Raw genomic sequence first — 288358 nt, forward strand, 5'->3', positions numbered from 1 at the left:
CTAGTAAGGACATCAATATAAGCAATATCAGTACTATCCAAAATCAAGTTTTGCCCTTCCTAGTCTCCCACTCTTGAAATTTCTTTCCTCAAGTATTTATTAGTAAACTCTTGCAATGCCTCCTCTTTCTTACTCTGTTTCTGTGACACACATACCCACACACCATATACCACACCCTCATCACACACACAAAACACAACATACTCACACCCCAGGCAGGTGAAGTATGAATCCTGGGAAGCTAAGAGCTGGGGGAAACTGTTTTTCTGTAGAAGAGGCAGCTTCTGTGAGCTAGAGAAGCAGAGGGTAAGGTGGTACCTGAGAGGACTTGGGGTCCTCTGAGTCTTCCAACTCAGCCCTGATGACACCAGTACTAATTTGGGGAACCCATCCTTTCCAAATTAATGCTGTAACTTTCAAGGAAGAAACCTAGTGAGATAGCAGATTCAACTGGCACTTCAGTTCAGAAACCTATAAAACCCAACCCTGAGGTTTGGTTTTTCAGAGATATCAAAGCCAAAGCATCAAGGATGCTTCCAGGATCCAAAGAAAGACCCCCGGGTTTATCTCCTGCCTCACAGGGGAACTGAGATTCACAGTGTGCTTTTCTCATTTTAAATCAGTGCCTGAGTCCAAAGCAATCCTGGAATCCTGTGATCTTGGCAGTTCCCTTCTCCTTTCACAGGTCTCGAGTTCCATCTGGAAACCCAGAGCCTCAGGGAGCTGCAGGCAAAGGCTGAACAGGCCGGCTCTCCACTGTGCCCTGCCATAAGTAAGGGTCAGCTTCACAGAACAGGAGCTGGGGCACAGCCCCGCCTCAGGTAGCTGTCAATTCTGATGTCTCACATTTCCTCCAAGGTCCCACAGGCCTATAGCGCACTCCTGCCAAAAGCCTTTTTTTTTTTTTTTTAATTAAAAAGTCTTTATGGTTGTTTATTTATTTATTTTTTTTTTCAAGAAGGCGCTGGGGGCCCGGGGACTAGGGCTGTGCCAGGCAGAGGGCTGGATGGCCAAGCAGTGGCCGGGCACCCAGAAGGGAAGCCTGGAGGTGGCCACCTCCTGCACCCTGCCCATCAGGCAGCTCAGCAGCAGCGTCCCTCCACCCCTTTCCCTGGACTCTCCCTTCGCATGGCTCAGTGGCCACTTCCCCAGAACTCTCGTCCCTCCTCCTGCCCAGGGTTCCTGCGGCCAGGGACCCCAGGCCAGGGCAGCCCCTCCCTCAGAGTCTCTGAGCGGAGGGGAGACGGGGAAGGGTTCCTTTATGGTTGTTTAGAGCCTAAATCTATAAAACTAAATGACTGCCAGGTCACTCACAGGATCCAATAGTAGGAATGGGGCAACCAGGGGTTTGGGGAAAGACACCCAGCCCCCACTGTAGGGACATCACCACTGGACAACTTGCTTCACTGGTATGCAGTCCCGCTCAACATCCAGACTCCAGGCAGGAGACAGGATGACTTGCTTGCATAGGGCCATGTACTCTTCAGGCAGTTGAGGGTTGGGGTCCTAGGTTCTGTAGCCAGAAATAAAAGTTGTGATGGGACTAGTGGGAGAGAATTAATAGAAAGATCTATGGATACAGAAAGAAAAGACTACACTGATTCCACTTGGCTTAGAGAGAGGAGTGGGAAATTGACAACCAGGAAGGAAATCGGGACCAAAACATTCCTCAAAAAACTCAAGTAATAATCCTGAGACCATGGGTAATAAACCTCAGTCAGCCCTAAGCTAGCGATCAGAACCACTGTGATTATGGGGAAGGGCACACTCCCCATGTTGGTGTGTCCCATGGGTGGGTGTGGGCTGTAGAACCAAGCAGCTTGGGACATGGAGTTGACAAGTTCTCAGTCAGTGCTGTTCCCTTAGCCTGGCCTGGGTCACACACTCTGGCAGCTCCCTTGGGGACGCCCTAGCAAGGTCAGAGCACAAGATGACAGATAGCGTGTCAGGGGGTCACTAAGGATCCACAGAAGGGTTCTTCTACATACAGAGAAGTGGGGGGGGGGGGGACTGAGATCATTCTGTCCTGTGGCTTCCTCATTTCTTCTTAGATTTATTGTCATCCCATTGGTGACAGAAGTCAGGCTCTGCAGACCCAGAGCCTGTCCAGGGAAGCCAAGTACTTCCATATTAAATCTCCAAAATCAATGCTGTTTTTTTTTTTTTTTTAATATTTATTTATTTCACTGTTCCAGGTCTTAGTTGCAGCATACGGGATCTTTAGTTATAGTAGACAAACTCATACTTGCAGCATGCGGGATCTAGTTCTCTGACCAAGAATCAAACCCAGGCCCTCTGCATTGGGAGCATGGACTCTTAGCCACTGGACCACCGGGGAAGTCCCTATGCTAGTTTTAACTTAGGAACTTCTAGGGTCACATACAGTGACTTTTATTTTTTATAAAACCATGCTTAAATGTATAATTCATTCTGATATTTAAAAATGTTTTACCTTGAAATAACTTGAAATTTACAGGAAAATTGCAAGAAAAATATAAAAAACTTCCCTATTCCCTATACCCCCAATTCACATTTTTTTTTAATTACCCCAAATCACAATTTTTCACATTTGATCATATTTGGTTTATCATTTTCTTTCTCTTTCTTTATATACTCACAGACACATTAAAGAATGTCCTCATACTGAGGAAATTACTGTATTCATATGTGTACACCAAAGTGTTTTATATACAAAATATACATAGCATGTAAGATATGTAGATATAGTATAACAGTACATCCATATTTAATTTTTTTTTTAATTTCTTTGGCTGCACCAGGTCTTAGTTGCAGCATGTGGGATCTTCAGTTCTGTCTTGCAGGACCAAGTTCCCTCAACAGGGGTTGAATCTGGGCCCCCTGCGTTGGGAGCATGGAGTCTCAGCCACTGGACCACCAGGGAAGTCCCAGTACATGCCTACTTTTGAACCATTTGAGAGTAGGTTGAGGACATGCCTCTTGAGAAACCTACATGCAGGTCTGGAAGCAACAATTAGAACTGGACATGGAACAACAGACTGGTTCCAAATAGGAAAAGGAGTAAGTCCAGGCTGTATATTGTCACTCTGCTTATTTAACTTATATGCAGAGTACATCATGAGAAACGCTGGGCTGGAAGAAACACAAGCTGGAATCAAGATTGCCGGGAGAAATATCAATAACCTCAGATATGCAGATGACACCACCCTTATGGCAGAAATTGAAGAGGAACTCAAAAGCCTCTTGATGAAGGTGAAAGAGGAGAGTGAAAAAGTTGGCTTAAAGCTCAACATTCAGAAAACGAAGATCACGGCATCTGGTCCCATCACTTCATGGCAAATAGATGGGGAAACAGTGAAAACAGTGTCAGACTTTAATTTTCTGGGCTCCAAAATCACTGCACATGGTGATTGCAGCCATGAAATTAAAACACGCTTACTTCTTGGAAGCAAAGTTATGACCAACCTAGATATCATATTCAAAAGCAGAGATATTACTTTGCCAACAAAGGTCCATATAATCAAGGCTATGGTTTTTCCAGTGGTCATGTATGGATGTGAGAGTTGGACTGTGAAGAAAGCTGAGCACCGAAGAACTGATGCTTTTGAATTGTGGTGCTGGAGAAGACTCTTGAGAGTCCCTTGGACTGCAAGGAAATCCAATCAGTCCATCCTAAAGGAGACCAGTCCTGGGTGTTCATTGGAAGGGCTGATGCTGAGGCTGAAATGCCAATACTTTGGCCACCTCAGGCGAAGAGCTGACTCATTGGAAAAGACTCTGATGCTGGGAGGGATTGGGGGCAGGAGGAGAAGGGGACAACAGAGGATGAGATGGCTGGATGGCATCACCGACTAGATGCACATGAGTTTGGGTGAACTCCGGGAGTTGGTGATGGACAGGGAGGCCTGGTGTGCTGCGATTCACGGGGTCACAGAGTCGGACATGACTGAGCACCTGAACTGAACTGAACTGAGGACATGCTCCTTTATCTTTAACTGAAGTATGTATTTCTTAAGAGTGAAGACACAATTTACCTAACCATAGTGAAGTGAAGTGGAGGGAAAGCCACTCAGTCATGTCCTACTCTTTGCAATCCCATGGACTGTATAGTCCATGGAATTCTCCAGGCCAGAATACTGGAGTGGGTAGAAATTCCCTTCTCCAGGGAATCTTCCCAACCCAGGGATCGAACCTAGGTCTCCCACTTACAGGCAGATTCTTTACCATAAATAGTAAAAAATATTCTAACCATAGTATACTTACCAAATTCAGGAACTTTAACATCAACACTTTATATGATCTACCATCCTTCAAAAGTCTCAAAAATGTCTTTTGCAGTTTTTTTTCCTCTTTCCTGATTCAGGATCACATACTGCATTTAGTTGTCATATCCCTTTGGCTTCTTTAACCTGAAACTGTTTCTCAAACATTGTCTTTCTTATCAACACTTTTTAAAAAAATTTTTGGTTTATTTTCAGCTGTACTGGGTCTTCACTGATGCACGGTCTTGTCTCTAGTTGCAGCAAGCAGGAGCTACTCTCTAGTTGCAGTGTGTGGCTTCATTGCAGTGGCTTCTCTTGTGGAGCATGAACCCTAGAGTTCAGGCTCAGTCGTTGTGGCACATGGTCTTAGTTGCCCCACAGCATGTGGGATCTTCCCCATCCAGGGGTCAAACCCATGTTTCCTGCATTGGCAGGTACATTCTTTACCACTGCATGACCTGGATGCAGTGATGTCCCCATTTCTGAGTCTGTTAAGTATTTCGGGAAGTCACTTTTGCATGGGGTTTCCCGGGAAACCCCATATTAACTATTTTTAATACTGTTGTTCATTTATTTTAAAGACTACCCATCCATTTCCTTTTGATGTCTCCTCCCCGGGAGATTCAGGCTGTGTATTTTCAGCTTAAGTGGTGGCGTGACCTTCGCAGGGTTGCACATCTGAAGACACGTGATTTCCGTCTGCTCTGTATGGGTGATGTGCCTTTGATGACTTGGTTAAGGTGTTGTCCAGTTTCTCATCTTCATAAGTAGAATTTCCCCATTTGAAATTAGTTAAGTAAATTGTGTGGAAATTTGTCACACATTTTACCAAAGTGTCAGAACAGATAAAGAAAAACTTTTTGCCTATGATTCGGTATGCAAAAATGACTTCCCGCAATATTTAACAGACTCAGAAATGGGGCCATCACTGCATCCAGGTCGTGGATTCCCAAAGGCACAACTGTAGCTCTCAGCGCTGTCCAGAACCTTGTAATGCTCAGATAAATGAATGATCACCCCAGTTGTCATCCTCCTCTTCTTTTTAAAGATCTTCACAGTACCATGACTAAGGTTTGTTGTTCATGACCCCAGGATTATTGGGTCTTTTTGCATTTTCTGAGGGGAACGTTCTTCCAGAATTTTCTTCCATTTAGCAAATCCCCACTCCTCACCCTGGAAGCAACAGACATCACTTTTTCCCTGAAGTTTACCTGGGGCCATCCCCCCTCCACTCCAGGTAAGATAAATTTACTCCTCCTTCCTCTCCACCTCCAAATCAAAACCTTTGTGACCACATAGTACAATATTTCAGCTGGGAACTAGTAGAAAAATCTGTTTAACTGAGGGCACTTCTCAGCCTTCAAATGTGAAATTTTTCTGTCTTGAGGGAAGATTTGCATGAGTTAACACAGGATACACCCAGTACCTGTGCACACAGCCTAGCAGTCTGCATGCAGCCAAGTTCCAGGAGGCTCTGCCCCTGTGCTGCTTCTGCTAAGTCGCTTCAGTTGTGTCCGACTCTGTGCGACCCCAGACGGCAGCCCACCAGGCTCCCCCGTCTCCGGGATTCTCCAGGCAAGAACACTGGAGTGGGTTGCCATTTCCTTCTCCAATGCATGAAAGTGAAAAGTGAAAGTGAAGTCGCTCAGTCTTGTCCGATTCTTAGCGACCCCATGGACTGCAGCCTACCAGACTCCTCCATTCATAGGATTTTCGTGCAGCTCCTGGGAATAGAAGCCTTTCTGTTTCCTCATTTCTTGTTTGTAGGGAATAGACTCCAGCCTCCACCACCTTCCCTGAGTCCCAAAGGGTAGATTAGAACAGTTGCTAATCAGGGAAGGGAAGGGATACAGAGACAACATTGGGGCAGCCAAGAAACAGTGCAGCCCTGGAGCAGGGTCCTGGTTCTGCCTCAGTTCAGTTCAGTTGCTCGGTTGTGTCCGACTCTTGCTACCACATGGACTGCAGCATGGCAGGCTTCCCTGTGTGTCACCAACTCCCGGAGCTTACTGAAACTCATGTCCATTGAGTCATTGATGCCATCCAACCATCTCATCCTCTGTCACCCCCTTCTCCTCCTGCTTTCAATCTTTCCCAGCATAAGGGTTTTTTCCAATGAGTCAGTTCTTTGAATCAGGTGGCCAAAGTATTGGAGTTCAGCTTCAGCATCAGTCCTTCCAGTGAATCTTCAGGACTGATTTGCTTTAGGATGGACTGGTTTGACCTCCTTGCAGTCCAAGGGACTCTCAAGAATCTTCTCCAACACCACCATTCAAAAGCATCAATTCTTTGGCCTCAGCTTTCTTTATAGCCCAACTGTCACATCCATATATGACTACCAGAACAACCATAACTTTGACTAGAAGGACCTCTGTTGGCAAAATAATGTCTCTGCTTTTTAATACGCTATCTAGGTTGGTCATAGCTTTTCTTCCAAGAAGTGTCTTTTCATTTCATGGCTGTGGTCACCATCTGTGTTGATTTTGGAGCCCAAGAAAATAAAGTCTGTCACTGTTTCCATTGTTGCCCCATCTATTTGCCATGAAGTGATGGAACTGGATGCCATGATCTTAGTTTTCTGAATATTGAGTTTTAAGCCAACTTTTTCACTCTCCTCTCAAGGGATACATATAACAATATATTTGAGTTCTTTATAGAACTAAAGGGGCTTTCCTGGTGGCTCAGACAATAAAGAACTCACCTGCAATGCAGGAGACCTGGTTTGATCCCTGAGTTGGGAAGATCCTCTGGAGAAGGGAATGACTACCCACTTAAGTATTCTTGCCTGGAGAATTCCATGGACAGAGGGGCCTGGAGGGCGACAGTCCATAGCGTTGCAAAAAGTGAGACAGGACTGAAGTGATTTAGCACGCAGCCCAACATAGAACTAAGAGCTCAACAAGTAAAAGATATTAGCATTACAGAGAAGACCACCTGAGGCCAGATTAAAGGAGTGCAGGCTCTGCACACGGCCGAATCCTTATCAGCACCTCCTTCCTTGAATGATTGCTAAAAAATTTCTCACTAAATCCTCCTGGGTTGGTACACACAGTTTTTCAGGGCACAAGTCTGTGTCCCCCTTTGCCTGCTAAAGCAATAAAGGTATTCTTTTTCATTTCATCCAAAACTCTGTCTCCAAGATTTTATTTGGCATCAGTGCACTTAAACTTGTGGTCAAGTTTTTGGCATCAAGACCATGAGGTAAAGGGTGTCCAGAGGCTGTGCCTCATGGCTGACCAGAATGAGATAGCCCTATATTTTAGCAGGGATTTTCAAATGTAAGAAGTGTACAGATCCCTTTTGAAAGTAAATAGATCCCCTCAACTACCAGTGTTAACTTTACATCCATTATACTAGGGGGGAAAAAAAACCCATTTTTATTATAATGTTACTTAAATACACAAAATAGAATAAAGTTTAAAACTTTTATACAAAGAAAACAAAACGCTAAATGCAAACTAATTTCAGTTTAAATAGAAATTAAATTGACTTAAATTTAATGTGATAATGTTTCGCTGAAACCAATCATCACTTCAACACACTATGATAGCACTTAAAATGGGTTTTTTTCAGGCCAGCATGATTTACCAATCCCATTGGGCTTTTTGATACTTCATATTGTGATACTGTGATTTATGAAAGCAATACTTGTTTGGTCTTTGACCCTGTTCCTGGCACAGATCTCCTTAAACCCTAGCACTTGCCATGAGAATCTCATGAACTGTATAAAAGGCCAAAAAGATACGACACCAAAAGATGAGTGCCCCAAGTCTGAAGGGGGTCCAATATGCTACTGGGGAGGAGTGGAGAATTACTAGTAGCCCCAAAATGAATGAAGGAATTGGGCCAAAGTGAATACAATGCTCAGTGTGGATGTGTCTGGTGAAGAAAGTAAAATCCAATACTGCAAAGAACAGTATTGTATAGGAACCTGGAATGTTAGGTTCCCCAATCAAGGGAAATTGGACATGGTCAAGCAGGAGATGGTAAGAATAAGCATCCTAGAAATCAGTGAACTAAAATGGATGGGATGGGTGAAATTAATTCAGATGACCATTACATCAATTACTATGAGCAAGAATTCCATAGAAGAAATTAAATAATCCTCATAATTAACAAAAGAGTCTGAAATACAGTACTTGGGTGCAACCTCAAAAGTGACAGAATGATCTCGGTTCATTTCCAAGATAAGCCATTCAACATCACAGTAATCCAAGTCTATGCCCCTACCACCAATGCTGAAGAAGCCGAAGTTGATCAGTTCTTTGAAGACCTAGAAGAAATCCTAGAACTAACACCTAAAAAAGATGTCCTATTCATCATCAGGGATTGGAATGCAGCAGTAGGAAGTCAAGATATACCTTGAGTTAAGAGGCAAGTTTGGCCTTGGAGAAAAAGATGAAGTAGGGCAAAAGTTAACTGAATTCTGCCAAGAGAATGCACTAGTCATAGCAAATACATTTTTCCAATAACAAAAGAGATGACTTTACACATGGACATCACCAAATGGTCAATATTGAAATCAAACTGATTACATTCTTTGTGGCCAAAGATGGAGAAGCTGTATACAGTCAGCAAAAACAAGGCTTGGAGCTGACTGGGGATCAGATCATCAGCTTCTCATAGCAAAATTCAGATTTAAACTAAAGAAAACTGGGGAAAGCAATAGGGCAACCAGGTATGACTTAAATCAAGTCCCATATGAATTCACAGTAGAGGTAATGAATAGATTCAAGGGACTAGACCTAGTTAACAGTGTGCCTGAAGCACAATGGACAGAGATCCATAATATTTTAAGGGAAGTGGAGAACAAAACCATCCCCCCCCCAAAAAAAAAAGAGCAAGAAAGCAAAGTGATTATCTGAGGAGGCCTTACAAATAGCAGAAGAATGAAGAGAAGCAAAAAGCAAGGGAAAGAAGGAAAGGGGCTGCTAAGTTGCTTCAGTCGTGTCCGACTCTGTGTGACCCCATAGACGGCAGCCCACCAGGCTCCCCTGTCCCCAGGAGTCTCCAGGGAAGAACACTGGAGTGGGTTGCCATTTCCTTCTCCAATGCATGAAAGTGAAAAGTGAAAGTGAAGTCGCTCAGTCGTGCCCGACTCTTAGCAACCCCATGGACTGCAGCCCACCAGGCTCCTCCGCCCATGGGATTCTCCAGGCAAGAGTACTGGAGTGGGGTACCATTGCCTTCTCCGAGAAGGAAAGGTACATCCAGTTTAACAGAGTTCCAAAAAATAGCTGGAAGAGACAAGGTCTTCTTCAATGAACAGTGCTTAATAGAAGAAAACAACAAAAGGGGAAAGACTAGAGATATCTTCAGGAAAACTGTATATGTCAAGGTAGCATTCCACCCAAAGATGGGCACAATAAAGGATAAAAGTGGTAGAGACCTAGTAGACGCTAAAGAGATCAAGAAGAGATGGAAAGAATACATGGAAGAACTGTATAAAAATATCTTAATGAACTGGATTACTATGATGGTGTGGTTAGTTACCCAGAGGCAGACATTCTGGAATGTAAAGTCAAGTGGCCCTTAAAAAACACTGCTGTTAATAAAGCTAGTGGATCTAATGAAATTCCAGGAGAACTATTCAAATCCCTAAAGGAGAATGCCATCAAGGTTTTGCATTCATTATTATGTCAGCAAACCTGGAAGACCCAGCAGTGGCCACAGGACTGGAAACGGTCAATCCTTATTCCAATTCCCAAGAAGGGTAGAACCAAAGAATGTGCTAACCATCAGACAATTGCTTTCATCTCCCAGGCTAGTAAGTTCAATTCAGTTCAGTTCAGTCACTCAGTCGTATTCGACTCTTTTTGACCCCATTGACTGCAGCACGCCAGGCCTCCCTGTCCATCACCAACTCCTGGAGTTTACTCAAATTCATGTCCATTGAATCAGTGATGCCATCCAACCATCTTATCCTCTGTCGTCACCTTCTCCTCCCACTTTTAATCCTTCCCAGCATCAGGGTCTTTTCAAATGAGTCAACTCTGCATCAGGTGGCCAAAGTATTGGAGTTTCAGCTTCAACATCAGTCCTTCCAATGAATATTCAGGACTGATTTCCTTTACGATGGATTGGTTGGATCTCCTTGCTGACCAAGGGACTCTCAAGAATCTTCTCCAACACCATAGATCAAAAGCATCAATTCTTCGGCACTCAGCTTCCTTTATAGTCCAACTCTCACATCCATACATGACTACTGGAAAAACCATCGCCTTGACTAGATGCACCTTTGTTGACAAAGTAATGTCTCTGTTTTTTAATATGCTGTCTAGGTTGGTCATAACTTTTCTTCCAAAGAGTAGTGTCTTTTAATTTCATGGCTGCAGTCACCATCTGCAGTGGTTTTGGAGCCCCAAAAATAAAGTCTGCCACTGTTTCCACTGTTTCTTCATATATTTGCCATGAAGTGATGGGACTGGATGCCATGATCTTCGTTTTCTGAATGTTGAGCTTTAAGCCAACTTTTTCACTCTCCTCTTTCACTTTCATCAAGAGGCTCTTTAATCCATTGTATATTCTTGCCTCCTTTGTCGAAGATAAGGTGTCTATATGTGCGTGGATTTATCTCTGGGCTTTCTATTTTATTCCATTGATCAATATTTCTGTCTTTGTGCCAGTACCATACTGTCTTGATAACTGTGGCTTTGTAGTAGAGCCTGAAGTCAGGTAGGTTGATTCCTCCAGTTCCATTCTTCTTTCTCAAGATCGCTTTGGCTATTCGAGGTTTTTTGTATTTCCATACAAATTGTGAAATTATTTGTTCTAGCTCTGTGAAGAATACTGTTGGTAGCTTGATAGGGATTGCGTTGAATCTATAAATTGCTTTGGGTAGTATACTCATTTTCACTATATTGATTCTTCCAATCCATGAACATGGTATATTTCTCCATCTATTAGTGTCCTCTTTGATTTCTTTCACCAGTGTTTTATAGTTTTCTATATATAGGTCTTTAGTTTCTTTAGGTAGATATATTCCTAAGTATTTTATTCTTTCCATTGCAATGGTGAATGGAATTGTTTCCTTAATTTCTCTTTCTGTTTTCTCATTATTAGTGTATAGGAATGCCAGGGATTTCTGTGTGTTGATTTTATATCCTGCAACTTTACTGTAGTCATTGATTATTTCTAGTAATTTTCTGGTGGACTCTTTAGGGTTTTCTATGTAGAGGATCATGTCATCTGCAAATAGTGAGAGTTTTACTTCTTCTTTTCCAATTTGGATTCCTTTTATTTCTTTTTCTGCTCTGAACACAGGTATACCTGTGGCGGATTCATTTTGATATTTGGCAAAACTAATACAATTATGTAAAGTTTAAAAATAAAATAAAATTGGAAGAATAAAAAAAAAAAAGAGGCTCTTTAGTTCTTTTTCACTTTCTGCCATAAGGGTGGTGTCATCTGCATATCTGAGGTTATTGATATTTCTCCCAGCAATCTTGATTCCAGCTTGTGCTTCATCCAGCGTTTCTCATGATGTACTCTGCATATAAGTTAAATAAGCAGGGTGACAGTATACAGCCTTGATGTACTTCTTTCCTGATTTGGAACCAGTCTGTTGTTACATGTCCAGTTCGAACTGTTCCTTCCTTACCTGCATACAGATTTCTCAGGAGGCAGGTCAGGTGGTCTGGTATTCCAATCTCTTTCAGAATTTTCCAGAGTTTGTTGTGATCCACACAGTCAAAGTCTTTGGCATAGTCAATAAAGCAGAAGTAGATGTTTTTCTGGAACTCTTTTGCTTTTTCGATGATCCAGCAGATGTTGGCAATTTGATCTCTGGTTCTTCTGGTTTTTCTAAATGCAGCTTGAACATCTGGAATTTCTCGGTTCACGTACTGTTGAAGCCTTGCTTGGAGAATTTTAACCATTACTTTGCTAGTGTATGAGATGAGTGCAATTGTGTGGTAGCTTGAACATTCTTTGGCATTGCCTTTCTTTGGGATTGGAATGAAAACTGACCTTTTCCAGTCCTGTGGCCACTGCTGAGTTTTCCAAATTTGCTGGCATAATGAATGCAGTACTTTAACAGCATCATCTTTTAGGATTTGAAATAGCTCAACTGGAATTCCATCACCTGCACTAGCTTAGTTCATAGGTTCTTAATAAATCATGATCTGCTAGAGTCCATTAAGTGTCTTTGCTATTCTTAGCCATTTCCTTATTCATATTATTTTAGAGTCAAGTTAAGTCCTTTGAATGTGGTACTTTTATTGGAATTAGACTAACTCTACAATCTATTTGGAAATAATTTATATTTTAACCATACTGAGTCTTCCTAAGCAAGAACACAGTATATTTGCCCATTTATTCAAGACTTCATTTATGTTTTTCAAAGTTTCATAATTTTGCATATCCTTTATTAGGCTTATTCCTAGGTATGTAACATTTGATGCTGATACATTATTTTTAAATAGGTTTTCTAGTTATTGTTTCTGGTGTACAGGAATGCAATAGACCTTGGATATTAATCTTATACATATAGATGATTACATCAGTCACAAACAATTGTTTCTCTCTTACTAATTTGTCTTAAACCTCTCTTAATTGTGCTGATTTTCAAACATTGTTCAATCTAACTGGAGACAATAGAACATTTTAAAGAGAATGCTTCCAATGTTTTCTCATAAGAATTATGTTTTTTACAGATAGATTTACAAGGTTAACAAAGCTTCCTCTTACTTCTAATTGCTAAGAGTGGTATCACCAGTGAGTGGTAGGTTTACTAAGAGTTTGTATTATAGGAGTAATTAATTTTAGCAATTTTTTTCCTGCATCCATTGTTGTTGTTGAGTTTTTAAGTCGTGTGCGACTCTTTTGCGACCCCTTGGACTGTCAGTGGGATTTTCCATGCAGGAATACTGGAAAGGATTGTCATTTCCTTCTTCAGGGGTTCTCCACACAGGAATTGAACCTGAGGCTCCTGCTGCAGTGCAGGTAGGTTCTTTACTGCTGATTATAGGAGCATTGAATTTTAGCAAACTTTTTTCCCTGCATCCATTGGGAGGATCATTTTTTTCTCCTTTACACTGTTAATGTGGTGAATTAGATCAACAAATTTTCTAATATTAAACTATTCTTACATTTGGAGATAGTAAAATCATCCTTTTAAGAAACACAATAGGATTCCGTTAGCCAGCATTTTATTTGAAATTTTTACATGTATGTCTTTGAGTGAAAGGGACATCTACTTTTTTGTTTTTTTTTTTTTGAATCAATATTATTCTTGCCCAATAAATTCTTATAGAGCAGAAGACTTTATTCTATGAAATAAACTCTTGGTAGAACTTGGAAGCTTGGTAAAACTTTTCTGTAAAGCCATATATGTCCAGTGGTTTTTCTTTCTTGAAAATTTAATTTGAGCTGAAATATTCATGTCCCATACATACAGCTCACCCTTTTTAAGTATATAGTTCAACGTTTTTTCCTGTTCACCCTTATGCAGCTGTTACCATACAGTTGGACTTTCAATTATTGCTCTAGGTTAATTGGCATAGGACTCTTCAGTTTTTCTCTGGCTTCTTGAGCCAGTACAGGAAGACAGGTAGGGGGAAGCAGATGAAGGAAAGACAGAGAGACCAAGTAGAAAACAACTATTAGAGAAAAAAGAGGAATCACTAGTGTAGAAATGACATGGTGCTAAAATATTTTTAAAGTTTTTCTTGAGACTCTATACCGTGTACGGATATATACAAAAATGTATTATCTCAGAGTGAAATGACATTTTATTTGGACTCTCTTTAAAGATATTATAGGGAAAAGGGGAAGAGTTGAAACAAGATGGGCCAATGTTAACAGCTGAAGGTGAGCAACTGGTCTATGGAAGCTGATTTTATTACTATTCTGCTTTTCTGTTTGAGATTTTTCACAGCAGTCTCTTACATACCTCTTAGTAAGATTTTCTTTCTTAAGTTCTGCCAAAAAGTTAGTGATTTCCTTAACCGTCTCTCATAAAGGTTTATTTATATTTTTTTTTTTTTTTTTTGGCCCTGATGTTTGGCATGGGCAGGATCTTACCTGCCCCACCAGGGATCCAACCCCGTATCCCCTACAGGAGAAGCTCAGAATCTTAATCATTGGATCACCAGGAAAATCTCTTTATTCTCAACTTTATTATTACGGCACATTATTATGTTTAATTATTTAGGCATACATTACTTGAAAATTAATTGTTGCTTGAAAATTAGGGAGTGGAGCACAAGGAACCGTTACGTGCCGGGTATAAAGTGGTGCACAAAACAGACATGCCTGCCACAGTGGTTTACTGGAAGATATGTTATAGAGCGGGTGGGGGCACAGCACCCGAGTGAGCGTGCAACTGCTGGGCAAGAATGGAGAGGATTGGGGACGGTGGGGACTTCCTCCGAACAGGTGATGAAGACGACTTTCGGAACAGGGAATCCTTAGGCTGAGAGTCAAAGGATAAAACGGTCATCCCGTGGGAGGGAAGCAGTGGCAGGACAATGAAGCTCTTACCGGTACTGTGCTGCACTACCCACACGCTCATTGTGGAAAAAGTGAAAAACACTTTCTTCTTGGCCACGGGGCATGTGAGATCTTAGTTCCCTACCAGGGATCTAGCTAGGGTCCACGACATTGAAAGCGCATAGGCCTAACCACTAGACCACCAGGGAACCCCCTACAAGTACCTTAATTTTAAATTAGATTTCAAGAGTAACAAGCCAAAGGAATTTTTACAAATCACTTTTAATACCGTCGTCCTCTACCAAACATCATTATTTTAGTAATTTTTATTTTCCCATACGCTCGCACACACGCCTATCTATAGAGCTGTCAGAATGTGCGAACGGCGTGGGAAGACAATTTTCCCCTAACAGAGGTCTCTGGGCAACGGCCTTGCACCGCACCCCCGCAGCACTCTGCGGCGAGGTTCCGGGATACTCCATGCGGCCTCGCCGCGGTGGGGTATTCTGACGTCTTCCTCACGTCCCGGCACAACTTTGGCTTTCCGGATCTCTACGCCACAGAACGGCTGGGCGCGCCCGGGTTAAGGCTCTTCCCCTCACTCTTCCCTCTTTCTCTGTCTTTCCCTCAGTCTAGGGCTGCCGGCGGAGAAGGCAATGGCACCCCACTCCAGTACTCTTGCCTGGAAAATCCCACGGATGGAGGAGCCTGGTAGGCTGTAGTCCATGGGGTCGCTATGAGTCGGACACGACTGAGCGACTTCACTTTCATGCACTGGAGAAGGAAATGGCAACCCACTCCAGTGTTCTTGCCTGGAGAATCCCAGGGACGGGGGAGCCTGGTGGGCTTCCGTCTATGGGATAGCACAGAGTCAGACACGACTGATGCGACTTAGCAGCAGCAGGGCTGCCGGAATTCCTCACCTCCCACGTACTTCAGTCACTTAGCACCGGCAGCTGAGGGTGCGCCGACAAACTGACAACAGCTCTACAGGCAGCCCCCTCCCACTCCCGGGCCTCGCCAAACCTCGCGATACCGTACCCCTCCCGCAGCCTGGCTGTCCAAACGGCTCAGCGGACCTGGAACCTTCTAAACCCCTGCGCACGCGCCCTATGGCCCCTAACGTCCTGGTTCCGCCCTTCCATGGTCACTCCCTTCTCGTTAGGAGCTCCCCGCCCCCACGCCACGCCAATCATCACTTCTTTCCTGGGACGACCTCGCAACAGGCCTCTGATTGGCTAATCTTGTGCAAACGCCACAGAAAGGCGGTGACGATAGGCTAGGAGCCGGTTGCAACCCCCCCTCGCAGGATGCGCGGAAGGTGATTGGTCGACACCGTTACCCAATCAGCGGCGGGCTGTCGGATTCAAACCTGGCTCGTTCGGCTTACGGTCGGTTGGTCTCAGTCGAGTCGTTGCCTTCACCTGACCCGGACGTTCCCTCACCTGCGCCCTGTCTTCGCGCCGCTTCGCTCTAGTCAGCTGCTGCCCACCGCCCACCTGCAGGATGGCCCATAAGCAGATCTACTACTCGGACAAGTACTTCGATGAACACTACGAATACCGGTGAGCAGGCCGGACAGCCTACCTCGGCCGCGGCCTCGGGCGAGCCTGAGCTGGAACTCCGGTCAGGGGAGAGAACCTGGGACCCAGAGTCGGGGTCGAAGAGCTTGGGGCTGGGGTTAGGGTTGGGATCCGGAGGTCAGGTCGGGGGCCAGCCGGGAGTCGCTGTTGTGTTGGGGTCGGGCCGCCGGGGTGGGAGCGCGCGCCTCTCCTCGTCTGGCGGGCCGGCCCGGCCGCCTTCCGCTCTTTGTTCCTGTCTGTGAGGGGGACGAAGCTGGAGCGCAGAAGGGGCCGCTTCTGGTGCACAGTTGCCGCCCTAAAGGAAAGGGACCGAGGGCCTAAAGGGGCCAGGCGTGGCTGAAGCCTGGCGCGGAGAGTCGACGCCTGCATAAAAGCCCAGCTGTTCCTAAAAATTTCGGCCTACATGGCATTCAGGCAAACGCCCCCCACCCCAGTCACAGCGGGCGAGGGGCGGTCGGAAGGGCGATTTTGGTCAGGTAACGTCGCCAGAGAAACTCTTTTGAAGTTGATGGCACTAAAAATTAGTTTGTGGGGGAATCCCCCCCAAAACGAGCTTGCTTGGGATTTGAATGTGTAGTGTGGGTATGGCGACTTTGAGCGGGTGCTGGTGCGTGGTAACCTTGGGTTAATATTGAAGGGGCTTCCATTTGAGACTAAATTGAGAACTCGAACGACTTTGGGGCTTTTTTTTTTTCTGTTAGTTTATATCGGCCAAATTTTTTGCTTTGAGGCTTTTTTTTGTTGTTTTTTTTTTGGCTTCTGCATCATTATGTGCTGGAACTAGAGCGTAGTTCCTAAATGTGTTAGATAAGCAAATTGGATTGTGGGAGGAAAGGAACTCTTAAACTTAATGGCCTTAACGCTTACCGGAGACTTAACTAGGGTGTGGCTTCAAACACCAGCTCCGCCCAGTCCTCCTGGGTGGTGACTAGGACGCTGCATCCTGGGAAACTGCTAACGTGTAGGCGGGGCCAAACAGTGACCTTTTCTGTCTGCTATCCTTTTAGATTTCCAAGAAAGCTATTTGAGTTAGAAAGCGTACATTCAGTAACAGCGGGTCGGTCTCCTTTTTTTCCTCTCTCCCTAATGTCTTGTAAATCTGTATTCTCTGGAGAAAAATTGATGATTTCTCTGGGCAGCCTTGCAGATTAGTAATACCTAATTGCATTGGAAAAGTCTCTTTGTTTGAAGTCAATTGTCTTATTTTTATATACTACACAGTTCTAATCCTGTAATGTGTTGATAATAATGTTCAATTATGTGATGCTGACCAAGAATTCAGCTGGGGATATGCAGTAATGGACAGAATATAACTACAATCTTACTAAAATCTGGATTAATATTTAATCCAGTATTAATTAAAGCTGTTGTTTCTTGACCAAGCTACTTTAAACTTTTATGAAACAGGGCAGTAATCTTCAGAGAAGGAAATTTAATTGTATCCTGCAATGTTATCTTAGTAGCTCCTTTGTTGTTTGTACTGTTATTGCCTTCTTTACCTCGACACCCTCCATGAAAAGCACTTGGTACTGACAGTTAACTTTGGGGAACAATTCTCCTTATATGTAGTTAGAAAGTGTGAAAGTGTTAGTTGTTCAGTCCGTGTCCGACTCTTTGTGACCCCATGGACTGTAGGCCACCAGGCTCCTCTGTTCATGGAATTCTCCAGGCAAGAATACTGGAGTGGCTGCCATTCCTTTCTGGAGGGGATCTTCCTGACCCAAAGATCAAACCTGGGTCTTCCACGTTGCAGGTAGATTCTTTACCTTCTGAGCCACCAGGGAAGCCCAATATATACCCATGCAGGGGGAAAACAAATACATGTAGATTCTCCATCTGATTGAAGCTACTTACAGATTTTTCCCTTGTGATCAAATCTTGATGATGGTTAGACTATTTCTATGGTTTATGGTTAAGGTAGGGATGTGACTTCCACTTAAACATAAAATATTGCTGTATTTTGTAGGGTATACATAAGATGTGTACAAAAGCACTGTACATTTCTCTTGAGACTAATCAACAATTAGGTAGAAGATAGAAATCAGGTAACAGGTTATTTGCAGCTCTTACAATCAGGGACCATTCTCAATTTATGATTACTTCTGTGGTCTTAGTGGAGAAGGAAATGGCAACCCACTCCAGTACTCTTGCCTGGAAAATCCCATGGATGGAGGAATCTGGTAGGCTACAGTCCATGGGGTCACGAAGAGTCGGACACGACTTCACTTTCACTTTTCGCTTTCATGCATTGGAGAAGGAAATGGCAACCCAACCACTCCAGTGTTCTTGCCTGGAGAATTCCAGGGACCCGGGGAGCCTGGTGGGCTGCAGTCTATGGGGTCATACAGAGTTGGACACAACTGAAGTGACTTAGCAGCAGCAGCAGCTATGGTCTTAGATGACTTCTCTTGCTCCCTGATCACATCAATCTGCTTTGTAACCAACAGGAAGGCGAAAAATGAAAATGGGCATGCTCTTTTCTTTTTAGGATGCTTTCCATAAGGTGCATATTTTCTGCTTTTATCCTATTGGTCGATTTAGTCATGTGATCAGAGGTAGCTGCAGGGGAGGCTGGGGTGTTTTGGATAACCATGTGTCCCACTTAGTTTTTGAGGTTCTATTCCTGAAGAAGATTGAGACAATTAGCAAGCAGTCTCTATTAGGGAAAAATGTTAATCGTAAATAAAATGCTTTGTACTTTTGGAGTACATATTCTAATTTCTAATTTGAACACAGGCCATCAAAAATAAGAATTAAAGGTGGTCGAACTACTTAAGTAGTTCTTAAGATTGATGCCAGTGATAATGTAACAGGGTTGCTTTTTTAAGTGTCCTAAAGATGGATGTGTAAAGCAACCATAATTGTAGGAAAGGCATATCCACATAGAGTACTAATATTTGGCTATATTTTTTTTAACAGACATGTCATGTTACCCAGAGAACTTTCCAAACAAGTACCAAAAACCCATCTGATGTCTGAAGAGGAGTGGAGGAGACTTGGTGTCCAACAGAGTCTAGGCTGGGTTCATTACATGATTCATGAACCAGGTAAGTTTTTAGAGAAGCATTAATTGACTGAAAATAAATAGTGGTTGTTGAAAATCTGTTAGTAATACTGATGTTTCAATGATATCCCTAAGTAAGTGATATCCTAAGTAAGTGATAAGCTTGACTATTTTTGAATGACTTCCTAGAGAGGGTTCTAATTTTATAGTAAACAACAGTTTACATAGTGAAAAGAATGCATTCTTGTATCTGCAAAAATAACCTATGAAGTAAAAAAACAAACAGGTTATTCTATTTTAAAATCTGTGTCATTGCTAGTAGTATCTTGAAGTATTTTGCCGTAAATATATTTAGAATTCTGGTGTCTATTTGAAAACTAAGAACTTAATTTAGGGTTGTGTGTCTAGGAGTTCTATGTATAGAAACTGATGCAATTTGAAGTGAACAGTTTTCTAGATTATTGGTAAACTATTAGTAAGCTAGACTAAGAAACTCCATGGTGTTTGGGGGTTATCAATAAATCTAAAAGGATTTATTGCTTTGAATAAAATTTGAAGGCATAGAAGCTGAATTAAGTGTGATGGTTTAGTCACTCAGTCATGTCTGATTCTTTGTGACCCCATGAACTGTAGTGTGCCAGGCTCCTCTGTTCATGGGATTTCCCAGGCAAGAATACTGGAGTGGGTTGCCATTTCCTTCTCCAGGGAATCTTCCTGACCCAGGTCAGGAATCGAACCCAGATCTCCTGTATTGCAGGTGGATCTTTACCAACTGAGCCATAACTTAATGATATGAATTAGATAAAGCTAAAGCTATCTTGATTTATACTTTTAAAGAAAAGCATCAGCAGCAAAAACTCAAACTTGTAACTATCTTGGGATCGGAGCATGTAATTATATTAAAAAGGTCTTTCTCCAGATAATACAAAGCAACTGAGGACCTTACCTGTAGGTTCCTACTCAGTCCTCCATCTACTGAAACAGAATCTACCAGGAGGGCCCCTGGGACCTACGGTTTTTTAATGAGGTGTTAACTGTTTTCCCCACAACAGATAACCTTTTTCTTTACTTTTCATTGGAATTGAGATTCTAAAGATAGAAACCCTTCTCAAATGACTTCTTTACTTTCCTTTTCTCCAGAGTGTGTAAAATTAACTGGGGGGAAATTCTCATTGTTAATGTTGATTTGTTTATTGTTGATAGTAACTTAAAAGCAAAATTTCAGATACCTTAATAAATAACATCAGTTGACTGTGGATTTACTTTATTTTGGTTCAATTGAGAATTCTTATAATTTTTTGTTGAAGGAATGAAAATTAACCATATTAATATAAAACATTTTGTTTCCACAGAACCACACATCCTTCTCTTTAGACGGCCTCTTCCAAAAGATCAACAAAAATGAAGCTTATCTGGGGATCATCAATTAAATCTTTCTCAAATTTAATGTATATGTGTATATAAGGTAGTATTCAGTGAATACTTGAAAAATGTACAAATTGTTCATCCATACCTGTGCATGAGCTGTATTCTTCACAGCAACAGAGCTCAGTTAAATGCAACTGCAAGTAGGTTACTGTAAGGTGTTTTAAGATAAAAATTTCTTCTAGTCAGTTTTTCTTTTAATATAAGTGCCTGTTTGACATTATCTGTTACTTTTGTTAAATAAAGTTTGTACGTTGCATTTATTACTCTTTGAAGTTACTGAGGTTTGTTTTCTTAAGGTTAACTTGGGACTGTTGAGGATGTTGGATGATTTCAGTTTTATAGTCCTGAGGAAATAAATTCACTTCAAAGAAATAAAATGTTAAGTGGGTTTAAACCTATCAGCTTGGTTGTGATTCCAGGTACCATTTAAATTCACTTATGAAGATACTAAGAACTAGGGATAAGTTTGATAGAGCCAAGGTAGATTTTATAGCTCTGTTGTTTAGTTCCTAGAGAATTGTCTTAGAATCTCCAAGTAAACAAAAAGAAACCCAACTTAATACTCTGGGTTACTTCACTAATTTATGTAATTACTGCCTTGGGAGAAACCACTTAACCCCATTTCTCTTCTCCATGTGCCAAAGGGGGATCATAGCATTTTTAAAACTTCTAACATGGTGTGCATTTTGTGTCCAATTCTTTTAACTGCTAAGGAAATATTTCAGTTAATCCAAACACAGGCTTTTTATCATCATTGCAATGCTGAAGAAACCTTTTAGCTAAGCTGCCAATAAGCATAAGACCCCCAGTATGCTGGTCCTCTGTACACACCTCTCTTTGAAAAGGGTAGTGCTTTCACATAATAAGCACGATAAATATTTAGGGCAGTGTGGTGATGGGCAAGAGCCTAGAACTTACTCCCATCCCCATGGGTCCACTGGCTCCAGGTTCAGGGTTGGGCCAACAGAAAAACTTCAGAATTGTTAAGTAAACTTGATTGTATTTAGCACAGACCAGCATACTGCATAATGCTCAATCTCCAGCACTGCTTACTGTCAGATCCCAAGCCTCATTCCACTCTGGAGGTTTGACCTGTGAGAGGCGCACAGAACACCAGGAGATGAGCTGGAATTGCCTGCATTTACTGCTTGAAATACCTGGTAGTCACTCAACATAAAGTGAAAGTGAAGTCGTGTCAGACTCTTTGCGACCCCGTGGACTGTAGCCCGCCAGGCTCCTCTGTCCATGGGATTCTCCAGGCAAGAATACTGGAGTGGGTTGCCATTTCCTTCTCCAGGGGATCTTCCCAACTCAGGGATTGAACCCGGGTTTCCTGCTTTGCAGGCAGACGCTTTATCCTCTGAGCCACCAGAGAACCTACAATTAGCCTCCAGTTTAGGATGTTCAACCTAATTAACCTCTACTGGTCAAACAGCTTCCACTTTTCACCAAGTAAGCAAAAGTTCTAGGATCTGCGCTCCCCCTCCCTCATTCCGTTTCCCAGGCACCGCCCTCTACTTCCCATTCTACCTACCACCACCTGCCCTAGGATTGCTTACTTCCACCCTGCTTGTCCATCTCTTCCTCTCCCAGCACATTTCCTAGTGGTCAACAGCCCTTTGTTGAACTGAGCAGTTTTGAAATTCTTTTTCGTGGTTTCTTCCAAACTGCTCGGCTGCTGCTAAATCGCTTCAGTCGTGTCCGACTCTGTGCGACCCCATAGACGGCAGCCCACCAGGCTCCCCCGTCCCTGGGATTCTCCAGGCAAGAACACTGGAGTGGGTTGCCATTTCCTTCTCCAATGCATGAAAGTGAAAAGTGAAAGTGAAGTCGCTCAGTCGTGTCCGACTCTTAGCGACCCCATGGACTGCAGCCTGCCAGGGTCCTCCGCCCATGGGATTTTCCAGGCAAGAGTACTGGAGTGGGTTGCCATTGCCTTCTCCAAACTGCTCTAGGCTCCTGGAAATGTAAGATGCCAAATCTTGACTTTCTCCCTTTGTAGGTCCACAAGGTATGCGGTTTCCTTAAGGCCCCCAACTCCCCACAGACCCTTCTCTAGCTCCAGGTGCCCGCCACCCCGTGCACCGACCCCTCGTGCGGGCCTGGCTAACCACATCCCGCGGTTTGTCCGCTATCTTTGCGGATACAGCCTCAAGTTAACTCCAAACTACACGCGCGAGGATGCAGCTTCAACTACTCACCATGCCGGTACCTCGCGCAGGCGCAGAATTGCCGCCCCGCGCACTTCCGACCGGAAGTAAGGCGGGCCGAGGCGCGTTTTTGTGACGCACTTCCTGGCGTCCTCTCCGAAGGTGGAAAGGCGGGGAGGAGGACTGTCGCCCTTCGGTCCCGCCAGCCGACGGGGCGGCTATTGCCTCCCCGGCCGGACCTCTTCCCAGCCGCCCGCCATGGCATCGGAGGGGCGGCGGGAGCCCGCGGCCGAGGTGAGGATGGCGGCCCTGGGCCTCCCAGAGTGCTGGCCTTGCGCGGATGGGGTGGGAAGTGGATTAGCGTGGGCCGGAGGCTGGTTGGGGACAGGGCGGGGGATGTCGGGCCGGGCGGCCGCGACCCCTAGCCCTGGGCGCGTCCACACGGCCCGCGGTTAAACGAAATGAGGAAGGACTCCGTCAACGGGAAACTGCCACTAGTCCCGAGGCTGCGGAGGAGCTGCGCGACCGTGTATCCTTACCGCATTCGTGAGCAGGAACCACTTGTTTAAAGCTTGTGAATACGTTTTCTGAAGCGGAAGTCTCTGCTGGACTAGCTAAGAGTAACCTCTAGCAGGAGCCCTGACTATCGCAAAAACCGGCTTTCACAAGAATGAAAAAACATGATTATAAGTTGCTAGTGAAAGTATGTTTCTCAATACAGATCTAAAAACGGAAAGAAAAATCCAACCAACATTTTATATTCATATTTCAAGGGCTTGTGGCGATACAAAGATTTTCTGGCAAAACTTGCTTTTGGTTTTTAATAAGACAGCCTTTATTGGTTCGCTGAGTGAAAAGCAGCTGTTCTAAGTTCCTTGAGAAATTTAATAGAACCAATAAAGTCTAAGGAGCATGTGCGTTTTGAGTGCTACAGTTAAGTTTGATAGTTTGTTATCCTTTAACTCAGTCGAGAGGTAAACTACTGTATTCTACCTTAAAGATAAGGAAACGTCACTTGTAGTTCTAACTCTGCAGTCTGGGTTGACTTTTATTCCTACTTTAAATGGTTGTCCTTATTTTCTATTTTTAATATTTGATTGACTGGCTTTTCTAGTGAAAAAGGGTTTGGGAAGAAATTGCTAACAAATTCTTGTATTTGCTGGGCAGATATATTTGAACTGCAGCACTGGGATTAGCATTTCTGGGGCTTTGAGATGGGAGGGACTCTTTGTTGTTTTTTTCCCCACTTGGTTGATCTTAGAAAGTTTGTAACCATAACCCTCTTTTTCTCCTCAGGGCATCAAGTTGTCAGCAGATGTCAAACCATTTGTCCCCAAATTTGCTGGGCTCAATGTGGGATGGTCAGAGTCTTCAGAAGCGCGGGTTTTCCCTAGCTGTGCAGCCACCCCATACTATCCATGTGTCCAAGAACTAGCAGTGCCTGAGTAGGTATTCTTCCCAAAGTCTTGCCTTAACATGGGGACCTTATTGCTTGACTTTAATGGTAATTAGACTGGAAATATTCTGCAGCTATCACGTTAACGTTTTCAGAGCAACTGGAGAAGATGCTCCTCATCCAAGAAGGAAATGTACAGCACAACTTAACTGTGTAGCACACGAAAAACTGAAGATTCAGCTCTCCTTTTTTTCCTCCATATTCATTTGGTTATTTGGGGCAGAGAAAATATGGAGACTGCATTGCATTTATTAATGGGGAATGCAAGTCTGTTGTGCCTACAGTTTAAAACTGTATCATGTATTTATGGGTGATGAAATGGCAGGAACAAGTGGGTGAGAGCAAATGGGGCAAAGAAAAGCCCAAATAAATAAATAAACATGCTCCTCAGTTTTAGGGTGTAACATTGAAAAACGCTGCTCAGTGATGGAGGGGGCTAGCAACCAGGGCTGCCTCTCTGTGCAGATAAAGTGTTTGGAAATTGCTGAGGTTTGCTTTTAACTGTTTTGCTTTATAACTGTCCTGTGGAGATGGATCCTACAAATTTTTGGTTATAAATTCTTACAGATTTGAGCTGAAAGAAGGCTTATTTTGTCCTTTAAATGTTGTTTTTCCTCCCCGGGATTTATTCTGTAGGTAGTTACAAAATGGTTTCCATTTATTAGCTGAAGGTAGAAAAATAAGTGTTAAGTCTTTCACATGATTGTGTGGATTATTTGTAGATTTATTTTTAAGGCATGAATCACCTTTATGCTTATGTGAAAATCCTTATCTTTATGTTTTGTTGTTTTGGGTCAGACTTGTTACCTATTCCCCCCATACCTGCATGGTGTACCTGAAAATAGTTTATACTTCATATAAATTCTAGAGCTGTGTTCACAAAAATAAAAGTTGGAATAAATAAGAAAATCATTGGATTGTCTGGTATGTTTAGGAAATAAGAAAAGTTATATTTTTTGACTAAAATTGAAGTCCTGACAGAATATGCTTGAAAGTGTTTGGTAGGAATGCCAAGTTTTCCATTGTAATTTCTTCCTTTGTAATAGGAAGGTTGACATGGGTCTCAGTTAAGTCATTTCCTACCTTGAGTGGGCTCACATGATAAAATACAAGCTGTATCTCAGTCTGTGATAAAAACTCTTAAGCCATCTGCTGGGTAAAATTCTAGTGACCTAAAATAAAGGTGGAAAACAGTCATACAGCTAAAGCAGCATTCCAGCTATAACACGTTGAGACTAATCAGAGGCTTAAGGATGCTTGATGCTGAATTTTAAAATTATGCTTTTTTAACCCCTTATTCCCTTATAGCTTTGATTTTTTTTTTTTTTTTTTTTTAATATTTATAACCACTGAAAAGGTTGACTGACCATATTCCTGCCTGACAAGAAAACGATTTAAGGACAATGGAGTCATGAAACCAAAGAGCAAGCTTAGAAAGAATGAGAGCCTTTAAAGTGGGGATGAAGTGGTGAGACTTTACACAGTGAAGAAGTGATTATCTAGTTAATTCTAATATAAGTTAAGAGTTGTTTTACTATAATCAGATTTTGTTTAAATGGAGATCTCTTGCTGCCTTGAAAAAAGGACTGAAATTTTCTATAACAAACATGTCCTCTTTTCTACTTCTTCCGCTATGGCAACCTAGTTCTCTGTGTCCTTAAAGGAAGGAGTGACCTTTTGCTGAATGTCCACCTCTAGTACTTCTAGCAGTGCATGCCAAAGGACTCATCTATTCATTTGGAGTTCATTAGCTAAAGGCTACTATATGGAAAAGCACTAGTTCCTAAGTGGGGGAAGGCCTGTCTCATGAACTATGGTGAAGATGAAAGAAAACACACTATCAGTCTCCTTCAAGTTTATGTTATAGGCAGGACAAATATCATTAGAAGTATCCTAGTATGTAGAATGGCCATGTTTGGGAAGTACTGAGTATTTACTGGTATAATGGACAAATAAAGGTTATGCAAACAAAGTAAGTTCTTTGTTGCCAGTCATCCTCCCCAGAAAATGATTTTGTTGATTGTCATAGTATGTGCTTTGTGACAAATCCTGTGTAACACAGGTGTGAGGAAGTGTGTGTTTTGTTTGGGAATTACTGAATACATTGATTTCATGCTTGCCAAAATCCATGAGTTTGGCAGGGAGATGTAGTGTTATTTCTACACAAGAAAAACTGAGGCTATAAATGTTTGTCCCAAATTTCTCAAGGAGATAGCACCAGGATCAGAATTAGCATTCCGTCCTTCTGACCTGAGTTCAGCTGCTCTTGCTCTTGGTATCTTGTAGTATAATGTGAAAATTACAGTGCCAGTGGTTGCTTTTAGGTTAAAACTCTCATTTGTGAGAACTGGGGCTTCCCTGGCTCAGTGGTAAAGGATCTGCCTGTAATTCAGGAGACCTGGGTTCAATCCTTGGGTCAGGAAGATCCCCTGGAGAAGGGAATGGCAACCCACTCCAGTATTCTTGCCTGGAAAATCCCATGGACAGAGGAGCATGGTGGGCCCCATGGAGTCTCAAGAGTCGGACACGATTGAGCATCTAAGCATGCACATACGCTTTGTGAATTAGTGGTTCTCCACAGTGTGGCTCATGTCAAGTTGGTGGGTGGAGGAGTGACTGGATTCCTGACAGGTCAGAGGGGACCGGATGCAAGATATTTGGGAGACAGTAGAGAAGTAAGGTCCCATTGTTGAGGGGAGCCACTAGTCCACTGGCCTACATGGTACAGCTGAAAAGTTAGGTTTGTTGGATAGGAAATAGAGAACTTTGGGAGTATTTTGGGTGGGATCATGATAATCACACCTGGTTTCTGGCTCAGCTTTTAAGGAAACGGGCTTGAAGGTTTTGATTGGGTTGGTGGTGGTGGTGGTTTAGTTGCTGAGTCATGTCCAACTCTTGCGACCCCATGAACTGTGGCCTGCCAGGCTCCTTTCTCCATGGGATTCTCCAGGCAAGAATACTGGAGTGGGTTGCCATTCCCTTCTCTACTAAACAGGGCTTAATGGCATCGACCTCACTGGGCTGTGAAGGGGCTCAAGGGAGACAAAGACTCCTAAAGTTCTCAACACAAGGCTTGGTACCCAGGAAGTTTTCCACACACAGTAAGTTCACTGTGAGCAATGATCAGGAACACTCCTGGGGGCCTGCAGTATTCCGATTGAGTTAGGCACTGGAAATAGAGAACAAAATACAGGGAGACTTTTCTGCAGTAGAAAAGTGTTCTTACGGGTTTTGGTGGGAAAGATCGTAGCTAGTTCCAGTTGGAAAGATTGGGGATCGTTTGTGAGAGCGTAAGTTGGCAGCGGGGCTGGTTTGGGGATCGTATGTTTTGGATCTGTGTGTGCTGGGTGGGTGAAAATGACCTGTAAATTGGAGATAGAGGCCTAGAGGTGATAAAAGTGCTGGAAGGCGAGTAGGTTGAAGTGAAGTCCTGAGCAAAAGGAGAGGTTCTGGCTCAGAGTGAGTCTGACAGGTGAAATGGGGAGAGTGTAGTGGGAACCATGCCACGGAGGAACCTTTGGAAGATGAGTGAGAGCAAGGAGAGGGCAGAGGTTGTCAAGTCCAGGCTAGTGGAGCTTTTCAGGTGGTGTGATAGAAGTAGATACCATGTAGTAGAGGTTAATGAGATTGACAGGAAGGAGGTCGTAGGAGACTTGGCAGCTGTCAGTGTGTTACAGGTCTAGCCTGTTTATAGTGACTCCTTTCCTTCATTGCAGACTCTTACTTGTAGCAGAGTAGAAATACAAATTCTACTAGTTGGTGCCTATGCTTGTATCTCCTGACATTGAACAATTGGAAGATCATATGGGGTGTCTTATCCTTAGCTTGGGAGAAGGCAATGGCACCCCACTCCAGTACTCTTGCCTGGAAAATCCCATGGACGGAGGAGCCTGGAAAGCTGCAGTCCATGGGTTCGCTGAAGGTCGGACACGACTGAGCTGCTTCACTTTCACTTTTCACTTTCATGCATTGGAAAAGGAAATGGCAACCCACTCCAGTGTTCTTGCCTAGAGAATCCCAGGGACGGGGGAGCCTGGTGGGCTGCCATCTATGGGGTTGCACAGAGTCGGACACGACTGAAGCGACTTAGCAGCATCCTTAGCTTTGACTCTTCCTGCCTTTCAGTGGACCCTACACTTCAGGATTTCACTGATTTGCTACAAATAATTCAAAGCCTTCGAAAGTCATGGAAACACCTGCTGGTGCTTATTTGTGGGAATGAGAATACTGTGATTTGCATTAAGTCAGTTGCTTAGCATTTATCATTGTATCAACCTTTGTTGCAAAATGGTTGAAACCTCTGGCCTTATACTAAATTTGCCACACAAAAAAATCAGTGTTAAATTATAGTTCACTCCAGCCTTGCGACTTGAGCAAGTTGAGGCAGTGGCAGTGTTCACAGACAGTTCCATCTTATTAGCAGGACATGTAGTTCCTGGACCACGTTGTGCACAGTGTTCCCAGCCCCCTGAGTCAGTAGAGCACAGGATATGGCAGTGGGCTTGGAACAGGAAAGGGGCTGGGCAGGCTGTCTGCGGGTGCCCAGAGGCCTCAGGGAGCAGGCCCCTGGAGGTTGTCAGGGTGGAATTTGGATGGGCAGTGGGGGCTCTATAAAAGCTCCCTCTGCCAAGAGAGTGGTCTGGATGGCTTAAATTTTGGTCAGGGTTGCTGGAGTGAGGCATTTCCGAATATTTTGACAGTATGAGAGTGGAAAGCTGCTAGAGCATCCTTGGGCTTTTCTAATATTCCTTGTAATAGGGTCCTGTTATGGAGGTTTCAGCTGCGTAATGAAAAAAATGGAACTAGTCAGCATCTTTGTTTGCAGGTTAAGAAGTGCTCAGAGGTTTTATTTGGTTTTTAATTAGAGGTATTTCAGTGCTAGAATGAATGACCTCAAAAATAGTATTTAAATTTTGTTTATTATAAAATATTAAGCTTCTTGGTTTGTGGTATGAAATCTGCAACTAAAATTTACCCTTTTTATTTAGACAGAAACTCTATACCGATGATATGGCTTTTGGAGCTTCAACTTTTCCATCTCAGTATTTCTCTGCTGAGATCCCTCTTCATCCATATGCCTACTCTCCCTACACCCTTCAGTCACCACAAAATGTTTGCCCAGTGCCCGGCTCCCCATATGATGACAACCAGCCCAGTTGTTTTGGAGGTTTTCAAAGACTGAAGCCACGAAGTGAGCACACGTGCCCTCTCTCACAAGACACAAAAGCTGTGTTTAAGGTCTGTAAATGTCTTGGTGTTGTTGGCCACTTTAGCATTTAAAACATAAAGAACAGGCCAGTTCTTGCATGTTATTTAAGGTATTTAAAATTTCATATGGTTTAACCTTTTTAAAAAATGATTGAGTTGTAATTATGAATTTGTGGATTCAAACCTTTATTTTATAGTGATTGTGTTCTTAAAAATGTTATTTTTTAATGTTTCCTGCAGAAGAAAACCTATGATGAACAGAAGTTTGACAGTAAGAAAACTGATGGACCTGTATCATCAGATTTAAAATCAGTCAAAGATTCACCTCGTGTGTCCATTCATGCTGAGAATAGTTTGAAATCAGGTAAAAATAACATGCTCTGTGTATTATATTATTCTACCCTGTCTACTCCCAGAAACATTTCTGTTCTTTAAACTGTTTTTGTGGGCTTATTCATCATGAAAAACTGAGGCAATCAAGTTTCCTGTGGGATCCTGAAGTTTATCCAAAGATGGTATTACACTGTCTTATGCAAGAACTTCTGTAAAATCACATAGCAAGTAGGTGACAATCAACCACCTCAAAATACTTGTTAAATAGTGAATTACAGCCATATCCTTGTACTGTATTTGATCATGTTGATCCCTAAAATAACTTCTCTGGTTTTCTATTGGAACACTTTTCAGTAGGGGAGAGAGTTGACTACAGTTTAAATCCCATCCTGAACAATACCAAACCCAGGGCAAGATGGTTATTCAAAGGACATGTCTGTTCTGGGCTTAAGAACTGCTGTTCCAGTCTCTGGTTGAAAGTTAGTGATTATACATGATACCTTGGTTTTTTTTTCCTGTAAATTATTTACTATTGCACCTTGATCACAGCCATCATCTATTTATGTAATAACTTAAAACCTCTGTAATAGTGTACTTACTGGAAATGGTTTGTCATTTATTTACATGTGTAATTTACTGTTATTTGATACATAACATTTTCTCTTTGTGTTGATGTCATTTATAAATCCTCTGGTATATGGTAATGTGAAAGAAGAGTTGAACAGTTAACTGGAATAACTCTAGCCTTATAATTAAACAATTTTTAAAATGCTGGGGCTTTATGGAATTGTAACCTATGGCATCATTCATTTGCATTTGAAGGAGAAAGGTGGGAGAGGTTATAAGTTTAATTCTATTAATACTTGTTTTCCTCTAGTTCGTTCCAGCAAACTAAAATATGGAAAATTTATTATTTAAAGGAAATTCGCAAGAGTCCCCTTAATCTCACAAAACTCTAAAGTGTGTTTTGAGAATAATTGAAATGCCCAGCTGCACAATCAGGTTAAGGTAACTATTTCATCCAGTTGAGAATTACTCCTAAGATTTGCAGCATGTTGCTTTTTTCTGCTTGGTGACCCCCATGGTCATTTATGTTTTCCACTGTTTCAGAGGTTAACAACGCTACCAAAAATCAGGCTGTTTGGACAATAATATGTTGTTGCATCAGTAGCAATAGACTTTCTACACTGCAACTGAAGTGTGAATACAGGTCACCAAACAACCTCTGAATTTTTACCCTTACTTTTAATTCTGTAAATGCAGATGGTTATTATAAACGAACAGACAGGAAATCCAGAATCATTGAAAAGAGTGGATCTGCCTCCAAACCTGAGTTTGGATTTACCAGGTTGGATTTTCCTGAACTGCAGAGTCCAGAAAACAGTGAGATACCAAAGATACAAAAGCAGCCCGAGTGGGGGCCTTTACGCTCCACCTCTACTGACATTTCTCTTCTCAGAGAAATGGGGACACCCTCTGCAGTATTATCAGAGGTGAGTGCAGCCTCCTGCTCTTTGTTCCCCTTTCTTCTTTTCTCCTCAGTGATGGACAGTTACGCAGGGACATCACCTGAAACACTGCATACACTTCACATCGTGGGGTGGCAGGGGCCTCCTAAGTGCACTTAGGTGACTCTCTGTGTTGTTGGAGCTGTTTATGGCCAGGCTGTAGCACCTGGTGTTGCTCTTTCCAGAGAATCACTTAGCAAGTGTCTTCATCTCTGGTGGCTAGAAAGCATTGCCATGCCTCAGGAGGGGAAGATTCTGTCGTTGGTTCAACTGAATTCCATAGCCCATTGTGAAAATGTTGTTTCTACCATTGTATTATGATAACACTTTGCAGTACAGAGAAACGAATTTTTTTTTAATTAAATAGTAATGTTAGAACTGTACAGTGTAACTTCTAATTTTCCCAGGCAGTTTTATCTGCACCTCTGTCCTGTCAATGATACAGAAAATCTCACTGCAGTGTTAAATTGCACTGTATTCAGTATTTGATCTCAAGTTTTAGTCCATCAAATTGAAGCATTTTACTGTCACACAGATTTTGAGATTTCCAGGAAAAAATTTTGTTGGATTCTAGTTGCTAAAATGGCTTTTGACAAATTGAGGCCCATCCCTGTGTAGAGGCAAGGAGAAAGAAGAAACAATGAGGAAAACAGAGCTTCCCAGTTCGTATACCTTTTGAATGGAGAAAGAATTTACATTTCCTGTCCTAGTGCTTCTTTTGGGTGCCTGGATACTGAAGCCTCTGAAGACTTGGTGGTAGTGGCTTATATAATGTGCTGAAAATAAGTCATCCCCAACATGTTGACCCTTAGGCTGTCCCACCTGGTGTTTTCCTTTTACATGGTGGCGATAAGTAAGGCTGATTGACTGATACAGAAAAATCACAGTTTCATGTAGCAGTTGTGTGACTGTGTTTTGGGCCCTGGCTGGGTGTGTGGAATAGCTGAGTAGTTGAGGAGCTCCATGCCTTCGTCGTGGGTGGTCAGTGGATAATTCCAAGCCTGTGAGCTCTCACGAAAGTACAGGGTACATAGGGTCCAGGGTGGCTGGGGCGTGACTGACGCTTAGGTCACGCTCACTTGCTGTGTGTACTCCGCATGTGGACGAGTAGGACACCTCATGCTGTGTGGGGAGGTTTACACACTCAGTGCCTTATGTATTCACACTCTTGAATTATATGTGGAGTTGTTTTGTTTTGTTTTTCCTCAACTTTGCCATAAAAAGAAACTTTTTTTCCTTCATGGTGTTAGTAACCTGACACCAGAAAAATATTAAGAAAAAACAAACTGTCTAAAGTTGTACAGCCAAGAGCAAACCATGTTTGGCACTTAGTCTTTTTTTAATGTTACATTGTTGGAATTGAGGGGCATTCCCTTCAATTAAGAATACATATGTACAAGTTTGTGTTTGAATTTTTTAAAACCTTTATGGTAATCTTCCCATGTCATTAAATAGTTTTTGGACATATAACTTACATTGAATCTTTGATATTAATACATGTAATTTACTTAATCATTCTTGAATAGGTAAGCCATTTCTAGTGTTTGATTGACTTTGGTGAGCATAAAAGTTAAGTTTACTCAAAGAACAGGCTGCATTTTAATCATTTATTTTCTCATTTGATGGATTTTTTACTTGATTACTTAACATGTTTATATACTGTGTCTATCTGGAATCCCTTAGAGAACACAGCAGCCTACAGATGGGGCCAGAAGAGAATGTTTCTCAGAGTGTAGCCACTTGCACAGAGCTATGCTGATGCCACATCACCTCCTCCAGAACTAGCCCAGTGTTTTGGAAGCTGAGAAAAGTGCCAGTAGAAAGGGGAATGGCATCTTTCTCTTTGCCTAACTCCATACCTCCCCATGCCTTTGGAGTTTCCAGAAATGCTTCATTTGAAAGTAAAAATTTACTTCCCGAGTGGCCTTTGTCTTGCATTTATTTGAGGCAACGTGCTGAAATTATCGAGATCCTATTTAGAGGTGGGGCCTCAGGCCCCCAGCAGATTGAAGCAAACAGCTCCACACTCCCTCGAAGGGGCAAGCGCTCTAGGCGACACCTCCTGCAAGATTTGTATGGGGTGTCAGGCAGTGATTTGGAATTCGCAGGTTAGCAAGTGATACCTGCCGACTCAGGAACCCATGCTTGCTCTCTGGAGGGAAGTGTGTCCTTGCCTGGGGAAGTCCTGGGGCAAGAGGGCCCAGGGCTATGTAGGCATTTCCAGGCTCTTAGTGAGCTCTGCTGTGGGGCCAGGAATCAGCAGATGTCCCTTGGAGGATTTTACTGTATTTTTGTTTTTAATGAAAATGGTGGCTTTCTGCCCTAGTTATGGAGCATGTTCTTTCCATGGTTCTGAAGCAGCTCTTTGAGGTTGCCAGGTTTCTACTAGGTAGAGGAGTGGCACAAGGCGTATTCAGCAGTCAGCAGTTTTAGCTGCTGCACAATTGTTTTTTTTTTTTTTTGACTAAGCTTAGATGAAATGGTAAAATGGGTGAATTTTTGAAGCATATGAACTTCAGAATTGATTTTAAAGCCACTTAGTTTATCATTTTCCTTTCACCTTGGGTGCTGCTGGTCACTTTGAGGTCTCTCTTAATGTACTGTCTTGTCCCCAAGTGTCATTCGGTTCCTCTTGTTCCATGCATGATGGAGCCTTCTGTCTATAAAAGAAAGTACACATTAGAAGACTTGTATTTGTTTTTGTGGACATTTTCAGGGATTTTTTTTTGAGCTTTGGTGTGGGGGTGTGATGAAAACAGCTTTTCCTTTCACAGCAGGCACTTTGGCTTTTAAGAATCTTTGCTGACTTGGAAATTATTAAGTTAACCTGATACTGTGTGTGGTGTGATCCCATTATTGAGATCCATTTAAAATGATACACAGATGTTTATCTCCGAAGCGACGAAACGCTAAGATGCTAGTAGCTAAGCTGTAGATGGGTGGTTTTTCCTCTGGGGAATGAGATTTGGCAAAAGAAAGTAATTTAACTTTGCACGTTATGTACTTACATGTTTGGAATTTTTAATTAGCCTATATTTTGCAGATTTTAAGAATGGTGAAGGAGGCTATATGTTTTTAAAATAATGATTATTTTTAGTTTGAACTAGTAAGAAAACAACTGGTTTGCTTTTTAGGGTGAAATAGTGGTGAAAAATAATAATCGGACTGAGTCTGTAACCGATAATGCTGTTACCAGTCCCTCTTCATGTACGAGAGGTAAGAGTGGCTACCAAATACTATTTTAGAAAAATCAGTTGTCTATTCTCTTAGTTTATTTTCAGGCTAGTGCTGTTGAAATGTTTCTGTTTTAAGGCCTTCTTTGAGGAAAGGAGTTGATGGGTTGTTGATAAACTGGCATCGTTAGAAGATTGAAGTGAAGTGGGTAAGATCCCACTTCCTTGCCCAAGGAATGTAAACTACATACAAGTAAGGTGTTCTCCGTGAAATGTTCGTCAGGCTGAGAGAGACATTTTATGAACTCAGGAATGACCACTTTCTTATACCAGTAGTTCTCACAGTTTTTGGTCTCAGGACCCCTTAATACCCTTTGAAACCCCGAAGAGTGTCTGTTTATTTGGATAATTGTCAATGTTTGTAATATCTGAGGGTTAAAATTGAGAAATACTAAAATACTTACTAATTTACTTAAAAGTAACAATAAACTTATTACAGGTTAACATCGCACATTTTAATTTAAAAAGGTAGCCATTTCCCAAAGTTAAAGTCAGGAGAGGAGAGCAGCCTTTACATTTTAGCAACTCTTAACACCCAGCTCAGGAGATCTGCTTTGGCATTCAGCTGTTTCACTGTTCTCTGTCATACTGTCCTAAACCCCACTGTACTATACCTCTCTGAGCAAGAGAGTAGGGAAGGCAGATGACACAGTCCTGTTATCAGGAAAACAGTTTTGGCTGTGGATCCCTGAAAGTGTCCTGGGAGTCTCAGAACTTTGAGAACTGCTGGTCTGTCCTAGCCTGGTGCAGAAGTGAGATATTCAGAATGAGTTCAGTAGATTCTGCTTTTGAAATTTTTGTGGGTAATTTGTCCTAACAGAAGATCTTTTTACACAATTATTCTTGATTTATGCACAGCTGTATTTCCTATGGTGTTAGCATGTTTGGTACATATGTGATTCAATACAAGATCCTCACTTCAACAGCTGCTGTGAAGATGTGTAGCTGTATGGTGACAAGAGCAGTTTCTCCACTGTGGGGTGGCCACAGGCTGCTGACGTGACCTGCCTGTGTCCTGATGGATGTCCTTTTGTTTTGTCTGTGTATAGAGTTTCATGGGCACCTAAGGAGTAGTGTTGCTGTACTTATGCCTGTGTTCTAAAAAGAAATAAATTACCAGTTACTTTGGTAGCTGAAGTCTAGTGATCTTTGACTTCTGATGTTTAAAAGTACACATCAAGGTTAGTAGGGCCACAGTCTGATCTTCAGCTCATTATTTCTGTGTGTTTGCCATGTGGATGTATTGTGGATTATTATTTTTTAATGGAAACTATTATTTGTTTACTGCCCGCACCCCCAGGTTAAAAAGAGCAGATCCTAGGATAGTCAGTCCCCCTTTCAAGTTAATTCACCCTGCATGTTCCAAGAAGAAAAGCAAATTTAATGGAAACTGTAGTTTGCTAGAGTGTTCTGAACAGTACCTTAGTTTAACTATGCTCTTGAGTACTTCATGTAATGCATGCTTGGAATTTCTAAGGAATTTCCTTTTTACTGTTGGGATTGTTCAACAATTTTGGTTATCTTTGAGCAGAATTATCTTGGACACCAATGGGTTATGTTGTTCGGCAGACATTATCTACAGAACTGTCACCAGCCCCTAAAAATGTTACTTCCATGATAAACCTAAAGATGGTTGCTTCACCAGCAGATCCTAAAAATGATAGTATATCATCTTCTGAAGTTTTATCTTTGGAGCCTTCCTACAAAGAGAAACACGTTGTCCATCTTACTGAAAAGGTATGCGTCACACTTTGTTCATGTTGCTCTCCTGTGCCACTGGATACTCTTTCTCAAAGCCTCACTGAAGGTGTTTCATTTGGTACTGTAGGCACTAATCTGAGTTGGTTGTACTTGAGGTCTTATTGTTTTTTCAAGAGGGACACAAGTATTTGACGGGCACAAGTGCTCCCTTTCAAAAATGAGTGAGGATGTGTGTTTTAGACCTGTGGTCTTAAAATGTCAGTGACTATTTTGAATTCTTTAAAAGAGAGATGCTGGAAGAAACTTATGCTCTGGTATTTAAAATACTGCAGTCTTTTGTCTGTTGAAGTTACATTGCTACAAGTACTGATAGCAAAATAATTGTATGCCCCATTTTGCTATTATCTAGTATGCTAATTGATTCTTGGTTACTTGCAGCCTACTTACTGTAAGATAGCATTTCAGAATTCAGTTTTTCCTTTCAGTTCAAATAATTTTAAGCTGTTATTTTTCAATCTCTAGATTTGTTTCTTGAAGAGTGTTTTGTAGGGGAGGCTAGATTTTGTTCTTGATTTTCTTTCTATACTGATACATTATTTTAGATTGAAATATGGGGTAGTATTTGTTTTGTACTGGTTTCCTATCATTTTGAGTATTGGGATACTTTTCAGTATCCAGAGTGTCTTAGACCACCCCACACAAAAAAGAACTGTGTGTTTATACTTGGTTGATTCAGGGAATCTGCGCTGGTGACAATTAATGGTGAAATTAGACCGATGTGCCTGTTCCCTGCAGCTTCATGCCCATACTTCAGGAACACAGGAGGTGGTGGTGAGACCCCCTCCAAGTAGACACAGACTGGCCAGCTCCAAGGCCCCATTGACTTCTGGGCACAGGTTACACAACAGGCCACCATGTTACCATCTAAACCAGCTTTTAACACTCTAAGAGTTAACAGATTTTGTTTTATTTTCCTAGCATCTTAAAAAAATTTTTTTTAATTTCTTTTTTAAATTTTTTAAATTATGAAATTATGGTAACACATTTACAAGAGACTAGGAAAATACAGAACAAAGTTACATATAGTTCCCACTATAGATTACAATTGTTTAAGTAGATAAGATTTTTAGTTGAAGTTTCAGTATCAAACTTTCAGAAATTAATGGAATGAATGTACAGAGAAGTAAGAGACTATGCTAGACCTAAATAAAAATGATTTTTTAATTAAAGGTGTAAGAGAAGTTTATTGTTAAGAAGTTCCAAAATAAAGATTAGAAAATGAAGATCTCTGGTAATCTTATAACCCAGATCACTTTGCATTGTGGTCATAATGTTTTGGTTGTTTTTTCCCCTTCCCTCTAAAACTTTTCTGTGTTGTGAGTTTTTATTACTGAAAAAGCACATGTAATATTACTAAAATCTAATTATGGAAAAGGTCCTTGTCCTATAGGCCTTTGGTCCTCACCCCTCCAAGAGCCTTTATTAACAGCCTGCTGTCGGTTCCACCTTTTGTTGTGTTGTGCTCAGTCTCTCAGTCACGTCTGATTCTTCACGACCCCACAGACTGTAGCCCACGGTGCTCCTCTGTCCATGGGATTTTCCCAACAAGATTACTGGAGTGGGTAGCCATTTCCTCCTCTGGGGAATCTTCCTAATCCGGGGATTGAACCTACATCTCCTGCAATGCATGCAGATTCTTTACTGCTGAGTCACCTGGGCAACCGTCTGTTCCACCTTAGGGCTCCTGAAAACATAAATACATAAAGAAGTTTATTTGGTATAATTTTTTTTCTTTTTTAAGAACAGAAATGGGATAATTTTATACGTATTACATATGAAAGTTGCCTTTTTCACTTAACAGGCTACCATGGATGGCCCCTCTGGGTTAGTAGATAAATATTCTTTTTAATAGCCATTGAGACTTTTTACCTCTGAAGGGTGAGGTCTCATTGGGGCAAAGCAGGGTCTCAGACATTAAAAATGTTTCATCTTCTTAGAGCCGCCATGCTATTGGAGAGAGACTAGCCGTCTGCAGACCAAGACAGAGTTTGTCAGATGGGATTATTGCTCCAAAGAGGATGGAGAGTGAGAGGTTAGGTAGAGGTGGGATGACTCTTGAGCTAAAATGAGGAAGTAAATGGTAGTCTGGATCCAGCTATGTGAGTGTTAAGTGCAAAGGGCCTGAAGCTAAAGCGTACTTGACCTGACTGAGGAAAGGCCAGGGGGCTGAGTGGAGAGTGAAGGTGGTGAGGTCAAATTCTGCAGGTCTGGGATGAGCCCAGATAGAGTCTGATTCGCAGGCTGCATTGGTGATCCTGAGGTACAGTCAGGTTTAGGAGCCATTGGGCTGTCGTGATGGAAGTGGCGCACCTGGACTTAGGAAAGGACTTCAGGTGGACATCAGTGGGGTCATTACCATGGCCTCCTCAAGCTGCAAACTTGGGTCCAGATCCACCTGTTTCAATGCAGTTGGATGTGGCATCTGCTTTAATGGATTTTTTCCTTCAGAATCATTTTACCAAATGCTGGCTCTTTGGAAAATAGGGAGTAAGTCTGAGTAAAGTCGCCATGTGGTTGTACAACTTGGTATCGTAATTTTATTCTGATGCATGGAATTAAAATGTTTACTGAATGCGCTAAAAACCATAATTTTTGCTTTTTTGTTTGTTTGTTCTTGTTTTGTTGTTGTTGTTAGTCCAAAGCATCACAAGGTGGCAATCCTGAGCAAAATGAAGCCTCAAGAAAGAATAAGAAAAAGAAAGAAAAGTCTAAATCAAAATATGAAGTCCTGACAGTTCAAGAGCCACCAAGGATTGAAGTACATTTATATTTATTACTCACATTGTATGATATAATAAATGGGTCTTCCTTAATAGAAATACAGGTTCATACTGGTTGCCCAAGTAAAAAAAGTCTCTAACATTTTTAAAAATAATTGTTTTCCTAGTGCTAAAAAAAATAGATATCACCCACTTTCTTCACTCCTTCAATCTGGTGTCTCAAGCACAGTGCCCATCTCATAGCAGGCACTCAGTAAATATCTGAAAAGAGTGAATGAATGGTCTAGAGACAAAACTGCTTGTATTGAAATTTAGTGGTGTATATGCCATACTACTAATATATACCATACCCCTCAGTGTCTTCTGACCTGTTTTTCCTTTGCTTTGGCATGCTTTGCTTCTGCAGGGCCTCCTTTTCTATCTAGATGTCTTGCTATAACGTGCTCCACTATAGAGAGAAACTTACAGTACCATAAATCTGTTGTGGGCCCTGGTCAAGAAGAGAATATCACGAGCTTCCAAAAGTGTGCTTTAAATTGTCATCCTGTGATACTCCAAGAATGTCCTTGTTCTCCAAGGAGCCATCCTGGATTCTGATTATGTTTCTCCTGGGTCAGGAATTACCAGACTCAGCAGCCTGGTGCTGACAGGAAGGGTCTTAGCAGTGCTCTCCAGGCCACCAACTTAGGGTCAAGCCCAAGGTGTTCCCATAAACTTGAGGGGCTCCCAGGGCTTTTGAAACATTTCCTTGAGAATAATGGGATTGCCTGTTTGAAAACCTGCGACTGCATTAGAGCATTATTGTTTGGGCCAACAAATAATTCATGTTTCCGTCCCTCATTTTTCACATAATTTCTCCAGGGTGCCTAAAATATTGACAAAAGTACGTAAAACATTTTTAAATGATTTAAATATTGTTTAGAGACTTGTTTATTTTTTCTAGCCTAGGATCAGCACACAGGACAGGATGCTTAAATCTCCTGTGTCCAAGTTGATGGTTTCCCCAAAGAAAACATAGTTGAAGGATGGTGCTTGAATACTCTTGTGTCAGGATGGTTAGAGGCAGTTCGTAGACTGCTTGGTGAACCCATCCTTGAGGCCCTGCACTCTTTGGGGGCAGGGGCATTCAAACTGCAGTCTTTAAGTTTGTTCTAAAAGTGAAATAAATTAGTTTTTTTTTTTTTAATAATACCTTTGAGCACTTCTATAGGAGATTTTTATGGAAAGAAAATACAAGCGAAGAAAAGACTGTAGTTGGGCTTATTTGATTCTTGTGATATGTGAAGAGCTAAAGGGTATGTGGTTTACTTAGGATGCCGAGGAATTTCCCAATCTGGCAGTTGCATCTGAAAGAAGAGACAGAGTAGAGTCACCGAAATTTCAGTCTAAACAGCAGCCACAGGTAATTTTTAGATTGAAACCACAATTGCTTTAGGCTTAACTTTTCTTGCTAAACTAAAACTCTAAAGAAAGCCTCCTTTCCAGACTTCTTCCTTTATGGGCACAGGTGGTTTTGTTTTGATTCATTTCTTCATTGGGGAGCCATATCCAGTGTATTGAAACAAATTTGCTCTTAAGCCAGAACTGCTTTGTCACTTTCGAAATTAGATGATTGGTAACTGCTACTGCTATATCAGAAAGGAGGGGAACACATACTGCTTGTCTAAGTTTGATTTGAAGAAAAAACATTAACTTAGTGTATTCAGGAAATAGAAGACTCCTTTTGTGAGGCAGTTATATCTGACAGAAGCATAGTCAAGTAGTCAGGATCAGAGAAAGAGATGAATCTCCGTGTACCTCAGCCCCACTGTGAATTCAGGAATGAGTTTGTAGTTCATAATCTAGATGGGGAACTTGTGTACTTTGGGCATTTTCATTGTCCTTTTGCCTTTCAAAGTGGGGTGGTTATTTTCACATTTATGAAGAGTAAGATTCTTAACCCTGTAACTTTGCATTCCTGTGTTGTAATTTGGCCATCTTCCATCCCTGCAGAGGTCTCTAGGTGCCGGTGCTGTGCTTAGCATTCCCCTCTTGCTGTGAGTCCTCACCCAGTGTGACTTTGGCATTAGGGAAGAGAAGAGTGGCTGGAGGGCAGGAGTGGAGGCACTAAAGCACAGGAGACAACATGCCCATACAGCCTTTATATAGTCTCAAAACCCGTGTCACAACTATTTCAGAAATAACACTTATTTAGAGTATATCTGACTTTGTGCCTAAATTTAATACTTTGGACTGTGTACATTTTTTGCTGTGCCCCCATGATTTCATGATAGTTTTGCTCACTTAGGCAATTGGAGAGCAAAAGGTGCTAATAAGGTACTAACCAAAAGGTACTAACCAGCTAGCCTCACACAGACTTTGTAGCCAGGGACTTTATTCCAGCCTTTGTTCCTTATCTGTAGATGTATGCTGTTATTTATTCATAATGGAGATGCAAACAGAAATATCACTGGTTTAATTAAACCAGTGTTATGAAAGGAGAAGAAGGAAATAAGCAACCTCAATGGTAATATTGGCAGATAATTTGGAATTGATGGGTCTTTTCTTTAATTACTTTTAATGTCAAGATTTTTATAGTCTCTGTATCTGTCTTTTTTTATCCTTAATTACATGGCTTTTTGTTATAAAATGAAAAGTACAGTTTGTAAAATAAAGTATTATGAGTAAACTTCTGATTTTTAACTTTTTAGAATAATTTTAAAAGTAGTAGAAAGAAAAGCCAGATTCCAGTACAGTTGGATTTGGGAGGAATGCTAACCGCACTGGAAAAGAAGCAGCACTCCCCGAATGCAAAGCAGTCCTCCAAACCAGTGGTGTTCTCAGGTAAGAGAGCTTGTTCATTTCAGACAAATGATTGACGTCTTTTTCAGAAAACTATTTTGTGACAGTCTTCTCTTGTAATCAAAAGTTGAGCGAGTGAAAGTCGCTTAGTTGTGTTCAACTCTTTGCAGCCCCATGGACTATATAGCCTGCCAGGCTCCTCTGTCCGTGGAATTCTTCAGGCCAGAATACTGGAGTGGGTAGCTGTTGCCTTCTCCAGGGGATCTTCCCAACCCAGGGATCGAACCCAGGTCTCCCGCATTGCAGGTGGATTCTTTACCATCTGAGCCACCGGGGAAGCCCAATCAAAAGTTATTGATATATAATCAAAATAGTGTAGTGCTGGAATTAGGATAGATGTAGACCAGTGGAATAGAATTGAGAATCCAGAAATAAACACACATATCTGTGGCCAGTGAATTTTTGATTAGGAGTGTTGAGTTTATTAGAAGGACAAAGAACAATCACTTAAAAAATGGTACTGGGACAACTGTTTTAGCATTTCCCCATGCTAAAACAATAAAGTAGTAGTGTTAACCTCATACCATATACAAAAATTAACTCAAAATGGATCACATTTTAAATATGAGCTAAAACCTTGAAACTGTTAGAATAAATAAAACAGGATAAATCTTCATGACCTTGGATTAGATGATGAAGTTTCAGAAAGGACTCCAAAAGCACAAACAACAAAAGCAAAAATAGGTAAATTGGATTTCATACAAATTAAAAACTTGTGTACCAAATGATGTTATCAAGACAGTGAGTAAACAGCTTGCAGCATGGGAGAAAATAAAAATCATGTATTTTATAAGCATTTAATATACAAATATATAAGAATTCCTACAGTTCAGTAACTCTTATTACAAAATGGGCAAAGCTCTTGAAAGACGTTTCCCCATTAGAAGATATACATATGGCCAGTAACACACGACAAGATGCTCAACACCATTAGTCATTAGAGAAATACAAGTTAAAACTACATGGAGGTAATTCTTCAAACTTACTATGATAACTAATCAGAAATGTGGAAAATAACAAGTGTTGGTGGGGATTTGGAGAAATTGGAACTGTTGCTGATGAAAACATTAAATGGTGTACTTGGAAAACAGTTTGGTGATTCTATAACGCTAAGTAGAGTTGTCACATGACCTAGCAGGTGCACTCGTCTGAATGAATCCGAAAGAATTAAAAACAGAAACTCAGTCAGTTACTTGTACACCAGTGTTCATAGCAGCATTATTTGTAATAGTCCAAAGGTGTAAGCAGCCCAAGTGTGTATCAACAAATGAATGGGTAAACAGAAGGTGGTATATACATATAATGGAATACTTGACCTTAAAAAGGCAGGAAATTCTATCATAGAAAGAATGTAGATTAGAGCTTACCAGGGGCTGAGGCGAGTAGGGAATAAGGAGTTACTGTTTAATGGGGACAGATTTTTCTTTCGGGGCATGAAAAAGCTTTGGAAATGGGTAGTGGTGATGGTTGCAACAATATTTTGAACATGTTGATGCCACTGAATTGTGAAGTGAAGAATGGTTAAAATAGTGGGTTTTATATGTATTTTGGAGAAGGAAATGGCAACTCACTCTAGTGTTCTTGCCTGGAGAATCCCGGGGACGGCAGAGCCTGGTGGGCTGCCGTCTTATGGGGTTGCACAGAGTCGGACACGACTGAAGCAACTTAGCAGCAGCAGCAGCATATGTATTTTACCACAAAAATTCTAAACTTAATTAAATGTGATGGTTTTAAGAAATAGGTCTTATTAAAAGATGGGTTTTCCACTTGATGTGATGACCTGGTGAAAATCTTATAAGTGCCCTGTGCAGGTTGTATTTTATTTTTGCTGCATTTGGTAGAAATGAATTACCTGCTTGTCCATGGGAACACAGCAGGTGGCAGTGTTAACTCCCTAGTGATGTAGTCATTTTCTCTGAATCATGCCTGAGAGCCAAGACAGTTAAAATTGGTAATATGTCATACAAAGAAATAATGCTCATTTGCCACCATAGTCTTGTAGATATGTTTCCCTCTGAGGTGATTTAAAAGTGAAAAATAGGATCCAAGGAAATGATGAAGCTTACTTTTTTTTTTCCCTGAAGCATTTTAAAGCAATTCATCATGTAATTTTACTTATAAACCCCTCCTTCTGGTGATAATTTTATTATGGCATCAATCCTAGAAAGGATAAACATAATTTGTTTCCTCAAGGGAAGGGAAATATAATATTTTTGTTTTTTCCAAAAATTTTCAAGCATCTGGAAAAGCTGAATAAAATCATGCAGTGAATACCCATGAACTCACCACCTAGATTGTACAGTTGTTCCTAATTTTCCTCAGTCACATAACTTTTCCAGAGGTCAACCAACTATATCCTGCTGGCTGTGAGTGTGTATGTGTGCTCAGTTGTGTCTGACTCTTTGCACACATACAAAGAGTATGTGTGTGTGTGCACTGTAAGCTCACCAGGCTCCTCTGTCCATGGGATTTTCCAGGCAAGAATACTGGATCGAATTGCCATTTCCTACTTCAGGGGATCTTCCCGACTCAGGGGTCAAACCCATGTCTCTTGTGCCCCCTGCGTCGGCAGATGGATCCTTTACCACCACACCACCTGGGAAGCAACCGGATACTTGAAAGTTCTATTAGAACACAGCCAGCACACATTTATTTAAGTATTACCTGTGGCTGCTTTTGAACTAGAATGGCATTTGAGTGTTGCAATACACGTCTGCTCATTAGCTTGAAATATTTACTTTCTGGCTCTTTAAGGAAGTTTGCTGATCCCAATCTATCCATCAGTTTATCCAATATCAATTTATTTGTATTTTGTTTTTGCTGCATTTCAAAGTAACTTGCAGACATCAGTATATTTTACCCCCAAGCATGCATATCATTAATAGAGTTCAGTATTTGTGATTACTATTTTCCTTTGGTGGCAAAATATGCATTTAATGACATGCACAGATCTTAAATGTATCATTTTAAGAGTTCTGGCAAATACATAACTTTGTAACCCAAGCTTCTGGCTGTGTAGAACATCATCATCACCTTTGAAATTCCTGCCCCTTCCCATCCCAGTCAGTCCCTGCTGCTACTTGAAGGCAGCCAAGGTTCTGATTTTTTTTTTCCTGCCATACACTGTTTTTTCCTGTTCTAGAACTTAATATAAATGAAATCTTAGTTTGTTGGTGGAGGTGGGAGTTTTTTGAAGCCAAAAATTCTAAATGCTGTTTCTCGTATGGATTATTTTATATGGGCTGCTGAATGGTATAGTCAGAAGTTTCCTAAATAGCCTTCTCATAGGTATAGCAGAAGTAAGTCTTAGTCAGTTTCATAGTGACCTTAATTAAAAGCCCAGAGTACAAATTTAAAATGTGTGAATGCAGTTAATTTAGTCCAAGTATACAGTGGCTGAGGCACCAGTTGACAACGTGTCCCTGAACCCAGTATTTCTTTTTCATGCAGTATCCCCAGGACTGCCAGCAATGGCCCTACTGGGAGCAAGCTGAAAGTGCAGGTTCTGGGAACACCTCTGATGTGGTACACTTAGAACCACTGGGGATGGGATGGGCAATAGGTGTTTTTTAACAAGCACACAGTGGGACTTTTGGTTTTGTTTTGTCCTGTTTTTCACTTTTTGTGGTGGAACATTTAAAACATAGTCAAAAGTAGAATATGATGAAGACTGCCACCATATGCCCATTACCCAGCTCCATCAGTTACCAACATTTTGCCAGTCCCGTTGAATCTGAAACTCTGTTATTTTCCCCTGAAGTACTTGTAGACATCATGTCATTTAACCTGTAAATACATCAGTCAGTATCTCTAATTGATGGTGATTTTATTTTTAATTGATCTATTCTGCCATTCTCCCTTATAATAATAATAAAGATTATTTTTTTGTTAGCATCTTGTATCCAGTCTGTATTTAAATTTTTTTCTCAATGATTTTGGTGATTTTTTTCATTTCAGGATCATACATCACATGTATGAATAATTCTTAAATGTATCAAAGCTTAGGATCACTGCCTTCTTAGGTATTCCTCCTTCAAAGTTACTTTGCTTAGTGTCTGGGAAAGGTCTGCAGTGACCTTTCCAGAAAAGTCAGGAAAGTGCTTGGCCAACCTCTGATTCTGAAAAATGTAGCTTCTTGAGGAGCCTGCAGGGAAGCATGTGAGCTACTAACTGAATGTTCTAGACCTCCAGCCAAAGGTAAAAGCAAGAAAAGTGAGGGAACTACCTCTGAGGCTATATAAGGTGGCTTTTTTGCAGCTAGATTCAAGTTGGACCTTTTAGATGGAATTGTATATGAAGTCTGAGATAATTTGGCAAGAAGTAGGGGCCCTCAGCCAGATGATATTTTTAAGTAGCTTGTTAGATTGTAAGGTTGGTTATTGGGTTGTTGGATTTTGGTAGTATTGAAAGGATGTTTTGGCCACAGATCCCAGTAATGCCCAGATACTGACATGTCCGTCGTATTTCTTTTTGACATCAGTAATGGAACCATTCTTACCAGAAAAAGTAAAAATTAGTTAAGAGGAATTCAGAGTTTCTCTTTATTTTTAGATTAGCCAGTACCAAATACTCCTAGAAGGGGCTTTCTTGCCAGAACACAGCTTAAAGGCCTTTGGTGACTTATATCTATTCTGGAGCCCATGTTTGGCCTTCCCAACTGGCTGATCAGATTAATGAGGAGGTGAATGCTTTTACCAGCAGCATAGGGCAGAGTAACCTTGGCCACCTACCAGTGTCTTTAAGATGTATTTCTGGTAGACAGCTTATAGTCGGAGCTTTCTGTTTAATCCAGGCTAAAAATCTCTTCCTTGTTGAGTGGGGTGCTTTGTTCATTCATGTTTAATGCTGTTGTTACTGTGGTTGGATTTACTGCTGTTACTATTTTTTTTTTCTGATTCTTTCATGTCTTAATTTATTCCTCTGTTCCTCTTTAACTGTTTTCATTTATGTTAAATAAATATATAGTACCATTTTGATTCCTTTGATTTTTTTCTTTTACTTAAAAAAATTAATTTTCTTAAAAGTAAGAAAGTAAGTAGTTGCTTATAAATAAATAAAAGCAACAAATTCAGTCCTTGTTTACCTAGAAACATTTATATTTTAGATTCATTTTTTGAAGGATAGTTTCACTGGATATTGAATTCTTGATTGACAGGTTTTCCCCCTCACCTTGAATGTCATTCCATTGCCCTCCTGCTTCCATTGTTGCCAGTGAGATGTCAAATATTACTTGTCTTGTTGTTGCACTTTCTGTGATGAGTTGTTTTTCCCTTGCTGTTTTTGTTTTGACCTTGAGCAGTTTGACTATGATGTGTCTATGTAGGAATCTCTGTATACGTCCTACCTTTGGTTGAGTAATATGTATCCTATTTTGAGTTTGTCAGTTGAAATATTCATTGAATTTGGGAAGTTTAGGGTTATTATTTCTTCAAAATATTTTCTTTTCTCTTTCCTCTCCTGGCACTCACATTATATATATACTAGTATATTTATTGTTGCCCCACAGGTCTCTGGAGGCTCTTTTAAAATCTTTTCTTTAAATTGAATGGTTTCTGTTGATTTATTTTCAAGTTCATTGATTTTTCTACCATCTCCAATCTTCTGTTGAGCCTCTCTCCTTTATTATTTGTATTTATTGAAATTCTGGGTTTATTATCTAGTCTCACAGTTGCCTTCATTTCTTGGTCAGCTGGGGGCACTCAAAGACAGTATCTGTTAACTTCCTTTTTCTTTAGGGTGGGTTATACTTTCTTGTTTCTTTGAAAGTTTCACAATTTTTTGTTGAATACTGACTTTTAGTTAATACATTGTAGCAACTGGTATTTTATATTTTCCTTCTGAAAGTAGTAGTTGTGACAGGTGGTTTTTGTTTTGTGTAAGGAACTGCCTGGTCTGAGTCTGGTGGCTGCCTTCCCCACAGTGTGTGATTGCTGATGTCTCTGCTTAGTAGTTTTTGTTTTTGGGTCGCTTTTCCAGGAGTCACTCCTGTGTCTATGCAGTACTTTAAAAACATGTACCAAAATTAAGGAGGGTGGGTAAAATATATTTGGAAACATACTGACGGTAGTTGAAGCCGGACAATAAGTACATGGGTTTGTTGGTATACATTCCCTTTTATTTGGTGTGTGTTTAGAAGTTTTCCTAATTAAAAAGTTGGGGGAAAGTAGGCACAAATTAACTATTCCCTTGGAACAGGAACAAGATGGGAAGTAGAGCAGAACCATAGTGTGCAGTGGAAGTGTTCGGAGCAGTGATCGTGATCATGTATTTACTCTCTGCAGGGAATTTAGGAACGTATGTCTAGAAAACTCAAAAGAATCAACTTGAAATATTGCTAGGATCTTAAAGGGCCTTTTAAGATAATAAGGTAGAAGGTATACATATATATACTTGAGGTAGAAGGAAGCCAGTGGCCAACTTCTGCAAAGGCAAGGTAAGCTGAAAATGGTAGAGTAAAATGGGCAAGCTACCTGGAAAAGCTCTTCATCAAAAAATGAGACCCAAACACATCATCAGACTTAGCTGGAAAATGTAGGAGGTTTGATTATGGGGATAGGAAGCTGGTTCCCTCAGGGACAGTTTGATGGGGACGAGGAAGGATGTGGGGATGAGTGGGTGGCACAGGGAGCCCCTGAGACAGATCTGCAGCGAGCCTGCCTCTGGAGCCTGGCAAGTGGTGGGTGGCAGCCTGAGCTGTGTGTCCCTACTGTGTTGCAGTTGGGGCAGTGCCCGTCCTCTCCAAAGACTCCATGTCAGGGAAGAAGGGCCACCGCCTTGCCCAGGTGAAGACCCCGCACAACCCGTTAGACTCCACCTCCCCCATGATGAAGAAAGGGAAGCAGAGAGAGGTCCCCAAGGCCAAGAAGCCAACCCCGTTGAAGAAGGTGTGTGGCGTTTTGTTTGAAATCTGGCGTGAGTAAACTTGTAGACTGCTGTATCCATTCTGCTTCTTTCAACTCTTAGGTTTTTAGATTTTTAACATTTACTCTCATTTGAACCTGCTCTTAATCAAGATGCATGCATGATTCTCTGAAAGATGATCCCTCGCCCTCCTCTCATGGTGTGCAGAGCACCTCAGCTGCTGGAGAGGGAGGCCTTATTTATTCATTTCATACTTTGGAGTGACATGGACAGAAATCCAGAAATGGGGGGAATCTGTTCTCATTTACATTTTTTACCCTCATCCTACCCCGAGGCGTTGTGTCTGATGCTCTGATTTGGTAAATATTGGACACTTCCTGCCACATGTCTTTGATTTAACTCTCAAAGCAGCCTGTGGGGTATGGTGAGTCTCAGATGGAGGAAGGTGTGTCTTGTCTGGGGTCAGATTGAGCTGCACCGTTGCATCAGAGCCCAGGTCTCATGTGCTCCTCTGTTTCTCCAGGGGAGCCTGCTGTTGCTGGGCCATGGGTGAGAGGATTGGGCTGCCCACAGGGAGGGGGCAGGCGGCGGGGGGAGTGAGGGCACAAACAGGTACAGTGTCAGCCAGCTGAATGTGGATGGCTTATTTCACAGAAGAGCTTATTTTCAGATGTGAGTGTTTAGGTGTTTCAGTCGTTTATTTAACTTTAAAGATTATTTTGAAAGAACGGCAAGAGAGAAAGCAGCAGCGTCTCCAAGAAAATGCTCTGAGCCCAGCTTTTCCCAGTGACGATGTGCAGGATGTGCAAGATGAAGAGAGTGGCGGTGACGACCAGGTCCTCAGGCCACCTGACATGTTAGGTATTGAGTTCCATTGGTTTGCTTCTTAAAGAATCCCTCAGCAGGAGTAACCATGTACACAGCCAATTGTCTGGCCTTTGCCCAGCCCCGGTCCCTGTGTGGTAAAAGCAAGTGGGCCTTGGGCCTTGGGAATGCAGATGTTTTTCAGTGTCCTAACTTGACAGTAAGAGGACCTCTCTGTGAACAAGTGGAGCTTCTGGTGCCTCTGCTCTTTGGGGCTGTGACAGATAAAGGGGTGAAGCCCCTGAGCCTGATATGTGTGATAGTCGATGGTCCTTGCAGTTTGAAATGGCCATGAGAATTAACACCATTAACTGCAAAGCTGCTTGCCCACAAGTGTGTGAGACATGGTGTCGTTCCAAAAAATGGGTTAAGTAAGCTTCTTATTGAATTATCCTCTCAGAGCAGTACACAGATCATACCCAGTTCAGAAGCAGAATGGCCCCCATGTCCCCATGATTCTGGTCCAAGGCCTCACCCCTGTCTGCAGTTCACACATGAGCTTTCAGGCTTCATTCCAGTGCAATCTTATGTGTTGTTCTGCCCGGCAGTATGTCTGTGGCCTATAAAAGTAGTTCCTGATTGTCAGTGCGGCATAGCATTCAGGTGTACAAACATGCCAGGTGGCACGTGGGTGTTGTGGGAGTTGCCACATGGGCTCCGTTAGAAGCAGAGATGCTGTGGCAGCTTGGGGTGTATATAAGAAGTGCGAGCACACCTCCTGCTGGCATTTCCCTCTGGTGCATCTCCAGCTTAAGTCCATTGCCATCCAGCCTAGAGGCCCCTGCCACACAGGCTGCCCAGGGTATTATGAGCTGCACCCATGGGTGGCGGAGAGGCCAGCCGCTGAGTCTGGGTGCTCTGGCGACGCCTTTGTGGAGGCGCTGTCGCATTTCCTGCCCCAGGCCCCTCAGTCTGTGCACCGAGCCCTGCGGGGGCCCTGCTGTAACTTCTTTCTCTGAAACTCCAGGGGAAATTAAAGAGTCTGTGTCCTGTGTTCCTGTGGTGGAGAGCAAGTCAGAGGAGCAGCCGGGAGCTGAGCCCCAGAAAGAGACAGAGGCCTGCCCCAAGATCCACAGCCGGCGGTTCAGGGAGTGAGTGAGCTGGGGCATTGGGCTCACTGTGGGACCTGGGGCACTGTGCTCACTCTGATCTTGGGCCTCGAGTTCTTTGCCCGCCATGCTCAGCACAGTAAAGCGGCCAGGCTGGGCCATGGTGTTGTGTCCTGGTGGAAGGTGGCTAGGACCTGGTCTTAACACATGCCAGGGCTACATAATCTGCTCACGAGAGGTCTCTGTCCTCATTCCATGATCCCAGAGGTGCCCTTGAATCCACTTTTGTGATTGGGAACGGGTAGTAAGGTGACAGCTCATGATCTGAGGTCCCTTTCTGTGTGTAATTTCTTAGGGTGCTCCACCTCTTTCCCTCCCACTTTTCTTCAGGGTAGACTCTGCAGATGTTTGTCTTCACGAGGAGAGGTGCCTGGGAGTGGCTGCCCAGAGGATGTGGGGCCCAAAAGTCTTTGTCCCTTGTGGTTGGGGGTGGGGAGGATGCCTCCATCCATATCTTTTCTAAAATTCTGTCAGTCAGGAACCAAAGCATGATTTCTTGAGAGGAGCTGAACTGCCCACACCCCGGGAGCAGCATGCCAGACTGTCACAGCCAGAGGAAAGGTGACCGTGTCTAATGTTCCTTTCAGCTACTGCAGCCAAATGCTCAGTAAAGAAGTTGACGCCTGTGTTACGGACCTGCTGAAAGAGCTGGTTCGTTTCCAAGATCGTATGTACCAGAAAGATCCAGTCAAGGCTAAGGCCAAACGCCGACTTGTGCTGGGGCTGAGGGAAGTCCTCAAACATCTGAAGCTCAGAAAGTTGAAATGCATCATCATCTCTCCAAACTGTGAGAAGATACAGTCGAAAGGTAAGGGTACCGTTTGGTCCCTGGTGTGTGGCTCCTGCAGTACATGCCCTCTGGCCGCCACACCATCAGCCACTTGGGTTGGGGACCTTGGAAGTGCAGTTTGCTTCATTTTCTTTTAGTTGAGTTTTTTTTTTATTTATTTTTAATTGGAGGATAATTGCTTTACAGTTTTGTGTCACACATCAGCATGAATCAGCCATAGGTATACGTATGTCCCCCCATCTTGAACCTCCTTCCACCTGCCACCCCAAACCATCCCACCAGTCTAGGTTGTCACAGAGCACCAGGTTGAGCTCCCTGCATCATACAACAAATCCCCACTGGCTGGCTGTTTTACATAATTGTTTCCAAAGTTCGTTGGCTCACCAAGTGATCACTCTGAGCAGCTGGGCCCCTGTGGTCTTCACAACATGGCTCAGGCTGGCCCATGCAGACCAGAGAGGGTGTGTCACCTCGTGCAGCGGGCCAGGTGCTGTAATGCTTTCCTCAGAGCTTGAGGGTGTGGTCCCTCGTATCGCAGGGATTTCGTGACTGGCAGCTAGGCAGTCTCTGCATTGGGCTTTTCCTCAGTGTGTGACTAACTCGTCTGTTCACTTATTGAAAGTGTGGGTTTGTCCAAGCCCTTGGCCATCTTACTGATGCTGGAAGGTTGGTTCTCTTTTTCAGCACGTGATGTGCTGGGTGAGGTGACCGACAGACGGATGTCTGACCTCTCCCTGGCCCTCAGCTGACCCACTTTGTGTCCTCCTTGGGATGCGCAGTAGAGGGGCTGTTAGGAGCAGGATGCCGTCACTCAGACGCTGGTCCTCCATCTTAGTCTCAACATTCAGACTCCTCCTCTGGTCCCATTGCTCTCTCCCATGGGGTAGAGTTCCACTTGGCTGGAACAGTGCTTTCAGGGAACCAGTCCAGATCCCAGTGCTGAATCTTTCCCGTTGCTGTTCCCAGTCTGAACACTTGAGGTTTCCTGACTTGTCTGCAGCATCCAGGGGCCCTTGGGCAGCAGCTGCCCCTGCTCATGGCCAGCCCCATGGACTCATCCCCATCCTAGCTGGAGGCAGATCCCGTCCCTGCCGTTGGAAAGGGCTCTCAGGTTCGTCCCTTTGGTTGTATGCTGGCGGTGTGTCCCGACCACAATCCCATGGCAGACGCTGGGCTTTACACGAATCACCCCTCAAGCTCTCAGCCAGCTGCCTGCCCGCCCACCCCTTAAAGTAGTGGGTGCTTCAGGCATTCTGCAGCTCCTCCTCTGGGGCCATTCTAGCTCTGTGCCTCCCATGCAGCTGTCATCCTGGGGATGTGTCTTCCGGTGGGCTGTGGTGTTTGTTGGCTCTCACATACTCCCTTGTCTTGGGGCGTGTGCACCCCGCCGTCAGTGGCATGAGAAAAAATGGGACATCTAGAAGATGGTGCTTGAAATCCAGTCTTTCCAATTTCTGACCTTTGTTTCTTTTCTCCCTGCTGTCTAGAAGCTTGTGGGAACTTGCCTGTGCCCAGGGTTCTGAGAGGTGGGACGGCTTACAGGCAGTGCTCAGCCCTGGGACACGCTGCAGGGTTTGTGCTCTGAGTCTCCCTCCTGTTGGTCCTCTCTCGGCTCCCCCTAGAACTGTGTTGCTCGGATGCTGGGTCTCCTGCACTGTCGTCCATCCCATTCATTTATTTACCATGAAGTGATGGGCCCGGATGCCATGATCTTAGTTTTCTGAATGTTGAGTTTTAAGCCAGCTGTTTTACTCGCCCTCATCAAGAGGCTCTTTAGTTCCTTTTTGCTTTCTGCCATTAGAGTGATACCATCTGCATATCCAAGGATGGGTGTGCATTTGAGAAGTTGTTCTTTTGAAAGAAAATTAGGTAATCATATGTAATTAGGTACCAGGTGATAAGAGATCTTAGGAGATTTTTTCTTTCTCCTGTAGATGTTGTGTGTTCCCTCAGGAAGTGGTCAGTTTGCAGAGGACCCGGGGTGGGGCCACACTGCCTCTAGGGCACACTGCAGCCCCCACAGGCGGGCATGCTGCTTCCTCTCAGCCTCCCCCGGTCTTCCGGTGATTCTGTTAGCATTTTCTTGTGAGGCAAGGCTGAGCATCTTTCCACTTGTTTAAGGGCTTGGCATTTTCTGTGAATTGTTGATTATTTGCCCATTTGTCTTTCAGGATGTCAGTCTTCTATGTTCACATATACTTTTTTTTTTTAATAATAAAGCCACTTTGGTTAAGAATTGTGAATGTTTTTCCAGTTTGTCAAGTGCCTGTTTTTCTTTAAGCCTCTTTGGCCATTCAGAGATTGGGTGTGTATATGTGGATATTTTTTATTCTTGTTTTTATTGCATCTAGGTTTTATGTTATTCTTCAACCTTCTTACTCCAGGGTTATTAATTTTTTTTTAATTCAGTTTTTTTCCTTGTTCTTCTATGTTTTCATTTTTATTTATTTAGGTAGAATGCATTTCAGTCTGAGATGGATTTTTGCAGAGGTTGTCTCTTTGCACCTTCTGTGCTTCAGGGGACTCTTGCCAGCCTGCTTAAGTGCCACACATTCGGGTGATTTCTAGGCCTTCATTCTGTCACCCTGTATCCCATAATTTATATTCTTACAGTTCTATAGCAAGCCTTAATATCTGGAAATGCTGGCCTGACATTAATTTCCTTTTTCAAAAGGCCATTTTCATTTTGTGTTTTTTGTATTTCTCAAAAAAAGTCCCACTTAGAGTAAGTTACAGTATAAAAAGTTTGAGGTTTACATAGCATTGACATATGATCATATTGGTTCGTTCCATCAGATGCCATTGGCTTAGATTTTCTTTTGTGTTTCACTGGCATGTTGAGGCTGCTTTGTAAATCACTCACATTTCTTGCTACATTTATCCTCACCTGTTATAGCCTTTGGTTGCACTTGTACGTGGAATGACCTCTCCCGGAATTCAGCATTCTAGCTGGCTGATGTTTGCACGTATATGGGTGGTTTCTGTGTTACTTACGCACAGGTGCCCAGATGTGATTCTCTTGTTGGTAACAGCTTGTCGGTGTTGCTGGTTTCCAACTGTGTATGAGCATCACTCACACACAGCTTCTTCACACTCTCTGCCTGTAGTGCCACCCCTCCCCTCCCCACCCTCCTCCTGCCAGGCTGTGTCTCACTGGGAGGCCGGGTAGGATCACTCAGGGACCTCCCTGGGCTCCGGGTTTCCATCTTTTTAAGTGGGTACCACCTCCCCTCTTAGGGTTTGTGAGGATATAGGAGCCAATCCACCCAAGGCCATTAGACCCAGACTGGCACACGGTATTCAGCAAACATGGCTAAGGCTTTCTTGTCCCGTTTCACACAGCGCCAGCTGCTGGCTTGATGTGGACGTATTTTATACTGATTTATTGCTTTAGAAGTGTCTCGAACAGTTGATTTCTTCCATGTGGCCAAGAGTAACAGTGTACTTCCACCACAGCGACTGGCTTTCCTGGTGAAACCTGGCCTGGGGCACTGGCTTGAGTGAGGAAGTAGCCGGGAGTATCAGCCTCCATCGGGAAAAGCTCTGGCAGCCAGTGTCGCCAGTGCGCTCCTGGGATGCCTCCCTTGTCATTTCCCTTGTCTTCCGAGCAGGTGGGCTAGACGACACCCTGCACACCATCATTGACTACGCCTGTGACCAGAACATCCCCTTTGTGTTTGCTCTCAACCGCAAAGCTCTGGGGCGCAGCCTGAACAAGGCTGTCCCCGTCAGTGTGGTGGGCATCTTCAGCTACGACGGGGCCCAGGTGAGGCGGGGAGGGGTTGCTGGCCTGTCTTGCCCTGGGAGGGAGTCAGGGGGGACGGTGGTTGTCTGCACTTAACTGGCAGAGTAGCCCTGAGCTCCAGGGGCCCCAGTCTTGAAAGTGGTAACCTCGGTGGCCTGGTTTCCTTAAAAACCCAGAAGTGTGATTCCAGTTTCGCTCTGGGCTCACTGGTGTCACAGAGGAGCCTCAGGAAGGCCTGAGGGCAACACCCCTGGTACATAGGCGGGCATCCACCCCCCTTTTCCTGTAGAGGGTGCCTTTGCCAGTTTGCAGGTGACCTCACTTGTACTCTGGTTTCTGCTCAAGGACCAGTTCCACAAGATGGTGGAGCTGACGATGGCAGCCCGGCAGGCCTATAGGACTATGCTGGAGAACGCGCGCCAGGAGCTGCCGGGTGAGCTCGGGCCCTGCGCCCCCGCCAGCCCGCCCAGTCAGGGCCCCAGCTGCCCTGTGGAGGACAGCCCCTTGGCCCCCACTGAAAAAGAGGAGCCACACTACAGTGAGTGCTGGGGGAATGGAGTTGGGGCCCATCGTCCTCTAGGTCTTCACTGATGCTGATTGAACAGGGTGCCCAGGAGAGCAGCATGACTACTGTGGCAGAACTAGCTGCAGAATGCCGTGTTAAGCCCCAGCCCTTGTTTAAGAGGTGGTCTCAGATGTGGGAGGGGAGGGCTGGTCAGTGGGTATCTCAGACGGAGCTTCCTTGGGTCACATGGCACCCAGAGGGCAGCTGTGCAGACACCTGGATCCCTGGCGGGTGGTTGTCAAGGCGGCATGCACCAACCTGCTTGATCCTGTTCGCCAGGGGGAGGTTGCAGTTGGGGATTTTTGCTTGAGTCCTTTCCAGGCCCCACTTAGGGAGCCAGTTTGCTGGGCAGGCTGTGTGCTGCTTGCTTTCCAAGAGACTTCCCTGACTGTGGTGGCTCAGACGCTAAACAGTCCCCCTGCAATGCAGGAGACCTGGGTTTGATCCCTGGGTCGGGAAGATCCCTTGGAGAAGGAAATGGCAACCCAGTCCAGTACTCTTGCCTGGAGAATCCCCATGGACACAGGAGCCTGGTGAGCTACAGTCCATGGGGTCGAAAAGAGTTGGACACAGCTGAACGACTAACACTTTCGCTGGCTGACCCTGCCTGTGTGTTAGTGGTGTGCTTTCTTGTTTCCAGTTCAAGTCTGGAGAAACCATGTGGAAGCGTACAGTCGGTGTGCCCTGGAGCTGGAGGAATCGCTGGAGGCTTCAACCTCTCAGATGATGAACTTGAATTTATAACAAGAGTTCATTCCTGTGTGTTTGTGTATTTGAGGTGGGGGTGGGGGGTTGAAAGACTTTGGGCCCTTTTTCTTCTTCAGTTTTTCGTTGACTGACTTGTGTTGTATATGGCTGTTCAACTGGGGAAGTAACCAGCAGTGTTTGTAACTGTCCAAGAGCTGCGAGTCCTGTGGAGGGGCACTCGGTAAGCTGGCGGAGACCCTCTCACAAAGCCTTGGGATGCAGCCTCAGCTCTCTGAGCACAGAATGAGTCTGGAAAATGCTGGACAAGGTGGTACTCAGAGTACTCTGCTGCTGTGGAACCTCTCTCCATTGCAGGACTGCTGAGCCAAGTTGGTTTGTGGAAAGCAGCGGCGGGCTGAGGCGATGTGGCTCGGAAGGTGGGGTAGTTCCACCCAGTGTTCCCAGTCCCGGTGACCCGCACAGCCATGCAGAAGCTGTGCAGGTGGGGTACGGGGAATACTTTTCTCAGGATATGGCTTTTTAGCCAGAAGATTTGGGGATACTTGGAGGGTCTGCTAAAATGAGCCTCAGAAGGAAAATCAGTTCTCTAACCTGTGACCTTTTGACATGAATATTCCTTTTATTGTTTATTTTTCAAAGAAATGATTTTGAAGTTCCTAAATCTCAGTTTTGATAATTTACAAATATTTTCTTTCTTTTGTAAATGAACATATGGCGAATGTGGTTTCTTAGAGGCCGAAGGATAGAAGTTTACTTTCATATTTTCCTGTAAGTAAGAGGGCTTATTTATTTTGAATAAAGAGTGATTATTTAATTTCACTGGAGACTCTGGTCACCTTGGTCTAATCAGCGCTTCCTACATCCTGATCTGTATTTGGGGGGCATTCTTCTTTAAACTGAGGGGGACTGAGCAGGAAGAGGTTTGCTGCGCTCCTATCTCTTGGATCTCGAAGGTGGTGATTGTGAAGTCTCCAGCCCTTAGAGATCCTGTTGCTGGACTCACCTTGGTCCAGCCTGCTGGCGAACTGGTCACGTGAGAAATGGCAGGATCAGACTTTCACTGCTTTGCATTTGTCACACAAGCAAGGTGTCTTGTGGGCTTTGCAAGTGCTGTTAGTTGAATTCAGTCATGGCAGATGTACTGTTGTGAGTGAGTGGCCTGTGGGAAGCAAAATAATGTGAAGTAATGAGTTGGAAGGGCGTCCCGCATTCTTTACCATAGTGGTAAAGAATGTACTTGTAATACAAGAGATGCAGGAGACACGGACTCAATCCCTGGGTTGTTAAGTTCCCCAGGAGGAGGAAATGGCACCCTACTCTACTAATCTTGTGTGAAAAATCCCATGGACAGAGGAGCCTGGTGGCCCACAGGCCATGGGGTCAAAAAGAGTTGGACATGACCGAGTGATTGGAGCACAGCACAGTGAGTTGGAAAGAGCCTGCTGTGGCCGGGGCTGGCGGCGAGGTGGAGGTTGTCTGTGTAAAGTACCAGTCTGTCTTTTCATCTGTTGTTCCCAGTGAGTACCTAGCTCCCATACACTTTCTGAGCTGTTTCAATGAGGAACATGCGATCTGCTCCAGCAAGCCCTCCATCCGGTCACAGGTTTCTCCCTCAGGGCCACCAGAAGGAACAGCAGCAGGGAGGGTCCCCGCCCCACTGTCCCCGTCAACTGTGGTAGGTTTGAAAATAGATTATTTGAGAGTAAAGGTTCCATAATGAACTTACAGGCAGAAAGTTAACTTGTCAGCTGTATTCAGCAGTCTAGAACTATAAAACTGATACATAAAAAAAAAAAAACCCCACATTAAAAAGTCTCTGCTAGAGATGCAGGTTGTCTGTCTAGATCCCTGAGGCCTTTGGGTCTGTGGTGGTCAGATTAGCTGAACAAAGTAGGTGGTTTTTAACATCACATTAAGCTGCTGAGAGGGTTTGCTTCTCGTGTGACTTAACGCTGGGTTCCCCTGGCAGCCAGGGCATGGTGTCACTTTCTTGGCAGAGGCCACTGCCGCAGGTGACACAGTGACCTACTCTATGCTGATGGCACCACGGGAAGCAGGCAGGCTTCCCGAGTACAGACACTCTTCATGGAGCAAACATTTCAGTGGAACTCTTTTATTTTTTTCCCCACAGTTCAGAGAATCAGAACTCATCCTCATAACTACCTTTTCCACCAGAACCCTGCATGCTGATACTACAATAACTGCAAGCGTCTATTCTGATCCTAGCACCAAGGAGAAGGCCCTGCCCATAGAGCAGAGCAACCACCCCACGTGAGACCCACAGCGAGAGCAGATGGATGTTGTGCCAAAAGTCTTGTCACAGTGCATCGTGGGTGATCGGTGATCCAGCTCAGCCTCTGCTGACAAGGCGGACTGGCAGCTCGGTGGCAACTAGGATGACTCTGACCCCCAAACCAGCCGTCCTCAGAAGCCTTGTTCACGACGGGTCCTGGAGGTGACTGGCTGGAAACGTGTGCTGCTCTTGAACAAAGGCACCCAGCTTCAGAACAAGGGGTCTGGAAACAGGCTGTGGTCATGAGGCTGAGGAGATGTCCATTTGCTAGGGTCATGAGAAGTACCACTTAATTTAACAGAGATTTTAGTTTTGTGATAGGTGAGCATTCCACTAAAAGCAGTCATTCTGCAAACAGTGCCTATAAGGTTCCAGACTGAGCAGCCTCGGCCGCCACATTTACACACGGCAGTCTCCAGGTGCAGTGTGAGTAACTTGGGGACCCCATACCATGTGGACAGAGTAGCCTAATTAGACCCGTACTGCTGTGAGCAGGGTGACCGGGACCCAGGAGACGCAGACCTGCTGGCTTTTCCATCAGACAGGCTCAACACCTGGGCCATGGCTGCGAGTGGACGGGTGCACACTTGGAGCTTTAGGAAGCAGGCTCTGACATTAGTGAGTAATAACACAAAGTCTCCCATCCAAGTTAGCGCTTGAGTGTGGACCTCAGCACTCAAGGTTTAAGGCAAATTCTGGTCATCTGGAGCCTTGTCCTTCCTGCCTTGTCTCCTAGAGATGAGCAGCTGAGTGTGAAGGGGGCTCCAGAGCAGTAAAACCAGCAGTCACGAGAGCTGAGCTAACACTCGGCTGTGTGAAGGACAACCCACTGCATGACATGAAAGTAACTCAGACCTGTGGAGTGTAACAACAGTGCTTCTGGAAAAGGACCCGTCACGCACACGCTGTCTTAACCAGAGTTCCTGTCTGTAGCCTGTTAACCCCGGTTTCCTGCTCCTGCCAGACAGGCCATTCTGTCCCATCTAAGTACCTAATTAAAACAGACGTTCTGGCTACTGCCGCAGGCCCCCTCAGGGCTCCGTGTTCTCGGCTGTGCAACCCGAAGAGCTGTGTCCAGCAGACAGGGAGCTCACTGCCCTGAGGCCTCCGGGGCTGCGTGTCGGGTGGCAGCACGGTCAGCCTGGTCAGCACGGCTTCCTGTGGCTAGAATGCGTCTTGGTTACAGCTTTCCTGAAAGAACACCATGGACTTCAGTTCTTGGTATAACAGAAAAGCCTGAAACCTGCTTCCCATGTGCTTCCTGGGGGGTCCAGGGTCCTGCAGGAGGGAAGCCTGGGCCTACTAAGCTCTGGGCTAGGGGTCAGGGTGACCGTGGGAGGCTTCTTGCTGGAAGCAGCTGGCCCCACCTAACTTTGGTTTCCTGTAAGAGCCCCCTCTCCCTCCCCCCAGGCTGGAAGGCAACAGGTAGAAGGGGTGTGGGTTTCAGAAAGCACAACTGCTTTGTGGGCCAGGAGGAAGCACATGGGGCCCTCTGGCAGGATAGGCCCCCAAGAGGGACAGCTGTCATCCCAGACCCCTGCCCTGCCTCATGCCCGGCCACGTACCCACGCCTTCCTCCAGCTCTGCATCATGCGGTCGTGCTCCCCAACCACGGCCCTCCAGCTGGCGAGCTCTCTGGTCCACCTCTCCTGCTGGGTCGCCTCTGCAAGATAGAGGGGGTGCTCCAGATCTCAGCTTCCAGGGCTTCATGGCCCCTGGGGTGGGGGCCCCCCTCCAGCCACAGAGGCCGTGCTGCTAGCTGAGTGACACCTCTCTGCTGGGCTGAGCCGAGTGGGCTTGTGAAAGTGAAGCTGCTCAGTCATGTCCGACTCTGTGACCCCATGGACTGCAGCCTACCAGGTTCCACCGTCTATGGGGTTTTCCAGGCAAGAACACTGGAGTGGGTTGCCATTTCCTTCTCCAGGAGATCTTCCTGACCCAGGGATTGAACCCGGGTCTCCCACATTGTAGGCAGACGCTTTACTATCTAAGCCACCAGGGAAGTCTTGTTTACTCCTTGGGCTTTCTTTCACTTCCTGGCTGTGGGGGCTTCCCCAGTCATGTTCCCTGCCTGCTGTTCCCAGGCCCACCAGCTCTCATGGCAGCTGCTCCCCAAGGCCACACTGGCCTTGTCCCCCACCTCACTGGCACCTTTGGTGCCGCCAGGAGAGGGCCTAACTCCCCACACCTCATAGGGCACTGCACTCATCCTGGCAGGCTGGGGCTGCTGCCCCCTCCCTCGAGGGAGATTGGTTGCCAACATTCGGAAACCAGCTTGGTCACTAGGGCTGGCATCCTGTTACATTACCTGGCACTCAGTCCACACCTCCTTGCGTGTGTGTGATCACTGGACTTACGGATACAAGGTCACAATTGGTAATGCACTTGTTCTCAGTTGCTAAGTCATGGCCGACGTCACAACCTCATGACTTTCACACCAGGCTTCTTGGTCCTCCACTATCTCCCAGAGTTTTCTCAAATTCATGGCCATTGAGCCAGTGATGCTGTGTAACCATCTCAACCCCTCACACGATTATTCATTTTATCTTGACAGCAACAGCCAAGGGCATTTTACAGAAATAAAGGAATGGAAGTTCTAGGTGGGAGAGAGTACTGTCATTTCCTTTTCCCCGGTAATTCCCACTCAAAGGACGAAGGACCTTTTAAAATACGCACATTTACATATAAACTCCATCTTGAAAATGGATGAAGAACAGGAGAGGAAGCTGAAAAGCTGGGAGTTGAGAAACAGAGGGGCCAGTGGAAACAGCCTCGGTAGAATGCTGACAAGCGTGCAGGGTCCAAGGCCAGCGGCAGTGGGGAGGCGGTCGGGACCTTGGAGGCTGAGAGAGGGCAGGCTTGCAGGCTGCTTACAGGCTGTGCACTCCTGCACAGCCCCCAGGCCCTAACCACTTTGCACAGCCAGGATGCTGCCCTCCATCTGCTCCTGAAGACTGGTGGTCTTGGAGAACTCGGGCCTGGGGGCCTGGGCAGTACCTGCACTGAAGGCAAATCAGATGCTGGGCTTACGGACTAAATGATGAGGCCCCAGCCTCTTGCCAACCGGTGTCCTCACTGATAACCCAACCTGAGCCATGTGGGCTTAGCTGGAGCCCCTCCATGTGACAGTGGAGGGGTGCAAGGCAGACCGACTCCCTAGGGCACGTAGGAACTGCCTGGAGAACTTGAGATGCCCCCAGGACTTGGGAGGGGCTCTGCATTTCTAAGGAGGTCCCAGGTAGACAGATGCTGCCCATCCAAAGGCCACATCTTGGGTAGATGATTATCAAGGGTCCCAAGACTTCAGAGGGAAACAGAACCATCAAAAAAGGGACAGCTGAGAGGGAAAAGAACTGGAAAATCCTCTCAATAACCTTAGAAAGGGGAGAAGATACTACATCCATGAGACGAGAAGAGAATGCAGTCATGACAACAGAATGAAAACCTCTGAGTGGTGTTAAGTGTGACAGTGGGACAAAAATTCAGCAGGTGAGAAAGAGAAAGTTGAGGAAAGCTAACAAGTAGAGGTGACAGGATAGAGAAGATGGACAGAGGCCAGGCCAAGTAGCCCAGGATGTAGGAGAGCAGTTTCATGGAGACAGGAAATGAGGAAGCTAAGTGCTGAATACTTACGACAGTTGAAGGGCAGAGGCTACCATGTGTAAGGGGTCTAGCCAGGCACTGATTGAGACAGTGCTCAGCAAGATGATGGTTACATGGGGTCACAGGGAGACCCTCAGGAGCAGAAGACAGAGCCAGCATCACACACTAGGGAATGATTTTCACATCAGAATTGTCCACCCCGCTGGACTGTAGTGTGAAGATGGAGAAAAGACATAGGCTCTCAAAATGCTGTCTTCCCCCAGACACTCTGGGTGTGCCAGAAGAAACACTTAAGAGAAAAATGGAGAAAGTCAAAGGAACACCAGAAACAAGTCATGAGACCCAATACCAGGGGAAGGGACTCTCCAGCCTCAGCAGGAAGGGCTAAAGGCACATGGCTCCTGGTGCAGAGGGTCTGGGGAGCTGACAGCAGGGGAACCCAGTGTGTCTGTGCTAATCAGGGATTTCACTGCAGAGTCTGGGTGGCAGTAATGACAAATATGAACCAAGCAAAACAACAACCAAGAAAAATGGACTGGTTCAAAACCAGGAAAGGAGTATGTCAAGGCTGTATTGTCACCTTGCTTATTTAACTTCTTTGCAGAATACCCTGATAGCTCAGTTGGTAAAGAATCCGCCTGCAATGCAGGAGACCCCGGTTTGATTCCTAAGTTGGGAAGACCTGCTGGAGAAGGGGAAAAGCTACCCATTCCCCTATTCTGGCCTGAAGAACTCCATGGACTATAGTCCATGGGGTCACAGAGTTGGACAGGATTGAGCGACTTTCACTTTCATTTGGGATTCCCTGGTGGCTCAGACAGTAAAAGAGTCTGCCTGCAATGCAGGAGACCTGAGTTTGATCCCTGGGTCAGGAAGATCCCCTGAAGAAGGAAGTGGCATCCCACTTCAGTATTCTTGCCTGGAAAATCCCATGAACAGAGGAGCCTGGGGGGGCTACAGTCCATGGGGTCACAAAGAGTCGGGCACAGCTGAGCAACTTCACATTGCAGAGTTCATCACACGAAATGCTGGGCTGCCTGAATCACAAGCTGGAATCAAGATTGCCAGGAGAAATATCAATTACCTCAGATATGCAGATGATACCATCCTAAGGGCAGAAAGAAGAGGAACTAAAGAGCTTCTTGAAGGTGAAAGAGGAGAGTGAAAAAGCTGGCTTAAAACTCAATATTTAAAAAACAAGATCATGGCATCTGGTCCCATCATTTCTGGCAAACAGATGGGGAAAAAGCAGAAGCAGCGACAGGTTTTATTTTCTTGGGGCTCCAAAACCAATGGATGATGACTGCAGCCATGAAATTAAAAGACGCTCCTTGGGAGAAAAGTTATGACAAATCTAGATCGCATATTATAAAGCAGAACCATCCCTTGCTGACAAAGGTCTGTATAGTTAAAGCTATGGTTTTTCCAGTAGTCATATATGGATGTGAGAGTTGGACCATAAAACTGAGCAAAGAATTGATGCTTTTGAACTGTGGTGCTGGAGAAGACTCATGAGAGTCTTTGGACAGCAAGGAGATGAAACTAGTCAATCCTAAAAGAAATCAGTTCTGAATACTCATTGGAAGGACTGATGCTGAGGTTAAAGCTCCAATACTTTGGCCACCTGATGAGAGGAGCTGAATCATTGGAAAAGACCCTGATGCTGGAAAAGATTGAAGGCAAAAGGAGAAAGGGGCAGCAGAGGGTGAGATGTTTTAGATCACTGACTCACTGGACATGAATCTGAGCAAACTTCAGAAATACTGAAGGAGCAGGGAGCCTAGCATGCTGCAGTCCATGGGGTCATAAAGAGTCAGATCCAACTTAGCAACTGAACAAGATAAACAACAATAAACCAAGCAAACAGGGATCAGCACAGTGGTTGGTTATGTGGGAAACAGAAGTACAGAAGGGGAAGTCATAACAGAGTTGTTATCTGGCCATACAGAGTTGGCCATCCTTATAATGTAACAGTCTAATATTGGGAGGACGAGATTGGCAGCCAGCATGCGTGCATGTCTGCTCATGGGCACAGGTGTGATTGCATGCAGGTAGGCACACACAGGCATGCCGTTGGGAGATAAGACAGTGAAAAAGTAACTTTCTGTCTTCGTGAAAGCCGATAGGTAATCCCCAGACTGAAGTGTCCTCATGCAAGCTTGCTTGCTGCTAAAGGGACAAGGGCAAACGGCGAAGCCCACTCACCGAGCCTGGTCACGGTGATGCGCGCCTTGGAGGTCTTGTTCCCGGCCCGGGAGAGCGCAGAGCAGCGGTACTCGGCGCTCTCCCGGAGCGCATCTCGCAGCCAGCTGAGCACGAGGGCCCTGCCATCGGGCAGTGCGTGGGTCTGCGTGGGCACACACACCTCCAGCTCGCGCCCGTTCTTCTCCCAGAGGAAGTGAACATCTGCAGGACCTGGGGATACACAGACCATCTTCACCCCTGGGACCCCCACCAGGGGTCATGGGAACTACTCTGATATGGGAGGCAGGGGGTGGGGGCTTCCCAGATTAGGGGCCTTGTCCCAGCTGGTCCCAAAGTGACAGGACAGCTTTCTCCTAAGTCTCTGTCCTTTCCCTGGAGGTGGTTCCCCACTGTGGTCCCCAGGGAGCAAAGGGGTACAAACACTTCACCACCTCGTGCCCTGTAGCTCCCTGCTCCTTGATCTTGCTCGGGCGCCCTTGCATGGCGGTGTCCCCAGGACACGCACACAGGGCCATCGGAGTGAACCTCTTTTTCCTTTCTTGCTGGGCTGTGCACCCCTGTGACATGCCTGGCGGCTGTGCTCTGGAGAGGGTGTCTGTTCTGCACAGACGGTCTGGGCCCGGGAAACTCATGTGCCCACCTGGCCCTGCTGCCCCCACCTTTGGCTTAAAGCTCTGCCCCTGCAAGCCTGCTCCCTCTCCCTGGGGCATCGGGAGGTCAGAGCTGCCTGCCCCTTGGGGCCTGGCTGGGCCTATGACCAGGGGTGGGACTGTCACCAGGAGCTCCTAGGAGCACCAGGGTGCTGAGAAGGGCTGACAGCCTGTCTTACAGAATAAGGACTTGGAGGAAAACGGACTGGAGGTGGAGAAGGGCCCAGGCCAAAGCCCCCTTCCTGAAGCATGCTAGGGTTCCATGCACCACCACCCCCAGATCCCATGCTCATTACAGAGAGGCCGAGGGGTGTGGGCCTTGGAGACCAGTGTGTGGAGGGCCTGGGGCAAAACTGGGCTCTGGCCCCAAGGCTGGAATCAGCCTTACTCAGCACGGCGCCTCCTGGATGGGGCCCCCCGTTCCCCTGTATAACGTGCGGCTGGGTGAGCCCAGGCTTTCAGGCTTCACCCTGGGCCCCAAGGGCTGTGCTGAGTCAGGCCCACCTCCCATTCCTACTAAAGAACAAGCCAGGGCATCTCCCCAACATCTGATAAGACACCGGCTTCCACTCTAATGTAGGCCAAAGGCAGGACAAGTTCCGACTGAAACACCCAGTCAGCACCCAGGCTCCTTCCTGGGGTGTGTGCAGACCCTGTGGCTGAGCTGAGTTGCGACAGAGCACAGGACAGGCCAGGTGTTAGACAGCAGCAGCTGCTGCCTACCCCAGGCACCTGAGAGGCTCAGAGCCGGGTAGGAGAGGGAGGCAGGCCCTGCTCCCTGAGGGCTCTGGGGGAAACCCATGGCCTCTGTTCCTGCTACTCCCAGTAACGGAGCAGGGGGCTGTGCTGAGGCCATTCCCCCCGACTGCCTGTGCCAGCCGAGCACCCCAACCATGTGGACCAGGGGGCCTTTCTGGCCTCCTTGCCCAGGGACCTAGCTACCTGACAAATGCCTGCTATTCCATGTTGACTGTACCACCCTGGGCAGGCAGGTCAGAGTCTGGCCTAGACCAGAGCAGCCCTGCCTGATCACAGTCCTGCCTGAGAATCAGCTTTCAAGAGCTCAATTCCATCTGAGGTGCCCACCAACCTGGGAAGGACATAATAAAACATTTCACACAGGATGGTCAGGAGTACCAGGACTACATCTATCTGTGGCTGGAGTTCACAGAGCAGGAAAACCCAACGACAGAGCTGAAGGATTAAAAAACCTGCCCGAAAACAACAGGCATCTGGGTGTGCGTGTGAGTGGGGGCGTGTGTGCACGCTGGCGGCGTATGTGCACGCTGGCGGCTGGTGCATGCGGCTGGCTGAGACGTTTCTCTGTCACATGCTGGGCTTTTTACAAGGGGAGAGAGAAAATGAGACCTTTGATGGACTCCTAGTGAGTCAGGTCCCCGTGTGACCCTCCCAGGGCCTATTCACCTTTGGCCCACCACGTTCAGGATCCTCAAAGATGTGATTTGATTCTGCTCTTTATACTTCCCTGAAGTTTCAAGTTCACTACAACAAGCTAATATTGCTTCTACAATAAAACAGAGTGCTATGTGGAAGAAAGACACGAGCCACAGGCTCTGGAGGGAGTTCTGAAAGGTGTTCAGCAGCGATTCACACGGCAGCTCCCTGCGGTACTGGCCCCATGGGGACCGTGGGGTCTGTTCACTTGTTCTCTGTGTGGGATTGTTGGTGTTTTGTTCTGCCACCATTGTATGTGTGCTCAGTCGTGTCTGACGCTTTGCGACCCCATGGACTGTAGCCTGCCAGGCTATTCTGTCCATGGGATTCTCCAGGCCAAGAATACTGGAGCGGGTTGCCATGTCCTTCTCCAGGAGATCTTCCTGACCCAGGGATCAAGCCTGCGTCTCTTGTATCTCCTGCATTGGCAGGCGGCTTCTTAACCACTGAGCCAGCCGGGAAACCATAATTTGGTACAATATACATTTTTGTATACAGAACATTTTGTACCCTACCCACAGATAACTCTATACTTTTATTTTCAGATATGCATACTTATACATATATGCAGATCCACACGTACAGGTACACACACCCGTGTCTGTGACATCTGCTGGGTGCCTGCCTCCCTTTAACTGAAGGCACTTGGTGAGACCATGCTTCATTTAGTCATTCCCCTGCTGGTGGGCAACTTCGTGCAGTCTAACTCTTAAGGTGATACTCATGAGCCATGACTGATCAAAATGCAAAGACTTCTCAGAACACACAGTGAGGTCGGTTCTCATCTCCTCGCCCTGCCCAGTGGTGACACGCACTGAGTCCCCAGGACAGGAGCCCCAAACGTGGGTCACAGGAACCTCGGATAGGTTCTCCTGACTGATGCTGAGACAAAGACCCCAGGTGGCCTGAGCTGGGGACAATTCGTCCCCCTGAACCATACAGGCCAGGACCTCTCAGGAGCCAAATTCTCCTTAGACCCACAGTCATTGGGACACAAACAACATGAAAATCACTCCCACATGCACCTTTACAGTGAGTATAGCATGAAGCACCATTAAATGTTCTCTAAATGGGGATGTAACCGTGTCAAGTATTAAAAATGTTAAAATACTTACGTTCCATTTATTCTTTTTAAAAAAACTATCCAACTCATTCTGAATGCAGAAGAGATTAAAGAGAGAGGGAAAGGAACAGTTAAAACTGGTCAGCAGGGCCAACACATGATGTCAGTGGGGACCTGGGGCAGCAAGCCAAACCCACCTGCCCTGTCTCCCAAGGGCCTGCTACCCAGAAATTTGGGGTGCTGGGCCCATCCCTCATAGCCACTGTGGGCTGGGGCCACCGGCAGTCTCGGGTCCCAGCCCCCACTTCAGGTTTGTGGGACTGTTGGCTCCACCCTGACCCCACCCTGTCCAAAGAAACCGCTAGGCACGGTTGACTGTGGGTATGTTTTAGTTGCTCAGTCGTGTCCAACTCTTTGCAACCCCATGGACTGTAACCCGCCAAGCTTCTCTGTCCATGGGGCTTTCCCAGCAAGAATACTGGAGTGGGTTGTCATTTGTTCTCCAGTATACTCCACTGTGGGACAAAACCAGAACTCCTCTGAGCAATGGCCCCTTCTTGAGGGAAGCCGACCCATCCTAGAGGTGAAGGGCCTGAGAGTCCCCAGCTGGAGAGGGGTGTAAGATCACCCCAAGTCAACAGGCCATGTCCTGTGCAGCTCCAGGCATCTCCCTCCCTGTGCTCAACTCTGACTCTGGGGCCAGCTCACCTCCCATACTCACGCCGAGTCCTGCAAGCTATTGGACGGCCAGGTGCCCTCATAGTGGTGCTGTTCTGGTCTCTGAGCACCCAGAAGCTCTGAGTACACACCAAGGACGCTCACTCCGGATTCCCCTGCGTGGCTCAGAGTCCGCATGTGTGTGTGTGCTCAGTCACTCAGTCATGTCTTTGGGACTCTTTGGGACCCTATGGGCTGTAACCTGCCAGTCTCCTCTGTCTATGGGGATTCTCCAGGCAAGAATACTGGAGTGGGTTGCCATGCCCTCCTCCAGAGGATCTTCCTGACCCAGGGATCAAACCCATTGTCTCCTTCATTGGCAGGCGGATTCTTTACCGCTGATTCACCTGGGAAGCTCTCCAGAGTCCACGAGAATCCCATGGACAGAGAAGCCTGGTGGGCTACAGTCCACGGGGAGGCAGAGTTGGACACAACTGAGTGACTAAACGTCAGCAAAACTTTCTGTGTGTATATATGTGCATGTGCAAGCACATGATTTGCACAGACATGCATACAGACACATCACCAATCACTGTGATCTGCACAAGCTTGCCTCGTTTGACTGTGCTTTGCTATATCGCACTTTGCAGAGACTGTTTTTTACAAATCAAAGGTGTGTGGCAACCCTGCATTGAGCAAGTTGATTGGTGCCATTTTTTCCAACAGCATTTGCTCACTTCCTGTCTGTGTATCACACTTTGGTAATTCTCACTTCACTTTATAAACTTTTTCATTATCATTAATATAATAATTGTATGGTGACTATGACTGGTGATCTTTGATGTAAGTGCCTCAGCTTGCTGAAGGCTCAGATGACCATTAGCATTTTTAAATTAAGGTACATAATGCTTACTCCATTCTTAATAGACTATAGTATAGTGTAAATGTAACTTTTAAATGTACTGGAAAAGGAAAAAATTCATGCAACTCACTTTATTACAATAGTTGCTGTATTGCAATGGGTCTGAATCTGAACTTGCCACACCTCCGAGATGTCCCGTATCTTAATCTGTATTTACAGGCAAAATGAAATGAAATGTGCTCACATGCACACAGTGGAAGATCTCTTTGCTTATCTGTTCTAATTTTGCCACAAGAGCATGGATTTTTTCAGATAAGCAGAACACGACTATATGCCTTCGGGATTTCTCCAGCTCAGAACCTCTTTTCTCCATTTATCAGTATTTTCCTAACTCCCAACTTTCAAACAGAAGACAGCCAGCAGGTAGGAGAACCACCCCCAAACCCAGAATTCATCTTCCCTACACTCAAGCCTCAAGGCCTTTGAATAGAAGCACGGCCACAAGGCACAGTTGTGCAGAGTGCTCTGCACCAAACAGAAACACATACGCATCCACAGGTGTCTGCATACATGTTCATGCAAGAACACACAGACATACAGGCACACGTGTGCACACAGAGATATGTCAGTACAGAAAGCACATACATGGACCTATGTACACATACACATGTCAACATACAGACGCCCAAGCACACACACATTCCACCAGCATAATCTGGAGATGCAGAGAAGACAGTGAGCCGAGAAGCCCCTCACAGTCACTCAGCTCTAAGGCTGTGCCCACTGTGAGAAGCTGACCTGGCCTTAGCTGGGCCAGCGCTCCAGCCACCGTGGGATGGTTTGGAAAGCCCAGCTCCGCAGTGACACCCAGGCCAAGGCCAGGTGGGAGCAGCCTGGACAGGGCGGTGCCCGCAGGTGGAGGCAGGAGCTGACACCTGTGCAGAGCCACAGCCTGCACTGGCTGCTTGAGCTCCGGTGCCTGCCACCACTTGGGGCAGGAGCTGTCCAGGGCTGCTGCCTTTTTAAACACCGTGCACTTGAACACCCGCACTGTACCAGGAACCAGCATGGGCTTGTGGGCTAGATTTAGGAGAAAAGGGCAACACCCGCCTAGATCTGGATGTATCATGGGGGGTACCCAACCCAGCCACCTGCAGCAGGAAAAGCCTGGGAACAGGGCCCAAGCACAGCCTCAGACAGAGGAGAGGCACTCTCGTCCACTCCGCCCCTCACCAGCGGGTCGCCCTCGGGAAGGGGAGGTCCCTGAGCGGAGACCGATCGTAACTGGTCCACTGAGGGGTGGGCCCTCACAGGCCATCTGCGGGGATCCTGAGGCCTGCGTCTGTCAGCATGGAGCCTGGAGACACCAGCACCCACTGCCAAGGAGGTTCCCCAGCGTGGCTGTGGAGGATGCTGCCACTGCGGCCTGGGCCAGGGAGGGCTGAAGCAGTTCCCCAACGCCTGCCTGAGGAGTCAGGGCTGAGAGCAGCACTCAGGTGACCTGGGGGCCATACGGACCCATCCCTCTCAGGTCTGTTTGCAAGCATCTCCTTCGTGGACAACATCCCTGTCCACTGCCTAGGGCCTGCGCAGAGCCCCCAGCGGCTACACGTGCAGGGTCACAGTGGACACAGTCACTTGAAGGCTCGTGAGCCAACCCACAGGGAAGTGGGCAGCAGCTTAACACTTCCCACAGCTTGCTTAAATTCTCCAAACAGTGAAAAAAAAAAAATGAGGTTTGCTTTTCCTCCTGAGTTTATTCTTGAGCAGGCCTGGAGTATGCTGTGTGTTTTCTCTGTAGCTACTAATGAGTCAGAAGATGGCAGCGGGGAGACCTGACCACCAAGCACTGCCCAGAGCCCCCAGGGGACACACTCGGCCCGGAGGCGTGGCTGACACCCCATCTCGGTGTTGTCCAGCACCGAGCCAACACCGCCTGTAGCTCAGAGCACACTAGACTTGACACCTGTTCTGCCTTTAAACATCTCGAAGCAAATTGTTCAAACAGTTCCCAATCTGGAGGCTCTAAAGTTCAGTTTTTAAATCTCCAGATGCCACGTCTATGAAACCCAAATTGTTAGCCAACACAGAAGTAACCTTATATACCAGTAACTGGCAAGCTTCAGCTCGAGTTTGTAAATAAATTTGGGTGTGTGGCCATGCCCACCCATCGGCAGCTTTCAGGTTACAAAAGAAGAGCTGAGTAGTTGTGACAGAAACCATGGCTTGTGAAGCCCTAGAGTTTGGCCCTTCATGGAAAACACTGGTTGAACCCTACGGTCCACAGGAACAGCTCCGGGGTCACGGTTAAGTGTCGCTGGAGATTACCGGAGGGGTGCAGTAAGGAAGGCAGTGCTCCTGGAGGAAGTCCCCCCCACCCCCACCTGGACAGGTGCCCTGCTCACCTGTGGCCTGGCAGAAGAGATGGAAGGTCCCCAGGGCATGCACGTGCTGGGCCTGGTCGCTGAGGAAGGGCGGCAGCAAGGTGACCTGCAGGCGGCGGTCAGGCCCTGGGCCCGAGGCCGGCCAGGGGCTTCGGGGAGAGGAAGATGAGTCGGGGCCCAGACAGGACAGGGAAGAGGACCCCGGAGGAGGGAAGGGCAGAGGAGATGAGGCTGCGAGACAGAGGACAGAAAAGAGAGAGGGCTCTGAGGAGAAGTCATCAGGAGTGCACCGCATGCCAGGGAAGGAGAATGAAGCACAGGAGAGAAAAGGGGCCCAGGCCACGTGGGGAGGCAGCGGAGGAGCCGCAGAGAACCACGTCCCCGCATCAAGGATATAAGCTTCTGTTTATTCGGTTACTTTCCAAATGTATACAATTCAAAGTAGAAAAATAAAAACAAAGTAAATCTTATAAAACACAAATGTTTACACCAGAACGGTCAAATGCTATCATGCTGGAAGATGACATCGGCCACACAGGCACACACGCTCAGAGTTTATTGCTCTTTGCCACGGAAAGAAAGCCTCCTCTTGTGGGCGTCTGGAAAGCAGGAGGTGGAGTGTGACGTCGGTGATGATAGGACCGTGCGGCCCACTTGCACCTTGACAGATGGCGCCAGGCTTGGCAGGTCTGCGGCAGCAGCATGTGGGGGCTGGGGGGCTGTGGTCACTGGCCTGGCTGCCCCCTGGCCACCCAGCTCTTTTCCAGTTGTAGACAGCTCAGTTAGGCCAGAGAGTCTGGGCAGGCAGAGAGCATGAGATGGAAGCAAAATGGAAAAGGAGATGTTCAGATGACCAAGACATCCTGGAGAACATTCTGCCTGAACAAGAGGTTTTCACCAGTGGCCATGGGCATTAGATTGTAACACGCTTGTCCTCTCAGCTCTGGGCTAGCCCAGCTCCATCCATAGCAGTCTGGGGCCCGTCCCTCCCTCCAAACTCTACCCAGTGTCGTGGAATGGTCCTCCATAGCCTTCTCCTCGAAAGAGTTAAGACAAGAGTAAAAAGGTACAGAAAGAAAAATCTCTGAAAATGATGCTTCCCTCAAGGAACAAAATTTTAAGAATAATTAAAAAAAGAAGTGTGATCAAGAGATGATTTTTGTCTACATTTCTAAAAGCGGAAAAGAATGCATTTAGCAAAAGTAAGTTTATCCCTGAGAATCTTAAGCAACGTAAGCCATACCTTTATCCTAATATACAACAAAATTCAGAAGATGTACATCTTCCAAATATTAAAACATCTGCTTTAGTAATTAAAAAAATAAAATGACCCAACACGCCAACATAATTAAAGCAAAATCCTAAAAAGTAATGACGTGGAAGGAAAGGTCCGTGCCAACCTGGACAACAGGTGATAAGTTACCAATCTGATAAACTAAAACGTCATTTCCAATCTGGAATTAAATTATCTTTCAGTGGCTGCTACGAGGAGGGGACGTTCATGGCCCTTCTTCTCAGACCAGTGGCAGTCTGGCCATCTTTCCGCCGCAGAGCGGCCGTGGGTGAGCCTGCGGGCGCGACTCCAAACGCGCCACCGACCAGGGAGGCCAGACTCGATGCTTGCTGTTTTCCAAAAGGACAAAGAGAAACCAAGTCACAAGTGCGACCCAAGAAAAAAGACACAGAAGGCTGAGGTTTGCTGACGACGGCTACCTACGCAGCACTGGATGGAGCACTGAACTGGCAACACAGAGACCCTGCAGGCGGCCGGAGCCTCAGTCCCCGTCTGCATCCGAGTCGGCGAACTTCAGCTCGCACTTGACGTCGAACGGCCGGTCCCTGACCGGGAGCTCGTCGATCTTCTGCGAGTCCTCCCGGTCAGTGGGCAGCCGGCTGGCCATCGTGTCCTGCTCTGTCTCGTAGCCGGTGTCCAGGGCTGGCTTGGGCTGTCCCCCATTCTGCTGGGAGAAGCTGCCCTGCTCCACCAGCGTCTCCTTCACACTCTGCTCAAAGTCTGAGAAGTCCGACGTGGGCTTCTTCTTCCCGAGGAGCATGGCCGAGCGGAATTTCAAGCACTGTCCGGGCAGGTAGCCCTTATAGCAGTTGTAGGAGACGAGGCAGAGGAAGAGGGCGAAGAAGAAGAGGAAGAGAAACATGAGGAGGCGGTTGTCACTGGACTTTAGATACAATGTCTTCTCCGAGTGGACTTGCGGGACCGTGTTGATGACGATCTTTGGTTCGCAGGACGTACTAGTGGCTGCCACGGGGCTGGATGGTGGGGGAACAGCACCCAGCGTGGTGACCTGCACGGCTGGGGTCTGAGGAAAGGAGACTGGGGTGGGCCCCACTGACACTCTGGGGGTGATCCGACTGCCTTCTGTCCGTGTGGCTGGAGAGGTAGAGGCCACTGTGGTTCGCTGGACCGTCTTGACCTCCAGAACATGCTTGGCCACCACCTGCAAGATCGTCTTGTTCTTGACCTTCTCCTCCGACAGGCACTGATACACCCCGCTGTCTCCTTCCGACAGGTTGAAGATGAGCAGGTTCTTTCTGCCTACCAAGCTGTACTTGGGGCTTTCGGCCTTGAGCACGCCGTTCTGGAACTTCCATACCACCCGGGCCAGGTTGGACTTTTGGGAACATTTGAGTTCTGCTGTGCCGCCATGCTTGAAAAAATGCTGCAGGTAACTTTCTTTAATTTTATCTGGAACATTAAAATAAATGTGCACAGCATCAACAACCCTGCTCAATACTTCTCTCAAAAATAGGTCAACACGTACAAGAGGACACAAGAATTTCACCCAGTGGAGCAACATGGAATCTTCCAGAACAGCTAAGGAGATAAAGACATGCGTGACCAAAAAGCAAAGATGAGCTCCCAGTGGCAGCCCCGGGGGACGGGGAGAACTCCCAGGCCAGGCAGGCTGCACAGCAGCCAGCTGTGCCTTCTGGTGGCAACGCCAAGTCAAAGGTATCAAGCTTCTGCTAGCAGCTCGGTGGGCCTTGCCCCCTCCTCCTAAACCTGTCTTAACTGATGACATCTGTCAGGTTAGGGATGGGAGCCCAGGGCACACCTGCCTTCAGCTGGAACATGCCTGACCTCCTGGCAGGGGTGGGATGACCTAAGGGGAACGGGAACTAATCTCTCCTGAGCACCTCCCTCCGGCTCACAAGAAGTATGTATGCATGTATGCTCAGTTGCTCAGTTGCGCCCGACTCTTTGTGACCCCCAGGCTCCTCTTCGAGGCTCCTCTGTCCATGGGATTCCCCAGGCAAGAATACTGGAGTAGGTTGCCATGCCCTCCTCCAGGGGATCTTCCCGACTCGGGGATCAAACCCATGTCTCCTGCATCTCCTGCATTGCAGGTGGATTCTTTATCCACTGAGCCACCTGGGAAGCCCCACAAGAGGTGTGGCCCCAAGCTAAGCGGAAGAGAGAGGCATATCAAGAGTGGACGTCACGGTTTGGGATGAGAGTGCCTTCCAGTAAACACACTCTGCATGGCTTCGGCATCCTGTTTTGCAATACAAGGGACAAAGAAACATCACAGGGATCTGCCATGAGATACTCGACCTCTGTTCCGAGTAAGGAAAGAAAAACAAAACGTGCGAAATGCTACAACAGCAAAGCGTCATGAAATGGTTAGGAGACCCGGCTGCCCCTAAAGGGGAGGTGGCGGGGACGGGCAACTTACCAGGGCAAGTGGATGCGTCCCCATTCATTTCCTGAATCAGTCCCCTGAAAGACAACGGGCACAGTTACAGGGTGCACACGCGTCAGGCCGTGGGGCTGGGCTGGGCACCAGCTTGCCACACACGGTACCTGCTGGGGCTGTCAGTCTGGTGCAGGGCGACACAGGCGGCCACGGCCGGGCTCCAGGCGCAGTAGGGGTCCCGGGCAAGCACGCAGTCCTCGCAGGTGCCATGCTTCCCGCAGAAGGCCACAGGGGCCTGCACCACGCCCGAGTTGGAACCGGCATAGACAAACTTCCTGCCCTGTGGGGTGAAGCAGACAAGCGCAGGGGGCATGGGGTGGGGGCAGCCTTCAAGGGCCGGGTGCTTCTCTAGCTCACAGGGAATGGTGACAAGGCATCTCCCCGAGCTTCTCGAAGAGGCAGTGGTACGAGGCCAGGTTAGATCCTGGACAGATCTGCATAGCAGCATTGTGACATCATGGGCCGTGTGTGGTTTTGCGGGCTGGGGGGAGTCCACAGACTAACTCAGAGTACACTGGGCCTTGGTCCAAACTCCTCCTCCTCCTTCCGAGCACCCACCCTCACCCTACTTGCCAGAAGTGCTTCTCTGCACCTTCTCTGCCAGCTCCATGCACAGGAAGATGCACTAGCCTGACACTTCTGGTCGCCCTCCCAGCCTCACTAGGCAAGAGGCCACAGCCTCCAAAACTCATCTCGTGTTCCCAACACGTGAACCCCAGCACAGAGACGACACATGTCAGTGTGTGAATCCAGCGAGGCCACAGTGAACGTCAGAGGAGAGCAAACAGAGTTTTAATAAACAGAGTAAGACAAGTGAGGAGGCAGTCACTGCTCTCGCGTCGACATTTACGAGAAATGAACACAGCTAGGGAAATGGAGAGCCACGCTCAGAGTGGCCGTGAGTGTCAGTCGCTCTGTCGTGTCTGACTCTTTTGTGACCCGTGAACTGTAGCTCTCCAGGTTTCTCTGTCAATGGGATTCTCCAGGCAAGAATACTGGAGTGGGTAGCCATTCCCTTCTCCAGGAGGTCTTCCCGACCCAGGGATTGAACCTGGGTCTCCTGCACTGCAGGCAGATTCTTTACCATCTGAGCCACCAGGGAGAGGAGCAGAGAGCAGGGCAGGATCCTCTGTGCTCCGCAGCACTGGGCCTGGGACCCATCCCTCTCAGGCTGATGGCCCCAGAGCCCACAACACAGAAGGAAAACTGGGTGCCATTGGGCAGGCTGATTTTTCTCATTGAGCTAAACTACAACAAAGGCTGCCCTTCGGCGTCCACCTGAAGCCCACCAGGAGACTCAGGGCTGGCGATTCAGAAGCTCAGCATTTACTCTCTCCTTCCTGGTGAGTCACTCTCACCTTGACATTCTAGAAAGGCCTTTGTTTAATGTCAAAAGATTGCCAAGTTTACATGACGCTTCGTATTTGAGACTCAGATGAGACACAGCCTCTGTCCTCGGAAACGCGTTTTCAAGTAACCTGTCTGGCTGGAGTGCAAAGTCCCTGGGTGACCCCAGATCCCCTGGCCTGTGATGTCTCGAAGGCCCAGGGGTCACAGACCCACCGTGTGTGAGCACAGTTGAGAGAGAGGGCAGTGCCCCTGTGATGGCGTCACACTGTGAAGACAAGTGACAGAGAGCCAGGCCCAGTGCTGGCCTGTCCACATAGGCAGAGACCTGGGCACTGAGGCCAGGAGCACCTTGTATTCGTAAGAAGGAATCAGGACGACATCTCAGATCACAGTTGGGATCTGTGACTCGGAGGAGAGGAAAAGTTTGCTGGGATGACTGGCCCAGCGGGCAACTTCAGCGGGATCCTATAGAAGAGCCCTGGCGAGGGTGTGGACACTCCTGCAAAGTGGGGCAGGTGGTCTGGGTTGGGGAGGGGGCAGCCTGTCCCAGGCTGGCTCCATCCCCCCGCCCTACAGTCCACTCAGCCTCCAGCCCTTGCCCCCCAACAGGGCAGGGCTGAGCCCCCATGACTGCACCTGACCCATCCCAATGAATGTGGAACAGTAAAGTGTCCTGAGACCTCATAGCAGTGACCGCAGCAGGCAAGGCCCACAGGTGGACACCAAAGTCAGTGGGCAAGAGGGAACTGGGTGTCTATTTAGCCTCAGAGCATTACTTGCTCAGTCATGTCTGATTCTTTGTGACCCCATGGACTGTAGCCCACCAGGCTCCTCTGTTCATGGAATCCTCCAGGCAAGGATACTGCCATTCCCTTCTCCAGGGGATCTTCCCAACCTAGGGATCAAACCCAGGCCTCCTGCATTGAGGGTGGATTCTTTACCATCTGAGCCACCAGGGAAGCCCACAGTTGCCCACAACTAAGCGTCAGCCACTGCGGGGGCTGAATGTGGCCCCCAAACTCTTCAACCCCTCCCTCCAGGAGCTGGGGCTTGGCTCCTGGCCCCCTGGGGTGGGCTGCTCCCACTGACCACAGAGTGTGGAGATAACACAGTGGTCCAGTGGCTAAGACTACATACTCCCAATGCTCCTGGGTTTGGGCCTTGGTCAGGGAACTGTATCCTGCATGCTGCAATGAAGATCCCACATGCTAAAAGTAAAACTGGACGCAGCCAAAAAACAAAACACAAAAATCAAGAGGTCACACTGACTGCACCTTCCTGAGACAAAGGTCATCTCCCCAAAATGCTCAACATCAATCTAAACACAAGAAACACCAGGTATGCCCAAAATGGAGGGGCATTCTACAAAATGCTGACCAGTGCTCTCCAAAAGTGTCAAGGTCACCAAGATGAGGGCAGATGGGGAGCCATCCAGACCGGGGGTACTGAGGAAAGGTACCAAGGCCACGTGTGGCCCTAGAGTCAGAAAGCAGGTCATGGGAACGTGAGGATTGGGAGTGTGGAGGTGAGTTAGGGTGCTGCTGCCAGCAGACCTGCTCAGGTTCGATAGGAGCGCTGGGGAAGGGCTGCAGGACTACTCCACCTCAACTCTTGCGTGAGAGAAAACAAGCCGGCCGGGGACCACCTGGCTCCTGTGAGATGTGCTGAGTATGCACATGCTCAGGCCCCCACCCTCTGGGGGACTGTGCCCTCAGCTGCAGCACTGGGCTCTCATCTCTGGGTCCACGCGTGGGTAGTTGTGGGTGGATGTGGCCAGAGCTGGAGGGACTCCCGCCTTTGCTGCACAGGTGGTATCTCACCATTACAGAATGTTCCCAGAAAAACCACACTTAGCCTGGCCCCTGGACCCAGGGCACGCCTGCCATGTACACACCAGAGACGAGAGCTGGCCTGTTCATGCAGCAGGGGAGAGACAACCCCAGTGTCTACCAGGGGGTGAATAAAGCAGATGGGTATGCACAGGATGGAATGCTACTCAGCCCCAAACAGGAAGGAGATCCTGTCAGCTGCTACAACATGGATGAACCTTTAGGACCTGATGCTCAGGGAAACAGGCCCACCTCAAAAGGACGAATGTTGTCGGATTCCACTGACACGAGGTTCTTCTTAGAGTAGTCAAAGACACAGAGGTGGAATGCAGAGGGGTGGGTGCTAGGGGCTGGGGAATGGGAGGAAGGGAGACTTAGTGGTTAATGGTATGGGGTTTTAGTGTTGTAAGATATGAAGTTCTGGGGATAGATGGGGAGGAGGGTTTCACAATGTGAATGTATTTAATGCTTCTAAGGTGTACACGCAAAAATAATTAAAATGGTACAATTTATGAAGTGCATTTACCACGATGCACTTGTTGTGAGAGGACAGGAGGTAGAGACAAGGGACTCCCCGACCTGGTGGAGGCTGTGTGCCGGGCCACCCTGTGCTCCCCCAGCCCTGTGGTGCCTGCTCATTAGCTTTCTGCAATGAGGACCAGGCATGAGTGACCCAGGAGAGCCTGCTGGTGGGGAGTGGGGAGGGAGGAACTGGTGTCTTTTCACCCCAAACAGCCGCTTCCTGCTGCCATGGCAGCACAGCCAGCATTCCAAAGCCACCCTGAGCCCACCAGCCCAGGAGGTGTGGGACCCCATGACTGCACAATGTGTTTTCATCTGTTCTAGGCAAATGAGCCGGGCCCCAGCGCAGTGGGGGCTCCTGTGGGGAAAGGTGATTCCCTCCCTGGGGCTCCAGGCTCCCTCCCGGGGTGCCAGCCTCCCTCCTGGGCCACTTGACCATTCCTGACTGCAGGGAGTGAGCAAAGGACTGATCTGTGAGACCTTCCAGTAGGCGATCCTGCCCCCATCCTTCCCGTGGGATCAGTGACCACAAAGACTTGGGTCAGGATGGCAGGGCCAGCTGGGTCCAGGAATGATGTCTTGTGGAGCAGAGCTGAGCCCTGCTCTCACCACATGTCCACTCTGGGGGCCCGGCCTTAGTTCTGATGAGTATTTGACCATTTGGAGGCCTTAAGCGTGCTTGGCTGAAGCACCCAAGCAACATGGTGGTGGCAAGAAGGGCGCCTGGGTTTCCTTATTTCAACAAATTGTACAGGAGAGCGTGGCGAAGGGTGGCCAAAAGCACTGCTCGAGAGGCACAGATCTAAGTCTGCGAGCCTAACTCCACCAGGCTATTCTGTCTTCCTTCCCTTTCAGAATTGGAGGGAGAAGACACACACTGCAGGGGCCGAGAGGGGAGGGGACCCTGCAACAGGAGACTGAAAACCAGATGCAACTCCTCAAGCTCATGATGAAGGGGAGAGGATGAAAGCCCACGTGCAGCATTTGCAAATGCAAGCCTGACCAAGACGTCACCTTCTTTTCTTTCTCACCTGCCTGTCAGGGGCCCAATCCTGCTGCCCACAGCCCCGGGGCTGAGGAAGGGCTGAGCCTGGGCCCTACAAGCCACATGTAGCTCCCACCAGGACCCAGGGCAGCGAGGATGTTCTGGGAGGCCAGAGGAACAACCTCTTTCCAGCATGAAGGGAGGAAAGCTCAGGAGTGCTGTGGGTCCAGAAGGAAAATCTCAACAACAGGGTGACACCATATGAAGTGGGACAGGCCAGCCTGGTGCCCCTAAGCCAGGCTTTACAAATGGGGTACAGGTGGGAGAGGCTGAGTGATGGGGGGCCCTGCGGCAGAGGGGAATGTGACATGTGGCCAGGTGGCCAATTTCTGGTGCTGACTAGAGTCTATCAGCCCAGGGGCCACAGCATGGGGGACGTCACAGGGCAGGGCTGGGACCCTCCCAGAGGCTGCCAAACTTCACTGCACAGAGGAGGAAACAGAGACAGGACTGGCCTGCCCAGGCTCACAGCCATGCACCTGGAGCTGGATGTGGACGAGGCCACATGAAGCCAGGCCCGCGCTCTGCTCCGTACTCTCTACCCCAGCTGTAAACCGGGAGGCACGTTTCCCAAAGGCCGCCTGGTATGCACAGCTGAGGACTGCCTGTGGACTGCAGGGCAGATCCAGCCCGCGTGCTGCTTCCGGGCAGCCCACCCACTAAGAACAATTTTCACATACCGAAATAGTTGAAGAAGAATCAAAAGACTAACATTTTGTGATATATGAAAATCTCGGGGACTTCCTTGTGGTCCAGTGGTTAAGAATCCGCCTGGCAATGCAGGGGATGCAGGTTCGATCCCTGGGTCGGGAAGATCCCCTGGAGAAGGGAATGGCAACCCACTCCAGTATTCTTGCCTGGAGAATCCTGAAGGACAGAGGAGCCTGGTGGGCTATAGTCCATGGGGTCACAAAGAGTTGTACACAACTGAGCGACTAACACTTTCACTTTGTCTTTCCTGTACCCCACAGCTCACGGAAGAACTTTCTGTAACAGCCTGAAGGTAGGTTCATCTGGGCCAGATGGACGACCGGGCCTGCCTGGCCCAGCCCGCCCTGAGGTCACTGAAATGTGGGGCTGCCCTGCCAGCCCCCGGGGACTTACCTTCTTGGAAGACAGCAGTAGGCTCTGGATGGGCTCGAAGTCCTGGAAGAGCTGAGTCTCCTCAATGATGTGGATGTCATTCTCAAGGCTGATGGCTTTGTGCAGGGCGCCCCGGTCTGCAAGGTGAAAGCTGCATGTCAGTCCCCAGGAGAAGGGGACGGTGCTGGCGCTGTTGGCCACAGCAGCAAACAGTCACCCTTCTGCCTCCTGCACCTTCCCCCAACAGGAGGCTTAGAAACAGATGATGTTTTTGCGTTAGACTCACGAAGGGAAGAGTCATATGCAAAATAAACAACTGGACACCCAGCTGGCATGGGTCATCCCCATCTTTTTCAGAAAAAATAAACAGCTCTTTGTTAAGTCCAATACTCCCCATCAGAATGGTCGACACTGTGTCATCCAAATAAATGTGACATGGTTCTTGGGCACCACAGGCCTCTGGGGGTGCCAGCCCACCAGGAGCCCCAGGCAGGGGCAGCCAGCGGCTGGGCAGCACCCAGGGCTGACCACAGAGCTTGCCCGCTGCTGCTGCTCCTTTGCCTGGTCACCATTTCCATTCCAGGAAACTTGTGTTGGCATCTACGGGCCACCAGGAGAGGTGTGTCTCCCACGGCAGGTCAGGACAGGTCTCGAGCCCAGTTGTCACTCAGGGAGGCAGGACGTGCCTGTCTGCAGCTCTCACCTCGCCTCCATGGCACCACCTGGCCTCCCTCTACACCAGCCCAGACCCATCAGACCTGAATTTCTAGATCTGGGTCAGGACCTGCATTTTTAACTGGCGCTCCAGGTGTTCTGATGGTCACAGAGATCTGAAGCCACCCAGGTGTGGGGACTTCTCAGAAATCTTCCCACACACTAACAAATCCTCCCACTACTCGGGCACCCGGGCGAGATGCCGGCTCCGTGTGGCAGAGATTAGCTGGTCTTCATTGTTTGGTTGCTCAAGTCGTGTCTGACTTTTTGCAGTCCTATAAACTGTAGCCCACCAGGCTCCTCTGTCCGTGGGATTCTCCTGACAAGAACACTGGAGTGGGTTGCCCTTGCCTTCTCCAAGGGATCTTCCCAACCCAGGCATTGAACCTGTGTCTCTTGCGTTGGCAGGTGGATTCTTTACCACTGAGCCACCACTGGACGTACCCGTGTTCTTACCCAGGGACCCACCTGTGCTGACAAACATGACGTCGTGGATGGTTCCATCCAGGGCCCGGGCCCTGTCCACCACAATCTGCGTGTAGTTCACATCGCCTTTGATCAGCCGGGGCCTACTGTCTATCGGGGTCACGGAGTCGTCCATCAGAGGGTGGTCTTTGACGAACTGCAGGGTCTTGTCCGGCAGGTTGAGCGAGCTAGAAAAGTTGGCCGCCCGTGCCTCCCGGTTGATACACTACAGGAAATAGATCAGCCATGACCGTGGGCACTCGGGCACGCAGCATGCGCTCACACAAGAGTCGGGGCTTCCCCGAGGTGCAGAGCTTGGGAGTACACTGTGGATTTCTTGCCAAGATGGAAACACTGAGCTGACCTTTCCCCAGGTATCTAAAGACACAGTTATACAGCAGGTAGGCAATGCAACTGTCTTTTTCTCCACAGGACACAATGGTCTCTCGTGATACATAGTCAATGAAGTTATTTTCATCAACTCATAAATGAAAAAAATCGTGTCAGATGTCTGAAACTGAAAACCACACATTTCTCTTTTGATAGCTCTCCCAGAAGAGAAGCCTGGAAAAATGGCTAAAAACAGTCCAGTTATAAATATAAACAGCATAAAGGTCGAGAGCATGAAGGTCCTTTTTTCTGTCCTAGCTCCTACTTTGTGTACACCAAAATTCACGACCACAGGTGAATGCCTTTTGCTTAATGACATGCAGGAAAAGAACTGACCCGCCAGCGACGGTGCACCCACAGAGGGGGACGGTCCTGGGAGGGAGTCCCAAGCCCCAGGCCACTCTCCCAGGTCACAGTCCCACCTGTGGACCACGTACACGGCCCGGCTCACCAGGCCCATCATAAATGGATGCCTCACATCAGCCTAGATACCCACACCGATTTCTACATGAAATTTACTACTTTTAGGGAAATAAAAAATGTGACTCATATTAACGAATGGAGAGTAGCACTCATCTCTCTGCCAAGAAATCATGTTTCTCTGCAAGACACAGAAAACGAAACAGATCTAATTCTATTGTGCAATGTTAATCCCACAAAACATCCGGTGCCAGCCAGAACACCTTCTCGTTCGGGCAGTTTACAGCAACGGCTGTGACACAGCACACTGATGAGAAGGACCCAGGAAGCAGAGAGCGTGCCCCCGGCCCTCCCCGCTCCCAGGGGGAAGCCCGCGCCCACTCACCGCCCCAGGCCGCGGCGTGGGCACAGCCCCGTTGTAGCGCACCCACTTGGTGTGGGACTGCTCCACCGTGGCGCTCTGCATGTACTTCCCACGGGAGAAGACCGCCTCGGCCGTGGACAGGTTGTAGGCGCACACGGCCGACAGCCCCACGTTGTTCCTGGGGAGGAGGGGGTGACGTGACTGCCCTGAGGCGGGGGGCAGGGCAGGGGTCGGGGGAAGGAAAGTGCAGTGAAAACACCCCACCCCTGCCCGCCTGGAGCACTCACAGCTGCGGGGTGAAGACCCCGTAGAACACGGGTTCCTTCAGGTCCGGAGACCTGAGGACGAAGACATCCCGCAGCACGTTAAAGACGAGGTTGCTGTCCGGCCGGGAGCAGATGAGCCTGGCCTTCAGGAAGGAGGTCCACTTCTTCTGTAAGGTCCTCAGGCCCCCCTGGTCCCCCTGAAACCCCAAATACGTGTGCAGTGAGAGGAGGGGAGGCTCCCCCCAAACATGAGCCGGTGACGAGGGATGTACTCCAGCCCCGAGCAGCTCTGCCTCAGTGAAAGGAAGCTGAGGCCAAAAAGGAAAGCCGGCTGCAGACCACCAGTGACCCGAGCAACCCCTTCCGTGCCAGCTCAGGTCATGGATTAAAGCACAAAACCCAACCCACAACAACACCTCAACGAGCAGTCACCCAACTGCAGAAAGAACAACTGTTGGATTCCGCCCGCCCTCGGCGTCACGAAGCAGACGCCCCGCTGTCCTCCTGCGCGGTCACCGCTTTAGCCCTTTGGCTCACATGCACCTCCAGACTCAAGACCCATCTGTGAGCGACCGGCAGAGCCAGGGGCTGGTGGACACACAGGCTCCCCAGTCTGTCTCTGGCCAGTGTGCTTAGACAAGGTCTCCCCTAAAAGGCATTCCTCAAGGAGATCAGATTTTTACTTCCTTCCAGCTCTCAAGCTATCTGCTGAGATCCTCTGGACCTATCAGGTTCCCCAAAGCACTTTTTAGTGAACGGAGCACTAAGCAACAATCATGGAACACTCCTAACATGACTGGGTCTGGACAGAAGTACTGAAACTCTGAGTACTAAACACAGAAGATCATGAAACTGAACGTGTCCACACTCACTCTGGACACAGTGAAAACGCACTCCCCAACCTTTATGTTGGAATGGAAAAACCCCTAATTACAATGTGAAAGTGGAAGTGTTAGTTGCTTAGTCACATCCAACTCTTTGTGATCCAAGGGACTGTAGCCTTTCAGACACCTCTGTCCATGGAATTCTCCAGGCAAGAATCCTGGTGTGGCTGCCATTCCCTTCTCCAGGGGATCTTCCCGAACCAGGGTCTCCCGCATTCCAGGCGGATTCTTTACCGTCTGAGCCACCAGGGATAGATTTTGGTTAATACAGTACAGGAAAACTAACTTCCTATAAACTGGGAGAGATTTAAGGAATGTGTTAAGAACAGAGCCCTGAGGACAGAAAGCCAGTCACTGTCACACACGGGCTGGTGCTCCTGTGGTCCCCAAGGCGACCTGTAGGAAGGATGAAGGCCGAGCCCAACAGCCCATCCACACCGCTATCTGTAGTGTGGATGAATATGAGGAAGGAGACAGGCACCTCAGAGGAAGTGTGGAGCCCAGGTGACGTGCTCTCCCCAAGTACAGGGACCAAACAGAAAAGCGGGGGTGGGCTCACCTTGCAGACCCTCGCTATCCGGGGGATCATCAGCTTGAAGACAAACTCGTACTCCACAGACACCTCCGTGAAGAAGAAGTACACCCTGTCGTCCCCGAGGTCCTCGCCCTCCGGGATCTCTCGCACCACGTCAGCAAACACGAAGCTGGGCTCTGCAGGGACGGACGCTGTGATTAGCCCCGTGCACATCAAGGGCCCCGGCACCCCCCGTCAGAATGTGGGAGGCTGCCTGTGCCATACCCCACACAGACTCCAGGGCCTAGGGATGGTAACGGGGCCCATCTTGCCCTCCTCAGGCTAAGGAGAGGCTGGAGGTAGGGGTTCTGACACACAACCTCCCAGTCCAGCCCAAGAACTGAGGGCTGGATCTCTAAACTGGCAGGCAGCCTGGAGGCAACAGGGAGCCAGACCCCACCATCCCTAGAGACTCACTGGGAAATATGCTTTTGCTGGTTTAAACAGCCCATCCCTAACAGAGACAAACTCCTGACCACCAGATCCAGGTGCCCCAAGGCTCTAGCAGGCTGGCCAGTGCCCAGGAGAAAAGTCTCCTGTGAGTAGCTGTGAGCCATCTGATTGCGAATCCAATGTGGACACGTGACATCCAGGGATAACGGTATAATGTCACGTGCTGATCTAACAAGCCCAAGGTTGTCAATCTGAGCCTTCCAGATCTATTTTCAAGGAAGGGTAAAGGCAAGGTTAAACCAGCTCACAGGTGGCACTAGTGGTACAGAACCTGCCTGCCAGTGCAGGGGACATAAGAGACACAGGTTTGATCTCTTGGGTCGGGAAGATCTCCTGGAGGAGGGCATGGCAATCTCCTCCCATATTCTGGCCTGGAGAATCCCATGGACAGAGGAGCCCGGTGGGCTGCAGTCCACAGGGTTGAAAAGAGTCAGATGTGATTTAGCACACAACCAACTAACTTAGCAGAGAAGAAAGCAAGTCCCCAGGTGCTGGCAGTGGAGCCCCGAGTGGTTCCAGCAGAACCCCCACCTCACCGGGCCTGACATGAACCCCAAGACACAGGAAAGCGAGCCGCAGACGCCTTCCCATGAGGCTGGGAGCCGGCAGAGGGCGAACTAGAACGGGGGCTCTGGTGGAGAGGGAGCCACCCCAAGCACAAACACACCTTCCACCACGCGGCCCGCTTCTTACCATTAAGCCAAGGAATTGCATACTCTGTCCTCAGAGGACTGTGCGTAGAATTTCGGGAGATGATAGGTTCACTTCCCAGAAAGTTGTACGACGTCCCGGAATAAAGCTCCCCATCTTCAGTGACCCAGGAGGAAAGAGGAAAAAGGGATCGACACTAGTGTTGGTGACACGGCGATGCCCCCGCACTTCTCCTTCCAACCTGACTCAAGGGAACAGAGACACCACCGCCCTGCTTCTAGGTGCATGTTTCTGTTTCCTGAGTCTTCTGTTTCATTTCTGGACGTGGGGGACTTTGTGCCCATGATAAACTGTTTGGGGCAACAAGCGACAAGCAATTCCTACATCCAGTAAAATGACAAACGCATCAGTGGGTGCACAGGGGGCCCTGGCTTGCTGGCCCTGGGTGTGCGAGCGTAGTTCAAGGCAGGCCACGGCTCAGTCACAAACGTCCTCTGAACAGAAGCTTCCCTCAACCTGCCCGACTCATCCAGGTGGTCTGCACAGGCGACAGATACAAAATAACCTGTCCCCAAATCTAACCAGAAGACTGCGGAGGTGGCCGTCTATCCTACTGAACAACGAATCCAAGAGCTCTAGAGAGACTCCTGGACCTTCTGTGTGGACGGTGAATATGGGCACCAAGCAGAGGGGGTCACTGCAGAGGAGGAGGAACGGGGCCGCCTGGGTCCAGGGGGGCCAAGCCGGGAACGCACACCGAGGGCAGGACTCACCGACCATGACAGACGTGTAGCTCTGTGCTGGGTCAAAGGGACACCTTCCTTTGCCATCTTCATTTTTCCCCAGAAATTTGAAGGATGTTAAGTTCTATAATTGAGCAGAAAGGAAGAATATCATAAATGTCTGAAGTCCTGCAGTCATCCCGATCGTGCTTCTTTGCTGAACCATTTAATCTTCAGACTTGCTCTTCTGGGGAGATGGAGGGGACAGCACATATGCTGTCACCAGCTGTCCCAGGTCTGGAGGCCAGCACCTTGGCAACTTCTATCACGCTGGCACCCTCTGACACCCTCGAGAGCACGTCAAGGTCCTGGAGCCTCAGCTGACTCCCCTGTAAGACCGAGACAGTCAATGCTGATGTCTCTAGGGTCGCAAAACAGCCAGGGCACAAAATAGCCAGGGCAAACCAAACACAGGGTGTGCTCCGGAAGGAACTGGAAGGCCTTTTAACATCAGTAAAGATGCCTTCAAAGCAGTGGGGGAGCAGGTTATCCAATGAACAGATATCAGAAAAAAGGAGCCAGAACCTCCACCACATCCTACCCACCGAGACACACTCCAGATGGATTGGTGACCAGAGTGTTAAAGATGGAACCATGCTGCACTAATGGGTGACCATTTCAGCCTTGGGACCATCTCTCTGCACCCGGCGAGAGAGCTCAAAGCCAAGAAAGGGGAAAAATAGACAGGTCCAGCACAGAGAGGACTGGACGGTGTCTGTCCACTGAAAGAATGAGATAGATCAACAGTGACAAAGTGGGGGACATGAGAGCAAAATGACAGACAAGGCGTGTCCATCCCTGAATATGTAAGACGTTTGTACAAATGAGTAAAAACGCATCTCAGAGGAAAATGGTCAAAACATAGCAAGCTGGAGAAGAAAAAACCCAACGGCAGTGCAGACCAGAAAGGGTGTGTGTACTGCCAGCAACCCAGGAAGCACACGGCCATGAAAGTACGGTACCATCTTCCACCTGACAGCCTGGAGATTAAGAAGATGGACATCCCGACTGCAATGGGTGGATTAGTGGCCTCGATGTCTGTCAGAGCCAGGGAAACAATCACAGTCACAGAGAAGAAAGGGCTCAGGAAAAACTGTAGTTACATTTCTAACAGGCTGGTGGAAGCAATATTCAGATTTGCCACCTCCCAGGTCAGCAGTTGTGAACTGGGGAGACAGTGCACTCAGTGTGATTCACTGACTGCATTTCAGCATGACGGCTGGGGAAGTGGAATGGGGACTGGAGGTTAGATCACGTTTGGGTGACAGCATTCAGGGATCACGGGTCACAGTTCAGCACGTCCACACGTGAGCACATACATGGATGCTCCCAACTGTACAGTCTACGTAGTTAGGACACATACATCAACTTTTCCGTTGGCTTGAAAATTTTTTAAAAACACTGGGGAAAAATAGGTCTAGGTTTTTTTTTTTAGTTTATTTATTACTTATTTATTTGGCTGAGTTGGGTCTTAGCTGCAGCACGAGGGATCTCCATTGCTTCACAAAGCAACATGCAGGCCATAGAGGACAGGGGTTTCAGTAGTTGCGGAGCACAGGCTTAGTTGCTCTGAGGCACGTGGGATCTTAGTTCCCCAGCTGGGGATTGAACCCAAGAGTCCAGCATTGCAAGCAGAATTCTTATCTACTAGACCACCAGTGAAGTCTCCAGGTCTAGGTTTAAATGAAATACATGATTCCCTCACCCCCACAACTGACATCTTTGTGGAATTTAAGCTTAAATTCCATACTCTGAGCATCTGACTAGCAGAATTTAGCCATGAAATCCTTCACGCTGAATTTAGGGTTCTAGCAAACTAAGTTTTCTACTCTAGCATACTTTACACGTGGCAGGTACTCACCAAATCAGGGACAAACACTAGAAAATGTGCTTCATTTTTGAATCTGAAGTGCATTTAAAACACTCCTCCCCCCTCTCTGTGGTTGCTCCAAATGATTCATCAGATTATCTGAGTAAAAAGAGTGTCTCTTGTGAGTTGCTGCTGCCCAGTCTGCTCTCTCCTTCCAGATAGTTGTCAGCAAGGGGATCAGGAGTGGTGGGAGGGCAGCGGGAGAGTGGGGGTCCCTCTCCCAAGGACCCTACCACAGCAGAAGGTGACTGACGAGGCTCAGGGGGAGGCAAGGAAGGACATGGGTGAGGGAGAGACGGGTCCTGCTTCTAAAACTGCTCACCCCCACTGGCATCATGGTGTCACTCCCTGGAGGGGCAGATTCCAGAAAAGAGGATCAGGAAACAGCTTGCACCCCAACAGCTGACACTGGATGGTGGTACCCCAAGACCAGACTGGTAGACGTGCTGTCCTAGTGAGCCCAGGCTGCCATGAAGACCTCAGACCAGGGGTGGGGCTGCAACCACACACATTCGTGCCTCAGGGTTCTCAGGCTGCAAGTCTGAGTGTTGTTGGCAAGGAGGGTTCCTGGTGAGGAACCTCTTCCTGGCTTGCAGACCTTCTCACCATTCCTCGCGTGGTGGGAGAAAGAGAGATTCTGGTGCCTCTTCCTCTTCTTAAAAGGCCATCATCCTATCAGATTAGGACCCCATCCTCATGACATGATTTAACCTTAACTACCTCATCACTGGAGGCATCTCCAAATACCATCATGTTCAAAGAATTAGGGCTCCGACATTTGGATTGGGGGAGACACAAACATTCAGCCCATAACATATATGATCCTAGCACATAGGAGCAAAAGTCCTGACTGTTCCACCTGACCAGGGCCCCTATGCAAAACATGTCACGGAGAAACAGGCAAGATGCTGGATCAGGGCATGATGGTGCTTCTCCTCATCAACACTGGCCTCCCCAGAAGGTCACCCCACTGCCAGCCCCACACTATGGGCCAGCGGCCCCATGAGTCCTGCCCCATGCACGCCCTCAGTCATGGTGGTTTATAGACAGGAAGGCTTAGAGGGGGCTGCTGAGGGGGCGGAGGCCTTGTGGGGAGCCACAGCTGCCCCAATTCCCACATGGGTGGCAGGAGAAAAATCCTCCTCGATTGCAGAGTAGAGCATACTCGGTGCTGCTTCGAGCCCCACTCCACTTCAACCACCGAGCAGGGTGCCCGCATGCCTTACCAGGTGGTCACAGGCTGGCTGGAACGCATTGGTCCCGCACACGTAAAGGGCGTTGGTGCTGAGTGGCTGCAACACACGGATGTAGTTGAGGCATTCTGTCTACAGGGAAGAGACACGCACGGGTCAAGCACTGTGCAGGTTCCACCGGACGCCAACGATCCCAACGGCTCACCCTGCTCGCTCTAGAGCAGGGACCAGTCCTGAGCACATGCCCGACAGCAGCTCCTCACAGCTCGCTGACCACCTCAGGCCTCAGATGCCTTCCATTTCCACAGGCCAGCCCTGCTCTGCCTGGCACAGTGCAGGCAGGCTCCATGAGATCTGACCCCAGATCTGGGCAATCCTATTTGTGCAGCTGGCCCGTGTGCTTCAATTTCTGCAGGGTTCATGGGCTGCTGTCAGGTGCCAAATGGACTTTACCCCAGTCACTGATTTACACGCAGCAAAGACGTGCTGGCCAGAAAGCAAGGCGAGCTGACCCTGGATCTCAGTGGATACCCAGCACAGGAAAAATGCATTTGCTCTTAGAGAACACACAAACCATTCACTATGATGGCAGACCCATGCAGGGGTGTGCTGTGCAGAGTTCCCTCTGCCTTCCTTTTCTCTGGGGGGCCCTACCCTTGACAACCTAATGCATGCAACTGGAAACAGTGCTGCTCAGGAGAGGGGTGTGCCCAGCCCGCCCAGCTCAGGGGAGAGGCAGGACTAAGGAGGGGCTCCCAGCCTGGCTGTACATCAGAGAGGCCCATCAGGAAAACCAGATGCCACTGAGGAACCCACTTGGCTATTTTAGACTGAAATGCACTGGGATTATATGTGGTAGCATCTGAAATTATCTCCATTCAGGAAAGGCTTCTTTTGCCATGATTGTTTTTAAACTGGTTGGGAAGTAATTCATACTCCATGAAAGAACTGGGAGGGACCCTTGTCCGCTGTACGACCTCCACGTGGGCCCAGCCCAAGTGCCTGTTGTAACTTAGGTCTAAGATAACTCCCTGCGACACCTGTTATTACATTGCAATGCCTGCATTTTCCCTCGTTTCCAATTTAGTGACTTTCGTGACAGTGCTTAGTATTTTGCTAAAAAAAAGTTTAGCCCAAATTTCTGTTTTTGTTTAAATTTTAATTGTTTTGAAATTAGCCACCAACTACTGAAACTGACCATAACTGAGCTGTCTTAACCAATGACCAGGGAAGATGGGGCTCTTATACTTTGAGACTCTGACGTGGGCCCAGCAGGTGGTGGTAACCCAGAATTCTGGAGGGAGATGGACATTCAGCCCAGTGTTCCCCAGATGGACCAGGCTGTGCTTAGTTGCTCAACTGTGTCCAACTCTCTGTGACGCCATGGACTATAGCCCACCAAGCTCCTCTGTCCATGTGATTCTTCAGGCAAGAATACTGGAGTGGGTTGCCATGCCCTCCTCCAGGGGAATCTTCCCAACCAAGGGATTGAACCCGCATCTGCAGAGTCTCCTGTACTGCAGGCAGATTCTTTACCCACTGAGCCATCGGGGAAGCCCCATGCTGAGGTGCCCAGCATGAGGTACCTAGAGAAGGAGCAGAATCTCCAGGAATGGATAGATGTTGCCAAAAATCCGACAGCAACCCCTCCAGGCCACTGCTGTTCAAGGGAAGCACAAGCCCTCCCTGCGTTTTACACCTTTAGCCGGCAAACATCAGACATCATTTTCTATAGTCAAAGTTTCAGGCCATTTGGACCAATTAAACTCAGATTGACTTTAAAGTAATTTTCAAAAGCCTGGTATGTTTGGCACTGGCATTGAGAGCCCCAAGCTCACCATTTGGGAAAAGAGAAATGACCTGCAGGATCAGCAGCAATGAACACTCTGGGGCTACTCCGCACAAGTCGGGGCACTGGGGAGAGTAAAACAAGTAAGCCGTTCCCCAGGTGGTCTCTGAAGCTTGCAAAAGACATTACCTGTTTTGACTTCCCCTTTTCTGCACATCTTGCTTTTTTATCTTCTGAAACCTTCCAATAAGCCTGTGAGGAAGAACCAAAGAGTCCATTTCAGTGCATGTTCCCCCTTTAATAAAAAGGATAGACTGGTATATAAATACACAGTTTACAAAGCACACATTGGTATCTGAAACATAGGTATTCCCTGAGGCATTAACACCTCCGATTACAAAGTGAGGCTCAGAGCAGACACTGCTGCACGTGAGCAGCAGGGGCTTCAAGAGTGTTCTGTGATCCTCACCCTACAGCCTGAAAGGGGGTCTGGGAGGCAGTTCCCAGATGACCATTACTCACTGCAAAACAACTGCGGAAACAAAACGACTGAAGTGGGGAGAATTAGTCATCAAAAACCTAAACTGCAGGCATTCTCTCTCTTTTTTGGGGGAGCGGGGTGCACACCACACAGCATGTAGGATCTCAGTTCAGCGACCAGGGATGGAACCCCTGCCCCCTGCAATGGAAGTGCAGACTCCTAGCCATGGGACAGTTGGGAAGTCCCTAAATAAACTGCAGGCACTTTCAAACATCAAGTGGGTGTTTTCAACCATTCAAAAGTGATTTTCGAGTCCAGTAAAAAGTCTTGATATTTACTTGCTCAGCAGAACAGCAGGGTTACGATGCTTTAAATTTTCTGTGATGGCAGCAGGTGAAAGAGATGGAGCCAAGCAGCTTCCTCAGGTCGAGCGTCTTTCTGCTGAGACTTGGGTTCCTGCTCCTTCTACACCAGGTGGGCGGGCACGCAGGCCGGCAGGTGCCTTGGCCCCTTACCCGCCCAGGGAAGCAACAGTCTTGCCTCACTGAAGGCTCCCACACTCCTGCCTCACTGTCCCCAGACGCCATATCTGCCCATGTGATAGTCCATCTCTGACACCAAAATACATTTTCCCCCAGAAAACCGAAGCTGGCTTCAGGCACTCGGGGGTCAGGAAGCAGCAGGAGGAGCTTCTCCACAGCAGTGATGTGAACCCCCCAGGGACATGTCTTCAGAGAAAGGGGGGCCCTCATCAGGACCAGGACGCGTGAAAGCAGAACAAAGTCCCATTCCAAACAGTAGCTTTATTTTGCAATTAAAATGTACACAATTTCGTCATCTACAGGCAATGCCTGAGGATATGGGAACATGAACTCCGACAGGCCCTTAAGCATGTTCTCAGGGGGTTTCACTGAAGCTTGGCCTGGGGTCCTTTCACTTTTTTTTCTCTTTCACGTCAACAGGGCCCAAGCTTCTCGGTCAGTCTGAGGGGCCACAGTGAGGGCATTAACAGAGCAACAAAGACTCTAACTGAGCATCTATGCGCCTAGTGGAACCAGGGTGCTCCCAGCATGGGATTCTGAAAGGCGGTGTTGGCCTGAGTTGTCGAGGAGAGTGGGGTTTGACCAACACCAGGAGTAGGGCTGAGAGGGAGTCAGACCATGAGCACCCCTCTGCTCTAAGCACCTTACAATTTTAAACACTTTATTTTCACAGCATAATGACTGCAATCTCATTTCTGTGAAACAGAAACTAAGCACTATGCCTGCCTCTGGAGATGAAGACAAACACAAGAAAATAAAGAGAGGTCTGGGGCAGAAAATGCCTAAGATGAGTGTGGGCCAGCTTGATTTCAGAAAACAAGAAAATTACACCAGCCACTTGTGTGGTGTTTAAGGACTCAGGAGCCTAGGAGAGACTGCCAGAGGTTAGCAGGGGACAGTCTGAGCGCTGAGTAAGGGTCAGGCTGCAATGGCTTGAGACACTTCAAACGTTTAAATCCACGAGTCATGGTCATACTAAAAATAGTCTCCAAACCTACTGTCTCCCTTCAGAGAGAGCTTACTCATTAATTTGAAAACTAGTAAAGAAAGGCATAGATTTTAAGCTCTGATCCTGCCATTTCTGTGGGAACAAGCCTTGGGAGATGTGAATAGCTGGCGATGGGCAGTTCCCCTTCACAGACAATATTCCAGTGCACAGATGGAGAAGGTAGGGGCGAAATGTCCCATTCTGCAATTCTTGGTGTGCTCTAGACTACAGCGGTCAAGAGGAAGAATGCCCACCTGGGAGGAGGATCCTGCCTCTCACAGGAGCCAGCCCAACACTGGGGGCCTGACAGGACTGAAAGCAGCTTTCCTAGAAAGTGGCCGAGGGTAGCTTCTGCAAATGGAGATTCAATGGCAGAGTGCCCGGCCACACAAACAGTCTGATTTCAATCCAAGCAAACTGAAGAGTCAAACATCATTAATGTGAGAGTCCATGAACTTTGAACACTATTTGATGACATTAATTGTCAGAATGCAGTAATGATATTCTGGAAAAAAAGAAAAAAGGAGTCCCTACCTTTAGGAGATGCTCTGGGAAACTTTTGGGGATGAAGAACATGTGGTTGGGAGTTGCTCCCACAGGGTGCAGAGGACAATGACAGGGATGAGAGGATGGGGGTGAACCCTTGTCCTGCAGGAGCCTCGAGGGGGTACAGGGGTCATCATATCACTCCCTCTGCTCCCGTGTGTGCCTAAGATTTTCCGTAGTAAAACATTCAATAATCCAAGATAAAAAGAGGGTCATCCCCGGGTGAGCTGCAAGCCTGGGGAGGACACAGGCTGCCAGGGGAACACCCTGAGATGGGGCTCGTGGACACGGGGCAGGAGGGGAGCTTCTGGATAACAGTGCCCTTGGCCCTGGTGGGCAGGGCGGCTGCTCACTGGCTGTGCAGGATGGTCCATGGCCAAGAAAGGGAATGCCACCCCAGGAAGAGCCCAGTGTATGGACTTGAGGAGAAAATGCTGGAAAGAAAAAGACAGCAGGGGCACAGGGAGCCCACACCATACCTCATGCTGCTTCTTGGAGATGTTGTGAGCGTTTAAGGCAAACACGGCTTCCCGGGCACCCACAAACAAGGTGTCCTCATTCTCACTCAGCAGCAGGGCTGAGTAGTTGAAGATGCCCGGCTCGTGAAACTGCACCAGCTGTACCTCTGGGGAGGGCAGGGCAAGAGGAGAACGTATCAGGTATTTCTGAGCCTGGACACATCCGGAGCACCCAGTCTCCCTCGAGTGCACTGCCGACCCACCAGGGCCATGCCTGGGGTCTGCTACCACGGTGGCCAGGCCCGGGCCAAGGCCAGAACTCAGGCACCTTTGGGTGCAACAGACCGGCCGAGGCCACCACCAAGTGTGAGGCCACCAAGTAGCCATTGCGCTTGACCAGTGTTGTGGCATGACTTCCCTTCCTGCTCCCTCCAGCCCAGCTGAATTCCAAACCCGGCAGTGTGACCTCCCAGGAATGTGACCTTCTAGGAATATGACCTTGAGGCAGTATGACCTTATGATGTCCCAGGAGAACTCAGACCAGAACCTTAAACTGCTGACAACTGCGGTTCCCTCTGCTTCCCATCAAACTCTTATCTATGTGTATTTAATCACCCACAGATGAGGTTTATAAAGAATATAGCTATTTAGCATTTTCTTATTCAGAAAAAATCATTTATCTCAAAGTCTTAAAAAAAAAATCTATTGCAGTGATTTAACCGAGCATTTTCTAAGGATAACCACCACAAACTTTAACAAAGCAGAGTAGCAGGTGACTTTTTCACTTATTAGGTAATTGCATCAATAGCTATTTATGAATATGAGGAATTTAAGGACTAGCTATTTAGAAGTAATATAAATGTATTGACACTCTTTCCTAGGGAGCTATTTCTTCTTTTTGACCACCCCAGCATCAATTTTAAACTTGGCTTTCCACGTATCACCAAGTTCTGCTTTTATTGAAGGCTTAGGTATTCTCGCTTTTTCCTCTTCTAATTTTCCAGTGTTGAAGAAAGATGTGCATGGGGTAGAGTCTCTCCCAGCACACAGTGCCTGGAATTCTGCACAAGACAGCTGAGTCCTGCAAGCACAGCTCGCTCAGGACCACGGAGTCAGAAAGACTGCGGGGTCCCAAGGCAGAGCTCTCAAGACAGAAAATTACAGAGAAGCCAATAAACAGCAAATGGAAACAATTAGCCTGAAGCTCAGCTCCACACACTGCCTACTACAAACAGTACTCGGTGTGCTTTGTGCCTGGGCGGTGTGCACCAAAGGTCGTCAGGCACAAAGAAGATAAACTTCCTTCACGCGCGCCTCCTGACTTAGAAACCAAATCAGGGGGCCAAGAAGAAGCCCTGTGAGTGTCTCCAGGTGTCAGAGCATCTCCCCAAAGTGGGAGTACAGGCCCTTTGTCCACAAACAAGGGCCAAGAATACAGACCCAGCAGCCAAGGGCACCCATGCTTCTCCACACCAGAGCAGGGAGCAGGGCGCCCATCCCCGTCAGGTACTGCCAGCACCTGCCACCGTTCTGCCCTCACCTCTGTGCTCCCAAGTGATCCTAGGTACGGGAGCAAATGCCACAGCCGTCCCAAACACCACGGCGAGGGCGGTGAGCAGCCCCCCAACAGGGCCACACATCCTCATCGGTCGGGGCTTCAGCGGGGGCTTCAGCAGCAAATGCTGGCGGGCAGCGGAGCCCACAGAGGGGGTCTAGGTGGTGGCCGCTCAGAGCCGCAGTGCAGCCCGGAGCTGGTGGGTGGCACGAGCCCGGAGGCCCCGCATTTCTCAGCACTCACTCTGGGTGAGGTCGGCTGCTCCACCAGTGCAAACGTGAAAGGCTGTGCTGCTCTACAGCCTTCTGAAGAAATTCTGGAAGAAAGTGCAAAGGAAAGGATGCAAGTCAGGATGTGTGGCAACAACGCCTGCTTTCTGTTCTCTCAACATCACCGCCCCCGCCCCTACCCCCCGCCCATGGCTCTGCTTTCGCCACAGCCTCAGCCACGGACTCTTCTACGGAGGAACAGGGTGGTGAGACGTAAGGGGCCTCCTGAGAGGGACAGCCCCACACAGACATTGCACCCCAGAAGGCGCTACAGTCAGGGCTTTCTGCTCCTCAGACTGGCCTAGAATGCAGGACAGACACAGGGACCCGACCAGCAGGACAAACACATGCCTGGCTGCCCAGCTTCTTCCCTGTGTGGGCACCGTGCGCAGCTGGTAAAGTGATGGGAAGGAAGGGAACGGAACTGGGGTTTCAGTTTCCTATGGAGACTCTGGCTTCCCAGTTCCTGTAATACTCATCAAGGATGATGGCCAGAGCTAAGACTAGAGAGCTGGGTGGAGGCTGAAATGTGTAAGCACACACACCTGTGCAAGCACACATGTGCATAAGTACAGACATGTACACACACACCACATACACACACGTAGGGCCAGGTCGTGCAGGAACAGCTGACCTCCTGCAAGGGACAGGGCCATCCTGATGCCACCTCATGGAAAGAACAGGCCTGTGCTTAACAGAGAAACTTGGGGCTGGGGGTCCCCAGGTCTCCTGGCGCCCACCCTCTGTCCCTGCCCCGTGACCGCCTAAGTCCGGCTGCTGCCTGCTCAGACCGTGCACCATATGCGAGGTGAATATGGTGAATGTGCCTGCAGGTGAACCTGAGGACATCAGTGAATCGGAGCAATTATCGATAACACTGGGGTCTGCCTCTGACCCAAGGCCCCACCAGAAACCCAGTGAACCTCTGGGATGGACTCGTTCCCGGCTTCTCAGGAAAGGTTTAAAGCAAAACACTGGCCTGAGCAGAGGCAGGACCCTTGCCAACCACACGTGAGGAACAGAGTGCAGCGGAACTCCTGCATTCTCTACAGGCTGCCCCCAGGGCCTCCCAGCGCAGCCCACAGGCACTCAGTCCCCTCCTCACGCTGAGCGCCCCTTTCTACAAAATGGGGCAGCAGCTGTCTCTCCCCTCCCCCAAGAGTCAGTCACCCTCACCTCCTCCTCTTCCTTCCACCCCCACCAAGCCAGCCCACTTCCACCCCTCCCGGTCCAACTGACACCCCGAGGCCCTCCCTTTCTAGAACTTTCCCCTTGCCCCACCATCACTGTCAGCCTCCTGACCACTCCTCAGGATGTCTGAAGGACAGCCAGCCCCTCACTCCCTCTCCAGCGGCCCTCTCCCGGCTCAGCCTCCCCAGACCTCCCTCAACTTGCCCCAGGTCAGTGCCTGACCACCTGCCTGCCCTGCTGCCCTTGGACATATTCAGATCAGATCAGATCAGATCAGTCACTCAGTCGTGTCGGACGTCTTAGACCAGACCAAACCACTCAAGAGGGTTTGGGGAGACGTTTTGGCTTCCTGTTAGCCTGGTTAAGTCACCACCTCCAGGAAGCGCTCCTGGCTCCTTCCTCATTTTGCCTGGGTAGTTATCTCTCATACCCCTGGTGTGTTTATCTGGCTCCCAAAGCCTAGCAGGGAGCACAACTCACCCTCCACAGTGCTCTGGGGGAGGGGGGGGTCTTTTTTAAATTGCATTTACTTTTGATGTGTAACAAGGGGCACTACCACCCCAGCTCCACTTCACCAAGGAAGGAATCACAGGGGACTTCAGGTGAGCACTTGCCACGGGGGAGATGCTGGGCAAGGGCCAGACACTAGGGGCCAGGCCACATCTGCCCGCCCAGCTTCCCTGCTCAGGCACCGTTCTGCACCTCCTCCTCCAGCCTGAAGGTGGCCTGGCCAGGCTCCCTGCCTCCACCCAGAGTCTGTTCTCTATCCCGACTACCTATTAATCAAGGAGTACACCGAGTCCGTTTCCTCCAGGGACTGGCCTATCCTAGGTGGAGGCGGGCACCTCTTGTCAACAAACGGCTTGGATGAGCATTATTTTCAGTATTTTGATTTCCGGAGACTCTGTCCCAGGTCTTCGAGCCTGGCATAGTGGCTTGAAAGCAGCCACAGCTGATGCATGAATGGATGGCATGGCTTTGCGCCAACACAGCTATCACAGGATGGGCCCTGGGCTACAGGCCAAGCCCACGGGGATGTAGCCCAGACAGTGACAAGGCCGCAACCCACACTGAACGCAACACAAGATACACCAGGAGGCTGAGGAGGCTAGCAGGGGAAGCAGAGAGGGCTGCCTCCCAAGGAGCCAAGTATTACAGGGGCCCACCATGTGGGTCACACGTCACCCTCAGCCTGGACCCAGGGTGGGGTCCCTACTCTCCAGCCCTTAGTAAGGAAGTGAGGTACAAGGTGGGTCCAGAAGCCCAGGCCAGGCGAGAGGCTCTGAATGGGACGCATTCAGCAATCCCAGAGCGTCCAGTGCAGACTAAATACACCCACAGAAATCCTACGCAGCTGTTTGGACACCAGGCCCTGGGGGACCTGTCAGGGTGGATGACGCTCCCAGCTCGGGACGCACCGGATGCGCTGAGCTCATTCCCAGGCCCGTGTCCACCACTACTGGCCCAAAAAAGCAACGCTCATCCCCCACCCTGAACTCGCCACAGCCTCCCACCCCCGCGCTTGTGCTTCTGTTCTTGCTTCATGGGGTAGAGACTGCTGGCTTCCTGTCCCAGCGCCCATGTCCCTTCATTCTAACAGTACCTTGATTCTCCATAGGAACGGCAGTTTGGCCAGTTTCCCTGGAGGCCGTTCTGGACAAAGAACTGTGAACAGAAGTTAGAGAAGGTAGGAATTCCAGGAAAGCTTCTTCAAGGAGGCTGACTCAACTTTATTTAAATTTTTTTTTTTTGGCTTCAGCCTTTCCTCCTTTTGCTGCCTGAAACTCAAACTTGATGGCTGGAGCTCTGCCAGCCACCTTGTGAACATGAAGGTACATGAAGACCAAAATCTCGTTCTAAGAACAGCCAAGTAGAAATCCAGAAAAACTGAGGACCCACACAACATCCTGAAGACTGTACACCTGCTTTCTCTTGCCTACCTCTAGACTTGATAATAAATTATTAAGCTCTTTAAATTACTGTGTTTTTCTTCTAGATCTGTTGCCAGCAGTTGTATATAATTACAAACTGACACAACCTCTTTGTAACACATTTACCAAACAGAAGCAGCAGCCAGAATAATGTTTTTAATGTAAATCAGAGCGTATCATTTCCCTACGTGGAATGTTTCTCCCTCAGATTAAACCCAAGCACATGGACTTGGCTGACCTTCTATCCAGCGTCTGCCATTTCATTTTCCCTTCACCTTTTGGTCCCAGCCATTTCTGGATATGTGGAGTTGCAAAGAATTGGACATGACTGAGCGACTGAACAACGAGGGCCACCTGCCTCGTGTCCCCAAATGGCCTTTAAAAAAACCCACATGAACAGCCAAAGGTCAGGAGGGTCCATGTCACACACAGTTGACTCCTCTTGGGGGAGGGAGTGTGGGGGCCGAATGTTTAGCTTTATGATATTGAAAGGGTTTGATGTTTGCTCTTTTTCAATAAGTGTGCATTGTTCTGTATGATTTTAAAGTGCAAAGCACAGAGCACACGCACACAGACACGCAGCCTCGATGCACTCAACCAGGGACACTGACTCTGAGACTGCTGACGGGAGGTTGCGTTAAGAATCAAAGCCTTAATTTCCAATGGATACAACTGGACAGAGCGCCCATCCTGCCGGCTTCCGTGGGTGTTTCTGCTGGGAGCTGAGGCTCTGGAGTGCACATTTAGCCTCCCCCACACCAAAGTGTCACACTGAGACAGGAGCCCATTAGAAAGACAAGGTCAGTACAATGTCACACCCATTACCTAACACGTAATTGTGCTGGTTCAGGCGGAATGCACGACCCCACTTTAAATGTCAGGAGAATGGAACCCCAAGGGGTCTCTGAGCCCATCCCTCAGAGGCCGTCAGAGCCTGTCATACAGCAGCCTTCCACCCGAGTGACTGGGAATCATGTCAGGGTGTTGGGACAGAGAAAAATAGGGTAAGGGATGTTTCAGGAAACCATACTCATGTCTGTGCATGTATGTGTGTGCATACACATATACACATGCACGTGTGTATCAGAGTATATATGTGCATGTATGCACTGTGTGTGCATCTGTGTGTGTCCGCACTCAGTGTATTGTGGACATACAGGTACCTATATTTATTCATGTTCATTCATGCATCTATATACCTTTGGGTGTGTGCACATGAGTACGTGTGTGCATATGTGTTCGTGCATGCCTGTGTGTGCCTGTGTGTGCATGCACGCCTATGCAGTACGTGCAGCACACAAGTCCCGATCTAGCACTGTGTTCCCAGATGTGCCTAGTGACTGAAGGCTAGGGTCCTACTAGGCAGGAACCGTGGGCCAAAGGTGTTGTCTGAGGTCTGTCCTGCTCACACTGCACCTTGTCTTCCAGCTATCTGTAGAGTCACAGAGAGGACACCACTCGCCACCACACGTAAAGTGTCAGTACTCTGTCAGCTACAGAATGCTAAACCAATGTTCAAAGTGCCCTCACTGGCATCCCCAGGGAACCCATGAAGGGGAGTCTGGGTGACCACTGTGGACAACTACAGGGGTGCCTGCTCAGGCTTGTCTGTGGGGTTTGCCCAACAGGGCAGGGGAAGCCCCACTTACTCTCCAGGCCCTGTGGCCAGGACAGTGGAAAGACACACACCTGACCATACCTTCCCCTCCCCAGCCAGGGGCAGAGAACCCAACAGCCACCCCAAAAACCATGCCCTGCCAGTGCTGGAGCCCAACGTCCTCATCATCAGGCTGTCCCCCACCCTGGGCTCCCCTCCCCAGCCCAGCCCCTAGTCCAGCCCCAGGCTGTGCCCCCTCCTCCCCTCCCTGCCCTCAATGCTCTCCTCCCCACTTCTGGCTCTGTTGCTGATGTCACCCCCTTGCCAAATGACCTTGCCTCTTCAGGAATCAGAAACAGGTTTCAGAAGCTCTCTGTTCACACACACAACAAACAGTTTATTGTTTCAACTTCAGTTTCCCCAGAACTTAGAATGGATCGCGGGAGCAGCACTTCAGCCGCAGAGGCCATGCAGTCTTGTAGCTGAGCCTTGCTGCAACACCCCCACTCCCCTTCCCCAATGGAAGAGTGTCCAGGACACAGCTTTCCCCTCCAGCCACTTCCCAGGGGCAAACAAGCTTGTCAGGATGTCCCCACATGCCTGAACCCTTCCTTGTTCTTTCACCTCAGCCCAGGCACGTGTGTGCCACACATGTGCTGCATGGAACCCAGGAATGAGACACGGCGCTGCGGTGACAGATGTACAAAGCAACCAACTAATCAGCAATCAGCAGTGGTGATGGGCAAGCGCTGAGAAGGGCATATGCAGGGTGGGTGTAGGGCCGCAGGGATCCCCCAGCAGAGGGACCAGTGGAGGGAGGGACCAACCACCTGTGCAACACCACTCTACACTTCACACATGGACTGTCTCTTTGGAAGGTGTGTGGTGCCCAAGCACGGCATGTGCACCTGTCTCTGAGCCCAGATAGCTTAGCACTGGCAAAAAGAAGATAACCCCCCTCCCCTGGCCCGACTTTACTGGTCAGCCTGCCCCTGGGGAGGAATGTGTGTCTTCCAGGGTTGCTGACACCATGGGGAGCTCGGCACAAGATGTGCTCCTAGGCTTGTTTCCCCAAGGACCAAAGGATGCTATGTGCACCAGGAGATATTTGAAATGCCACTCAAACTGGTGCTTCAGGCCTCACTTAGGCCTACAGAGAGAGCAAACTTAGATAAATGACACTGTTGAAAAGTTCTGTCTTAACATGGAATTTATTTGCATTCTTAATTTTCTCTTAATCATATAAGACTTTCCTACCTTCAAAAGTAACTCCCAGGGTTCTTAACTCTACTAATATAACTTAAATAAAATACCTAAACATTCCCCCATGAGGCAGAGAGAAATTTACTTTAAAAGACTGCAGTTAGAGGGGCTTCCCTGGTGGCTCAGATGGTGAAGAACTGCCTGCCATTCTGCAACACTTTATATTGCTTTGTAAAAACTTAATATATTAAATTTTTATGCCTCCTCTATACTATATTCAAGTCAGTGAGAATATATTATATCCCAAACATTAACCTGTGAAGCTGTGTGTAATGTTCCACAACCCAGCCCATTTCTTGGTGTCTACTCTTGCCATTTTTTTTGCCCTTTTTGCACTTACATAAAAATGAGAAGTGGCTTCTTCTCTTGCACGGTTTTTATGACCTCAAGGTAAAAGTAACAAGAATCTGTTCCTGCCATTTCTTTGACCTCTTTGCATTTACATAAAAATGAGAAGTGACCTCATGTCCCTGCATATACTTCATGCTTATTATGACCACAAGGTAAAAGTAACAAGAGACTCCACCCTCTTAGGCCTTTACACTGGAATTCCCTAACAACTCAGTGTAGTACTGGACAGAAGAAACCACTCTTACTCTCAATTTTCCTGCGTCCCAAAATCTTTCTTTAAAATAAAGTGTTCAGCAAACAAAAGACAAACAATCTATGGGAAAATATTTGGAAAAAAATACTTATAAATGCCTGGGACTAGAATTCCTAATAAGTGCAATTATTCCTAGTAACTGGGCTTCCCAAATGGCTCAGTGGTAAAGAATCCACCTGGCAATGCAGGAGCCACAGGAGACGCAGGTTTGACCTCTGGGTTGGGAAGATCCCCCAGAGGAGGAAATGGTAACCCACTCCTGTATTCTTGCCTGGGAAATCCCATGAACAGAGGAATCTGGTGGGCTACAGTTCATGGGGTCACAAAAAGTCAGACATGAGTGAGCACACACTGAACACAAACACACATTCCTAACAACTACAGAAAGAGAAGCTCTAACAAACTACAGAGCTCTGGCCCAATAGAACAAATAATTAAAAATGTACACGTACATAACCAGCCAATAAACATAAAGTGCAAATGTCCCTACAAGTGAAGCTGTGTTCATTAACACTGGTCCCCAAGCTGGCACAACTGGTTCTCGCGACTGCCATGCATGGCAGATACCAAGGACCATCCTGGCAGCAGGTGTATCGAAAAGCCAGAGGAAATGACAACCCTACGTGCTCATCCACAATACATGAGTAGCATACCAGGAAGAAAGGCGGGGGGGGGCTTGCCTTTTGTTTTTACCAATTAAACTGGCATATCTCTGTCCTCTATAGGATACTGAAGTGCTGCGATTCATGGGGTCGCAAAGAGTCGGACATGACTGAGCGACTGAACTGAACTGAAAGCTAGAAGTACATGGCTGACCATGTATGTATCAACAAAAATTAAGACTGATCACAAAATGACTCAATTTCAAGGCAGATGACACAGACAGTGCTCTTTTTACACCAGACCCCGTGATGACCCACACGTGGGCGTGTGCTCAGTTGTGTCTGACTCTGTGACCCCGTGGACTGTAGCCCTCTATGCTCCTCTGTCCATGGAATTCTCTAGGCAAGAATACTGGAGTGGTTGCCATTTCCTTCTCCAGGGGATCTTCTTGACAGAGGGATGGAACCCACATTCCTGTGTGGCAGGCAGATTCTTTACCATTGAGATATCAGGGAAGCCTCACTTCTACTCCCAAAAAAGAAGATGGGGCATTTCAATGCCTAGACCAGGGACTGCAGTTCAGAAACAAGGCAGGGGAAGGAGCACAGGGTGGAAAGACAGCTGGGGCGGGGGGAGGAAAGAAAACAGAGGCAGCGCCCCTACCGCCCTGTTGGCTTCCCCTTAAGCCAGCCCCAAGGGGCAGTGGCCAAGTCCAGATCTTTGCCCCTAAAATCTCACAGGGACCAAGGACCAACCTTCAGCTGGATCCCACTGGGGCTTCTATAAGGTGTCAACTTGGCTAAACTGCAAGATAGATTGAGAAACAAAGGGGATTTTACCTTATCTTGCCCCTTCTCGAAACTTCCAATTGTTTCTAGAAGGCTTCAGCAATCTTGGCTCTGAAAATAATAGGAAACAAAAATATTGAAACACTTCAACTATCCACATAAACTCAACAATACTTCTGGAAAGGCATCAAAAAGAAACTCCTGCCTTCACTTCTGGACCCCCGCAGCTAATTCTCTGACCCAGGATGGCTCGGCATTTGTGCACTGTGCTAGCAGGAGGAGGGAGGGAGTATGCAGTCACTCGTCCATGAATAAAGGAAGTATAACCTCTCAGTCACCCAGGTTCAGATCTGGTCCCCAGCCACTGATCACCACCACTTCCCTGCAGAACAAGCCATTCAAATAGCCAGAGTCACTGTCAGCTGAGAGTCCATCAATCAAAAAACTATTATCTATTGTCTCCTGACTTCAGATATGTATTCTTTAGAGCTCAACTTCATTGAAATCCAAAGGCAGCAGGCAATAAAGGAAAAACAGATACAGAGAACATATTTACAAGAAAATGATTTCCTAAAGGATCCATTTAATTCATTTTTTTCTTTGTTTTTAAGCCAAAACAGCAGAATTTCCCCAGCTGTGTAGCCAGTCTCTATATCATACATTACCCCTTCCCAGTGCAGGATGGAGCCCTCAAAATAGGAATCCTCAAATCCAGTAAGATCACTGACTCTCAGATAAAGAGAATCAGAATTGCAAAACCAGAGGTCACCGTGTAGGATTAAAGGTTTTAGAGGCTGGTTAAATGGATGCTGACCCCTCTATGATTGCAAATGATCCAACATATTTTTAAAACCTCGGAATCAAACCCTAGCAATTTGTGTGGTTGGAATTATTTTTTTCTTTTGCTTTAAGGGTTGATACAATTCCTGCCATTTTTCTTAAGACAGCTGAGAAATAAGAGATGCTCCCTGGAAACATGGTTACTGTCTCATCTCTCCCACACAGCTCCTGGGGAGTGGGACCATCAAGTCTGCAGCACAGAGATCCGTTGGTACCCCTCTCTTACATGTCCACCCAGGACACTTGATTTCCAGGGCCACCCAGGACCACCTCTGGTGCTCAACAGCTCGGGTCAGCAGATGAAACCTCAAAGTGACAGGCAGAGATGATTGGGATTCACCCGGCTCCACTGTGCTGTGCTGCCTATGACTGGGTCTGGGTCTTTCCTATACCAGCAGCTGCTTCTGATGGCCGATTTACAAGCAAAAATATCTTCAGATGAGCCAGCAGGGAAGTGTCCCTGGACAAAGTTATATTCATCCAAGACAGAGAACCTGTGTCCCCTGTTTAAATGCTGGAGGAGGGGCTGGCACAACTGACGGACAGGCGGTGGGCAAACGCAATGAACCGTGGGATGTACCTGTTCACACGGGGCTTTCCTATCACGCGGGCAGGTGGGGCACAGCAGCCACCTGGGGACCGCTGAAGACACTTCAGGGAACAAGAAAGTGAGTCACCCAGAAGTAAGAGGTTTAGATAAACAATGTGAATACCAAGAATTATAAAACTGAAAAACTCTTCTCTTCTAGAAATTCAGTAAGTCTTTGTCACTTCAATAAACAGAAGCCCAGAGCTGCTTATTCTGTGGTTGGAGGACAAGTTGTGTATCATATTCACTCTAATTTCACAGTATTGAGCAACAGATGAAAGAAAGCAGGCGAGGGCAGGTGTGGGTGTGGGTGTGTGTGTGTGTGTGTGTGTGTCTTAATCACTGCACACAATGCACTTGGACGCGGACACCCTCACTTTCCACCTTCAGGCCAAGTCTGCCTATCTCCCCTCTGTCAAACAGCTTCAAGCCCCCATGTTCCTGAGTGAAAACACTAACGGCTCAGTCAACCGCGAGGCCCCGTGGGGCCCCATTGTCTGCACCCTTTACCACAGCAATTTTTCTCTTCTCTCCCAACATAAAACCCACAGGCTATAATTAATTACCACCACACTGAAGAAGCTAAAAGACATGCTCTGTATGCAATTACTAACCATGTCATTCTTTTTCTCTCCCCAAACTTGAAACTTTTTACTTTGCATTGGGGTACAGCCGATTAACAATGTTGTGATGGTTTCAGGTGAAGAGCAAACGGGCTCAGCCACACATACACGTGTCCACTCTCCCCTAGACTTCCCTCTCATCCAGGCTAACACGTAATCCTGAGCAGAGTTCCATGCGCTATCCAGTAGGTCCTTGTTGGTTGTCCATTTTAAATACAGCAACGTGTATATGACCTTCCCAAACTCCCTGTCTCTTCCCCCTGGCAACTGTAAGTTCATTTTCTAAGTCTGTGAGTCTCTTTCTCTAACCATTATCATTCTAATTATGCATCTCCTCTGACTATGCACGTGTGTGCCTGCTCAGTCACTTCAGTGTCTGACTCTGTGCGACTCCATGGAGTAGTTGGCCAGACTCCTCTGTCCATAGGATTCTCCAGGCAAGAATACTGGAGTGGGTTGCCATCCACTTCCCAACCCAGGGATTGACCCTGTGTCTTCTGTGTCTCCTGCACTGCAGGTGTATTCTTTACCGCTGAGCCACCAGGGAAGTCCCCCTGACTCTGCATATGTGCTTATAATTCACATAATGCACGGTCCATTTGCAGAAGAAAGGAATGAAATAAATCAGGAGAGAAGTGTTTCCCTCTCACACCGGCAGGAGAAACTTGACCTTCACCCCCACCCCCACCACACCTCCAACCCTGTAGGAGGGTGTGGGAGCCCCAGTGTCCATGCCCTGAAGGCAGCTGTCTCAGGACTGTTCATAACAGTAGCACAGAGCCCTGGTGAAGGGGGTCTTTGTCTTGCATGCATCTTGCCTACACTCTGCCAACGTGACCTCACCTTCTGAAGGCCCCTTGCCTCAGCAGTTAACTAATAGGTGACACCTGCCAAGATTCCAGGTCCAGGCCCTCTGACCCAGCAGTTTTCTGCCTGGAATTCAGCTAGGCACACCCCACGTGCACAAGATGCCCAAGTACGAGACTGCTGACAGGAAAACTCTGGAAATACCCAGGAGTCCATGGTCCATCGGTTTATATGCATGTGTGCATATATGTATGTGTTTGCGTGTATAAACGTGCATACGCACATATACTTCATGTGTGTAAGCTGATTTGTGTATGAGCTATGGCACACCTACAGGATGTACAGCTGTTCAAAAATAAAGTGGTCACAGGGATGAAACGATGTTCAAGATGCTTAGTTCAGTAAAAACTTAAGGTTCCCAACAGTGTTATATATGCTATTTGTGCAGACACAGGGTACGTGACCAAGTGCACATGTACATAGTTTACTCAAAACTATCTGATTAGATCAGCATTTAATCAAGATCAGCTGGCAGTGAGAGACTAGAAAGAGACTCTAGCCTGAAGCAGGGGTGTATTTCATTTTCTAGAAAAAATATTTTATTTGTTTGGCTATGTTTTGCCTGGAGAATCCCAGGGACGGAGCAGCCTGGTGGACTGCCGTCTATGGGGTCGCACAGAGTCAGACATAACTGAAGCGACTTAGCAGCAGCATCCCAGTCTTAGCTGTAGCATGTGGGATCTAGTTCCCTGACCAGCGGTTGAACCCAGGCCTCCTGCACTGGGAGTGCAGAGTCTTAGCCACTGGACCACCGGGGAAGTTCTGGCTGTATTTCATTTTTGATGATGTGTATTCTTCAGTACTCAGAGAAGGCAATGGCATCCCACTCAAGTACTCTTGCCTGGAAAATCCCATGGACGGAGGAGCCTGGAAGGCTGCAGTCCATGGGGTCGCTGGGAGTGGGACAGACTGAGTGACTTCACTTTCACTTTTCACTTTCACGCATTGGAGAAGGAAATGGCAACCCACTCCAGTGTTCTTGCCTGGAGAATCCCAGGGACCGGGGAGACTGGTGGGCTGCCTGTCTATGGGGTGGCACAGAGTCGGACACGACTGAAGCGACTTAGCAGCAGTAGCAGCATTCTTCAGGACTATTTGAATTCTTACCACATGCTTTCCTAATTAAAATATTTTAAATCTGATACTAAAAGTAAAATGTATTAAATGTGAGATATTGGAAAATTAAAGTTGGAGAAAACATTTATGGCAATTTCAAAAAACACAAGTTATTTTAACTATTAAAAACATGATTCCCTTTTTGAAATTTACTAAATGCACTTCATCAAAATGGAAGTTTTCAAGAACAGTAGCAGACCTGACATCATCTCTAGCCTCTCCGGCGTTTTGGACATTTTGTTGGCACTGTTTAGCCTAAGAAAACTCAGACAGAGGACAGCATTTCCATGCAGGTGAGTGCCCCAGATCCCAGCCTCAGCTGAAGTACCCTGGGAAGTGGGAGGGCCAGGCTGGCTGGCAGGCAGCAAGAGGAACAGAGACCTGGAACTCAGTGAAGAACAAGGGACCTGTGGGCAGTCAGGCTGCCAGGTGGGAGGAGGAGAGGGGAGAGGAGGGAGGAGGGAAGCGGGGAGGGGAGGAGAGAGCGGCCCAGCAGGAACTGTGCCTCATCCTCCGCATGGCAGGGCTCCCCAGCACTGTTGTATGGTTAAATATGATAATGCTGGATATTCAGATCGTTTGTCAATTTCTTACTTAAAATTCACTTTTAAAGACTGATTGTTTTATCAAGAAGGCTTTCTTTCTAGAATGCAGAGTCTATCTGCAGAGGTCAGGGGCCACACAGAGAACACCGAGAAAAGGTCCTAAGGCTCTGCCCTTAACACACACGGGGGAGGGGGTGGGTGGGGGTGGGGCAGGAAACAGGCTCAGAACTTATTCACCACGTTTGTTTCCTTCTACTGGGAAATACTGCACATAACCTGCATGACTTATATTCATTTGACTCACTTCTCAGTTTTCTATTGAGTGAAGTGAGTGAAGTCACTCAGTCTTGTCAGACTCTTTGCGACCCCATGGACTGTAGCCTATCAGGCTCCTCCTTCCATGGGATTTTCCAGACGAGAGTGCTGGAGTGGACTGCCATTTCCTTCTCCAGGTCAGTCTTCTATTAGTTAAGCTATTTTTGAAAAGGGGTATTTTCTATGCTATTAAACACAATCAACATCTACAGCATTTTTTGTACTTCTTTCAAGGCAACTGAATGCCTTAATTCAGCTCATGTTTATTCTCCCCCTAACAGGGAAGGCAGCAAAGTATGGGGGCCAGAGTGTAGACTCTGAGGCAAGCTTGCCCAGGTTCAGGTCTAGGTGCTGCCACTTCTCAGCTGTGTGACCTAGAACAAGTCACTACCCCCTCCTCAGCTGCTCCCTCAGCCTCTCCACTCCCCTCAGCTACTGCCCCAGCCCCTCCACCTCCCTACTATTCCCTCAGCCTCTCCTCCCCTATGCTACTCCCTCAGCATCCCCGCCCCCCACTGCCCACCCCCCGCCCCCCCACTGCCGCCCCCCCCCCCCCCCCCCCCCCCTGCCCCCTGCCCCGCCCCCGCCTCACTCTCCCAACCCCACTACTCCCTCAGCATCCCCCGCCTCACTCCCCAACCCCCACTACTCCCTCAGTCCCCCCACCTCCTCACCTACTCCTTTAACCACCCCCACCCCCTCAGCTACTCTGCTGAGGAAGCTGCATGAATGAGGAATTTGAGACACACGTGCACACCACAGGAGCATACTGTAGTATATACGTGCCTACTACACTGAATCAATGTTAACACAGAAACAAAAGGACACTGCACTGTTGTGATACAGTGGGGACACCCCCCAGTGCTGGCAAAGATCCACCAGAACCTCACAGCCACACACAGTCACCCTGTAGCAGAAACAAGTGTCGGGGGAAGCGGATTTCTCAAGCCAACACCAATCCCCATGGTGGGCTACTCTGTGATCTGGCTGGCCTAGAATTTTCTAAAACACATCGTCATGACATCAGCTTTTACTACCAACCCCTGGTCCATGAACCTGAAAAGTTCTAGACTCTGGGTGCATCCTCTGACTCCAAACTCCATCAAGCCCTTTCTGCCGAGGTCCATGCGTGGGCTGGAAAGAATTTCCAGACATAAGGCAGAATGAGAAGAGAGTAGAGTTCATTAGAGCTGTTAGAACATCAGGCTGGCTCAAGGGAGAGCCGACCCCTTTTGAAGGCTAGTAGCCAATTTTTATAGCCTCACCCTCCACCCCAAAATTCTCTGGAATTTTCCAGAGAAAATTCCTACTGGAATGGCGGCATTAGATAATTGGTTAGGATGCTCCAGGGCGGGCAACAGCATCGGTATTTTACCTAATAAGGGGTCAGGGAACTGGGAGGCTCAGAGCAACAGCTGCTATGGGGTTTGGTCAGTTTTAGAGATTTTGTCCAGTGACCTTGGAAGGGGCTCCACACTTTCTTTCAGAACTAGACTTGGCTGCCCCAGAGTGACCTCTACCCTCTGTTTACAAGATGTGCCATGGCACCACCCAGGGCCCCCTTCAGGCCGCACCCCTCCCACTCTCCTACAGGGCTTAGTGCACAGCCCAGACTCGCCCCAGATATCCTGGCTGGAGCTCCCTGTGTGGTTTCAGGGGCTGAAAACCAGCAGAAATGCCAGCACACTGCCTGCCTTCCCCAGGGTGATCCTGCCTTTCTGCTCCACACATCCCAGCTACACCCCACAGAAGCATCTCCGTCACACTCATCCCCCTAAATCCCGGCTGTCACTACAATTTGGCTCATGGACCAGGGCAGCCTGAAAACTGCCCTCAGAGATGGATGGCTGGATTTGGCTGAGATTCAATTACTGGGTCTTGTGAAGAATTATAAGCAATAGGAATAATGAATATCCTACCAAAAGGCGAAGGTGAGATGGTGGTCAGGCACTCCTGACAGATTCCACCAGCACTGCTCACAATGGAGATTTCTACTGTGCTTTGCTGTGAGTGCACTGTGAGAAACCCAGGGCATTAGACCCTTACCACTGTGAGTGAGTCAGGGAACCACATCCCCCGTGGGCAACTCCCTGGAGTGTGCACATGCCTGATCATAAACACTGGCCACCTGAAGGGGCCTGTGGGGCAAGAGACTTGGCACTGGACACAGGACACCACCAGTCGCGTGGCCTCCTGCTGTCTCTGGGACCTCCAGTCCCCAGCGAACCCTGGGGAGACAGGTTTTGCGTTGCTGCTGTGGAGGAGAAACAGACTCAAAAAATGCAATAACTGGTCTGGAGCCACGATCAGAGCTGGGACTCCCTCCCTCCAGGATCTCGCAGCACCCAGAGGCCTTGTCAGCACCTCTTGGGCTCTGGGAGGGCCCACCGGGCTGGGGGTGGGGCAGGTGTGTCAGAGCAGGGCAGAAACCACTCTGGGGCAGCTCTGTGTCTCCAGCTGGAGCTGATGCCCCTTCTGCCCTGGAGCCAGCAGCTCCCACCCTTCCTTCTCCAGGAACTCGGGGCAGAGATGAGGAGCCATCCCAGCCCCACAGCGAGCACTTCAGAAACAGTGGTTCCTTCCCTTCACCATTCAGTGAAGATGTCACAGAACCTTCCCAGAAAGAATCATCTGGAATCTGGGGTAGGTGGAGGACTGCATGCAGGGCTGCCCAAGGCAACACCCTACACCCCCAGGTGGTCACGGCCCCCTCCAAGTGTCCACAGGGAAGGAAGCACCTGTGGTTACACCAGGAGACTGGACTCCTCTTGTCCTGCATGGGGCCGCCAGACCCAACCCGGCTGCAGAAGGACAAGAAGGTCTCTGCCAAGGCAGGAGGGACTGGCTTGGGAGCCTCACCAAGCCCAGGCCCAAACGGGGATTTCTTTTTTAAGTCTGAAACCACAAAATGCCACTCTCTTTGCTTCATATCTAGTGATTCCTTAAAAATATATAGCAGAGGTACGAAGTGAGGCCAGCTTGACCACAGGCCGTCATCCAGCTTGAATGGGCAAGGGCTGGAGCCAACATAAAGCCCTGTCCTTTCAGCCCTGCCCCTTCCCTGGACATGACCGTCCCTCCCGGCTTGGCAAACCCGTCAGGGATCCCACATGCTTCTGCAAAAGCTCCATGAAGGCCCAGGTCACCTCATCCTGGCAGGACACAAAAGAACAGTCATCAGCCCATCATCTCAGGTCCAGTTCCCCCTCAGGAATTTGTGCACACACCACCTGCACAGACCTCTGAGTCTGATTCACCGGCTTGCACACCCCTTCAAGGAGACTTCCAGGAACGTCAACTCGGCCCTGGGCTCAGCTGAGCACCTTGTGGCAAAGCTTGCTATTTTGAGACTCTGCTGCCTTTGAACCACGTTCAAACCACACCAGCTACAGCCAGGCAATGGTAGACCAAGGGGCCTCTGTCTGTCTGACCCTGAGGTGCCTTGGAAACTACCAGGAAGGTCAGAAGGGTATGGAGCCCAGCTAGATGGCTGGATTAGAAAAGGCCTGTGTCCCTCTGGACTGTAGGAAGGTGCCTGGGAGTCTCTTCTGCTAGAATTCCCAGGGTGAGTTTGAGTCCAAGTCACAGTGAGGATTTCACTCTGCAGCCACCACACAGGGAAGAGACCATCACAAGCCACTGCTGGCCGGACCCCAACTCTATTAACCTTCAACCTGCCCAGAGCCCAGCCTAGCGGCCCCCGGGGCCCACAAAGGCCCTGTTTTTCCAGCAGATGGGATTCCACAGTGGGCGGGGCATCCCTTTCTGAGCTCTGAGTCACGTTCCAGATGATTCAGAACTTGTGAGACGCGGAAGAGTGGCAGCCGGTGCGTCACCATCACGCTGTCACCTTCCAGGTGGAAAACTCCAGCTGAGGGGTTAATCTGCCTCACTCTGTCCTGCGGCCCCCAGGAGGCACCTCCGCTCTGAGACCACAGCTAGGGGGCAGGTTAGGAATGAAGCAGGAACGGAGGCCCAGAGAGGGGTCTCTAGCCAGGAGGTCTATCCTCCCAATCCATGTGAACCAAAATTAACTGAAAAATCTAAAAGACATTTTGTTGTTGTTTAGTCGCTCAGTCGTGTCCGACTCTTGTGACCCCATGGACCCCATCGGGCTCCTCTGTCCACGGGATTCTCCAGGCAAGAATACTGAAGTGGGTGGCCATTTCCTCCTCCAGAGGATCTTCCTGATTCAGGGATCAAATTTGCTTGTCTCCTGCATTGGCTGGTGGATTCTTTACCACTGAGCCACCTGAGAAGCCCCAGAGATATTCTAGAACATTCTTAAACCACATAAAGTAGGCCACCAGTTCCGCCCCCTCTAGGGTCCTCCCACCCGTCCCTGGGGAGGGCAGCATCTTGGCCCAGAATGACTGGGCTCAGGGGCAGGGCACCTTCCTCAGCATGGGCTGCGGTTACACCAGGCCCCTGGTCAGGGAATGGCCTCTAGGCACTGCCCACACTCGCTACCTCACACAGGCTGAGCGTCCTCATCCAGAGACACAGGATGCAGAGACAGGATGCAGGGACGGAAGGAAGGGGCCCCCAAATATGGGTCTGGAACAGTGCCGGCCGGAGGAAAGGGTTCAGTTTTCTCACATTTCAGAATCCTTGGGTAAGATGCATATGGTTTTTAGGGCTGAGTAAATGTGAATAATCGTGCTTCACTAATTTCTTTTCTGACCAACTGACTTACTCAGCTGATAGAAAGCAGGGCTGTGAGCACACATCAAACACCCCTGTTCTGTGGAAGGTGATACAGCTTGGAGGCCTCGCTTCCTGCAGAACTGGCCCTGGCATGTGGCCAGCTGGCCACGCCATCCGCCACAGAACATCCTCTTCGGGCGCCCCCTGCTAAGACCAACCCAAGGCCTGGACAAGGTGCTGGGCTCCCTGTGAGCATGAGAGATGCAGGGTCTGGCCTTTCTCGTCCAGTGGGGATCCCTGATGACCTTTGCCCCCAAGGAGGTCCACCTGACTCCTGCTCTTCTCACGCTGTGGGACATGGAGCAGGAATTCTAAGGGGGCAAATGTTCACTGTGGAGGGTCTGACAGGTGGATCCACTGGGTCCCTCAGGGTGGGCTGCTGCCCCCTGCAGTGGGAGAGTGTCTGGTGGGCTGACCTCAGACAGAAGTGGCATGATCTCTGGTCCTGGGAACGGGTTCTTCCCTCGTCTGCAAGGCTGGCTGTGGGCCAGCCTCACCCAGGCACTTCTGCTTTCCCTGTGACCACACAGGAGGACGTGGTCTAGACAGATGCCCCTGGGCAGTGTGGGCACCACTTCCCACAGAGGCACTTCCTTATGATCCCAGCGGTCACAGGCTCAGGACGCTGCCACCCCACTGCCACAGCGGTGACACTGTGTGGAGCCCAGGGCACAGTTACGGGGGTTAGTAGGGTGGGCACTGGGCAGCAGAGGAGAGGGTGGGACTCCTGGGCCAGGTGCCAGGCAGGGCTCTCGGAGCTGTGCAAATGTCAACCCGGTGAGTCCTCCTAGTTTCCGAGACTCTGGCCCCTCATTCCAGACGGGAGAGAACTGAGGCACTGGCCACTCTCAGTTCAGGATGGCTTCCCCTCCACCAGGACCGTGCTCCCCCTGCGCTGGGACCCTGACAGCACTCACGCCAGCCCTGCTTCCAGGTGTGGGGTGATGGGCGCCCCCAGGGAGGAAGTGCTCCTGAAACAGCAGAAAACCTCCAACCACGGCTTCCTGTGGGGGCCGAGAAAAACAGAATTCTTGTCCTGATCCTTGACCCTGTCAGCAGCCAATGAGGCTTCCCTTAGGGCTGGCTTGGCCCTGCCCTGCCTACCTTCCATCAGTCCCTCAGCATCCTTCTCAGCCTCAGGGTCCCTTCTAGGCCCTCAAAGCTCTGGGTCTGGAAATTAATAGGAAGGGACGCAGGGGTAGAAGTCATCCATCTCAGGCCCAGTAAGCAGTGCCTCCCAGGGTACCAACAGCCGGGGTGGCCCCAGCTCCCGTGGACCAGACCACCTGATGCAGGCCTGCAGGCAGCTCCCCCACCCCACCAGCAGCCACCCCCACCCCTCTGGTTACCTCTAGTCTCAGCCTCACTTGCCTCACTTGTGAGAAGCCAAGCAGATGCACAGCGGAGCACTGACTTCCCCATCATCACTGCTTGAACCTTCTAGGGGTGGGGCCAATAAGGGAGTGAGTCAGGCCACTTATGACCCCAGGAATGTACCAACATCTCGCAGGGATTCCAAAATCATCATCAGATATTCGCAGATAAGAACACCAAGGAGCCACATCAGTGTCGATCGGTGGGGTCAAGTGTTCGAATCCCACTGTCTGACCCTAGGCCTGCTCCCCACGGCCCCTCGCCACTCCTCAGGGCTGAAATTTCCCCACTCCAAGTTGGAGCACCTGAACCAGGTGGACCACAGGGCATTAGCAAACAGCTCTGGGCCTAACTGGGCTCATTTAAATCCAGTTTCTTATCAAAATCTCAACTCGTTCCAAGTCAGGAGTTCAACAGACACTTTGGAAAAGATGGTTTTGGCTGAGGACGCCTGTATCTGTATCTCCAGGCCATCCACTTGTCCTTGCCTCCGAGTGACGCCTTTCCCCAGGGAAGTCGAGGAAGCAAGCCCTTTCCAAATAAATGCTCTCTGCTAACTAGGCCAAGCAGGAGTGCACACTACCCATTTTCTCTTGCTAGCTTAAGACAGAGGCCTAAGAGTGAAATGAAATAATTTACACAAACTGCAGTCTGCAGAGTGAATGAAAAGTGACGCTAGTTTTATGCTCAGAAGAACGTGGCTTCTGTTCAATGTCAAGTTGTCTCAGGACATTCTGAAGACTCAACTGATGATACAACCTCATTAAAAACTTTGTAATTACAAAAGCCTGGGAAAGTTGCTGCTTCATCCCGTGTTCAGAGGGGAGCACCCAGTGGGTAGCTCTGCCTGGGGAAATGGTCTTGCCTGGCTGCCGAGGACAGGTTCCAGGCTTGAGTGGCAGCCACATCTAAAGCATCCACAGGTGACAGAAGTTTCTAGAAACATTTCAGCCACAGGGCCGGGGATTACTCAGAGGCCAGGACACACGTAACAAGGCTCTCCCACTTTGCAGGCTGGAAACTTGAAGCGCCTGCTCCAGCTTGTCCAGCCCACCCTCTTCTTCCCAGCCCTCTACCCTGCCAGGTCCCTGGGGCATCTCTCTTCTATCTCAAAAAGCCAAGAAGAGCCACACTGGGTAACCCCGCCTTCCCTTCCACTCCACGCTCCTGCAGGGAACCCACTGTCAGTGGACTACAAGCCCCCTCAGTCTCTAGTGGGAAACAATTTACTGCTTCCCTGGTGGTTCCTATTGCCAGGCTGCAAAGCCTCCTTCACACCCCCCTATCCCAACTCTGGCAAGAGCTGGCACCTGGCCAGCAGCATGGCCCATGGATCCGTATCATCCCAGGCCAGGGGATCCACAACAGTTATCATTCACTGGTGAGGGCGGAGCTTTGCCTAGCTTTCTGGAGGAGTCTGACAAGCTCTGCCACACAGGTTTCCTTGGACTCAGCAATCCTACAAGTTCAAAAGGATGCCAGCCCAGGAGTGTTTATCTCCACATCTCTTTAACGAAAGTAAAAATTCAGAATCTAAATGTACGCTCATCAGGAACTGGCTAAATAAATAAATAAATATTACAGCACGCTCTGCAGGCAGCACAAACCATCAAGTTAATGCTTGTTGACAAGTACAGATAAACACAATATATCATTAAATGCAAAAGAGAGATGATAAAACAGCACTTAAATGTAAGCTTATTCACGTAAAGAAATTGCCAGGGAGGTGCACACCCAGAAGGGTGTGAGCACTGCGGCTCCAAGCACAGGCTGGAGTTCACTCCCTGATCCCAACAGGGCAGCATTACCTGTCTCCACAGGTGAGCTCGCTGAAGCCAAGCACCTGATTGTGGGCCCCTAGCACGCTGGCCGTGACCACCTGTTGTAGGCAGAGGAGGGGGGCCAGGCATGGGCGGTGCTCAGTTCAGGGGCATCTTTAATTATCTTCTTTGGACTATTCTGCACCTTCTAATTTTTTTACATTAGGAAATGAATTTTTCAGTCCTTTTCTTACAAAACAATCATGTAATTTCCAAACAACAACAGTTCCTCCAGATTCTTTCAGTCTTTTTGCCCCCAGGCCACTCCACAGCAAAGGAGAAGGTGGCCCCAAGCGCCCCCAGGAGTGCAGTCCTCCCATTCTTGGGGTGGCTTTCCAGCACTTCCCGTCCTCAGCCAGACTAGAATCTGCACTTTCAAGTCCCCAGTCCGACCCTGGTTACTCGTGTCTCCATCTCTGGGTGTCACACGGCATCCACCACCCCCTGCCCCACCTGTGCTGCCCCATCAAGTCGGCCCCATCCATGTACCCACCAGGAGGGACATAAATCAGTCTGGGTGCTGGGCCCAGCTGCCCAGGTTTGAGCTCTGGTCCCCTTACCAGCTGTGTGACCCCAGGCCAGCCACTTAACCCCTCAGCCCCTCAGAGTCTGCGCTGGCAGATGCAGCTAGCCTAAAAGTACGTGGATTATTGTAACACCACTCAGCATGATAGATGATACCCACGCACATTAGAGATGACATTAAAATCTACCACGGAATGCCTGGAGCCATTCACTAAGCCTTTAACGAGATCGTCGCAGTGAAGCTGCCTAATCCTGCCAGGGGCAACAGCTGCAAGAAAAACAACTCTTGCCAAGTTTCATATTTTGCTCTTTTTACAACAATTTTTCCCAAAGAAACTGATCAGAGAGGGAAAGAGCTTTGTCCTTAAAGTCTGAGGAAATCCACCACTTCTACACACCTCTGAGCTGCTCTGGTCTTGGCCTGTGACTCCTACACCCTGTCCTAAAAGATGTCACCCTGCCGGGTTGCACCTGCTTACCCGAGGACATCTGGGGATAGGTGTTACTGATGTGAGCAGTTGCCTCCTTCAGCAGCCAAACGTTCATATTCCAACATAAAGAGTGAGAAGATCCATGGAAGGGAGGAAGAGGGCAGTCAGGGTTGCCCAGAGCCAGCCTGTGAAATCCAAGCAAGGACAGGCAGCCTCTGGCCCTGCCCATGCACGGGAGTGAGGCCCACCCAGGGACAGTGGAAGCAGTGCCCACAGCTGCCAGGTGCCTTGGACACCTGCAGTGGCTCAGTAATCACTGATTTAACTCTAAAACATTCAGTCACTGGGATGAGTCAGCTGCAGGTCTCAGCGAGAATGCTCTCAGAGAATATAAATCAAACAGCCCTCACTAATCTTGGATGTGGCTGCCATTGGATCATCAAGGTCTTCAGCAGTTGCAGTAAGAGCCCCTGAAGAGATGAAGAGCCATTAGAGTCCATAATGGGAGAAAGGCTGGCACAGAGCCGTCCCCAACAGCCAGGAACGGGCCACACGCAGCTGCCACAGTGTCTCAGTTCTCTGTTCCTCTACCCCCACGTGTGAGGCAGACCCAACCCACAGCCCCGTTCCCGTAACACTGTGGTCCAGGGGGAAGAAAAACCTGATCAGCAGTCAACCAAGGACCCAGATGCAAATGCCCATGGACTCTGTGCAAACAAGACAGAATCAGACAGCAGGGCCAGCTGAGTGTGGTCAGTGCCAACCAGGCAGCTCCCCATGCTGCTCTGGGTAGTGCTTCTCACACCTGGAGAGCCAGGCAGAGACCCTGGGGGCACTTGGGAGCCGAGACCTGAGAAGATGAAGTGAGAGTGAGAGCCCTGGAACACTAAAATACGTAAGTGAACACCCTCCAGTGTCCTCTCCAATAACAAGAATGTGAAACCAAGAGAAAGAGGAGCAGTGCACCCCAGGACAGGTAGGCCCAGAAGTGTGAAGACAAGCACACACACACACCACACCAAGTCACCCCTGAGACCATGGCTACCAGCTTCCTTTCTTCAGGTCCTGCCTGCTCCAAGGTTCAGTTTCCCACATCCCCGGCCAGCTCTGCCCCCTTCACCTAGGAGCCCTGGCCAGGCCCCTGCACAGCCGGGCAGCCCCCTCAGGGCTCCCATGCTGTTTCCTCCCCTGAGAATTCTCCAGCAGCCACAAGGAGCAGCAGGTGGCCTCTGCTCACAGCTCAGACCTTACCTCTCCAGTTTCTTAGTCTCCGAAGGACAGTTCATTCCCACGGGAACTCTGGTGCTGGGGTGAGGATGAGGAGCTTGAGTCCTGCTCAGATGAGAGAAGGACCTCAGGAAACGGGGTGCTGTCCCATCTCTACCGGATCTCCAGCAGCTTGCAGAGCCTGTCCCCCCAACCCACCCCCAGGGGGCTCTGAGCAGCCTCCCAGGCAAGAGCTTGCCAACACCCTCCATAGAGCTCCCGCCAAAGCCGTCTGCCCACTCACAGGGGACCCCAAGAGCAACATGAGGCCACAGACACAGATTCAAAAGGACCGAACACACACGTGCACATGTGCAGCAGAGACCATGGAACCAGGTGAGAGTGGAGGCCAAGGTGGGCAGAGCCCCCATGGGTGCCACTCTCCTGCCTCACATCGGGGCTGCTGAAGGCAGCACATGGGCAATGAACAGTCCTGCCAAGAGTGAAGCTCCAGAACACAGGTCAGCCTGATTTTCTCAACCTGAAAGGTCCCAGAACTGTCAGCAGAGTGTCCTTTTCAACCATGTCCTGGAGCACAGTCCCCAGCCAGCCCATGGCCAGGTCCAAATGTCAACCGAGTCCAAGCTTGCCATGCTCACCACACAACAGGCCAGTGAATCCGAGAGGTATTGAGACAAGGAATATGCCTTTATTTGGAAAGTTGGCAGACCAAGAAGGCAGACTAATGTCTCAAGATAACCATCTTATGGGGTTTGGATGCCAGGTTCTTTTATAGAACAAAAGGACGGGTGCGGGGGGGTGGTGGTGAGGAAATAAAGTAAAAGAGGCAGAATTGGCCTCTGGTTCTCCCTCCTCTGGGTAAGGCTCTCCCTGAGATGCCCTCTGGGGATGTGTAGGGCCTGAATAATAGAGTTGGATTTGGTGCTGCAGAATGATACTTAATAACCACGTGAAAATTAGGTGAGTTTCCAAATTGACGCTTTAATTAAAGCAAAGACATACTCCTTAGGATGGTTACAATAAAAACAAAAACAAACAGAAAACAGGCATTGATGACAAAGTGGAGAAACTGGAGCCCTGGTGCCCTGTTGGTAGGAATGTAAAATGGCACAGCTGCTATAGGAAACAGGATGGAGGGTCCTCAAAAAATTAAATACAGAATTGCCCATGATCTCTTAATTCTACTTCCAATTATACACCCAAATGTACTGAAAGTGAGGTCTCAAACAGGTTTTGCACACCCACATTCAGAGCAGCATTATTCACAAGCCAAAGGAGGGAAGCACCCGAAAAATCTACTGATGAAGCAAGTGTGAAATACCCATACATACAGTGCAATTATATTCCGCAGCAGGGATATTCAGTGAATATGCCTCAGACACCCACAACCTGCCGCCCCTCCAAGGTGGCCCAGCCAGTGACACCATCACCACCCAGCACTGCAACTGCACCCAGGGGTGCCATGAGCCAACAAGGCAGTCACTCAAAGGTGTACAGTGCTGCAACTAACGAGAAAACACCAGCATCCAGGGATACTCAGCCGTCAATCATTCCATGGCTCTTCTCTCCAGGACAGGAAAGTGACAGGAGCGGTAGAACAGCGCCCCTGCACAAGGAGAGAGGTGAGGGTGGGGGGGGGCATCTGGGAGCACCCAAGACAGCACGGGAGCACCAGGAGCCCCCTGCCCTTCTAGAACCTCTGCCCCCACTGACTTGGCCCTTCCTCTAGGCTCACTCCACTGGAATAGACATCTGCAGGTGGAGAACTCACATAGCACTGCCATGTATGATCACCGTGGGAGCCGTCTCTAATTGTCTGAGCTCCAAGATGGGCCAGACCTTGGCCGGGAGACATAATGGCACTTCTGAAAAGTGGGCTCTGATAGCCTGCACAGCCAGCCAGGCCTGTCCCATGTCCACTGGTTCCCACTCCACGCTACCCCATCCCCACCACCAGATGGGGAAGCTGAGTTCCAGGGAGGGTCAGGGCCCATGATCCTGGTGACAGTCAAGCTCCTGGAGACTTCAAGAAGTGAGGATGTCAGCAGGAAGCTTCTGGCCACCTTGTGGACTGAGGCTCACTGTCCCCACCAAACACTCCTGGCCACACACTCCAGGTTGACAGAGATCCACGGTCAGCTGGAACACACGTCTGTGTGGGTGGTACGTGTAGTGTGTGGGGGTGTGGGGGTGTGCATCTGTATGTTCTGAAATAAAGTAAAGAGATGATTGAGAACCCTGGAGACCAGGGTTAGAGCTGACAATTGTATTATACACAGACACTGTTGGCTAAAAGGTGGAGGTCAAAGTTCTCGTGGTTTGTTGGGAAATATTTCCCTCAGGGTAAGGTCCTGGTTGGTTCAGACAGTAAAGGATCTGCCTACAATGCAGGAGACCCCAGGTCCGATTCTTGGGTAAGGCAGATCCTCTGGAGAAGGGAAGGGCGACCCACTCCAGTAATTTTGCCTGGAAAATCCCCCTGACAGAAGAACCTGGCAGACTACAGTCTCTGAGGTTGCAGAGAGTCGGACACAACTGAGCAACTAACGAGGTCTAGAAAAAGTTTCTAAGGCAATTTTTATGTGAAAAGGGACAATGTCAATAGTACCTCTGGTGGAAATCATAACCATTTCCAAAAGCTTGTTCCTGCATTAAACCCACCTCTCTCATACAAACAGCTAAGAGGATAGTCAAATTCCAAACCAGAGAGGGCACTTCTACCAAAATCCAAGTTCACAAAGTCCAGGAGTACAGCATACTGCAGACCCAATCCGCTAAGAATAGGTAGGATAGGGAGGGGGAGCTGGCGAAATACTCAGAGCCTCTAACTTTCAGGAAATGTCATAGAACAAGCTAAAAACATCCATAAAGGAAATGAATCCATTGGCCTTGCTTACACAAAGCTAAACTAGAGCTGCACAGATGCTTCTCAAAACCCGTGGCCCCACTGTGGGGCTAAGATGCTGAACCCAGTGGAAATACATAAGCTGGAATAGATGTGCTCCAAGTCCTGAGCCACAGCAGAAGGGGCTCAGATCTAAAGTCTAAGAGGGACAGTTCGCTGAATTAAAAGGTCGGTTGGCCATGCAGAAGTTCAACTGTGTTGAGGGCAAGGGCACACAGGAGACCTGTGACAGGACATAATCCAACCAGAGGCAAGGCCAGGACCAGGAGCTTGCAGGTGTGGGGTTGGGGGAGTGGCTAGCCCAGAGCCAGGCTGTGGGGCTCCTGAAACGAGCAGCCACCCAGCAAGCAACGAGGCATGGGGAAGCCACTCCTCCTTCACACTGTCCTCTGTCCTCTCTGTATTGCGAACTCAGGGCTCATGGCTGCTCACTTGGCCCTGAACGCACGAGTGCCGCATGCACAGCGCGTGCCTGGTCAGGTCCCTGGGAAGGAAGGGATGCTGGACAGGAGATGACTGCTCCTGCCCTCTCCGTGCAGCTCAGGTCCGGCAGAGCACCAACACACTTCCTACTCCCACCCTACCAATCCCCAGACACATCATCTCCTCTTTCCTCCTGTTGTTAAACCCTACTATCCTCTGCAAAGGGCTTCCCTGGTAGCTCAGTGGTAAAGAACCCACCTGCCAATGCAGGAGACATAAGACACGTGGGTTCCATCCCTGGATTGGGAAGATCCCCTGGAGGAGGGCATGGCAACCCTCATGCCAACCCTGGAGGAGGGCATGGCAATCCAGTATTCTTGCCTGGGAAATCCCATGGACAGAGAAGCCTGGCAGGCTACAGTCCATGTGGTCACAAAGAGTCAGACACGACTACAGTGACTTGGCATGCACGCACATACCCTTTGCAAGCCAGCGACTGCCACTCCCTTCTGAGCTCCTCTAAACCCCTGTAGCACCCGAGGTCTAGAAGGTGACACAAAGTTCCATGCCAGGCCAGCAGAAGTACCAGCAGAGTCCTGTCCTGTGGGCACATTCTCAGCCCTCCACAGCCCTCTGAGTTTGCATAAGCTGTATCTGCTTAGGCCCACCAGGTGATTCTTACCTAAAGTTTGAATATCACTGGCCTACATGATGCAGTTTCACACTAAATTTTGCACTTTCTTTGCTGCTTGGTAATGGTTTCATTTATCTCGTCTCTGTAAGTGATTGTGAAACTCCTCTTGTTATCGAGTCCAAGCTCGTTTGCTGACCGCACGACAGGCCAGTGAATCTGAGAGACGAGGTGCTGAAGCAAGGAAAACAACTTTATTCAGAAAGCCAGCTGGCTGAGAAGATGGCAGACTAGTGTCTCAGAGTAACCATCTTGTCTGGGTCTGGAATACCAGGTTTTTCAGTAGAGTCAAAGAGAAAGAAGCAATAAGGAAGTGAAGTCAGAAGGCAGACTAGAGAGGGAGAAGCAGTGGGAAGTAAAGTGAAAGGGTCGTCAGTCTCTCAAAGCATCTCCAAGGGACCGGCCAGCCTTTGGAAGGGGTGTGTTAATCTCTTCTTTTTGGTGTAGCTATTCACAGGTGGGCATGGTCAGATTATCTGTGAGCTACAAAGGCACTTTAGTTTACAGTCAGGCAGAGGGGCAGGGGCCTTTGAGGCAGGCCTTTATGTATGACTGCAATAACAAAAGCAAGGAAAATCGAGGCAAACAAACAGTTCCAGCATGGAGTCAGAACTGGCTTCTTCTCTGCAACACTCTGAGCACAAAACCATGTCTTAAGGGACCTACATGGGTTTCCTATGGCTGCTTGAGGGACCTACATTGGTTCTGTATGGCTGCCATAAAGTTTCACTACAAACTTGGTGGCTTAGAACAGCATAAATTTGTTATGGCAACTGTTGGTCAAAAATCTGACATGGGACTCATTGGGCTAAAAGGGAAGAGCTGGATGCATGCCCTCAGAAGGCTCAGTGGAAAACTGTTAGCCTTTTCCAGCTTCCAGAGGCCTCCTGCATTCCTTGGCTCCAGGCTCATTCCTCTACTGTAAAGACAGTGAAGAGCACAGGACACAGAGGCCACCTGGGCATAAGGATTCTTTTGAGCTGAAAGCAACTGAGAACAGCAGATGCAAGAGGAGTTCCCTGCCCTCCTCCATTTGCCTAAAAGCAGGACATAAATTCTCTCTGTAAAAGTATACCAGAGATGACACTGAGTCTGCATAATTAACCTTATTAAGCATCCTATATATGCTTCCTAGTCATCTTCCCACAATTTACTGTCCCCAGGAGCCCAACCCCCCTTTCTTTTGTCTTGTCACTTCAAAACTGACCGCCCTTTGTTAAAATGATACATAGCCCCAAGCCTACGGTGGTGGCCCAAGGACGGAACAGCAGATAAAACCAAGAGGGTCTTGGAATGCAGGAATGGAAGAACCAGACCCTTATCGTCCTCCCCCCCCCATGCTGTAACTATTAATGGAACAGTACAACCTGTCTCCCCTCCTACCCTACGGAGAACGTATTTGCCCTACTCTTCCCCACCCAGTATACATGCCTCATCCAATCAGCAAATGACCGCATAAGACCCCGATCCCACTCCTTGTACCCTGAGTATAAAAGTGGACTAAGGACCCCTGTTCAGTGTCAGTTCCCCGTTGAGCTGGCCTACTGTTCTAACAGCGTCCCCCACTCTAATAAACTTTATTCTCCTCTCACTCTGCCTCATGTCTGGAAATTCTTTTCCAACCTGCGCCGGGACCACATTTTTGGTGGCCTGTACGGGGAACTTGGGGTCTCTTCCCCACCTCCTCACTTCTCCTTTCTCATAGAGACCCTCTGCGAACAGGCAAGTGCTGTGGAAGCAATTGAGGAACTCTGGCCAGGGTTACCCTCTGGTGTGTTTCAAAGGCCCCACTGCTCACTGTGGCCCAGTAGCTACCTCGCGAACAGGTGAGGGTCTCTCCTGTGTCTTCTTTCCAACTGAGGACTAGGTCAACCAATATTGTGTGGGCACAGGTCAGGCACTTAAAAGCCATTAGGGTGCCATGAAGACTCCCATGTGAAGATAAGGGGGACACAGAAAGGATCAGGCCCCAAGGACATCCGCCCCTAGCAAGACAACTTCCATGCACCGTGTCAGGCACGTAGTGGTTGAGGCAAAACAGAGACCATCGTCCCCTGGCCACGCCTCCCTGATAGGATTGTAAGGCGGATTCCTCAGCCTTCTTCCCTGTCACTTTCACTTCTTCCCTTTCAGTCCAGATTGATTTACAGGAGCCTAGGTGTTGCCCTGAACCTTCAAGACAGCCTTCCACAGTTCAGGGAATTGCCAAAGATGAGTCACCCAGTTGCTCCCAGGAATCTCTCTCTCTCCCCGGGTCACAGGGTGCCTTAGCCACATGGTTCTCAGAAATCACCTCTCACTGTCAGACGTGACTGTTGGGACAGTTGGGCCATTTTTGTGCCATTAGTAGCACGGAGAGATCACTGGGACCAAAGAGACCCCTTTCTGTCGGCCAGTGACTCTCAGTACCCCCACTCTACAGCAGGTAGGCTAAGAGTGTGTTCTGGTACATCCCAGGAGTCTCTCTCAGACTCACCCCTTGGCTATATTCTCAGAAACTGGAAAATGTTGACCCTGCAAAAGGCCTGGCCCCAGTACAAACTAGGGAACTTAAAAAAAAAAAAAAAGGTCTCTGAATGGCACACTAGCCTCAAAAGCAGGGAAAGGACTCAGAATTTCCTTACATTCAGTCCTTCATGGCCCTCGGTCAGAATCTGGATCTGAGGGACTCATGCCGCGTGTGTCTTTCTGTTGCCTCCCTATCTCCTGTCCCCACCCCGTTTCTCTCCAGCGGATTTCCTGGATGAACCCTACTCGACCTTTCATATCCACACGATCTCTAGGAAAGGATTCTGAGGGTCCCTTTGGTCCAGGTCCTTCTCCTATATTCAAAAGGCCAAAGGATCAAAAACTCTCCTAACATTCTAAAGAATCCCCTTCTAACTACGCTTTTCTCTCAGGTGAAGAGGGAACCAAGCTTCCCCCACTCCTGCAAATTCCCTTCACCCTTCAGATTCTTCTGATGGGACAAAGATCTCACTTTCCACTAGAGGAACAATCCAATGATTTTATCAGCTGATCTGCCCCTGATATCAGAGTCAATTTGAGCACTATTTGGTCTATAATTTAAGTATAAAACTATGACTACAGAAAGGAAAGAAGACTTTTTGACACAGTTTGGCCATGATATTCTTTAGACCCCAGAGAAAACTGGTTAAAATGAAAATTTTTTACTGGAAACTACAAAACCGGTTCCTTTCGCATATGCAATCAAAAACAACTAGCTTGTTAAAAAGGCTGCCAAGGGAAAAGCTTGGAGTTAACCCTTTCCATGTCCCTGAAATACACAGCCCACTTTGCTGAGACCTCAGCCTTGAGCAAATTAGAACTTCAAAAAAAGAAAAAAGTGGGCTTGGGGAGTGGGTCAAAGAGAAATTTTAAATCTCAAGCAGTAAACTGTCTATCTGTATGGATTTTTGTATGTCTCAGTGTGTGTCTTTTTTTTGTTTTTTTTTAAATAATACTGTTAGAGGAAGCACACTGATTGAAACCGCCCACCCTGGCCAGGCACCATAGTAACCATTTGCATGAGTTGTTTTATGACAGGAGATCCTGATAAGGAACACAGAAGTAATAAGCCACCACCAACTGGAAGAGTTCGGGAAAGGTCTAAACGAGACACTGCCTGTCTGTCCACTTCCCAGAATCCCTCTTGCTAGCATCCACCTTGGCTGAGCGATGCGTGTGCCACCAGGACAGACTGAATTAGAGTGATTGGCCAAAGACCACCCAGAAACTAATCCCATCACCATAAAACCCGATATTGCAAGCCACACGGCAGAGCTGTCCTCCTGGGTTCCCTTACCCTACTACTTTCCACCCGGGTGCCCTTTCCCAATAAACTCTCTTGCTTTGTCAGCCCATGTGTCTCCTCAGACAATTCATCTCTGAGCGTTAGACAAGAGCCCAGTTTCGGGCCCTGGAAGGGGTCCGTCTTCCTGCAACAATACTGCTGAAGTTGTAAATGAGTTCTAATTTAATTGTGCTAAAGAAAAGTAGTCAATAAAGCAGAAGTAGATGTTTTTCTGGAACCCTCTTGCTCTTTCCTCTGGAGAAGGAAATGGCAATCCACTCCAGTACTCTTGCTTGGAAAATCCCATGAATGGAGGAGCATGGTAGGCTACAGTCCATGGGGTCGCAAAGAGTTGCACACAACTGAGTGACTTCACTTGGTCTTGCTTTTTCAATGATCCAACAGATGTTGGCAATTTAATCTCTGGTTCCTCTGCCTTTTCTAAATCCAGCTTGAACATCTGGAAGTTCATGGTTCACGTACTATTGCAGCCTGGCTTGGAGAATTTCGAGCATTACTTTACTAGCATGTGAGATGAGTGCAATTGTGCAGTAGTTTGAGCATTCTTTGGCATTGCCTTTCTTTGGGATTGGAATGAAAACCGACCTTTTCCAGTCCTGTGGCCACTGCTGAGTTTTCCAAATTTGCTGGCATATTGAGTGCAGCACTTTCACAGCATCATCTTTTAGGACTTGAAATAGCTCAACTGGAATTCCATCACCTCCACTAGCTTTGTTTGTAGTGATGCTTCCTAAGTCCCAGTTGACTTTGTATTCCAGGATGTCTGGCTCTAGGTGAGTGATCACACCATGGTGGTTATCTGGGTCATGAAGATCTTTTTTATATAGTTCTTCTGTGTATCTTGTCATCTCTTCTTAATATCTTCTGCTTCTGTTAGGTCGATACCATTTCTGTCCTTTATTGTGCCCATCTTTGCATGAAATGTTCCCTTGCTTCTGCTTTATTGACTACGCCAAAGCCTCTGACTGTGTGGATCACAACAAACTGTGGAAATTTTTTCAAGAGATGGGAATACCAGACCACCTGACCTACCTCCTGAGAAATCTGTATGCAGGTGAAGAAACAGCAGTTACAACTGGGCATGGAACAACGACTGGTTCCAAACTGGGAAAGGAGTATGTCAAGGCTGTATACTGTCACTTGTTTAACTTATATATAGAGGACATCATGTGAAATGCCAGGTTGGATGAAGCACAAGCTGGAATCAAGACTGCTGGGAGAAATATCAATGACCTCAGATATGCAGATGATACCACCCTTACGGCAGAATTCGAAGAAGCATTAAAGAGTCTCTTGTTGAAAGTGAAAGAGGACAGTGAAAAAGTTGGCTTAAAACTCAATATTCAGAAAACTATGATCATGGCATCCGGTCCCATCACTTCATGGGAAATAGATAGGGAAACAAAGGAAATAGTGAGAGACTTTATTTTCTTGGGCTCCAAAATCACTGCATATGGTAACCACAACCATGAAATTAAAAGATGCTTCACAGCCATGAAATTAAAAGATGCTTGCTCCTTGGAAGAAAAGCTATGAGCAACCTAGACAGCATATTAATAAGCAGGGACATTACTTTGCCAACAAAGGTCCAGATCTAGTCAAAGCCATGGTTTTTCCAGTAGTCATGCATGGTTGTGAGAGTTGGACTATAAAGAAAGCTGAGCGCCAAAGAACTGATGTTTTTGAACTGTGGTGTTGGAAAAGACTCTTGAGAGTCCCTTGGACTGCAAGGAGATCCAACCAGTCCATCCTAAAGGAAATCAGTCCTGAATATTCATTGGAAGGACTGATGTAAAGCTGAAACTCCAATACTTTGGCCACCTGATGCCAAGAGCTGACTCATTGGAAAAGACCCTGATGCTGGGAAAGATTGAAGGCAGGAGGAGAAGGGGATGACAGAGGATGAGATGGTTGGATGGCACCACTGACTTGATGGACATGAGTTTGAGTGAACTCTGGGAGTTGGTGATGGACAGGGAGGCCTGGTGTGCTGCGATTCATGGGGTCGCAAAGAGTCATACATGACTGAGCGACTGAACTGAACTGATAGTCATTTGACAAACAAAGTCAGATGACCTGGGGTATACTGGGCTCTACGTAATGAAAGTTCTTGACTTATAATTCTTACTCGTGACCTTACTAATAACCGCTAGCTGTATTGTTCTCTATGTCACTTGTTTCAGAAGATTCTTTCTTACGTTACCAAATGTGTGACTGATCCTGTGATAAAATGCTGATATGCACTTCCATATGAGATCAACGACTGTAATAATATAACTCTAGAAATGGGAAGAAACAACAAAGGAATATTTTCCTGGACCAAGAGGCTAGTAAGACAGGTATGGTCCAGAGATTTCTGCTACTCGCAAGGCCTGGTCCAATTAACAGCTCACTGGGTGACCTGTCAATGGAATCTTTGTTAAACCTGAGAAAGCCTTCCCAGCACTGTGGTACACAATGGCCATGAAATGCCCCCAAAGCATGGTCAAATATGTGGCTATGCAGGGACCCTGCTGACTGGAAGTTGGCACCTGCCAGCTGCCTCTACAAAGATTGCAACATGACCACTGCAAACTGCTGACCTTCAACAACTCCTGAAAGGAGTTCAGGGCGGAGGTCAGAAATAAGGCACTCTGTGCTCTGGGAAGAACCCAGAAGAACCAGCCTCCAGACTGCCAGATGTTTTCAGGTAAAGATTTTATGAGACCAAATTCCTACCTCCTCTCGTACCCAGAGAAACACTAACGTCACAAACCAAGGTCTGGGCCTGGTTGTCCTGGCTAGCCCCTGAGCAGCTTTTCTACTTGTATTAATCTTTGGGCCACGTACCTTTAACTTTCTTGTTAAGTTTGTTTCTTCTAGAATACAACAGATCTCCAAGTGGTAGTATGACAAGACTATTCCCTGACCAACACTCAAAACAATGCTGAAACAAGTCACCTTATCATTCCATGGATTCTCATCTCCCTGCACCCTGACAGAAAGCAGGCAAAAGGAACCCAGAGCCCCATGACACCCCTGTACAGCTTGAAGAAGTCAGAGCAGTCATTGCCCCTTTTCCTTTGAGACTGGGTTCCCAAATGCCTGAGAAGGGAAACAGGTAGATTGTTAGACATGAGCAGGGTATCAAAAGGGGCCAAAGAATTGGCCCTAAAAATAAGGAGAGGGAGGGATGTGGTGACCCAAGGAGGAAAGAGCAGATAAAACCAAGAGGGTCTTGGAATGCAGGAATGTAAGAACCAGACCCTTATCGTCCTCCCCTCCCCCATGTTGTAACTATTAATGGAACAGTATAACCTGTCTCCCCTCCTACCCTACGGAGAACGTATTTGCCCTACTCTTCCCCCACCCAGTATACATGCCTCATCCAATCAGCAAATGACCCGCAAGATCCCAATCCCACTCCTTGTACCCTGGGTATAAAAGTGGACTAAGGACCCCTGTTCAATGCTGGTTCTCCCTTGCGCTGGCCCGCTGTTCTAACAGCGTCTCCCACTCTAATAAACTGTATTCTCCACTCCTTCTGCCTCATATCTGAAAATTCTTTTCCCACCTGTGCCCAGACCACAATTCCTACTTGCTTCTTGGGGTTTTTACTTCTTTTGTGTGAGGCCTCTGTGCATATAACATTAAATGCGATATGCGTTTTCCCCTGTTAATCTGTTGTCAGTTTAACTCACAGGCCCCACATACAGAACTGAAGAGTAGAGGAAAAGTTTTCCTCCCCTCTACCAGCAGCACAGTATCTTCTCTCTTTCCTCCTGACTCTTTCATTAGGAACCTCATGATTACATTTAGGGTCTACCCATGAGGTCACAAGGGCTTCCCTGATAGCTCAGTTGGTAAAGAATCCCCCTGCAATGCAGGAGACCCCAGTTCAATTCCTGGGTTGGGAAGATCTGCTGGAGTGGGGATAGGCTACCCACGCCAGTATTCTTGGGCTTCCCTTGTGTCTCAGCTGGTAAAGATTCTTCCTGCAATGCGGGAGACCTGGGCTTGACCCCTGGGTTGGGAAGATCCCCTGGAGAAGGGAAAGGCTACCCACTCCAGTATTCTGGCCTGGAGAATTCCATGGACTGTATATACAGTCCATGGGGTTGCAAGGAGTTGGACATGACTGAGTCACTTTCACTTTCATGAGATCACAAAGAGACACAACTTAGTGACTAAACAGTAGCAACAGCAGAAGCTAATAAATCAGAATAATTTCTCTATCTCAAGATCCTTAACTTAAACATACCTGCAAAATCCCTTTAACATAGTCACAGGTTCCAGGGATTAGAATGTGAACATCTTTAGGGACTTGCAGACTCCTACTGCCATTCAGTACTGAATAGGTGTTAACTCTTTTGATTTTTTTTCCTAGAAAAAAAATTAGAATTTTAGGTGGTCTCCTAATTTCTTGACACTGAAAAATAACTAAGATATACTTTTTTAATCCTGGGAAGTCCAAACAAGACCTATCTGCCTATGAGGGCTGAGTGAGCCAGCTGGCCTGAGAGCTAGGCGTCCACGTGGGTGCTGTGTTGAATGGGGGTGGCGGAGAAAGGAGACCATCGGTCCTGCACACCCTCCATGAAGACAGACAGGGTGGGAGATGCCAATGCAGAAATCCAGGCTAGGAAAAGTCAGGATGAGGGCAATCGTAAGGTAGCATTAAGAATGCCGGTTGAATAAAAAATGCAAATGATTGGTAGTAGTAACTGAAAAATAAGAAGGAAACCACACATTCCAAGGCAATCTTGCCTTGATGAGTCATTCAGATGCAAATTTTATCCCAATTTTGGAAGGATTACAAGCACCCCTATTCACAGCCCTATTCCTATGTTAATTCTAAACTCAGAACTCCCTCCACAGTCCTCAGTCTGGGCACTTTCCTGCCACTGTTTCTTTTTATCAGGCCCCTAAGCACCGAGCTTTTCCAAGCTGGTATGGCAGAATTTCTGGCGTGTTTCTGGCTCTCTCCCCAGCTCTCCCCAACCCCGGCCCAGCAACCCCTCCAAAATATAGCGAGCATCCTCCCCAGTTATTGGACTTCAACACACTTAAGTTCTACTGGCCTGAAGGCGCACGACCTTCACACACTACTTACCAAGCACATATGAAAGCGAGAAACCAAGAGACCTAAGCTATTCCAAACAATAAAGGGAGGTGATGAGCACTCCTGGCCCATTATGATCCGTCCACAGGGATCTGAATCACCTGCTCAAGAAAAGGACCCGGGAGCCTCCCCTGGCCAGCAGAGTGCCTGCCCTGAATCACAGCCTCAGCCCTGGACACTTGCTGACCTGTGGGACAGACAGACGCACTTCTCATAAACAAACTCCTCTGGTCCTTGAGAAGGGTCATCAGTCACTCAGGCTCTGGTCACTAGGGTCGAGGGATAGAAGGACAGCTGTCTGCTTACTCAGCCCACTGCTGTTCACCTGAGCCATGAGAACTGAGAAAACAAAAACCCATCTGCACAAATAATAAAATGCTGGGATGCGCTAAGTACTCGGCCTCACTGTACACATCTCAGTGTCAATGAAACGGGGATGACTGTAAGGTCATCTGATTATTCAGAGGGTTAAACAAGGTCTCATGTGGCAGGCACTCAGAATACTCCAGCAGGAAATAAATTATACCATCGGGAAAAAAAGAAAAGAAAATGCTAGGCTTCTTGGCAGCAAACCCTAAAGAGCCAAGTCCCTGCTGCCCAGCCCAGTGGCCTTACCTCTCCCGGGGGCTGCACTCGCCGACGGGCTCCCTCACCCCACGCTGGTCACGGGGGAGGATGGTGCTCAGGACACAGTCTGGCCCAGCCACCCTGTCCTCACAGGGAGCTCTGCTGCCCAGGGGGTCTGTCCTGACACCTCGGTCTCCAGGGTGCAGCCTGGGTGGGGCCACAGGGACAGGCCATGGCAGCGGGCTCCACAGGGGCCATGACAAGGAGCCATTCAGCAGTGGCACAAGCCGCCACAGTGAGCCTCCCTCAGCCCATGGAACACGCTTGCCCCATTCTCGTCCCTCTCAATGGCCAGCTGTGCGCCTGCGATGTGGACCCAATTATTCTCCTGTGTGGGCTCATTCAGGAGCATGGGCAGGGCCGGCTCAGGCCAAGAGAGGAGCCAGGAGCTTCTGTCCCCGAGGAGAAAGGTCCTTAGAGCCCTGCAGGGAGGGGGAAGGGGACCAGGCCCCTTGGTGTCTCCAAGGATCACACAGGCCCAGCCACAGGGTGAGGGCCTCAGGCTCCAGGTCATGAACAGGGAGCTGCCTTTCATCCAGGCTCTTCTGCAGGGTCCCAGCAAGCCCCTAAGCCTCTCCAAGTGTCGGCGTCCAGCCTTGAAAACGGGGAAAGCCACAGCATCCAGTCCAGTCATGGCTGCAAGGTGGCAGCGAGGGTGAACGGGGATGTGATGTGTACAAGACACCTCAGCACCGCTGCCCAAAAACCAACTCGGGAAGAAGAGCTGGCAGAGGAGCGCCTCTTCCGCCTCCTGACTATACTGCCCATCAGGACATCCTCCCGAGAGTGGGCCTAGCCCGGGGCCACCATGCTACCTGCAGGGGTGGCTGGATGGGGGCACACAAGTGCCAGTGCAGCAGTGGCCAATCCTCTGTGGGGCCTGGAATGGGGCACAGCGTGAGGATGGCGGGGCCCACACACCTGGTCGTGAACCATCCTGGGGAGACGGGCAGACACCACAGGCTCAACCCCACCAGACACGGCCTCTGACAGCACCCAGCACCACCCCAACCTCCAGCTCCCCCCAAAAAGCAGTGCCTACAGCTCTACCACGTGCGTGCTAAGTGGCTTCAGTCATGTCTGACTCTTTGCAACCCCAGGGACTATAGCCGGCCAGGCTCCTCTGTCCACAGGATTCTCCAGGCAAGAATACTGGAGTGGGTTGCCATGCCCTTCTTCAGGGGATCTTTCCAACCCAGGGGTTGAACGTGCATCTCTTCTGTCTCCTGCAATGGCAGGTGGGTTCTTTACCAGTAGGGCCACCTGGGCTCCACTGCTGCCATGAAAAATTCCACACTCCATGATAGGAGGATCCGGGTCTCGGACACAGCAGTTTGGTGACAGTAGGCACTGACCCTCATGTGCTGCCTGCGATGGACACAGACTCCTGAGGTCCACCTCTGGGCATCAGGACAGAGGACTGGCCAACTCGTCCAGTGAAGGAAGCCAGGCCGTGGGGTAGGCAGACATAGCCGTATGACTGCCACAAACACCGGGGGTCTGGGTCTTGGTAATAAGCAGGATTGAGAATGGCTGCACCCATGTGATGGACAGAGCCACGCTATACGAGAGACCCGTGCCCTGCCCCTGCAGGACTGAAACTTGTTCGGTCCCAGACCTCAAGTCGAAAATCCCTTAAACCCAGCAACCAGGTAGGTCCATCCCACCTGCTGACCCAAACACCGTGCAGGCAGGGGCAGCAGGCTGGTTTTTAACCTTTCTAATTGGAGGGTTCTAACAAGCCACAGAGGTGGCCGGAGACAGTCAGTGCGCGTGGGATGCTGCAGGACTGTGACAAGGGGTGACGATGCAGACTCTGCTCCCAGGAGTGGCCCCACCTGCTCCCAGGCACCTGTCTGGTGACCTCCTGCACCTTCCTCTCCCTAGGAGCCTTTGGTGACAACACCCTGGCTTGGAGACAAGATGCAGGAAAGGCGGGACAGCCACGGTTAGTGCTCAGGTGGGCTCGGTGGGAATGCCGTATCCTGGGATGGCATGGGGACGACTTTCAGAGCTGCCCGGGACCTCGTGACAGTTCTCATCAGATGTCCAAGCAGGCGTGCTCCATGACTTGGCTGAAGGTGCCAGGTAACTGTGACCCTCAGTCAGTGACAGAGCTGGGCTCATGAAACTAGAGAAAATGTTAATCCATCCCTTCAAGAGTTAAAAGCCACTTCTCCAGTCAAACCAGCATTATGAAAACACTTTATTCTGTCATTTATAAGAAACAAGGACGTTTCTGACTTTCAAAGTATTTTGGGGCAACAAATTGAAATATTCTTTACATTCATTGACTAGAATTATATATAATTTTTGTATTTTAAGACTTTCAGAAAATAGGCAATATGGCTTACAATTCTAAAATATTTTAATAAATTTATAATACATGAGCCACCTGTTTTAAAAAAACAGAGTTTCTTTGATTCCCTTAAGGTCTAGCTGCTGAGAGTCAAAACCACTCTGGTCTATAAACTGCCTATGAAGACAATTAGCTCTGAAGGCAATTTTCTTAAAGTGACAGTAATATTAAAAAAACAAACAAACACTTGGGCAAACACTTTTCTTCTGTGATTAAAGATTTCATCTAAAAATTAAGGTACCAAACAGAGGCTCAGGGTTTCAAACAGTAGCCTTTGCCATCCACAAATAATAAGACGTAAAATTTAATTCAGCTTCCACTGGAATGGTGCTCCTCAGATCAGCACTAGCTCAGCAGACCCATCTCCAGAGCTCTGCAGCCCACTGCAGACCTCAGACTCAGTGCATCAATGGGTCAATTCGACTTACAGTAAAAAGCAAGAGAAGTGTCTATTTTTAAAAACCTATTTACACGTACTTGCACTTAAAAAAAAAGGTTAGCAAAGAACCCACTGCATACATTTTGGTCAAATGAAAACCAACTGACCCATGTTCAAGCTCACCACATCTTCGCACCAATTTTAAGCATGAATTCAACCTTATTTGGCTCTAAAATGCACCACGTTAATAATTCTCCAGTTAGTGCACGGCCTTGGTCACAGCTGCCAAGTGTCAGACAGCACGAGGGAAAGCTCCAGGGACAGACCAGCCAGACTTGAGTCTTACCAAGAACAGTTCAGATGGACAACAGAGGTCCAGTGGTTCATCACCCACCCTCTGACCTGACCCTCATCTTGTGGGCTACCCAGGCCATGGGGCTTCTCTCCCACCGCCCCTCGCCTGGACACACCATACACACTGTCCCCAGCCACGCTGACCACCTTGGCTTTGTCCTCTGCTCCCGCATCTTCCACCGATCAGCCACTCAGGGCATCCTCCACACACTTCAAATGTGCCCAGGCCCCTCTGGGTTACAAGCTCGTGATCTTCCAGGAAAAAAAAAGTAAGGGACCACGGATGGACAGATAATCATGGGGGCTCTTGGTGGGGGGTGGGGGTGGGGCCTGCTTTGTGGACATGCCATCTTAGGTACTCTCAGGGGATGGGGGGTGGGGTCTGTGCAATGGCCAGGATCCCGAGGGGACTCATGGGGGTTTGCGTGGTAGATGGACCATTTTCCAGCTGGGGGAAACAAGTTGCCAGGCTGAGAACCCAATGGGGCTGAGGTGAGAGCCCAGCATAGTGGGTCCAAGGCCAGAAGAGAGATGTGGCCAGAGTGCCGTTACTGGCAGGATGACCTTGGGCTCTGACCACAGCGTCAGGATGCCCTGGCCATGAGCAGAGGGCAAAGGCGGCCCAGAGGCAGGAGCAGTGAGAGGGCACCAATCACCCACCGCCCAGAACTAGAGACTTCTTCTCAGGACTGTAGGGTCCCAAACGCCCAGCCCCCTTGGCCCACCTGCCATCGAGGCTGCTTTCCTTCTACACAGCCCCTGGGTCCCTCTCACCACTTTCGCCTCCACACTAGGCCAGCACTTTCTGTTTTCCTTCCTACATGGGCCTGCACTAAAATCCAGTTAAACTGTGGACTCCGATCAGAAACTCAGTGCCAGACTCTGCTGTTAGGACAAAAGATTGGGGACTGGCCGGAGGGTGAGCGCCTCATGCAGAGGACAATCACCGCACAGGGCAGGGAGGAGGAGGACATGGGGGCTGACAGGGCCTCTCACTTCCCACAGCTGGGTTTTTAAACATCTCTTCTCTCTTCCCTATTGGGCATGCAGCTCAGTGTACATGAGCCCGAACTGTGCAGGTAGGGACTTGCAGACTGACATGGGTGAGGCTGGTGAGCTCGTTTGTTACTAATGCCCCTTCCCCAGCCAGGGCACCGGAAACACAGCACACATCCTTCCCACCCCTGCTGGCCACGGACCAGCCTCTGACTCGGTCTACTTCCCCTGTGTGGCCTGGGTCACAGTCAGCAGAGCAGTGAGAGGGGCTCCTTGGGTTGGAAGCCAAGGGGCTGTCTGATACCCAGCCACAGCCCCACTGACATGGAAGGGGTGGCCTCATATATGCAAGCTTCCTGGTGTCTATTAAATGCAAACAGCTCTGCAAGGCACAATGAACTCCTTGCTGAGTCGCAGCAGCACACAAAGTTATAAGGAAGCCAAGTGCCTGCGGAATCTCAGAGAAGCAGGGCGCATGCAGCAAGGAAGGGCAGGTGCTAGCAGGATTGGACACATCAAAAGAAACTGCCCGGCCAGGGCCACCTCCTCCACTGGCTGGAAGTACAGAGTCCAGGTGAAATTTGGAAAAACAGATGATTTTCACTGGCAAAGAACAGCTGGCAAAGGATCAGCACCACATACCCGTGCCTCTCAAGCTCTTGTGTCAAAACCCACTTGGGGGGTTGACGATCCATGCAGGCCTGGAGGAGATCAGTGCTAGACACCACCCTGCACAACTGGGGTCCTTGGCCCACCCTGCTTACCCCTTCCCAGGAAGGAAGCAGAGAGACCACCAGGCACAGACCCTGGGCCAGGACTGGGACTTGGTGTAAGAGTGCCCAGCAAATACCCACCCCACAGCGCACGAGTGAAAGTCACTCAGTCGTGTGTGTGCGACTCTTTACGACCCCATGGACTATACAGTCCATGGAATTATCCAGGCCAAATTACTGGAGTGGGTAGCCTTTCCCTTTTCCAGGGGATCTTCCCAACCCAGGAATAGAACCCAGGTCTCCTGCATTGCAGGCAAATTTCTTACCAGCTGAGCCATCAGGGAAGCCCAAGAATACTGGAGTGGGTATCCTATTCCTTCTCCAGAGGATCTTCCCAACTCAGGAATCAGACCGGGGTCTCCAGCATTGCAGGTGGATTCTTTACTAACTGAGCTATTGGGAAAGGCCTGCGGTGCACCAGGCCCGCCTGCAGTCCCCATCACAGGGGCCAACCCCACGTCTAGAGGACCTGAGTGGTCCACAAGGAGCACACCTACCAGTGGGCAGACGCCACCCCTGCACCAGCACCACCTCCTCCTCCTTCCCCCGCACACAGGGAGGCTCCTGGTTCACCTTCCACTGTCAGCAAAGCAGAGAGCCTCCAGTCACCCAGGTGTTCAGGGCACAAATGAGCCAGCCTGCAAAGTGCATCCTGGACCACCACCCCCACCTGTGGCTGCCACCCGAGAAGCAGGCTGGGCCACCAGCAGCTGCCAAAGGAGGACCTCTGCAAGGCAGAGCGACAGGACAGCCCTGAGCCTGCGGCGCCTACACCCACCCCACCCCACGCCCTCTTCTGCCGCACCCAGCTTCCTTATGTGAGATAGCTGTTGTCCTGTGTGGGCTCAGGGCACACAGCTCAAGGCGCCCCTCCACCTGCAGTGTGGGCGGGGCGAGGGCCCCAAGAGGATAAGCACTGCCCTGACCTCAGCAGGTTCCCAGTGTGGGTGGAGCCAGTCCAGCTTGAGCAGCACTGTGGGAGCTTGGGCACAGAAGGCATTTGGGGGACACAGAGGGCATCTGGGGTACACAAAGGGCACTGGGGAGACAGGGCATGGCAGCCCAGAGGGCCCAAGTCAGTGCCCAGGTGTGAGCTCCTGCGGGCAGCTGTTGGACACGGGGTACACCTGGGAACGGCAGCACTCATACATGCCAAGGGCACACACACCCCGCTAAGTACACACACGCTCCACCACGTGCAGAGTAATAGCACCCATATCCAGAGAACACTTATACCATCGCAAGTCCCCAGCACGACGGTGGAGCCATCACCGTATGTTGTCTTTCCATGATAAACTTATTCTCTTTTAGTGCCTTATTCCTTCAGTTCAGTTCAGTTGCTCAGTCATGTCCAACTCTTTGCAACCCCATGGAATGCAGCACGCCAGGCCTCCCTGTCCATCACCAACTCCCTGAGTTTGCTCAAAGTCATGTCCATCAAGTCGGTGATGCCATCCAACCATCTCATCCTCTGTCGTCCCCTTCTCTTCCTGCCTTCAATCTTTCCCAGCATCAGGGTCTTTTCCAATGAGTCTGCTGCTGCTACTGCTGCTGCTGCTAAGTCACTTCAGTCGTGTCCGACTCTGTGCGACCCCATAGACGGCAGTCCACTAGGCTCCCCCGTCCCTGGGATTCTCCAGGCAAGATCACTGGAGTGGGTTGCCATTTTCTTCTCCAATGCATGAAAGTGAAAAGTGAAAGTGAAGTCGCTCAGTCGTATCCGACTCTTAGCGACCCCATGGACTGCAGCCCACCAGGCTTCTCCATCCATGGGATTTTCCAGGCAAGAGCACTGGAGTGGGGTGCCATTGCCTTCTCTGTCCAATGAGTCAGTCAGCCTTATTCCTTGAATACTGCTATTTCACTTGTTCAATCATCTTGAAAAATTCTGCCTGTGCAGAGGGGTAATTTTACACAATGCAAAGGTCTTTGTGTCCTTTTTCACCTGGCCCCCTCTCCAACCTTCACCATACCTTCCTGTCTTCTGTCCCTGGCAGCACAAACATCGTGCATCCACCCACATCTTCCTCTTCCCAGGAGCCATGATACACGTTAACGTGGATACGCAGTCATGACTGCATTATAAGAACAGTCCTGTAACATTTCATCACGCACACACAGCTCAGCAAGGGGGGTTCCTTTACCAGCTCTCAAAACACACCATACATACAGCTGCTGCCAATGTAAAGATGGCACATGGAAGACGAAAAGGCCAGTGGGAGGGACTGGAGAATCCCTTAAGGGAACCAGTTTACATGAGACCATAATATACCACAGAGCTGAAGTTCAATTCATTGGTCAAAGGACTGATCACTGAATAATTATTTAGTGCTGGTACACTGGAGGGAAATAAAATTACATTCCCCTCCCTCCAGCATCTTACTACCTATTACGCAAAAGCAGTTTTAGATGGGCTCAAGAGCAGAATTTGTACACAAAACAATAAAACACCTACCAAGAAATCGATAGAGAGCCCATGGAATCTTTCTAACAAATATAGTTATTAATATTTATAAGTCATAAAAGAAAAGAGACATAGTCAACCATATAATGATTTAATCTTGATGTCAAATGACACCTTAGTAAAAGTAATTAGCAAACAACAGAACTGGGGAATAAATGTTTTCAAGACAGAAAACCATCCACTTCTATAACAAATGAAAAGCCCCCACAATAGGACTTCCCTGGTGGGTCAATGGTAAAGAATCTGCCTGCCAATGAAGGAGACACAGATTCGATCCCTGGGTTGGGAAGATCCTCTGGAGAAGGAAACGGCAACCCACTCCAGTATTCTTGCCTGGAGAATCCATGGACAGAGAAGCCTGGTGGGCTACAGTCCACAGAGTCACAAAGAGTTGGACACAACCTAGCGACTAAATAGCAACAACAACAAAAGGATAGGGGAGGGAGAAACACCCTAAGAAAAGGGGAAACACGGGCAAAGAACCCAAATGGGCAATTCACAGATGGAGGGATCTTTGAGCAAAGATCCTAAACTCACCAGATTCAAGGAGACACACTTCAAGGAACAAAGCTGCCACTCTGGACTTCTCAGACTGACAAAGTCAGAAAGACCACTCATGCCCACCACTGAGAGAACCTGTAGGATCAGGGTATACACTCACCCATGCAGGAAAGAGATGGACTGCTAGGTCTTTTCAGAAGGCGACCTGGCACGATCTATAAAACAAAGAGACACACACCCTGCCCCAGTGGTGCCACTCCCTGAAATCCATGCCTGAATAACAGCCCGTGCGTGTGGCTGGGATATTTACGGGAGCGCTGTTTACACTGGCCGTGTTCTTTTCCTGTGGCAGCTCTAACAAATGACTCTAAACCAGTGGCTTAGGACAACAGAAACCTATTCTCTCAGAGTTCTGGAGGCTAGGAGTCTGCAATCAGTTTCTCCGGGCTGAAATCACGGTGTCAGCAGGCCTGCGCTCCCTCCAGAGGCCTGTGGGAGAGTCCTTCCTGGCCTCTTCCACCCTTCAGTGGCTTCTGGCACATCTTGGTTTGTGGCCACTGTATTAGTCAGCACCCCCAGAGAAACAGAATCGATAGTATGTGTATACACAGAGAAAGGGATTTATTCTACTGAATCTGATCACGTGACCATGGAGGTTGACAGGCCCTGAGATCAGCAGTCAGCACGCTGGACCCAGGAGAGCTGACGATGCAAGTTCCATCTCTAGTCCTAATCTGAAGGCAGGAGAAAACCAGTGTTCCAGCTCAAAGACAGCCCGGCAGAGAGAGGGAATTCTCACTCTACCTTTCTGCTCCAGTCAGGCCCTCAACTGATTGGATGAGGCCCACCCACGGGGGAGGGCAATCTGCCTCAGTCTGCCTACATATTCAAAAGCTAATCTCACCCAGACACACCCAGAATCAGGTTTGACCAAGTGTCTGGCACAGTCAAGCTGACACACAGAATTAGCCACCACACCCGTATCAGTCTAATCTCTGCTTCCATCTTCACATCACCTGTCTCCTCTTATCTTTCACATCTCTGCTGCCTCCCTCTCATAAGGACACTTGTGATGGCATTTAGGGCCCATCAGATATAGCCCAGGACCACCTCCGCATGCAAGATTCTTAACTGAATCACATCTGCAAAGATTCTATCTCTAGAAAAGGTACCACTCAGAGGTTCCAGGAATTAGAATCTGACTTCTTTGGAGGCCATCCTTCAGCCTGCTACAAAGGACCAAAAACTCAATCCTGGAGCCTGAGTGAGTAGCTCCGAGTAGTGCCTGGTCCATGTTCTTAACGTCCACTGACCAGTCAGTAATTAAGCAACATCTTCCCTCAACATGGCTGAGAAGACAAAGAAAAGGACCCCCACCACGATAAGGAACACAGCTGGACCTCTCTCAGATTCTAGTGAGGACCCTTTGCTTCCCAAGGCATTTTTCTGAAAAAAAATGAGTGCCCCTTTGACTCAAAGGCATAGGCTATCCGAGCCCCTGGAGAGCCACGTCTTTCCAATGAGGCAGCAAAACAAACCAACGAAGCCATGAAGAGTATCCATAAAGGCTTACACAGAAAGATGGAGGCACTTCCTTTCTAAACTCGCCTCCTGCTCTACAAACTATGCTGTGCAGAGTCTGCAAGCCCAGCTGAGCCAGGGATGGGGCGTTCTGCCTCACCCCACCCCTGCGACTCTACCTCCCTGCCTCCAGACACATTAGGACCCCACCACTCATGCCGAGGGGCTCAACTGAGCAGGACCTGCATTCTCACATGCCACCCACATCCTCTCCTTTCCCATCCAGCCACCTGCCTGAGTCTTGCATCAAGTCCCATCTCACCCCACAGGCCCATCCTTGTGTCCCGAACAGGCCAGCCTCACCTGATGAACACAGGGTGGACAGACGTCCCCAGGCCATGCAGCCTGCCCTCTGGGAGTTGAGCTGGGACCCACCCCTCAGGGCCATCCCTTGGACGTCTCCCTGACTCCAGGTGTAAGCTCCCAGGACCTCCTCCCCTCCAAACTTCACGTGCCCCAAACCATACTCCCTCCTAGACAGCCTGCATGGAGGTGGCCTATAAGTGGACCCTCTATCCTTCCAGCTGCTCAGCCAAAATCTGAGTGCGTCCTCAGCCCCCACCCCACCCCAGATCCAACCTTGAGGCAAGTCCCCTCAGCTTCACCTCCAAATAAATGCCCAGTCAGGCCATCCTCCCACCCCTACTGCTGTACTCTGGCCCAAGCCACCACCTCTCCCCCTGATCACCTCACAGTCTCCTAACAGGGTGCCCCATCCTACCTTCCAGTGTCCATTCTTCCTAGATACCAGCAGTCCTGTCCAAACCTTTGGCTCCCAGGGCTCCCATCTCAGCCTCTCTGAGCACCAATAAGCTCACCATGCACCTACGTCTTCTCCTCTCACCTGCCCCTCCTCGACACCTGAGCATACTCCTGCCTCAGGGCCTTTGCACCTGCTGTCCCCTCTGCCTGGAACACTATTCCCAAAACCAGGGCCAGACCTCATCTCTTCTCAACCAACTGCCCTTTCTCTGCAAGGCACTCCCAGGACCCTTTCTCTGCTTACTTTCTCTTCTTCGCACCCACCACCACTTCACCCCCATATCTGACTTACTGATCCCCTTTGTGGTCCATCCTCCCAACAGTAGAAAGCTTCTCCACTGTGGAAGGCCAGTGCCTAGAGTGTATGGAGCACAGCTCAGGAGCTCAGTGCACCATCAGAGTGATGGGACTTGAAGGGTGACAGGGCTCCACGCCCTGGGGCCAGCCATGTGCCCCAACACCAGAACGGGGCCACAGCTCCACCCCAGCTTCGTGTGGGCACATGCACCACAGCACAGGGCAGATGTGGAACCCTGAGGCCTGTGCATGCCCCGAAAACGTGCTGGACACACCAGAAAGTCCTTTACTGAAAGGCTCACTTCACTGGCCCTCGCACATGACAGCATCGCCACATGCCCACTCTTTTCAGAGAAAAACAGGCCTTTGTGGGATATAAATAGCCCAGCCAGATGTGAGAAGGCCTGCGGGGCTCTCCCAGCACTCGGGCCACGTGCCCTGTAGCTGCTCAAATGGCAGCTCCCATTCAGCAGATCGTTGGCGGGGCTTCCAGGGGCAGGAGAGGGTTAAACGGTGGTCCCTCCCCCACATCAGATCAGTGGCAGGGATTCACCAAGGCCATCACTAACTCACAGGATCAGCACGCCAAACAGCGTGCACAGGCCACACCACAGCTGTATGTGGCAGATCAAGCCAGATGCACTGCACATTTCTTTATCCATGAAAAACAGGGAAACCAAAGCCCAGACAATGGGGAGCCTGGATAACAGGGAGCCCAGATAAAGAGCAGCCTGATCAACAGGGTGCCAGGACCACCTTTCTGGGGAGCAACATGCTCACCAAAGCCGACGGCTCAGTTCCTGTGCAGGAGAAATGCCATCTGAGCACAGAACCCGTTTCTTGGCTGAGGCCTGGAAGTCCCTGTGCAGCCTGAAGTCCTGTGCAGTCCCTGTCTGCAGAAAGGCAAAAACAACTGCACTTGAAGCTGGCTTCAAGGTATTCTCAAAGCCTGACAGTTCCTCATCCTTTGAGTCCCTAGTCTGTGCCTCCCAGCCTGTGGGCCCGGCCTCGACAGAAGGGGAAATTCAAATGCAGAGGGCACAGTCTAGACCTGTGCCTCCCAAAGAAACACTAGGTGGGTCACTCATGTGAGCCACACCTGTGATCTCAGATCACATGTGTGCCTACCAGTCACACTGAGAGCAAAAACAAACAGGTGAAGTTTGTGTTAACAGCACACTTGATTTAGCCCAATACACAGCCAATCCCTCCAACACATAACTAATAGAGTCGTGGACAGGACATCTTCCCATCGCTTCTGAGTCTAAGGTCTCCCCAGGCACCACACCGCCGGCTCTGACGGGCCACACGTGGAGCGCTCCTCGCCCTGAATGGTGTCGGCCACGGTGCTGGACAGAGCGGGTCCAGGTGTGGCTGCAGGTGTAGAAGCTTCCACTCACTATAAAGGGACCCAACAAGATCAGAGTCGGGTGATGGCCACGGAGGGAGGTCCTGGACACAGCCCTCTGGCTAGCCCTGTCCTGGCTCTTCGGAGCCCCATCCTCAGCAGGACAGAGGGGCACCAGCGCCTGCAGATTGTCTCTTACTAGAGACTGACCAGGGTGCCCCTGAGCTGGGTGGTGCTCAGGCCCCCCCATCATTATTACAACAGCTTTTGGACACACACCACTCCGTGTATGCCTCCTCCAACACACACCTCCGTGCACCACCTTGTGCGGGTGACCTGTTTCTCCTGCAATATAATCTATACTGTAAGCCTTAAAGGACACATCTGAGCTAACATCATGCACAGATCAGCATTAGAATGAAGTGAGTCACGTATAGTTTTTACATTAACGAGTCCCTCAGGCCACTCTGTGAGACTAAAAGCTCAGACCACTCATTTTTGGTTACAGCAGTACCCCAGGACTCTTGCACACCCTTGGGAGGTGGTCCTGGGAGCTTGTCCAGGTGACAGCTTTACAGGGCCTCAGCCGGTGGACCAGAGAGCCCTCCCAGGCCTTCTGACACACACAGGAGTAATTAACTCCCATTCCAGTGTTGCTTAATTACATCTAGTCTTCCCAGTGGTCACGTATGGATATGAGAGTTGGACTGTAAAGAAGTTAGAGCGACAAAGAATTGATGCCTTTGAACTGTGGTGCTGGAGAAGACTTGAGAGTCCCTTGAACAACAAGGAGATCAAACCAGTCAATCTTAAGGGAAATCAAACTTCAATACTCATTGGAAGAACTGATGCTGAAGCTGAAACTCCAGTATTTTGGTCATCTGATGCAAACAGCTGACTCAGTGGAAAAGACCCTGATGCTGGGAAAGATTGAGAGCAGAAGAAGAGGGCGTCAGAAGATGAGATGGCTAGATGGCATCATCAATGCAATGGACGTGAACTTGGGCAAACTTCGGGAGATGGTGAGGGACAGGTAGGCCTGGTGTGCTGCAGTCGATGGGGTCACAAAGAGTCGGACACAACTGAGCAACCAAACAACACTTACATCTACAGTCATGTCACTCTTAGCTCTGCAAGACACTGAATGCCACGTGCTAAAAATAAAAGCACACCTCTTACAGACAGGTGGCCTATCTCGCGCCTGTGGAGCCCCCTGCCTCTGGGCGCCACCCTGGTACCCAGGCAGCACTCACAGGGCACCCTTGAGTGCCCTGTGTGATTGTTAAGTAGGCATCACCAAAACCAAAATACTCAGAGTAATTCACTTCCTTTACCCGAGTTCTCACTAGAAGCAGGCTTTAGGAGTTTGAGTCTAAGAAAAAAAAAAATTGCAGGTAAGACATAAAACTGTACCCCCAGGCAGACATCCACATGAACCCAACCCTGGGAGGCTGCAGACTCCCTCATGTCCCTCCTGGTCCATGCCCGGGAAGCCCACAGGCGGGTGATGTGCCCAAGGTGGGCACCCCAGCACCCCAACCACCACACACCTTGAAGCTAGATCACCTGGTCCCTGCTCTCGTGGGAGAACACACAATCTCAGCGGTCAGTTCCTCGCAGAGGCTGCCCTTGGTTCAAGCACATCCCCAAGACTCTCACCATAGAGACAGACAGGCCCGCACAGCAGCAACAGAGGGCATACTTGCCCCATCTGCAAACAAGAGACCATGCCAACCCCGCCAATTTCTATCTGAACCACTTCAAAGCAGCAAAGCTGATCCCGGAAATGAGTTGTTTTCTTCTCTTCAACACAGGTTCTAGAATACTTTTTAATCTTCCTAAGCTTTTCCTTTTCAATTACCTTTTGTAAACCATCTGTTTATAATGTGAAAGGTAAAGCCAGGGGGTGATTCCTAACGTGGGGGTGGGGCAGTTCCCAGAGTCGGGGAGGCAGGGCTGGGCCAGGAGCCAGCCTGGGGACCAAACCCTGAAGGCTCTCTCAGAGAACAATTCTGCCAGCAGGACGGGTACCTGGAGAGGACGCGGTACTTAAATGTCCTGTGTACACACTGAAAATAAAAGTTACTCCTGGAAACTCCCTCTAACTCAGTACGTCTGGACAGACTTTTATTCCAGCTCTCTCTCCAGGACACGCACAGATGTCTGCGGGTCTGAAGTGGGGAGTGACTGACGGGGCAGGCACCCGACATTTCCACCACCCTCCTCCACTGCCATGTCCAGAGCTGCCAGTTCACAAAGTGAGCCCTTTGGAAGCTTATTCTTGGGCTGCTGGCTCCCAGCCCAAACAAACAGAAAGGCTCCTTCAGAAGCCCTCTTCTCTCTCGGGTCAATCAGAGCAAGTAAACGCGATGAAAGCTCAAGATGGAGCCCCTAGGTGGACCCTGAGCTGAAGACGGCCCTCCAGGGCCATGGCAGGTACCAAAGCTTCAAATCCAGTTCAGGTATGACTGCCAGGGTGTGGGGAGAAGGCAATGGCACCCCACTCCAGTGTTCCTGCCTGGAGACTCCCAGGGACGGAGGAGCCTGGTGGGCTGCTGTCTATGGGGTTGCACAGATCGGACACAACTGAAGCGACTTAGCAGTAGCAGCAGCAACCAGGGTGTGAGACTGGAGGTCCTAAGACGCTGCCCACCTCCTAAGACAGTCCTGTCCCTCTGTGATGCAGCAAGGGCTCACCGCACAGGACTCGGACAAGACGGAAGCCACATTCACCTGAGACAAAGTGAGACACAGGCCCCCCAATCCCATTCTGGGCCTCGTCCAGGATGGGCTGAACGGTCATCCCCACAGATCAACTGGAATGAAACACGTGTCACCCGACTCTGCTTCAGCTTCTCTTCTTCCCCAAGGCCTCCCTCGACCCACAGCCAGGCTGAGCCCTCAGACAGCCCCCCTGAGAAGAGGCCGGCCTTGGGGACACATCCTCCAATCTATCACCCACCGCTCTTCATCCCACTGCCCCACACCTGGGTCTTACAGACTGTCTATACCTCCCTACGAAGGAAAAACCCAGCGTGCCTGATCCCTGCTGTGCCTGCCACGGTCACACATCTCTCCACGGCAACATTTGTCTCCCACAAATCTCTCTCCTTCCCTGGCTCCCCCACAATAATCCTTTCAAATAAAGACTCTTACTAAGCCTGGCTTTGATTTTCATTCGACAACTGATTACAAATGACCTGATGCCCAAAATCACATGGATCTGACAGACAGGTGAGACCTCTGATTTCCACCTTCCTGAAGACTCTCAGGGTTCCCTAAGGTCTCACTAGTTCTGGCTCAAAGTACAAATAGGGACTGGTTCGAGAACCAGCTCAGAAGCGTGTCTGAGACCTTAAGCCACAGATGCTTCTGGGGGCTGGCAAGCAAGAGAAACAGGGAGAAGCGACATCAAGGAAAATCAGACCACTCACGCATGTCCAGTGTCCCGTTCACTACGGAAACTCTGCGCTTCCTTGGAAACATCACACACAGCACACAGGGAACTTCCCTGGTGATCCAGTGGCTAAGACTGTGCTCTCAATGCAGGGGACCCAGGTTCGATCCCTGCTCAGGGAACTAGATCCCAGATGCCACAACTAAGAATTCACGTGCTGCAACTAAACATCCTGCATGCTGCAACTAAGACCAGGCACAAACACATGAATAAAATGTTAACAAACAAAAAACAACCACAGCACACAGAACCTTTTGCTTAAGCTGATGCCTCTCTAGGAGGTCGTCAGGTCTCCATGGGGCCATCCAAAGCATGACACTCAGTGAATCCAGGCCCCCTGCTCCCCACACCCCTGCAGGTAGAGAAGTTCTGAGTGGGGAACAGGTCCACCACCAACAAATGCTTTATTTTCATTCTCCCAGCAGGGGGTGAAGGGGTAGCGGGTGAGGCCCATTGCTGAACCTTCACTGATCTACTGAACATGAAAAATTCTCTTTCAGTCAGTCAAGAATCTGCCTGCAATGCAGGAGACCTGAGTTCAATTCCTGGGTCAAGATTCCCTGAAGAATGGCAACCCATTCAGTATTCTTGCCTGGAGAATCCCATGGAATCCCTGGCAGGCTACAGTCCATGGGGTCACAAGAGTCAGACACCACCTGGTGACTAAACCACCACCACCACTCTTTCTAAATATGCTGCTACCAAATGTGTAAAAGGAAATGTTCATCTCACTGCTGATGAGAAAAATACAAATTAACACAAGATGCCATTCTCCCCCTACAGAAGTAACAAAGAAAAAAAAGATAAGGTTTAAAGGTGGTGAGGAGGTGTGGGCCCCTTCCCAGGGTCAACAGGAAGTCTTTTCTAGAAGCAACATCCGGAACCTTCCAAATCAGTGCTAGCTACAGGTAACAATGTTCTCATCTTGTATTCACACACAGAAGTTCTCATCCAGTAGCCTCTTGATAGCATAAAAACAGAAAACATCCCCAAAGAGAGGATTAAATGAGTATCTAAAGGACCAAGTCGGCGCCAGAGTGTGGGTATGGTCTTTCTGGACTGCTGTGATTTTGAGTCACACCTCCTCAGCCAACCCAGGAGGCAACGGGGACACCCACTGCCCTAACCTGAGGCATGTCAACACATGAGAAAAGCCATCAAAATAAACTTCTGAAAGTTGCATCCATCTGAGTTTTGTTCCCACCCCAGAGAGCAGCATATGGATAGAAAACCACGGTGTATAAACCACAGAGAAAGTCCTGGGATCAGCGTGTGTTTCTTCGGTAACAAATGAAATAATGAATCAGATTTAACAGAAGGGTAGGATGCGTTTTGGCAAACTGCTTTTCCTAGCAGTTGATTAAACTAGGTTTGGGTTTTAGAAGGGAAACTCTCAGGCTTTGCTGAGATCCAAACTGCAGAGATAGGTGCTGACACCATACACACTCATCCCGGCAGGGATGTTCTCTGCTGTGCGTAGCCAAAGGGAAGTGCTTAGGAGCTGCTCCGCACCACTGTGCTGCAAATTCTGGAAGCTTGATTTCTCATGAACACAGATGTCAGGACATCCCACTAATTTCCCTCCTAAACTTAGATACGGTGCCATAATTCCTCACAGAAACATCATTAGCCATGCGTTTTTTTTTTTTTTTTATGATAGAAAACTCATAATCTGGTTGATGCAGAGAAGTGGGGACTCCAAGGAAAAGGGACTCTGAGGGAAGGGGATCCCATGCTTTCCTGTGGTGACAACACTGATGTGAGTGGCAACAAACAGCCACCTGACAGGACACAGAGATATCATTTCCTCAGGATAACATATAATATGAGAGTTATGTTTTCTTTACAAAACAGAATTTTTTGGTACAGTGATGCAATGTCTTAAATCTGAAGGAGTGAAAATGCCCCAAAGTATCAGTCAACAGAAAATAACAAATGCCTATCACTTACAAACAAGTGAATGATATAGGTTATACATCTCTTTGATCTCAAAATCATATTATTGGATGCTTTTGATTATGAGATGGAGAAGGCAATGGCACCCCACTCCAGTACTATTGCCTGGAAAATCCCATGGACGGAGGAGCCTGGAAGGCTGCAGTCCATAGGGTCGCTGAGGGTCGGAAACAACTGAGAGGCTTCACTTTCACTTTTCACTTTCCTGCATTGGAGAAGGAAATGGCAACCCACTCCAGTGTTCTTGCCTGAAGAATCCCAGGGACGGGGGAGCCTGGTGGGCTACCGTCTATGGCGTCGCACAGAGTCGGACATGACTAAAGTGACTTAGCAGCAGAGATTATGAGATTAAAATACGGAAAAGATGAGCACACACACACAAAAAAAACCAAGTCAACAATACCTTCAGTGGAGAGCCATCCTTGACCATTTACAAAAGCACCAACAGCCTGTCCTGAGTTGGAAAACCCAACAGCCATGTTGGGTCTAACAATCCAGCCCCCTCTAAGGACAGGGGTTTGTCTTTGTTCAACAGGACTACTCCGGGGTTTCCCGTAATCAAGTCTTGACCTTCCCCTTTCTGCTCAAGGTCACAACTACCTGCTTCCTGCGGTTGGCTTTGGACAGCAGGGACAGGCCCCTCCCTGCAAGGTTGAGGGACCAGGAAAAGCCATGGTCATGGAGGGCCAGGTTCCAACCCGAGGTTCCACCGGAGTGAGGGCCCCACGAGGAAAACTGACCAAGACTCGGGCCAGTTATAAGTTCAGTCTTCACACTCCGAGGTTGTGCTTTAGGTCTGCCAGGAACACGGGGTACCAGGGAGTCCTCAGCTCCTGGGGGTAGGCTGGGCCAACTCTTGGCCATTACCATGGGGCCCGGAGTGCCCAGGGGGTGAAAGTCCTGCTCTCTGCTCAGCTGATGCTGACGACTATCACACAAGCCTGCAGCTCCAAAAGTATGGAATTTCTTTCTTTATTCACTGTGTTTTTGTTCTTGGCACTATGCCCTCTCCACAGCTAAAAACATTTGGCTTGCTCAACACAGCACTGAACTTCTGATAATTAATCAGTACATGCTGATTGACCTGGCAGGGCCCAGAGTGCCAGCCCAGAAAGATGAATTCTTTTCAAAATATCATCCAAGAGCCCCAGACAAGACCACTTCACAAAGTCCACATGTGAAGTGCTCACCTACGCTCCATGACCAAATTCTCACTCTAAAAGAAACTCCAGCCCACTGCATCCCACAGAGGGCAGACAGGAGGTGCCAGAAGCCACTGGAAACCAGCACCACCCAATGAGAAGGGCTGCCCGCTCAAAGAACTTCAAATTATATAGGGTAGGCTGAGGGAGGAGGAAAGGGGGTGACTGCTTAGTGGTACAGGGTTTCTTATTGGGGTGACTAAAAGTTCTTGAACCATGACACAGGTGGTGGTTATACATACTGTGAATGACCTAAATGCCACTGAGCTGTTCACTGCAATGTGGCTGATATTATGTTATGCTCAATAAAAAAAATATATACATTTATATAAATATAAAAAAGGAAATTGAAATGAGCTTCCAATGGGCACGAAACTGGATTCTTCCACGGGAGGAAGACAACTGCCCCGCCACTCGCCAGAATCCATTCGGCTGTCTACAGGCGAGGACTTTGCATGGCCATCAACTCCATACAACTTACAGAGCTGTATCAAGACAGACAGATCCCACAGGTTCCAAAGTGCCATCCAAAGGCTGCTCATTCCAAAGTCTAAAGACAACAGAAGGGAGAGTAGAACTGTGAGATTCAGGAGGAAAGGGGGTTCAGGACCAGGTAACAGGACTGATGGAAATGAAGGGTGAAGTTGTGTCAAGAAGGACTCCTGAATTTCTAGAGGGGAGTGGGCAATGGGGAGAAAATCTGGGGGGCTGGGAGTGAGAAGGAGGCTTGCCCCTAATGTCAAGTAAAGCATCGCTGTCCGGTGAGAAGCCTGGCAGTGTCCCAGCAGCACCCCCTCCCAGGGTGTTGGACATTCCCATAAAGGAACTGCAGCTGCCTGGGGCGTGAACCAATGGAGCCCAAACGAAAAAATGATGAATGATAAGAGGATTCCCCCTTACACAAATGATAACACACGGTGACCACGTAGATCTGTGCTCACACAGTCTTGAAAATAAGGAACAGGGCTGTCAATTCACTTTCAGAAATGCCTTTTGTTTTTCCTGCCAAACAAGAATTCTTGCCACAGTTTCTCAAATATCCCTAAGAACCTATAAGGTCAGAGAGAGGGGGCTGTCTTGGGCCCTCTCCTTCTTTGAAAAGAATCACTGCTCTAGGAAGACACCTGTATTGACCCCAGGTATGCCCAACCCAAAGACCCCTTCCAGCCTGCACACCCCTGTTCAGACATGCTGATACCAAGCAGCCCATTCCTCAGATGTCAGTGGCCACCCAGGGACTCTGAGGTTCCTCCTGCATAGAAAACACAGTGTCTTGTTGAGACAGTACATGTTTCTGTCTCAAGGCCCAAGTAGATCACACACATGCACGAACTCCTCAATGACACCCAAACTATACTCTTCTCACTGTATTCTTCTTGCTCGTTAATCAACACCCCCATATCTAGTCCCCGGACAGGTCACAGGTCTGCAGTCCTGAAGGTGAATGTTTTCAGGGGAGTTCTCATGTGACACCGAGGGAGGTTAACTGCCAGGACGCGAGGGCTCCTTGCTGGGTTCACGTGACGATGACACATATGAATACCACATCCGTTACTGGAACCTTCTGCAAGGATGCTGCTCCACTTCCACTGCCCTCTCGTTACTGTGTAACTATTAGGTTCTAAGCCACAAGCTCCAGAAGACATGGACCAAAGAGAGGGGTTTGTTATTCTTTTACAAGCAATCAGAACAGAAACTAAAATGTCAGCAAACAACTGGAAAGGAACAGAATGATTAATCTCCAGAGCTAACCACCACAGTGAAGAATTAACAGGGGTGCCCCCTCTCAGCTGTCAAAGCTGAAGGCTCTCTGTGAAAAGAAGTGGGCACGCCCTACCCACGGCCACCTCTATCCTGGAAGCCACGTGCAGATGAGGACAGGACACAGGGAACTCAGTCCTGGGACAGCGCTCACTTTCACACCCTCACAGCCTGGCTGCCCATCTTCTAAAACCTCAGAACTAGATGGTCTTGGGAATCTCATGAAAGACACCACACCAGCATGTGGTCCCACCAATTCAGATCCAAGTGAGTCTAGGGCTGAGGGGTCTAAAAGGAATGTACACCCCAACTCCCTCGGAGGAGGGGCTGACTTTAATTTCCCTTCCCGCTATACTTCCTGGGCTTCCCTTGTAGCTCAGTCGGTAAAGAATCTGCCTGCAATGCAGGAGACCTGGGTTCGATTCCTGGGTCGGGAAGATCCCCTGGAGAAGGAAATGGCTACTCACTCCAGAATTCTTGCCTGGAGAATCCCATGGACAGAGGAGCCTGGTAGGTTCCCAGTCCATGGGGTTGTGAGAGTCAGACATGACTTAGCAACTGAACGACAACCCGACCTACTGTTCTGGCACCCTGATCTCAGATGTTTAGCATTCAGAATTATGAGAAATAAACACCAGCTGCTTAGAAACCACCCCAGTCTGCGTTATTTTTTACAGCAGCCCAAACCCCAGAGCCTTCATCATTCTAAAAACATGTACTTTAGGATTCGTGACGAAGGAAGATTAAGCCCCATACAGAAGGACGTGCTACCAACTATCTTGCATCCTCGACAAATAAACAACAACCAATCTCCACTTAAACCCTGACTAAAACTTAACACTCCACTCGCCTTAATTTACCACGGTTTTCAAGATGACCCAATTTGTGGCCTTGATTAGCAATAGACGAAACATAAATTAGTACTACAGACACATCACTCAGAACTGTCCCCTTAAACACCATGAATGAGAGGGGAATCTCTTCCACCCTTTAGGGAGATTCCTACCACCCATCTCCTGCCCTGCCATGTGAAACTGTTCCCTGGCAGCAAACTGATGCTTCTGGAAACACATGAAGACATGTGGGTCACTGGGGTGCCGTGTATTAACTTCCTACCCCTGGGCACCAAATGTTGACCCAGAGGCTTCAAAGCTTTAGTGTTCCTCTGAACAAACCTCATTTGCTACTCCTTCTGGATACCACGGGTACCCCAGGAATCCAGTCAGGGAGATGGGGCAGTGCCTTCAGCTAGGATGCTGGCCCCACTCCAAACAAAGGCTGCATTTCAGACACTGGGTCTAATACATTCCCAAGTACCAGAACCAGGACAGAGGGGTGTGACAACTGCAGACCCATAGACAGTAATGGATAACAAGGAACACCATGAACAACTATGCTTATAAGAAAAGTCAACAACGTAGAGGGAATGATCCAGTCTCTCAATTACCACAAACTGTCACAATGCACCATGATGAAATAAACAAACTGCACAACACTTTAAAACTAAAATTTATAGTTAAAAACCCTTTTGAAACAGCTATCTCCAGGCCCAGATGATTTTATCAGCAAATTCTACCAACAATTTAAGAGATAACACCAATTCTAGTGGTAATTGCTCAGTCGTGTCCGTCGACTCTTTGTGACCCCCCAGACTGGAGCCCACCAGGCTCCTCTGTCCATGGAATTCTCCAGGCAAGAATACAGAAGTGGGTTGCCATTTCCTTCTCCACAATTCTACATAAGCTCTTCCAAAACACAGAGGAGGAAAAAACATTTCCCAACTTAAATGAGGCCAGCATTACCCCGATAACAAAACCAGGCAAAAACAGCAGAAGAAGACTGCAGACCAATATCCCTTGTGAACACAGATGCAAAAATCCTCAACAAAATATCAGCAGATTGAATCCAGTGATATGCTGGATTGGTCAAAAAGACTTTTTGGCCAAACCAATATATAAATGTTATACCACAACCACATGGAGTTTATCCCAGAATGAAAGGCTGGGTCAATGTGTAAAATCAATCAGTGTAATCTACCATAACCATGCACAAAAGAAAAAACACGAAAGCATAACAATTTATGGCGAAAAAGTATTTGAAAATACTCAGCATCCAGTCATGATAACACTCAGCTAACTAGCAATAGAAGGGAACCCCAACAGTCTACTAACGAATATCTATGAAGAAACCTATAGCTAACATGATACTCAGTGACGGAAAACTGAACGCTTTCCCCAAATGACAGGGACAAGGCAGATGTCCGCTGACACTGCCTCTATTCAGCACTGTATGGGAGCCCTGGCTACTGGATGAGGTGAGAAAAAGATACAAAAGGTGAACAAATTAGCAGGGAAGAAATAAAACGACCTTTTCACAGATAGCATGACTGCCTCTGTTGAAAATTCCAAAGAACCTACAACAACAACAAAAAAGCTCTCAAGACTAACAAGACAGTTTAGCAAAATCTCAGGATACCAGATCAGTAACAGAAAATGAACCCTCTTTACATGTACTCTCTATGAATGATGGTAAATTGGTAAGTCGAACTTCATCACTATTAAAATGTTGCCTTCTGTGAAAATCTTATTACAAGAACTGAAAGACAAGTTGTAGACGGGAAGAAAATATTTGAAAAAAGCCCAACTATGACAAAGAACTTATGTTCAGGAAAAATTCCCAAAATTCAATAGGAAGAAAAAAAATCAACCCAATAAAATACAAGATACTTCACCAAACTAGATACAGGGATTGCAAATAAGTTCATGAGAAAATGTTTAATGCCATCAGTCACTAGGAAATGCAAACTAAAACCACATGGAGATATACAGTATGCAAATTAGAATGGTTAAAAAAAAATAGTGCAAACACTGTGGAAAACAGTATGGAGGCTTTTCAAAAAACAAAAGCAGAATTACCATATGACCCAGAAATTTCACTCTTGCTTATATATCCAAAAAACCCCAAACCACTAGTTCTACAAGAGGCATGCACCCCAGTATTCACAGCAACATTATTTATAACTGTCAAGCTACAGAAGTAACCTAAGTGTCCATCAATAGATGAATGTATAAACACGACATTATATATACATATATATATGTATATGTATGTATGTATAATGGAATATTAGTCATAAAAGGATGGAACTTTGCCATTTGCAGCAACATAAATAGACTCGGAGGGTACTATGCCAAGTGAAATATGTTAGAGAAAAACAAATACTGTATGATATCACTTATGCATGGAATCTAAAAATACAACAAACTAGTGATTATAACAAAAAAGGAGCAGACTCACAGTTATAGAGAACAAATTAGTGGTTACCAGTAGTGAGAGGGAAGTAGGGAGGGGCAAGATAGGCACAGGGGATTGAGAGGTGCCTTATTATATCAGGTATAAAATAATATAAACACCTTATTATATCAGGTATAAAATAACCTACGAGGATATACTGTACAATGTGGGGAATGCAGTCAATATTTTATAAGAACTATAAATGGAGTGTAACCTTTAAACACAGTGAACCACTATACTGTACACCTGTAACTTGGGCTTCCCTTGTAGCGCAGTTGGTAAAGAGTCTGCACTGTATATCAACTATATTCCAATGAAAAACCAATTAACAAAGCCAAGTATGGGTGAGAATATGGAGCAACTCGAACTCTCACAGGTTGTTGGTAAGAATGTAAAACCAGACAGACACTCCAGACAATATTTTGCTGGTTTTTATAAAGTTAAACATACACTTACCAAGTGGCCCAAAAATCTCATTCATGAGTATTTATCCTAAGTAAATGCAACCACACCTTCACAGAAAAGCCGACAAACAAATATTTATGGCCACTCCATTTAAGCATACAACAGAATACTACTCAGTGACCAGGAAAAAATCAAATGTCTATATATGCAACAACTTGAGTGGGCCTCAAAGGTGTTATCCTTAGGAAAGAAGCCAATCTTAATAGGCTATCTACTCTCTGGCTCCACTTATAGGACATTCATAAACAAGTACACTACAGGGACAGACTCAGTCAGTTTTCAGTGGTGACGAGAGGGTATGAACATAAAGGGTAATAAAGGCATATCTCATTTTACTGCCCTTGGCAGATACTACTTTTTATAAATTGAAGGTTTGTAGCAACCCTTCTCGGAGAAGGCAATGGCACCCCACTCCAGTACTCTTGACTGGAAAGTCCCATGGACGGAGGAGCCTGGTAGGCTGCATGCAGTCCATGGGGTTGTGAAGAGTCGGACACGACTGAACGACTTCACTTTCACTTCTCACTTTCATGCATTGGAGAAGGAAATGGCAACCCACTCCAGTGTCCTTGCCTGGAGAATCCCAGGGACGGGGGAGCCTGGTGGGCTGACGTCTATGGGGTCACACAGAGTCGGACACAACTGAAGTGACCTAGCAGTAGCAGTAGCAGCAGCAACCCTTCTAAGAGCAAGTCTACTGGCACAATTTTTTCCAACAGCACTTGATCACTTTGTGTCTTGGTGTTACATTTTGGTAATTCTCAGAATATTTTAAACTTTTCCATTTTTATTGTATTTGTTAGGGTGGTCTACGATCAGTGATGTCTGATGTTACTACTATAACTTGCTGAAGGCTCAGATGATGGTTAGCATTCTTTAGCAGTAATTTTTTTTTTGCCTTTGTAAACAAATTTTTATTTTAATTTTTGTTTTATATTGGAGTATAGTTGATTAACAATGTGTTTGTTTTAGGTATATAGCAAAGTGATTCAGTTATATGTATACACATATCTATTCTTTTCCAAATTCTTTTCCCATTTAGGTTATTAGAGTATTGAACACAATTCCCTGTGCTATACAATAGGTCCTTGTTGGCTATCTACTTTAAATATTGCAGTGCATACGCATCAATCCCAAACTCTCTAACTACCCACCCACCCAACTCTTTCCCCCTGGTAACCATAAATTTGTTCTCTAAGTCAATGAGTCTGTTTCTGTTTTGTAAATAAGTTCATCTGTTAGGCAGAAGACCTAAACAGGCATTTCTATCAATATAAAGAAGATATACAGATGGTCAAGAGGCACATAAAAGATATTCAATAATACTAATTATTGAGAGAAACACAAATCAAAACTATATCGAGATATCACTTCACACCAGTCAGGAAAGCTATCATCAAAAAGTCTACAAACAATAAAGGCTGGAGAGTGTGGAGAAAAGGGAATCCTCCTACAATGTTGGTGGGAATGCAAATTGATATAGCCACTATGGATAACAGTATGGAGGTTCCTTAAGAAACTGAAAACATAGTTACCGCATAATCCAACAATCTTGCTCCTGGGCATATATCCAGAGGATAATATGGTTCAAAAGGATACATGCACCCCAGTGTTCATTACACTGCTGTTTACAATAGCCAAGATAAGAAAGCAATCTAAACGTCCATCAACAGCTGAAGATAAAGATGCGGCTTGTGTGTGTGTTAGTCACTCAGTCGTGTTTGACTCTTTACAACCCCATGGACAGGGCCCGCCAAGCTCCTCTGTCCATTCATCTGGAATTCTCCAGGCAAGAATATTGGAGTGGGTTGCTATTCCCTTTCCCAGGGGACCTTACTGACCTAGGGATCAAACGCAGGTCTCCTGCATTGCAGGCAGATTCTTTACCATCTGAGCCCACCAGGGAAGCCCCAAAGATGTGGTACCTACATACAATGGAGTATCATTCAACCATTAGAAAGAATGAAATAATACCATCTGCAGAAGCATGGATGGACCTGGAGATTTTCATACTAAGTGAACTAAGTCAGATAGAGAAAGACAAATATCATGTATCTCTTATACATGGAATCTTAAAAAAAGATACAAATAATGCATTTTAATGCATAAATTATCAAATGCATAAAATTTTAATGCATAAATTAAGGTATGTATACACTGTTTTTTAAGACCAGTGAGACTGCACACTTCATATACTACAGTACAGTGTAAATATAACTTTTACATGCCCCTGGAAAGCAACAATTTCATGTGATTTGCTCTATCAGGAGATTCAACGTAATAATCTGGAACTGAACTTGCAATATCTCTGACGTTTGCCTGAACCGAGAAAAACTTGGGGGGATGGAATTATTCCATCCTGTGGAAGTGGTTACACAAATCTATACATGCATTTAAACTCACAGAACTGTATACCAAAATAATCATTTTCACTGTAAAATAATATAAAATATGAAGGAAAAAGAGTAAAAGAACTACATTAATTTGACTCAAATGTTTTTAAAAACACCTTTACTCTTAGCCAGATACAAAGGGGCAATACTCTATATAATTCCCTTTGTTTGAGGTGCCTAGTACAGTGACAGAAGAGACAAAAGACAGAAGTAGAGACAGAACTAGAATGGTGGGTGCTGGGGGAGGGGGGTTGGGGAGTTTTCAGTTTCGGAAAATGGAAACGTCCTGGGTGTGGAGGGTGGTGATGGCTGCACAACAGAGCGAAGGTACTTAATGCCCGAACTGAGCACTTAAAAATGGTTAAAATGGTAACTTTTATTTTAAAACACTTTTATCAGAACAGTAGATTTACAAAGGTGTACTTGTATGGAAATAATAAAAGAGAGTTCTAAAAGTAGGAAGTTTTTAAGGGCAGATCACTCTCTGCAGGTGTGCGCTGTTTGGTTTGGCTTGCGGCTTCCAGACTCACCCTACATGAACCGTGCACACAGGCTCTGTCACCTGTGGGACAGGGTCTGTTCATACTGTGATCGCGGACCAGACAGAGACCCTGAGTCAACCTGTCCAATCCTTTGGACTTTCAAAGAATTATGCTTTTGCTTCCCACAAGAGGCAACCAGAAAATTGGTAAAATACATCCAGTCTGAAGAAGCATTTTGCATGTTCAGCCATACCTGGGCAGACCAGAACTTTAAATAGACGGGCATATAACAGAGGCCTAGGAGACTCTGGCCCGATTAGTCAGTGCCAGAAGTTTGGACCTTGTTCCTCATCTCCTCTTTGAAATCAAGCAGGCAGAAAGAGAAGGGAGTTACAGCCCCACGGCAGTGTTTCTGGGTCCCCGGCAGCTGTACTGTGCAGTCCGTGCCTCTCCGTTTCAGAAAAGCTCCAGCCACTCTGCAGATTCTAGGTAGAGGCCTTCCGCCACTCCCACTGGCTGCCAACAGACCGAACCCCACTGATGTCCAAATGCAAATTGCAGCTTCTAAACACCTGGCATCAATAAACACCAGAAATAAACACCATCTGACTCATTTACGCAGCTCTATGTATCACAAGCTTTCAAATGGTAATTAACCTTCATTTAAACTCTATGTTGATGGTTAAGTCAAGAAATCATTGGCATTTTGATCCAAATAAAACACCACAAAGATAATGCTGGACAAATAAAATAAAAACCAATTTGAATGTTTCCAAGTTCTTAATTTCTAACAATATTCCCCTGTGTACACAGATGAAAGAGCCCAGTACATAATCTCTGTAAACTGTGTTTAAATTAGTTTGTCTTTCTCTGTGGTTAAGCCTCTAACCGTTAAACTTCCCCCACAGAACACAACCTTCAGCACACGTGGATCATAAACTACATACACTTCATCATCTCTTTCAAGCTTTACGATTCCAAGAACATCCTGACTGAGGGTAGGGCTGAAAAATTAAAAAATGATCCAATGGCTGTTTCCCAACCCTCTACCTACAGACATGCTTTCCTCAAAAAAGAGAAAAAAGGCAGAAAGAATGTTTTTTCCTGGCATGGGCTTTCCTGACGGCTCAGTGGGTAAAGAACCTGCCTGCCAGTGCAGGAGATTCGGGTTCAACCTCTGGGTCAGGAAGATCCCCTAGAGGAGGAAATGACAACCCACTCCAGTATTCTTGCCTGGAAAATTCCATGGACAGAGGAGCCTGGTGGGCTAGCGGGCTACAGTCCATGCAGTAGCAGAGTCAGACCGGACTGAGCCTGTGTGTGTACACACATGCACACATACACACACACACACACACACACACACACTCCTCCTGGCTATCATTTCTGCAAGTGTGTTAAGACAGCAATCTGGTCTCAGGGCCATCACTGGGGGGCCCCACAGGGCTCCCAGGTGTGGAGACTCCAGACACAACACTGGGCTACCCAAGGAAGTTCCAGAAGGTACTTTCAAGATAAGCAGCTGGTGCTTTGGAGCCTGGGAGTGGGGACAGGGTAGAGGCTGGAGCTGCCACACAGCTCTGGCACTCGCTGTTGTCATAGGGCATCTCCAGCGCCAGCTCTCCAGCACCCCAGCTGGCCTCCTAGATGAGAGAGGGTCAGCCTCGGGGCACCACAAAGGCCCTGCCAGCCCCTGAGCACAGAGCAGCCATACCCTCAGGCATACCCCTGGCTGCCAGGCAGGCCACGCTCTTCTAAGAAATAACAAGACCAGAGGGCTTCTTTGGAAGCTTCAGAGGTCTGGGAGCCGTGCACTATGCCCCACACACCCAGACACAAGGAGAGGCTGTGGGTCCCCAAAATCCTAGTGATGTCCCTCTCTGAGCCTCAGCATCTGGGAAGGCACCAGACATGCCAATGCCAGGCTCAGAACTGATATTCCCTTCTGTTGCATGTATAGATGTGAGAGTTGGACCATAAAGAAGGCTGAGAGCCAAAAAATTAATGCTTTCGAAGTGTGGTATTGGATAAGACTCTTGAGAGTCCCTTGGACTGCAAGGAGATCAAATTAGTCAATCCTAGAGGAAATCAACCCTTAATATTCATTGGAAGGACTGATACTGAAGTTGAAGCTCCAACACTTTGGCCACCTGATGCAAGAAGTCAACTCATCGGAAAAGACCCTGATGCTGGTACAGACTGAGGGCAAGAAGAGAAAGGGATGACAAAGGACAAAATGGTTGGATGGTATCAATGACTCAACAGACATGAGTCTGAGCAAGCTCTGGGAGATGGTGAAGGACAGGGAAGCCTGGCATGCTGCAGTCCATGGGGTCGCAAAGAGTTGGACACAACTGAGCAACTGAACAACAAACTGCCTCCTGACCCTGGGTCGAAGGCCTGGCACCTGTGTCCCTCGGGCACCCACCTGCCACCCTAATCCCTTCCAACCTCTGGGACCAGCCCACTCTCCCATTCATTCATTCACTAGCCTCAAACACCACACCTAATGGAAACAAAAAAGAATTCCTTCATTAAGGGAACCCTGCAGTGCTCCTGTCTGCCTCCCTCCCTTTATCCACCAAGCAAGTCACTTCCAGGGCCATGTAAACCTGAGGACTAAGCCAAACTTGCCCCAGGACACCACTCTGCTTTTCTTCTGTCTCACTGTGATTATTTATCATCCAATTAACAGGACGACCCAAGAGCCTTGATAAGAGCATGCCAAGAGGACAGGTCAACTTCAGCGACATGGAGGGCAGGACAGGATGGCCAGACCATGAACTGAACAAAGGTTTCTGCCAGCAAAAGAAAATATCAGGATGCGGAGCACCAAGCCTGTCAGCTAATAAATACTTCCACCGTGTCCATGCCAGGAAATGAAGCATTTCATAGAAAGAGGACAACAAGCAACAACCCCAGAGGCACTGAGGAGCTCGCTCAGCCCTAAGTGTGGGGACTGAGGTGCTGGAATGAAGGCACAATCCCAAGGAGGCCACAAGTTAGCAAGCATGGGGCTCAGCCCACACAAGGCCAGAGCCACGCTCCCCACACCATCAGAATACAAGAAATGTCATCTTCCTCCATACTGGTGCCAGGCCCCATGGCCTCTGGAGATGAGACACAAGCCCTGCCTGCATGCGGAGTAGGTCACCCCTCATCCTTATACATCCTAAACAAGCTCACACACCTAACCCACCACGGGGTTGAGGCACCTGGGGTGTTGATCAGCATGATTAATTTTACATGTCAACTTGGCTGGGCCACAATGCCCAGATAAATGATCAAACTATTCTAGAGGCTTCTGTGAAGGAATGTTTTGAATAACATCACCATTTAAGTTGGTAGACTTTGAGTAATGCAGAAAAGTGAAAGTGTTAGTTGCTCAGTCCTGTCCAATTCTTTGCAACCCCATAGACTGCAGTCACCCCCAGGCTCCTCTGTCCATGGAATTCACCAAGAAAGAACACTGGAGTGGGTTGCCATTCCCTCCTCCAGGGGATCTTCCCGACCCAGGGAGCGAACCTGGGTCTCCTGCATTGGAAGCAGATTCTTTACTGTCTGAGTCACCAGGGAAGCCCTGAGTAAAGCAGATAACCCTCCATAATGTGGGTAGGCCTCATCCAATATGTTGATGGCCTTGGTAGGAAAAATACTGATCTCCCCCTAAGAAAGAGGAATTCTGCCTCCAGCTCACCTTGCAGGTTTCAGACCTGCCAGCCTCCCCAGTTCCCCCCTCTCCCTCCTCCCCCACCCCACAGCCCATTGGTTCTGTTTCCCCGGAAAACCCTGACTGATACAATCAGGAACACAGCTTCTGAGATACCACCCAGTCTGGGCCACCCAACTCTGGAGCAGAACCTTAGAGTGGAGAGAAGACCCCTCATGAGCACACAGCACCGCTGTGAAGGGTCCAGTGAAAGCCATGTGTGAGAATCATCAAGGACACATAGCCCAGCATCTGGCTGGGGTACATAACTGCCTTCTAGGAAAACAAGCTACGTTACTCATGACACTGTGATGAACTGTCACTTATGCACTGTCATTCCAGAGAAGCACGAGCCGTGGAGGGTGTGTGTGTGGGGGGCGGGGCGCGGGGTGGTGTGTTTTATCATTTGGCTAAAAATACAATCAAGATGATGTATGGAAAACTAGTCCTACAAGCCGCCTAGTGGGCAGGAACTCCTAAATCCATGAAAAGCTTTTGGAATGCAGTCCTCCAGTTCTACTACGCAGCATTTTTCAGGAATACATGCACACGCACACACACACACACACGCACACACACACACACATTCAATTACAAATATCACCAATTTCTTTTGGGCCCCACCACTCATGGGTGCCAGGCTTCCCTGGTGGCTCAGCGGTAAAGAATCTGCCTGCAATGCAAGAGACATAAGAAACACGGATTCAGTCCCTGGGTGGGGAAGATCCCCTGGAGGAGGGCATGGCAACCCACTCAGCATTCTTGCCTGGAGAATCTCACGGATAGAGGAGCCTGGTGGGTTACAGTCCATGGGGTCGGAAAGAATCAGACACAACTGAAGCAGTCGAGCAGCAGCAGCATTGATGGATGCTACTGTTTGTCCAGGTGGCCAGGCTGGCACAGTCAAAGCTGATTGATGTCTTTCCCACAGCAATGGACATGAAAGGCTTGGGCCCCTCAGGATACCCCGGATGAATAAAAAAAACCAGGTGATGGTCCCATGGGTCTCCAGTCAAAGTTCATCTGTAACTACTACAAAGTTTATGGATAAAATGCTTTCAAACAGGCTTTTCCCCCTCTCCCTGCAGAATACTCTGATATTAAAGAAATTCCCCAAATCAATAAAATCAGTGAAAGGGAAACAACTCAATTTTTATTAAAGTAGGTGATGACCACGGTCAGGTGTTTCAAGGAGAAAATGCAAACAACCAATAAACCACAAACAAGCGATGGGGTCAGAGACCCATGACTTTCCCTTTTCCTGATCACAGTGGTCAGGACTACACACACCAGAAATGCTCTGGGTGGGTGAGGGAGAAGAAAGGCTCTTGTGAGCTTGAGGGGCACAATACTGTCCTGGCAGGCAGCCCAGCCAACTCCAGTCAAAAGTAAAAATACATACACCCTCTGACTCAAATAGTTCAGTTTTAAGACTCCTACACAAATACTCAGTGGGGTGTGTGTGTGTGTGTGTGTGGGCGGGTGGGTATGTGTGTTAGTCACTTGGTCGTGTCCAACTTCTTGCGACCGCATAGCCTAGAGCCCACCAGGCTCTGTTCCTGGAATTCTCCAAGCAAGAAAACTGGAGTGGGTTGGCATTCCCTTCTCCAGAGGATAGACTCCTATAATATAAGTACTCACTGGGGTACTCCAAGAAAAACTGTCAAGGATGTGACAGACTACAGAGACACCTAAATTTCCACCACGGGGTGAGGGACACAGGCATACGACCCTCATAGACTTGTGCAAGGCTTCACAGTGCAGTGCGGAGCACACATGTCTAGTGCTAAGTGAAAAAAGCAAGTTGCAAAACCTTCTACGGTGTGAACACATCCTTGGGAAACCACCATCTACATATATGTCCTATGTATGTGTACACGTGTGTACATGCATGTGTGTGTGTGTGTGTGTGTGTGCTTGTGCGCAAAAGGCACAGAGAACACGTACCTTGGGCAAGAGGAGGTAGCTTATAATCTTTGTTTTCTTTCTTCATTTTCAAAACAATAGAAATGCCATTAAAATAAAGGAAAAGTTAGTCAGCATATCTGACTTCCTGTGCACACTAAAGATTCAACGTATTTTTGTAGAAAAGCTACTTAAAAGAAAGGTCCCACTAGCAGAGATAAAAACTCACATAAAAAGATAGAAGGCCCTTTCCTGTTTCCCTTCTGAGTCAATGCAAAATTATTTAACAAAGCAGTGAGTTTCCACCGCACTCTCATTTTGATAACTTCCCACAAAGTTAGAAAGTGGCGGCGGTTTCCATTTTCCTGCTGATAAAGCCTCGATGAACTATATCCTGGAGAAGGTGAATGCCTGCCAGCCCTAGCCCACACCCTTCTCCCTGCCGCTGGCCACGAAGCCAGTCCCCGCCCCACCAGGGCCACCCGCCTCCTCCCAGCCCCACACGGTTCTCTTGCCTTCTCTTGCCTTCTCGCTACAGTAGGCGACAAAGAATGTTCACTCAGAGCTTGAGAAGTGATGTTATTTGGAAAAAGGGACTTTGCAGATGTCATTCAGATCACAGAGTTAAGATGCCATCATCCCAGGTCACCTGGATGGGCCCTAAATCCACTAACAAAGGTCCTTGTGAGAGCACCATGGAGGCAAGACACAAGAAAGAAGGCCACGTGAAGACGGAGGCAGGTCCTGGAGGGATGTGGCCACAAGCCAAGGGACACCTGGAGCCAAGAGAAGCTGGAAGAGGCAGGAAGGGTCCTATCCTAGAGCATTCAGGAGGAGCATGGGCCTGCCAAAACCTTGATTTTGGACTCCTGGTCTCCAGAACTGGGCAAGGATAAATTTCTGTTGTCTAAGCCACTCATTTGCGAAGTTTTCTTATGGTGACCCTAGGAAACATGCTTGTACATCATGATTTGATGAGATGTAAGCATGTTTCCTTCATGGTCAGCTAAGGAGAAGACAGAAGGCCTCCCGGCTACAGAGACAATGAAAAGTGTAGGATGAAAACTCAAGTAATTACTGCTATTGCACCTGTTATGATTCACACCCCACCTCCCACCCAGCACCTGTGTCCAGAACTTCTCCCACTTCACCCCAAGGCCCACCCACTCTCTGGGGGAGCCACTGCTGCATGTAACAAACCACCCTGGACTTGGTGGCCCAAGATAGTCCCCACGCTTACAGTCCTTGGGCCAGGAGTCCCGACGGGCCCCAGCAGGACACTTAGCCCAAAGTCTGAGGCCCCTTCTGGGGTCCTGATACCAAGGGCTGAGATCATGTAAAGGCCACTCCCCTCCCAAGTCAGGGCCTGGCGAGGAGGGAGCAGAGGCTGTCCACTGCAGGCCCAGTGCTACATGACCTTGCGGGGCTTGGGCTTCCTCACAGCATGAGGGCCATCAGCCCCTTACTTAGCATCTCAGGGCTCCAAGATCCAAGCAGTCACAAGGGAGGCCAGACACCACGGCATCTCAGTGACAGCAGTGTCAATGTATTACAGCTACATGCTTTGTTTAAACTGCCACAGCTTTTCTCTCCACTCAGGTTTGGCTATTTCCTGCTGTCCCTGAGTTTCAGCTCAGAGTTCCTGACTTAGACCCCCTCAAGCCCATCCTTGCTGGTCAACACCCACCCCCAACTTTCCCTTCCTGGTGGCACACATCCCTGGTCACTGCAGTTCAGCTGGAGGCACCACACGCCATGGGCTCTCCCTCTACATCCCCATGCCCTGCTGCACACATGGTGCCCGGGACATGCCAGGCATGTCCCCTGCTCACTGAAGGCGTGAACAGCAGCACGGCTGAGTGACAGGGTACAGTGCAGCGGGACAGAACTGCGGAGCAGAGAAGAGCCACCACATTTTCATGACCAGGGAGTTTTCCACCAGGCCTTGCTGGGCCCGCCAGATCGGGGGAAGCAGAGGGTAGCAAGGAGCAGGGTGCAGCTGGAGAGACCCCAAGGGGCTAGATGGCAGCAGGGGTGGAGAAGGAGGCCCAAAGCCCTTCCCAGGGTGGAGGGTATAGCTCCTGGTGGAGCAAGCTGGAGCCAGGGGTGCCAGCAAGCTAAGTCTGAGACCCCAATTCCAGGAGCCTTGTTACAGATGGAGGCAAGCTGCCCTGGGAAGTGGAACTACAGATAATCGAGGACTCCTGGTGTCCTCAATGGAGAATAAAGGGACAAGAATGTTTACAAACCACATTCATAATGGCCCAAGCCAGAAACCAAGCCAACAGCACAGCGAGTGCATGAACTGTGGTGCGCGCCCCAGATGGATGCTGGAGAGCTGGGATGAGGAAAGAGCCCCGGGCGTGCAGCGGGGCCCGAGGCCACTCACAGGAGCTGAGGGACATCCACGCGTGCACTGCAGGATCCAGTGTATGCAAGTCGAACCCAGCCAGAACGCACCTCCGCTGCGCTCAGTGGGGACAGCATCCTTGGGGTGGAGTGCCAGAGGGACCTGCTAGTGCTCCGGGAGCCTCAGAGTCAGGCTACACTGGTGAGCAAAGCAAGGTCACACGCACATTACTGTAAAAGTGCAAACGCCTCACCAGAGAAGGAGGAAGGAAATGGGAAGATGAAAATAGAGAAGCAAGGGCAGGCTGGACCTTCTGCTGCTGCCGTTTTGTGGGAATCTTCCCTTGCATTTCAAGATGGGAAAAGAAAAGCGGCCACACTGAACTGGGTGAGGGGACCCACTGCTGAGCAGCCAGTGGTGAGTGGCCATGGAAGAGGTCAGCCTGAAGTCAGGTGGCCTTTGCTGGGGGACCCGACCCCAACAAGCTGGCCCTGGCCCCAGCATTCAGAGGATGCACGCCCTGGTCCATCGGCTACTGCTGTTGGGGCCACTCTCCTGGAGAGAAGATGCCTCAGGACACCAGGTTTGGCCCAGGAACACACAAGGGCACTTGGCCGGGCAGAAAATGACTGACCCCACAGCCCTAAGAGCACGTTTCCTTCAACAGACCCATCCCCCTTCAGCTCTGAGCAAACAGGCATGGCACAAAGAGCAAAGAGAAGCACAGGCCAGGCTGGGACAAGCTCCGGCTGCTCTGGGAAGTGCCCAGCCGTTCTCAGCTGGCGCAGCTAACAGCCGCTGCCAAGCTCGTGGAGATCACTCTGGGTAACAGAAGCCACACCGCTGCTCCCTGTGCTCCCGGCCAGCAGGTTGGAGAGACCGGCACCTGGCATGGCTAATGAAAGGAGCTGTGCTTGGGGAAAGTTTTTCCGTCTTTAGGGACCGCAACATAAATGCTAGAAAAGGCCTGAAAATAGTCCTGACACAAAACATCTTAGCAGAAGTCTGGGCCTTCGGAAAGAGCTGGTATGTGCACACGCTGCGTCCTCTCCCGGGAAGAGAGGAGACTGTGTGCGTGTTCTGGGTCTCACTTGTTTTCGAAGCGGAGTCTGCCCTTTCCACTCACTATAAGTGGTGTTCTCTTCCCAGGATGCAAAGTCTGTGCCCACCAGCTCAGGAGGCCACAGAGCCATCACTGCAGACCCGTGGGGACCTGTGTCTCTCAGGCCTGCTCTCCAGGCCCCTCAGCATCTACTTTAACAATCGTGTTCCCATCCCCTCCCGGGTTGCCAGGGAAAACCAAGCCTCGCTCCGTTGGTGGTCCTGTCCACTAAGCGGGAGAGCATATAAACATAAGGCAGGGGGGCCGTGCTTCCAGGGAGGCCCAAGGGAGCCCACATTTGAAACCCAAGCTAGTCCCTCAGGTTTCAAAGACCCGCCAGTGATCCACTTCCGAGGCTCAGGGGCTCTGCTTTGACCCAGTTTCCTGGCTCCCGCCTCCCCCTGCCATGTGTGGCCTTTGAGCATGCATTCCTCAGGCGACTGGGGATGGGCAGCTGGGAGGGGGCGCCCCTCTGCTCCAGGCTCCAACCTGTGCTCAGCGCCAGACTTAGAGAAACCAAAGAAGAGGTCACCGCAGCCAGTAGTTGATGCGGGAAATAAAACGACAATACAAAGTCCTCACACATTTGCTTAACGCCAAAAGTTTAAAATGTCCATGCAGTCACACAGAAGGCCAGACGACCAAATGGGGTTCAGTATTTTTCAATCTGGGGGGTGCAAACACAGTTTTTAACAAGATGCAATTGAACAAAATATCAGAGAGTATCCTATGTGGTTAGGGGTGAGTGCTCTCCTGAGAAACTTTTTTTAAGTACGGGTGTGTGTATCTATACACAAATGTGTGTGCATGCATATGTACACACATATAAGCAAGTTCACTGCCTTACAGAATAAATGCATGTCTTACTGTGAGCTGCCCTCAGGGTCTGAAAGCAGCCATTAAGTTTTAATATTCTAATAAAATGTTTTCAGCAACATTAGATAAGTACTGAAACCTCTCTGAAGCTTGGTTTTAAATATGACACTGAAATCTATCAGCATCCCAGTTCAAAGATAACCAAGAAGGGATATTTCACTTGTCACCTCATTTTATAATACCACAGCTCCCAGATGCTGCTGACCCCACTCATGAACGGTCAGGCCTTCCTGAGGCCACACACACACACACGACACAAGCCTGACTCTCAGTCAAACCCAGGCCGTCCATCAGAGCAGGCTCTTGCTGGAGCCAGGCATGGAGGAGGGCAGTGGGCCCACCCCTGGCGCAGGGCTCATGGCGGCCACACACTCTCACTCAAGCATCTCCTCTCACTCTGTCTGGACAGGCCAGCGTATGTTTCCCATTTAAAAGCACAACAGAAAGAACTCCCACCCGCTTTTTAAACAAGGCAGGTATAACAGGTCTATGAAAAGTGTGTCAGACTCTCAAGGCATATGACGTGTGTGTGTGCGCGTGTGATCTACAGTTGTGTTTTTTCCATTTTTCCTCTATTGCTGCAGAAAACTGGAGTCATGCAGACAAGCACCAAGGAGAAAACAAAAACCACAACGTCAACGAACTACATGACCCTCCCTTCTGGACAGTCTGCCTAATGCTTCCTAGACAAATTATGGGTCCTCACTGTATGCCCTGGTTTAGGAATAGTTCCTAGTACTTGATGTGATACATCATCATATTTTATACTATTATTTTTAGAGGTTGGCTAGCCTAACTGTATCTCCTCATCTCTGACCATCTGTCAGTGGCTTTCAGCTGGTATCTGGGTTTTCTGTTTATCAACACCTGACACCCTTTCTAATAAATGCTTCTTCACAACCATGATTCCTCAGCATAAATTTCCAGACAATGAACTGAAATGGCCGAGGGTACAGGTATCCTTAAAATTTTTTAAATACCTCGACCAGTGGCTACCCCTCAATGTGCGCATCAGATGCTGTATCTGGCAAGCACCCCTCCCTGCAGGCTTCAAGCCACAGCCCCCGTGTTCACATCCTGGGTCCACCACTCCTTGGTTGCTCCGTTTTCAACATCCTCACCTGGAAAAGACAGAAGGACTCTCCCAGCCTGATAGGGCTGTGGTTAGAATTCCACGAGACAGGCATAGTAGGCTGGTGGCAGGTCCCTGACAATGAGATCACCATGAATATCGCTATGTCACTCTTTCCCATAATGGCCTCCCTGTCTTCATCCTCATCTTTCTGATTCATAAATCAGGTGTCAGAGTCAGCGCTCACTGTGATTCTGCTCACATCAGTTACTGCTCAAACCCCTGCAAAATTAGGCAGAGTGAAAGAAGCTGGACCCAGAGGCTGTACGTTGTGTGACTCCACTTATACATCATCCTGGAAAAGCCTTAAAGGATGGAAAACAGATTCGTGGGTGCTGGGAATGGGCGGGGTGGGGAAGGATCTGACTCTGGAAGGACACAAGGAAATCTATGGAGTTACATGATTTTCTGTATCTTGATCTGGTGATTGTTACATGACTATGTTTCAAAACTCATAGAACAGGACATGAAAATGGGTGCATTTTGCTGAACGCAAATTGTCGCTGTTGTTCAGTCTCTCAGTAGTGTCCAATTCTTTGCAATAATGCGGAGTGCAGCACTCCAGGCTTCCCTGTCCTTCACCATCTCCTAGAGTTTGTTCAAACTCATGTCCATTGAGTCAGGGATCCTATCCAACCATCTCATCCTCTGTCATCCCCTTCTCCTCCTGCCCTCAATCTTTCCCTGCATCAAAGTCTTTTCCTGTTCTCATCAGGTGGCCAAGGTATTGGAGCTTCAGCATCAGTCCTTCCAATGAATATTCAGGGTTGATTCCCTTAAGGATTGAATGCAAATTATCCCTCAGTAAATCTCACTTTAAAACAAACAACAACCCTGCAGAGAAGGAAGTCTATGCTATGTGGCCTGGAATTCCTTGTCTCTTGGCCAGCTGCTTTCCTTCCTATTTTTCACTGGCTCCAAAATCTGTCATGTACAGAACGCCCTCCATACCTGCAGGTCCACCCAGGGTCCACACCAAACTCAAAGCCCCATCAAGGCCACTGGCCTGGTGTTCTCCATACAGACCCTGTGTTCAGACAAGGGCCCTGTATCCTTCTCCACTCTTTCAGATCCTCCTTCTCTTCCTTCTGGGAGACCTGCCCAGACCACCAGTAAGTAAAGCTTATCCCTCCTTCCTCTGCGTCAAAGGCTCTCAATTCTGGCTGCACAAGAATTACCTGAACAGCTGTCAAAACCACACATCCACACCCTCCCTCCCATCCCAGGAGATTCTGTTGTAACTGGGCGGGTGTGGAGACAGACACGGGGGTTTTGTTCTGCTTCATTTTTTCAAGAATCCCAGGCTCAGAAATGAAAGAGGGAAAACCATGCAAATCCCAAGGCATTAAAATGATAATAGGGGAATATTATAAACAACCTCATGCCAACAACTTTGACAACTTAAGTGAAATGGGCAGATTCCTTGAAACATACAGATCACCAGGACTGACTCAAGAAGAAACAGAAAGTCTTCATAGCTCTGTGTCAATGAACCGAATTCATAAAGGAAATCCAGGACAGCTTAACTAATAAATCCTGTTAAATGTTTAAGGAAGAAACAATGCCAGTCCTACACAAACTCTCAATAATAAATGAAGAAGAAACACTTCCCAAATTATTGTGTGGGGCCAACATTACCCTGATACAGAAACCAGACAGAAGGATTACAAGAAAAGATTACAATATCTCTCATCAATATAGTTCTAAATATTCTTAACAAAATTGTAGCAAATTGAATCTAGCAATACCAAAAAAAGATAATAATATCATGACCAACTGGGGTTTGTGCCAGGGATGAAATATTGTCTAACATTCAAAAATTAACTACTGTAATTTACCATATTTATCAAAAAAAGAGGAAAAACCATATGATCATCTCAACAGATACAGAAAAAGCATATAACAAAACTGAACATCCAGTAATGATAAAAACTCTATGCAAACTAGAAAATTCCCTCAACCTCCAAAAATGCATTTACATAAAATCTTCACCTAACATCATATTCAATGAAAAGATATTAAGTTCCTTCTTCCTAAGATTGGGAACAGGTGAGTGTCCATCGTCACCATTTCTGTTAAACACTGCACTGAACATCCTAGACAATGGAATAAAGGAAGAAAAAGAAATAAAAAGCATTTAAACTGAAAAGACAGAAGTAAAATGGTTCCTATTTATAACTGTCAGGATTATCTTTGTGTAAAAATCTTAAAGGACTACAAAAAAGCTACTGAAACAAATAAGTGAATTTAGAAAGGTCACAAGATAAATAAACAATATAAAAATCAACAGAATTTCTATACAGTAACAGTTCAGTTCAGTTGAGTCACTCAGTCATGCATGACTCTGCAACTCCTTGAACTGCAGCATGCCAGGCTTCCCTGTCTATCACCAACTCCGGGAACTTACTCAAACTCATGTCCATCGAGTCGCTGGTGCCATTCAACCATACAATATTCCAACAGTAGAAATAAACAATTGGAAAATTAAAAATTTAAAACCCAATTGTAACATTTAAAATCACAAAATACTCACGAATAAATGTGATAAAACTCATACAAGACCTACACTGACTACTACAAATCACTGCTAAGAGAAATGAAGGAAAGTGAATACAGATGGAAAGACAGTCCATGATCACTGGCTGGGACTCAATATTGTTAAAATAACAATATTCCTCAAGTTGATCTAAGGAGTTAATGCAATCCCACTCAAAATTGAAGCAGGCGTTTTTGTAGAAACTGGCAAGCCGATTTTAAACTTATATGGAAATGTAAAGGATCTAGACTAGATAACACAGTTTTGAAAATGAAGCACAACTGGAAGGTTCACTACCTGACTTCAAGAATTACTGTAAAACAACAGTCATGAAGATGGGCTAGTTTCTAGGCCAGTGGTGAATAAGCCAAAATGGACTAGAACTGAGTCCTGAAACAGAGCCACACAGATTCTCAATTACTCTTCAAATGTGCGGGAACAACTGGGTATATGCACTCAAAACAATGAACCTCAATCCTAAACTCTTTCCAGTTAAAAGGTAACTCAAAATAGATAGCAGATAAAAGCTAAGACCATAATGCCTTCAGAAGAAAACACAGGAGAAAATCTTTAGATGATGGGTGAGACAAAGTTTCTTAAACAGGACACAAAAAGCACAAACCACTAGCTAAAGACAGTTGATATAAATGGACTTAAAACTAAAAATGTCTGCCCTTTGTGTGATATCATTAATCAAATAAAAAGGTAAGCCACAGAGAAAACCATATTTGCAATACAAATATCTATCAAACTGAATCCAGAACACGTAAAGAACTCTTAAAAACTCAAATATAAGAGATAAATAGCCCAACTAAAAAGTCAGCAGAAGATTTTAACAAAACCTAAAAGAGCTAATAAATACAGGAAAAGATACTCAACCTAGAACATCTATGGTAGAGCACAACTCCCACCAGAGTAACTAAATTTAAAAAGACTGATGACAGCAAGTGTTGGCAAGGATGTGAAATAACTGCTCCCACGTTAGCAGTAGGGATGTAAAATGATACAACCACTTTGGAAAACAGTTTGCCAGTTTCTTATAAAGTTAAAGATACACTTACCACACAGCCTCACAATTCTACTGGTTCAGTAGTTACTCAAGAGAAATGAAAATGCATGTCCACTCTCAGATGTGCATACAAACGAATACAGCATTTTTTATATCCCCTTTTTTTATAGCCGTAAAATACATATAAGATAAAATTTACCATTTAAACCATTTTAAAGGATACGCAACCATCACCACTCTCTAGTTCCAAATCATTTTCATCACCTCCAAAGGAAACCCCATACATATTAAGCAGTCACTCCCATTCTCCCCTTCCCCAGGCCCTGGCAAGCACCAGCCTGCTTTGTTTTGTCTCAATAGATCTGCCTATTCCAGACATTTCGTATAAATGGAATCATACAATGCACTTTTGTGTCTGACTATTTTTACTTAGTAAAATGTTTTTAAGGGTCATCCATGTTGTAGCACATGTCAGTACTTCATTTCTTTAATGGCTAAGTAATATTCCATTGCCTGGATGGACCACATTTATTTATTCATTCATCCACTGACAGGCATTTGAGTTGTTTCCCAAACTGTGAGTTAGCACTGCTATGAACAATTGTGTACAAGTTTTCATTGGAACATCTATCTTCAATTCTTTTGTGTATTTACCCATGAGTAGGACTGCTGGGTCACATGACATTTCTGTGTTTAACTTTTGGAAGAATCCCTAAATTATTTTCCAAGTTGCTGCACCATTTTACATTCTCAAAGTAACGTGTGAAACTTACACCTTTTCCATATGCTCACCAACACTTGCTATTTTCCTTTTTTTTTTTTTAAATAAAAGTCATTCTTCTAAATAAAAGAGGGAAATAGTATCTCACTGCGGTTTGGTCTTGCACTTCCCTCGTGACTAATGATGTTGAGCATCTTTTCATGTGCTTGTTTCTCATCTGTCTGTCTTCTCTGGAGATATTTTTGTTTGTGTTTTAACTGGTTGTTCTTTTGTGTTGCGCTGTAGCTTGCGGCACTTTTATTCATAATAATCTTGAACAGGAAGCAATCCAAACATCCACCAGCAGGTGAATAAATCAATAAATCATGGCACACCCACGTGATACAACAGGATTCAGCAATAAAAGACGGAAAGTACAACACACAGCAAAACCCAAGAATCTCAGAGATGCGCCAAGGGAAAGAAGTAAGAAATCTACAATACATGCTTCCGTTCTGAAATGCTTAAAGAAACCAATCTTCTAATAGTCTAATCTCGACAGATCAGTGATTGCCTGGGTGGAGGGTTGAGTGCAAAGAGGCAACAGGAGTTTGGGGAGAGTTCATAGGCTACACAATCTCTGTTGCAACTGCTCGACTGCTACAGCAGCCGGACAGCAGCCAGGGACGGTAGGTGCATGAACTCGTGAGGTGCACCCTCACTTGCAGAGATCATCCACTGTCGGCCTCCATCACATCACGGTAGCAGCTGCATAACTGGATACCTTTGTCAATACTCACCAAACAGTGCCTTTAATTGTATGTAATTATACCTCAGTAAAACTGGTTAAAGAAACATTGGTTCTACAGGTGAACATCCCAAGTCTAATGTGCATCCAGAGTGGGCCCACTGGCCCTGCCTCTCCCCTCCTGTCTGCCCTCCAGGATGCAGTACCCGCAAAGGCAAGCCCTGCTTGGCCCAAGCTTGGAAGTGAAAGTGAAAGTCACTCAGTTAAGTCTGACTCTTTGCAAACCCATTGTCTGTCCATGGGATTCTTCAGGCAAGAATACTGGAATGGTTTGCCATTCCCTTCTCCAGGGAATCTTTCCCACCCAGGGGCTGAATCTGGGTCTCCTGCATTGCAGGCAGATTCTTTACTATCTAAGCTACAAGGGAAGCCTGCATAACTGTATACGTTTGTCAAAATTCACTGAACAGTAACCTTTTATTGTATGTAAATTATACCTCAATAAAACTGGTTAACGGAACTGTTTCTACAGGCAAGCACCCTAAGTCTAAAGGGCATCCAGAGAGAAGCTCTTCTGTCTGCCCCTCAGGGTACACCTCCCAACCACAGGCTGTGCTTAGCCCAACCTTGGAAGTCAAAGTGTTGGTCACTCAGTCATGTCCAACTCTGTGTGACCCCACTGACAGTAGCCCACCAGCCTACCCTGTCCATGGAATTCTTCAGGCAAGCATACTGGAGTGGGTTGCAATTCCCTTCTCCAAGGGATCTTTCTGAACCAGAGACCGAACCTGGGTCTCCTGCCTTGCAGGCAGATTCTTTACCACAGAGCTTCTGGTTCAGGGGTCCTGGGGGTGGAGGTAAAAACCTGCACCTGCAGCAGGGTCTGGAAATACAATGCTGCTGGCACAGGGACCACGCCTGGAGACAGGCTCTCTCCCTCACTCACGTGGCGCTCAGTGGATGCGGAATCAGGGCGGTGTTAATCCATCACACGCAGGCCCTCGCTAGTGACCGGGCCCTGTGTGTAGGGATGCCAGGCCAACATAAGAGGGAAATGCTCACATCCTGGCTGCAAGGACACGGCCCCACTTTCAGCCTCAGTTTCTGCCCAGGCTCATCAGGTCAGCAGACCAGGCCTCCTTCACCCTCCTCCTGTCACTCAGATGTCCTCTCAGCCAGAAGGGCATCCACTCCTGCCAGGGAGCCTGGCAAACTCAGCTCTCCAGACTTCCTATGCTCAGCACCCAAGAGGGCTTCATCAGCCCCTGGGCACCCACCGCCATGCTCAGAGGTTCCGCTGTCACAAGCTTCCATAACCATTTTCTGCCATCTTGACCCCTTCTGAGGACCCCAGGGCCAATCAGAGAAGTGGGGTACCTAAGAGGCTGATGACAGTTTGCTTGCGGGGGAACAGTGGCCACTCGTCTGTCCCCCTCCGTCTCCCTCATTGGAGGACATGGGCAAGGCCCCCACCCTACTTCCTTCACTCTTCCCCCTACTCCATCTTTCCCATCAGGACCAAAACCTGAAACACAACCCCTTATGCCCATCAGCAACTCCCGCATCTTTCAGCCCCCTTTCCCAGAAAAATTCTCGAAAAAACTACCAACTCCTGATGTCCTGAGCTCCACTTGCCACCTTGTCTTGGCCCAACACTCCCACCCCTCTTGTCAGGACACTGACAACCTCCATGTTTCTAAGGTCAATTCTCCAAGGATAATTCTCATTCCTCATCTAGCTAGCTCCCTCGGCCAGACAGCCCATTCTCTCCATGCACACTCTTCCAGTGGCCCTGGATGCCCCAGACCCCTCTGGCTTTCTCCTGCCCTGATGACATTCCTTCTTGGTTCCTTGACCTTGGACCTCTCCTCTCCTCCTCTGCCATCTTGTGCCGACTCAGCTTTAAAAATATCACCTTTGTGCTGGCAACAGCCAGACCCATATCGGACCCAGGCCACTCCCTCCAACTCCACCCTTGCTTGCCCAACAAGCCCCTTACCACCTCCACGTGGACAGCAGTGGAGGTCATAGGTACCACCCTCCCAAATCCCCCAAAGCTGCTCTGCCCATTGAGACCCCATTTCAGAGTGACGCCCACTCCATCCCTCGGGCTGCCTGAGCCAAGAATCTCAGGGTCACCTTGGACTCCTCTATTGAGCCAATCATCCCAATGGCTCCATCTTCACAACACACCAGAATCCAGCCAGACCCACCACCTGCACAGGCCTGCTCCTCTGCTCCAGCCACACCTGCCCTCTGGCCTTGCTAAAGCATGCCAGGACATCCCCCTGGTCACTCCTCACCTCTTCCATCAGCCCACCAGCCACCTGGTTTTGAATCTCAAACATTCTCAAACTGTGAGCACCTGGACCCCACACTGGCTTTCTCCATGGCACTATGGCCCCAATGCGTTACATTCGGATTTACTTCCTCTCCTTAGCCTTCCAGCACCCACTACTTGACCATAAGTGCCAAGCTGGCAGGGCCTTCTATCTCTTGGTTTCTTGCTGTAATTGGAGCTCAGTAAACATTTGCTGGACGGAGTGGTGGGACTTCATGAAGTGGAGGTGAAAGGGGCCTTGCTAAGTTGCTTCAGTAGTGTCCAGCTCTGTGTGACCCTATGGACTACAGCCTGCCAGGCTCTTCTGTTCATGGGATTCTCCAGGCAAGAATATGCCACGCCCTCCTCCAGGGGATCTTCCCAACCCAGGGATCGAACCTGCATCTCTTATGTCTCCTGCATTGGCAGGTGAGTTCTTTACCACATGCACCACCTGAGTACCTAATTTCTTTGCCTCAAAAAAGATGAATGATGGGACCTCACCTACAAAGGATACAGACCTCCTGGGTGCCCCAAATGCCCAGACGGCACAGCTCTATTCAGACAGGATCCCTAAGGCCTCTGGAAAGGACTGAGATGCAGAGAACACATCTGATCTCAATGGAAAAATGAGCCATGCGCCTACAGTCTGTTCTGATAGCAGGCAGCTCATGGCCATGCAGACGAGACCCCAGGCTCAGAGCACAGCCACCCCACAAACATGGAAAATACTAGTAAACAACAACAACAACAACAAACAAAACTCCCAAACACACGGTGAGAACAAAGTGGGGTCCAGCTGAGGCCCTTATTCAGAGTAGGCCTCCGGGAACGTAGTGTCCTTGCAAACAGAATCAAAAACATGCTTCAGAGCCAAACAACACCCAGATGCTAGATCAAAGCCAATTACATTCTGGTACTTAAGCAACTCAAATTTCTTGTAATAGGACAGGAAAATGGAGGGGGCGGGAAGCCCTGAGGATTCCAGGCAACTTGTACTTTTCTACTCCGTGGACTTAGCATTTTTATGGGTTTTGTTGTTGCTGCTGCTGTAGAGGAAAGTTACTTAACATATTCTCTACTAAATGAGAAAACAGCAACTGCTGACGATGAGTGGAACAGCCCCACAGTGGCAGGTCACCCAACTAGCAGTGGGAATCCACCCAAGAAGGCTCTGGACTGTCACTGCTTTTGTTGCTGGGTCAAGTCCCATGGAACGAAATGTGCTTCCCCACTTAGACCAGGACCATGGTGGGTCTGAGCTAAGGGTCTTCCCCATCGCATGGCGCAGGCCCAGCATGGTACCTCAGCTTACTGCCCAAATTGAGGAACGGCATTCCTATTAAATTTTCAGGGTCTGAGTCTCGTCCCCCCTATTGCTGAGGTCAGGGTACTGGTGTCTCTTTTTCAGGGCCCACAGAGCACAGGCTCAGAGCAAAAATGGCTGTGGACTCACTGCCTGCCTCACTGAAGCCACATCATGTTATTATGTTGTGTAGGAACACGAATTCCTACAAGTCAAATCCATTTCGAATAAATTTAGATTTAGAAACTTAATGTTTAGAACAGGGACTTCCATGGTGGTCCGGGGACTAAGACTCTGAACTCCCAATGCAGGTGGGGCCTGGGTATGATCCCCAGTCAGGGAACTAGATTCCACATGCCAAAACTAAAGAACCTGCATGCCACAAAAGACTGAAGATCCCAAGTACCACAACTAAGGGCCCGTGCAGCTAAATAAATAAATATTGCAAAACACCCAGGTTATTCTATTCCCTAAGGGCTTCCCTGGTGGCTCAGATGGTAAAGGATCCACCTGCGATGCAGGATACCTGGGTTCAATCCCTGGGTTGGGAAGATCCCCTGAAGGAGGGCATGGCAACCCACTTCAGTATTCTTGCCTGGAGAATCCTCATGGACAGAGGGGCCTGGTGGGCTACAGGCCATGGGGTCGCAAAGAATCGGACACGACTGAGCAACTAAGCACATTCCCTAATGGAAATCCCTTCTTACAAATACATTTTATCATTACAAAAACAATCCCTCTGTAAAAGAAACAAACCACATGGAAATAGGTGAGGGGATAAAAGGCTAGATTCCCCTTCCTCCTTCCTGCCACCCCCTTCTCAACCCTCTGCCAACACCCAAGCACACACAACTCACATGCACAAATATATCCTTCCCTCCCATCCCGGTCACCAGCTGGACAGCCACTCTTGCTCGGAGCTGTGTCCCTAGAGTCCGGAGCAGCACCTGCCCTCCTCGTCCACCTCGGGTGCTCTGTCATCGTCCGTTTGACACACAGAGTCTGTCATTCCAGACGCTTCTATACTTTATTACCTATACATGTGTAAATGGGATCACTCTATACAGTCCACACTAAGGAGCAATGTTTTCACTTAACTCATCAGCACTTCTTTTATTTATTTTTTAAAATTTTATTTTATTTTTAAACTTTACAATATTGCATTAGTTTTGCCAAATATCGAAATGAATCCGCCACAGGTATACCCGCGTTCCCCATCCTGAGTAAACCTCAACTATTCCATGAAGTGAAGGATCCTATGGCATTTGAGAGGGGGAAATGGGATTCTTAGATCATTAACTATTTTATGATAAAGACTTTTAAAGATTAAAGACTGAAGAGACTAACAAACCCTCAGGTACCATCACCCAGAGCGAATAACCGTTCAACAATGGTCAGTGCTGCCCCCTCCATCACCCAACCCATCCCCCACCCACGCTAATCTGAAACAGCTCTCAAACATGGCTCTCACTTCCTCTGCAGATCACTCCAGCATCTACAGCTAAAGGGTAAAGACTGTGTGAACATAACCAAAATACTGTTGTTAAGGAATATAATTATCTTTTAAAATCATTGTTCACTCAACAAACGCCCAACTGTCTCTTTAAATACCATCATTTTTGAAAGGAATGTTTCTTGGCTCAAATGCTGGTTAACTGCATTTCGTTCAAAGCTGCAATCACGAGTAATACATAGAAGTGACCTGGGGAAGGGGTGAAGTCTCCACTTTCATAGAGAGCATCTGAGACTTTTAGACCAAATAAAGGACCCGGTCCTACTGGTGGATCACAGGGCATGCTGGAAGGCAGCTATGGGGGAATGACTCCTGGGCTGCTGTGATGCCTGGTCTAGGTACAATATCGCCAGGTAAAAGACCATGCACTCAGGAAGGGACAGGCAATTCAAAGAGAGCCACTCCAAGGAGTTGCGATGAGCCACTTTGCTTATCCCAAAGATCACCTTAATTGGTGCACTGAACAATGCCAGCCCAGCTCCAGGCACGGCCCACTCACGTGCTACCTCCACTTGACTGAATCAGCAGATACTTCCTCCTAATAAATCTCTTGGAGAAGGCAATGGCACCCCACTCCAGTACTCTTGCCTGGAAAATCCCATGGACGGAGGAGCCTGGCGGGCTGCAGTCCATGGGGTCGCTAAGAGTCGGACACGACTGAGCAACTTCACTTTCACTTTTCACTTTCATGCATTGGAGAAGGAAATGGCAACCCATTCCTGTGTTCTTGCCTGGAGAATCCCAGGGACGGGGGAGCCTGGTGGGCTGCCGTCTATGGGATCGCACAGAGTCAGACACGACTGAAGTGACTTAGCAGCAGCAGCAGCAATAAATCTGCACTTCTCTCCATCACCTTTGACAGCAGGCAGGCTGCAATGGCCACGGGCTGTGCTGAGTCTCCAGTGCAGAGAAGCCTGCCCGACCGCCCACTCTCGGGTGACGCCCCGAGACATCCCTGAATGGTCAAGGGCCCCAGAGGCACAGGTGGAGCAGGGGAGACTGCACCTGCCGAGCCCCACAAAGGACAGCAGTCTTTCTCCCTGTAGCCACCCTCGACAGTCAGTTGATGGCAAATTCATTTGTGTATTTTCACATGGCCAGCTTCACCCCATGGCCACCCTGCAGGCCTGGATGGTTAACTTGGTCACTGTTGTCACTCCCAGAAGAGACTGGGATGGGGGGCCGGGGGCACAGGGATGCACCACCTGCCACATCACCTTCTCAGGAGTTCTTTTGAACAAATTGTTAGCATGAGGGGAAGGTCGCTGTGAATTAAGGAACACTTGGGAAGCCAATACACATATGCAGCAGCAGGGGCCTAACCCAGGCACACTGGGGACGCCTGGTGGTGGGAGGGGACACGGAGCCCAGTTGCCAATCCAGGAGCCCCAGGCTCACCACACAAGGGATCGGGAAGAGGCTCCTGGCCACACCCATCCCCCCCCACCAGAAACAGAACCCAGAGGGAGGGGTGGGAGGCCTTAAACTGTCCGTGCTCAGTGTGGGAGAAGCAGGCTCTCTTTGGAAGCACAGAGGACCAATGAAAAAACCATTGATCTCTGCAACACATTATTGATTTCGCTATGTGCTGGCACCAGCGGATGGTCCTTCCCCCCTCACTCAGAGCCAGCCATTAGCATGCGCTCCCAAGACTGGCCTAGACATCCCTGCCTGGTGAGGGGGGAGGGCGCTTGAGATGAAACCTGCCTTGGCTAACCCACAGGGACTGGATCACGAGTGGATGATGTCATTATGGTCATCTCCCTGCCCCCAGACCCACTGGACAGCTGTGCGGCGTGGCCCTGCACCCCACTCCTGAGCTGGGGTGGATGTACCATCTGCCAGGACCCCAAAGAAGGCTGTGAGAGCACCCCAGTTACCAGCAGAGGGATAACGCTGCATTTTCCAGCAATCATAAAGAGCCAGTACCTCTCGAATGCCAGCTCACGGTCCTATAACATGGCTCAAGAGTAGACCAGAGCTGGGTTGCCTCTCAGCATCAGCAATTTTTCTTTCTTTATTTGGTTTACTCGCTGTTCATAATACAAACTTTTTTTTTCTTTGCAATCTGAAGGTCTACACTCTTGGTGGGAAGAGTCTTTGTCCCCAGAAATACCCCAGTGAATCCCTTCACCATCCCCTCATCCCTGCAGGCTTTCCCCCTGGTAGGACTGGCTGCCTGGAGTACTCTGAGCAGGTCTGTTTTATTCTTCTTTATTCTTGCAGACGATGTGCACAGACACCAACGGTTCAAGTGACAATCGGGGCATTATCTCGGCCAGAATCCTGGCCCCAGCACTGACTGAGGCAGCCTGTTTCTGGGACACAGTAAACATTCCCAAAATACAGCGCCCAGGCAGCCAGAAGGCAGGCCCCAGGCCTGGGGCAGGTATGAGCTGACAGGCTACCGATGTCACTTCACCCTTGGAAAGGAAACTTCCGCTCGGTGGCGCCTAGTGGATCTGAATAGACTCAGAATGGGGGGGCCAGCCACTTGGCCACAGTTCCCAAGTCCTGGATGTGCTTAACATAAGTGGTGGTTTTCAAATCAAAAGCTGAACAACTTTGTATAGCATATGCGCTCCAGAAAGCGGCGACCCTTGCCCTAGACCACAGGCCTCGTTTTTGGTGAACTGCCCGCCTCCAGACGCCCACACACCCCCACCCCCAATACTAAATGAAATAAAACGAAGGGGACCACCACGATCCAACCCTCCTTTCCACTGTCTGCCCTGGCAAAACCCCAGTGGATTCAGCCTCCTGCAGTTCACCAGGCGGCTGCAACAGGTGCAGCCCTAAGCTAAGGCTGCTGATTCTCCTTGGCTATTCTAGAATCACGCAGCCAAAACCCAAAAGGAAGCCGAGGCCTGCAACACTCACTGCCAGGGCCCCGACCTGCCCCACCTGTCTGAGTGCGCTGCTCGGGGTCTAGCGCCCGGGGGCCGCGGCCCCGCCGACAGAAATAGAAGCCGCGGGGCCGGGCCAGGCCTGAATGGCCGGAGTGGGGCGGGGGCCGAGCCGACAGGAGCCGCGGGTCAGGCAGAACACACCGCCCCCGCCGCGGGCCAGGGTCAGCCGCGCGCCCCGAGCCCCAAGCGTCGCCGAGCCACCTGCGCGCCGGGGCAGGGAGGCAGCCGAGGAGGGGAGGGGTCCTGGGGGGTCCTGGGAGGGGACTCAAAGAGGGGTCTCGGGAGAAGTCAGGGAGCTCCGGGAAGGGGGCTCCGGGGAGGCCCCGGGGGTCCTGGGAGGAGTCAGGGGGCTTCGGGGCGGAGGCTCCGGGCGGGCTCGGGGGCCGAATCGGGGAGGGTCTCGCCGCCCCCGCGCACCTGCACCGCCCGCGCCCGCCCTCTACCCGCCAACCCTTACCTGGCGCGGCGTGTCCTGGCCGCGCGGCCCCGCGGTGCCGGGCCAGGCGAGCGCGGGCGCAGGAATGGCGGCGGCAGAGGCGGAGGCGACCGGCTCGGAGGCCCGGCGCGGAGGGGCGGCGCGGCCAGGCGACTCGGGGATGCTGCGGCGAGGGAGGGCGCGGAGGCCGGCGCGGGAGGGAGGGCGCGGGGCTGCGCGCAGGCCCCTCCTCCGCTCCCCTCCTCCCTTCCCGCCTCCTCTCGCTTCCCTTCCCCCTCTCTCCTGCCTCCTCCTCCTTGCCGCCCGGCTCCCCGCCCTACTTCTCATCCCCCACCCGCTCCGTCCCTCCCCTTTTCCCTCCCCTTTCTTCACCTTCCTGCACTCCTCCACTCCCTCCATCTCCACCCGCCCCTACCACCTTCCATCTCCACTCTTTCCCTCTGATATCTTCTCTCCCCACCTTCCACCTTTCCCCCTTAACCCCCAAGCCCCCAAAGGCTAACCTCTGCCCTGGCCAGGCCTCTGCTGGGTCCAACACACGTTCTGATGACATGCGCAGTTACCCCCTTCTCACCATCTGCTAATGAAGTATTGCCCCTTCTGGGAGCCTGACCTGACCTCACCCTCTCGAGCCTCCACCCTCCTCCAAATCTCCAAGGTTTTGCGAACTCCCAGGCTCTGATGCTGTTCTGCTGGGGACCTGACCTGCCCAATGGGTGGAAAAAGCATGTGGTCTCTGAGGACGCTTGCTCCTTTGCTTCTAAGCAAATCTAATTTGGATAAGAACATTTCAAACCAAGCCTTCTGCCACTTCCCCAGGGTGAGGTGGGTAGGTACCAATCCAGGTTTTGCTGCACCCCTTCTGTTTGCCCGCATGCCAACTGTTTGCTAAGTGTTCACCATCTGATCACTGCTGGTGACACACGTTTACACTAACCCACAGGTTTGAGAACTAGGTGCCCTCCGAAGACTGCTCCAAATCCTCTGGCCCTGGAGAAAGAAGTGACAGGCCTGAGAAGGTGGTTGATCTGGCCAGTAGGCCTGCTGAGGGATGCTGTCCAGAGAAAGGGATGCAGTTCCCAATGAACCAGCCAGGATTTCCTTGTGTGTAGTGTAGAAGTCAGGGCTTCCCTGGTGGCTCAGACGGTAAATCGTCTGCCTGCAATGTGGGAGATCCAGGTTTGATCCCTGGGTGGGAAAGATCCCTGGAGAAGGGAATGGCTACCCACTCCATATTCTTGCCTGGAGAATCCCATGGACAGAGGAGCCTGGCAGGCTATACTTCATGGGGTCGCAGAGAGTCAAACATGATTGAGCCACTAACTAACTGTAGATCCCAGGCTGCAGGAATCCTCCCAGCTCACCTGAGGTCACTTTCCTGATGCCCAGGAGCTGCTAGTAACCAGAGTGAGAGTTTTAAAATGAAGCCATTCCTAAATGATCAATAACGGGACTGAGAGCCTCAGTCTCTTTAGGGGCCTCCTCTCTTTCCATGCTGGGGCTGCCATAGGCAGACCTTAATGCAAGTGCATCAACACTGTGCCAGCAAAACTAAGATGGCAAAGCTAGTGCCAAGGGTGAAGGTAGGGGTGGGCAGGAGTTCACCCCCCTCCCTCTGTAGGTGGGAAACATGACCTGGCATCTGATAGGCTCCAGTTTGAGCCTTGGCTCTGATGTTTCCAGGTGACCTTGTGAGCCCTTTCCCACCCTCTCTAAGGGTTGCAGAGCATGGAAGAGAGACTCTCAGGTAAGACCCCCAGCACCACGTGCCCCACATTCATAGCTGGAGACTTTTATGAGAAAGACACAGGGGAGTTGTACCTTCCAAGCTCTCCTCCTGTGGAAGAAGTCTATGAATCTGTGTTCTTCCATCCTATTTGGATTAAAACCTGATGGGAAGATATGTTTTAACAGCATCCCAGACCCCAAGAAGGAACCCATTCTTAAGATGGATAAAAGCAAGTATTGCAAATACAAGGGCAGGGGGCTGTCTTGTGTTCTTTACTAGTCCGACCCATCTAGAATACAGTGTCCTTGCTTGGGATCTAAGGACAGCCACCAGCAGGCCATGGGAGGGCAGTTGACACGTGGGGAACCTTCAGTCTGGAAGATCAGTGTGCAGAGCACAAGACGGCAGAATCCAAATATTTGCAAAACTGTCCGGGAAGAAGGATTACCCTGTGGGGTTATGAAGGGCAGAACGAGGACAGATGGGTGGAAATTAGACTAGAGAGTCGATTTCCTCCCACTTGTGAATGCTTTCTGGCAGATCTGCCTGCCAGAGGAGCCAGCCACCCCTGGAGGACCATGTCCTACATGGCCAGTGTCTAGACAGGTTCTGGGGCCACTGCAGGAAATTGCTGGAGGGGGCCTACAGTAGGATGACCCCTGGAACCTTTTCCAGCCATTAGATCATTCCACGTTGTCTTTAATAAGGTCGCTGAACCCCTGTTTGCTTTGTCTGCAGAGTGGAGGGCGGCTCGGCAAAGAAACTGATCATATGCCTGACACAGAGTCAATGCTTCCAGCTTCAGCACCTTCAACAATCAATCATAAGCTTCTCCTAGTGTGTTTCCTCATTTGTATAAAGGAGATAAGGGAGGATCTGATGAGATGACAGCATTTTCCCACCACCCAGCACCCAGGAGGGACTCATCCGGGTCCACACAAAGTGACTCAGTTTGCCTTTTTATTTTTATCAATGTTTTATCTTCTATTATGAGACATTTCATCACTGCGAACAAAGCTACTGTAAGTAATGGAATTCCAGTTGAGCTATTTCAAATCCTAGAAGATGATGCTGTGACAGTGCTGTACTCAATACGTCAGCAAATTTGGAAAACTCATCAGTGACCACAGGACTGGAAAAGGTCTGTTTTCATTCCAGTCTCAAAGAAAGGCAATGCCAAAGAATATTCAAACTACCACACAATTGCACTCATTTCACACGCTAGCAAAGTAATGCTCAAAATTCTCCAATTTAGTCTTCAACAGTACGTGAACCGAGAACTTCCAGATGCTCAAGCTAGATTTAGAAAAAGGCAGAGGAACCAGAGATCAAATTGCCAACATCCATTGGATCATAGAAAAAAAGAGAGAATTCCAGAAAAACATCTACTTCTGCTTCATTGACTATGCTATAGCCTTTCACTGTGTGAATCACAGGAAATTGTGGAAAATTCTTCAAGAGATTGGAATACCAGACCACCTTACCTGCCTCCTGAGAAACGTGTATGCAGGTCAAGAAGCAAAAGTTAGAACCAGACATGGAGCAGCAGATTGGTTCCAAATTGGGAAAGGAGTATGTCAAGGTTGTATATTGTCACTTTGTTAATTTAACTTATATGCAGAGTACATCATATGAAATGCCAGACTGAATGAAGCACAAGCTGAAATCAAGATTGCCCAGAGAAATATCAATAACCTCAAATATGCAGATGTCACCACCCTTATGGAAGAAAGCAAAGAGGAACTAAAGAGCCTCTTGATGAAAGTGAAAGAGGAGAGTGAAAAACCTGGCTTAAAACTCAGCATTCAAAAAACTAAAATCATGGCATCCAATCCCATCACTTCATGGCAAATAGATGGGGAAACAATGGAAACAGTGACAGACTTTATTTTCTTGGGCTCCAAAATCACTGCAGATGGTGACTGCAGCCATGAAATTAAAAGACACTTACTCCTTGGAAGAAAAGCTATGACCAACCTAGAAAGCATATTAAAAAGCAGAAACATTACCAACAAAGGTCCATATAGTCAAAGCTATGGTCTTCCCTGGAGAAGGCAATGGCACCCCACTCCAGTACTCTTGCCTGGAAAATCCCATGGACGGAGGAGCCTGGTAGGCTGCAGTCCATGGGGTCGCTAAGAGTCGGATACGACTGAGTGACTTCACTTTCACTTTTCACTTTCTTGCGTCGGAGAAGGAAATGGCAACCCACTCCAGTGTTCTTGCCTGGAGAATCCCAGGGACGGGGGAGACTGGTGAGCTGCTGTCTATGGGGTCGCACAGAGTCGGACATGACTGAAGCGACTTAGCAGCAGCAGCAGCATGGTCTTCCCAGTAGCCATGTACGAATGTGAGAGTTGAACCGTAAAGAAAGCTAAGCTCCAAAGAATTGATGCTTTTGAACTGTGGTGTTGGAGAAGACTCTTGAGAGTCCCTTGGACTGCAAGGAGATCAAATCAGTCAATCCTAAAGGAAATCAGTCCTGAATATTCATTGGAAGGACTGATGCTGCAGTTGAAGCTCCAATACTTTGGCCACCTGATGGGAAGAAGTGACTCATTTGAAAAGACCCTGATGCTGGGAAAGATTGAAGGTAGGAGAAGGGGATGACAGAGGATGAGATGGTTGGATGGTATCACTGACTCAATGGACATGAGTTTGAGTAAGCTCTGGGAGTTGGTGATGGACAGGGAAGCCTGGCATGCTGCAGTCCATGGGGTGGCAAAGAGTCAGACACTACTGAGCAACTGAACTGACTGGCCTCCCCACTGCCTTGGCAGTGAAGAATTGTCTGCAGTGCAGGAGCTATGGGAGATACGTGTTTGATCCCTGGGTTGGGGAGATCCCCTAGAGGAAGGCATGGCAACCCACTCCAGTATTCTTGCCTGGAGAATCCCATGGACAGAGCAGCCTAGCCAGCTGCAGTCCATGGGATCATAAAGAGCCTGACTGGACTGAAACAACTTAGCACACACACACGCACATGGGACATTTTAAACTGGTACAGAAGAATAACCAAAGGAACCCTGTGCACAGGGATGATAATCTTCTGTCAGCTTGACCCACTCCCTACCCGAACCCCCAATTCTAGGTTCAGTTCAGTTCAGCTGCTCAGTTGTGTCTGACTCTTTGCGACCCCATGAATCGCAGCACGCCAGGCCTCCCTGTCCATCACCAACTCCCAGAGTTCACTCAGACTCACGTCCATCGAGTCAGTGATGCTATCCAGCCATCCCATCGTCTGTCATCCCCTTCTTCTCCTGCCCCCAATCCCTCCCAGCATCAGAGTCTTTTCCAATGAGTCAACTCTTCGCATGAGGTGGCCAAAGTACTGGAGTTTCATATTTAGCATCATTCCTTCCAAAGAAATCCCAGGACTGATCTCCTTCAGAATGGACTGGTTGGATCTCCTTGCAGTCCAAGGGACTCTCAAGAGTCTTCTCAAAGACCACAGTTCAAAAGCATCAATTCTATGTTGATACACATCAAAGGCATCCTGTCCACCAATTTGTTTTCCAGCTTCCCCCACAATACCAAATGTTTGAATACTTAGGTCACATTTTGTGAAGTCTCTCTGCCTGGCTGGTCGGAACGTTGGTTTATCTCCATGTGGATGAGCGCAGTGACTGCCTAGATGATATAATCCCATGTGAAAAGAAGCTCAAGGTGTCAGCGTATGTGGCACCACTACATTGGGCTTCCACCATGGCCCCACGGATGCGAGGAGGGACACCCACTCTGCTCCTCCATTCTCAGAGGAACTTGCATGCGTTGGCTGAGAGCAGTTTTAAAAACCGAATACGGAGTATTTGAACTCCATATTCGGAGGAAAAGTAAGGGAGGAAAAGTTTCCTGGAAGAGCTAGCCCTGTGCATTTTTCCTGAAGCCAAGGGTGTAGCCCCAAAGCCCAAACCTGAGAGCAAGGGGTTAGTACATTGTTAAAATAAAGGGCAATGGCCCCTGGAGAAATGAGTCCTGGGGGCTGAGATGATAATGCCTGGGGAGCCTCTGATCCAGGTCTGGGAAAATGTCTTTTGTTTTACACCAGAATTTATTTATTTGTTTACATTTTTGGTTTTACCACCAAGAAGTAACTTCTCTTAAACTTTAATGTATTTTTATCCCCTCACATATCTGAACTATTTTTTTTAATTGAAGTGCAGTTGATTTACAATGTTGTGCTAATTTCTGCTGTATAGCAGAGTGATTTGATTATACACACACGCACACACACACACACACACATATATATACATTGTTTTATATATTCTCTTCCATTATGATTTATCATAGGATATTGAATATAATTCCCTGTACTGTACAGTGAGACTTTATTGTTTATCCGTTCTGTGTATAAAAGCTTACATCTGCTAGCTCCAACCTCCCACTCCATCTCTCCCCCACCCCCCACTCCATCTCTCCCCCACCCCCCACTCCATCTCTCCCCCACCCCCCAGCCCTTGGCAACCACAAGGCTGTTCTCTATGTCCATGAGAATGTCCATGTCTATGTCCATGTTCTATTTGGATCATGTTTTAGATTCCACATATAAGTGATAACAAATGGTATTTGTCTTTCTGACTTAGTATGATAATTTTTAGTTGTATCCATGTGCCTGCAAATGGCATTATTTCGTTCTTTTTATGGCTGAGTAATATTCCACTGTATGTATGCACCACATCTTCTTTATCATTTATCTGTCAGTGGACATTTAGGTTGTTTCCATGTCTTCGCTATTGTGAATAGCGCTGCAGTTAATACTGGAGCATATGTATCCTTTTGGATTATGCTTTTCTCTGGATATATGCCCAGGAGTGGGATTGCTGGATCATATGGTAATTCTATTTTTAGTTTTCTGAGGAACCTCTGTTACTGAGTCCAAGCTTACTCTGCTCGCTACATGAGAGGCCAGTGAATCTAAGGGACGAAGTGTTGAGGCAAGGAATATGACTTTATTCAGAAAGCCAGCTGACCAAGAGGATGGCAGACTAATGTCTGAAAATAACCATCTGGTTGGGGTCTGGATGTCAGGTTTTTTTATGGATTAGAGATGGGGGGCAGTGAGGAAACAAAGTAAAAAAAAATGCCATTAATCTTGCAAATATCTCCTAGATGGCAAGCCTCAGGCAGAGTGATGTGTTAGTTTTTTCCTTCCTGCCATCTACAGGCAGACAGGGTTCTGAACAAAGGCACTTTAGTTTAATAGTTAGGCAGAGGGGTAGGATTCTCTGAGGCAGGCCATTATGTGTAATTATAATAACAAAAGCAGCGGAAAGCAAGTCAAAGAAACCGTTTCAACATGGAGTCAGAATTTACTTCCCCCTGCGACACCTCCATGCTGGTTTTCACAGTGGCTGTACCAACTTGCATTCCCACCTTTTGAATGTGATGGAAGAATGCTTCTGGGATGCATGGGAACAGCCTCCCCTGTAGTTGCTGGGACTGCTGATGGCATGACTGTCACCCCACACCTCATGGTTCCTTCCCTCACCCTAGAGAAGGCCCACTTCCTGGCAGCCTCCTTAAGATGAAAGGTCCTCAAAGTGCCTCCACCAGGACCCTTGTCACCAGAACACCCTTTTCAGCTGTGGAGGGAATGGTCGGGAGCCCCCAGTACCCTCCTGCCCCACTGCTGTCCTGGGGCCCCCCACAGGAAATGGAGGGCTCCTCTCTTGAAAGCTGCTTTCCAGCAGCAGCATATAAATGAAGGCCTTGGAGCTGTCCTCATTGTTCTGGGTGCCCTGAGTACTATTTTAGCTGTCAGAGCGTGGAGTACTAACTTACTCTGGTTAAGGGGTGTAATCTAGCCCTCATGCACACCCTTCCCCAGCACTTTCCCTGTTGCTAAATGAAAAGGGTGGTTTATCAAGGCTTCTTCTGTCTTATTTTATTCTTGAGAGCAGAGCCGGTGAAAGCCACTGAGCACTACCCCAGTTGGAACCAGGGAGAGTGGAAACTGGGGACGCTGAACAGGATGCTGGCCTGCTGCCCTGGCTGACCATTAAGTTTAACCAGAGCTGGTGTCCTCAGTTGACCTGCAATAGCAATGCCTTCCTGACCCCCAAAGGCCACTTTCGCCACCAGCTGCTTGAGCTGGCACTTTAAAGGCCTGTCAGAGTGGTCAGCTGGAGCATCATGTCTTCAACCCTATCCCCACCCACACCTCCGGGCAGAGCAGGGTATCTCCTCCCACTGTGATGCCACCTTGCAAGGCTCTCAATCACTGCTGCTCCAGGGTTCGCTACTATTGTTTCTTGGTGTGTTTCTTTTAGTTTGATCTTCATTTGGAGCTTCCAGAGCTTAGTGAAATCTTGACCTCTTTTCAGAATATGCTTTTAAATTCATAAAGTAAAAATACAGGATTAGACTGGAAACCTATTGTACTGAAATCCGGTTATCTAAATATCTCAAAATGTGACCCATTTGCTCTGTTATTTACACATTAAGTAACATGCTCTAGCAGCAAGCCTGATAACTAGTAATTTTGAAGTCATGACAAAGTTGCCCAGTAATTTGAGATGTGATGTGAAAATGTTTGTGACAGCTAACATGACTGCATTCTGTTGCCTGCACTGATATTTTGAATAAAGTTACTTTTAGTTAGAAGTTAGTTGGGGGGGGGTTGGGGGCGGGATGGGGGTTGGGGGTGGGGGAGGAATGAATGTAACCCTTTCTTTCCAATGGATTCCATCTGTATGGGCTCTCTATCCAGATCAAGATTGCCATTTTAAAGGGAAAGGACTTTGGATCCCCTGTATCTAGCACAGTGCTTGTATAAAATCACCCTCAAACTTGTTCAGTGCATTCATAAAAGAGACAGGACTCTTGGTTGCAAGTGACAGAAATCCAGCTCAAACTCTTGGCTCGTTTACATCTAAAGGTGCTGAAGGTACAGCTAGATCCAGGGGCTGAGATACAACTGATGGCCTTCCTCCTCTCGCTGACTCCTTTCCTTCTTCTCTCTGATTGACTGTGGTTCTGCTTGCGTGTTAGCTTCACTATCCTGCCACAAGGCTAATGGCAGCCTCAATTCAAAACAATGATAAAGACTCTCACCAGACTACAACTCTCATGGAAAGACTTTGGTTGGCTTGGTTGGGTCTCATGCCCAGGGCTGTAGAACCACCAGCAGTCAGATCTGAGCTACCTGCCTACATCCTCGATGGAGTTTGATTAATAATCTCACTAAACTTCAGGGCTGGGCAAGAAGCAGCACCCTAGTGAACAGATGTGCTGAGCAGACAAAAGCAACACCATCCAACTGTAGAGGAGTCAGAGGGTAAGTGAGTCATCATCACAGTGTGCTCTTTGGGGAGCGGTGCTTCCTGCTGCAGTAAAGAGACATAAAACACAGTGGTTTCACCAAAATAGGAGTTATATACATCTTATGTAATGTTGCCAGAAGTAGATGAGTAGACTGGGACTGTATGCAGCTAGGCCATCTCATCCAGCTGGAGGAAAGAAGAGCATCCTCATGCAATATAGTCCAGAAGGTAGCATGCATCACCTCTCTCTACACCACTGACCAGAACTCGGTCCTGGGACCACATGTAGCTTCAAGGAAGGTTTGGACGTGTAGTTGCTAACTGAGTGACTACATGTCCAGCTGAAAACCTATTACATTAAGGAAGGGGAACTAGGTATGGGTGGACAATTAGAAACTGCCATAAACACAGTCTAGTGTAGTTAGTGCTGTGATAAATGTAAGTGGAACACTACTCAACCACTAGAAGGTCTTGAGTCAAGAATGTCAAGAGTTGGTGAGGATGTGGAGCAACTGGAACTCTTGTACATTGCTGGTAGGAATGTAAAATGAAATAGCTGCTTTGGAAAAATATTTAGCTGGACTACTAAAGTTAAACACACATATGCTGTGTAACCTAGCAATTCCTCTGCTGGGTAGAATCCCAACAAAATTAAATGGATTTGTTCACTGAAAATCATGTGCAAAAATGCTCATGGCGTTGCTCATGCTTTGTTGTTATGATCTCAGATTAGAAGCAATCCAAGTGGGCATCAACAGTAGAAAGACCAAGCCATCCTGGTATATTCCCACAATGGAATAACAGTGATGAAAAGGAAAGAACTCCACACATGAAATGAGGAGTCTCTTAGATATGTGTGCTGGGTGGCTTCAGTTGTGTCCAACTCTTTGCAACCCTATGGACTACAGCCTGCCAGGCTCCTCTGTCAATGGGGGTTTTCCAGGCAAGAATACTCATGTTGGTTGCCATGCCCTCCTCCAGGGGATCTTTCTGACCCAGGGATCGAACCCACATCGCTTATGCCTCCTGAGCAGGTAGGTGGGCTCTTTACCACTAGCAACAGCTGGGAAGCCTCTCTTAGGTATAGTTCTGAGTAAAAGACATCAGATCCAAAACAGCCCACACTGTATGTTCTGTCTGTAAAGCACAGCGGGTGGAAAATGCACTATCTGGACCCGGGTTGTGGTTAGTCAAATGTATACATGTGACGAAATTCATTGAGTTCTGCCTTGGGGATTTCTATATTTTTGTGAGTTATAGGTCAATCAGAAATACCACCCGGGACTTCCCTGGTAGTCCAGTGGTTAAAAATCCACCTTCCAATGCAGGGGACATGGGTTCCATCCCTGGCAGGGGAACTGGGATCCCACGTGCCACAGGTTAAATAAGCCTGCTAGTCACAACTAGAGAAACCCACCCACTGCAATAAAGAGCCCCCACATCAAAATAAAGAGCCAGTGCAGGCAAAAAAAAGTTTTTTAATGTAAATACATAATGCAAAAAAAAGGAAAAGCGTCATGTAGTTAAAAATGGTGGTAAGAATGTAAAATGAAATAACTGCTTTGGAAAACTATTGGCCTCAACTCTCGCTAGAGGCCAGCCTGGAGTTGGTTGAGCTTCCCACCCACACTGGAACATTCCTGTTGGGCAGAGGCACCAGCGGGCAGAGTTGCGTCTCTGGCACTCCAGGGCTTGGGCTTCCCAATATAAACACACAGGCAGGGCATGCTGGCCTCATTTGTCAGGGAGGAAACAGAGTCAGGTCGGTTTCATTCATTCTTCATCCACCTCTTCACTGAGACAGGATTTGAACTCTGGCCTTGGGACTTCCTGGTGGCACTTTCTACACACAAATGTGTCAGAAGTTTTTGTGCAAAACCAGACAATGACCAGACCACATGGTGGGTAAGCCACCTGCCTTGAGAACTGAAGACTGCCCCTCACTCTCTTGCCCACCTTGAATATCCTGGGGACAGGGAACTCTGTGGTCTAGACCCCCATCTGATTTGTCCATGATTTGGAAGGTACAAAGAATTAGTCTTCAAAGAGAAAAGTTGGAGACCTCATTGCCATTGTTCCATCCCCTGGTTTTCTCTGTCTATCACTGTTCACTAAGGACTTCTGGAGATTGACAACCTCCCTCTCACAGCATCGCTAAGCTTGACTTATTATCTGTCGGAGTGAGTCTCTGCAGCTGCCTTTCCTTTTCATTCAAGATCCTTCACCATATCTGATGAAAGCCCTCGCTGAATACTGAGCGCTCTGTGTTGTTTATTTCCCAGCAGGAGAGGGAAATAATTCGCTTGGAATGAAAACACCACATGCCCACAAATGACAATAACCTACCTGTTATGTTCCAGTTTTGATAGATTTTAAGAAAAAGCTGAATTGGAAGATTCTGTTGTAAGAACTCTGGAATTGCTGCTACCGCTAAGTCGCTTCACTCGTGTCCGACTCTGTGCAACCCCACAGACAGGCAGCCCACCACGCTCCCCCGTCCCTGGGATTCTCCAGGCAAGAATACTGGAGTGGGGTGCCATCGCCTTCTCCACTGGAATTGCTAGCAGAAGTCAAAAGTACTTTCATTTTTATTGCAGAAATAAAAGCTGTTTTCAAATCAGGCCACTGTCTAAGTATTATGAGTCCATCAAACTTGCCACCATCCAGGACTCCACCATCAGGCTGTCTGGTCCCTGAAGGGGAGCACGTAGATAGCTCTCCCCAGTACCAGCATTTCATGCCTGCTTGCAAAATGCGCTCAGCTGGTGTTTTATTTAACAGAACCAAAATCATCTTGAAAGAGAGTATGTTTGAGAAGACAGAGTTTTAACTAAAATCAAGGTCAAATTCTCTATTATTGAGACAAAATGCTAGCGTGCATGAGATTCCAAAGAAGGAGATACTAGCGAAAACTAGTTTCAACAGAAAGCACTCTACAGTGTAGAACTGCATCTATTTATGCTTTAAAATTATTTTTTATTATTTTTTAATTTTTGGCTGTGTTGGGTCTTCATTGCTGCATGCAGACATTTCTCTAGTTGCAGCGAGAGGGGCTACACTCTGGTTGAGGTTTGTGGGCTTCTCACTGAGGTGGCTTCTCTTGTTTTAGAGCATGGGCTTCAGGGCGTGAGGGCTTCTGTAGTTGCAGCTCCAGAGAACAGGCTCAGTAATTGTGGCATATGGTCTTAGTTGCTCTGCAGCGTGTGAGATCTTCCCGGATCAGGGATCGAATCTCAGTTTCCTGAACTGGCAGGCGGATTTTTTAACTGCTGAGCAAACAGGGAAGCATGTTTCAAAATTATTATGCAAACGTCTCAAAAGGAATCAAATTAAACAGAAGTAAACAACCACAACAAAAGAAATGACAACCTTCCTTCTTTCCCAGTTTTCTAGCACAATCAAGTTTAGTACTTTTAGTGCTTCTTCCCAGACCTGTTTCCCCTTAAACAAGCATGTAAACATGCACATATTCTTTTAAATGGTTTGGTATGAATTTGCATCTTTTGTTCTCTGTTATTTATTTGTAAGTGGGACTGTACAATTAATTTTCATTCTGCAGTTCACTCATGGACACATTTCAATGTGCATACATACAGCCCTACTTCATTCTTTTAGACCACGATCAAAGCAACACGTGTACAGGGGGAAAACAGTTTACTCCAACAACACAGAAGTACATTTTAAATGAAATTCTCACCCTACCTCCTATTCCAAACCCCAGAGAAATCATGTTTGGATTTTCATAATTACCTCCTTAAACTGACAGAAGGTGTTATATCTCTGTTTCCTGATTTATCAGCATTAGATGGTAGCTAACGGCTTCTTGGGGTGAGAGATTGTTCCCATACCTCTTGTTGCCCCCCCAGATTTAAAAAATACGTGTGCTATTTTGAGGTTTTCTATTGGTTGTCTGTTTATTGCCGAACACAGGCGTTGAGTGTTTATTTCTTGAGGGTTTTGTTTCTCACTCATCTTAGGCTGTTCCATTTGAGTGAGATGAGAAACAAGTACCCATTCCTCTCCTCCCACTGACCCACCATCTTTCTTCCCCACCCACTTGCCACGGGGTTGTTTTTTTACATTTTGAATGTTCTGTATTGAAATCCATATAGACTGATGGAAAAAACAGAATAACTAGAAGGGCCAAGTATGTGATCACGAGTCTGCGGCTGTCATTCCCCGAAGAATGAGTGATGGACAGAAGCTTCCCAGGGAAGGAAATGTCATCCTGGGCCGCCAACTTGATCTTGAAGAGTAATGTCCCCAAGGCCAGGACGAGCAGACCTTGTTTTCTCCTTTTGTTCATTCCTCTGAGTCCTGGAGCTGCTCAGTTTGCTGTTTTCCTCCAGAATTTCTAATGCTTTTTCCTTCCGAGCACATGCCTCCAGCATAACAGAGATAGTCTGTTCCATCAGTTTGATGCTGCTCATTTCTTGTGACCTTGTTTCTTCCTAAAGACGTGCTTCTCAGAGCTGTCTGCTGTCTGTCCCATTCCTGGTGTGAGGCAGGCCAGGGTCCCCTTGTCCCTGGTCCAGACTGCCTCTCCCCTGGACTGGCTCCGCTATTCAGTAGGCCCACACCTTGCTTTCTTAGCTGGCTCCCTCCTTTTGATGGAGTAACCCCTTCCTCCCAGTGGCCTTGGTGAGATGCCTGGTCAGAGCAAAATTCTAGGTTGGACATTTGAAGGGCCTTGCCTCCTTCTCAAGCAGCTCCTGATGCTGTGTGTGGCTGAGGCCATCCTGAGCCTTAGAACTCTGTCGTGGCCTGTTTCTCTCTGGATTGGGTTGGAATCTGCTCTTTGCCCCTGTTTCTCTGAAGTTTCATGACATACCTAGATGTGGGTGTTTTTCATGTTTTATCACTCTAGGAAAACTGTGAATTAAATCTTCACTAATTTCTTTTCCTCTGACTTTTCTTTCTCTGTAACTCCTGTTATTCAGATAATGGGTCTTTATGAACTGACTCTAATTTTCCCAGCTTCTCCCTTCTACTATCCATCCTTTGGCCTTCTGTGTTACTTTTAGATTCCCTCTACTTTTTCTCTGAGCACTTCTATTACCCTTTTCATTTTGGCTATCTGAATTTTAAATTTCCAAGAGCTCTTACTCATGAAGGTATCATGTCTTCTTCTTTTTTCTGAGGGTCTTAATTTTAGCTTTAGGGGAAATTTTTGAATGCTATGTGCTTTTCTCTATTTCCTCTTTTCCTAGGTGGGTTGATTTGTTTGCGTGTTCCTTTCAGCTCTAACGATTCCTTTATGGTGACCCTGTGGCTGCACACTCAGCTCAAGGATTCCTGACTGCCCTTTGAGAACTTCACTGTGGTGAGCTTGGGTGGCACCCCACACTTCTCTGGGACCCTGGCTTTCTGTGTCAATACATCTTTTCTCTTTGGCTGTTCATTTCCCTGGGGAAGAACCCTCTGATTTCCTACCTGGACCGGGTGGGAATAAGCCTGCTGCCCATTCTCAGGCTGGGCATGGAAGGGCTGGAGGGTTTTCTTTCCCCCTACAATAGATTTCCACTTTTGTGCCCTTGCCTTCCCTTGTCCTTGGCATCACTGAGGACAGATGGTAGCAGAATGGGAAGTGGACGTGGGAGTCTCACTGCTTCTTAGGTTTTTGCCCAGTTCTCCCATTATTGGTTACCTCCACACAAGAGGTCTCTGATTCCCAAGACTTTCTGGGTTCTGTGGCAAAATTGTCTTGATCTTCTCCCTTCTGGCCTGCTAAGTTGATTCATCCATTTTCTAGGTTCCAAAATGCTGTTGACATCTTTCAGCTTCTGCTATCCCTTCTCCCAGGCTCCTGGTTGCTAGATGGTGAACTGGATGAATCCATGCATGTGTGTTAAGTCGCTTCAGTCCTGTCTGACTCTTTGCAACCCTATGGATCATAGCTTTCCAGGCTTCTCTGTCCATGAGATTCTCCAGGCAAGCATACTGGAGTGGGTTGCCATGCCCTCTTCCAGGGGATCTGTCTACTGTGGCTCCAGCATTGCAGGCATATTCCTTACCCGTTGAGCTACCTGGGAAGCCTGAACACATGAATACCTACTGCAAATTCTACTACTAGCAAATGATTACTTTTTGTCCACGCATCTATTCATCTGCATATCCAGCCATTAATCCATCTCATTTTGAAACATGCATTTCTAATTGCAGATACCCCTACACTTCATCTAAATACTTAATTATTTCAATAGCAGTTTGTTTCTTTTTCTGATTTCAATACTGTCTCCAACATGTGGGGAAGCTACTTAGAATTTCTATGACACTCTCTTCTGTTCTCAAGTTGTCAGGGTTTCTTCATGGTCAGTCAGTTCCTCTCTGTCATTACTGTGGGTTTTCCCAGGTGCCCAGTAATTCTTGGTTGTCTGTTTATCTGTTAGGAATGAGGACTGGGCCGACTGATTTAGGTGGCTGGCTTGGCCATCCTCTGCCTTTGAGCGTGCAGGTCTATTTTACCCACAGGGAGTGTTTCTTTGAGCTAAGTGTGTGTGGGAGCATTGCATGGGTCAAGGGCTGTGGTTGTGGTATGAGTCTGGGGCATGGCTCTTAGGCTGGATTCAACCGGACTGTGGGATGGGATGACATGTTAGATGGCTATGGAGACCTCTTAGCTAAGCTTTTCCACTCTCTGAGGGGTTAATGTGGGTCACACTGTTTGGAAACAGGAAGTGAAGCACGGAGACATGGTAAGTTTGAAGGGAAGGGAGGCAGGGCCCACCAGATGCTGGTGTGGCTGCTGGGATAGGGTGGAGTGGGGAGTGGTCAGGTCTACAGCTGCTCCAACAGCAGCCAGATCCTCCCATAGCTTCCCCAACCCTGGGCTGTGTGCATGGTTTGCTCTGGGATGACCCACGTTGCTAAGGCTGACAGCTTGGAGACAGAAAGGTCAGGATGTGGATCAATACTGGGATCTGGGGTCCAACTTATCTGCACTTTTCCCCTTCACATGCATCTGTCCTCTCTGGTGCCTGTCCCTCCCTGAGCTTCGGAGACTGTAGCCTTCCTCAGATTCTCAGCTTGCACAGCCCAGGATAAAAGTATGATACACATCACCCCTGTGGTCCTGCATTCCTGATGGGACCCCCACACCACACCTGCCCCCATGTGCCCACCTGAGCAATTTGATCACCTGGAAAATTTAAGGATGCTTCTATTTATGTTTTTGGTTTCTGTATGTGCTTTAGCTATAGTATGGATGGTCTCATGCCTGTTGTCTTTATAATTAAATAAATTAAATGTACCTAATACTACTTAATGACTCAAGGCGTTTGCCTGCCAGGTGAAACTAGGGCTTTGTTATTTAGTTGCAACCCTTCATTATCCTTTCAGAATATGAGTCTTTGTTTATTTGTTGCAACCCTCCATCATACTTTCAGAATATGAGTCTCGGGCTCCGAGCTCCTGAATCCAGAGAAGCATCACCTCCCCCTGTGTCTCATTCACACGATCACATGCTGCACTGGGAGCATCTTTCTCCTTTCTTCCTCCTCTGGGCCCTGTCCAGATTCTGAAGCCACGAATCCCCAGACAAAGGGTTTTCCGGAGAGTCTGCAAGAATTCAGGAGGCTCTGTGCATTCATTCATTTACGTTACCAGGACAATCACCTAAATGTACAAACCTAGGGAATTTCCCGGCAATCCAGCAGTTAGGAATCTGCACTTCCACTGCCAAGGACCCGGGTTTGATCCCTGTTCAGGGAACTAAGATCCCACAAGCAGCATGGTGTAGCCAAAAAAAAAACAAACCTAATGACAACCAATGGCACAGTTTCAACTGAGCACATGTGTGGACCATGCATTAGGATAAACTCCGTATTCGAGCATCTAAATTTTACCGTGACATATTTCAAGAGTACTAACAGCACTGAAAAAGAACACAGCAAATACCTGAAGGAGAAAAAGGCTGCCAATACAGTGAAGCCCTCTTTGGTACCCCCATCAGCTATATACCCCAAGGCACACCATGCATCCTCTGGAGAGTTTTAAACTTTATCGTGCTCATGCTCATGTCTGACTCTTTGAGACCATTTGGACTAGAGCCTGCAAGGCTCCTCTGTCCTGGGATTTTTCAGGAAAGACTACTGGAGTGGGTTGCCATTTCCTCCTCCAGGGGATCTTCCTGACCCAGGGATCGAAGCCACGTCTCCTGTGTCTCCTGCATTGCAGAGGGATTCTTTACTGCTGAGACATCAGGGAAGCCCTTTAAACTTTATGCTGCTAAGTCGCTTCTGTCGTGTCTGACTCTGTCGACCCCATAGACGGCAGCCCACCAGGCTCCCCCGCCCATGGGATTCTCCAGGCAAGAACACTGGAGTGGGTTGCCATTTTCTTCTCCAATGCATGGAAGTGAAAATTGAAAGTGAAGTCGCTCAGTCCTGTCCGACTCTTAGCAACCCCATGGACTGCAGCCCACCAGGCTCCTCCATCCATGGGATTTTCCAGGCAAGAGTACTGGAGTGGGTTGCCATTGCCTTCTCTGTTAAACTTTATAGAGACAGTTAATATATTTAGTTCAGGAGCTCTTTGAGACCCTTAGAATATACCAGGTGTGAAACGTTGCACATTAGCTCACAGTCTCCTATAAAGACAGGGAGGCTTTAAAATAGCTCTTTATCTATTTCAGAATTCTTTTCCCTACCTGTTCAGAGATTTCGCCCCTGTTCTATGCTTAAGTCTTTTCTGACTTCTGAACTCACTGTTTAAATCTGGCCTTCTCTGGCTGTATGTGGCTTCTCTAATTATTGTTCATCAAATTCTATTTCCCCGCATCATGTCAAAATCAGATGGTGATTTTTTCCATCTGTTGCCACAATCTGTTCAAACTGTCACATTCCAAGAGCTCTCTGTAAGTTGTATAGCCCTGAAAGGGAAATGAATTTGCTTCTGCCAGACTTACTATGGACAGGGTTTTGGTATACAATACTGTATTGGGATTCTTGGTATATAATATTGAGTTCAGAAAAATTGATTTTTTCTCCCATACCTGTAGTGAGTAACATGAAAGTCATGGGTGAGATCCAAGCAGGATTAAATTCTGACATGCTCAAAAGATTCTTTCCCTCTAATACAATAATATTTAATAAAGAACCTTCCCATCCACAGCCCATTCCTCTTCAACCACAAACATTCTTTGTCCAGACAGAACACTGAAGCGCTTACGTTACCTTTCACATAAATGCTATGCATCTGGACTTGGAAAAATTCTTGTTCTTGAAAGCATGTCAAGGAAAAGCATCATTCTGATGTTAAGCTGCTCCTATTATGCAGAAAGCTGTTTTCCTTTCTCATTAAGTAAAGCAATTGCAAAGCCATCCTGTGGATGTGTTAATGGCCTTAGGGTCAGAGGGCCAGAGTCAGCCTGGGAGAGTGGAGCTGGCCCCATGGCAGAGCCTACCTGCAATTTTTATTATGGATCTCTACTCACTGCAGAGACACAGAACAAAGCAAGAGGTTGCTCTGGAACAAATCCAATATGGAGAGGAGCAAGCAATCAGTCTGAGTGTATTTTCCAGGAGAGATTCAGGGCTCAGGTATCTGCCCTCCCCACCACCCACCGCCCTGGAACTCTCATTTCTACTTTGGAGAGTGGTCCATGTTGGTCCTCATCCCCAAACAGACCTGGAAGCCAAGAGGATCCCCATAATGGGACCACATGCATTGCTGTTCCCCTTTATAAATGTCAGCTTGTAATGATGAATTCTGCATTCAGAGCAGAAAATAGCTCATCCCATGGTCTGTAAAAAGCACGCATTTGGGGTTAACTCACTCAGATGTTTTACATATTTATTTGCATTGTGCATTTACCAACTCTTCTTTCATTTAATCGAGTGAAGCTGCAGCTAGCCCGAGCCAGAATCAGGTCCCCTGTTTTCTTGCTGCCCCACCTCATTTTTACACCCAAAGGCATCTGCTGATGTGAAACGAGGGAATGAATGGTGATCCCACGAGGGACCCAAGGGCCGTGCTGCCTTTCACATGGTTTGCTGTTCCTGCTGCTTGTGACTTGCTCTTTCTGGTTCCCGAAGTAAGATTCCCTTCTCTGGAACATTCTTCCTTGTCTTCCTTCCCTCAGTGCTGAGAAGGACTGGGCTGCCAGGGATCATTCTTCCCAGACCGTCTGCACCCAGGAGCTCAGGGACTAGCTCTCTGTCTCACTGAAGGTTCCTGCCCCTCAGTAGCAGACTTACAGGGAGACGGGAGGACGTGCCGCCTGTGGTGGTACCTTCAACCCACCATGGAGCTCGTCCTCAGGGCTAAGAGCTTTCCTGCTGGAATCTTACCACCTTTCTCTTTGGCAGCAGGTTTCAGCCAGGACCCTGGGATGGTGGGCACCTAGGAGCACAGGAGAGGGGAGAGGGCTGGCTAGAGATGTGGGACCCAGCTCCTTATGGCCGTTTTGTGTTTTGGGCATCATTCATTTCCTGTGTTGAATGAGGGGAAGAAGGTGGGCTCTGCAAGGGGACTTCATCCCCACCTTGAATTCATCTCAGCCCTTGGGCTGCAAATGCTGTTTTCATTTATGCTGGTTTAATATATCCTGGTTGAATTCCTTGGCGGGTGAGGGGTGGGGAGGGATTGCTGCTCCTAGGAGACGTGAGTGCTTTCTTCCATAAGAATCTACCAGATGCTTTCCAGGGTGGCCAGACCACTTTCACATCAATACACAGTTTCTGTTGCCCTGTCCTGCCCTGCCCAGCACTCATGCTGTCAGCTGCTCTAATTTCATTCATTCTTGGGTGTGGGGAGAGTGGTGAAGCCTAATAGAACATTCCCAGCACTTCCCAAACATACTTCCCCATAGGAGATTTCGTAACTCCAATGGAGAAACCATACCATTGCAGGAACGGGGACCCAAAAGGGGGCCCAAAAGGGGGCTTTTGTCTAACACTGAGAAATGAATTGCCCAAGGAGACACACATGCTGACAAAGCAAGAGATTAATTGGGAAAGGGTGCCCAGTCGGAAAGCAGGAGGGTAAGGGAACCCAGGAGGACAGCATGCCATTTAGTTCACAATCTAGGGCTCTATGGTGACAGGATTAGTTTCTGAGTTGTCTTTGGCCAATCATTCTGACTCATGATCCTTCCTGGTGGTGCATGTGTTGCTCGGTCAAGATGGAGGCCAGCGAGGATTCTGGGAGGTGGTAGGACACGTCGTGGCTCCTTTTGACCTCTCCTGAACTCTTCCAGTTGGTGGTGGCTTATCAGTTCTGTCTTTCTTACTAGGCTCTCCTGTAGTAGAATAACTCACACAAATAATTACTATGGTGCCTGGCCAGGGTGGGCAGTTTCAGTCAGTGTGTTTCCCCTAACAATACCAGGGTAGGAAACCCTGCCAAAGGGTGGCTCTGAATCAGAGATGCTCTGGTACCAGGTTTAATCAGAACTTGCTGGAAGTCTTGTGTGCAAGTGGCTCCCCTGTTTGAGGCACCTCCCAGAGAGGCTGTCCCTCTCCTAGGCAGGAGCACCTGCATACAGGAACTGTCACCTCCAGGATTATGCTCTGCTGGCCTTGGGGTGTGGGCTTCAGGCTGGTCACAGCCCATCCTCCCCTTGTTGGGGAATCATTCCCAAGGAAAGGGCTTGGCTGCATAGCAAACCACCTCCCAAAGCTTCTACACCTGATGTGGACCTAAGGTGCATCTGACCCAAAAAGCGTTCTCCTAGAACCCCATCCTGTTCACCCGTGGCTTTGGCCATCAAATACTTCTCCATCAGCATGTTCAACAGATCATCCCAAAGTGGAGGGTCACCTTGAATGGAAGAATGACTTGTTGTGAGGCCCGGTCTAGTCTCATGGAAGGACAGACATTCCACCTTGAATCCTCCTGGAAGCCTTAGCTGTGTCCCTGGAAGACGAAAGCATCGTTAAGAAGCAAAATTCGGACTGACTGGCAGCTGAGATCTCTGCTCGGCCGCTGGTGGCTTTTGGGTGTCACTGTGCATGACTGTGCAAACCCAAACTTCTCTTTGTCTCAAAGACACCATCATGGACAATTCTGAAACCTTAGAGATTGGAGGGACAGGTGCTCTTTCTCCATGGGGTTCAAGCCTTTGGGAATCAGCATCAATGACCTACTTGTGGATGCGTCTTCTCGCCCTTGACGGCACTAAAGTGCTGTCTGTTTCTGGCCAGATGGTCATGGATCTTTGATATCTATGGTGACAAAGTGTTGGCCTTTGAAAAGAGACTATAAGTCTTAGATGGAGGATGTGTGCGTGCATGCTTAGTCACTCAGTCATGTCAGACTCTTTGCAACCCCATGGACTGTAGCCTGCCAGGCTTCTCTGTCCATGGAATTCTCCAGCAAGAATACTGGAGTGGGTTGCCATGCCCTTCTCCAGGGAATCTTTCTGACACAGGGGTCAAACCTGTGTCTCTTATGTCTCCTGCATTGGCAGACAGGTTCTTTACCACTAGTACCACCTGGGAAGCCCTAATGCAAGATACCACAGGAAAAACAGTGACCACAAGGAATAACACTTTGGCACCTCTGTCCCCAGGATGAGCATGGTTGTGCCCCCAGCTGTACACAATGGTGAATGTGAGGCATGGACTGCATGACCTGGGCCTGGAGTGGCAATTTCACGGAGAAATTGCCTCCTCTTTGTGATTTGCTGAGTCTCAGTGAAGCTTAACCCCAGTTCCATCTGGGTAGGGGGAGGGAAGGGGTCCCCAAGATCATCAGATATTCAGAAATAATTGAAACACTTGAGGGTGAACACCGGCCTTGGGTTTCGTTTTGGAAGCAATCGGTCTTTTCAGAGGCTTTGACCTCAGGGGAGAATGTAAGCATGGCGCCGAGCAGGAAATTGGAAGGGGATGGATTTTATTCCCCTGGCCAGAACTAGGCCATCTCGACCATGCGGTCTGCAGCTGGTCTGGAAGCAAATTATTTTCTGTGCCCTGCCTCTAGAAGACCCCATCCTCCTGGGTGTGAATCTCATTTCCTCACGAGTGGACAGTCACAGTTCTGGTCCTTATGAGCCAGCATGCTTCCCAGGAGAGCTCCCTGGACTGTGTGAGAAGGAGGAAGGTTTCAGACCAGCTGTGAGGGGCTTTTGCCCTGGAAGCAGGGGAGGTATGATGGAAGAAATGGCCCTGGGCCTTTCTCAAAGCAGGGACACCATCTACGAGGACTGAAAGAAGACAGCGAGGAGGGGCCTGGCAAGAGGTAAAAGCAGAATCCTCGGTTATTTTCTGTGTTAGAATGTAAAACAAACCCTGATACTCAGGCTTGCACTGAGTGAAGGGCCAGCATAAAAGGGCTGAGGCTTATCTGTTCTGAGGGCCTCCCGGTGGCTCAGTGGTAAAGAATCCACCTGCCAATGCAGGAGACTCAACAGGCACAGCTTTGATCTCTGAGTCAGGAAGATCCCCTGGAGAAGGAAATGGCGACCCACTCCAGTATTCTTGCCTGGAGAATTCCATGGACAGAGGAGAATGGTGAGCTACAGTCCATGGGGATCTCAAGGAGTCGTACACAACTGAGTGCTCATATCTGTCCTGTCTCAACCCCAGTGTCAGGATTTGCACGATTACCTTCAACCATCCCACATGTGGACAGGGAAATCCTCGGAGAGGCTAAAAGAGTGGGCCAGACTTGAGTTCAAAAGTGTCCTCAGCGGCTTATCACACCACACCACACTTCGTGGGGCCACAGGCCTCTGTGCCTTCTGCGCATGTTAACTGAGCACCTACTGTGCTCCGCACTGGGAGGATAAAGCTGAACGAGAGGACAAGATCCCACTACTACCTCCTCCTCCCCTGAGAAAATGATAGGGAAGGAAACTCTAAGTGGACAGATGCAAGCAAGGGAATGCTGTGATGCCGTTTTCAGGACGGAAATAAACCAGGAAGGAGATAGAGAATAATAGACAGGGATCTATCCAGAGATGGCCTTGCCAGGCTGGCAAAACCTACACAGAAACTCGAGGGTGGGAGGTTCCCGTGCAGGGAAGTTTGAAGACTTAGCACCAAGTTGTTGGCAGGCCTCCCATTATACTATGGAGGGTGGGTGTGTCTGTCCTCTCCCCTTAGATCCGGGCAGGTTCCTGCCTGCTTTAATGGATAGAGATTGACTGTAGTGGTGCTGTGTGACTTCCCTAGTCATAAAAAGCCAAGCTCTCATTCCACTTTTGTGGAAGCCCTCGTTCTTGGGCTCCAAGCCCCCAAATCAGAAGTCAGGGCCCTCTTAGGAGGCCCAAGTCATAGGAAGAGGCTGCATGAAGGAACTTGACTCAGCAGCCCTGCTGAGCACCCAGCTGGCAGCCAGCATCAACAGCCAGCCGGGGGGGGTGAGTCACCTGGATACCCATCCCAGTTGAGTCTGCAGATGGCTCCAGCCCTAGCTGACATCTTCCTGTAAACTCAGGAAACACCCCACCAGGTACTCACCAGCTGAGTCCTCCAGATTCCTGACCCATGAAATTGTGAAGTATAGTATGACAAACTGGTATGGTTTTAAGCTACTAGGTTGGGTCATTTGTTATGCATATACCCGTTTGTGCACATGCCTGGGACTGTGTGCCTGCTTGGAAATGACTTGAGAAAGCCCTCAGCTCTCACCTCTGGCTGACCCTGAAGCCCTGTGCCAACAGGAAGTGAAGGCTAAAGTAGAGTTGTCAACTGTCTAGATGAGTGTTGAAGGCTGGCCCTCAAGTGTGTAGCCCATTGGTAAAGACTGGGAGGCTTATGGATTCCAGGTAATTCAAGAGATCTCTGTTCTGTCATCAACTAACTACTTGCAACTAATAGAACAGGGACTTTGTGGCCACATATGACAAAGAAAACATTTTTTATAGAAAGTTCAGAAACGTCATCAAGCAAAAACAGTGAACCTTGGGGAGGAGAGGAGAATCAGATTTCCAGAGTGGCCACATTATCTTATTTAAAATGCATTTTCAACAGTTTCCCTGGTGGCTCAGTGGTAAAGAATCCGCCTGCCAATGCAGGAGACATGTGTTCAATCCTTGATCTGAGAAGATCCTACATGCTTCACAGCACCTAAGCCTGTGTGCCACAACTGTTGAGCCTGTGTTCTGGAGCCCGGGAACAGCAACTACTGAAGCCCACGTGCCCTAGAACCCATGCTCCCCAGCAAGAGAAGCCACCGTGATGAGAAACCCATGCACTACATCTAGAAAGTAGCCCCCTGCTTGCTGCAACTAAAGAAAAGCCCGCTCAGCAGCAAAGACCCAGAATAGCCAAAAATAAAGTAATTTTAAAAAATCATTTTCAACAGCAACAAAAAATAGGAAGCACACAAAGAAACAAGAAAAGATGGTATATGCACAAAACAATGGAAATTATTCATTAGGGAGCTCAGACTCTGACTTAATAGAGTTAATAAATTAATGGCTAATTGAAATATACTTAAGGAACTAAAAAGAATTAAAAGGGGAGTAAGAGAAGGATGTCTCACCAAATAAAGAGGGATAAATTATAAATAGAAAGTTCTGAAAATGCTAAGATGTCTAATAGTCTAGCCAAAAGATGTACCATGATTGTGACTACTGGGAATGAACAAATCAAAGAAAGATCTGGGGGGGAAAGCCACCAAATTTTTAGAGAACAGGTGGCTGAGAAAGAGCCCTGGGTGGTGCCTCCATCTTCGGTGGGATGAGCTGGGAATGTGGACGAGACAGGCATCGCTAACCTGCGTCTGTGTCCTGTGCAGTGCTGAGTTGCTGTTCCCACACATGAGGCACTCAGCGTTGTCCATGTTGCCTGACCATGCCCCACGCATAGCAGGAATCATGGGGAATTACCAGGGCAGGAGCAGGAGGGTTTTGGGAATTGGTAAGTTTGTTGGTGATGTAGCACTCTGTTTGCGGCTGTGCCGTGGAAGATGAGAACCGGGCTGCAAGAGGTGTTTGACTTTGCCCCTGCATAAATACTTCCTCCTGGTGAGGATGTCCACACTGTCCAGCCACCTTAAACTGGGGTAAAGCCAGTGGCTTAGGGCCAGCACACTGGGCATCCTTGATGAGGCAGCCAAATTCTCAAGTGCCCAGTGGGTGATCTCGCTGATGAGATGTAGGCCCTTCTTCAGGAGCTCAGTGCCAGTGGGGAGTCACAAAACCTTGATGTGAGGCCCAAGGGGAGACCGCCCAGGCTTTGCTGGGTGGTTGAGCAAGGCTGGGTGCTGAAGAACCAGGAGAGATCCTGGAGGGACTCATGGCCTCAGGGAGTGACCACTTGGACCAGTTCCGGAGACCAGTAATTCCACATACTCTCAATTGTTGTATATCTTTTTGCAGCTGGTTGGTCACCCGGCCATTTTTCCTCCTCTTCCTCCTGCCAGCAGCCCTGCCTCCCTCCACCTGACACTCATCTCACCTCCTAAAGAGGGGCTGGGAGGCCAGCAACGCATCACCAAGGTTCTGTTATATGGTGACTGGGTAGAAACTCATTGCATCATCTTTCTCTGCATTGTTAGATCTCAAAACGCATGTATGGGATGAGGGATTCAAATATTGGGCTACTATTACCTACTCTGGAGAAGGCAATGGCACCTACTGCAGTACTGTTGCCTTGGGAATCCCATCAACGGAGGAGCCTGGAGGGCTGCAGTCCATGGGGTCGCTAAGAGTCGGACACGACTGAGCGACTTCACTTTCACTTTTCACCTTCCTGCATTGGAGAAGGAAATGGCAACCCACTCCAGTGTTCTTGCCTGGAGAGTCCCAGGGACGGGGGAGCCTGGTGGGCTGCCATCTATGGGGTCGCACAGAGTCAGACATGACTGAAGTGACTTAGCAGCAGCATTACCTACTCACGTTCTTCCTTTCTCTAATTCCCAAGACAATTGGGATTTGACCTTATTTGAGAAATGCAAACATACACCCTGTGTGAAATAGGAAGCATTTAAATATCTGGGGACCCCCAAGGAAGACACTGCCCTTTTCCTACTCAGGGACTCTTCCTCGTTTCCTTTCCCACCAGAAGAACTTAATTTTGTATTTATGTAGCAGACAGGGAGCCCTTGATCTCAGAGAAGGTAGGTTTCCCACGCCTCCTTAGTATCAACGAGTCACAACAATGCTTGTTTCCTTTGCCGCTGATTGTTCTAGGGTGTGCACGGGACCCTGTTCTGCATGATGAGAGGTAAAAAGAAATCTTTTTTCTCCAGTTGGGGATCCTGGTGCAATGCCTGGAGTTCTGAGAGCTATTTTGTAAACTAAGTGACCAGCATGAGGATTAAAAGCTGTTGTGTTGAGAATGAAATGGAAGGACAGGACGTGCCTGGCTCGGATGGCGTCATTGAGCTAGGGCTCCCGTTCTGACTTTTTCTACTGTGACACCACTAAATGCCCACTATTGTTTCAGTCCCTGTGAGATGGCCTTTTTCATATTTGTAGCAAAAACCACTTTGGGGAAAACATTTTTACAAAACTTCAGCCAGAGTAGGTGTTACTTTACCCAGACGTGTTTATTCCTTTTCAATGAACTTAAACTGATGTGGTTTTCATGCCTCTCCCACAAGTCTTGTTTTTCAGCAGGGCGAGGTGGGGAGGGAAGTTGGAGAATGTCATCTGATAGAAGAGGAGGTTAGAAGCTGCCTGCCTTCCCCCAACCCCCACCCCCACCCCCGGCCTCGAGATTGTGGAGGTGGCGTGCCTAAAGGAGAAGGATGGTGAAGCTTGCTCTGCTTTCATGGGTCTGGCTTCATTCTGGGGTGAGGAACTGCAGTGTCAGCCAAGAGCTGGCGATGCAGGGGTGGGGTTTGGATGATCCACCTCTTTGGGATCGCAGAGATACCTCTTCCCAGGGGCCCCTACAACTTCCTGGGATGGCTGGGAGGGTGGCAATCTGGTGAGACTTTTTACTTACGATTTTTTTCTTTTTGATGTGGATCACTTTTTTAAAGTCTTTATTGAATTTGTTACAATGTTGCTTCTGTTTTATATTTTGGTTTTTTGGTCATGATGCATGTGGGATCTTAGCTCTCCAAACAGGGATTGAACCCTCACCCTCTGCACTGGAAGGCAAAGTCTTAACCACCAGACTTCCAGAGAAGTCCCCAGTCTGGTAGTTTTAAAACAGGCCTGTAAATTATTTGGCAATCCTCCAGATAGAAAGTGGGGTCCATGTTCCCTCCCCGTGAACCTGTGGGGAGTCTCTGTGGCCTTGTGTGACTTCTGAGGCTCTGAGGAAAGAGGCCAGGCAGCTGTGCTTGCTTCCCTCAGTTCTCTTGCTCTGGGAGCCGCCATATCAGAAGTCTGGGTTTTGAGGGTGCCAAGAGAAAAACCACACAGAGTTAGAGAGACAGAGAGAAACAGAGAGAGGGGGAGAGATTGACAGAGACACACACACAGAGAAATAGAGAGACAGGCACACAGATAGAGACAAAGACGGGGATACAGAGAGACAGAAATAGAGAGAGAGCATGCCCCGAGGATGTCCAGGGACCGCTCCAGCCGAGGCCTTGGGCCAGGAGGCCAGCTGCGTAACAGCGATGAGACTGCCAGCTTGGGTGACTGGGAGATTTGCTGTGTCACCAGACAACAGGAAGGGATGAGAGCTGGCCCCAGCCAGCATTCTGGGGCCATCTCAGATGGAAAGAACCTAACAGCGGTGAAGCAGGAAGCTCGTTAGGGCCCCTGTGGGGCAGGGTAGGTACCTCGGGCTGTCGGGGTGGGATTAGGAGACCTTGAGCCTCACTGAGGTGGAAGAACACCAGAGCACCCAGCCCCTCCTCCCACAGCCCTGCCCTACCAGCATCTAGAAGATACTTTGGAGAGGGCAGGGTTGGCAGAGAAAATCTTGGAAGGATCTGTGCATTCAAGTCAGGTGAGCTCAAATTGCCAAACTGGACTTTGTTTCATGAACTGCTGTGTCACAAACAAATCTAAATACTTGGATGAACACAATAGCCATTTCTTATTTCTCATGACTCTACGTGTGGCTGGGTGAGTCCCCTACTGATGTTCCTCCGGGCTCAGGCAGGTTCAGCTGTTCCCACGTGGCTGAGTGGTAAAGAATTCACCTGCAATGTAGGAGGATGTGGGTTTGATCCCTGGGTTGGGAAGATCCCCTGGTGAAGGAAATGGCAACCCACTCCGGTATTCTTGCCTGAAAAAATTTCATGGAAAGAGGGGCCTCTTGGGCTACAGTCCATGGGATTGCAAAAGAGTTGAACATGACTTAGTGACTAAACAACAGCAACAACCCTTTGACCTCATCTCCCCCGGCTTCTCCCCACTCCCAGTTCCTCGATGGTGGCCACCATTCTACTCTCTGTTGCTATGTACTCAACTTTCCTATATTCCACAAATAAGTGAGTTCATGCAGTATTTTTCCTGTGTCTGACTTATTTTACTTAGCATAATGTCCTCCTGCTGCTGCTGCTGCTAAGTCGCTTCAGTCATGTCCAACTCTGTGCGACCCCATAGACGGCAGCCTACCAGGCTCCCCCGTCCCTGGGATTCTCCAGGCAAGAACACTGGAGTGGGTTGCCATTTCCTTCTCCAACGCATGAAAGTGAAAAGTGAAAGTGAAGTCGCTCAGTTGTGTCTGACTCTTCGAGACCCCATGGACTGCAGCCCACCAGGCTCCTCCGTCCGTGGGGTTCTCCAGGCAAGAGTACCGGAGTGGGGTGCCATTGTCTTCTCTGATAATGTCTTCTAGGTCCCTCCAAATGGCGGGATCTCCTTCTTTATTGTGACTGAATAATAGTCCATTGTGTATACATGTACATCACATATTTGATGGAGACTTAGGTCGTTTCCATGCCTTGATCATGATGAATAAGTCTGCAATGAACCATGGGGGTGCAGATATCTCTTCTAGATAGTGATTTCATTTCTTTTGGATAAATACTCAGAAGTGGAATTGCTGAATCAGATGGTACACTATGTTTAGTTTTTTTTAAGGAAACTTCATACTATTTTCCATAGTGGGTGCACCAATTTATATTCTCATCAACAGTGCACGAGGATTCCCTTTCCTACATATCTTGTCCAACATTTGCCATTTTTAAAGTAGTAGTTCTACTCTTTTTAAAAATTTAATTGGCTGCACTGGGTCTCAGCTGTGGCATGCAGGATCTTTGATCTTCGTTGAGTTATGTGGGATATTTAGTTTCGGCATGTGGGATCTAGTTCCCTGACCAGGGATCAAACCCAGGGCCCCTGCATTTCAAGCCCAGAGTCTTAGTCACTGGACCCCCAGGGAAGTCCCAACACTTGTCATGTTAAAATAATGAAGATTTAAACAGTCCATTCAATGTCAGCCAAAAGTCAGGATAAATCCAGGGAACTAGGTAATCTTTTTCCCCTGGGGAAGCGGGGGAAGCCTGAATCTTCTGAAATTCAGTGAGCATGCTATACCCCATCTACTTTATCTCAACCTGAACTGCTGGCTCACGCTTTACTGCCCTAGGAATACTCAAAAGAAGGTTCAGGACAGAGAGAAGGAATGGAAGGAAAGGAAGGAAAGACAGGACAGAAGGCAAGGAAAGAGAGAGAAATGAGACACACTGAGAAACAGAAAAGACAGCGGATGCTGGGTATCTCCATGAGAGTAGAGATGCTTCTGGAGCGCAAGCCGAGTCCCCTGTGGTTCTGGAACTTTCTCTCCTCTGCTGATTCTCTGCTCAGCGGATTTTCTTTGTAGCCTGGTCTGCTCTGCAGGTTGCCTTCTGGACCACATGGGTGGGAGAGCAGTTCTCACCATCTGTCCTGACGGAATGGCGCCTTCCCAGCTTGTGCGTGAACATTTATGGAAAGTAAGGCCATTAAACATGTTGGTTTCGGAGGACCCAGCCCCAGGTCCTGAAACTCCAGACACTGTGATTATTATTTTCATTTTTATTGGAGTATAATTGCTTTACAATGTTGTGTTAGTTTCTGCTGTGCGGCGAAGTGAATTAGCTGTATGTATATAGATCCCCTCCCCTCTTGAGCCTCCCTCCCACCCTCCCATCCCACCCATCTGGGTCATCACAGCAGAGCTCCTTGTGCTGTACAGCCGCTTCCCGCTAGTTTTGTCTGTTTTACACATGGCAGTGTATATATGTCAGCGCTATTCTCTGAATTTGTCTCACTCTCTCCTTCCCCCAGTGTCCACACATCCGTTCTTTGAGTCTGCACAGACACTGATTATTATTAATGATTCATATCAACAGCTCGTTTAGTCTTTTGTGAGGTGTCTTCTTTGACCGACACATTCTCATTAATGATTTATTATTTGTAATTTCTAATGAGGCTGGAGATGTAAGTGAAAGTGATTGGTTCTAGAGGTTTAACCATTCCTTCATTACTCAGCTCCCACAAATAATAACAGGATGGAGGAGAGGTGGAGGAGGGACTGGGATAACAGTTTAAATGGGGGACAGTGATGGGGAGACATCCCACCAGCACAGGCCTGCGAACCTCCAGCTGCTCCCCTGCCAGGAACAGGGCCAAAGTGGTCCTGCTTCTGAGTCAATCCATCTGTCTTAGCTTCCAAAATTCTTGCCTCAGGATTGCCTGACTTCACTCAGGTAAAGTCTGAAAGATTTAACTTAGCCAAGAAGACTGGAATTTTGCCGTTTCAAAAGTCTTCCGTGCAATTCCTGAATACATCTGTATGGATGTCCTACTTAAATCTTACATGACTTTTCACCCAGTGATTTTCTTTTCATTCATCCAGATCATCCCTCCAGAGAGAACATTAGGGTAAAACAAGTCAAAAGTTCTATTCATGGAGTTTTTCCCTCAGAGGAAAAAAAATCCTAGGAATGTGGATCTGAACCCAGGAAGAACCAGAGGAAAGATCATCAACTGCCCTGTGTGGGATGGTTAGGTGGGCACAGCACATGGTGCACTCCAAGGGTTCAGTGAAGACCAGGGATGGCTTTGCAGAAGCAGAAGCCTGGGTGCAGAAGACCACGCAGACACCAGCTCTCAGCCCGCTGAATGATTTGCTCCTTCACCTCGTGGGAGCTGGAGCTGAAATCAGAGCGAGTCTGCAGTGGGAGTCCCCAGAGGCTCACTGTCAAGAATTCCCACGACCTGATAAAGAGGCTATGATGGATTTGCACTCTACATCTTCCTGCCTCTGTCTCCCAGGCCCAGGAGGTGTGGGGGTGGCTGCTACCTGCTGCGTCTGAGGTCTCTGAAGTGGAGGGTTCACACAGAAAAAAAATTTCCATTTTCATTTTGTATCTACAGAATAAAATCTTGCCTGGTGCAAACACTGGGAGCATGTGCCCACCCTTGGGTGGGTGCCCAGTTAAGTGGGATTGGGGGCTTCATTTTCTCATCCAAGTACACCCACCCCCGCTGAGGGACAGATGGCGCCAAACTGCAAAGTGAAGATTATACTCGGGATTTTTCAGGGAAAGAGAAGACATCTGACAGTGTGAAAACATCCACTCTCTGTCAGATCTCACAGGAGGCCTCTTTCAAGACCACAGGAGCAAGAATTACATGAAAGAGGAACTTATACCTAGAGACATACCACAAACCCTAACCTATTGTTTAGTCGATAATTAGTATCTGACTATCTTGAGACTCCCTGTACTATAGCCCACCCAGCTCCTCTGTCCATGGGATTTCCCAGGCAAGAATACTGGAGTGAGTTGCCATATCCTCCTCCAGGGGATCTTTTGGACCCAGGGATCGAACCCACATCTCCTATTTTGCTGTTGTTGTTGTTGATTTGCTAAGTCGTGTCCGAATGTTTGTGACCCCGTGGACTCCAGAACACCTGGCTTCTCTGTCATTGACCATCTCCTGGAGTTTGCACAAACTCGTGTCCATTGAGTTGATGATGCCATCCAACCATCTCATCCTCTGTCACCCCTTTCTCCTCCTGCCCTCAATCTTTCCCAGCATCAGGGTCTTTTCCAGTGAGTTGGCTCTTTGAGTTAGGTGGTAGGAGGATTCTTTACCACTGAGCTGCCAGGGAAGCCCAAACCCTGGTGTATTGTCCACTGAGTATAATCCAATATGGTTAAGACCAGAATTTTCAGAAGAACATTCAAAAATATCTTTTTGGCTTTGTCTCCTCCTTTAATGCATTTTGCATGTGTTTTGCAATGTATCAGTTCAGTTCAGTGCAGTTGCTCAGTCATGTCCAACTCTTTGCGACCCCATGAATCGAAGCATGCCAGGCCTCCCTGTCCATCACCAACTCCCAGAGTTCACTCAGACTCATGTCCATCGAGTCAGTGATGCCATCCAGCCATCTCATCCTCTGTCATCCCCTTCTCCTCCTGCCCCCAATCCTGCCCAGCATCAGAGTCTTTTCCAATGAGTCAACTCTTCACATGAGGTGGCCAAAGTATTGGAGTTTCAGCTTTAGCATCATTCCTTCCAAAGAAATCCCAGGGCTGATCTCCTTCAGAATGGACTGGTTGGATCTCCTTGCAGTCCAGGGACTCTATAGAGTCTTCTCCAACACCATATTTCAAAAGCATCAATTCTTCGGCGCTCACCCTTCTTCACAGTCCAACTCTCACATCCATACATGACCACAGGAAAAACCATAGCCTTGACTAGACAAACCTTTGTTGGCAAAGTAACGTCTCTGTTTTTGAATATGCTATCTAGGTTGGACATACCTTCCCTTCCAAGGAGTAAGCGTCTTTTAATTTCATGGCTGCAGTCACCATCTGCAGTGATTTTGGAGCCCCCAAAAATAAAGTCTGACACTGTTTCCACTGTTTCCCCATCTATTTCCCATGAAGTGATGGGACCGGATGCCATGATCTTCGTTTTCTGAATGTTGAGCTTTAAGCCAACTTTTTCACTCTCCCCTTTTACTTTCATCAAGAGGCTTTTGAGTTCCTGTTCACTTTCTGCCATAAGGGTGGTGTCATCTGCATATCTGAGGTTATTGATATTTCTCCTGGCAATCTTGATTCCAGCTTGTGCTTCTTCCAGCCCAGCGTTTCTCATGACGTACTCTGCATATAAGTTAAATAAGCAGGGTGACAATATACAGCCTTGACGTACTACTTTTCCTATTTGGAACCAGTCTGTTGTTCCATGTCCAGTTCTAACTGTTGCTTCCTGACCTGCATACAGATTTCTCAAGAGGCAGATCAGGTGGTCTGGTATTCCCATCTCTTTCAGAATTTTCCACAGTTTATTGTGATCCACAATAAACTGCAATGTATATAAAGCGCAAATGCAGCAATGATGTGACAATACACATGCATTTGTATGCTCTCATTTCACTGACAGTGGTGTGTAATGAGTGAACGTGAGGACCATTCTTCTTGTCTTCTCACACTTCTATCCTTCACCCCCAGTGGGCAGGCCAGCCTTCCACCCTGGGGTGTCCCACTTGGCCACTTCCCTTGGGCTGATTCTCTGGTATTTCCCTCCACACACACATCCTGCCTCTGAGGCAGTTGTTGGATTCTAACCCAGTTAGCAGCATGAAGGGGCTGGGCTCAGGCCCAGCTCAGGAGATGAGGAGGAAAGAAGTCCTCATCGGGGTCTGGCCCATGGCAGCACTAAAGCAAAGAGCATCACTGCTTGCAGAGTATTCCATGAGCCCCAGGCACACCCCAGCCTGCTGTTAATGCCACCTTGTCTAAGCAACTCACTCTGCTCTTGGGGTACCCCTGTCAGCCTCGGAGTTGCCCCTGGTGTCCTCTGCACCCCACCATCCAATGATCCATTATCCTCGAGGGCCGTTCTCTCCCCTCACCCCATCTTGCTCTAGGTTGGCCAATTTGTTTGGCAGATCTCCAGGAACCCAACCAAACTGTGACACCGAGGCCCACCACCTGCTCAAGGCTCCTCACCTTGTGACACTGTTCTGACTTCCTCCAGGCTGCCAGGATGGGGCACAGGAAAGCTGCAAGAGGGGTCCTTTCAACCTTCTGGGTCAGCTGGCACTGGCCCTGGGGCAGGTGGACATTTTCGGAGCCTCGGATGACAAGCTACCAGGTGTTTCAGAGTCAGTTGCTGAGGATGGGCAGAGAACGTTCAGTGCCTCCACATGAGCTCCAGTCCCAGCCTCTGACCATCATTAGTATAAATAGGAAGCTCTCTTACACCTCCCTGCACCCCAAATTCAAAGCCATACCCCATCTCTGGTCTGCAGGTCCTTGCCAGAGATACTCTGTCAGAGTGAACACTCCAAGTGTTAGGTTGAATGACCATCAAGTTTATCCCCAGCCCCCCAAGACACCTGTTCTTTATTGCCACCAGAATGCAAGTGGAGGGTGACTGAACTCCTAGGGGGGCTCAGGTTCGGCCGACAAGACCACTCCCCAGCACTGGACCTGCAAGCCAGATCTGGCTCTTATCTTGACTGAGTAGTTTGCTATTAGAGAGTCTGATGTTAGTTTTCACATGTCTGGGAATCTCTGGGAATGGGGGCGTCCGCAGCCATCCTAGACCGTGTTCCTTGCCAGTGAGGAACTTTCTCCTGAGAAGAATGGAACCAAGTCAGGAATCCACACACAAGGAAAGCTGCTTGCCAAGCCCCTGGCCTCTCTGTATGTTCCTGGCCAGGAGCCATTCTTGCCCCCATGTGTCCTGGCTTCTATGGTCAGGGTTTGCAAGTTAGGAAGAGACTCACACAGTGCCAGGCATACAGTCAAGCTGCTCGTTGAGGGCCATATTTCCTGCCAAGTGATAGCTTGCTATCTGACATGCCTGCACAACTCTAGTCTGAGCACTAATCTCCAATTAGCTCTGGGGGCATCCCCTCCTCTCTGTCAGGACTCAGCCTGCATCACTCCCAGGCCTGGGGTGCCCATAGCCATCGTGCACAGGGACAATGGTACCTGGTGGCTGTTCTGCTGGTTCAGCCTCTGCCTTTGACCTGTCCTCTACAGGGGTACAGCTAACCTGGGGCAGCCGGCACACATGGCCTTCCAGTCTCTGACTGGACCCAACCAGCAACCAGCACTGACATCCTAGCCCATGAGTAGCCACCTGTTTTTCTTTTCATCACTTTTTTGGCATATAGTTGATTTATTGTGTTGTATTCATTTTTGCTGTACAACGAAGTGGTTCAGTTATACATATAGACATTTTAAAATATTCTTTTCTCAGGATAAGTCATACTGTTCTCCATACTGTTTTTCATAGTGGTTGGACTATAAAGAAAGCTGAGTGCTGAAGAATTGATGCTTTTGAACCGTGGTGTTGGAGAAGACTCTTGAGAATCCCTTGGACTGCAAGGAGATCCAATCAGGCCATCCTAAAGATCAGTCCTGGGTGTTCATTGGAAGAACTGATGTTGAAGCTGAAACTCCAATACTTTGGCTATCTGATGTAAAGAGATGACTCATTTGAAAAGACCCTGATGCTGGGAAAGATTGAGGGCAGGAGGAGAAGGGAACGACCATTGAGATGGTTGGATGGCATCACCAACTTGATGGACATGGGTTTGGGTGAACCCCGGGAGTTGGTGATGGACAGGGAGGCCTGGCGTGCTGCGTTCATGGAGTCGCAAAGAGTCGGACACAACTGAACGACTGAACTGAACTGAACTGAACTGTACCAACTTACAGGGGCTTCCTGGGTGGTTCGGTGGTAAAAGAATCTGCCTGCAGGAGACACAAATTCCATCCCTGGGTCGGGAAGATCCCCTGGAGAAGAGCATAGCAGCCCACTCCAGTATTCTTGTCTGAAATATCCCATGGACAGAGGAACCTGGCAGCTACAGTCTGTGGGTCACAAAGAGTTGGACATGGCTTAGCAACAAAACAACAAGAAAAAAAAGTATCAACTTACATTCCCAGCAACAAGAGGGTTTCCTTTTCTCCACACCCTCTCCAGCATTTATCATTTGTGGACTTTTTAATGATGACCAGTCTGACCAGGGGGTTTCCCTGGTAGCTCAGCTGGCAATGAATCTGCCTTCAATGCAGGAGACCCTGGTTTGATTTCTGGGTTGGGATGATCCCTTGGAGAAGGGATAGGCTACCCACTCCAGTATTCTTGGCCTTCCCTGGTGGTTCAGATAGTGAAGAATCTGCCTCCAATTTGAGAGATGTGGGTTCAATCCCTGGGTTGGGAAGATCCCCAGAGGAGGGTATGGGAACACACTCCAGTATTCTTGTCTGGAGAATCTCCGGGGACAGAAGAACCTGAAGCGCTACAGTCCATGGGGTCACAAAGAGTCAGAGATGACTGAGTGACTAAGCACAAGACACATTCTGACCAGTGTAAGATAGTACCTCATTGTAGGTCTGATTTGCATTTGTCTAATAATTATGCTAATGATGCTGAGTATCTTTTCATGTGCCTGTTAATAGTCACCTATTTTAAATGTGGTAGGAGCAGCATCAGTTACAAGGGGGTTTCCAGACATATCAGATAAAAATATTGTCCCATGCAATATTTGGGATGTACTTGTGCTAAAGTTTATTTGCTGTTTGTCAGAAATTTAAATTTAACAGTGTGGTCTAAATACAGACCACTGCATGGGCTTTGAGTCTGGGTTCTGCCATCAAATGCCCCGAAAGCTCAGCTTTGTAGTCTGTGAAATGAAAATGACAATACCAGCCCTCTGAGCTGTGAGGGGAAGGTGTGTGAGAGCTTTCTAGCTGAATGCTGGACTCTCAGGGGGAGTTACCCATCCCAGTGGGCAGGGAGAGGAAGTGAGATGGAGTTGGATGCCTTGGACTAATGCTGGTTACAAAGGTGACTACGATTGGAATTCCTGATCAGGATTTTCTGCATGACACACAACGGGCCCCCTGTGAGCGCTGGGCATGTCCCCTTAATCAGGGATTGGCCACCTGATGTGAAAGGGCCTGAGAGTGTCCATCAAATGTTGCCACATCAGAGCTGCTCCATCACCCTGGGGGCCTCTCCCTCAGTGCCCTGCATGAGGGTGGAGCTGGGTCCCCTTCATTTCGATCCCAGCAGTCCTGGATGGTGACACTGACGCTTACTAGAGTTGTCTCTAGTCAGACACTTTCCTTACTTATGATGTAAATGACACTGTCTCATCTTCATCACTGGGGGCCTGGCCAGTCCGGGAACTTGCCCATGGTTCCTCAGCAGGCTGGTGACACCCTGAGCCCTGCAAGCTTTGGCTGGCCTAGTTAGCACCAGGCAGCTATGTTGCTTGGGAGAGTGAGTGTTTATATTGGGAGACACCTTAAGGCTGCTCCCAGGGCTCTCCTGTTGCCATGGTGACAGATAAAATAGTGGCGAGACCTCAGACGGTTGACACGATGTGGCATCTGTTGCTGTCATGGATACAGCATGCTCAAGGCTGGGTCTTCGTGTGGTGAGTGTCTGTGGCCTGGTACCTGGAAGGGTGCAATGGCAGGTTGAGCTTATTATGGCACAAAACAGGACATCCATTAACAGCAGCTATTGTTTGAATGAAAAATCCACACAGCTGACAATGGAGAGGAAATTGAGAAGTAGACTCAGAGGGCAGAGCGAAGCCTTTGAAATGATTCAACTAGTGATTCTTAACAGCTGTCTTCAGAGCACTTGTGTTTTACACCTTGGGAGATGATTACAAAAAATGTTTTCTACCAGTTAACCAGGTCTCCATTCCCCCTTATTTTTGGTGCCTTAGCTATATTGGTTTTCATTTTTAACTGTCTTCTTTAATGGCTTTTAGAACTCAATTTCCTTTTTTTCTTGCCTTATTTTCATCTGGGGATGTTTGATGATTAATAAAATAATTTTTATCTGTGTATTTTTATGATTTAAAAAGTAATATTTACCCATTAGTGACTTATATAGAGGGGCTTCCAAGGTAGCTCAGTGGTAAAGAACTCACCTGCCAATGCAGGAGACGCAGGTTCCATCCCTGGGTCTTTAAGATTCCCTAGTCCATGGGGTCGCTAAGAGTCGGACACGACTGAGTGACTTCGCTTTCACTTTTCACTTTCATGCATTGGAGAAGGAAACGGCAACCCACTCCAGTGTTCTTGCCTGGAGAATCCCAGGGATGGAGCCTGGTGGGCTGCTGTCTATGGGGTCGCACAGAGTTGGACACGACTGAAGTGACTTAGCAGCAGCAGCAGCAGGCAATGGAACGGCTACCTACTCCAGTATTCTTGCTTGGGAAATCCCATGGACAGAGGACCCTGGTGGGCTCCAGTCCATAGGGTCACAAAAGAGTTGAACACGACTGAGTAACCACACCAACCAACAGCTGGTAGGGAAATAGTCCCAGTCACCCACGATCTCTATGCAGGGGTTGGGTGCTAGACCCCTGGATGTCCCCATAACCAGCTGTGGATGAGAAGAGCTGAGTTTCCTGCTTGCAGGAGAATAAGGTCCCACTCCCAAAGCTTCGTGGGCATTGCCCAAGGCAGTGAGGGAGGAATCTTCTGAGAAGTGGACGCCTGATTTACCATGGGCTCCATTAGGACTGGAAAAGAGTCTGAGCAGCAAGGTGAAGGATTCCAAGAATCTCAGCTTGAAAACTGTGGATATTCTCCACCAAAGAGTTGATGGGCATTCCGGGAAGTTCCTGTGATGAATAATTAAGCTGTTTGCCTGGAATAGGGAAGGAATGCTAATGAAGATGGTGTGAGAGACAAGCCCTGCTCACAGAGATGCTGAGTGCTGTGTGTGTGCGCGTGTGCCTGTGTGTGTTTCCAGTTCTCACAGGACATACATGAACATATGTTAACTTAATTTTGTACGTTGTTGCTCAGATTATGATTTATAACTACAGCTAAAGTGGACAATGCCAAAAACAACACTGGAAATGGAAGACACTGTCTTCTGCCTGGTACACTCCTTAGACATCTCTAGGACTTCGTTTCAACCAGATCTCAGCCTCCAGTTGGCCCTTGGGCTCCCGGGGCCCCCAGCACCCACCCCTCTGTCAGGCCTGTGTCTCATGCTGTTCCCTGCTCCCACTGCCTTCCTCTCTGGGCGGCACATGGTGCCACCCCCTCAGGGCCAGCCCCTGCCCCCTCTCCCAGAAGCCTCCAGCTCCCGCTTCCAAGTTGTAGGGAGCATGGCATGAATGTTGGGTCTGAGGATCCCCGTTTCCTGAGAGTCATGGCCATTCCCCAAATCCTGCTGTCTATATACTATTGCCCACGTGTGAAGTGCATTCTCTAGGGGCCTGGGATAAGTTCAATGGGTGTGTAGGGCTGTGTGTGTGAGTCTACGTGTGTAGGCGTGTGTATGGGTGATGTAGGACTCTGCATGTCTGAGTTTTATTGAGTTTCAGGGTAGAAATAACTATTTCTACTATACTATTTCTAACTATTCTACATTAATCAAGAATAGTTAATCAAGATAGTGATAGTTTAAATTTTCATTTTAAATAAAAAATTTCAGTCTTCACACTGTGCTCTTGAGACGTTGAGAGTTGTTACATTTCTAATGGGCACATTTGTGTTCCTGGAGGATTGTGCTCAGGTGAGGCTTGTGGGTATAAGATGTGTTCTTGGTTGCTCGTGGCAACCAAGAGCTCCTGTCCCAGGGACACCATGTTCTGCGTCTGCAGAGGGAAAATGAATGCAGCGCTGTGGACATCCACACTCGATGCCCGTGCGTGCTAAGTCTCTTCAGTTGGGTCTGACTCTGCGACCCCATGGACTGTAGTCCACCAGGCTCCTCTGTCCATGGGATTCTCCTGGAAAGTATACTGGAGTGGGTTGCCATTCCCTTCTCCAGGGGATCTTCCCAACTCAGAGATTGAACCCGTGTCTCTTACATCTCCTACATTGGCAGGTGGGTTCTTTACCACTAGTGCCACCTGGGAAGCCCCACTCCATGCCCAGGAGGTCTTCAAATGACCATGGATCAGAAGAGACACCAGGTGTCCCTCACCATACCAGGAAGGAATTCCTGACAGGGGCCACCAGGATGTCACAAAGTGACTCCTAACAGCTTGTAGGCAAATGCAGGTTCTAAGGAGGTCTGACACCTGAGGGGTGGGGAACATCTGCTGCGGAGAGGAGTCCAGGCAGGCATGGGGCCTGAGGAGAGGATGGGGCTGGAGGGGCTCTGAGAAATGCATCGAGCGCCCACAAAGCAGGCCTGGGTAGTGTGCACTAACGAGAAGGATGCCGGCCCATCTCTCCCTCTATGGAGGGATTTGTAGGTGATTACTTAGCTGATTAGGTATTATCATAGAGTGAACAAAAATCCCAAGCAAACAAAGCCAGCAACTCTGGATAAAAGCATGAAGGCAGAGTTTGATTTCATCGGATAAAGAATGATTTACAAAAATGGTTTCAGAATGGACCAATGGGAAAAGAAGAGGCAATTTCAGAATTGGGGATTAGTTGGATAACTGGATTAGTTGGATACATCCAATTAAGTGCGGTTACATAGGCCTTTAAACTAACTTTGAAGAATGTAAGGTAATAGGATCAAAAGATTTCCATGGCCTAATATTATGTGAAAATATAGAAAGTAAAACATGCACACTGAGACATACACGCACACACCCCTCACACTACAAGAGAGAAAGAAAGCAGACAAAACTGTAAGAAATAAGATGAGGCAGGTGAGAATATAAGCACTATTGGTTTCTCTCTTCTTTCTCTTTAAAATATATATTTTTCTTTTTTAAACATTTACTTGTTTTTAATTGAAGGATAATTGCCTTACAACTTTGTGTGGTTTCTGCCATACTCAACATGAGTCAGCCGCAGGTGTACATGTGTCCCCTCCCTCTTGAACCTCCCTCCCACCTCCCACCCTCTTTTTTTTTTTTTACTTTTTATGAAGGTTTATCTGTATTTAATTTTAACTTTTCTTTTTAAAAACTGGACATATATATGCATGAACACATCTATACATATGTCTCTGTATGTTTTAAATAAGTGAAGTGATTTAAGAGAAGCAGTCTGGGAGAATCTTCAGCACACTGACTTGGACCAAGCCCAGTCCCAGGGCTGCCCCTGCTTTCTCATGTAACAACCCCCTGAAATATCTGTACCTCTTCTCCTTGGTGGATAGGTTCGGGCTCTTCCAGGGCAGCCAGCTGCTCAGTGCCGGGTCTCTTACCAGCTGTGCTGGCCACCGTAGTTGGCAGGGCAGGGTGAGTGCATCTCGGCCTTGTGGTCATTTCTGAGTTCTGACTTGGCTATTCTGGGAACCCAGCACCTGCAGGCTCTGCCTGCCCACGTGGGCTTCAGGAAGGCTCATGAGCCTCTGCAGTCTGTCAGGCAGCACCCGGCAGGCCGTCCCTCGGAGGGAGCTGGGGTCACCAGGCACAGAGCTCGGGCTTCACCCTGAGGACGGCCTTATGCCCTCTGCTTCTGCCTGTTAGAGGGACACTCGGTGACTGTTGGCAGTGGGGTCCCAAACCAAGAAGAAGCCTTGGAAGAGACTCCGCTTTGCAGATGGCAGACAAACCTCTGTGGGGTGTTGAGCTCTAATCCAGATGTTCCTCTTGCTTCCTGTCTTCAGAGCACAAGGAAAGCCCACGTCCTTTGGTTGTAAACAGATACCTTTTGTGACTGGACGTGAAAGACTGTGGTGTTGGGTCAGGCGAGATGACCAAGTCCCCCTGGCTAGTCTGGGTCGTCTCCTCTTTGTTACGGAGTTCATCATGTTGAGGGAAAAAAAATGCATTTCCTGCTCTTCCAGAAACACAAGTGTGTTTCAGTGCCCTTGTGTCATTTACAGTCTACAAGAGCACAGGAAGTTCAGATACACAATTTTGCCTTGAATAGCAGTGGATTGTGTCCAAGACAAAAACTGACTCATAGGCCACAGGCCGAGTGTTCTGCATGGACACCTCTTTTCTCTCGTTGAAGTACTATGAACTGTATTTCATAGTAATGTCTCAGAGCCCTCTGAAGAGTGATCATTAAAGGGAATAAGACCATTTGGAACAAAATAAGCCATTCTTTCTTTTTTTTATAGCTAGAATTTATTAAGCATTTTTTTCTGTTTACAGTGTTTTAACAATCGGAGGATAATTACTTTACAATATTGTGACGGTTTTTGCCATACATCAACATGAATCGGCCATAGGCATACATGTGTCCTCCTCATCCTCTTATTACGAGCAGATGACAGTGGACACCAAGACACAGGGCTCTTGTGAAAGTAGCTTCGGGGCGCCCAACAGGCCTGACCTTCTCCCCAACAGAGTAAGGGCCTCAGGGAGGAAGACACCTCAAATAATCGTGACAGCACAATTTGGGCCATTAGCCACGTGGCTTCCACTGTCATCTTGCACTTCAAGGAGCTGCCTTTTCTCTTCTTCTAGATTTTGAGCTCTATAGAAGAAGGAATCATGTTTTCCTGTCTCACCCACAGGATCCAGCACTTTCCCAAACATAGTAAGTGCGCAGAAGTAGTCATTGCCACTGCTGATGATGCTCATGCTTCTGTAGCTCCCTCTATACACCTGCTTTTTAAAAACCATCCCCACCCCACAGCGACGTGCACATTTATTGTTGGATCCAGGCTGCAGGCACAGGGAGTCAGCTCTCTCTGGCTTAATACTCTTACAAATCATTTATGTTATATTAATGCAGGAAACAGAGATTCACCTCTAAATTAAGGCAAGTGTGTTAGTTGCTGACTCTTTTGTAGCCTGCCAGGCTCCTCTGTCCATGGAATTCTCCCACCAAGAATACTAGAGTGGGTTGCCATTCCCTTCTTCAGGGGATCTTCCCTGGAGACCCAGGGATCGAACCCAGGTCTCCTGCATTGCAGGCAGATTCTTTACCATCTGAACCACCAGGGAAGCCCAAATTGAGGCAAAGTCATAGCCATATCCTTTACAGTAAGTCCAGAGAAGACCTCTATTTGTCATCACAGCCAGCCGTGCCCCCTTCCCTGTCCTGGGGGCTAATGGTAGGCTTAGCAGGCTGAGAGGGGCACCACTTTCTTTTTCAGTCTTTTGGGAAATTGCCGAACCTCTGCCATTTCCAGGAGATGGCCATGAAGCTGCATTTGCTGCCCGGCAGTCGGGCTGGGTGGTGAGGTCCTTTCTGAGAGGGATGGTTGGCTGGCCAGTGGGTGTGGTGCAAACTTGTCTTCAACATTCCACAGGGGCCAGGCTGAGCCCCCAGAGGGGCAGGGGCCTGTGGGTCAGTAAGATGCTGGTAGAGAGCTATGGTCTAGAGATGGCTGAGTGACTGGCAGGGGACTATTTTGGCTTTGGTTCCACTAACATCTGTATATATTATACACCGATGTGCCTAGATGTTTATAGAGGTGGGTGCTGGGTGTTGGAGGAGTGAGGGTGGAGCTTCGGTCACGAGCCAGGAATGTGTAAGGACCTGGTGTTCACAGCTTGTCATCAGAGGGAGGGGCTTGGTAGTGACGAGGTCCTCTCCTGGGTAGGGTCAGCCTTTGTGAGTCTCAGGAAAGTTGATGTGTTCAGAGGGAGGAGGGTAGTCCCCCGGGGATGGAAGGTCCAGGGGACAGGGCAGGACAGTGAGATGCCAGGAGGCTGTTCACCCTCATCACCTCCTCTCCTGTTGAGACTTCACCGGCTCCCGACTCTCCTTGCTGCCTCCTTGTACCATGGCCACTAGGGTGGCTTTGGCTGGGACCTGAGATCAGATAGTGTGAGGGGAGAATGACAAGGACAACATTACAGTGGTCCCTCACCCCTGACAGCTGTTAGCTCTGAGCAGGACTCTTCCAGGGGCCTTGGATGGACCCTTGGTGAACTGGGAAGATGACATCTTAGAAGGAAAGTCAACACCCCAGGATACCCCACCCTGGGTGGGAGCTGGGGTCCACCACTGTGTCAGCCCTGCTCCTAGGTCTGCCGTGTGTCTCTGCAACCCCTCACCACCAGGTTGCCTCTTAGAGCTCACGCAGGGTGCAGCTGGGGTGTGTGTCTGTGTGTATTTGTGTGTGCCTGAATAACCATGTCACTTGGGTGCACATTGCATACATGTGCCTGTGTGCTATGTGTGAACATGTGCTTGTGTGTGCACATGTATATTCATGCAAGTCTTTCTGTGTGCATGTACATGTGATTCATGGGTGCATATTTATGTGCACATGCCTATGTGTGTGAGTGTGTGGAAATATGTGGGTGCACATTGCTTATGTGCAAGTGTGTACCTGTGTGTGAATGCCTGTGTGTGTATGTACATGTGCACATACACATCTGCCTGTGTGTGTTCAGTTCAGTTCAGTTGATAAGTCATGTCTGAATTTTTGCGATCCCATGGACTGCAGCACGCTAGGCTACCCCGTCCTTCACTGTCTCCAGGAGTTTGCTCAAACTCATGTCCTTGGGTCAGTGATGCCATCCAACCATCTCATCCTCTGTTGTCCCCTTCTCCTCCTGCCTTCAGTCTTTCCCAGCGTCAGGGTCTTTTCCAATGAATCAGTTCTTTGCATCAGGTGGCCAAAGTACTGGAGTTTCAGCTTCAGCATCTGTCCTTCTAATGAATATTCAGGACTGATTTCCTTTAAGATTGACTGGTTTGATCTCCTTGCAGTCCAAGGGACTCTCAAGAGTCTCCTCTAGCACCACAGTTTGAAAGAATCAATTCTTCAACCTGCTGTATGGTCCAACTCTCACATCCATACATGATTACTGGAAAAACCATAGCTTTGAGCATCTGGACCTTTGTCAGCAAAGTTGTCTCTGCTTTTTAATACACTGTCTAGATTTGTCATAGCTTCCTTCCAAGGAGCAAGTGTCTCTTAATTTCATGGCTGCAGTCATCCTCCTTCTCTTGGGTATACATATACTTGGGTCCTCAAACCCCAGTGTGTCACCTTTGCTGACATCTCTTCATATATATTGGTCAGATGTTCACACATGGTCTTTGGAATGAAGCTGATGAGTCAGACAGAAGGCCCCCGTGTGGGTGGTGAACACCATCTGAGCCACAAGCACTGCAGCTTCACTCTGGGAAGATATCTTACCCCAGTGCCTGCCCCAGGGCTGCCTTCCCCTTGGCCTCCTGTAGGGCTGGGGCCACCAGAGTCCTTCCAGGACCTGCTGACCGCTTGGCATCCCGAACTCGGTGTTGACTCCTTGAGATGATTTGTTCATAGTATTTTTAAATTAATGTTTATTTTTACCAAGGTGAGAGATGCACAGAGTTTTAAGAGCCACCGACTTGGAAGGAGAATCAGAAGACCTCTGCCTTATTCCTCTGGTTTCATTTCCTCTAAGAATGAGCCTCACGTCACCCTCAGTAAGACAGCGTGATCCAGAGCTTAGGTGGCCTGTCCCTGGAGTCCCAGTGTGCCCCCAGTCTGGCTCCTCTCTCTCAACATCATGTGTGATTCATCCAAGTGGGCATGTGATCAATTCGGTTTATCCATTCTTATTGCTGAATTGCTTTCCTTCGTGTGGTTATGCCATATGGATAACATAAATATCACTTAAACATATGAGTATAATATACTTGTATAAAATTATGTATTATATAAAATATATTTGTGTTGTATAATTACATAATATAATGATACAGCTATATAACAAATAATTATTGTTGTTTAGTTGCTAAGTCGTGTCTAACTCTTTGTGAACCCATGGACTGTAGTCCAACAGGCTCATCTGTCCATGGGATGTCCCAGGCAAGAATGCTGGGGTGGGTTGCCATGTCCTTCTCCAATAATAAATAATACATATCATATATACTATCTGATATGCTATGTATTTATCGTGCATGTATTTTACATGGTTATAAATAACTTACAACATAACTGATCTAATATAGTATAATATTTAATTATATATACTATTCTACTGTTTATGGGCATTTGAATTGCTTAGTTTTTAGTTATTGTTTTTATTGAGACAGACAGTAAAAGCGTCTGCCTGCAATGCAGGAGACCTGGGTTTGATTCCTGGGTCGGGAAGATCCCCTGGAGAAGGAAATGGCAATCCATTTCAGCACTCTTGCCTGGAAAATCCCATAGATGGAGGAGCCTGATAGGCTACAGTCCATGGGGTCGCAAAGAGTCGGACACGACTGAGCAACTTCACTTTCATTGGACATGTAACAATGTCTCAGTGTCAGGTTTGCAACATCATGATTTGATGTATGGATATATTGTGAAATGACCACCATAATAAGTCTACTTAGCATTCATCATACACATAGGTACAAGTGTTTTTTTCCTTGGGATGAGAAATTTCAAGACTAACTCTCTTCAGATCAGTCGCTCAGTCCTGTCCGACTCTTTGTGACCCCATGAATCACAGCACACCAGGCCTCCCTGTCCATCACCAACTCCCGGAGTTCACTCAGACTCACGTCCATCGAGTCAGTGATGCCATCCAGCCATCTCATCCTCTGTCGTTCCCTTCTCCTCCTGTCCCCAATCCTGCCCAGCATCAGAGTCTTTTCCAATGAGTCAACTCTTCGCATGAGGTGGCCAAAGTACTGCAGTTTCAGCTTTAGCATCATTCCTTCCAAAGAAATCCCAGGGTTGATCTCCTTCAGAATAGACTGGTTGGATCTCCTTACAATCCAAGGGACTCTCAAGAGTCTTCTCCAACACCACAGTTCAAAAGCGTCAATTCTTCGGCACTCAGCTTTCTTTACAGTCCAACTCTCACATCCATACATGACTACTGGAAAAACCATAGCTTTGACCAAACGGACTTTTGTCGGCAAAGTAATGTCTTTGTTTTTTACTATGCTGTCTAGGTTGGTCATAGCTTTTCTTCCAAGGAGCAAGCGTCTTTTAATTTCATGGCTGCGGTCACCATCTGCAGTGATTTTGGAGGCCCCCCCCCAAATAAAGTCTGTCACTGTGTCCTTTGTTTCCCCATCTATTTGCCATGAGTGATGGGACCAGTTGCCTTGATCTTTGTTTCTTGAATGTAGAATTTTAAGTCAGCTTTTTCACTTTCATCAAGAGGCTCTTTAGTTCTTCTTCACTTTTTGCCATAAGGGTGGTGTCATCTGCATATCTGTGGTTATTGATGTTTCTCCCAGCAGTCTTGATTCCAGCTTTGCTTCATCTAGCTCTGCATTGCCCATGATGTACTCTGCATATAAGTGAAATAAGCAGGGTGACAATATACAGCCTTGATGTATTCCTTTCCCGATTTGGAACCAGTCTGTTATTCCATGTCCAGATCTAACTGTTGCTTCTTGACCTGCATACCAGTTTCTCAGGAGGCAGGTCAAGTGGTATGGTATTTCCATCTCTTTAAGAATTTTCCACAGTTTGTTTTGATCCACACAGTCAAAGGCTTTGGCGTAATAAATAAAGCGGAAGTAGATGCTTTTCTGGTATTCTCCTGCTTTTTTAATGATCCAATGGATGTTGGCAATTTGACTTCTGGTTCCTCTGCCTTTTCTAAATCCAGCTTGAACATCTGGAAGTTCACGGTTCACGTACTGTTGAAGCCTGGCTTGGAGAATTTTGAGCATTACTTTGCTAGCATGTGAGATGAGTGCAATTGTGCGGTAGTTTGAACATTCTTTGGCATTGCCTTTCTTTGGGATTGGAATAAAAACTGACCTTTTCCAGTCCTGTGGCCACTGCTGAGTTTTCCAAATTTGCTGGCATATTGAGTGCAGCACTTTCACAGCATCGTCTTTTAGGGTTTGAAATAGCTCAACTGGAATTCCTCCACTAGTTTTTTCATAGTGATGCTTCCTAAGGCCCACTTGACTTTGCATTCCAGAATGTCTGGCTCTAGGTGAGTAATTACTCCATTGTAATTATCTGGGTTGTGAAGATCTTTTTTCGTATAGTTCTGTGTATTCTTGCTACCTCTTCTTAATATATCTTCTGCTTCTGTTAGGTCCATACTGTTTCTGTCCTTTATTGTGCCCATCTTTGCATGAAATGTTCCTTCGATAAGTCTAATTTTCTTCAAGAGATCTCTAGCCTTTCCCATTCTATTGTTTTCCTTTATTTCTTTGCACTGATCACTGAGGAAGGCTTTCTTATCTCTCCTTGCTAGTGTTTGGAACTCCGTATTCAAATGGGTATATTTCTCCATTTATCCTTTGTCTTTCACTTCACTTCTTTTCATAGCTATTTGTAAGCCCTCCTCAAACAACCATTTTGCCTTTTTGCAGTTCTTTTTCTTGGAGATGGTCTTAATCACTGCCTCCTGTACAATGCCATGAACCTCTGTCTATAGTTCTTCAGGCACTCTATCAGATCTAACCCTTGAATCTATTTCTCACTTTCACTGTATAATCATAAGGGATTTGATTTAGGTCATACCTGAATGGTCTAGTGGTTTCCCCTACTTTCTTCAATTTAAGTCTGAATTTGGCAATAAGAAGCTCATGATCTGAGCCACAGTCAGCTCCTTGTTTTGTTTTTTGGGGGCTCCAAAATCACTGCAGATGGTGACCACAGCCATGAAATTAAAAGATGCTTGTTCCTTGGAAGAAAAGCTATGACCAACCTAGACAGCATAGTAAAAAACAAAGACATTACTTTGCCGACAAAAGTCCGTCTAGTCAAAGCTATGGTTTTTCCAGTAGTCATGTATGGATGTGAGAGTTGGACTGTAAAGAAAGCTGAGCACCGAAGAACTGATGCATTTGAACTGTGGTGTTTGAGAAGACTCTTGAGAGTCCCTTGGGCAGCAAGGAGATCCAACCAGTCCATCCTAAAGGAAATCAGTCCTGAATATTCATTGGAAGGATGATGCTGAAGCTGAAGCTCCAATACTTTGGCCACCTGATGTGAAGAACTGACTCATTTGAAAAGACTCTGATGCTGGGAAAGATTGAAAGCAGGAGGAGAAGGGGATGACAGAGGATGAGATGGTTGGATGGTATCACCGACTCAATGGATGTGAGTTTGAGTAAACTCTGGAGGTTGGTGCTGAACAGGGAGGCCTGGCATGCTGCAGTTCATGGGATTGCAAAGAGTTGGACATGACTGAGCGACTGAACTGAACTGAACTGAACACACAATATGTCACGAGGTGATAAGGACAAAATATTTGGACTGATGTTTTGGTATCCTTCTCCCAAATTATAACTGTGTATGACTTTTGCTTCCCCAGCATCTGTAAAAATGTGTGGGTGCTTGTGGGTGACTGTCAGTAACAACAACAATAATAATGATGATGATGTTATTGAGCAGGACCCTATGGGGCCTTCCTGGGGACAGAGCCCTCCCTCATACCCTCTGTTTTAGCTCCTCTCTGAAGTATCTAGAAAATGGTATCTGATGCATATTTCTTCAGTTTTCCAGATACTAAAAACCACCACCAAATGGAAGAAATTAACTTATGATGATCATGAACACATAGCCATCAGACCTACTGGCACCAAAGGATTGCTAACACTCACCCCTGTGACATTACTCTGGTGCGTATTATCAGTCAGAGAACTGTGGACAAGCCAATCACATACCCTGGGGGTTCTGCTCCCTCACCTGGTCTTAAAAAATGCTTTGCTGAGAATCTGAAAAAAAAAATACATCTGTTTGTATAGCTGAATCGCCTTGCTGGACACTGGAAACTAACCCCAACATTGTAAATCAACTATTCTCCAATGTAAGGTAGAAAATTTTTAAAGTGCTTTGCTGGAACCATGCGGGGAGCTCAGAGTATTTTAAGCACAAGCACTCGTCTCCCCATTTCCAGTTCTCCTTGCTTGACCCTGCAGTAAACCCTTGTCTGTTCCAAACTTTGGTTTCTTTGGCCTCGTGGTGTGTCAAACACATGAACTTGGTATTTGGTAATAATAATAACGATGATGGTGATGGCGATGATGGTGTTAAGATGTGACAGAGGACTTGAACGACCCAGTCCGATGTTTGTGCTCCCAGTTCATTTGATGATGGGGAAAGAAATGGGCATAAACCCAACTTAAATGAAAAGGCAATTCCATTGTTGGTGTGAGCCTTCAGGACCCCAAATAGCAAGATGGTGCCAGAACACGCTCCCCTCCCTGTGTGCTTTCTCTCTGGCAAATGCTTGCCAGCCACATCTATTAAATGATTTGAGAAAAAGAGAAAGATGTCTTCTTATTGCAGCCATGTTTTGTCCCTGCATGTCTTAGGGGAAAGGAGCTGGGCCAGAGGGTGCTGAACACTTGTCACAGGGCAAAGGACCACTGCCTTTCCCGGCCCAGGCTGTGTGTCCCGAGGGGTTTCTGTTCTTCACTGTGCTCTAACCCAGATGTCTGTACCCCTGTGCCCTCCCACAGGGATCCCCCAGCTCTGGTGCCCACAGGGGCCACTCACCTGTGTGAGCAATTTGGGTTTTCTGAGCAAACATCCAGGAGCAGATGGGGTTCCCAGCCCACGCTGCATGTGCCCAGCTCTTGACCTGCCACATCTTGTCCAGTTCAGTTCCTCCTTCTTCCACCCCAGCTCCTACACCACCAGGCCCCCAAATCCTTCACACTTTTTCCCACAGTGTGACAACAATCTCCACTTCCGGGAACTGATTCTGTTCCTGCCAGAAGCCCTGAAGGTAATGGTCTCAGAGGTTGTTGCAGTATTCGTGGTGATCAAGGGCTTTGCTCCTTCTAGCCCATCACCTTCCCCACGCACGAGTCTTATTCTGGGTTGCACATGGAATCCCCACCTGGGAGGAACTGGTCGAGAGGGTCTCCTCTGAGGCCACTCACCTTTCATACTATGGGCCACAAATGGGCCCTTGATCCCCTGCTCCTTCTCTGCACTTGTAGGGCAATGATGTGACCAGTCCTGGCTCTATCTCCCGGGGCTGTCACACTATCCCCTAAATAAAAATTGGGATCTCTGGGTACACAAAAGAACAGGAAGAAGTATCTATCAATTCAGCAGCTGATAGTTTTTGTCAACCCACCACTGAATCACCCTCCTTGAGAACCAGTCAGTGAGACCAGCTTTACATCACAGAGGCAAGCATCCATAAGACACACAAAGCATTTAAAATCAATGAAGGCTGAAACACCAATCAAAAAATGGGTAGAGGATATGAGTGCAATGAACAAAAAAAAAAAAAAAAAAATCCAAATGGCCAATAACATAAAAGGAATCAAACTTCACCAAAGTCATGAAAAGCAAACCAATGTGAGGCCATCTAGTGTCTAACCCATCAAATTAACCTACCTTGAAAAATACTGTTTAATAGCCAGAGATAGTGAAGATGTGGGGAAATGGAACTCTCACGTTCTGCTGAAGGCAACATAATTGGTACTGCCTTTAGAATCCCCAGTGGACGACTGGGCTTCCCATGTGACTCAGTGGTAAAGAATCTCCCTGCGATGCAGGAGTTGCAGGAGATGTGGGTTCAATCACTGGGTCATAAGATATCTGCCTTGGAGGAGGGCATGGCAACCCACACCAGTATTCTTGCCTGGAGAATCCCATGGAAAGAGGAGCCTGGTGGGCTACAGTCCATAGAGTCGCAAAGAATCAGACACGACTGAAGTGACTGAGCATGCACACACGCAGTGGAGGACTAGTTAAATGAATTATTAAACATGCAGACTATGAGCAGCGTGCAGCTGAGAGAAAGCTTTACAGCTGATGCAGAAACGCCTCTGTGTCTTAATGTTATGAGAAAAAAGTCAAGCTGCAGAGTACTGGGTGTAGTTGATGAATAAAAGCCTATGTGTATACATGCACAGACACGTTCTGAGATCACATCTGTCAAATCGCCAACAGCCATTACCTGCAGAAACGGGCTTGGGGGTGGCGGCTGTGACTTTGAAGGGTCCATTTTCTTTTTTACTGTGTACACTTCATCTTGTCTGAAAACTTTCCCATAAAGAAGATCGCTTCTGCCTCTGATGCTCGTGGACGGGGTAGTTTAGATCACCTGTCTTGGCAGGACAACCACAAGAGCTGACACAATGCACACAGCAGTGTTGGGGGCAGCAGGAAGCCAGCAAGTCCATGAGGCCCTGGAAGAGGCTTGGGACCTAGGAGGCTGCACCCAGCACTGGGCTCTGCTTTTCCAAGGGGATATGTGAGACTCCTGGAGTTAGTGATTCCAGGGCAGGCAAAGGCAGGTGGGAGGAAGCATGGTCCATATTAAGTCAAGTAGCCCGTGCATACCTGCAGCCTAGTTCCCAGAACATCCCTGACACTGAGTTGAAATCAGGGAAGCACTAACATCCTTGTTGCAGGAAGGTAGTATCGTCTTTGGCCTCTGGGGGTGTCTATGAGCGAGTGGGTCTTCAAACAGAGTATTTGACAGCACACAGGAAGAGTAGGGGCCGCAGCCCTGGGCAAGGCCACAGAGAGGGCTGTGGGCCTGTTGGGTTCACAGGAGATCATCCCAGGCTATGGGGTGTTAGGGATATCTAGGGCAGTCAGCTGGCCCCTAGAGTTCCCCATGGCCTGGGATTCCTCCTTTCCTAGTCCTTGTCAATCACATGCCCTTTGCTCTTACCTGCATATATGATCAGAGGAAACCACTGCAGTCTGTTAACATTGGAAGACACCTTCAGGACAAGAAAAGTCAAGGGTCACTGTTAGGGCCAATAGCTGTGTTCCTAAAAACCCTGGGAATCGCACGTTGATGCGACCACCTGGCAGCTGAGCATCAGTCAGTTCTTGTGACATCACCGAGAGTTCTCCAATGTTCAGAAAATTAAGACTTGATTGGGGGAATTTTTGGGTCATTCAATCTAATCCTTCAGTTGAAGATAAGTTCTCTAACTGGCCAAATAATTCTGAAGGTTTGACTGAGGCATCAGAGTTAGCCAGGAATAAAGAACAAAAAGATTGAGATTCAAGAGAAGACAGCAATCAGTGACCTGGGCCTGGATTCAGTCACTCTTGCCCTGAGGTGACTGAGCAGCTTAGCAATGCATCTGACATGCTGGAGGGAGGTCGGGGGTGGGGGGAAGGTTGGGGTGTTGGGGCACCTGTGCTTGTCTCCTGTGCTTAGGTTGGAGCTAGAAAGTCTGCACTCTGGGAATAACACTGAATCAGAGGGAACGTGAAAAAAAAAAGCAAAAGACGGTCTAGACCAGGCTTAAGCCTCAGGCAGAGACATCCAGGGACTTAGAGAGTCTCAATATCTGAAGATAGAATTAGGTAATGCCAGATTGCTAGTTGGCCAGGAGCCTCAGAGGAGCCATGAAAATCTCGTGGGCTGCAAACTAGTTCTAGAAGTAATTTTCAAATGTAATGACTAGTAAAGTATCAGATTTAGCCTGAAATGGGAGGAGACATGATTAATAAGAATAAGCAGAAAGAACTGACAATAGAAATAAACCCCAGAGGATCCAGAGATTAGAATTAGATTAGAATATGCATGAGATGGTCAGATAACATCACCAACTCAAAGGACATGAACTTGAACAAACTCCAGGAGATAGTGGAGGACGGGGAAGCCTGGCATGCTACAGTCTGCGGGGTCGCAAAAAGCTGGACATGACTAAGCAACTAAACAACAACATCCTTAACTTCAGCCCAGGCCTTTTCCCACCTGGATGGGGCGGTGTAGAGGCACAGTCTCCATACAATTTGTGTGTCGCGTCGCACAAAATACAAGAAACTTAACAGGGTAGTTCAATTCAACCCTTACTGTCTGTGGTGTTACTGTGGGTTTTACTTCTATCCAAATGGCACCCCACTCCAGTACTCTTGCCTGGAAAATCCCATGGACGGAGGAGCCTGGTAGGCTGCAGTCCATGGGGTCGCGAAGAGTCGGACACGACTAAGCGACTTCACTTTCCCTTTTCACTTTCATGCATTGGAGAAGGAAATGGCAACCCACTCCAGTGTTCTTGCCTGGAGAATCCCAGGGACAGGGGAGCCTGGTGGGCTGCCATCTATGGGGTTGCATAGAATCGGACACGAATGAAGTGACTTAGCAGCAGCAGCAAAGTTGAAGCCTTCTGCAGAGCGTTTATTTAATTTTCCTTCTCCTATTTCCCTTTCTCTTTTATTGCTCTTTCTTTCTGTTGTATCATGATGTTTAGTTTGCAGACGAGAGAACTGAAGTTTGTAAATATGAGGGGATGGACTCAGACTTCCTGGCAACTACTAGGTCACGGAGCAAGATGGAGGGCCGAGTCTCCAGATCCCATGGGTTTTTAAAGAAATATTTATTTAGTTTAGGCTGTACCAGGTCCTTGTTGCTGCCTTGGGCTTTCTCTAGTCACAGTGAGTGGGGCTACTCTCTAGCTGCCGTGGGCAGGCTTCTGGTTACGGTGACCTCTCTTGCTGTGGAGCGTGGGTTCTAAGTGCACAGGTTTCAGTAGTTGTGGCACACAGGCTGAGCGGCCCCAAGACACGTGGAATCTTCCCAGACCAGGGATTGAGCGTGTCCCCTGCATTGCCGGGTGGATTCTTAATCACTGGACCACCAGGGATGGGTTTTTATGGTTGTTGAGGAAGAAATGTTCCAGTGAATCAAATTGATCCTCCAGAGCCAGCATTTGCAAAAAGTCTTGATACTTGTCTATGCTTTGCAAAGAAGACTCTTGGAATGTGGGGTTTTAAAGTGGACTCATCATCATTATCTTTTGCGACCACAGGATCAGTGTTATACTGGAAAATGTTTAGTAATTGCTTGGGTGGTGGGGGTGCTGGCTGACTTACAGAGCACACAGATTTCTGTCATGTAAATACCTCCTCCTTAGTTCATTTCGGGGTTTCCCCAGTAACTCAGCAGTAAAAAATCCACCTGCAGTGCAGGAGATGAAGGAGATGTGGACTTGATGCCTGGGTTGGGAAGATCCCCTGGAGGAGGGCGTGGCAACCCACTCCAGAGAGAGTCCCCAGAGGGATTCTCCATGGAGAATCCGCATGGACAGAGGAGCCTGGCGGATTACAGTCCATGTGGTGGCAAGGAGTCAGACACGGCTGAAGCAACTTAGCACACACACACACAAGTTGATTCCAGGCTACCAACATCGTATCATGGAGGCAGAGCTGGGGAGAGTAGTTTACTATTATATATTTTTATCACACAGACACAATAGATGTAAGCATTCTCAGGAGCATAGATACTAGAAAAACATAATTAGGAAGTGGTGTGCTTTAGTATGATTTAATTGTAAATTTGGGCTTCCCTGGTGGCTCAGACAGTAAAGAATCTTCCTGTGATGTGGGAGACCTGGGTTTGATCCCTGGGTTGGGAAGATCCCCTGGAGGAGGGCATGGCAACCCACTCCAGTATTCTTGCCTGGAGAAACCCATGGACAGAGGAGTCTGGCAGGCTACAGTCCACGGGGTCACAAAGAGTTGGACATGACAGAGTGACTAAGCACGATTCTAAGTTTATATAATGTAATTCTTCACGATGGGTGTGTTTAAACAACCAGCTCATGAGATGGCTGTAAATCCTATTGGCTCTTGGGATCAGTATGAGCTGGCTCCAGCACCCTGCTATATTAGACGCTCAGAGTAAACTGATACAGGAACAAAGACCAGGGCACACAATTCAATACCAGTCCAGTTGCTCAGGGTTTGTAGCAAGCTATGGTTTCTGCTGTAGTGTTACCAAAAGATGTGTGGTCTGGCTGCTCACCACTCAAAAGTCAACAAACAGGCCAGGTTGTGGAAAGGAAAGTTTGCTTTATTTCAGATGCTGGCAACTGGTGGAGAGGGCAGACATCTGTCCAAAGGCTGATTCCTTCCACTGCGATCAGAGGGCAGTAGCTGTTACAGATAGAATTGGCGGGGGATGGGGGTGGGGACTGCATGTAGAAACAGCAGTCAGCTCTGACAATCATCTTGAAACTAATCATTGGTGGTCTGACCAGCACCATCTTGATTATTTTAGGTACAATTCATTTTCAGCTCCAGGGCTGATTTGTTTCCATTTCTTTGAGGTCAATTCTAGGAATTGTGGCAGCTTATCTTGTGGGTACAGTCTGGACATCATGTAGTTAACTTTTTCTACCTGGGGTAGAAAAAGGATCTATAAGATAGCTCATAGGATATGGCTCAGAATATTATCCATAGAACTGGACATGGAACAACAGATTGGTTCCAAATAGGAAAAGGAGTACGTCAAGGCTGTATATTGTCACCCTGCTTATTTAACTTATATGCAGAGTGCATCATGAGAAACGCTGGGCTGGAAGAAACACAAGCTGGAATCAAGTTTGCCGGGAGAAATATCAATAACTTCAGATATGCAGATGACACCACCCTTATGGCAGAAAGTGAAGAGAAACTCAAAAGCCTCTTGATGAAAGTGAAAGTGGAGAGTGAAAAAGTTGGCTTAAAGCTCAACATTCAGAAAATGAAGATCATGGCATCTGGTCCCATCACTTCATGGGAAATAGATGGGGAAACAGTGGAAACAGTGTCAGACTTTATTTTTCTGGGCTCCAAAATCACTGCAGATGGTGACTGCAGCCATGAAATTAAAAGATGCTTCCTCCTTGGAAGGAAAGTTATGACCAACCTAGATAGCATATTAAAAAGCAGAGATATTACTTTGCCAACAAAGGTTCGTCTAGTCAAGGCTATGGTTTTTCCTGTGGTCATGTATGGATGTGAGAGCTGGACTGTGAAGAAGGCTGAGTGCCGAAGAATTGATGCTTTTGCACTGTGGTGCTGGAGAAGACTCTTGAGAGTCCCTTGGACTGCAAGGAGATCCAACGAGTCCATTCTAAAGGAGATCAGTCCTGGGTGTTCATTGGAAGGACTGATGCTGAAGCTAAAGCTCCAATACTTTGGCCACCTCATGCGAAGAGTTGACTCATTGGAAAAGACCCTGATGCTGGGAGGGATTGGGGGCAGGAGGAGAAGGGGACAACAGAGGATGAGATGGCTAGATGGCATCACCGATTCGATGCACATGAGTTTGAGTGAACTCCGGGGGCTGGTGATGGACAGGGAGGCCTGGCATGCTGCAATTCATAAGGTCGCAAAGAGTTGAACATCACTGAGTGACTGAACTGAACTGACTATGGCTAATGACTAACATTATTATTATTTCATCCCCTTTGAGTGTTTTGCTTTGCTTCTGCATGTTCTCATTTCCCTGATCAAGCTTATTCTTTGACTAAAGTTTTCCACAGACAGAAAGCAGGCAGAGGACATTGAGGTGGGGAGGATAAAGGAGGCTTTCCACCAGGCAACGAACAGCTCAGGGAGGATCATCGGGGAGGATGCACCCAATGCTTACATCTTTTGTCCTGAGTCACTGAATTTCAGGAGGCAGCCGCAGCTTCTGCCAGCTTCAGATTCTGAATCTGTAACCCAACCCATCTCTCCAGTGAGCAGAGTTAAATTGTACCCCTGGGAGGAGGTGAGAATAGAAATAATTGAAATGGAAATCAGAATTGGCATAGAGATCATGCAAAAAGCCAATTGAGACCCGCAGATTTGCCGCTTCTATAAATATTTACATGTACTGATTATATTTGTAATCATCATGAATGTGAAATGTTTCACCTGCTGTTTGTTTAAAACATTAGAGAGCAACTGATCCTGTCATCTTGTGATTTTAACTAAATGTTTAGGAGAGTTTGAGTTTGCAATCAAATCTTAGGGACATCTGATTTAACTCAGAACATGTTGCTTGCCAGCTGTGAGAGCCCTGTGTGTTTAGAGCAGTTGTTTTCAAAGTCTGGTCTCCAAATTCTCAGGTTCTGCCCCAGAGCTGCTGAGTCAGAAACTCTTGGGGGAGGAGGGCAGCAAATGTGTTTTAATGAGCCCCCCCAAGGGGATCAGATGCACAGTCATGTTTGAGAACCATTGCTCTAAAGGGATCATTAACCTCTTAAGGAAAGTAAATTGGATATTAGATAAATTACCAAAGGTAGCAGACATTTCTCTCAACACACTAAGCCTCTTGGACATCCAGAAGACATTCTCTTCTGGAGCTTTTCCCACCAAACTCTTGGTTCTCCTCTGGCCCTCAGATATTAATTTTTAATTGCTCCCTCTCCATTTCCCTCGCCCCTGTTCTAAGCAACACAGCAAGTTGCTTTATCATCTCTTGCAAGGGGGAAACTGGGCACAACTTAGAGTCAGTGGCTTACAGTGTGCACGTGTGTGTGGTGTGGTATATGTGTGTATATGTTTTAAATCCTGCTTTCATTAAACAGATGATGCTGGGTGGGCTGACAGATGGAGGGGAAGTCCAGAGAGGAGAGAGGGCATGGAGAGTTTGGGGGTCATAACTTAGCGCAGACCCTTGCTGCAGGTCCGGACAGCACTCTGCAGGGTGATGAGGCCTCTGAGACAGATGGCCTGGTGCCCCAGGCAGACATGCCTTCTGTCCTCACCAATGGGTGATGCTGGCCTGCATCCCAGGCTGGGTGTACCCTGGGAAGTGGTACCTGACCTGAGTCCCCGAGACATCAACACACCCAGTGTAGATGGAGGGAGGGAATGTATCTTGGGGGAAGGAGACTGAATTTTTTTATTGCCTGTGAAATGATAGTTTGCAATCAGATTTAAGTGGGTCTGGAGAAAATAAAGACACGTGAGCTTTCTTGCACACATCTGAGCGTGTGCTATGGACTTTCACTCCAGCTTCAGTTCATTTCCCAGGGTTCTTGCCTTCCTGGGAAGACACATGTTCTAATACTCGCTTCTCTCCTCAAGTGTATTATCCCAACCACTTGGCACATTGAATCTGTCTCTCCCTTCTCTTTCCCTGTCTTTAGACAGAATATCATTCAACTCAAGCTAACACCGATGATGCTTGAAGCCTCTTTCGGGTAAGTGGCTCCGTACTTCAAGGTGGTTCCTGCATGTTGGTGGGACAGAGCTCTTAATTCCCAGGGCCAGGGGGTTTTCAGGATGAACATGGGGCATTGCGGCTGACTCAGAGCTTGGTGACACAGGTGGCCCTGCCATCCCTACTCCCAGCCTTAGGTGTGATCAGAGCCCTCAGTGACCAGGACCTTCATATTCACGTGAGGCTGGCTTTGAACAAATGTTTTTGCAGGAAGCACAGGACATGCTGGGTGAAGGAAGTACAATGACGAAGGGGTTCTTTCTTTTTGGAACGATCAAGGTTAGTATTTTTTCTTATTGATTCCTGTATTTAAATGTTAGAGGGATGAACCCTGTCATTTTGTAGCAAAAATATATTTTGGGTTTGTCCTTTGTCTCCCTACTTCATTTTATGTACTTTGGTCTGCATACAAGCATAAACCTTTCCCATAGTCAAATACAGTGTTTCTTGTCCTTCATGGATTTTTCCACTGCTTTTAGATTTCATGAGCTTTCCCCTGCATTGAAATTTGTTACTTATTAACTATTTTTTCACCTAATAGTTTTTTATGCTTTGGCTAATATAAAACTAGGTGTCTTTTGGTGCATGCAATACAAGTCAAAATGCAAGTTGTTTTTTTTTTTCCCCTGAACTACTTAGTCAATATCCCCACACTATTTGTTGAATAATCCATTCCTCTTTCATGGGTTCACTCTGCTTCTTTTTGCAAAAAGACAACTTTGTTGAGGTATAATTTATTGACCATAAAACTCATCCACTCTCAGTATATGATTCAATAAATTTTAGTCATCTGCAGAGTTATGCAGTCATCCACACAATGGAACATCTCTATCGTTCTCGGAACATCTCTTCCTTGTGCCCATTTGCAGGCAGACCTCACTGCTGCTGATCCCCTGGGCAACCACGGATCTGCTTTCTGTCTCTAGCGATCTGACATTTCACGTCAGCGCAGTCATCCACCGTGTAGTCTTGTGCACCTGGCTTCTTTCACGTGGCATGATGCTTTTCAGCTTCCTCTGTTCAGCATGTATCATTAGTTTACTCCTTTTAGTTGTGGCATAATACTCCATTGTGTGAACATACCAGGCATTATTTGTCCATTTATCAGGTGATGGACTTTTGGGTTGTTTCTGCCTTTTGGTTATTGTGAGCCAAGCTGCTCTGATCTTTGACATATAAATCTTTGTGTTGACGAATGTTTTAATATCTCTGGGGTAGGTTCCTAGGAGTGAAATTCCTGGGTCATATGATAAGTTGATGTTTAACTTTTTAAAGAAACTATTTTCCAAAGTGTTGGTACCATTTCACCTTCCTGTCACTGGTCCACGAGGGTCCTAGGGTCTCTATATTCTCACCAACACTTGTTCCTGCATGTCTTTTAAAAAATTAGTTTATTTTATTTTTAATTGGAGGATAATTACTTTATAATATTGTGATGGTTGCCGCCATACATCAGCATGAATCAACCACAGGCATATGTATGTCCCCTTCCTCTTGAACCTCCCTCCCACCTCCCACCCCATCCCAACCTTCTAGGGTGTCATAGAGCACCAGCTTTGAGGTCCCTGCATCTTCCTGCTTTAAAAGAGGAAGGAAATGTCTTCCTGCATTAAAACTTCCTGTTTAAAAACATTTACATCTGTTTCATTTTTATATTTTAAACTGATACAATTGCCAGTCTTTTTCAAGTTACGCTTTAAGAATAACCATGTTTTCAATTCCTTCCACAGGGAGGGGAATACAATCTGGCTCTTCTCTACGTAATACATTTTTATCTCAGGTCATAGTAACTCCCATGAAAGTTTACCTCCCCTAAAATATTAAAAAATATTTATTTCTCATCTCATATTTATTTCTTAACTCCTAAACAAATTTTGAATTCAGAGCCAAGTAAATTTGATTTTGATCTTTGAGCTTACCTCTTTGGGCTTTGGAGATGGTGAAAACATCATGCAAGTTTCCAAGTCCTTGAGATCCCCTTAGTCTTAAAGTTCTTTTGGACACTGGGGCCTGAGCAAGGATTTTTTCCTTGTTACTCATTTGGGGTGGGGAGGGCTTGGGGTCCTTCACTGAGTACTTCACTCTATAACCTTTACCTCAGCTTTGGCTCTGTCTCCAAGAACGTCTAGGCTGTTCAAACAGGACCCAGAAGGCCTGTGTCCATGCAGCGATCTGGAGCGCCCTGCCTGCCTGCTGACCTGGGCGCACTCAACTGCAGCCAGCTCTTTGCATCCGCAGAGCGTGCCTTGCCTGTACTTGGTCATGGTGTCCTTGAAAACACCAAGTTCCTCCAGAGTGGAATGGAACTTTTTGTTCTTTGTTGTCCCTCCTCCCCAGACTGTGTCACCTGACTGGAAGAATTAGGTACGAGGGTGGAGAATCCCCTGTACAGATGACTGTCCCTCAGTCACCATTTCTCACTGAGAGGAGTCTCCAGGACCCTTAGATATCTTGCTGCAGTCTTTGCAGAGTGCTGGGTGGAGCAGTTGTGAACGGGTGCGATTACCTTCAGCAGCTGGTCTCCATTTCTGCAAAGTCATTGTGGAGACCAGGCAGATGGACCTAAGTGGGGCAAGAGGTGTTTCACCACCGGAGCTCCATCCGAATTGCTCTGTGCTCAGCGTTTCTTTGAGGACTGTGCCTATGGCAGCACCTTCTTTCCAGAGCTTCCTGCAGGGAACTTGGAATGCTTTGGGGAAGAATCTCATAGACTATGAAGCACTTTTCCTCCTTTTTAAACTTGCTTTTATTTATTGGCTGTGCTGAGTCTTCATTGCTGCAAGAACGTTTTACTAGCTGCGGTGCGCGGGCTTCTCATTGCTGTGGCTTCTCTTCTTGTGGTGCCTGGGCTCCAGGACACACAGGCTTCAGCAGCTGCAGTGTGTGGGCTCTAGAGCTCTGGCTCAGTAGTTGTGACACACAGGCTTAGCCGCTCTGTGGCAGGTGGGATCCTCCTGGACCAGGGATCGAACTTACGTCTCCTGCATTGGGAGGCAGATTCTTTACCACTGAGCCATCAGGGAAGTCCCTTTCCCCAACTTTTTAAAATATGGCTCACATAGTATATTTTAAAAGGAGCATCCCCAGTGGCTCAGATGGTAGAATCTGCCTGCAATGCAGGAGACACGGGTTCAATCCCTGGGTTGGGAAGATCCCTGGAGAAGGGAATGGCAACCCACTCTAGTATTCTTGGCTGGAGAATTCCATGGACAGAAGAGTCTGGCAGGATATAGTTCATTGGGTCGCAAAGAGTCAGACATGGCTGAGCAACTAACACACACACATACCATTACCATGTATTTCAAAAAATAAACCATCTATCCTAGTGGAATTTTAAAAATAGCAAGGTATTATATATGTATTTTTCTTTCTATTGTGGAATTATACCCATTCAGAAAAGTGCAGAAAATTTATGAGCCATGTGGTCATTAATTATTATCATTTTAATTAATTATTTAATTTTGGCCATGCTGTGCAGCATCTAGGATCTTAGTTCTCTGACCAGAGATCGAACCTGGGCACATGGCAGTGAAAGCACAGGATCCAAACCATTGGCCCACCAGAGAATTCCTGCAGTCGTTAATTATTAAAAACTAAATCCCATGTAACATCACTCAGTTCAAGACACTGCACACAGCTCACCTCTGAGGGCCCCCTCCGATCACCATCTCCTTATTCACCCTTCAGGCTATTCAGGTGTTCATGATAATTACTTCCTTCCTTACCTTACCCTCTCAGCGCCATCTCCAAACACTGTCATTTAGTCTTGCCTGTTTTTGCTTTCTTAATGGTCTCTTTGATGAGCAAAAGTGCTAAGTTTCAATGCAATCAAAGTCGTTCAGCATTTTCTTTGATGGCCAGTGCTTTTTTATGTCCAGTTTAAGAAGCCCCTTTGCGGACCAGTGGTCTTGAAGGCAATCTGTATTACTTCTTAACGATTGTTTGGCTTTTTACACAGAGCTTCTCGGCACCCCCGGAGCAGTGTGGGGCAGAGCCCACAGCTCACAGTTGATTCCAGCGCCTTGACGTGACTCATTGGAAAGATTCCACCAAGCCGCAGCACCATTGTCCTTGAAAATCAAGGGTCATATTTGCATGATGTCGTTTTGAGCTTTCTAGTCTGTTCTGTTGGCCTGTTTTCTTTTAATCCTTGTGCTAATGTCACACTGGCTTAATTCCCAAGCCTTTATAATAAATCTTGGTAGAACAAGGTCCAGTAGAACAAGTCCTTCCACCTCCAAGTTTCATGGCTCCTCCATTGCCACAAATTTTAGAATCAGCAAAAGTTTCACACATGCACAAATGTTGGAAATTAGATTGGAATCACATTGAATTAGATCAATTTTTAAAGAATTGACATTTTTACAATATTGAAAGTATAAGTCCTTAAACATGGTATTATATATCCCTCCATTCATTTAAGCCTCACTTAAATTTCTTAAGGCTGTGTTTTGTTTGGTTCTATAGACTCTTGCACCTCCTTGTGTGCTGACCACTGGCCCAGAGCCCCCTCCCCAGTTACAGGGCAGCCCCCTTCTCGAGATTCCTTCTCCTCCTTCTTTCTTGATATGAGTTTGAATCTTGAGTAAACAGGGAGAGGATATGGGCATCTCTCTCCTCTCCAGGTCTCAGTTTCCCCATCTGTAAGATAAGGATCCTAATGCCTGTGTCATGGATATGAGAAGATCAAATGAGAAAATGCGCTTGATGTATTTAGAGTCTGGGACATAAGAAGCAGTCAGTTAATGTTAGCTTTTAAAAATGAAAGAACCAAGGAAACAAGCAACCTGCGGAATGGGCATTACTCAAAGGGAGCTCGTATGACTGTGTGGACCAGCCACACAAGAGATGAACTAGGTCTGCTTTCTGGAGAAGGTGGTTCTGGAAGGATGGATGGGTGGATTTGCATATAGGACCATGGTGAGGGCAGTCACAGGCTCAGAGCCTGCACCCCAGCCCCAAGGAAGGTCAGTGACTTTAAGCCCACCTATTGGTGAGCAGAGAAGCAGGTAGAGGCAGGGGTGTCATCTGGACCCAGGAAAGGGTGGCTAGCCTGATGCCAGTGTTCTGACCCTGAAAAGGCTTGTGTTTCAGTCCAGCTCAGCCACTAGTTGAGGTCACTGTGCATCACCCCAGCTCTAACCCAGCCTTTTGTTCTCCAGAGAGGACAAAATTCTGGCTACACTCAGGGTTGCAGTAGCCGCAGGAGAATGGAGTCACAGACTGCTCCTGACATTTACAAACAGGACCTAGGTGATATTACATATCTAACTTCAGGGGAGGACCCAGTGTCTCTGGCCTGGCCTCATGACATGTTCCCACATGCCAGGGAATTTTATAAGCAACACTTTAAAATCATAGTCATAAATGATGTTTCTAAAACTATACAGGGTATTTTAAAGCAGGACACAATTGAAGAGGGATGTTTGTGGGGTTGAACTTGAACACTCTGGAAAGTGAAAGCAAATGTGTCAGTTGATCAGTTGTGTCCGATTGCTTGCAACCCTATGGTCTGTCCATGGAATTCTCTAGGCAAGAATACTGGAGTGGGTAGCCATTCCCTTCTCCAGGGGATATTCCCCACCCAGGGATCGAACCCGAGTTTCCTGCATTGCAGGCAGATTCTTTACCATCTGAATCACCAGGGAAGCCCCACATTTATTTATTTGGCCACACCAGTCTTAGTTGCAGCATATGGGATCTAGTTTCCCCACCAGGGATCGAACCTGGGCCCCCTGCATTGGGAGCAGAGCCTTAGCCACTGCGCCATAAGTGAAATCCCTGTGACCCAGTTCAGCGCACTTGAACACTCTGGTGTTGGAGTTATTAGTTCTGATTAGTTTCCCAGATAGTGTGACCAACCCCTATCAGTCCTCTGCCTTGCAGAGGAGATACCAGACCTGAAGGTGCAGGTGGGCCCTTCCTAGTGCCAGGTAACCTGGACAGAGAATCAGGCGCTCTCACTGTCCCCACTGTTTCTGAGGAGCCAGGTCCTCTGCAGTTACTGTCTTAACTGGCTTCCTTGCCTGTGCCCTACACCCGCCAGCCTGTTCCGCTCGTTTCCTGCACAGATCATTCTAGAACTTTTCACAGCTTGAAAGGTCCAGGTGTCCCACGGCATTTGCTCTATGGAATCTTTGCTCCAGAATCAAAGCCTCCCAGTGGGGGTCCAGGTGTCGAGGGTTTTCTGGTGTCGCTGCTTTGGTCTCCAGATGGGGAAATCTAGACTCGGGGAATGTGTGACACCCTGAACTGTGGCTATTTTGTGCAGACTTTGGCAACAGAACCTTCTGTCCTGAAGGAGCTCAAGTCACAGGCAAAGTGACCTGTATACAAGCAGAGGGGACGGAAGCTGTGTCTAAACACATTTCTGTGTAAGTTAGGCTGACTCAGGGCAGAAACGGAACACAAGGAAGGCCAAATAGTTTAGAGAAAACCTTGCAGGTGTGACAGCTGGCCTTGGGCAGTCACCCATGTGACACATATTTACTGGGCACGTCCTGTGCCAGACGGTCTTCTGAACCCTGGGACACGGCCCCGAGTCTGCCAGGCAGATGGCTGCCCTGCAGGGCCCTCGTTCTCACGGGCACAGGGACAGTACACATGATAAAGGAGTGAGTTATGGAAAGTGATGGAAGGTGACGAGGGTCAGGGAGAAAAATACTGACAGAAGAGGTGCAGGCACAGGGAGCTGCTATTTTAAATGTCCTGGGAAGGTATAATAGAGACCAGTGTTTTTCTTCTTGAGGAACCAAGACTTGCGGCGTTTCTCGTGGGAGGGTTGCTGTGTCTATGGGAGGAGCGTGGAGAAAAGAGAGCAAGTCGGTCCACCCAAATTTCCCTGAATTCTGCGTGAAGGAGTCCACCTGCCTTGGGACACCAATTCTCCCCTACAACACAATGAATGAAACTCAGTTTGCCAAACAGACACCCGTATACTGCATCTGATGCTGAAGGAGGTTCGAGAAGCAACTTCTTGCTGAAATGTCCTGAATTTTGGGTCTGACTTTCAGAGCCAGGGCAGAACATCAGACTGCTTCTCAGGTCAGTGAACACCGGGGACCATGGGATCTAGACAGGATGGCAAAAGGCACACTGGTCCTCCTGGCTGGGGTGCTGGGAACCTGCCGCCTCCCGCAGCCCTGATCTTCTCACTCAGTGACTCTCAGAACCTCCAGGGAACCTCTAACTGATCTGTGGCAGATTGTCTCCTTGAGCAAACTTTAGACAGGCTCCTCTGAGTCCTCTCTCAGCCTCGGCCTTGCCCTGTCTGTCCTTGGCCTTTCTAGCCTAGTTTTAGCAAGAATCCTGCTAAGTAAGTTTGGGTAGGGTCCCCCACCCCTGATATCTGATCACCCTGGATAGCTGATCAAAGTCCTAATTCCCCACCCTTGAGGTCGGATCACCCCAACTTGTCTTCAGCAAGAATCCTAAGTTGGTTCAGCCAGAATCATCTACCTTGGATGTCTTTTCTTAATTCTCCATACACTGACTCTTCTCTCTGCTCATTGGCTATAACCCCCAGGTATCTCTGCTGCGTTTGGAGTTGGGCCTGATCTCTCATCCCTGATGAAATAGTCTTCTGTAAAGACTTTCCTACCATTTTACTCCTGTAGATGGGTTTAGGTTGAGTGAGGAGCTGAAAGTTCACCATGGATGCAGGCCAGTTTCAGGAGCTGCCCCCCAGACCCCCTCCTTGCAGGAACAGGCAACCAGCTTCCACTAAGTTTGATGTTGTAGGTTTAAGATGAGAGCCCTTTCTAGAGATTTGTGCATGTGTGTGTGTGTGTGTGTGTGTGTTAGTTGCTTAGTTGTGTCTGACTCTTTGCGACTCCATGGACTGTAGCCCGCTGGGCTCCTTCCTCTGTCCATGGGATTCTCCACCAAGAATACTGGAGTGGGTTGCCATGCCCTTCTCCAGGGGATCTTCCCAACCCAGGGAGGAAACCCCCATCTCTTACGTCTCCTGTATTGGCAGGCAGTTTCTTTATCACTAACAGCACCTGGGAAGCCCCATTTATGTCTGAGAACACAGACATACACATATATCATGAGTATTTATATCTGTAAATAGATGGGTAGATTTAGATGGAAAAGTTAAATTTATATCCAGAAATATAAACTCAAGTGTACCCTGGTAGATTTGACAAATGCATTCTCCAGTGTAACCCAACCCCCTTTCATGATACAGAATAACACCCCCCCACCCTCCCCACCACCCAGGGTTCCCTCATGCCCCTTCCCAGTTAATCCCCCTTCCCCAACCTCTCAGAAGGAACTGCTGTTACAATTTTTTTTCATTGCAAATTAATTTTGCCTGTTCTAGAGTTTCATAAAATAGAACCATATACTATATGCTCTTCTGTGAAGAATTCTTTCACCTAATATAGTGGTTTTGCAGTTCATTCAGGTTTGTTCCTTTGTGTTACTGAGTAGGATTCCATTTTGGGGATTTGCTGCAATTACTTTGTCATTTACCTGCTGAGGGACACCTGGATCATTTGCAGTTTTAGGCTACCATGAATAAAGCTGCTATGAACTGTGTATTTCCCTCTCTCTCTCTCTCTGTGTGTATGCTTTCATTTTTCCTGGGCAAGTAGATAGGAGTGGAATTGCTCAAGCAGAGGATGGGTAACATTTACTGTATAAGATACTCCCAGAACCTTTGCAGAGAGAAGTGTATTGGTTCATATTTCCATTGAATACAACACCTACGAAAGCCCACCTGTGACCATGGCTGGGCTTCCCAGGTGGCGCCAGTGGTGAAGAAACCACCTGCCAATTCAGGAGACAGATTTAGGTTTGAACTCTGGGTCAGGAAGATCCCCTGGAGGAAGGCATGGCAACCCACTCCTGTTTCTTTCCAGGAGAATGCCATGGACAGAGGAACCTGGGGCGCTACAGTCCATAGGGTCACACAGAGTCAGACTCGACTGAAGTGACTAAGCAAGCATGTAGGCTCGTGACCATGGCCAGCCCTCAGCTCTGGCCTCTGGTATTCACAGTCAGATTTCATTCACTATGCAAGCTTTGGGTAAAAGAGTTGGACCATACATACCCTTCAGACCCTGTGCACAAGACACTTTCTTGATTTGAGCTTGTTTTCCTGGGCTCCTCCCCTGTCCTTGGATGAGTACTGGGAAATATAGAGGGAGGTGAGACTGGAGAGGCTGGTGGGGTCTCAAGGGTCTGCTGGAGTCCAACTCCAGCAACCAGGGATTCAACCTGAAGAGATGGATGGTGTCGGCCAATGAGACAGCCTCTCATTTTTCTATGAACTGCCTGTTTATTCCAAGTTTAAGATTCTCTTTTATACTTTTCCAAAAACATTAGGCCAGAGGTTTGACATTTTCAGTTCCCCCTCTCCCAGATTTATTATCTCCATAAATCATTGTTGCTCTTCAAACAGAGTTCCTGCTTCAGTGATTCTCTCGGAATCAGCCTTACCATCTATTATCTACCTCCTCTAATGTGTCCTATAGTTAACTTGTGATTATATTGTAACTCATGCTACATTCCTCAGTTTACTACTTATCTTCCCAAATCCTGTTTGCCCCTAACATCCTGAGCTCATTCTCTCTTAAAAAGGTTTCTAGGTATAGTGTCTCTAAAAAATTCTTAACTTCTATACTACTACTACTAAGTTGCTTCAGTCGTATCCGACTCTGTGCGACCCCATAGATGGCAGCCCACCAGACTCCTCTGTCCCTGGGATTCTCCAGGCAAGAATACTGGAGTGGGTTGCCATTTCCTTCTCCAATGCATGAAAGTGAAAAGTGAAAGTGAAGTCGCTCAGTCGTGCCCGACTCTTATCGACCCCAGGGACTGCAGCCTACCAGGCTCCTCCGTCCATGGGATTTTCCAGGCAAGAGTACTGGAGCGGGTTGCCATTGCCTTCTCCGTAACTTCTATAAGCTATAGTAAAATATGCTAACTTTACAACATTCCTTAAATCTTTAACTTCTAACTATTTTAATTATTTCTAAGCCCTAAATTCAGTAAACTCCTTTGCCATAAACTTTCTTCTCACAAATAGGCTTCAGATATCAATCCCTCTCATGGCCTCAAGCTACAGCCTATGTGCTCATCCTGGAACACTCTTTTGTAAAAGTACTTGAACAAATGTCAGTGATTAACTTTATGAATTATTTTCTGAGCAATGCTGCAGAAGGCTTTGTGTCTTTTCATGCTCCTCTCAAGACCAATAAGCACCTTAATATTCCTTTTCAGTTAACTCAGCCGAGGAGAGGAAAAGACAAGTCAGAAATACAAGGCCTAACTCCTTCATCCCAGGATCCATGCCTACGGAATGAGAGGGGCCTGGGGACCATGCCTCCATTTTGTCAGTAATGCCTAATGTGGCTCCCGACAAGGGTCAGTTAAAGGTTTTGCTTTATCGTTGAAAGCAGCACTGCCCAGCAGGACTTTCTATAATGAGAGAGAAATTCTAAATCTATGATGTCCAACATATCAGTCACATGTAATTACTGAGCCCTTGAAATGTGGCTAGGAGCACTGAAGAATTGAGTTTTTAATGCCAATTAAATACAATTTAAATAGCACAGATGACTTTGCCTGCCAAATTGGAGAGTGTGGCTTTTTGCAATGGCATGCCATGTAGAATTTAGAGTGGGCAGATGACACCATCAGATCCGGGTCTGTTGTTACCTGTCACTCTGGCTTCAGTGTGACCATGTAAGGACCAGTAGAGAGGTCGCCACAGTCATCCGGGGGAGAAACAGTGGTTTCTTGACCTGGGATGTGCAGTGCAATCACAGAGAAAGGGATAGATTAAGGAATTTGGGGGAATTAGCATAGAGATATAAGAAGGCAATGGCAACCCACTCCAGTACTCTTGCCTGGAAAATCCCATGGACGGAGGAGCCTGGTAGGCTGCAGTCCACGGGGTCGCTAAGAGTCAGACACGACTGAGCGACTTCACTTTCACGCATTGGAGAAGGAAATGGCAACCTACTCCAGTATTCTTGCCTGGAGAATCCCAGGGACAGAGGAGCCTAATGGGTTGCCGTCTATGGGGTCGCACAGAGTCAGACACGACTGAAGCGACTTAGGGGCAGCAGCAGCAGCAGCATAGAGACATGACCCATTGGTTAAATGATTCCTTGTAGGCTGCTGGCTTCAAGGAGGACAAATAGGGGAGATTCTTGTCCCTTTGTAGGCGTGTAGCTGTGGGGCTTCAAGAAAAGACTTGGGCTGTTGAAATTTGTAGGACAATTAAAAGAAGGCTCAGATGCGTCCATGTGGAAATGCAGCATGAACTTTAAGAAAAAGCTCTGTAAAATGCACACTTTCTTTCCATCCCATAGATTCCTATTCAGTGTTGGCCATGGGCCTACGCATCATCATCCTAGCTCACTCGGTTGTAATCAGGTATAGGAGTCCTACTTTATGATCTTAAAAAAAACAAAAACCAAGGAGGGACTTTCCTGGTGGTTCAGTGTTTAAGAATCCACCTTCCGAAGCAGGAGATGTGGGTTTGATCCCTGGTGGGGGAGATAAGATCCCACATACCACAGGGCAAATAAGCCCACCAGCTGTGACTAGAGAAAGCTTCAGTTCAGTTCAGTTCAGTTCAGTCACTCAGTCGGGCACTGCAATGAGGTTTCTTGGTGGCTCAGATGGTAAAGAATCTGCCTGCAATACAGTAGACCTGGGTTCCATCCCTGGGTTGGGAAGATCCCATGGAGGAGGGCATAGCAACCCACTCCAGTATTCTTGCCTGGAAAATTCCATGGACAGAAGAGCCTGATGGGTAAGAGTCCATGGGGTCGCAAAGAGTCAGACATGCATGAGCAACTAAGCACAGCACAGCACAGTGCAATGCAATAAAGACCCAGAGTAGCAGGAAAAACCCAAGAACCTTGACCTCTAGTGGGCACATTTGCACATATTGTGAGCATCTGCTCCAGTGTTCTTTCAGGAGTTTCATCGGGGTCTGGGTGTGGCTCTGCTAGGTTTCATCTGGCTGCTTCTCTATTGTGGGCACTTGACTCTCCTCCAACTTCTCATTCTCACGCTTGGCCAGGTCATGGTTGGCAGGGCAGCTCAAAACCATGTTATCTAGAACCATGGAAATTGTTCACAGTGCTTGACCCAGTAATGTGGTGCCTGGGAAGTTATCCCAAGGAAATAACTGAAAGAAGAAAATAAGTGCAGGAAGACGGTCTTTGTGACATTCTTTATGACAAGGGAACGATTTAAATTGGCTGGCAAGGTCAACAACAGGGGCAGCAGCCCAAGTGTACTGGAGAACGGTAAAGAGGGTGGTTTCAAAGGCTGTGCAAACATGGCAAAATGTCCTCATAGTTCCAGTGGAATGATAAGCACACTGTAATTACAAGCTTGAAAAATGGATGCACAAAACCTAAGGAAAACACCATTGATGTCAAGATGGGAATGTGAACAGTTTAAATTTTCCTTTGAAAAGCTTAATTTTAAGGGTACATAGGTGGAGAATCCCAGGGATGGGGAAGCCTGGTGGGCAGCAGTCTATGGGGTCAGACAGAGTCGGACACGACTGTAGGGACTTAGCAGCAGCAGCAGCAGCTATCTCTTACAATATTTAGAACTCAGGAAAATGATTATAAACAAACATTGTGCCAACTGTGTCATTTGGAGGCAGTTATTCCTCTTGGATACATTCACACTGACCACAGTCTTCACAGCTCAAAATGAGTTTGAAACATTTGTTGTTGAGTTTTGTATGTGTGATTGTGTTTATCATAACCTTTTACAAATACTATACCAAAATTGGCACAGATAACACATTGTCATTTTGGAAAGGAATATAATTAAATGGGAAACAACATTGAGCAAACAAAACCCAAACAATCAGTGTACAGAGAGCTCTATTACTTAACACCAGGCTCCATCATTCAGGGAACATCTATGGCATCCTGATCAGGATGGGACTTTCCAGGCAGGACTGCCTAGAAGGGGACACACAGCTTCTTGGACTCAAGGTTTGGGGTCCATCTCCAGCTGGTCTGCAATGGCCAGGTCCAGAGTTGGGTTTTCTGCCTTGGTTCCTGTGCTGTCCACCACGCCATAGTCGGAGGAAGTCGACCTACTTAACTCTTCTAGTTGGCTTGCTGAGCACTCTCGTTCCTGGGTTCTCCTTCCTTTGTGGTGGAATTCTGAAGAAACAGGCATCCCCAAGGTCCTTTGGTTCATCAGTCTCAAATGTAGACAGACAACCACTCTTGTATCTCTCTCAACACTGAAGGACTCTTTGGAGAATTAGTGAATGATTTGTAAAGGGCTTGGAGGGCCAGATGCAGGCTTTAAAAAGACTGAGTGTGACTTGTGAGTCACAGTTACATAACTCCTTAAGGTCACAGTGGTCAATTTAATCAACTGTCTTTTCCACTTCACTAAATGCTATTTTGTTTTCTTGAAAGGTGACCAGCCTAAGGATTCATCACATTGTGGGAGGTACTCAATATTTAAATTTCAGATGAACTCTCATATTTTTCACAGCCTCTTCTAGGACAATTTCTTTCCAATCTAGTTGCTTATTTAGGCTATGTACTCTCACTTAAGTTTAAGAAAAGGACTCGCTTGGTGGTCCTGTGGATAAGAATCTGCCTGCCCATGCAAGGGACATAGGTTTAACCCCTCGCCAGGATGATTCCACATGCCTCTGGGCAACTAAGCCCACACACCACCACTACCCAAGCCCGCGTTGCTGTAAAGCCCAGGCTCCTCGACAAGGGAAGCCACCCCTGTGAGAAGCCCATGCACTGCAACTAGAGCGTAGCCCCCACTCAGTGACAACCAGAGAAAGCCCCTGCACAGCAACAAAGACCCCGTGAAGCCAAAAATAAATAATGTAGAAAATAAATTTAAGAGAAGAATTAAAATATTAATTATAAATGTGAACAATCAGAAATCTTGCTACCTCTCCAATCAAGTCATATCATTTATTGCCTTCTGTTTTGTTATTCACGGGCCTGCTTATCTTTCTTTTAATGTGTGTAACTGGATTCTTATTTCTCCAAAGTGAATACTTTTATTAATAATTTAATACAGGATATGTATTTGCGGTTGACTTGTTTTCTTCTGATACTGTTCAGCCTTGATTTAATGTATGTCTCGCTGCGGACAGCAAAGTTAGGAGCCAGCTTTGAAAACAAGAGATGGGATGGCAGGAACATGTCTCCCAACCACGCAAACTCAACACACCCGTGCTCACTCTCTTTCTTTTATACACCCATCTGCTTAAGTGTGTGTGCTAGCGTGTGCATGTGCACACACACACACACACACACTTGTGTACAATGTGAGCCCTGAATGGGCCATTCCTGAGGCATTGTCTCACTGTGTGAGGACTGGGAAAGGGACAGCTTTTCCATCATGAGACATAGACCCTAGATCAGCTCACTACTTGTACCATCCAGGCTACTGGTCATACACTGAGTGACCTGCCCAAAGTCAGGACCTGGGCTGTCACCCTTGCCACTTTGCATCAGTATCTGAAGCATGTAGCCTTGGTCAGTGTAGGCCCATCCCTGAAAGTGTATCTCTTCTGGTGTTTTGCTGAGGGCTAGTCCCAGGATTCAATGTTTCCTGGCTTCTCTAATTCAGAAAGCCTTTATTCACCCCAATAATGCCCTTGAGCTGCTGAACCTCATTACCTACCCCCACATCCTCTCTGAGCTGCAAGTTCCAATGCACCCCATCTTGTATTACCTCTGCTGTTCATCATTACTTGACATAGTTGAGTCCTTTGATCTAATGGCTCTTTCAGAGAAGGACGGTAACAGGTGGAGACAGGCAGGGCCACAATGTCCCAGGGAGGTGGGGCAGAGCTCTGTCACACTGACCAGAAGCCTCCCTGCCCTGGGTTTTTGTGTTATAGAGAAGACGTGTGTCCTTGCTCTTCATTTACTTCCATTTAGGCTCTGGGTTTCTCTTATTGTTGTTCTTTAGTCATTCAGTCATCTCTGACTCTTTTGCAACCCCACAGGCTGTAGCCTGCCAGGCTCTCTGCCCATGGGATTTCCTAGGCAAGAATACTGGAGTGGGTTGTTATTTCCTTCTCCAGGGGGTCTTCCCTGCATGGAACCCATGTCTCCTGCACTGCAAGCAGATTCTTACCCCTGAGCCACCAGAGTTTCCATTATACATGGCTGAAAATATCTCAGATGGAACAGAAGGTACTGCATAGCAGTGGTGAGACTAGATTACTAAATAATTCTGAGACAAGCAACAAATCTCTGGTTCACAGCATATAACATTTCTTAGCAAATTATAATTCATTTGTGGTTGACATAAAAACCATTATTTTCATTTCAATCAGTTTTCTCAGCTCTTCTCTTACATGTGGAAATGAGCCTCAGGTCACCTTCTCTTGGTTGTGTGTTCACAGTAGCTAAGTTGTGTTCGACTCTTTGTGGCCCCATGGACTGCAGCCCTCCAGGTTCCTCTGTCCATGGAATTTCCCAGGCAAGAATACTGAAATGGGTTGCCATTTCCCACTTCACAGGATCTTTCTGAACAAGGGGTCTAGCCTGTATCTCTTGCATCTCCTGCAATGGCAGGTGGGTTCTTTATCATCGCATTCTCTTTTTACTGATCGAGTTTTCTGCAGTGCTGTCTCGGTTAGTTGTCCCTCTGCTGATGTGAAGACAAGCTTGTGCTGCGGTCTATGGAGCACCACTCTGGCCATCAGAAGAAGCAGAACAACACCGCCCTCTGCTTTTTTCATCAACTCTGCATGGCAGGCATTGCATATGTGGAAGTGGAAATGGAAACTCAGAGATGCGAAAGGACTCACCAAAGCTCTCTTGAGGGAGACAAGGCAGAACTGAAATACCAAATCAGGAAGCTGCTCCCTATTTGTGGACATTTGATGATCCTGTCACCCTTTCTTGGGCAGGAGAAACACCTGTCCCCTACAGGGACAGGGGCAGTCATACTGACCTCCCTAATTACCAGGTGAATACAGGACCCAAGGTAGCCACTCAGACTTCTGAGAAGTTTGCATTTTGAGCTGATACAGGATGGGAGGGTAAGAGCTGAGCTGTCCTGTAGAATGTTCCAAAGAGCTGGTTTCTGTGGCTTCTACTGATCACCCCCATGCTTCTCAAGGCCTTGCTGTCCACCTTTTCCATGACTATGATCTGCCAAAATCCAATATTTTTGGCTTCTTTTAAGTTTAACAAATTCAATCTTTGTTGCTCGCAACCAAAGGGCCATGCTGATATTCTCTTGCAGTAGTGTTTTCTCCCAGAGGAAATACCAAGGAGATATTGGCTCTCAAGATAGGTTTTGGAGGTGAGCAGGAGCTAGCCAGGTATATGGGAGGTGGGGTTGAGAATTCCATTTAGCAAGAAAAGCATACTGATAAGCACAAGCGCTTCAGGGAACCTCAGATATTCTGGTCTGGCCATCATATAGTTAGGAGAATGACCTGTGTTAGTCAAGAGTGAGTCAGGAATGCAATCCTGCTATGTGAGTTATGGGACAGGAAATGAGACCTTACACAGTGGGCTTCCCTGGTGGCTCAGCGGTAAAGAGTCCTCCTGCCAGTGCAGGAGACACAGGAGATGTGGGTTTGATCCCTGGGCTTGGAAGATCCCCTGGAAAAAGGAATGGCTACCCATTCCAGTATTCTTGCCTAGAGAATCCCACAGACAGAGAAGCCTGGTGGGCCTCAGTCCATGGGATTGCAGAGTCAGACATGTCTTAACCACTGAGCATGCACGCAGGCAAGAGTGAGTCAGGAATCCAAATCCACTATGTGAATTATGGGACAGGAAATAAGACCTTACACAGCACAGTGTTTGCACAGGCGGACAAGTAGGGGCTTGCTGGCAGATCCACAGTGAGACCATGAGAAGGAGCCCACAGAGCAAGATGCAATGTCGCTGTCTCTGTGTGGCTCCCACATGGGTTTGCTGGGAAATGTCTGGTGGTCGGCAGCAGCAGAGGAGAGGGAGGGCAAGCTGGACCTGTCTGGTCTTTCAAGTTCCCCTGTTACCTTATCTGATCACACAGATTTTTGAGGAGTCCGTGGCAAACATTAGCCGGCAATCACAAGGAAGGAAATGCTGGGGACACCGCTCCCAGCCTGACCTAGTCAGCAGAGAACAGTCCATAATGAGACCTGACGAGACCTGCCATGTCTGGAGGCAACTAGGCAGCAGAGAGGATGCTGCAGTGGGCCGGGACAGGCAGGGTGCCCGGGGGAGTTACATGCATCTCTGTGAAGTGAGAGCTTCCCTCACAGCTCAGTTGGTAAAGAATCTGCCTGCCATGCAGGAGACTCCGGTTCAATTCCTGGGTTGGGAAGATCCTCTGGAGAAGGGATAGGCTACCCACTCCAGTATCCTTGGGCTTCCCTTGTGGCTCAGCTCGTAAAGAGTATGCCTGCGATGTGGGAGACCTGGGTTCGATCTCTGGCTTGGGAAGATCCCCTGGAGAAGGGAAAGGCTACCCACTCCAGTATTCTGGCCAGAGAATTCCATGGACTGTATAGTTCATAGAATTGCAAAGAGTCGGACGCGACTGAGTGACTCTCACTCACTGTGAGTTGAGGAAGGACAGCAGAGAGGGAAGGAGCTCTGGTCTCAGTGTTCGTGTCCCCACAAATTCATACGTTGACACCAAACTTTCTGTGTGACAGTGTTAGGAAGTGGGGCCCTTGGGAGGCGACTGGGTCTTGAGGGTGGAGTCCTCATGAATGGGATTAGTGCTCTAAGAGAAGAGACCTCAGAGAGAGCCCTCACCCCTTCCGTCACATGAGGGCACAGAGATAAGTCAGAGTCTGCAACCTGGAGAAAGCTCTCACCAGACCCCAACTCTGCTCGTGCCCTGATCCCAAACTGACAGCCTCCAGACTGTGAGAAATACATTCCTTCTGCCTCAGCCACACAGTCTGTGATATTCCGGTCTCTAATAATACTCTGAGCAGACTAAGATAGAGGACAGGAGAGAGGTGGGCAGTGGCGCACACTGCACGTGGGTGGCCAAACATAGCTGGTCAGTGAGAAAGATGGAAGTTTCTATAACAACCCCTAAGTCGGGCTTGGGTATCTAGAGGGAAGAAAGGGACATGAGAGGTCAGTCTCCCTGGGTTGGAAGGATGAAGAAAGCAGTCCTTGGAGGTACAGTTGGTGCCACCTCTGGGATCCTGAATGGGGGACAGAGCTTGTTCAGAAAGACCTCCAGATCCTGGTGGAGGGCCTTTTCTATGCATGTTATTCAATCTTTTCTGAGGTCTGTTTGGAATGTGGCAGTAAACATGAAGTTTATTGAGAAAACTTAAAGCCAATTAGTTGATTTATAGCTTTTCAAAAATTTTTATCTTTCAGAGATAAATCAGTGTAGTGTTGTGACTGACGTCAAAGCAAACCATTTCAGTATTTTCTAATTTAGCTGGAACTCCATGTTTTCCTTGTGATGGTGGTTTTTTAAAGGTTAATATGATTTATGAATATTATTTGATGAGCTTTTCCCCATACTTTCTTATATGTAACTTGTTCATAATGTTATTTCATGTTTTCTCATTGATGGTTGCAAATTATCTCTCTGAACCAGGAACTTTCTCACAGCCTATTCTGATAAGTGTTTGACCCTTTCCACATTTAACCTCACAAGTCTTGAGTAACATTTGCATCCAACAGCTGTATCGTTAACAACAAAAGTAAGCCACCTGAAATTTTTCCTGAAATTAGCAAGTTGTATGTTTTCATTTCAGGAAAAGCAAGTTGTTTCATGACCAAGGTATTGCAAGTTATACAAAATACGAAAACAAGAGGATGGGCTACCTTTGTTTTCTCCCCAAAGTTAGAGACTGTAAAGGATTAGACAGAAGGCATACCCCAGAGAGACACAGAGACCAGCAGGGAGATGGCAGTTCCTGGACTTTGGATGCTGGTGATAAGATAGACAAAGGGAAACTGAAGTGCAGAGAAGGCTGAATTCTCGCTCAGCAATGTGGAACCAGCCAAGAGGCAGGACTGATTCATATAGTGAAATGCAGAAAGGATTAGAATGCAGAAAGGACTAGGACTCAGATAGATGCAGCCAGAAGCAGGGTGGTTAGAAAGTTTGCATGCGGAGCCATTTAAACCCTCTAGTCTGGCTCCTCCTCCCAGCCCCCCTGCCATGCTACTCTGTGCCACCCTCCCTGGCCCTGGAAATGTCTGAAGGTTTGCTCCCTGCAGAAGATAAGGTGAAGGAGGCTGGGCTCAGACACAGGACTTGCTGAGGGGGGTTGATTCTGAAATGCCGCCTAGCTTGCCTGCTTCCTCCATATGAGTCCAAGAATGTGGTCAGCCAGGGGTACGACCTCCAGGCAGGACACCCCAGAATGTTCTCCTGAAAAACCCACCCGCCCAAGAAAACAGGTGATGGAAGAGCCCGGGTGACTGAAAGTCACACACAAGAAGCCTATCCGCCTAGTCACTGTCCCTGCCCCCACCGCGATTTTACAGTACACACTTCTGTGCCTTGCTGTAAGATGAGATGGCTGTGAATCAGACATTTGAAGACGGAAAACTTCCAGTAAAAGAAACAGAAAGCAAAGTAAATAGTAAAAGCACAGGGCGGTGGCAGTGGGTAAGGGGGAGGAAGTGGGAAAAAAGACACAACAGAAAATAAAATTTTCTAAGAACTATGATTTGCATTCTTAAGGAAATAAAGGAAGATATTGCTCCTAAGAAAATGAAGTAGGTAAAAACCGAAAAGGAATGTTCATAGAATAAAAACAGGTCTCGGAAACTAAAAAAATGAGGACATAGAAATGAGGAATTTAGTGGAGGTGATGGAAGGAGAGGGGATATCTCCAAGAAAACAGACTAGAGGGGAAATTAGGAGGAAGATGGGAGAGAACAATGAAGAAAATCAGAAGAGTACTTTAAGGGATCTGACATCTGAACAAAGGAATCCCATCAGTGGAAGTGGCTAGAAGACAGACAGGAATGTAGCAAAGAAATCACTTAAAAATTCCTAGCACAGAACGATTTGGGTTTCCAGTTTGAAAAGACTCTCTGAGCATCCTGCAAAATGGAAGAAAAAAAGGCCTCCCCAAAGCACAGAGTCTGGAACGTCAAAACACAAACAACTGAGATCAAGAACGACCCTAACATCTGACAGTGTGGGAGAGAAAAGGGACCCGAGCCCTCCCCTGTGGTGGGGGCAGTGAAAGAGTGGCATCCTGAGATTTCGGGGAAATGATGTCCAACAGAAACCGTAGAGCCAGAAGGGTGAGCAGTCAGGAGGAAGTTAGAAAAATAGCATTTCGGTTCTGCTAATCATTGAGGAACCTGCTCTGCAGATACCCATTCTCAGGAAGTTACTAGTGGATATTCTTCAGCAAAATGAAGAAGCAGATCAAGAAAGAGAGGAGGGACTTCCCTGGCAGTCCAGCTGTTAAGACTCTGAGCTCCCAATGCAGAGGGGCCTGGGTTCAATCCCTGGTCAGGGAACTAGATTCCATCATGCCACGACTAAAGATCCCTTGTGCCTCAACTAAGACCCGGTGAAGCCAAATTAAGAAATTTAAAGGAGAGAGAGCAATAGGAGGTCCAGGAAGTAAGAGAGAGGTAAAGAATCTCATGATGACCTGTTACCTCAAGTGCCCTGAGGGTCCTGTGGACTGAGGCTACAGAATGGGTGCCTTGAGGGAGCAGCAGGAGGGAGGTCCTAGAAGGACTCTTTCCAAGAAAAAAAAATGCAACTGACAGAACACCTGATGCATTGAAAAGAGATTCGTATTTCTGGTGAAAGGTTTTGGAATTAATTCGTAATAGGTACAAAAGTTTGATAACCTGCAATACCTTACAGTGAAACCAATAATACCTTTATCTGGCATGAAATACTTGTTAATTTCAAGAAAAATGAGTGGCTTATCTTTGTTGTTAGAATGTTGGATGCAAATGTTACTTGAAAGTTGTTAAAAGTTGAAATCATCAAACACATTTTTATCAGGGTTGGCAGTAATACATTGGTAAGTTCATGGTTTAAGAAAGAAACGTTGTAATCATCAAAGCAAAAATATAAAGGAACACTATGAATTGACTACATACAATAAAAAATTTGACAGATATTCTTGGGGACAAATATTATGGAGGATGCTGATAATGCAAATGAAAAACATTTAGAAAATGCCATCAAAATCTGCAATATTTTTATTGCATGGCTAAAAATAATTGCGGAGAAGGCAATGGCACCCCACTCCAGTACTCTTGCCTGGAAAATCCCATGGATGGTGGCGCCTGGTGGGCTGCAGTCCATGGGGTTGCAAAGAGTCGGACACGACTGAGAGACTTCACTTTCACTTTTCACTTTCATGCATTGGAGAAGGAAATGGCAACCCACTCCGGTGTTCTTGCCTGGAGAATCCCAGGGACGGGGGAGCCTGGTGGGCTGCCGTCTATGGGGTTGCACAGAGTCGGACACGACTGAAGCGGCTTAGCAGCAGCAGCAGCATATGAACAAGTTCCCGAACAATGCTATAATGGTTTTGACTTAGTTTCATAAAATAGATAAATTAAAGAGAAAGAGACATATATATTCTATCAAGTTTTTCCATCAAGCAATAATATATCTCACTATGTAAACTTTTTTGTACTCTGTTCTGTAAATTTTGACAGTTTTCTTCTTTGGGCATTATACATTGCTCTTAGAATTATCAATAGATGTTTTCTGTACTTTTGTTGCTGCATTTCTGGTACTATTAATGGAATATTTCTCCATTATAAATTATATTCTGTGATTGTTGTGTTACAGAAAATATATTAATTTTTACATCAAATTCATAATTTGATGACTTCATGTGGCAATGGCACCCCACTCCAGTACTCTTGCCTGGAAAATCCCATGGACGGAGGAGCCTGGTAGGTTGCAGTCCATGCTAAGGGTCGGACATGACTGAGCGACTTCACTTTCACTTTTCACTTTCATGCATTGGAGAAGGAAATGGCAACCCACTCCAGTGTTCTTGCCTGGAGAATCCCAGGGATGGGGGAGCCTGGTGGGCTGCCGTCTATGGGGTTGCACAGAGTCGGACACGACTGAAGTGACTTAGCAGTAGCAGCATGCATTATAAAAATTTTACGATGACTCTCAGTTTTCAGTACATTACTCCATATCTTCTAATTGTAATATTTTTGTTTTCTCTTTTAAAATAATTGTATGTCTTGTTTCTGTTTCACTTGGTTTTGAATCTTCTGCATTTCAGAAAACTGTTAACAGTGATAGCAAGAGACTTTGTTTTGTTTCTAATTAAAATGAGCTGGTTGCCACTCAAAATTAGATTTTTAGATTTCTCAACTTTTTGCTACTAGTAGGTGTTAAATGGTATAAAATTACTTTGGAGCATTAAGTGAAACTTTACTAGATCTTTTCATGTCAGTTATCTTTCAACAGACTTTAGCACTTTAAATATACAATTTGACCACTAGATGGTGCTGTGCTCCAATTTTTTTTGATGACCTAGCGTTCTGAGCAGGGCGTGGCACAGCATTAAATAACTGCTGTTAAGTCACTTCAGTCGTGTCCGACGCTGTGCGACTCCATAGACGGCAGCCCACCAGGCTCCCCTATCCCTGGGATTCTCCAGGCAAGAACACTGGAGTGGGTCGCCATTTCCTTCGCTAAAGTTTAAACATTTCAACTTAATATAATCCTCAAATGAGTATACTCCTTTCAGCTTTCTTCAAAGTGACCCTAAAGTAAGAATATGGTTTGTTTGTTTATTGCTTTTGTGTGGGCTTTCTCTACCTGTGGTATGAGGGCTTCCCATTGCAGTGCCTTCTCTTTCTGCAGAGCACAGGCTCTAGGGTGGGTGGCCTTCAGTAGCTGCAGCTCATGGATTCAGTAGTTGCGGCTGGAAGGCTCTAGAATGCGGCTCAGCAGTTCTGGCACACGGACGTAGTTGCTCTGCAGCATGCGGGATCTTCCCGGACCAGGGATCAAACCCATGTTCCCTGCATTGGCAGGCAGGTTCTTAGCCACTGTGCCACCAGGAAAGTCCAGTAATGTTTTTTTTTAATCTTTTTTCTCCCTTTATATGGGCACTTTTATGGGGGGGTGGTATAACTGACACAGAATAAAGGTTACCATTTTAGGTCCATAACCCAGAGTTTTAACACCTACATACAGTCTTGAAATCACCTCACAGTTATCTGGTGCATTTGTCACCCTGATGAGCTCCTTCGTGCAGTTTCTGCAGTCAGCCTTTTCCCAGACCAGCTGCTGGAAACCACTGCTCTGCTTTCGTCATTGGCTGCCTTTTCTGTGGTTTCATGTCCTCGGCATCGTGCATTCAGTGTGTGACCTGTTGTGTCTGGCCTCTTTCCTGTAGCACCATGCTTTCAGGATTTATCCATGTTGTCAACTGATTCTGTAATTTGTTCCTTTTAACTGGGGAGTGGCATTTCACTGCATGGATAGAAGACAATTTTTTTTAATCTACTCACCAGTTGATGGGCATTTGGGTTGTTCCTAGTTTTGGATATCATGAATAAAACTGCTATAGACTTTCATGTACAAGTCTTTCTGCTGCCGTGTATTTTCTCCTGTGTCAATGAATACATAACAAAGGAACAGCTGAGTCAGAGGATTCGTGTTAATATATGTTTAATTTGATAAGATGATGCTTCCAAAGTGGCTGTACCATTGTATATTCCCACTAGCAGTGCAGAAAAGTTCCAATCTCTCCATCTTCACCAACACTTGGCATCGCCAGTCTCTAAAATTCTGCTGGATGTTTAGTTATATTTCATTGTGGTTTTACTTTGTGTTTCCCTAATGTATGATGATGTTGATCATCTTTTCATGTGCTCCTTGGCCATCTGATAATTTTGGTGAACCGTCCAAATGGTTTGCTCCTTTAAAAAAAGTTGGGCTATCTCCTTATTACTGAGTTGACTAAGAAGCAGCAGCAGCAGCAACAGCTTTTCATGTATTCTGGGTAGAAGTTTTTACATGTTTTGCAAATATTTTCTTACAATCTGTGGTTTGCCTTTTCATTTGGCTTAATGGTGTCCTTTGAAGAGCAAATATCCTCAATTTTGATGAAGTTTATTTTACTAAGCTTTAAAATATATGGTTCATGCTTCAGGAGTCCAACTTAAGAAGTCTTTGCCTAGGCCCAGGAGACCAAGATTTTCTTCTGTTACTTGTAAAATTTCATAGTTTTAGCTTTTTCATTTAGATCTATGAGCCACTTCAAATTAGTCTTTTTATACAGTGTGAGATTTTTGTTGTTCAGTTGCTAAGTCTCTTAGGGACCCTATGGACTGCAGCATGCCAGGTTTTTCTGCCTTCACTGTCTCCTGGAGTTTGCTCAGATTCGTGACCGTTGAATTGGTGATGCTATCCAACCATCTCACCTGTTGCCTCCTTCTCCTCCTGCCTTCAGTCTTTCCCAGCATCAGGGTCTTTTCCAGTGAGTCAGTTCTTTGCATCAGGTGGCCAAAGTATTAGAGCTTCAGCTTCAGCAGCAGTCCTTCCAATGAATATTCAGGGTTAATTTCTTTTAGGATTGACAGGCTTGATCTCCTTGCTGTCCAAGGGACTCTCAAGAGTCTTCTCCTGCACCACAATTCTAAGGCATCAATTCTTCGATACTCAGCATTCTTTCTGGTCCAACTCTCACATTCATACATGACTACTGGAAAAAACATAGCTTTGACTGTATGGACCTTTGTCAGCAAAGTGATGTCTTTGCTTTTTAGTATGCTAAGTTTGTCATAACTTTTCTTCCAAGTAGCAAGTGTCTTTTAATTTCATGACTGTCTGCAGTGATTTTGGAGCCCAAGAAAATAAAATCTGTCACTATTTCCACTTTCCCTCCATTTGCCATGAAGTGATGGGACTGGATGCCATGATCTTAGTTTTCTGAATGTTGAGTTTTAAACCAGCTTTTTCACTTTCCTTTTTCACACTCATCAAGAGGCTGTTTAGTTCCTCTTTGGTTTCTGCCGTTACAGTGGTATTATCTGTTTATCTGAGGTTGTTGATATTTCTCCTGGCAACCTTGATTCCAGCCTGTGATTCATCCACCCTAGCATTTCGCATGATGTACTCAGCATATAAGTTAAATAAGCAAGGTGACAATATACAGCCTTGACTTACTCCTTCCCCAATTCTGAACCAGTCCTTTGTTCATGTAAGGTTGTAACTGTTGCTTCTTGACCAGCATATAGGTTTCTCAGGAGGCAGGTAAGGTGGTCTGGTATTCCCATCTCTTGAAGAATTTTTCTGTTTATTGTGATCCACATAGAAAAAGGCTTTAGTATAGTCAATGAAGCAGAAGTAGATGTTTTCCTGGAATTCCCTCCTTTCTCTATGATCCAATGGATGTTGGCAATTTGATTTCTGGTTCCTCTGCCTTTTCTAAACCCCGCTTGTACATCTAGAGTTTCTCAGTTTATGTAGTGCTGAAGCCTTGCTTGAAGATTTTGAGATCACAGCCTTGTCGTGGAGAAGGGGCTTGCGAAACTCAAGGAAGCTATGAGCCATGCTGTGCAGGGCCACCCAAGATGGACAGGTCATAGTGGAGAGTTCTGACAAAACGTGGCCCACTGGAGGAGGGAATGGCAAACCACTCCAGTATTCTTGCTGTGACAACTCCATGAACAGTTTGAAAAGGAAAAAGTGTGAGGTAGGGCTTGAATTTAATTGTTTTATCCTATTTTTCATGCAGATAGCCATTGGTTTTAGCTCCTTTTGTTGAAAAGATTATAATTTTCCATTGCATTGCCTTGGCACCTTTGCCAAAAATTAACTGGCCCTGTACGAGTGGGTCTAATTCTGAACTATGTTTCTCTATTGGTCTATGTGTCTATTTCGCTTAGACCCTAATACCATGCTGTCTTGGTAATTGTTCATTTATAGTACATCTTAGGGATTCCCTGGTGGCTCAGATGGTAAAAAATCTGCATGCAAAGCAGGAGACCTGGGTTCTGTCCCTGGGTTGTGCAGATCCAGAGGCAGGCATGGCAACCCACTCCAGTATTCTTGCCTGGACAATTCCCATGGACAGAGAAGCCTGAGGGGCTGCAGTCCATAGGGTCAAAAAGAGTCTGAGTGACTCTTTTCAGTTGAAAATGACTGAGTGACTAGGCACAGAGCACGCACAGTACCTCTTAAAATCAGAAGTGTGAGTCAGAAACCCTGTTCTTTTTCAAAATTGGGTTGGTTATGCTAGGTTCTTTGTATTTTCTAGGTTTTTTGTAATTGTAATTACATTTTGTAATTAGCTCCTCAATTTCTATAAAAAAAGACTCCTGAGATTTTGTTTGGGATTGCACCAAGTCTATTCATCAGTTTGGAGAATATTGACAGCACAACAATAGCAAATAGTGAGCGTGATATGTGCTCCATTTATTACAGTTTAATTTTTCTCAGATTCGTTTTATCATTTGTGCATCTGTTAATGTAATAATAAGCTTATTCAAATTTATTTAGAAACATACAAAAATATTTCATATTCTTTGATAACCTTATAAATGAGTTTTAAAATTTTAACTTTTTAAAAAATTTTAATGTTCCAATTTTTCATTGCATTTGTAATATACAAAAGTTTCCAGTTTACATTGTACTCTTGGTATATATGAATACAATGGATTTTTGTATATTGACCTTGGACTCTACAATCTTGTTATGCTCATTGTTAGTTTTAATAGCATTTTGCAGGTTCCTTAGATTTCTCTGCAGAGTCTCATGTCTCTGTGAGGTAGTTTGCGAGGTAGATCAAGATGGTTTTATTTCTTCCTCTCCAACCTGTATGCCTTTTATTTAACTTTCTCACAAGGACTTCTGTGGTAGGCAGAATAACGGTGTTAGAATGTGCACGTTCTAATCCTTATATCTGAGAATGAATAAATTAGTTGACATGGCCAAAGGCAATTAAGTCTGTGGATGGAATTAAGGTTGCTAACCAGTGACTTCAAAAGATTGTTCTGGATTGTACAGGTGGACCCAGTGTAACCATAAAGGCAAGAAGTTGACAAGTAGGAGGTCAGAGTGATGATGTAAGAGAGACTAAAGTTGCTTCTTGCTGTCTTTAAAGATAAAGGAAGAGGCTGTGAGCTGAGAAATGTGGGTAGCTTCTAGAACCTGGAAAAGCAAGAAAATGGCTTCTCCCCAAGAGACTCCAGCAGAAGCCAGCTCTCTCCACACCTTGATTCTAGCCCAGTGAGATCTGTGTCAGACTCCTACCCTATAGAACGCTAAGATAATAAATCTGTGTGTTTTTTAAATTTCTTAAAAAATTTTTATTGGACTATAGTTGTTTTACGATGTTGTATTATTTTCTGCTGTACAGCAAGTTGAATCAGTTACACATATACAGGTATCCCTTATTTTTGGATTTCCTTCCCATTTAGGTCCCCACAGAGCGCTGAGTAGAGTTCCTTGTGCTCCGCAGTATATTCTCCTTAGTTGTATATTTTATACATAGTAGTGTGTATATGTCGGTCCCAGTCTCCCAATTCATCCCACCTTCTTCTCCCCTTGCTGCTGCTGCTGCTAAGTTGCGTCAGTTGTGTCCGACTCTGTGTGACCCCATAGACAGCAGCCCACCAGGCTTCCCCGTCCCTGGGATTCTCCAAGCAAGAACACTGGAGTGGGTTGCCATTTCCTTCTCCAATGCATGAAAGCGAAAAGTGAAAGTGAAGTCGCTCAGTCGTGCCCGACTCTAGCGACCCCATGGACTACAGCCTACCAGGCTCCTCCGTCCATGGGATTTTCCAGGCAAAAGTACTGGAGTGGGGTGCCATTGCCTTCTCCATCTTCTCCCCTTGGTAACTGTAAATTTGTTTTCTATACCGTGACTCTATTTCTGCTTTGCAAATAAGTTCGTCTGTATAATTTTTCAGATTCCACATATAAGTGATATTATATGATATTTGTCTTTCTCTTTCTGACTTCACTCTGTATGACAATATGGAGGTCTATCCATGTCATTGCAAATGGCATCAATTCATTCCTTTTTATGGCTGAGTAATGTTCCACTGTATGTATGTATCACATCTGCTTTATCCATTCATCTGTCCATGGGCATTTAGATTGCTTCCTTGTCCTGGCTATTGTAAACCGTGCTGCAATGAACACAGGGGTGCTTATATCCTTTCGAATTATGGTTTTCTCTAGATATAGCCTAGGAATGGGGTTGCTAGGTCATATGGTAGCTCTATTTTAAATTTTTTTTTTAGGAACCTCCATGCTAATCTCCATAGTAGTTGTACCAATTCACATTCCCACCAACAGTGTAGGAGGGTTCCTTTTTCTCCACACCTTCTCAAGCACTTATTGTTTGCAGGCTTTTGGTGATGCCATTCTGACCAGTGTGAAGTGATACCTCATTGTAGTTTTGATTTGCATTTCTCTAATAATTAGTGAGGGGCTTCTTTGGTGGTTCAGTGGTAAAAAATGCAGGAGACATGGGTTTGATCCCCGGGTTCGGGAAGATTCCTTTGGAGAAGGAAATGACAACCCACTCCAATATTCTTGCCTGAGAAATCCCATGGACAGAGCATCCTGGCAGGCCACTCCATGGGGTTGCAAAAGAGGTGGACATGACTTACCAACTAAACAACAACAACAACAATAATAATTAGTGATGTGATGTTGAGCATCTTTTCGTGTGCTTTTTTGGTCCATCTGTGTGTATTATTTGGAGAAATATCTATTTAGGTATTCTGCTTTTTTTTGATTGTTTTGTTTTGTTTTTTGATAAAATATATATGGTTTTAAGGCACTGAGTTTGTGGTAGTTTGTTACAGCAGCCCTGGGAAATCAAACAGTATCCAATGTTGAAGAAAAGTGGTGAGAGTGGACAGAGATGCTTCTTTAAATGGAGAGCACTGATTTTTAAATAACACTCATTACAATAACAATGGAAAGGAAAGCCATCCCCTGAAGTCCCGAGATGCGTCTGATCTGCACTAAGATGGATCTGGGCCCATTTAATCCTGATGCTTGCTACTTGAGAGCTGAAGGTGTCTTAGCGGATACTTCCAGCAGAGTGGTAAGAGGTGCTGCTGTCATTTTGCTTCTCCACTAAATTAGTTTTTGATGTGACATTTACTTTGAGCATTAGGGATTCCATACTATACTACCTGAAAAATCAGGACCCCTTGTTGACTGATTTTTTGGAAAAAATTACAAGAAATTCATCTAACTTAGAAGAGTGCAGCAAGGTGGAGACATGTTGCTCAGATTTCTCTAACACTCCGGAATCCAGGTTGAATCAAATCCATCTTTAAAGCTGGCCTGTCTCAGGGCCTAGTCCTTGTTCAGTAGGACTTGTCTTGAATGAGTTTCTGAGACCATAGGAAAGTGGGTTAATCCAGGTTTAGGGTGGGTTTCCTTGAAGAATCTGTCTGTGCTCTTTCTCTCGTTCTGCCTGTCTGTGTCTCTGGTGAGATGTCACTTTGGCACTTAAGCAAACAGGAGATGCTCTGTGGATCTTTCTCTGGTTTTCTTTCTGTCCTGTGACACCAGGCTGGCACTACTACCACCTGCCAGTCTCTGCTTTCTTTTGCTTTGAGTTTCTCACTGTGCTTTTGTTACATCTTGCAGCATAGAATCATGTGCTTATTTTCCAGCTGCCATAAAGTATTTGGGGAGACAGGTAAGTAAGTGTGGACATCTAAATCTGTTACTCTCTAGGCTTAGAGGTCCCTGGAACCCATAGCTGGTGCAGACGCTTGTGGGACACCCTGCTCTGATGCAGATATAGTCCATGAGGAACTGGCCACCAAGACGGCAGATCACCCAGCGTGTCCTGCAGTGCTTTGTACAGGGACACCCTGGTTCTGCCCTAAGTGTGGAGTGAGGCTCTCAGACCCGCAACATGCAGGCCTTTGGGGAAGGGAGATGCTATTTTGGAATGAATGGTTTACACTTATTCCCTCACTTCCAAATGTAGCTGAAGAAGCAGCGGGCAGCCCTGAGAAGTGCATGCTGGGTGAACGTGCATCTCCTGGCCTTGATGTGATAGAGGCGGGCGTACCACAGAGGCTCTTTCTCACCGCTGACTCCTTGTGAAAGATGAGTCAAGGTACTGGGGCCTCCAGGAGTGCATTTCCTGCCCTTAGACTTAGGTTATTAAGGTTTCCGAGAACTGGGGTCTGTCTTTGGATTGTTTCTGCACATTGAATGTTGGCTGGCAGCCTCCTCTCCCCTCCAGTCTGGGCTCTCCTATGTAACCTGAAGTTTCCCCAGTGTCCCTGTCATGATGGTAATTCTCTGGTCTTTCCTATCTCTCTTCTCTGTGGTGAATCCCCCTGCTTCAGTTCTTCACTGCTGCATAACAAATATCCCAAAGCTGAGTCCTGTGAAACAACAGCTATGCTTGGCTCAGCACCCTGCAGGTTTGGGACCGCTTGGCCAAGAGGGTGTGTCCTCTCGGGACTCCTCAGGCGGTAGTGGTCACTGTAGCTTGGTCATCTCCACGTCCCCATCCCCACATCTGGAGGCTGATGCTGGCTTTCAGCTGAGACTTCTTTCTGCTGGTGCTATCTGCCAAGACCTGTGGCCTCCTTGTGTGGCCTGGGCCTCCTCAGAGCACAGTGGCAGGGGTCCACAGGGACAGCCTGCAGAAGAGCCAGCTGTCACCTCTCATGACCTGACCTCAGAAGACACATGGCACCACTTCCACCCCGTCCAGCATCTCAGATGCAAGTCACATGTTTGAGCTGAGGGGAATGGGGTTTGGGGATGGGGTTTCCATCTTTTGTTTGCAGTCATGTCTAGAATTTTTGGACATGTTCTAAAATTTCCACAAAGTCCTTTAGGGATTGTCTGGGTTTTCTGGGAGGCTGCTGTAATGAAGTACCACAGACTGGGTGGCTTAAACAACAGGAATCTGTTCTCTCCTGGTTCCAGGGCCCGCAGTCTGACTCCAGGGTGTCGGCTGGGCTGCTTCCTTCTCCGGGGCTCAGTGCAGAATCTCTTTCAGCCTCTGGTGATCCTGGCAGCCCTTGGTGGCCCTTGGCTTGCAGCTGCGTCACTCTGGTCTCTTCCCTGTCTTTATTCGGCCTTCTTTGTGCATCTGTGTTCAACATTCCTCTTCTTCCAAGGACACCCGTCATTGTCATTAGGGTCCTAGCTTCAAGGTGGCAGGAAGTGTGATCTCCCTAGGCAACTAGAAGGAAAGCAGAACAGAAACGTCCTCCACGACGCCCATCTGCAGTGGGGAGCCTCATGCCAGAGTGCAGAAAGGAACAGGTAAGAGACACAGGATGCTCAGGACTTTCCTCCTCCCAAAGGTCTGTTGGGCCAGGTGACCTCTTCTGGCCCAGCACACAGCGCATCTTTCATGGCCTTGCAGTGAGCGACGTGAGTGACGTGTGTCTAAGTCTTCACCTACAGAATGCCAGAGCAGAAGTGATATGTAAGCTCAAAGGAACATGGTCACCCCAGGTGGACAGGGGTGCCGTGGGGTACCCACAAAGTATGCTCTTTGGACTGGTCCGTAACTGCTACACCCAGGAAGAGCGGAGTTAATTCCAGAATGCAGAGCAAGTGCATTGCCAAGCACATCGTTTCATTCAGGGAAGGCTTTCTTTGTAAAATAAGACTCTCAGCGGTGCACGTGTCTTAACTAGTTTCAGCAGGGTACTCCCACTGCAGGGGATGGTGGAAAATGACCCAGGACAAACCTGGTCCCATGGGCCTGCTCCTCTGGGAACTGCTGTGGGAGGGAGAAACGAACTTCCTGTCCCTAGGCCCCTTGGTGTTAGGTCTGCTTGTGACAGCACTATGGCCCTTCCTCTCACTGACACATGTCAATCAGCATCTCACAAATGAACAAATGATCACTCAGCTTCTCTCACTCCTGAGTTACACATTCAAACAAGGGTTCTTCCAACTTTAAGACTTTGGCAATACTCCAAGATAAATAAGAGGGTGGACTTAAAAAAAAAAAAAAAGCTTCCAAATTGCTAAGAAACTTGATCCTGACTGTTATCAACACACAAAAGAAGATGATAATTATGTGACTAGATGGAGGTGGCCAATGAGGCTATAGTAATCTTATTGTAACATACAAATGCATCAAACCATTTGTGCACCTCGAACTTACACAATGTTATATGTTGATTAAGTGCTGTGCTGTCACTTCACTGGTGTCTGACTCTTTGTGACCCCATGGACTGTAGCCCACCAGGTTCCGCTGTCCATCAGATTCTCCAGGCAGGAATAATGGAGTGGGTTGCTAAGCCCTTCTCCAGAGGATCTTCCTGACCCAGGGATAGAACCTGTGTCTCTTATGTCTCCTGCATTGGCAGGGGGCTTCTTTACTGCGAGCACCACCTGGGAAGCCCATATATTGATTATATCTCAATTTTATTTTATTTTTTTTAAAGAAGAAGAGAGGTGGGCTCTGGGGTCAGAAGGCAGGGCTCCATCCTGATTACTTGCTGGGACCCTGGACATATTTACGAGCCTCAGCTTCCCCCATTGATTGGCTTGGTAACGCTAGGAATGCTACCTTTTTGGGCTCTTATGAAGATGAAGTGAGAGTCTGAATGTAAAATGGTCAGCACAGCACCTGACACAGAAGTGCTCAGCTGACGTTACTATTTCTATTACTGCTACTGTGAATGGCATTAGGAAAGGAAACGTCATAGAAGGACCTCCTTGACTCAGAGAGAGCATATTCCGGTCGGACTCAGGTGAACAACTGCACACCTTTTAGGAGGATGTGATGCACACGCTCTCAACGATGTGACTTTCCAGGACTTAGTCCAGTCGCACACACCCTGTGAGGCCATTCACAGTGGACAAAATCCGAGGTCCAGGTGCTCCCCACAGAGGAGGGGAGGCTGGGGACCCTGCCACCAGCCCACCCGCTCGGCTCCGCAGTTCACAGGCGGAGCAGAGGCTGTGCCCCTGACTGGCCCTTCAAGGAGACCTTGCTGCTGGGGCGGGGGCTGGAGCTAAGCACTGGTGGAGGCTGGAGCCCTGAATGTGGTTAACTCAAGATAAGATCTGCTCAGCTCTTCCTGGAGTGCTGCCCCATTTTCACAAAAATGACTTGGAATGTACAATTTTAAATTTATCTCCTATCTTTTCTGCCTTTCTCAGATCTAGGCTGTTGGGTCACTACGTCCTGGGTCCTGCTTGGGTGGCAGTGTCACCACCTAGGAGGCTCCATGTGCTGGCTAGACCCCAGGCTTGGGACCACCAGGACTAAGCTGAAGGTGGTGGCCGTGGAGGTCTCCTGGAAGGTTGTGGCTAGGCCTTGGTGTTCCCCCACCTTTATTTCTGTCTCAGCCTTGGTGAGTTCAAATATGTCTGTGGGTATCAGAGTATAAACTGGTGCTTGCCAACGTGCTTCTGAAATTTTGAGTGAATGCTGCTGTCTGACATTGTATGTGTGTATGCATGCATGCCAAGTGGCTTCTGTCGTGTCTGACTCTTTGTGACCCTATGGACCGTAGCCCTCCAGTCTCCTCTGTGCATGGAATTCTTCAGGCAAAAATACTGGAGTGGGTTGTCATGCCTTCTTCCAGGGGATCTTCCTGACCCAGGTCTCAAACTTGCAGCTCTTATGTCTCCTGCATTGGCAGGTGGGTTCTTTACCTCCAGTGCCACCTGGGAAACCTGTATATGTGTATATTCAGATTCAAATTATGGGAAATACTCTCTAAAGATCACACCCCTTGTGTTAAGGGGAGAATTCCTAAATAAGTCAGATGATCCAGGGCAGAGGGAACCTTTGTTGAAAGCTTCTGGGATTTAAGAAATGATCAAGAAGATGCTAGTCTGGTGCTTTGTTTTTAACATCCATAAAGTCTGCAAAATGTCCAGCCTGACCCCGACTTTGTTGGTTGAGCTGTGGGGTGGTCAGGCCGCTAGCCCCTGCCCTGTCAGGGAGGGGTGGGAAGGGGAGTGGACAGCTGGCCTCAGCCTCAGATTGTCCCCTGGGTGTGACCTGAGCAGCTGTCACAGAAGCAGGCTGCCAGGGGTCACCATGTTACGTCTGCTTAGTTTGGTCTAATTTTCAGCAATAAAATTTCCGCCAGAGCATGTGCTGCATGTGGGGTGAGGGGGGATGGGTGGTGGTGACATCTGTGTCCGGCGAGCCAGGCCAGACCGGCTCTGCCTCCTCTCTATCCAGATACATTCTCTGTACGAGCCTCACACTGCAGACAGGCGCTGGCATTCAGGCTGGCCTCCAAGCTAGCTAGCTGAGCCCATGTGAATTGAGGTTTGCGATCCTGACCCCATGGGAGGGAGAGGCTCCGTCCATGCGTGGTGTTCAGTGTGCAGAGTCCCTCCCAGGCTTTCCTGGGCCTGCTGGCTACTGGCTGCATGAGGGCAGTGGCCACCAAGATGGACCCAGCACCAGGGGGTGGGCGGTCCATCACCCTGCAGAGCAGCCTTGTGCTTGCCTGCATGGCCCCTCTGCCACCTACTATTAGCTTGAGGGAAGCTCAAAAGCCCAGTCATTCAGTCATGTCTGACTCTTTGCAACCCCATGGACTGTAGCCTGCCAGGCTTCTCTGTCCATGGGATTTTTCAGCCAAGAATAGTGGAATGAGTTGCCATTTCCTTTTCCAAGGGAAACATCCCTAAAATTCATTTCATTCCTTGTCACTGCTTTTGGAGAACTCCGCTCCACCCTCCAGACTCCAGCTTCCATGGGGAGTGTGTCACAGCTGTGGTCATCTCCCTCATTACAGTGCCTCCCGAACTGGAGTTGCATCAGATTCCCTTGGAGGGTTTGTTGGGGTTAAGGTTAGAGTAACACATTACTAGCAAAGTGATGCTCAAAATTCTCCAAGCCAGGCTTCAACAGTACGTGAACCACAAACTTCCAGAAAGCTGGTTTTAGAAAAGGCAGAGGAACCAGATATCAAATTGCCAACATCTGTTGGATCATCAAAAAAGCAAGAGAGTTCCAGAAAAACATCTACTTCTGCTTTATTGAGTGTGTCAAAGCCTTTGACTGTGTGGATCACAACAAACTGTGGAAAATTCTCCAAGAGACGGGAATACCATACTACCTGACCTGCCTCCTGAAACATCTGTATGCAAGTCAAAAAGCAACAGTTAGAACTGGACATGGAACAACAGGTTGGTTCCAAATCGGGAAAGGAGTACGTCAAGGCTGTATACTGTCACCCTGCTTATTTAACTTATATGCAGAGTACATCATGTGAAAGCTGGGCTGGAAGAAGCAGAAGCTGGAATCAAGATTGCTGGGAGAAATATCAATTACCTCAGATATGCAGATTACACCGCCCTTATGGCAGAAATTGAAGAAGAACTAAAGAGCCTCTTGATGAAAGTGAAAGAGGAGAGTGAAAAAGCTGGCTTAAAACTCAACATTCTAAAAACTAAGATCATGGTATTGGGTCCCATCCCTTCATGGCAAATAGATGGGGAAACAATGGAAAAAGTGAGAGATTTTATTTTTTTGGGCTCCAAAATCACTACAGATGGTGACTGCAGCCATGAAATTAAAAGATGCTTACTCCTTGGAAGAAAAGCTATGACCAACCTAGACAGCGTATTAAAAAGCAGAGACATTACTTTGCCAACAAAGGTCCATCTAGTCAAAGCTATGGTTTTTTTCAGTGGTCGTGTATGGATGTGAGAGTTGGACTATAAAGAAAGCTGAGCACTGAATAATTGATGCTTTTGAACTGTGGTGTTGGAGAAGACTCTTGAGAGTCCCTTGGACTGCAAGGAGATCCAACCAGTCAATCCTAAAGGAAATCAGTCCTGAATATTCATTGGAAGGACTGATGCTGAAGCTGAAACTCCAATACTTTGGCCACCTGATGGGAAGAACTGACTCCTTGGAAAAAACCCTGATGTGGGAAAGATTGAAGGCAGGAGAAGGGGACGAAGAGGATGAGATGGTTGGATGGCATCACTGACTCCATGGACATGAGTTTGAATAAGGTCTGGGAGTTGGTGATGGACAGGGAAGCCTGGCGTGCTGCAGTCCATGGGGTAGCAAAGAGTCTGACATGACTGAGTGACTGAACTGAATTGAACTGAACAGATTACCCTGTCCATGCCCAGTGTTTCTGATTCAGGAGGTCAAGGTGGGGCTGAGAATTCGCATTTGAAGCAGGTTCCCAGGTGATGGGGGTGGGGAGGACACCTGGGCACAAACCCCTCCTGGTGTCAGGGCTGTGAGACAGATTAGTGTTGCAACCCCACCCCGTGTCCCATGGAACCCTGGCTTTATGGTCCATGACAAGGGGTTTGTGGTTAAATAAATGTGGCATTGTGGCAGGTCCACATCTCTCAGACATTCCAGATACACTGAAGTGATGTGAAGTGAAAATCGCTCAGTTGTGTCCAACTCTTTGCGACCCTATGAACTATACAGTCCACGGAATTCTCCACATCAGAATACTGGAGTGGGTAGCCTTTCCCTTCTCCAGGGGATTTTCCCAACCCAGGGATCAAACTCAGTTCTCCCACATTGCACGCAGATTCTTTACCAGCTGAGCCACTAGGGAAGCCCACATACACTGTGATGGGATAAAAGTTTTTTTTTTTTTTTTCTTCTGATTTATTTGTTTTATTGATGCCTGGATGCTCAGTCCTTGACTGGGTACTCCCAGAGAGGGTACAGCGGCTCCTTCTGCTGCTGCTTCTTGGTCGTCAGGTTCTCTCCATGTGTGTTCAGTCAGTGGCGTGTTTTCTTGGGCCGTGGATCCAGGGGCTTGTACTTCTTGCCCTTATAGAATTTCCCGAGGTTCTCTTTCCGAGTCTGGTTAATGACAGTCAGTACATGGGTGATGGGTTTATGAACAACTCGGATCTTGGAGAGTTTGGAAGCCATGCTGCCTGTCACTTTAGCCACATGCCGCTGGGACAGCTCCACTTTCAGCTCCTCCTCCAGCTCCTCCTCCTTCTTGCCGTGAAGGTTTCCTGCCTTAATCTTGGCCATGGCTGTACAGTCTGCCTCTGCTGCCTTCTCAGAGGGAAGGAAGGGGTAAAAGCTTGGATGAATCCTGCAGGGTGGCACCAAGCTTCCTTTCACCCCACGTTCCTCAAAGCTATTTACATACGGGACACGTCTCTTGCACCATTCCTTCTACCCGGAGTAGGGGATCCATCAGGCATTAGTTTGAGAAATGGATCCAGAGCTTTATTTGTCTCCTGAGATTCTGTGTAGTCTGAAGGTGGGACAGAGCCCCTCACCCTCCATTCATGACGTGCTTTACCTGCCAGGATGAATCTGACTTTGTGAGGCTGTGTTTGGGGGAGACATATGGGCTGTTCCTGGGCACCTTCCAGGTTCTTCCTCACCTCCTCCCATGTTGCCTCCTTGACTTTGGGGGGCTCCTGATGGGGGTTGCAGGAAGAGGGAGGCGGGGGTGATCAGCAGGGTTGGGGGTGCTCGGTAAAGTTTCAGGGCCCCCTGGACTGTGGACTTGCGGTGGGCAGAGCCTGTGCTCTGTCCAGCCCCAGCCCCAGTCCACTGCCTTGAGTATAGAGCGCGCCCACTAATGATTATGGCCAATGATCCTGCCTGCCCATCCTCCTCCGGGTTAAAGCAGAGCTGGCCTTTGTGGAGACCAGTGAGGACTGCTCCAGGGCATATGGATCTTAGGAAATGCTTCTTGACCCTGCACACTGCCTGTGGAAACCCTGTCAGCGGTGGGACTCAGGGGCCTGGTGTTCTCCTGCCATGAAAGCTGGGCGGGCCTCTGGGCTTGGCGCTGACCAGCACCCTGGACCACACGGTTCCCAGCGCCCGGGAGGGCAGTAGCCCCGCAGCAGACAGTCAGACTTTCTCAGAGTCCTGCTCTCAGCAGACTCCTGGACAGGCCATTCTCTGTACCCCCTAGGGTTTCTGGGTTATCTGGGACCCCAAATGGGGTTGTGCTTCTGAAGTTGACAGGGTCCTCCAGACTGCCTGGCAGAGCACTGGATTGGGGGCGGTGGTCTATAGTTGGGCTGGTGTGCTTTGTGTTGCAACAACCATCTCTTTGTCTCTCTGTCTCTGTCTCTCTCTCACACACGATTGTATACATGGTCACTCAGGCTGGTCTCGTGCCCTGGAGGGCATGTGTGGGGGTGGCCGTGGGTGATCAGGCCACTGGGTTTTCCCCTCCAGCAATGACTGGGGCAGGATGGCTTTGCAGGAGGAGAGGGCTCCCTGTGGCCCGGGGCCTGCTGGCTGGCTGGGGCCTGCTGTCAATGTAGCCACTTCTCCTGCCCCCACTGATATCTTCGCTGGTGAAATGACAAGGCCTGAGGCCCCCAGGGAACAAACACATCTGGTTCTGTTATCAAACGCACTGTGCTGGGTGGAAAATTCCTTTTGTTTTTCAAGGAATCCTAAGATAATGTGACCCATACCTATAATATGTTGAGGCTAGGTTTTATTTGGGATGGTCTGAATATAGTTCAGAAATTGGTACCTTTTGGAAGCACATGTGTGACAAGCTGAGCAGGATCTGAAAAACATAGGGCCCAATTGTACAGATTCTAGTCCCCCTTTTTGGTCTTAGGTGATTCAAAGTCTGATTCATTCAAGGGCGGAACATCCCCAATCATCAGCTCCTTTTACTGATACAGGGAAATGCTGTGCATATTTTCTGAGATAAGCTGGGTGGATTTTCTCACATTTATGATCATATATCATGCGTTCTCTCTCTCCTCCCCTTTTAGAATTCCTTCCTTTTTCCATTCACAAACTTAGAAACTGTCTTGCAGCTTTGGAGAGGCTGGCCCTGGGCTGGGCGTGGCAGGTCCCTCACCTTCCTGTGGCCCAGAGGGGCCATCTCCTCACCTATCTCTCCTTGTATCTTCTTTATTCCCCTTTCCTGGGTCTGGTCTATGTCATCACCTATGATCTCCAAGTCTGAGAAGCAGAGATCCCTGTCTTTTTGGCACAGAGGGAATTCCTTTCCCATCTGAAATGAAGCAGACACTTCCTTTCACTCGTCTAGTGCCTTTTCTCATGGGGACAGTGTGTGGGGATGTGATCCGAGGTTGTGTGAAGATCAAAGGGCAACCATATCATCCTTGTGATGGAGGCATTACCAACAGGGAAGGAAGGACGCTTCCCTCCCCTGCAGCGGAGCGTCCTGACTTGGACTGTGCCAAGTCTCACCAAGCAGTGTGAGAGGGGAGGGGTAGGTTCAGGAGGAGTAGGTGTGCGTACTCAGTCGTGTCTGTTTCTTTGCAATCCCATAGACTATAGCCCGCCAGGCTCCTCTGTCCATGGGAATTCTCCAAGCAAGAGTACTGGAGTGGGTAGCCATTCCCTTCTCCAGGGGATCTTCCCAACCCAGGGATCAAACCTGTGTCTCCTGCATTGGCAGGTGGATTCTTTACTGCTGAGCCATCTGGGAACCCTTAGGAGGAGCAGAGGTGACCTCAAAATATGCTCAGAGTTGGGGGACAGCAGAGGCTGCTGGACTGAGTGAGGAGACGGTGGCGGAGCAGCAGGAGCTGGAGCCCGGCCCCAGGCCAGCGTCTGCTCTTTGTCCCCCTCGGTGACAACTTTGAAGGTCTCTTCCTCATTTGTTTTCATTTCCTGGGGGCAGCGTGTGTGTTTTTCTCCCATGGGGAAGAGTCTTCAGGTGGGACTGCTGAAGGTAGGTACAGGTTAAATAGGTTATCTTGGAAAAGAGGGGCCAGCCCCTGCAGGGATTCAGGACAAAGGGAGGAGCTGAACTCCTGTTCAGACCCTCGGGGTTGAGTCACCTGTTGTGGAGGCTGAAAGCAACGTAGAGAAGGAGCGGTTCCCAGTCCCTTTGACCAGAAACCATGCCTGTCCTGCTGTGGACTTCCCTGGAAAAATGAAAATACACCACCCAGGCTCCATTCTGGGCTATTAACATTTAATGTTAAAGTTTAATGGGGGGATTCCCTGGTGGTCCAGGGACTCTGTGCTTCCAATGCAAGGGGCTGACAGGGTTCAATCCCTATTTGGGGAGCTAAGATCCTTCATGGAGTGCTCCCCCCAAATAGATTAATAAAGTTTAATGGGGGGAGGAGGGGTCCAGAGGAACTAGTCCTATCTATCCAAACACCACGGGAGGGATGTGAATGTATGATCCCTAACCACTGTCCTCAGGTCCAAGAGCTTGGATTTGCTGCTGAGTCAGCAGAACGTCCTCATTTGCACTAGTTACTGTGCTATCTAAACTTCTGAATGACCCTCAACATCTCCCTGCAGAGCACTCATTAACCGGGAAGTGTAAAACAGTGACTTAACATTGGAGAATCCTGGCCAACTCCACCTTGACCAAACAACCACCAATATGGGACCAAGAATAGGAACAGACCAATGCAAGCACGTGCTGACACCTGCCCGGCGGAAGACATGACATCACTACTTGCAGCCTTTGAAGTGTGCCGGGGTCCAGCCCCGGCTGATCCAGGGTATACGAAGGAGAGACGGAGTAGGCGAAGATCAGGAAACAATTGCTTAATTAAACGTTAATTAAGGATATAAAGAGTAATAGAATAAGGATAGCTCAGTGAGGAAATTCAGTGGAGAAAAGAGGCTGAATAATTCAGCCAGAAGGTAAGAGAAAGAACGACATGGGGAGACCAAGTTTCGGTGAACAAGGTCCGCACTTTATTTTCCAAAGTAGTTTTTATACCTTAAGTTATGCATAGAGGATAATGGGGGAAGGGGTAGAGTCATGCAGCAAGCCAGGCTTTCTTCCTGCAAATTTATCATATGCAAAAGCTTAGGTGATTTGCATCATCTTCTGGCCCGGAGGCCTGTTAACATTTTAAGACCCTTTCTTCAGAAAACTTAGTTTTCTCTAAAGGTGATTGGTCAGAGCCACCTCCAAAAAGCATTAGATAAAGTTGCATTCCAACAGAGCAAAGGTGTGGTGGGCTATAACAAGAAAAAGAATTAACTCAAGGGTCCCAGGTTACAAATATTAAAGCTACTACTTACACCAATTATATTAATCAGTACACTGCCAGGGACACAGCAGGTAAGGGATATGGAAACTTAGCAGCAAACAATGGCCCAACAAGTGAAAAACCATTCACCAATACAATTTCTAATCAATCTTTTAACTACTCAAAAGAATCTGTGTTTAGACAGTTTAGAACATCTCCTGCCTCTCACAGTTGGGAGGCTCTGAACAATCACATGTGGCCAGAAAAACCTATTCAGGCAGGCTAGAGGATTTCCAAAGGAGTTTGTAGGTTGAAACACTGTCACCATGCCGAGCCTCCTTCCTCATGACCTTGTCATGGGCGGAGTTCCTCACTGGCTCCCAGCAGTGATAGAATTCCAGTTGAGCTATTCCAGATCCTGAAAGATGATGCTGTGGAAAGTGCTGCACTCAATAGGCAATATGCAATATGCACTCAATATTGTATATTGGACAGTAGCTTCAAGTCTACCAATGTTAGTAACAGTTTTCTGATTTTGATTATTTTGCTGTGGTTTATGAAATCAGGGCAATATCTTTGTAGGAAATATTGACATATATAGTGGTAAAGAGACAGTGAGCCTGAGGCTTACTCTCAAGTGGTTCAGAAAAATACGTATAATTGAGGAAGAGTTAAAAGGATAAAACAAATGTAGTGAAATGGGGGAGCCGGCTGAAGGACACACAGGAATACTTTGTTCTACTATGCTTGTAACTATCCTGTGTCTGAAGTTTGGTCAAAATTTTAAACATTTAAAAAGATTTCTAAAACACAGTGGCTGAAGACAGCTTACGTCTCTCTCTAGGACACCAGTCTGGTCTACATGGTCAGGTGGGGACCCAGGATTGCCCCTATGCCGCCCTCTTACCACTTGCACCACAACCACAGGAAGGAAAAAAAAAAAAAAAACACTTGAAGCAGAAAGAAAGCAATTCCTGTTTGGGCACGTGACATGCAAGTCCACACTCCATTGGCTGGAGCTGGATCAGGTGACCAAGCTGTGTTGTGCTGCGCTGTGCTCGGTCGCTTCAGTCACGTCTGACTCTTTGTGACCCCATGGATCATGGCCTGCCAGGCTCCTCTGCCCATGGGATTTTCCTGGCAAGAATACTGAAGCAGGTCTCCATGCCCTCCTCCAGAAGATCTTCCTGACCCAAGGATCAAACCTGCCTTTCCTGTGTCTCCTGCACTGCAGGAGAATTCTTTACTGCTGAGTCACTGGGGATGCCCTAGGGAGATCAGAAATTTGGCGTCCACAAGGGAGATCTTGTGCAAAGGAGAGACGCTATTCCATGGAATAGGGGGGAGCAGAGTTGAGGGGACTAGCTGTCTTCCCTTTTCTTTAATTCAGAGGACGTTTGGCAAATGGCCATGGCCCTGGTGAGTCTTGAGGTTGTGCATCCAGTTCAGAGGTCCCACACCTCACTGCTCAACAGTGGCGTCTGCTGGGTGCCTCAAACATCCCAAACACATCGAGTCCAGAACAGCTCCTCCTCACCCGCTGTGGTCTTCCCGTCCTCCCTGTGCTGCCCCGCCCACCTCTCAGAGCCCTCCTGGTGTTCCTGCTGTCTAGAAAGTGGGTACATACCCCCACACTCCACACATCCCTCTTGACCTGATTCACATGCATCACTCTTGGCCAGTGTCTCCAGCAGCGCATTGCGTAGCTCTATGCCATGGGCGACACTCTATGTCATGATCTTGCTACAATGTGGGTGCTCAGTTTGGAGGGCTGGGCAGGGCCTGAGACTCTGCACTCTGACAAACTCCTGAGGGAAGCTGATGCTGCAGGTCTCGGGTGGAACTGAGCCCCTTGGAGATGAAGGAACTGGCACTGCTATTACCACAAGAGTACAATCACGGATGGAGGTGGATGGATCGGGGTGCACTAGCCTGTGGAGCTACACTTGTCTGAGATGGATGTCTTGTGGGGGTACTGTCCCGGTTCAAAAATGGCAGTATTTTGGAGAACATTGCCTCCTAAGTCCCTTCAAGTTTGTTTGCCTATGAGTTGGTGAGAAAAAAAAAAAAAAGAAAACCCATATATTCCATGTCATGTGGCTGATGAGGGAAGTTTAGAACACTGAAGGACCTGGGGAGATTCAGAGCATTTCTTTTTTTATATACAATTTTTATGTATTTATTTTTGGTTGCATTAGGTCTTTGTTGCTTTGCGAGAGCTTTCTCTAGTCTGCAGTGAGCCGGGGCTGCTCTTTGTTGTTTGCATGGGTTTCCCACTGCAGCAGCTTTTCTTGTGGAGCACGGGCTCCAGGAAACGTGGGCTCAGCAGTTGTGGTGCATGGGCTTAGTTGCTCCGCTGCACGTGGGATCTTTTCGGACCAGGGATCAAACTCTGTCCCCTGAACTGGCAGGTGAATTCCTATCCACTGCGCCACCAGGCTAGTCCAGAGCATTTCTAATTTCAAAGGAAAACAATGTATGAGCCATTGAGATTCCTCCCCTCTCAGCTAAGTGCTGTCTGGGCTGTGTCTCAGAGTAGCTGTCTAGCAGGAAGCCCAGGTCCTACTCAACATGCAGTGGTGTAAACTGGAGGTTTGCATGAGGTCTGGTAGAGGGCAGCCATAATCCCAGCTCTGTGATTTGCTTTGTCATCTTGGAGATGCCATTAGCCTCCCGGAATCTCGGTTTTACTGCCTGTAAAGTGGGCGGGAGTATTACAGCTGACACAGTGTTCTCAGTGGTTGGTTCTGGTCTTCCTGTTGCTGGCATGTCTCTGGATTCACAACATGCATCTCTACTGGTAGCAAACGCTACAGGAGCATCCTCTAGACCTGACTGACTTCTTAGAGGTTGCCCACTGATGGGGCTGAGAATTCTTCAAATTGACAGAAGTGTGCGACTAGTGCCTTCAAGCTTCATAGAAACAGGAAAGGTTTAGTGAAAGTGAAAGTTGCTCAGTCGTGTCGAACTCTGCGACTCCATGGACTGTAGAGTTCAGGGAATTCTCTAGGGCAGAATACTGGAGTGGGTAGCCTTTGCTTTCTCCAGGGGATCTTCCCAACCCAGGGATCAAACCCAGGTCCCCCGTATTGCAGGCGGATTTTTTTTTTTACCAGCTGAGCCACAAGGGAAGCCCCACATGGGAAGGGAAAGGTTTAGATCAAGGTGTAAATAGGTTGCTTTTCAGAGCTGGAAGCCATATTCTCCTTGACCACAAGATGGCGCACGCAATCATTAACTCCACCACGGGCGATGTTGGTTAGGGGCTCCTGCTGCTGCTGCTGCTGCTGCTGCTGCGTCGCTTCAGTCGTGTCCGACTCTGTGCAACCCCATAGACGGCAGCCCCCCAGGCTCCCCCGTCCCTGGGATTCTCCAGGCAAGAACACTGGAGTGGGTTGCCATTTCCTTCTCCAGTGCATGAAAGTGAAAAGTGAAAGTGAAGTCGCTCAGTCGTGTCCGACTCTTCGCGACCCCATGGACTGCAGCCTACCAGGCTCCTCCGTCCATGGGATTTTCCAGGCAGAAGTACTGGAGTGGGGTGCCATTGCCTACAGCGAACCAAATATTTTTTGGAAATCCTCTTTTCATTAAATGATTTCCTTATCCTTGGTGGACCAAGTGGTTTCCCCCAAAGGCTCTAGAAGAAGTTTTACAGACCCCTCTCGATGAGGACTAGGCACTCCGGAGCTGGCCGATCTGGGTTCATAGCCTATTTTTGCCACTTCCTGGCTATGTGATCTCAGGCAAGTTGCTTAACCTCTCTGTGTTCTTCAACTGACAGTGGTGACAACGGTGCCTCCCTAACAGGGTCACAGCGAGTTTTAAATGATGTTTTCAAAGTGATTGGAATAGTGCCTGGCATATAGCAAGTCCTAGAAAAGTCTGGCAAATAAAATCTTAATACTAACACTAAAACTAATTTTAATACAATACTAATACTAATAGCATACTGCCACACTCCTTTTCCAATAAATGAAATTTAACACTGGAAATTTGAATTGAACCTACAAGAGTAAAAAGAAAAAAGAATAGATTGAGTACATACACTTAAATGTTTTGAATTTTTAGAATTGCTGATATACTATGTAAACAATGGAAACAATTTTTATAATTTACTGTCGTCATTCCATTCTGGAAAGGAGACATTTTTGCCAGAAAAGAAGTGAAAGAATTTTATCCATTGCTAGTTGCTAAAATGCACATCTTGGCGAGTTGCCTATCTGTGGAGACGTACGTGCCTAGGTGTTTGGCTGCTGGCCCCTCCTGCATGCCTCCAGTGTGTGGCCTGAT

General features: G+C 47.7%; 3 protein-coding genes and 1 pseudogene across 14 annotated transcripts; 2 read left to right on the forward strand and 2 right to left on the reverse strand.

Annotated features, from left to right (window-relative positions):
• The first annotated feature begins 16050 nt into the window (after positions 1–16050).
• On the forward strand, positions 16051–20947 carry CKS2 (CDC28 protein kinase regulatory subunit 2). Its single transcript, XM_005906970.3, has 3 exons — positions 16051–16237; positions 19175–19302; positions 20612–20947. The coding sequence occupies exons 1-3, from the start codon at positions 16179–16181 to the stop codon at positions 20662–20664; spliced, it is 240 nt and encodes a 79-aa protein (XP_005907032.1). The 5' UTR covers positions 16051–16178; the 3' UTR covers positions 20665–20947.
• Positions 20948–22983: 2036 nt separating this feature from the next.
• SECISBP2 (SECIS binding protein 2) lies at positions 22984–57358 on the forward strand. 6 transcript variants are annotated; one of them, XM_070375220.1, is made up of 17 exons: positions 22984–23131; positions 24134–24282; positions 29282–29531; positions 29742–29865; positions 31098–31327; positions 34477–34558; positions 36107–36312; positions 38972–39094; positions 40369–40458; positions 41747–41879; positions 48615–48781; positions 49472–49619; positions 50590–50713; positions 51319–51539; positions 55133–55287; positions 55612–55804; positions 56472–57358. In XM_070375220.1, the coding sequence occupies exons 1-17, from the start codon at positions 23096–23098 to the stop codon at positions 56573–56575; spliced, it is 2535 nt and encodes an 844-aa protein (XP_070231321.1). In that variant the 5' UTR covers positions 22984–23095; the 3' UTR covers positions 56576–57358. The 6 variants fall into 6 exon arrangements, with proteins under 6 accessions (XP_070231321.1, XP_070231322.1, XP_070231323.1 ...); XM_070375221.1 differs by lacking the exon at positions 40369–40458; XM_070375222.1 differs by lacking the exon at positions 34477–34558 and having other exon boundaries at positions 36145–36312.
• On the reverse strand, positions 56590–185064 carry SEMA4D (semaphorin 4D). Of its 7 annotated transcripts, XR_011465063.1 has the most exons (20): positions 184824–185055; positions 104939–104998; positions 96627–96957; positions 95108–95253; positions 92261–92323; positions 90316–90414; positions 87211–87304; positions 86480–86593; positions 85319–85470; positions 83897–84072; positions 83631–83787; positions 82439–82661; positions 81278–81393; positions 75535–75707; positions 75407–75450; positions 71733–71942; positions 64641–64850; positions 60398–60495; positions 59824–60023; positions 56590–57698 (listed from the first exon to the last, which is right to left on the reverse strand). XR_011465063.1 is itself a non-coding variant. In XM_070375218.1 (19 exons), the coding sequence occupies exons 3-19, from the start codon at positions 96730–96732 to the stop codon at positions 59997–59999; spliced, it is 2208 nt and encodes a 735-aa protein (XP_070231319.1). In that variant the 5' UTR covers positions 96733–96957; positions 104939–104998; positions 184824–185055; the 3' UTR covers positions 57733–59996. The 7 variants fall into 7 exon arrangements, 6 of the variants coding, with proteins under 6 accessions (XP_070231319.1, XP_070231316.1, XP_070231315.1 ...); XM_070375218.1 differs by lacking the exon at positions 56590–57698 and having other exon boundaries at positions 57733–60023; XM_070375215.1 differs by lacking the exons at positions 56590–57698; positions 59824–60023; positions 60398–60495; positions 64641–64850; positions 71733–71942 and adding exons at positions 72100–74415; positions 110839–110916 and having other exon boundaries at positions 184824–185064.
• Positions 185065–279782: 94718 nt separating this feature from the next.
• On the reverse strand, positions 279783–280136 carry LOC102275970 (large ribosomal subunit protein uL29 pseudogene; annotated as a pseudogene).
• Between the last annotated feature and the right edge of the window lie 8222 nt (positions 280137–288358).

This window comes from Bos mutus, chromosome 8 (genome assembly GCF_027580195.1).
Source record: "Bos mutus isolate GX-2022 chromosome 8, NWIPB_WYAK_1.1, whole genome shotgun sequence".
Taxonomy (NCBI): Eukaryota; Metazoa; Chordata; class Mammalia; order Artiodactyla; family Bovidae; genus Bos; species Bos mutus.

Excerpts from the sequence above, each read along its gene's own strand:
- SEMA4D (XM_070375217.1), bottom strand. The coding sequence starts at position 96,732 with ATGAGGATGTGTGGCCCTGTTGGGGGGCTGCTCACCGCCCTCGCCGTG. Across the intron at positions 85,471-86,479 it reads TGCAATTCCTTGGCTTAATG|AGCCCAGCTTCGTGTTTGCT; the intron begins GTAAGAAGCGGG and ends CCGTCCCTGCAG. Across the intron at positions 84,073-85,318 it reads GGATAGCGAGGGTCTGCAAG|GGGGACCAGGGGGGCCTGAG; the intron begins GTGAGCCCACCC and ends TTGGGGTTTCAG.
- CKS2 (XM_005906970.3), top strand. The coding sequence starts at position 16,179 with ATGGCCCATAAGCAGATCTACTACTCGGACAAGTACTTCGATGAACAC. Across the intron at positions 16,238-19,174 it reads GATGAACACTACGAATACCG|ACATGTCATGTTACCCAGAG; the intron begins GTGAGCAGGCCG and ends TTTTTTTAACAG. Across the intron at positions 19,303-20,611 it reads TTACATGATTCATGAACCAG|AACCACACATCCTTCTCTTT; the intron begins GTAAGTTTTTAG and ends TTGTTTCCACAG.
- SECISBP2 (XM_070375220.1), top strand. The coding sequence starts at position 23,096 with ATGGCATCGGAGGGGCGGCGGGAGCCCGCGGCCGAG. Across the intron at positions 40,459-41,746 it reads AGTCTAAACAGCAGCCACAG|AATAATTTTAAAAGTAGTAG; the intron begins GTAATTTTTAGA and ends TTAACTTTTTAG. Across the intron at positions 49,620-50,589 it reads CAGGCCACCTGACATGTTAG|GGGAAATTAAAGAGTCTGTG; the intron begins GTATTGAGTTCC and ends CTGAAACTCCAG.